We start from the raw sequence: 255,814 nt of genomic DNA, 5'->3' as shown, positions 1-255,814 counted from the left end.
GTCGCTGACGAAGAGGAGCCTGCACGTGCCGCCGACGCTCAGAGCCACTACTGAGCGCTGACCCCTCCGTTTCCCGGGGGTTTGTAGCTGCACGGAGCGATGCATCTCTTCGCCCTTGTCCCGAAACGTGCGTGGTAAACGCACTCTCCGGCGTCTCCACGCCGGCTAGCCACAGCCGTGTCCGGCCTCCGCCACGCTTTCTTGACTGCCGGTGGGCCGCTGAGCGTCGCGGCTAACGTCTCTGCCCCGGGCTGTTGCGTAGCCAGGAAAAAACGATCCGCTTCCTCAGCCAAAGCACGGGGCTCCGTGACAGGCGTGTTGGCCAGCGCCGTCTGTACCCGGGGAGGCAAGTGATGCAGGAAAATCTCCGTGAATAAAATCCGGGGATCTTCCCTCCCTAGCAGATTTAGCATTTTCTCCATTAGCTGGGATGGCTTGCTGTCTCCTAGGGCCCTCTCCTTAGCAGATAAGCTAAATGTCTTAAGGAGAAGGGCCTTAATCGCCTCATATTTGCCATGATGTGGGGGGGCTGCGATGAATCCCACCAACCTGGACGACGTGGAGCTCCCCAGCGCTGTCGGCAGGCGAAATGTGCCTCCACGTGTGCGAACCATGCCTCCGCGCCGTGCTCCCAGAATTCCGGCAGCTTTATGAAAACATCGCGCTCAGCCATGTTCGTTAATTTTCCGGAAACTTTCTCGGAAAAGTCAGGGTCACCAGTGTAGTGCCGTGAAAAGAGAGTCGGAGGCGGTGTATTAAGAATGGAGTTCCAATCTTTATTATCCATTACTTTCAGAGAGGTTAACACATGCACTGCTCTGCCTGATGAGCTAGCAGGAATGGCAGCTAAAGCTACAGGTGTTCCCCACTAAAGGGTCCGTGTGGCAACACAATAAGCAAGGTGAATTATGTCCAATAACGTGTCACCACACTACCATGTTTAATCGTGTTTTATGCCGTTTGCTAAGACTTGATAAGTCGCTCGTGGTCAATTGTATAGCTAATATAACACAACACATTAGTTGTATTTCCTCTAACTGGTGGATATAGAGTTGCTGCGGGGAGGGGGGGTTGAGATGCACAGGCTGCAGTGGAGACGCTGCGCACAGCTGATCGACAGCTGGGACACAAACCACCAAATACGAAAACATAATTCAGATCCAGTCGTCATGACTCCACTCCGGAGGGATTCCCCGATCATTTCTTAGTTTCTCATCAAGGGGGTGTCTCCTGTCCCCGGTACAAACACACTGCCTGAGGAAGGCTATGTGTATTGTTTTTGTCATTAACCTTTTTCGGACCACTTATTTATTTATTTTGGTGACGATCCGACCTCCATGCTGCTACTCTGGTTCAAACGGCATCCACCAAACAATATGATTTATCTCCACCTCCCCAAAATAACCAAAATCTGACACGGTGTGAGATGTGTTTTTTAGCTGTTCTGTCGTCATTTCCTGCGATCTTCTTCATAAAGTCAGTCAGAATGAAATAATGAATGGGCGTTTCTTTGACTATTTATAGGCAAATATGGGTGTTACGTGAAGCCCGCAAAAGCTGCACCGCATTTCGAGTCGATTGTGATTTATAAAGGGAAACCGGCGTAGGAAGTGCTGTACGCACTTTCCTCGCCGGTACGCAATGTTTGGTGAATCGGAAAATGTCGGAACATTTCTGTACCTATTTTTTGGATTTCTACTACGTAAGCAACCTTCCCACGTGAATCCTACGCACGGCGTTATAAATGAGGCCCCAGAGCTGCCTGCCTGCCGTCAGATTTCATTTAAAAAACAGATCTGATTTTAAGATCCTAAAATAAATACAAATAGCCTATATATTTTTTCTAATATTGTTGTGGCCACGTGACTTTGTTTAAAATCCAAGGGTGTAACTTTGGTTTGAGAAGTGCCGGGGGGGGGAGACACGAAACACAATTAAACATTTTTCCGAATTAATTCAATTTCCTGCCTTTCTACAAATATATTAGGGACTATGGTGTTAAAAAATCCAAGAAAATGTGTAGTGTAGGGTTGGGAGGGTTACTTTGTAAATGTAATCAGTTACTGATTACTGAATACAGTAAAACTCCTGTCTCATGTAGCCTACACCAAAACGTACCCATCACAGATGGGTATGTTTAGGTGAACAGGAGACACAAAAAGCAAAAGGAAACTGAACGTGTTTTTACTGTTTTAATGGCTTATCAAGAGCACAACTGAAACATAACATCTGAAACGATGTAACAACATAATACACTTTTTGGGGATGCAGCTTGGGATGTGAGGAGTGAGGGACACGGCTTAGAACGGGTGTGTCGCCTTCTGTCCTGCCAGTGTTGGCAGGACATGAATTAAAATGTCGAACTCGGACTTCATTTTAAGGACATTTCGGCCAGAGGCAGGCCCGGACTGGCCATCGGGAGGACCGGGAGGTTTCCCGATGGCCTGGTCTGCTAAGTGGCCTGCTGGCCTGAGGATTTTTTTGTATACGTATGTATTGTGAACGCAACTTTCATACAGTTCATACTAATACCCTCGATTGGTCTGTGTCATTCAAGCTCGGGAGGGTGTGTGTTATGTGTGGCGCGAGCGAGTGAGATAAAGCACGCGCACCGGTTACGTGTATTGTTGTTGTTAGCATCTGGTGCTAGCTAGCTGCGCTAACGGATACAAGGAGCTGTTTCAACAACAAGGTGGAGGAGAGTCCTCTCCTGTCAGACTGAGAGACTGATAACTACAGCTCAGGTGAGGTAAAGGACTCTGAGTGTTTAGATAGTTAACTTAGTCTAAGTTATCTCAGTGGGTCTCAAACGGTTTGGTCACCATTTATGTAAACACATATTTCCATTTGAGGGGGGAGTGATTAGTAAAATATGCATGAATAATAAAAAAAAAACGTTAACTAGGTGAAAAAAGGCAAGATAAACTTTTTAAACTATCTTTGCTGCTGCCTCAAAGAGGAGCAGGGGGAGAGGGGGGAGACAGGTGAGGCTGGTTCAGGAGCCCAGACACACTCACAACTATAAATGAACCAAAAACAAATAAATAAACAAGTTTCAATGTTTTTTCATATTGGATATGGGATGTTATTGGTTATGGCCATGTTCTTATGATTTTATGATTATTTAAATATATACTGTTCTGTTTCATATGGGTGTAGTCAGTGCTTGAATTGGAATGAAAAAGGTGCCAGTACTCTAAAATCAGCAACTTTTTCAAGTCAATTTTATATATACAGCCCACAAACAAGAATTTGGCTACTATAATGCTGGTGGGTTTGTCTCTTTACTACTGTATATTTTAGAAAGGTTCACTGTACTTAACATTTTGTATGATAGGCAGCAGATATGGCTAAAGCTCAGTAAGGTCAATATTAACTGAAAATATAGCAATCAAAGTCTAGATCTTCTGCTGAAGACACATGAAGCAGAGACCTTTCAGGTGAGAGCCCCTCTGGTGGTGTTCAACATTAATGACAAGGAAACAAAGCTCTGGTCAGAAGCATTTTTATAAAAAGCTTTAACAAAATTAAGTATTTCTGTACATTTTGAATGCAATCTAACTTTCCAACTCAGAAAACGAAAAAACGAAAAAGTGCCAAAAGTCTTCTCACATGGCTGAGCTGCTTTGCAATATACTTCACCACTGAATAATACAAATATGTATAAAGTAAACTATGATGCAATCTAACTTTCCAACTCAGAAAAATGATAAAGAGCATGAACAAAGAACATGTAAAAACAAATGCAAAATTTGCACAATCTAAAATGAGAAACTGTAACTGCAAGTAACAAAGTCTGAGCCATGGTAAAGAGTTACATTGAACACCAAGCTGATCAGATAACTCCCTGGTTGGTCTGAAGTCCTTCTATCTCCAGGATCTGTACAAATCGGCACATTATGCCAAAAGTCTTCTCACTGGGTGAGCTGCTTTGCAATATACTTCACATTGTTAGAAAAGGCTCCAGAAGGCCTTGGGGACATCAGTATCAGGGGCTGGAGCTGGACAGGCTCTTTCATCAGCACTTCTCCTTCCCTTTGCCAGCCAGGACCTCACATACTGTTCCGGATTGAACTGTCCTAGTGATGGTCCATTACATTTAATGAAAACCAGGCTGGACAGTCGGCTGACAGAGAGAGCATTCCTTTTTGCAGTAAGGATATCGTCCATGCAGCTGAATGCCCGCTCACACTCACTAGTGGAGACAGCGATGGTTCGGACTGCTTTCAGTAGAGGCTCCATGGCAGCAGGTGTACGGGATGCCCTGGTTTCCTTGTATTCGCGAAAGCCCTGAACAGTCTCTCTTCTGTCCACTTTCAGCACTTCGCACAAACGTAGCACCTCTACGTCCCCATACTGTACGTCTAACTCCTCTTCAGGCCAACTTCCAGGATGGATAACTTTCATGTCCTGGATTAGCTGATTGTCCCGGGCCTCCCGGCCATGTAATGGGATTTCTCTTGTGCTGACATGAGAGGAGGTTGTGGAAGTCATTCTGTGTCTCAGATTCTCTACCATACTGCGGAAAAACTGACCTGCATGAATCTGTACAAGCCTGCCATTCTCACGCAGGGCAACACCCTTGAAGGACTTCTCAGCTAGAGCTGTATGAACTGTAGTCATGTGTGGGCCAGGCATGGTGACCATGGATTCAAAAACTCGTATTTCTCGAGTTAAGAGCCTATCTGCTGTAGGCATTGTCATCTCTCTTTTTTGGAGTTGCCGAGAGAGGTCGCTGAGCTCTGTGAGCGCATCGTACATCAGTCCCAGATTGCTGACAAACGTTGCAGATGTGAGCACATCATCCAGGCCCTTGTACTTTGCTCTGTCTCTGGAATCCCTGCTCGTGTCGTTTGCAGCATTTGTGAAGTGATCATGAAGCACTCGGTAGTTTTCCCAGACTGCTCTGACGCTCCTTTCACTTGAAGCCACCCAGCGGATGGACAAAACACGCCCTATCACCAGGAGACGCTGTCCGACTGCTTGCGCACACTGCGCTAACTGCCTCTGATTTTTGGGGGAGGCATGGAACAAGGAATAGAGTTTATCAAAAAAGATCTGGAAATGATTGAGCCCTGAGACCTCCTTGACCACATCCCCAACTGCCAGCTCTAGACGATGATTGGAGCAGTGCCACACAAACAGGCTTGGGAATTTACTACACAACTGGGTAGCAACGCCTGTTCTCTTCCCTAGCATGACTGAAGCCCCATCACATGCAAAAGAAACGAAACACTGACCTAAAAAGTCCTCGTTAAAATCTCTTCCAAGACACTCCATTAACGCCTTTGTGATGTCATCAGCCGTTGTTCCATCCAACTCGATCAGCTCCCAAAAAAACGTTTCGGGCTCAGCATCAGCTAATGTTGAGCGTAGACACACAACAAGCACCGTTTTTACCACTAATAGTGGTAGATTCATCGACCAAAACACAGAGTTTTCTTTGGTTTTCTGTAATGTCTTTTGCCATTTTTTTCTTCAGCTCATGAGCTATGTGGTCGATGATTTCGCCACAGGTTTTATTGGAGTGCAAAACCCTGCCCACGTTCAGCCCATTCAGTTTCTGTACATTCAAATCAATTGGCATGTCTGTGAATGGCCGGCTATGTTTGCCAATTTTATATGCCGTTCGAAAAACTCTGATAGTGGTGTCTAATTCAGATTTATGCATAGACTGCACTTGATGTTGAATAGTTTCACGTGAAGCAGATGTAAGGATGTCAGCAGCTTTTACATGGGCTTGTGATTCTTTATGTTCTTTGATTTTTTTTCTCAGGCTAGCTTGTTGTTTGCCCTTGTCAACACCGAAATGAGACACTGCACACTCACCCCATTCAGTTGACAGTTTCAGTCCTTGTCCAGTGTGTATTCCCAAAGATTTGACATCTCTGCATATCCGACATCCTAGCTTCTTATCTTTAAGAAGGAGCCATGCATTGGTCTTGCAAAAATATTGCACCTGGTCCGTTGTCCAGCAGTCAGGTGCATCGCTTTGCCCGGTGTTGGTGGTGGCAGTTGAGCCAGCAGCAGCTAACGTTAGAGGCTCTGGAGGAGGCGGCGGAGCTAGTGCTAATGCTAATGCACTAGAACTTGGAGCAGGAGGATCAACCAAAGAAAGCTCCCCATCAGACACAATTTCCAACACAGGCACAGCATTCTCTGTATTTGAAGTTTCTTCCGGCGACAACCGCTGTCTTTTTGCACTTTTATTAATCCACGCTAACATTTTAGAAATGCTAATTTGTAACGTGACTTGCTTTCCTTCTCTCGGGGGCGTGCCTGCTCTGTTCTATCACTCTACATAGCCACCCACTGGGTGGGAGTTGCACTGCATAAACACAACACACGTGCATCTAGGTATGTAAATTGTAAAGCATTAAAACATGGTTTTACTAACAGTTTTCAGTATGTTGTTACTTCGGCATTATTATTATTATTATTTTGAAACGTGTATTACTATTAAATCACGGTCAAATAGGTTAATTTTGACATAGTCGTTTCCACCACAGTATTTACATGGAGAAGATAAGCCCCGCCCCCTCTCCAGCACGTTCTGTTTGAATGACAGGAGTAAACAGCTGACAGCCGCTGTGAAACTCCAGCGGTTAGAGCGATGAGAATGTCCGTTCGGCACCTCATGACGCATCTACTGAGTACCGGGCGGCTGTATATATATATGGATGTATAATAAGAACGGCGGGAGAGTGTTGAGTACTGGCACGGTGCATGAGTACCGGAGTACCGCCAGCATGCCGGTACTGAGCAAGAAGTGCCGGTACTCCATGGGTCAGAACCAGAAGTGCCGGTACTGCGTACCGGTGAGTACCGGCCCAATTCCAGCACTGGGTGTAGTCTCTTTATTTCCCCCTCAAAATGCACCAGATTGATGCATTTAAGTCCAACATTTATACCGGACCCCCCTATAGGATTTGAGGTCCACCCCCACTTATAATATGTTCACATAGGTTCCTAAATAGATTTGCACATTTTTTTAAATAGTAACCCATGTCCATATGTTTATTTTGGGTAGTAGATTTAGAAGGATATCACTATGGGCAGCAACGCTGTAAATATTGACAAATAAATCCAGCAAAATGGCACAAAAAACTGGTAGTGGCCTGGCTGGGTGTATAATTCCCGGCCTGACTTATTGTCCCAGTCCGGCCCTGGCCAGAGGTGTAGAGCTATATTTGTTTAAGCCTATTGTATGATAACTGTGTGATTACTATTTCTTTTCAAATGCATATCTGCCACCCATTTACACCACTCTTCCCGTCAAGAATTGGAATTTGAATAGAACTTAGTTTTAGTTTCTGGATCTCACGGAGAACACTGTCCCGCTTCATTGTAGGATTTCTGCCTTGTCTCCACTTTATAAATAAGTAATTAGATAGACTACCTTACCATTAGGCTACTGCGCTCATAAAGAATGATAAGAATAAGAATAATGCCGGCGTGATCAGATCACATGACCTGTTCAAGCCGGTGCCGCATAAAAACAACAGTCCGGACAAGTACTGGCTTGAAACTATATGCCAGTCTTTGTTTCATGCAGAAAGACCCAGTAAACACGGAGATACGATGATATAAAGTTAATACAAATATATTTCAAAAGTATGAAAAATGGAAGCACATATATTTTAATATCTTCGCCGTATTTTATAATTTTACGTGATTAGTGAGTTTATTTAAGGTAATTAGGTAGAAGCCCTTTTTGATCAGTAACGAATTTAGCAGTTGAACATAAAAGTTAACTGAGTGTGACTTGCAATGACAGTGTTGTGTTTTTAGGGGGGGGGGGTGGGACACACACATTCCGATGGCCAATTAGTTTTAAACAAAGAGTTCGCAACATACATAGGCATAGGGGGGGGGGGGGCTGGTGAACGGTATAGTCAATGTTTGTAAACACTGTGAAATGTTTACTTTATTTGATCATTTCAGTTAAAAACTAACGTTCATATTTCTCTTTTTGAGAAGAGAAATATGAATATGTTAGTGGCTGACCCAGCCCCATGGTCTGTCACAGTAGTGCGGGAAAGAGAAGTGCCCTGTTTTGCCTGGCTGAACCTGTATTGTACAGGAAAGGAGCGAGCAGAGGAGGAGTTATCGATTGTTGTTCTGTTTTCTGTGAACAATCCTCACCCTCTCAGACTTTCAGTTTTGCGCGCTACTAAAGAGACGCGCTACCATGGAAACCAAACAATGGTGTAGCTGTAAGATCAGGGGGGGAGAGAGTGCCTGATGGGCCATTAGGTGTGTAAACCATGGGTGTAAACCATGGTGTAAACACACAGCGGAGAGCTGCCGTTTCATTCAAACTGTTTAAAAAACGGTAACAACGGACCATTCTTCTTAGCGGATGCATGTCAATTTAAATCAATACATTGTAGTGCCACAACATACAACTATTTTTTAAATCAATAAAAACATTTTCTAAATCCATAAAATCATTTCAATTAATATTGGGAGTCATGTTGTTACTTTGTTGAGAATGTGGTCATGTAATAAGCGGGATAATTTGCAGCAACTTGATCCTTATGGGGAAAATAACACCCTTCATCCAGATCAAGGTCCCTCCGCTACGCGTCGGGACGGGACCCTGATCTGCCTGACGAGACATATGGATCTTAACAAAGATCCGCTATACAGCAGTAGCCTACCAGACATAAACTACCGTACTGTATCAGAGTTTATTTCACATGAGCTCCAGTGTGGAACCCCACTGCACCTGTATGATCCATTGCAGCTGGCTTCATTATAATTACATTTATTTATCAAGGGGGCGGTCTCAAATCAGGCTGGAGGTCAGCGAGGGCAGACCCCGTGCCGGCCACGGCCCTCGCGTTTCAAACTGTCTGAAATGTGGTGCTACATCTGTAAAGATGACTCTGAATTTTAATCCTAGGCTATTTTTTCTAAAATGGTGGCTATGGGGTAAAGTGAACCATGGGCCTTGGGGTAAATTGAGCCAGTTTTTCAATGGAGAAATGAATGAAAGTAGGCCAAGTTGATAAGAAGAGCTCATTGTAGGCTACATTTAAAGTTACATTTACCCTGTGTTTGATTGGTAAGATGTATGAAATTGTATCACAACTAACATATTAAAAATTCAATCGAAATTTATATTAAAAATATTTGAAAAAATAAGCTTCTATTTGGTTTGTTATTTATTATTTATAGTTACCTTTAAGATTTGTTGTAGGTATGCCCAGGTTTGAACCGTGGTTCAATTTACCCCCTGACCTGGATCAACTTACCCCTACACTGGGGCAAGTTGAGCCACAAGACTTTATTTTTTTAAGAAGTAATATTTTCACTGCCCTTGATCAAATATTAATTATTATCATTGCCATTGATTGGAGACTTCCTGAATTATAGGTGTGTGTTTTCATTTTTACTGTGTCATTTATCCACTCTCCCCTATTTTTAATGGACATTTGTGGAATGATCATCTTTTGATGCGTCGTCGGAGGCTTGAATAAATGCAGCAGCAAATCACTAGCTCAACGTTAGCTAGGATAGCAGTTGGTATTCAGCAACAGACATCACGTATCACGATAAAACATTCTGAAAGATATAACCCAATATCTTCTATCCAGCTCTAGCACCATTTTGTCTATTGTTTTACAGCCCATCCATTTAGCTATGTAGGAAAAATGCCAACTATTAAGGTAAGAAAATATTGACAGCAATACCTCTTTTAATCCTATGAGTTGCTCAGTGGGCATGAAGCCAAAATGGCTGACTTCAGAACACTTTATTATTTTTACATCCCATGTCATTATTTTGGGATTGTTCTTAATTGTACTTATATATTTTTCAGTGACAGAAATGTGCTTCGTTTAACTCAGGCTAATAAATGAAAGCACTAAATAATTTCATAAAATAGAACATTGGTCATAGTTCAGGAACAACACGATGTAGCACCAAATCATAACTCTTTTATTAAAATCCATCTTCACATTTGATGTTATAACATCTCAGTACACGCATTGTAACAGTGAACAATTCCTTCAAAACAATTAAGCTCCATGTCAAAAACAGGATTTGTCAAATTCAGTGCCTTTAACTGGTCACTGTTATGTTTCATAACAAATGAACCTCGCAACTTGAAAAAAGAGTGAACAAAAGACACAAGATAAGAACATTGATATCCAAAGCAGGAAGGAAGAACAGAACGTGTAAGAATACAACAGACATTTAAAGAACAAGGCGGGACAAGAACTGTTATCATTGTGCGACATTCAAAGGAACTACTGTGCGATTCTTTAAAACTGTTGTTTTATTGAATAAAAGCAAATTGTCAATAATTCTACAATGATGCTTTTGAAGAATGTTGACCACGCCCTAACTAACTGTTGAATATGGGGAGAAAACGTTGGATTGGGCATCTAGGCCAGGTCCTCTTCGCCTTCATCCTCAAACTCTCCCTCCTCCTCAGCGGTGGCATCCTGGTACTGCTGGTACTCAGACACCAGGTCGTTCATGTTGCTCTCAGCCTCTGTGAACTCCATCTCATCCATGCCCTCGCCGGTGTACCTAAAACAAGGAAATGTTACCCTCATGCATATAACATTCACTCTTTCCTGACATTTATTTGTCCAAACGATTCATCTTGAAATACGTAAACCCTCTATCACTCACCAATGGAGGAAGGCCTTGCGGCGGAACATGGCGGTGAACTGCTCTGAGATGCGCTTGAACAGCTCCTGAATGGCCGTGCTGTTGCCGATGAAGGTGGCGGCCATCTTGAGGCCACGGGGAGGGATGTCGCAGACGGCAGTCTTCACGTTGTTTGGGATCCATTCTACGAAGTAGCTGCTGTTTTTGTTCTGCACATTCAACATCTGCTCGTCCACTTCCTTCATGGACATGCGGCCTCTGAAGATGGCGGCAACCGTGAGGTAGCGGCCATGGCGTGGGTCACAGGCTGCCATCATGTTCTTGGAGTCGAACATCTGCTGGGTGAGCTCAGGAACCGTCAGAGCCCTGGGGGAGGACACACCACCCGATAAAGATTTATTTCGAAATGCATTTGTTAATGTGTTGTTTTAAGTGAAAAATATATATAATCGTCTTAATTGCATTTACATGTATTTTGGGGGGGGGGGATAAAAAACAAACCGTGTGGTGCTGTTATTCATGACAAACTGGTCTAAGAACGCAATACATTTAGCTTGTTCCAATTTCTCCCTTTGTTTGCCTTTTCAAGGCGAGGCAATTATTGTTAAAAATCAACAATGGAAGTACGGAAGGTAATTGAGGCCAAACCTGCTTTACATTTGCATTCATTTTATATGTTCTCTAGAAAAATTACAATCCTTAATGCTTTTGTATATATATATATATATATATATATATATATATATATATATATATATATATATATATATATATATATATATATATCTACCTGTACTGCTGGCTGCCACGGCTGGTCAATGGGGCGAAGCCGGGCATGAAGAAGTGTAGCCTGGGGAAGGGCACCATGTTGACAGCCAGTTTCCTCAGATCAGCATTGAGCTGGCCGGGGAAGCGCAGACAGGTGGTCACACCGCTCATGGTGGCTGAGACGAGGTGGTTGAGGTCGCCGTAGGTGGGGGTGGTGAGCTTCAGTGTGCGGAAGCAGATGTCATACAGCGCCTCATTATCAATGCAGAAGGTCTCATCTGTGTTCTCCACCAGCTGGTGGACGGAGAGGGTGGCGTTGTATGGCTCCACAACTGTGTCTGAAACCTGAGGTCGGGGAGGGAGAATGATTTACATTAAGGCAAGAAATAAGACAAGGAACATAGTTAATGTTGTAGTATTTTGGTGTATTATAAGCACCTTGGGGGAGGGCACCACGCTGAAAGTGTTCATGATGCGGTCTGGATACTCCTCTCGGATTTTGCTGATGAGCAGCGTGCCCATGCCCGAGCCGGTTCCTCCACCCAGGGAGTGTGTGAGCTGGAATCCCTGCAGGCAGTCGCAGCTCTCCGCCTCCTTCCTCACCACATCCAGGACCGAGTCCACCAGCTCGGCTCCCTCAGTGTAGTGACCCTTTGCCCAGTTATTACCAGCTCCGCTCTGGCCTGTGTCACATGCAAACACACAACTCTTATCAAAGCTGTGACATCAGCACATCCTGGCTCTACATTAAAATATGACTTCATTGGTCAAATGTTAAAGAGTAGGGATGGGTATCGAGAAACGGTACTAAGTCAGTACCAGTACCTGATTGGACGGTATTGGTATACCGTTAAGCCGCTGGAAAAACGGTGCCGCTATCGACATATGAATTACGCTACTTCCTTAGTTTAAACAATTCTGGTTGGTTCAGAACCCTCATCCTGTGTGACGTATCCGGTTTGATTACCACTCTGATTGGCCACTGTGAATGCCACTCGTCATCTCTCCTAACAGCGCTCTTATTATTGTGAGACTCCCGGGGGCAGACCATAGGGTCAGAGGCAACATCTTGCAAGAAACGGCGTTTCAAGGCTTCTTAACATTTACCAACCTATTAATGATGCATATACCCACTTAACGGGAAGAAACTCAGCTAACAGACGTTATTAACCATTTTACCTACATGGAACAGAATTCCAACACAAAGAGTCTAAATCAACACTTAGCAAAGCGGGCTAACGGCTGCCTTAGCATATAACTGGCAAAAGCTTCCGGTTTAGGAGGTCTCGTCTCGTTTTAACTGAATAATGGTCATTTTTACATGGATTTATGAACTGCCCCTAATTACCACCCCCCTTTCAGAGACACACTGTCAAACACTCATACCTGCTTGGTATGACATTGAAAAAAAATTACATTAAATAAATAAAAATTGCAATAAATTTAGTGTCGTTTAATCTTCACATCTTTTAATCATGTCTATCATTTTGAGCACCAAATTATTGAAAAGTATCTAAAAATACCGATATCGATAAAATCCTAAAGATACCCACCCCTAGTGAAAAGTGACTGTAGATCAGGGCTGCACAATATGCGGAAAACATACAATGCCATGGCTTTATGTAAAACTTAATAAATGTAAGTAAAAAAATTAAGCAGCAATACAAAAATAATGATAGTTGCATTTTCAAATGCAGTTTTTATGTTCAAAGTCTGTGAACTCATTCCAAAATACTTAAATGCAATAATTCAGCCTTTCACAATGTGTATATCGCAAAAGACGACACATTATTTTTTGGAATATATTGTTCAGCCCTAATCCAGTTGCTTAATCACAGTATGGCAACTTCAATAACCCAAGTTAAAGACATTTTCATATTCTCACCAAAGACAAAGTTGTCTGGTCTAAAGATCTGTCCGAAGGGACCGGACCTCACCGAGTCCATCGTGCCAGGCTCCAAGTCCACCAGCACGGCCCGGGGGACATACTTCCCACCTGGTGATTCAAACACAAGAAGGCATTATTTATATTAAGCAATTTTTTTCTTCTTAAATTGCTGCATTATAATTACTCAAGCAAAACCACGTTTATCTTTTTTCATCAAAGACTTTGCTTTCTTTAAAGTATGACCAAACACAGTAAAAAGCATATTGTACGCTCAATTATATTTTATAATAGTTTGTCTGGCATGCTAATACAGTCCAGTCTTCTTACAGCACAAGGTTAGCCAGGGGTTAAATTGGAATTGTCTATGTGTGGTGGGGGGGGGGGCTCTGTGTCGAGGTGCAGGCGTGGTCGCACATCACATCATCTGCTACTGTATCAAATGCGCACATTTATGCCACCAAATGAGACACTAAAATAGTATTACAAAGAGGACCGTCTTTCTAATAGTGACATTAAACTTGAATTAATATACATCTTAAATTATTAATATATACACCAAAATGTGTACGTGCTTTGTAATGGTCGGTGTAGCTTAAAAATATTTCTTCGGAAATCTCAGCATTTACAGTATGATGTCAATCTCACGATGCACAATTTGATCATAACTCAGCTTTAAGCACAGGCATACATATAGCATGGTGTAAGAAACGGGCTCCGTGTTACCAGACGGGCGGGGTGGTTTGGTGCAGAGCCTTTGCACCACCCGCCCGCAGCGGAGTCTGGGCGGTGCTGCAGCTCCAACGCAGAGACACACATTCACCAAGGCCGATTTTAAAATAAAGTCAACACATATCGACCCTAAATATAGTATAGTTAAGAACGAGAAACGTTTTTAAATATCTTTTTTTGATATCTTCTGACAACGGTACGGGGGTGATGACGTCAGAGCATCGCCCTATTTGCCGGGCTCAGCCTCGGCCCAAATTAACCCCTTGTTACACCTAATATATAATACAAAAATAACCGAAGTGACTGGTTAATATATGTCGACAGAATATTATAATAAGTTACAGCTGTATTGTTGTTTGGGAAAGCATAATTATCTTGACGTTTTGTTGACTTGTTGCCGTATCCTAGAAACGGCGGCGCTAGCAACAGTAGCTAGGAGCTAAAGCAAAGCTAACCTGAAGCCTCATTGTAATAGACGTTGATGCGATCCAGCTGCAGGTCGCTGTCCCCCTGGTATGAGCCGGTCGGGTCGATGCCATGTTCGTCGCTTATGACTTCCCAAAACTAGAAGAGAATAAAACACAACAACGGTCAAATTACCTGCTAACTAGCATGACTTAGCTTAACGATTCGAATAGGTTGAACCCGTAGGTAGCTTTCATTAGCATTGCTGCTAAGTAGACTAATCAACCCGCCCAAACGAACATTAACATCTACGCACTTAATGAATGAGTTAAGAATTCAAATGTAAATCTAAACTACTCTCTTACCTTAGCTCCAATTTGATTTCCACATTGGCCTGCCTGCAGATGCACAATTTCCCTCATTTTGGTTGAATTCAAATTTTCCAACCGACTGATAAAGACAAAGGTTTGAATCTGTACTGATGCAGCAACGAACTAACCAGAGAAGATGGGAGTGCTGCTATTAACCGTTACCCGATTAACGCCATTGGTCCAAATTCATGTCACTCAGCCTCAGCAGACATCTCATTGGTCAAAAAAAACTTAAGGGGGTGTCAATTGCGGTTTGCATACAATTTGTAGGTGCCTTCACCGCCACCTTCTGGAATGGAGTATAGATGAGCACTGTAAAACCTCAAATCCTACATTATAATCCTTGTCCATTTTTAAGACCTAAATACTGCCCTGTAGGCCTACGCCACATCCCCTGAACTCCGTCGCAAAAATATATTTAATTCTATGTGGTTTCTGTTCAATATTTGCTTCAGTTCTTAGAAATTCCCAAAAAAAAACGTCAGCAATTGTTTTGTCATTGCTAGCTTGCTACAATATTCACATCTGCCGTATTTTTTCCACTATGAATAACGTGCTATTATGCCCTGACCAATCTCATTTTGATAATGATGTCCTCTTTTTTTTTTACACATGTGTTGACTTCTCTTGTTTCTCCAACTTACCTGTAAACATTAAAACAATGTATGTCCTTTACTCCTCTATTACACTCATCCTGCCGTTTCTTTTTCATTTGGGATTTCATGATGTGATTGTGATCTTAGCCTTGCAATATTTCACACTCATACTAATTTGTCTCTTCTTTGTCTCCAACTTTGCATATACCAGATAATTTCCCTCCACCCCAATGTGTGCAGGAATCCAGATGAAATAGGTGACTGCTCCTGCCCTTCAAATTTGTTGAAGTGTTTGTGCTATTTCCGGTAGGCCTACTATGTCTTGTCTTGTTTCTGAAGGCCTATCTGTAATGCTTTCCAATGCACTGCTGGAGTCAGAGCCTATAAATACCTTCCTTGTCCGGACTTCTTCCACTCAATTCAAAGCCAGAAGAATAGCCAAAATATAAGAATCCTTTATTTGCATATTTGTAATTGACTTTATTACAACAACAGACAGTGCAGGTAATGTATGTACAGTATTACCACACCATCACTAACCAAATGATGAACAACGTTTTTTATTATGTTTTCCACTTACTATATAGAATATAATTGGAGGGATGACACCCTCTTTTATGGTCACACAAGCACACACAGTGAAATGTGGCCTCTGCATTTAACCCATCCTAGTAGGAGCAGTGGGCAGCTATTGTACAGCGCCCGGGGAGCAATGGGGAGTGAGGATGTACAGTGCCTTGCTCAAGGGCACCACAGCAGGGCAGGAGGTGAACTGGGACCTCTCCAAGTAGCAGTCCACACTCCATATTTAGGTCTGGTCGGGGACTTGAACCGGCGACCTTACGGCTCCCAGTCCAAGCCCCTACTGACTGAATGCTATGTCGACATACTAGACTTTATCATTTTTTCCCCAACATACTAAACTATCATACTATTTTTTACTAAGATGACACACGATACTATTTTATTTTTTATTAAGTTTTTTGTGATATTTTCTGACTTACTATATGTTGTTTTTCTCATATTTTCGACATACTGTACTACACATTTTTGTCATGAAATGTTTAACATGCTCTACCATTATTTTTCAACATACAATGACTCATTTCAAGATATTTTTACAATTACTGTTTTGAACATATTACATTTTTATACACTTGTAAATTGGAAAAACTTTTTATTTTATTTTAATATTATGTGCCATACTATAATACTCAATTTTGTCATTAAACTTCCCTTATAGTATTTTAAACATACAGTACAGAGAACCTCGTTCACCAGGCAAACCAACAAAGCATGTCGATAAATCATTCCCATTCTAACCTAGTGTTGTTATTCCCTTCTGTGACCATTTGAGGGCAGTAAACACTAATCAGATCTGTTTTACTACAGGCACAATATAATGTCATCAAATTCAGCTTTGATCCTTAGTAACCATTGGTTTCTGGATGTAACTTTTTCAAAATATAAACTGGGGTGACTTCAATTAAAGGTCCCCTATTATACTCTTTTTCAACAATATATTATATCTATATACAGAACATGTCTCTGAAGTGTTTGTCTCGAAATACCAAACACATAATGCATTGAAGCAACCCTATGTTTCAGCCCTGTTCCAAAAGTGTGGATTCTGTGTCTGAAGCTTTAAATGCAAATGAACTACGCTGAAATGTTGACTCTAATTAAATGTATTATTTCAACAGAGTTAACATAACTGTATTAGGTTAGTTTAAAGCAATGATATTAAGTTTGACCTTATGTTTTGAATTCAAACTTTTTTTATATTAATATTTTTGCTTTCAACTAACCTAATACAGTTATGTGAAATCTTTTAACATAATACATTTCATTAAAACTGCGGTCACAGTCGTGCGCGCAGTGATGAGCGGGCCCTCGCATCTATGCGCCTGTCGGGGAGGGTTGCCGGTTGACCCGGCGTCAAGTCGAAATGAGCCGTTTGTCATTTCTCTAATTTTCGCGTCCTCGAGTCCTCGGTCCTCCAGCAGCGACCCGGAAACGGATGTCGGCGAGCCGTCTCGAAGGAAAACACATTTCTCTAAAGGCTCGTTGAGGATCAATTATCGAGGAGGCTGTCTAGAGGAGCCAAGCGATCGACTATTCTTTCTCAATGTGTCACATTGGATATGAGCTGAACGTGTCCTGGATTGTAATTTTTCCGATCATTTCCCCAGGTTTAAAGCGCAGGAAGAAGACAAAATCCACCAATTACAATAGGTTCCTCGCACTTCGTGCTAGGACGCCGTTGGGTCCTAGCACTCTCGGGCTCGGGCCCTAATTAAGGTCAACATTTCAGTTTATCAGTGTACCTCTCCCCACGCCCCTCTGCCAGATGTTTGGTTTTAAAAAACACAATGGTGCTCTAGCAGATTCAGGTGATAAGGTTGGTTATTGGCTAATGCTTGCACAACCCAAAAAAAAAAAAAAAAACATTGTGACATCACAAAGTGATGTAAAAAATATATTAAACATATCCAAGTATCAAGCATAATTTACTTTTGATTGATCTTTCTAACTTATAACTTAACTTATGAGGCAATATACCTCACCTCTATTGGCTGGCCCAGACCTTCGTATATATATATATTTTTCGACACCCCTGAGCTAGTTGAACCTAAAGTGTAAATTGACTACTGCCTCCTAGTGGTTTGATATCAGCACTACACTAAATGTACATTAACGCTTTCTACCAAACTAGGCTGCTTTTTCATTGGTTTCTCTGCAGTGCAGATTTTACAAGATTTTTTAAGAAAGTGTTTACCAAAATACAAATACAAAAAAGAGAGGAGAAAAACTAAAAAGTACTTCACGACCCTGGTATGGTGGAAACTTTTCCCACGTTCACAATATCAAAATGGAAAATATTCGACAAATAGGCTACTTCCTAATGATTATGATAAGGTTGTAATGTATGTTGACAAAGTCTATGTTACAACTTTAGGAAGGACATTTAAGGAGGAAACAATACTTTTCCAGCCCAGGGGGTGTGACGATGGAAAGACCAGGGGCCTCATTTATAACGCCGTGCGTAGGATTCACGTGGGAAGGTTGCTTACGTAGTAGCCTAGAAATCCAAAAAATAGGTACAGACATTTTCCGACATTTTCCGATTCACCAAACATTGCGTACCGGCGAGGAAAGTGCGTACAGCACTTTCTACGCCGGTTTCCCTTTATAAATCACAACCGACTCGAAATGCGGTGCAGCTTTTGCGGGCTTCACGTAACGCCCATATTTGCCTATAAATAGTCAAAGAAACGCCCATTCATTCATTCATTCTGACAGACTTTATGAAGAAGATCGCAGGAAATGACGACAGAACAGCTAAAAAAGATATCTAACACCGTGTCAGATTTTGGTTATTTTGGGGAGGTCGAGATAAATCATATTGTTTGGTGGATGCAGTTTGAACCAGAGTAGCATCATGGAGGTCGGATCGTCACCAAAATAAATAAATAAATGGCCCGAAAAAGGTTAATGACAAAAACAATACACATAGCCTTCCTCAGGCGTGTGTTTGTACCGGGAACAGGAGACGTGAGGGTCTAAGGACAGAGGGTGTCGTATTGTCATACTGATATTCTGTATACACTGTGAAGACCACTGAGACAAATGTAACATTTGTGATATAGGGCTATATAAATAAACATTGATTGATTGAGAAGAGAACCAATGTTTTTCATACTTTGCTCCCCACACTATACTAAATATTTTTCTTTACAGGACGGACATTACGATTTATTCGACAAGTTACGATTTAAGTTTTTTTTAAAACCACTTTATCCCCAAGCTGTGCCAGCGAGTAACACGAACAATTTCTTAATTTTTATAATAATTCACAATACGTTTTTGGGAGTCTCCCAATTTTCAGACTCTAGGGTTAACTTTTAATTGTATTATCTCAAGGTATTCCTAAGATTTTTTTCCAATAGTCTCCCAAAAAGGAAAACTCCAAAGCATTTATTTCCCTCTATTAATCTCTGGGAATTGGTAGAAACATTCTGTAATATGTTCCGCAATCTATATGTAAAATTGAAATTGGTAAAAATGTCTCTGTCTATGTTGGCTCTCAATATGATAGCTGTTCCTTTTTGTGTCCCAGCTTTTCCCCTGGCTTGTATTGCTTTATCTTGTTGTCTTTCAATACCTCCAATAAAAGGCAAAAATATTTTCAAATTATCTTATTTTCAAATGTTTAGAATGATGGATAAGGGATGGTTATATCAAGAACAAGAGGACTGAATTAAAACACAATATGGAATAACCAAAAAAGTGTATTTTCTAAGCTTTCCCATTCCCATTCATTCCCATGAACGAAAAAAAACAATTTCAGGTTGAAAATTATTATTTTTTATTATTATTCATTTAAATTAACAAACACTGCTATACATATTGCTGTTTTTTTTAATTAATTTTGAATCATTTTGAACAGTTAAAGCATTTGGAAAAGAAGTAATAGTAGTTGAAAACAGGCGACAGACAGTAGATAACATGTACAGCAGATCTACAGTCAATGGCTTTCCTATGTGTGTCCAGAATATTTCAACGTACAGACATTAACAGTAATGTTTTTGGTTATCTTTTCACCTCTTTTAGTCATCGTACGGGAACAAATATTCCACATCTGTGCGATGTTAAACCCATCAAAAAGATAAACAGCCGATCTTTCCCATGTAGCAGCAGCTTGTATTGAATTGCAAAGTCCGTTTTCTGCATCCAGCACAACAAAATTCTTCCATCCACAACTTTTAATCATCTGATAACAAAAAGGATTGGAAAATATGACACCCCCATTTGACCCTTGACATTAAATTCATTAGGAATGTTTGAAGTAAACAAAAAAAGTCCCAAATATCGCTGTTGTGTCTTTCTCAGTGCACAGTTTTGAAAACCCTCATCCCTTTGAGATACACACGTAATACAAAATAATGAAAAAGAAGTGCTTCATAGAACTTCAAAAGGTGTCCCCTCTTTCATCCCAGGCCAGCTGTAAAAAGAGTTTTCCTATTTTTCCCTTCCTTTTTTTCAAAAAGTGAACCACGTCTGGCCCATTTGTTTAAAGCCAACACGGCTTCCACTAAGTCTCCACAGAGTACCTCGATGTTGGCATATGTTCATACACCCGTAAATCAGCACATCTGACTTAAATTTAAACATAATTTCTTTACTAAAAGTGACAGATTTACAAACACAGTATAAACAGGGTTGACATCATTGGCAGCTGGCGACAGTCTAGACCACAGTGGCTTTTTTCGATTTGAGCAAAAAACCCTCCTTTCAGACAAAGACGGACGAATTACAGGATGTATCAAACACAACTTTTTTGGCTTTTTGAAACCTGACCTGCCCTGAGAGGCGGTGTTGAAAAATAGGTAAGACCTTTTATTTAGAGAAACACAGAAACAAGGTCAGAAAGAATCCAGCGTAGGAGGGGTTCGTTCAGAGACGTTCTCGATGTGACACAATGTGCAACGTTCTTCACGATGGGGTTCTACTACACATGAGAGATATCCCTGACATCAATGTCAATCACATACACTTTGCCATTAACAGGTTGTAAAGTTCAGGTACAGAATCACTGAGGAAAAGCACACCAATACTGTAAAGTCAAGCCACCATGGCAACATAGAAGGTATAGAAGAGTATTGAAGAACTGTTCATTGATTGAAAGTTGGCTCGTATCCTTTGCAACACTGAGGAGGGCTTTGACAACCGTGAGGATGACCGTTTTGCTTTTCTACAGGCAGATTAAGGAGAGGACAATGTCTCAACAAAACACTATGTCAAATGTTATCAGCACAGGCCATAAATACAATAAAAAGATGGATATAGCGTCAGAAATGTGTACACACTAAGTAGTGATTCCTGAATCAAGGTCCAAGTTACGAACTGACAAATCTAAATGGAAAAGGAGATGAGAGGAAGTCTCTTTCTCTCCTCAAGTAGAAATTCCAGTGGAACACTGACCTCGTTTAGTGATTTATTGATTCGTCTTGGCAGAGTGCAAGTGTCGGACACATGGCTTTTTAAACATTTTCAAAAAAATATATTACGAACGCGCTCTCACGATTCCGAGATTTAGGCAAGTCCTTCTTTATTTTTCGTCTTCCCAGTAAACAAGCCGACACTCTGGAGTTGAAATGGCAAAGAGATGACACTTTTATGGGGTTGATGCACACACTCTTTACAAATATATATATTTTTTACAGTGAAGCAGAAAAAGAAGAAACACGTGGCGTAGCCCTTGTGGGAATCCATGCGGAGAACGGCTCACATGGTCATCTTGGTCTGGACTTTTGAATGTGCTTATGGGTCTTTAAAAGACACTGAAAGGGGGTGGAGGGGCGGCAGTTGATTCTCATGTTGCCGTCAGCCACAGTGTTTGTTTCTCAGCTGAGCCGAGCAAAACCCCCCCGCTCAGAGGGCCAGGAGGGTGGGGGAGTTGAGGGAGTCTGAGGACTGATCCCCGCTGCTGCTGCTCCGCCGGTGGGCCTTGGAGCAGGACTCGGAGGAGGGCGAGGGGCTCTCGGGTTCCAGCATGCTCGGGTAGGTGAATATGAGGCTGGGCGCGTTGGGCGTGGCGGCCGGGGTGGACGCCCCCACCACCGGCGTGTTCAGGCTGTCTCCATCTGTGCAATACATGCCTCCGCTGATGACGCCTCCGCCCAGGCAGATGGGCTTGATGACGGAGCGCTGGGGCTTGTCCACACGGTCGTCCGGCTCCTGCTTCACTACCACGTGATTGTTATGAGCCCGGGGGCCCATGTTGGAGCGCATGGTCAGTGGGAGGGGGGCGCACTGCTGGTGATGCGAGTGCTGCTGGTGCCCCGACGACGGGTGGCAATCGTCGATGGAGACCTTGCACACGGGGTTGTGGGCGACCAGCATGAACTCCAGCTTGTCCTTCTCCTTCTGCAGGCCCTCGATCTCCTTCTGCAAGTCGGCTTTCTCCTCCTCCAGCTTCTCAGTCTCCTGCGAGGAGAAGAGGACATATGGTTCAGTATTCACTCTAATGTTTAATTTTATTTTCGGTGGGGAACTTTTTAGTAGTTTATTCCATAGGCCAGGACTTTTCTATTGGTGACCCTTTATCAATATCAGTCTGACCCTTTCTCTCCCTAAATATCTAAACAAATATTTCAATACGAATAGAAGTCCATTGTTTTCCCTTTAAATTCCTAGTTTAACTTTTATAAAACAATATCCTCTGCTAACACTCTGAGTATATGATATATAGCGTGTGATTAATAATATTTGTTATATAAAGAAATTATATTTTTAGGTTTTACCCAGGCTGTTTAAACAGAGGGAATTTAGGATAATCACTAATAAAAAAGAAAAAAAGATTAAAAGCCACATTGTGTTTATTGAAACAAAACAACAACTACCACTTATTTCAAGATTAAAAATGTGCAATGTTTACACGTTTATATTCCTAGCTTTAAAGGTCAGACGTCCTTTGGGACTTCAATCTGGCCCTTAAAAAAATATATTGAATGTGCCTGCCCTAGGGTATAAGCAGGATAGTTATAAATGGATAAAAGCGAATATTGCAACAATAGTTTTTTACGAATGTTCAGAGACTTAATCCCAATACATTGTGATCAAGGCTGCAAAAGATGTTCAACAACCAGGCAGTCAGATGTATGAGTGTTTCTCCAAAGCAACCAAAAGAGGGCACTGTTTGTTTGCTAGAGTTTTACTGGCACACAGACAATAAAAGCAAAACTAACAACTTGTCATGGACAATTCAGACACTTAATCTGGAAGCCTTCTGCTGGAATTCGAGTTTCCCATAATGACTGTGCATTGTTGGTGGTGTCTCGGAGATATAATCTGCATCAGTAGCGTGTCATTAATGTGTCACGGAACAAGACAAAGACAGATCCCTTAAAAGCCGCTTGGCAGAAGAAGATAAGCTGACATGCTGTCTGAGAACTTTGACTCATGGGCAAAGGTATGAGGAAGTGTTTGCAAAGAGCCTGTACCACACTTGTAAATAAAGGATATCAGTAAATCAAAGAGTTTTACAGTTTATGAATACTGATTTTTATTTTCACTTTTCACTTCCTTATTGGGAATTTTTATTTTAAACATCCGTGAGAAGACGGAAAGGTGTTTTTTTTCCCTCGGAGCAATGGCTGTTTGTATAAGTGCACGCAGCATGTCTGTATGTAGGATTGTGAGACAAGCAATTGGCCCCTTTTTACAAAACGTCCTTCATTCATGCAGACAGCTGCCTACAGCAAATTCCTTTCCTGTTTTTTTTTTTAGGCCTGACAAGCTCAACCTCACTGTAATTCGGCTAATGAGTCCATTTAGATACTGCGAGACAGCCCTACCTCTGTCTGCAGCGGGCCGAGACAAAAAGCTTTTCATCGCCTGTCAGAGACACAGCCGGAGTCAAACCAGTAATGCAAGGTTGTACATTTAGGTGTGGAGATCAATCTCTCATCAGAAAAAAGAAGTCTGGACTCCTGCCAGACTTATGCCCTAGTATGACTTCTCTGTGTGAATAAACATCTCCTTTTTATTTATACGTCAACTATACGCATGGCAAATTTGGCAGAGAAACAGGGAGAATGCGAGTTTAGTTGCTTCAGAAACAAAACTGATTTGTGGTTGTTTAGTGCAACCCAGTCTGATGTGATGCGCTTGTTTTGCTCACCCCTTGCAGCATGTCTGTGAGCTCCCGTCTGCGATTGCGGCATTTGGCGGCGGCTAACTTATTCCTCTCACGCCTTACTCTCCGTTTCTCCTCTTCCTCCGGGGTCAGCTGAGGGCAGCAGAAGGAACACGGCAGGTCAAATACGCTGTCTGACAGGCATGCACCACCATGATCAATATGAAGCAGAGAGCAGCAGTATACATAGGAGCTGACTGAGGACAGTAATGATACCATGATGTAGAATTCATTGGCCTGATAAATTAACTCAATGTTGAATAAATATGATTTATAATGGAAATGCTCCAGGAATTTCTATGACACCCATGTCTATGATGCATTGTAATCTGCCATTAGCACTGTATAGATAAGCACTTATTTACAACAATAATTAGGACATATTATAAAGTATTTTATAAAGACTTATTAGGTAAAGCAACATAAACTTTATAATAATTGCTGGTCACTCATTTACTTTTTTCTGCACTGATGTTATTGAATTTTAATATCCATAGTTGTTACAATACTATTTGCATAATGCATTAATGTGGGGATTGTTTTTCTTCAAGCAAAGAACAACAGTTAGAAACATTTCTAATCATATTTAAATGTATAAAAAACATTATGTGGAATAATTATGAAAATAATAAGACACTACGATTCCTTGCAAATAAAGTCAATGTATGAGAGGAGATATCAAATATTATGATAATTTACCTTATAAGTATACATATATTACACAATGCCTTGAGCAGATGATAGTGAGTTTATAATGCATATAGACAAGGGAATCATAGAAAGTGTTCCAGAAAAAGATAATGGATGCTTTATTTTTAGACAAACCCTTAAAACAGCTATGGAAAATGTAGCTTTATTAATGTTTTATTAAAACCGAAAAATCCCCCTATAGTGGTGTCTTTGCAGTCCTGTGACCCCCATTGTATCAGCCCGGGTCCCTCACCTGTTCATCTCTCTTGCGTCGGCCCCTGGCGTCCCCGATGGAGCGGATGACCCCGGGCCGGGCCAACGTGTTGTGTCCCAGCATCCCCGGGCCGTTGGGCATGTGATGGCCGTACGGGTGGGAGCGGGAGTACGGGTTGGACATGGAGGTGATGACGGTGGGCTGCACCATCCACTGCAGGTCCTGGCTGGTGGTGATTGCATTGATGGTGGGGATGAAGGCACTGTTAGAGCCGGGCATGTCGACCCTGTACTTCTAGAAAAGGAGCAGAAAAAAGAGACATTTTATGAGCATGAGCACATTTAAGGAGGTTTTCCAGTAGGAGTCAACGCATAATCTCATAAGCATCTTAGTTTCTGTGTACGAGCCCTGCATCGTAGCACAATCGCAGACACACACACCACCCACCATTATCAAATCCACACACTTTCCACATTACGAGCTGGTAGTAATGATTCAATCCACATGGGCAAAGCACTGCGTTCGTAACCCCTGGAGTGGAACAGTGACACATGCTGTGAATCATGTGGGAAAGCCCAAGGTGTCCGCTGCATCTCACTTTACTATAACATGAGACAAAAACTGCGAGAGCTACACACGTCTGGACTGGCAGGTGAGATGACATACATGTTACTGTGGACTTCATAGACACACTATGTAATGGGTCATATGGATGCATTTAACTTTCGTTGTCCAGATGGAGAACATTTCCAGATGGAATTTTACGGGATCTGATAAAAATGTAATAAATGTAGAAGTTGGAATCAACTTTTGAGTCAACCAAAAACAATATTTAAAGCTAGATTTGCTTGATCTGGGGTATATCTAAACCCAAACTGTTTCTGGTCTGAGGACAAGATAATAATTTTGGCACAAGCCCCTTAAATTAAGGATAAAATCCTCTTAGAAGATGAAATATATCTAGAATTTACATGCATATGTTAGCTAACTATAGTTATAATCACCAATAAACTGTCAGATCATGTTACGTCATGCCTTAAGAGTCCAAAAACAAACGGGCTGCTTCCCTGTCTGTGTGCGTAAATTACGCACGTACCCACATTCCCGTTATTCCCGACTATCCGTCGGATATCCCGGCAGTCCATTGGAACTTTGTTTATCTGGTGACTCATTGTGTATGGGATATGTTAAGCACATGAGGAACGCGGTGAGTTCCAGTAAAGGGGGGGGGGGGGGGGAGGGTGAAGCAGCCAGCTGTAAAGCCAGACACTTAGCCAGACTTATGGGAGCGGAATCTTTTGGCAAGTTTAGCTTCACGATAAGAGCAAAAAAAAAAAAAAACCTATTAAAAAATCCCATTAAAACATAAAGTGATATATTGTATGCAATAGTGTGTAAGGGAACATTCCTTGAGTCGTTATAGGGAAGACCCAGTGTATAGCTCCTGATCTGACACGATATATCTGTCTAATACAATCTGAATTTGTTTTGATGTCCTAATAAAGAGGTCATGTTCCTGCCCGCTTTAATGGGAAACAGGCAGCCAGTGTGAGATTACAGGGAACCGGAGCCATGATGGATAGGGGCCAAAAGTCGTTAACCGTACGATGTTGCGTGAGCTTGACGAAGTTTTTCCACAGAAATGCTACGCAAGAGTTGTCTGCGAGGAAGCAACCTCCTCTTCCCGGATTTATAACCAAATATGTATGGAAATATAGGCATGGCGTCCTCATAGCGTCACATAAACAGTATAATATCAGTATGTACGGTGTATATCACAAATGCGTTTTCATTTTTTTGGTTTGGAAATGCAGGCTTTTCATTGCCCTGCGCTCCCGGTCTGTGCCATGTGCAGCGAGACTGTCTAAAAAAAGACTACAATCTAAACCATTTCATTTCAGAGTCCAATAACATAAACATCTGCCACAAATGTCAACTTAACACATTTTGATAAAGTAATCGTCTTTGGTGCTTTCCAACATGGATCATCACCCCTGTGTCAATGCCTGTATGTGGCAGTACTCGCCTGTTGCCTTCTCCTTAGGCTCCATCTTTACCCAGTACATTGCTGTGTAAATATCTCAAGATATGGCATGTTCTACAGGAATTATCATAACTATTATGTGCGTAAAATACGGTTTCCAACGCGCAACAATCCCACAAATATGACAGTTTTGCGCACGGATATGAGAGATGAGAGGACATCACATTCAATTCAATGCGTCTCGTTTCACCAAATCACATCTAACCTTTACGTGTTTAATGGAAAATAAGGAAATAATATGTATTTGTGCAAAATCTACATTTCTGTGCCATTTATCGCGCGCCATGCCAGTGCGCACATTATATATGCAACCAAAGGTGCATCACCCGGTAGCCTATACTAGATAAGCTTAAGGAAGATTGAATAGATAATGAGTCCAACATACTTGTGAATACATCGAGTGTTGCATTTGTTGAGTCACCGACGTCATTGGGTTCAAACGTTTTCCCCCCAAGAGTATGCAATTACAATCTATAAACGCGGAAAAAACAAATTGACATACAACCTGTAGGATAAGATGTTTCGCACTTTACACCGTATTAAAGGCTAGGTTATCATGTTCAGATAATGTCGCGGTGTTTCCTGCTGGTACCTGGTAGCTTGAGGTAGAGATCGGACTTCCGATCGTGCTGCTGCCGCTCGTGAAGGACTCCTGTTGGGCCGGAGAGGTGCTGCTGCCGCGGGACGACGTGTCGTAGTTCCCGGAGTAGTCCTGGTACATGGTCCAGGGAGGAGGGAAGATTTCAGCAGACTGTTTGAATCTGAAACCCCCCCTTTTTTTAAATCCTCGCAGAAAAAAGGCACCAACAGAAGAAGAAAAAAATCCTCTGACTTGTTGTTAATTTGGGATATCCAGAGAATAGTTGGAAATAGGTGCTCCTCTAAACTCACCTACAACATCGTTCAGATATTGCTATTTAGATATTTCCTCCTGTGCTTCCTGTTTCTTATTTTTAATAATGCTTTTTATTATTCAGGTAACTACGCTATAGATCCTCTCAGGTGCGCAAACTTGAACCTAAAGTCAAATCCAGTTGAGACAAGTGAGCCTGTATTAAGAGTGACTCACGCAGGTTAACAGTCGCTAATCTGCGGAATACTTCGCTACTCTATCTGAGCTATGTGCTGTTCACGGAACAGTTCTAACTTTTTTTTCTCTTTTCCTTTTTACCACACTTCCTACAGATGACTCACTTCAATGGCACTATGAAGAACTGCAACGGCTTTTCAACACCAACGAAAGAGCCTACGTCACAGCCTGGGCGTTGCGATTTGTGCGCGGGGAGGGGTCGTGTCCGGATAAGGCAGTGAAAAATAAAAGTTCCGCTGTGACCGCCTCGCGCGGAGCACACTGGAGATATAAAGGAGGAGAGGGTTGCGGGAGAAGTAGCTCGGATATTTGCGGGGAGGTTTATTTTTTCGTTTCGAACGTCAGTGCCTGCTGCGGAGTTCACTGTTTGTCTGACTTGCTTCGGTCCATTGACGCATGTTTCCTAAAATGGACAGTTGCGTCAGAGAGCGCGTGTGGGTTTCCTTGGTAAAGGAAGCGTCAGACACTGGAGGGATTCCCTCCCCTCGCGCGCTGCACTTCGGACTCCGGAGCTCTGAGCGCGCGGGTCTCGGTCCGGTTACTGATTTTAAAGCTTTAAGTGTGAGGATAATGAGCACTTGGACACACGATTGGTTAAAGTCGCAACAAACATGTACACTCACGTAGTAAGAGTGAGTTTAAAGCAGTAAAAGCAACAGTTGTTTTGCTCCAGAATTCGACATTTGTCATCATCATACAATTCCTATTAAGAGCAGACAGCGTTATTTCATCTGTTTAAGTCTTGCGAGCTCAAATCCACCGCCTTGTATCCGTCCCTGTTAAAAATGAAAAATGATTGGACATGGACAATTATGCACAATTGCGTCTGTGTGTTATTTGTGCGTCAATTGGAGAGCGTGCAAAAGGATGGCAGCAAGACCATGCAGATGGTCAAATTAACGTGGCCCACTGCTCAGGTTTAGATTAATGTTATTACTAGGCCTACTACTAGGCTATATAATAATAATAATAATAATAACAGCTTCAAAGGAATCTCAGTGAAATGTGGGCTAATTGTAACTCGGACGCAGCGTATAAACAAGGGCACGGCGCCCGGAATGTGACACACGATATGAAATGGCGTATTAAGCATAATCCAATCTGCCATGGTTCCTATTTTAATCTGTATAGCCTAACTGGTTACATTGAGCTCTCTTAAAGCTGTGTGCCAGAAAGACTCGCTCCATCAAAAAAGTTTCAGAAGGGGGAAGTTGTGTCGAGGGGAAATCATCTGCGGGGGGGGGTTTATGAGGTGACCACGTCAATTACACTACTCCAGTTCCTCCAATATGTCACCCTTTCCAAAGTGGGTGTCATTTTCGCTGCATTGCCTTTTGACCTGTGATCTGTGTGGAAAGCTTCTGAAAGCACCCAGATGTTCATCAATTTGAATGATATTAATTCATGATTAATGTTTATCATGGAGCCAACGACACGCTCTTCACCCGCGACGGTGTTGCTAAGCGACACAGTTTCATCTAAATAGCTTGGGGGAAATCTAATCTGCCATAGTCCTATAATTAATGCCGTAATATCGTTTGAGATGCGCCCATCGGCGTCAATTTGGGGCTGGCAAGGTATATGGCACTGTGACAGGTTCTGTTCCCGTATGAGTCCAATTTAGTTTTTTAAGTAGGCCTAGGCTACATAATGAGATATCACGCACACATTGGAACACACAGCGTTCAGTGATGCCTGTCAGTCAGACGGTGCTGCTCCAATTTGTCATTCGTCTCACGGATGTTGATGGTTAATGACAGATTCAGGGATTTATTAAAAAGCTGAGGGGCTGACCTGGGATGATCTGCAGGTCGCGAGCCTCATCTCACATCAGAAGGAATCAGCTCCATGTAGAATATATTAGCAGCGGATCTGATGGACAGAGAGGCTGACCTGACGCGCTACAGGTGTCCGTGACGTCAGATGGGTCGATGGCCCTAATGCTGCATTCAAGAACCCATCTGCAGAATTTGAAAGGCAGTCAAAGACGTCGAGAGTAATGTCAAAAATATGTCTATATGAAAATGAAGGTTTGGTGACACATGCATGGTACAGATAGTTGCAGCATTATGTTGAATACATTTGGTAAAGAAAAAACGACTTTGCCTAAAAAATTGCGAAACATAATGTAATAAAAAAGGTTTTCAGTTGGTGCCATCAGTGGGGGAGGACACATTCATATCTTATAAATAAGTAGCCTACTAATATTACAAAGTAAAAATACTTGTCCTGCAATGAAAATGTTAACGTGAAAAAGTACAATTAGGTACATGTACTTATTAAGGACAGTTAGGGTAAAAGTAGTAAATGCAAAAATATATCTCGTAATAATTCAATTATAGCCTATGTTTTATTATTATAACTTAAGTATTAATGTAAACACATGATTTTACTGTTGTGCCAGTTGAAGTACAGCTCATCTTAAAGCTATTTTGTATAGGACAGCAACTAAGAATTTTTGACCATTATGCAATAATCTGCTGATTATTTTCTTTGTTAATTGATCGATTGTTTTGTTTGTAAAAAATCGGAAAAAAGTCAAAATGATGTCTCTATTATTATGATTATTATTATAACATATTTGTATTTATTATGTAAAAATGATTAAGCCTTCAGAAATGTTAAGGGAGGTCAGAGCTATTGTCCACAACAGTTTTGTGGAGAATAAAAAAAAGATGTAAAAAAACGGTAGACCCTAACCCTAAAATGAATCAATTGCAGTGTTATTGAGTTCGTTTTTTCAAAAATAAAAAGCAGGGAAAAAGTCAAAGGAACAGAGACTGCCTGAGTCAGCATTTTCAGAACTCACAATAATCATTGTGTTTTCCTTTGACACTTTTACTTTCTCCTTCTTTCTTGCCCTTGCCCTCCATTGTTTCCTCCCCCTGAGCGTCACTCAGCTGTCATGTTGCAATACGTTAACCTGGATAATAAAAGCTTGCATGATCAGCGTGGCTAATCTCACGGCTCAGGTGCGCAGGACACACGCAGGCAGCAAAGTGCTGACTCAGAGCACAGACAGTGCGTTCATGAACTCTCAGTGTGACTGACAGTAGGATTCATTGTGATGCTAGTGGTGCATTAACACACTTTCCATAAGGTAAAGGTATTATGATGCAACACAGCAGAGACGCAGCAATGCATCTCTGCTAAAAGTCCACTACATGGTACAGGAAGCAGGCCAACACACTCCTTTTCTTTTTCCCACACTGTTGAGAATAAAATAAAAACAATCCTATATGGCTCGGTTTCCTCTGACAAAGCAGAGGCAAAACCTGTGACTTTTTAAATAGAAACCCAATCAGCAGTTTCATCAGCATGCCCACTGTGCAAGAAGATAGCTTTTTCCCCTCAAAAGAGTCTGGATGCCAGACTAACCGACAGCTCCTGTGAATTAAAGTAACCATGCTTCAGTGATTTAATCTACTGTTGCCTTGGTGACTCATGTAAAGCAGTCAAACACAACAGCACAGAGGGATAATTTGATCGCTCTTGACCTCTGGAGTGTGGGATTGTGGAGAGAAGAATATTATTTCATTGGCTGCATTATCCTCCAATGAGGCCAATCACATTCAGGTATGCAGGCAGTGCCGCAGCTGCTGCTCAGCATCTTCCTCTTGTTCACATGCAGTGTATCCGGACTGCATATTCAGACACGCTCACACATTCATGTCAACATCCTCTGGCTGCTTGAATTCCTTATGTGAAAGCAATTCATTAACGCAAACGCGAGCATTCAGTGTTTCGACTGGGAAAGGATGAAGATTAGAAGAGTTAGAGAACTAATGACCACAAGTGTTCACAAGGCTGTGCATGGGGTATCTTCAGATTTTTCACAAATGTCATCATATTAGACTAGACAATCATAAAAAGATATGTTACTCAAGCCACGATTCATTCTATTAATTCCAAGCAGGTTGAAACTTAATCGATCCAAGTTGATCCACTTCCTTTGAACCAATTCGAAATCATCCAATCAAATTGCAGAGAGACAACCATATAGGACTAATGTTACGTAACTGAGGATCACTTATAAAAAGTATGTGGTGGTCAACCAAAAAACAAATTACATGCAAAAACGCAGATTGAAATTGGTCAAGAGCACATTATGAGCTGTTTAGGACTTGGGACACAAAGACTTGAGTCTTACTTGTCACTCGCAAAACAGTGACTTTGTTTTCAGTGGTTCATTGTCACAAGAATTGCAGGTCTGCATATTCAATAGGGTTATATGCTTGAGGCTAAATATTTAATTTACAGACTATTAATTACCTCAACAGGTTCCACTTATATATACATCTGTCAGAATTGGTAGGACTTCCTTCTTACTCGCATGCGGGGCTGAGGTGTGGTTAGGTGATGCAACTTTAAAAAACCATTAGCACTGCTGGAGCTGAATCTCTTCTTACAGTGAGGCATTTCAGTCATTTTAATTACTGAGACACATTTCAGACAGACAAATCCTTTACCAGTATCGTGTGCTGGACCTTAAACAGAAAGAAGAGCGGTGCAGGAATTGCCGCGAGGTGGAAATTAGAGGGTGGGAGCGTCTTATTAAATGCCACCATGTAGCAACCGACTGTTTTCATGCTTGTTTGCTGCTGGAAACAAATCAAGTGACCTCATATGACACAACTTGTTTTCATGCCATTGTGCAGATCCACTATAGCTGACGAACCCTACAAATATGTTTTGTCACAGGAGATTGCGGTGAAGCAAGGTGCTCCATTCTGTAATTTACCAGGCAGTTCTGTTTAATCAGGTAACCACAGGGAACTATAGCAAAGTGGAGATCCACATAATCACCTGCACTGTGAGCACAGTGCCATCCAATCACCACGCTCTTGACAGTAACTTTACAAGGTATCAGTTCCTGGTACAATGGAAGGAAGTGCGTCACAGTACCTCGAGACAAAGAAGAATGGAACGCCGCTCGGGCAAAAACAGCAGAGAAGACAGAAGGGGAAATGTTGGAACATGTGGTGGAAGAAGTGAACAAATAACAGGGTCTGAGAGGAGAACAAGGCGGACTTCTAAAGGGCGCAGCCACCTGCAGCTCGCAAATAAACAGGAGCTCGCTTCCACTCTTACGGGAAAGCTTATTTTCAGTGGAGGAAAACAAAAGCCCCCACTCGATACTAGAAAGGAAAATATATTGGCAGCCTGACAAGAATGGGCTTCGTACCGGCGTGTTATATTGTTTTTGTCCCCACTGCGTGTTGTTTTCCTCGACGTTGGCACAAATAAAATAGTCTGAATGCACACACAATGGGAAGTTTATCTCACTCCGCCAACAAGTTTGTCAGCGTAATTTATGAGTGTGCTGGTCTGAGAGCAGGCTGATGGCTGAGCGGCTTGGAATGTTGATGGGTTTTGGTCGTCCGACTTTAGTTTGACCCCAGCCAGAACAAATCAATCATCCACCTTTCTGTGACTTAGAACTCGAAACAAACCAATCTGAAATTCTAAGAAAGATGCTGACGTGATTTAGGTTTTTCCTGCACACTTCCCAGAAACCACCTGTTGAAACAACATGTGGGTGGTATGTTTGAGTTTCAACCATTTTGACGTGCTCAAGGAACAAATCACATTTTTTCTGGAAGTCTGGAAACACAATTGCATGTTTTAATGTTTAAGATTGTAAGAGTGGAACAATCATGATGTCTATTACCGTCAAGGTGTGAAGAAAGTCACCTCTGGAAAAATGACCATATTCAAATCAAAAATCAAAACCTACCTTTTCAGAACTGCTTTTAATCTGTAATTAGTGTTGTGTTTTATATATTTTAAGTGTGGTGTTTTAATTATGTTTTTATGAATTTTTACTCTGTAAAGTATCTTCAGGAAAGCGCTCTATAAATAAAATGCATTTTTATTATTAGTATTATTATATAATCGACCTTCGTATGACTTAAAATACAAAACAAACGAATAGTTTAAATGTAAGGAAAGCATATCAATTTAAATCTAACATACGTATACATGATGTTCCCTTTTGAGAGCAAGCTCAGCACTTTATTACCTTTTTCTTTTCTGCACTACACTTCCCAGAAACCACCTGTTGAACTAAAATGTGGGTGGTGCATTTGAGTTTCAACGGTTTTGACATTCTCAGCAAACAATCATAGCCTATTCATATTTTTCTGGAAGTCTGGAAACACAAACGCATCATTACAGGTTTAAAAGTGTAAGAGTGGAACAATTATGCTGTTTATTGCCGTAAAGGCAGAAAGAAAGTCACCTCTGGAAAAAGACGTGGATTTTAAATACGCTTGCTATTCAGTCTCTTCATCGAGCATGTGCTGTATAGGAACACTTTACCTCGCGTCATGTTAAACCTTATGGAAGATTATCAACGGTTTATCTTTACATGCACTCTTGCATCACTCGCTTGTGTTAACATACACAATTCTCTGTGTTCAGCTCAATGTGTGCCAATATCTGGCTCAGTCCCTCCAATGCCACTCTGAGGCTTATCTTCACACAGTTTTAGCTCCGTTTCTCCTCAGTGGATCATCTATTGTGGAATCAGATGGGAGGATATCAGTTTTGTAAGCTCTCCGATTGGCTGTGATATCTAACCCCTGTCACATGTCTGAAAACTTCATTTCAACCATAGGTAAGCAGACTAAATATGGCGACTTTTAATACAATGTTGACCTTACATTTCCATTAAGTTGATCCATTTCTTCAGCTTACATATATTTGGTCTGCTTTTTAAAAATATTCCTATTATGACATTATAAGTATATGGCTTATTCTTTGTTCATAATGACCGACAAAACAAGGTAATATACAACACTACTGAACACAATGCAGGTCCAAAACCCAATTGGTATTGAACTTACCAACCCTTACAGGAGGGCACAATAAAATATTCACTTTGCTTGTTGGTAATTTTACTCATCAGCATTTTAGCCGTGCTGTAATGACAGGCTGTGGTCTGGGATCGAGGAGAAAAGCAGCCCCTTCCTGTGGCTGACATCCCAACAGGCCAATTGATAATGATTGTAATGATAGGGCACTGGGTCAAAGGTTAAAGGATCAGCAGAGATGGAGTGTCATGAGTGTCAGTTTTGCAGTCCATCTAATATTTGTTGATATATTTTAGTCTAGTGTGGCTCAAAGTAATAGATTATCTCATATTCCTGATGTCTAGAGATAATGCAGGAGATGTTTCCTAACATTTTTCGCATTAAGAATAATATTTCAAGTTACTAAGTCAAAATGTTTCCAAATTAAGGACAGAAAAAGTGGAGAGACATGGCGACAGTGTACCAGTGTGTCTCTGCAGGGATGTGTTGAAGCATGCTGACTTGTAGTCGGTCGTTTGGAGCGTGAAAAAGACAAATCTGGCTGGGTGGATCCTGAGTGGAGATGGAAGCAGCATATCCTGTGGGACACCTGTCAATCAAGGAAGACACATTAAGAGATAGCTCTCTTCAAAGGGAGACGCAACAGGCAACATCATCTGATTTTCATGCACTGGTCGAGAAAGCATCACAATATACATTCAGGTATTCATTCTTCTTCAGTTTGTCATTTTAAGTCTGTATACAAGAAGTTAGTATTAGACAATGCCTCATTTGCATATTTAAACATTTCAGAAAACCACAATTTGTTTATGTAAGATTAATGGAAATATATATGAAATATGTTCTTCCACTCTTGACCTAGTTCTAATGTATGGGATTTTACAATACATATATTTAAGGCCATTTTCTCAAAAGCCAGAAACTCTCCTTTTTCATTCCTATCTATATTCTGAAAGCTTTAACAGTTTTTATATATCATTCACAGCCTAATTTTATATATACATTTAACAAGTCAAAACATGGTTAATTTCTTTTTTTGATGGTTGATTTTTGAATTGATAATTGAGATAATGCCGCATTTGCATACTTAAACATAGATTTCCAGGAAACCTGTAATACAAAAAAATATTGTTTTAATGTAAGTAATAAACTGGGAAAATGTCATGCTGATATCTATTCGTACATTTATTTATTATTTTAATTTGTAGACTATTATTCACATGTCTTGTCTCCCTTAAGCTGTCTGCTTAATGACACAAGTAAATGGCACAAAGAGACATATTCAAATAAAGGAAGTTATCAATTGAGTGTCTTGTGGTTGAAAAGTCATTGATCGAACATAAATGTGGAATTGCAGGGAAGGATGGGGGGAAAAAAAGGGGGGGGGGGGGGGGGCGGTTGATCTTCTTCCTGGGGTCGACTCCTCTGGTGCGTCCATTCCTTCCGGCTCGATGGAGGCTTAATGTGAGTGTGGAAAAGTGGAAAATGTAATTAGGCTGCCAAGGGGGGTTTGTGTCACTTGGCATGAGCCATCCCGCATCCTTCCACCCCCACCCAGTAGCACCATCAGCCCCCTCTCTCCGTCCCCCCCACCCCCCACTCTCCCTCACCCTTCGCTCTTATCTCATTTGCGGCAACAACGCAGGAGTTTGCGCCTCTTCTTTCGTATTTTTACCTATAGTCCTTCAGGACTTGACCCACCGGTCCAGGGAGCAGATAGAGGGCAACAGTTGACATCTGCACAGGGGGGTGAGGGGGGAGGGGAGACCTGATGTGGTGGAGCAGCCACTGATGTGAAGATACAGTGTGGACGAAGCATGCAGGGAGGCAAACACACTGATGGCCATTTTTATCTTGCTGCCTGTGTGACATTATAATAAACCGTCACAGTGTTTGACTTCAGATTGTTGCTCCGCTTTAATAACGGTTTATCTAATCACAGTGATTCAACTGTCAAACTGACAGGGTGTGACATAAGTGTGGAGAAGATAGCAGCACAGAGCGGGACATTTGGGTCTATTCTCTCTCTTTTATTCACTTTTAGTTATCAATTTGGGTTGTCTTTTATTACCGTACTCAGAAGGAAATGGCCACAATTAAACATTACATTTTATCTTTGACAATATTTAAATCATGTTCTTGTTATTTCATTCTACACTGAAAACATACACTGAACACAAATATAAATGCAACACTTTTGTTTTTGCTCCCATTTTTCATGAGATGAACTCAAAGATCTAAAACATTTTCTATATACACAAAATAACCATTTCTCTCAAATATTGTTCACAAATCTGAAAAATCTGTGATAGTGAGCACTTCTCCTTTGCCGAGATAATCCATCCCACCTCACAGGTGTGGCATATCAAGATGCTGATTAGACAGCATGATTATTGCACAGGTGTGCCTTAGGATGGCCACAATAAAAGGCCACTCTGAAACGTGCAGTTTTGCTTTATTGGGGGGGTCTGGGGGGGTCCGAAAACCAGTCAGTATCTGGTGTGACCACCATTTGCCTCACGCAGTGCAACACATCTCCTTCGCATAGAGTTGATCAGGTTGTTGATTGTGGCCTGTGGAATGTTGGTCCACTCCTCTTCAATGGCTGTGCCAAGTTGCTGGATATTGGCAGGAACTGGAACACGCTGTCGTATACGCCGATCCAGAGCATCCCAAACATACTCAATGGGTGACATGTCCGGTGGGTATGCTGGCCATGCAAGAGCTGGGATGTTTTCAGCCTCCAGGAATTGTGTACATATCCTTGCAACATGGGGCTGTGCATTATCATGCTGCAACATGAGGTGATGGTCGTGGATGAATGTTACAACAATGGGCCTCAGGATCTCGTCACGGTATCTCTGTGCATTCACAATGCCATCAATAAAATGCACCTGTGTTCGTCGTCCATAACATACGCCTGCCCATACCATAACCCCACCACCACCATGGGCCACTCGATTCACAACATTGACATTAGAAAACCGCTCACCCACACGACGCCACACACGCTGTCTGCCATCTGCCCTGAACAGTGAAAACCGGGATTCATCCGTGAAGAGAACACCTCTCCAACGTGCCAGACGCCATCGAATGTGAGCATTTGCCCACTCAAGTCGGTTACGACGACGAACCGGAGTCAGGTCGAGACCCCGATGAGGACGACGAGCATGCAGATGAGCTTCCCTGAGACGGTTTCTGACAGTTTGTGCAGAAATTCTTTGGTTATGCAAACCGATTGTTGCAGCAGCTGTCCGAGTGGCGGGTCTCAGACGATCTTGGAGGTGAACATGCTGGATGTGGAGGTCCTGGGCTGGTGTGGTTACACGTGGTCTGCGGTTGTGAGGCCGGTTGGATGTACTGCCAAATTCTCTGAAACGCTTTGGAGACGGCTTATGGTAGAGAAATGAACATTCAATTCACGGGCAACAGCTCTGGTGGACATTCCTGCTGTCAGCATGCCAATTGCACGCTCCCTCAAAACTTGCGACATCTGTGGCATTGTGCTGTGTGATAAAACTGAACATTTTAGAGTGGCCTTTTATTGTGGCCAGCCTAAGGCACACCTGTGCAATAATCATGCTGTCTAATCAGCATCTTGATATGCCACACCTGTGAGGTGGGATGGATTATCTCGGCAAAGGAGAAGTGCTCACTATCACAGATTTTTTCAGATTTGTGAACAATATTTGAGAGAAATGGTTATTTTGTGTATATAGAAAATGTTTTAGATCTTTGAGTTCATCTCATGAAAAATGGGAGCAAAAACAAAAGTGTTTTTATATTTTTGTTCAGTGTATATACGTTTATTTGAATGTATGTCATTAATTATTAGTTTAGTTGAAAGCAATAATATTAAGTTGAACCCAATATGTTTTATTTAAAATGAATATTATTGCTTTCAACTAACCTAATACAGTTGAGTGAAATCTGTTGACAAAATACATTTAATTTAAGTCAACGTTTCAGTTCTTCCAGTGTACAAGACTAGACTGCATGTGACACAAAAGAGATTCATGGTGTATCATCTTCTGTAATCTGTTTCTGTGGTTCAGTGTCATAAAAGCGTTTTATTCAACTTGACTTTTTCTTGATAGATATTGTTTTTATTTATAGTTCCAAATTGAGATTTGGTTTCTGGTTAGGAAAGATATGTGGTTGGGCCCCTCCCCTCCACCCTACCAGTCTCTGTGCCCCGTGTACATTTTGCTTGTATAATGCAAACATTTGCAGATAACTAAATTATTAAAACCAATTTGAAATGCAGAAACTGGTCTGTGCTTTGAAACTCTTTTTTAGTGATGCATACAATTACAATTAGTAAACACTTAATTTAACATTGCAAAGTTGGCAAAATCCAACCAAAACAAATTAAAGCAAGCTACCAAATAGTAGCTCATGTCAGTATGTAATTATCTGCATGGAAATCTGCAGCATTTTGCATCTTTTGGCAAAATCTCACAAAAACTTGTTTTATCAAAATTGTAGAAAGGAACACAGATACACTCTTCTGCAATGCAAAGTCTCAATTCTGAGGAAATCGAATAGTCTCAGAAGGTGTCTCGATATTAATTGGAAGATGCTTAACATAAAGAGAGAGTTTTTTAAATCTTTAATTCCATGCAGTCCATGTGCAGAAACAACACGTTCTTCATCACATGTCTGCATCACATCCGCTCAGGCTCAAAGGAAAAGTTTCCCTCAACTCGTCAACATCCAATGCATGGATATTTATTTTTCGGAAGGGGGGGTGTGGGGGGCTGAGGGAAAGCAGGAAGGGCGGTGGTGTTGGTGGAGGAGGGATGAAGGAGTCTTGTCACATTACATGTACCTGTCTGTGCGCGTCTTCACTTGCAGCTGTCATCCCACCTGACAGGTCTATCAGTGTCCACGGCTGATCAGAACGCGTCCCTCAGCCTGACAGCAGGAACCGACAGCGCCCAATCCAGACTGACAGCTCCTCAGGTAGCTGGGGGGGGGGGGGGGGGGGGGGGGGAAGAGGGAGGAATCTGAGGGCGAGAGGCGAGACAAAGGCCGCTGAGGAGTAAAAGAGCACCCACACAACAAGAGGAGTAAATTAAAGTCTCGGAAATAATCCACCCGGCATGACTGATCTCCATTTCCTGAATTCCATGAACCCATCTGATACTAATGATTCTTACTCATTGCTACACATTACCTTTAACAACCTCCATTAAAGCCCAGAATCTTGTTTCTCGTGAAGAAGCAGTGTGAGTATTTTTAAGCAAATTGAGGCTAATCTTTTACGACAATCAAGCACATTGAACCGAGGCCAAACTGCTAGCTTAGCGCAGGGGAGCTGAGAGATGTGTTCCAAGAAAAACCAAAACACCTGCGGGATGTGCTTTGGTTAACCCATGAAAGGTTTAAATGGTGTTTCTATGATCGCACCTTAGGGGGAAATGAAGAGGGAGTCCCCCTCCGCTCCTTCCTCGACAAAAATCTGTCTTTATCTTGTCAAAAGCCATCGAGAACAAGCCCTTTCCAGAACGCCTCAACAACGCGCAGTCGAGACAAAACGGGCAAACCTACGAGCTGCAGAGCGAAGACTCCGTTGATCAGCTTAGCTACGCTCTCCTGGCTTCTCGTGTACCAGGAGTAATTAGCAATTAACAATCAGGGTTTAACTAGATCCAGTTATTATCTGTAAGCAAGTGGGGGGGGAGAAAATGATCTTCCGCTTTGACTTGGAAGTGCGTTAGAATTCCTGTGTTACTCGAGTTTGGTGCAGAAAAGAAGAGTGAGGGACCGGAGCAGTAATTATCTCATGTTCACGACATCTCTGGGCCATTTTTTTTTTAAATTCCCAGATCAAACAGGCTGTAACAAAAGGCCCCAAATCCCCCCTCCGCTCTCCTCCTCCTGCTCTCTCTTTCCAAAATTAGTTAAGCCTCTCAGCTCCATCATCCTCAACATGGCTCGCATCAACAACCCTACGCTGCATCGCAAATGCTTCATAGCCTCGGAAATCCCCCCCCCCCCTTCCATCACACACACTCCTCTTCAAGCCCCCCCCAAACACTCTGGAGATCAGTAGGGGGGGGGGGGCATATGTCACTCTGAATTTGTATTTACAGACAAAACACAAAGTACCCAGAGTCACTGGAGTTTGTGATTTCACCCCCTCCTTCCTCTTTCAGTCGGATAACTGTTTGTCTTTTTGTGGGGGAATATGTGTAGTCAAAAAGGCTGCCATACGAAAAAGAAAACAATAATCATGCCAGGCAGACAGATTGGGACACAGTGACAGGAGTAAACAATGTGGAATCAGGCTGCTGTCCGCCTCTACCGCTCTCTGACATATTCAGGCCTTTCAGTCGTTCCTCGTTTGCTTCTGATTACCTCACGCTGCCCCGGCGGTTTACCATTGCGCTTCACAAGGTGATGATTCAGGATTTTCAATAACTTCCACTCCTTTCCCATTACCTTCTTCTTTCACATTTACACTTTGTCGCTCTTCCGCATACTTTCCTACTCTTCAAAAGTTTTCCAGCGACTAGCCCAACTTCTGAGGTGAAGTGGGGTGAGTGATGCCAAGCGCTAACTCCGGGTTATTGCCCTGGAAGGTGCTGAGCTTTAAGTGATCCTGTTTTACACACTTGTCAGTTCTCCAGGCTGGCAGGTCCTCGCTGCCTCCGAGCTAGCTGCTTATAGGGTTGTCACCAGAGCAATTAACGTTAATCTAATGCTAATATTCATGTTTGCCAGCGCCTTTGAGCTAAAGATACCTGCTTGTCTGTTAGCATCCACTTCGTTAGCTTGCATCAGGCTAGCTGTCTTGCCACCTGCAAGGCTAGGGCGGAGATTGAATTCTTCTCACCTCAAGCTATAGCGGGGTCAAAAAAGGTTTGGACAAAGCCAAAACGCCACTCAATTGCACATTCATCCTTCAAGGGAGAAATGACCATTGCATCTTCAAACATTTCGGAAATCGAGTCCCAGTCCAGTAAAGCGTGAACCAAAAAAAACCTCATCAATTTAATCATCCCCCGTCAACAGATTCCAAGCTAATTATTCCAGCCTGTAATTATTCCATCCGACTACCGTTGAGAACTCTTAAAGGCGGCTGGATTAGTGGATTTGGAGTATTAGCTGCGAGGGTTGGCAGACCTCTGCACTGTGATTCAGGGGGCTGAGAAACACATCTTCAAAAGGTACCTTGATCAGCACCTTCACAGGATCATTACACAGGATAAATCCGTGTTAAGTTGCTTAAAAGCGTGTAAAGGTGAGCCATGTTTCGGCGCAGACACTTTTAAAGGTAAGTAAATGTGATTTTAACAGTGACAGTTTAAACCACTTTGGAAGGGTTATTGTTTACAACTCACTTAAAGGGCTTATGTCAACTTGGGTCAACGTCAAGATCTGAGGGTAACTTCAACAGGTTGACATTTTAAATTGGTACACTTCTTTCATTGCAATGTCATGGCCTGTATTCAACTGTATTATTTAAGCTATAGTTCTTCCTTACTTTGTTACTTGATCCAATGTAAACTCTGGGATCAGATTTGGCAGGCTACGGTTCACACGCAAGGCTAAGGCCCAATCCCAAATCACCCCCTCGACCCTACCCCTCCGTGACGGAGTGAACTCCGTCTGTAGCCACACTCGCAGCTGAATGAAGTTCCCTCCATTAAGGGTTAAGGGTATAAATACAGCGGCAAGCTTTGGGACGGCCTCCCCTCTCTCCGGCAGAAACAGGAAATGCCGTAACTGTATACAACGGTTTCAAATCAGCATCTCTTAGACAAAAAATGTAAATTAATAACTTAAATAAAACTCCAAACATCTTTAATTGTGTTACTTTTTTGTAAAGCTCTTTTAGTTTTAAACCTGATGTTTATAAGCTTCTTAGTTTTTGCAACAGTCTGTAAATATACACAACTTTATAATAAAATGCACACATTTACCTTTTTCTAGACTAAACACAGATATGATCCTAAGTCAAAAACACATGAGGTTATCATGAGGTTGTTAACATCGCAGTTCATCAGTGGATGTTTGCTGGAACTACTTGTTAACAGCGTGTATCCTGACGGACACACACAGCCAGGGGCGCCGCCAGGGATTTTGGGCCCCATGAAAATATATCACAATGGGCCCCACCACCAGGCACAGGCCACGCCAACCAAGCACAATTGCTGTAACCACAGCTCCAGAACCCAACCGACTCATTTAAAATAACTCTACCTGTACAGGTTTCCATCTATCTTGTAGTCCAATACTAACTGCACAGTATTTACTGACACTGAGCGGTGAACATATAACACTGTGCAGACGTGCAACATTCTACTGCAGTATAATTCACTATTTGATATAACACTAACATTCCTGACAATAGATCTCAATTGTCATTTTTTATGGTGTACATGCCTTTTTAATAACATTTTTGAATGGAACATTCATAAATCAAAATAAATATAACTTAAATATATGACCTCTTAAATTAAAATAAAGTGAACATTAACACCAATATTATCATTTATAAAATGCTATAACAAAAAAAAAAAACATAAGCAGCATATTGTTTAATTAAATATACATACCAACTACAAAATAAGCGGGTATTAAGGTGTAAATGGACATCAAAACGGAAATGGAGCCTATTACCTGTTCTCAGTCTTTTTCTCATCATGCATCTTGTGTGTATCCAATATCGTTACCATAGCCTTGTCCTTTAACCGTTATTACGAGCCCTGGCTCAGCCTTACTCACCAAGAGCCCAGCGCCTAGCCTTCTTAAAGGCAAAGTCACTGATCAAGTCCTTGAAGTCCAGCTTTCTATCCAACTGGCTTTCAATAGACATCATGGCAAGACTGCAAAACCTTATGGGGGGTCAGGGCTGCTGAGCCTAAATATGGATCTGTTGGTCCTGGCACCAGGGGGAGGGACAACTGATTTAGTATGAATAGCTGCTAAAAATCTACCTGCATTTATTAAATGTCAGCTAAAAGAGGAATGAAATGAAAAACCTCTGAATTTTCTGTGAAGATATTAACAATACTTAATGTCAGCAAAACATTACAATTATTATTTACAATGGACTACGCTTGGCTAACAGACTAATTTCCACCACTCATAGAACACACCCACCTTTTCTTTTGAAAAACTGGGTGACATACTGTCGTCCTTTAGTCCCTCTCTTGTTTTTCTCTCCTTTCTTTTCTTTTTTGAAAGCCTGACTTTGTTAGTCGTTGAGACACACGTAAGTACTAGCATCCCTGCTCCTCATGCTCTCACTCTCTGCTGCTAGAAAGAGCGGTGCCGCACAGCGTTTGGAGGCAGGACCAGTGGCGACTGTTCATTAGGGGCAGCCCCACCGAGTGTCAGCAGAAAGTATTAAAAATAATGATTACAAAAAAATGCTAAAAAAATAAATAAAATATATTTTAAGATCATGTTTAATCATCTGAGTCGTCTGTACATTGCTGATTTAGTCTGTGTTCTTCTAATTAGTGTCTACAGTGTGTGCCTATTGAGCTGTTTAGAGCCATGTGGGACAAAACCCGATCATGCCCCTCCCTCTCACTGTCTAAGTGAATGGTGACTGTAAAAACTACACTGCGCATGCTCAGAGTATTGTCCTATTTAATGTGTGTGGCAAAAAAATAATGACCATAGGGGCATTGAGCTGCCATCCCCACCATACGTCATCTCACATCATTCAGAGCTGATTGGCTGTGCCGCGAAAAGTGTGGTGTGTGAAGAGGAGACGAGAGAGGTGCAGAGACGCGTCCTAAAACCAGGAAGTAAGCTGCGCATGGGTTCCCTCCACAAAAAAACTATGAGAATTCTCCATAGGATTTTAGAAAATAGCTCAAAATAAGATCTGTGGGAAACGTACCTGTTAGATACATGCACGTTTTGTTCAGCCGGATAATATCCACATGTCTACCCTACTTTTATCATTTTCGAATCATAAATCTATCGATTAGATTTATGATAGACTTTTGAAACTACAAGAAGATAAGGAGGACTTTTACAAAAAAGTAAGAGATTTTTGTCCAGAAGGATAGGCAAATGGACTTCATCTTCAAGTCAAGGTAAGACCGCAATTTTATGGAAAATGGGATCTTACTAAGAGAGAAAAATTCAATACTTAAATGATAAAATTACATTACTTTTGTTGAACTGTCTGTTTAAAATTAATTGAAGCATCAGACAACAAAAGCTTTTGAAAATAATATTATATTTTGATTTAGGTCAAAATATAATATTTGTAAACCTGAAGAGTCAGTGCCAGTGCCTCAGCAGCCATGAACCTCACTGCAGAAGCTTATAGACATGTACGTTTTTTGTGCCCCACCACTTTTGTACAGATAAAAACGCCACTGGGCAGGACCAAACCATTACATGTAAATAGAGGGGGGTGTACAGAGGCTTTGGGTAATTAACTTTTCGAAGAACAAAAGTGAAATGAATCGTAAGTTTAGTTAGTACATTATCAATATAACGCTATATTAATGTTAATTATTGGTGAAAGGTTACTTAAATATTTTTTCTTAATGTTCTAATAATGTTTGGGGCCCCTGTCAGTCACAGGCCCTTAGAATCGTCCTAACTTTTCACCCCCTTACGGCGCCCCTGCACACAGCGTTGAGATCAGTCTATCGTTGAGACCGAGACTGGCCAGGTAGAGACCGGTCTCAAGTCAGCATCGCTGCAGACTCGCTGTTTCATGGCTTGATAGCCCACTCCCCCTCCACACTCGTTGGTTTGGAACAGCACTTATGCCCCGGCCACAAGAGGACGAAAACGGCCGTTTGCGTTACTGTTTAGTGTCATATAGAGACCATTCGGCCACACGAGGACGACCGCATACGGCACTAAACGACTGAGGAAACGACAACGGGTCCCAAGGTGGATAGAACGGCATACGCAACGCTCTGGGGAGTCAAACGTCTCCGTGTGTGCGCCCTATACGAACATGTTCTGATAGTGATTGCGCAATAGCAATAGCCCCGCCTCTCCCCACCTCTGCTGCTCACCTCCGCGTACCCCGCGCCATTGCTGATGTGTTTCGCCACCAACAACAACAACAATGGCGGATCGCAGAGTTGCTATCGTGCTCCGGACGCTACTGACTATGCTACAGTTCTTTGTGCAACATCTACAGCAGACTTACACATCCGGAGGGGATCTTACTCGCTGCTTTTGTGGATATGTAATGCAGCTTCAGCGATCATTTTCTGATAATGATTGCGCAATAGCCCCGCCTCTCCCCACCTCTGCTGCTCACCCCCACGTCAAAGTAAACTGCACACTGAATTCAGATTATTTATCTTTCTCTCGATATGGACATAAACGCGAGTGAAGTCTAATCTGACAGGACGGAGACACCTCTCAAACTACCTAAACTAGTTATAAATATGTTTATTTTTACTGTCGGCCGGGTCACTCATTACTGGATCAGCTGCTGCATGAAACAGACACTGACGCTGTCCAAAGAGAGGGTGGAAAAAGAGAGGCTCCGTGTATTTATATAATTATATTATATAGAGTCGTTATTCATTTGTTTTAAAGCTCAATAACTAAGAAGACCTTTGACCGGCACTTTTATAATTTTGTCGGAAGGTTTAAACTTTAATTCACGTTGACTGGCGAAAAACTCTGCCCGGTTCCCTCGGCCCCCACCGCGGAGAATAAACAGAAGGGCAACCATGACAACCATGCTTCTTCGCTGCTTTTGTGGAGGAAGTTACAGCGCCACGTACAGGCTCCTGCATATGTACTGCAGCTTCTCCAGCGGTTGGAGCTAAACGGAGCGGTCTCGTGTGGGCAGACACTATCCGGATAACTATTGCGTGTGGACGGAAGCTTGTTTGCGATTGCGTTTGCGTTAATCCTAAGCGTTTAGCCGTTTTCGTCCTCGTGTGGCCGGGGTATAAATCAAAACTGAAGTTCACCAGCATTGAAAATCAATTGTTTTGAGAGCAAAGTCGTGATGTCTGGAGTTGCCTGTCAAGTTCAACTATTTATTGCTCATGCTCGTTAAAGACGCTACCCAGGGCCGCCCCTCCCTACAGGCCAATCACGCAGGCTGCATGGGGCCCCGCCTTGCGCAGGGGGCCCCGCCCAGAGGGCCTCAGCTGCTGTGCGCAGTTCTCCGCTCAGTTCTCCGCGCACCCCCCGCGAGAGTGAGAGTGAGAGGTGACAAGAGGAGCACGTCTGTAACCCGACACCGTTGCAATGAATCGACATCTGACCAATCACGGCTTTGATACGGCCACTAGTGCAGGTGAAGAGATGTCGGTGAAAAGACAGTTTCAGTCCGGCGCAAAAAACAAAACATGAAGAAACTAGCTCATCACTCGAAGGTGGGTTATTGTATGAGTCAAATGTACAACTTACGAATGTTGTATAAGTCAAATAGCCAATTGCCATCTTAAAACATCAGCTGCAATTCACGACATGAAGAAGGCAGTCTCTGCAGAGCATATAGGCTAATGGAGATGCAGTTATTTCCAGTATTCTTTATTTACCATTCATTCATTATGTTATCCCTTTTATCTGCTAATATACAGGAGGAAGAGTGATACTGTCTGTCTACTTGGCTTACATAACAGTTAAAGTTTACAGCCTAAAAAACATGGAGCATTTGTTCCCCTTTTATTCATTTTTATGTCAATTTGCACATTTCATGGTGATGCTCAGCCTCTCCCCTTAACTCCTAACAGTCATCATCATGTCAACCACAACACAGAGAAACACTGATAGAAATGTGTGTGTAGTTGTTGATACATTGCTGACAGAGGGAACTAGAATACAGATTTAAGAAATATCAGTTTTTGAGCATGTCATAAGCATGTTTTGTCTTGACTATATTACAACTATATTATAATAAAACAATATAGTATTTTTATTATTGAATTGATTATGATTATTAGTAGAAGTAGTTTATTTGCATTAATTATGTTTTTATCTTTTTGAGGCTAGTATTTGGCAGGAAATGCAAAATGCACCTGTAAACGCATACTGAGCGACATACATGCACATTTACCTCACTGTATAAAAAAGTAACCGTTGATAATAATAATAAACAGGAATTATATTTGCAAAGTAGCCTACTTTGTTTCCAAAAAAAAAAAGTTCACTCCTGTCGGTTGGGGGGGGGGGGCCTCATCTCACAATGTCGCTTGGGGCCCCAAGTTGGCCAGGGGCGGCCCTGACGCTACCCCTCCTCTGAACTCGCTCCATCTCAAACCACAAAAGTCCAAAATGAGAGAGGCTCGTCCCGCGGCTGACAGCAGAGACGTTCTGAAAGCAGGTCGGGAAAGGTTAGAGCAAGAAACATGGAGCGGGGCAGTGAAAAAGACAAAAAGAATCTTGCTTTTTAATTATTTTATTAGGAGCCTTGATGCTATTAAATGCCCCAGATACATTCACCCTATAGTTCTCAATTAGACTTGACAGTTGCTGCATTACCAACAGTAAATATAGCAAAAGGCTGCGCCTTAGGCCAGGAAGGACCCCTAAGTATGACCCTCATATTTAATGATGAAAACAAGCAAGCGCACACTCTGCCTCGCTCAAGCAAATGCATGCACACACACCCACACACACTGTGCTGTGGCTCCTTATTACACAAGCACATTAGGGGGCTGTAAAAGAACAGCATCTCTAGGGTCTATAAATGCATTACAGATAGTAAGGTGTAATCCTTTACATATTTTGACGGGGAGAGTTATTTTAGATTTAACAAGTAAGAAAGGACCGAAATATGAAGATTTTGTGTCCTGCTAAATAAAGTTCCCTTAAAAATGCAATTTATTTCCCAGAGCAGCGCCTTATTCAAACATATTTGTGTTCTTGGATATCCCTCGAGGATGGAGCCCTATGATTTGGTGTTCCCCTGACTTTGACCCAGCTAGCTCAAAATGTTCACCTATTTCTTTTATTTATTTCACCATATCTTAAGAAAAAAAGGCAATTTTGAAATGTTTTGGTTTCCAGACATTGACAATCCCTACAAGGAAACATCTCTTACAAACAGCATGTTGGTGATCTTTCTCCAAGAAGTGTAATACAACCAACCAACACTTTTTTTTATTTCATTCAACAAAGCATGTTTGCTCATGGCAGCTACAGTATAGCTTCACACTCACGTCATGCCAGAGTCGTGTCCCGGCAGCAGCATCTTCTCCAAATCAGAAGCTGGGTTTGCCAGCTAACTCATTAGTTTGATTGCAAATAACTAAATAAATATTTAGCCAGCGCAGCATTTACGAGACACATAAAGGAAACATTGGCAACTGCCATTGGTGAATGCCATTTTCAATGAAGAGGCTGATGGCAGTCACCAAAGCAAATATTGGCCATTACCAATGTGTCCGATAAAACGGTGCTTCACTGGTCCTATTTCACTCTTCCCAAGAAATGAAAGTGCTAGCAAGATAAAGATCATTAAGAAACGAGGCGTTGCTGCTTATGGAAACAGTACCGTTTTTGTACCGTTAAAATCAACAATAGTTTGAGATTAGATCAAAACAAGTGTCAAATGGCAAAGATGTTTCCAGGGTATAAAAGAAGTGAGATTTTTTTCAATGATAGAAAACCAGACCACACAGAGCAAGAACAAAACAATGACACATGGTCAGGGGAAACAGAAATCTTTACTGGATGAGATTTTTACCTTCAGTAGTTTACAGTATTGTCAATCTTCACAGGGCTTTATACAGTCAAATAGAACAGACAGACAATTAAAAGGCAACACTTATTTTGAGGTTTTTCTAACGTCAACAGTGGCGCCGTACCTAACAATGGTTAAGACCATCAAACAGGAAAACAAAGGCATTTTGCGTCATCACTGCAGCTCTGATTTGCATGTAGTTACAGTTTACATATTGTTTACATATCAGCAAAAGTCTCTCACAGCACGGCAGCGAGTTTTGTGAGCACGGCCTGATCCCACACAATTGTTAAATGTGATGTAATGTTTGTTTTTGCTATTCTCACTTAATCTCTTGTACCTGGATCATAAATTCACTTTTTCCAGGTACTTCATTTTGTTCTAGTATGTTGCAGTGACTGGACTTGTCTTTGGAAATCTTCACAAGTGTCTTTTAACTAAACAAAAATAACAAGTGAATAAAACGAGGCAACCATTTCAAGGTCAGACTATGTAAAATTCACAGAGCCATTCTCACCGTACTGTTGCAGTACTGCACATTTCACAAATGTAAGTCTGTGCATACTTAAACACAGGTACACAATGGCGTGCTCGAACAAACACACACACCCACACACTTACATTCACACAGGCAACTCTCCAGGCATGTCATTAAGCTAGAGAGTATTAGAGTTTCCCGTTGGCAAAGGCTCCCTCTTGGAACTGAGGGATGAAGCTCTTGAAGTACGCCCTGTTTAGAGAGAGAGCAGAAAGAGAGATATTGAAAAAAAACCCATCAAAATGTGACAATAATTGTGCTTCAAAGCAGTTGGGTCAGTCCCAGCCGTGGCGTGTAACAAAGTGCAGATGAAAGGCAGAATGTGTTTACTTGTTACGATTTCAACTGTGCAAGAGATGTGTACGCTCTGTGTTCCTCAGAGAAAAACACATAAGACAAAACTCAACCGCAAGTTCAAAAAACCCTCAAACCAGCAGACTGAGGAATTTAGCCACAGGTGGTGCGTTTAAGTGGGTGTGTGTGATCGTGTCAGGTTAGACTTCAAGGAAATTGTTCAATATTTTTGGAAAATGCTCTTGCCAAGAGTTAGATCACTCAAAGATCTCTGGGTTCAATATGTTGGTTAGCTTAGCTTAGCATCAAGACTGGAAGTAGGAGGACTCAGATAGTTTGACTCTGTCCAAAGGTGTACAATTGTGCCTACTACTTATAGAGGTTTAATGAGGCTAACAAAAGAGGTAGCTTTTTCTAGCCGTCTGATGCCCTGTAAGTAGCTTAGCATCTCGACTTGATGATGGAGGGCTAAGCTAGCCTGACTGTCCAAATGTGTCAACATCTGTCTACTACTTATTTCTAGTTTTATGGGGAATGAACAGATAAATAGATAGATTTCTAGCTGGCTAAAAAAACAGCTGGCTTTGTTAGTAGTTTTCTAAACAGTTAGCAATAACAGCTAATAATGACACCTCATTTCTTTGTTCTGACTCAGAGACAGAAGATAACAAATATGTTTGTGTCTCTGATTTTTGGAAATATTTGAAAATAAGACTCCGGTAAAAAAATACTGTTTTCCTTGAAACATTATTAGCTGAGCCTGTTGTAGTCAAACTCAGGCTGTAACAGATGGTAATCCAGAGAGGTTTGTCGATTTGTTGGTGGAGACATAGAAATGCACTAAGATAAACAAATGAGTAAAAACAGAAGTACACAGATGAAGAAAACTGATTATGTATTGCCTTCTGCACCTTTTCACTCACATCTTTCAAATATGTACAGCTGTTATTAACCTTTGCCATGCAAAAGCAAACACTTCTCAGGCAGCAGCCGACGCCTATAGATTTACTCCTATGGGATCATACCAGGTTATGTTTATCGTAGGTGGAATAAAATCCACAAACAAAACAAAAGGGGCTGGGTGTAGGCAATGAAGCCCTATTGTACCATAAATCTAATGCACATCATACATGCTATTTAAAATAACTGTCTCGTATGACCTCTCTGTGCAACATTGTTTTAGGTTTAAAAATCTTTAAAAAATCAAGTAGAATTTTGAGGATTTAATGAGACAAAATATACTCACTTGGCCCTCTTTGCCATTTCATTGCCATCCCAGCGAGGGCTGTAGGGATATGACTTCTGCACCTGAGAATAGAGCTGTCCGCTGTTCGTGAAGTGGTACACAGACTGGAAGGTGAGGGTGGGCTGGTCCCTGGGGAAGTACAGTGGGAGATCCACTACGAGGAGCAGAGGGACAGAGAGAGAAGTAGTAAGAGTGAGTAAGGTCGCTGAATCCAATTCGAGCCACGGGAGATCAGAAACAGACTCCAGTATGAATGTGTTTCCTACCATGTACTAGGAAGCAAAAGTCCTTCCACATTAGTAGAAGGGTCAGTTTTGTGAATCCCACTGCATCATACTCGACGACACCCCTGTAATACACACATATTAATTTCTCACTGAGTCTTATTTTATAGCAACAATATTTCCTTGTAAAAGACAGGGTCAGTGAGTAAATGAATGGCTGCTGAACACATGCTGTGGTGACTTCAGTGGAGGATGTGGTCCTCTGCAGCTGACTCACATTCCAAAGTGGCTGAGGAAGGCAGCGATGTACTCTCTCCGCTTGTGATAGCCCTGGATGATATACTGCACCTAGAGGGAACAACGGGAAAGGTATCTTTGTTTTTAAATTGGAATTGCAGCCTGTTCACTCAAATCTACATTGAAACGCACAACATGTGGAATTCTGCCACTAACGGTGTCTCAATCCAACGATAACCAAAGACTCAGTTTGGTGGCGTCCATTGCTTTTTAGTTTTTTCCTTTATTGTTCATTGTTCAAGAGGTTTCTACTGGAAGCCAAATTATCCGGAGTTATCATTCTCTCCAAAACAAACAGACAAGGTTATCAAAGCCGGTTAAAACTCTTAATGTTTGACATCAGTATTTCTCCGATGCAGTCTGGCTGACGCGAACACTTGAACAGTTTGTTTATCTGAAACTCAAGAACCAAATGCTGTTGAGTGAAATTCTTCATCTGGTTAAAATACATAGTTAAAAACAACAAAGACCGTACAAATGTTGCGTAAAACTGGAAGTAATAGCCACAATGCTAATACAATAATAAAGGGACTACATCGCCAATACAGGATACACAATGAAACCAGAATAAAAAAGACCGTATCGATCTTGATCTAAAGACACAATTACAAAATTGATGGAAACATTTGTTAGAATATAAAATAACAAAATAAATATATAGTGTAAGTTTTTTTTACATTATTATCTTGATATTCAGGTCAAACCAAGAGACACATATCTGTTGAACCTCAGAGAAGTCGCTGTAAAACGTTGGCAGATATTTGTTTTATGGTTATGAAAGAAGTTCCAAAGAAGTTGCTCCAGTTGGGCCAAAAGCCAAATAATTAAGATACTATTGTGCATTCAAATCTACCCGGCGACACACCCAGAACTAAGATTGCACTGTAGATGAATATGTGCCAAAGGTCTATCCTTTGTTGCACTATGTATCCATGGGGATTCCACACAGATTAATACCATTCTGTTTATATACATTTGTCAGCATTTGGTCCATCAATTTGTAAAGATTTTAACACAATTTGATATTGTTTTATTGGTAGAAAGTGACGAAAGACATCAGCAGAAGGGGAGGTGACTGTTTTTATTACATGATTATGGGTCTTCGCCTGGAAGAATTCCCCTGCAGCAACAGCACTTATGCAAACCAGACAAGAATATTGTTTTCAATCTCATCAAATGCATCCCCCTTTTTCCCCCTTCAGCCTTTTACACATGGTTTCAGGGTCGGTCTTGCCCTGAATTAGGCCATTTAGAGCCAGAGCTAACTCAGTGTGTGCCTGAGAGCAAATGTACATACTCGCTGAGAGGTTTTCTGAAAGAACCTACCCAGAATGTAAACAATGGCTCGGCCTGTACAGAGATTAAGAGAGGTGAACTTTTTAATGCTTGCTTTCACTTTAAAACCAAACGGCTGAGAGCACAAAAGTAGAATTACATGCAATTTTTGTATAGGCACATTTAAATGTCACAGTACAAAGTACAAAGTCTTTAGCTTACCACTTGACAGCCAAATAAGCTGGTGTTAACAGCTCTACCATAGAGTCTGTCAAATGCAACAAGAAAAGACTGTCTGCTCAAGGTACTGTGTTCCATTTGTATGCCTTTCTCCATTTCAGTCAACGTCTACATTGAGGTTTTATGTAATTTTTTAAAATCTCAACAAAAGACAGGCAACCTTTCAGAACTATGTGTATTTTTTGAAACTGTGTGCATCTCATTAGAAAAGGGCAAACACACTGTTAGGCTTTTATTAAGGTTGATTGTCTTTGTAGTACACAAGTCTAACTGCCCAAAGCAACTGATACTTATCAGCCATGGTATTATGAACATACTAAAACATGGCACCAGCTGGCTCAAAAGCATGTACAACAACCACCAATGAGCAAGTTCGTGGACCATCAATCCAAGAAGAAGGTTCTCCTCTTGTCAGATCATAACTGTGTTTTGACGGGTGTGATTAAGTATTATCTTTAAGTCCAAAGAGGAGAAGCTAAGGGCTTTGGTTGACTGTTGAGCATCCTGGGCAGGTGAGAAGGCATGCAGTCAGCCAGCCAGCCATGAAGGTGACCTCTTCCATTCACCTAGCAAGACTTAGCACCATGGCTATAAACATGGGTAATGCTGAAACACCCGAACAATGAAAGAGCCCTACAGCAGAATTCCCTCAGTGTTCAAATTAGACATACATTTCCACTACAAATAGCAATAGACTATTATTTTTCTGTTTTCAAGTTGGATGAGTTTTATTTTCTGTCAAGTTTGATTAATATTTATATATGATCAGCAGCAAGCTAACATGACTGTTTCTGTCAATGGAATCTAGTAGCTTTAAAGAGAGTATATTACATGTATGTTTTGTACATTAATAAATTATATAAATCGCTCAAATCCCTGTCGTTTCACTACAATAGTTTGTTAAAAAGTATTCTGGATCATCATGTATGTTTTTACTTCACACTTGCCAGGTGTTTTGCTGGGAATCCAAGTTAGTGTGTACAGTATTGGAAGGATACAACTTGAACGGCATGCTGGGTAAACCTTGCTCTTCAGCCAAATGATGCGTTGCTTGAGAATACACTAGCATCGGTAGGGAATGCAGATATGTTACAGCATGTGTATGTTGTGTTTTGCTTGAAGTGCAACGTGGAGTGTAACGTTATTCGGCACGCACTTGTTTCAACAATACGTCATCTAATGAAGGAAGGGTTTTAGTGCCTTCCACTTCCTTTAAGCAGCAATAGAAGAGGAAATGATTTATAAAGGATGCACATTTGTAAAGAAGTGCAGTTTCACAGTTCAGATATCTGCAGGTACAGATAAACTGAGCCTCTGCTCCGTCAATGCAAGAATAATGTAATGGGAGTGCCAGCGCATCTATAATGCATGAGAAAAGTCTGTATTGCTGATATTGATGATTTGAGCCCGCTCTTAGCATGTGTAAAACTGTGTGGCTCATGCAGGGAAAGGACAGATCATGAATACAGCTAGAGACAGCACTGCCTTCCTGCTGCATGGTTGTGATTACTCATCAACCATGTATGAATGACGGAATTCTTTTTGAAAGAGGAAAGTGGTAATCTGTGATACGCTCAGTTGTGTGTGTGTGTGACGGGTCTCATATCTGCAAGAGCTCTTAAACAAGGGCGCACATTGTGACTCAGCATCGTGTTCAATTATGTTTACATGGGACAGTGGAGGCGGCAATTGAGCTTTCTCACAGGCTGCAAGGCCACATACTCAATAAGCTGTTTATCTAGTAACACTGTGTGTGTAGAGGGTGGGGGTCTGTTTCAAGGCAACTGCAGTTCACTGAACTCTCACCCCTATACTGAGAAAAAGGATTTCCCTCCCCCGCTGGCACTGGGAGTTGAAGCAAAGTGTTTTTATTGGCTGCCTGGAGCTTTGAGTGACGCAAGACAGGTGATGCCGCTCCGCAGGTATTCAAACCGGCTGCATCCATGACTTGCCCCGCTCAACCATTTGTTGTGTGAGTGCATGTGTCTGTGGGGAGGGTGATGCAATAGCGCCGGAAGTGCTTCATGCTGTGTGATTACTAAATCTCTTCTCTGTTTCTGTCACTCACGCACTCACACCACCCCCTGCTTTCACATTATAAAGAGGGACCGATCTGATGTCTGACTACATTTTAAAAATGTTATGTCTTTTGTTTGTCTGATAAGATCCACATCAAAATATGAATACAATAGGAATATCATAATGGATACACATTTTGTTTTATTGATTTGACTGTAGAGATGAATCCTTCTATTACTTCATGCGATTTGCCATATAGCGCAATTACTGGGGGCAGTACTAAAAGAGGTGAAAAGTACCCTTTTCCTTTTTAGAACAGGGTATCCTGTTCAGGAATCCTGAAGTCAAATGTAATACCTATTAAGACCTTTTTTAAGACCCTTTCCATACATTTTAAGACCTCATCGCCACTTGGAGTTTTAACTCTCACATTGACTATACAGTATTGATTGTCCTTCCTCCTTATCTTCCAACCATTTGGACACAAACTTGCATTTCCCCATAACGATGTTGTTTAACAACCGGCGTAAACGGACCTTCGCGCTATCAAGCAGTGAGCGTGCGATGTCCTGTTCAGATGACGTCAAATCCAACGGGATGCCATAAATAAACTACACAGAATCACACTACACACCTACGCAATGATTACATTCAGGCAGACTGTAGAATACAACCGCTTTGGACCATTTATATACTACAACATGTAAAACCTTGGAAAATGCCGTTTAATACTTTTTAATAGCCTTAATTTTCGCTAAATTGATTTATCAACTTTTAATACTTTTTAAGACACCCTGGTAGAAAGTTCAAATGTATTGTTTATCTGTTATTACTGATTTGCAAGGGATGGATTTTAAAGAGAAGTGTTATAACGTGTAAGGGATTGGGGGAAGGTGGTGGCGAAGTCCATAGGGACTTGGCTTGGCAACTGGAAGGTCACCAGTTCAAGTCCCGGAAAGACCAAGTGCTACCGGGTGTCCCTGAGCAAGGCACCGTTCCCTACACTGCTCCCCGGGCGCCGTTCATAATGGCAGCCCACTGCTCCTAACACTAGGATGGGTCAAATGCAGAGAAACTGTTTCGTTACATAGTACCTGTACTACGTAATGACAATAAGTTCAATCTTCTAATCTTCTTCTTCAATTTAGACTCTTAGCCTTTATGTTAGAAGCATTTTTATCACTAATTCCAAGTAAAAACATGTTCTACCAGACCTTGTTGACTTATCTGTTGGCAAGAGCACCTAGAAAGCTAAAATCCAAGATCAGAATGTAAAACACCATTGAGACTTTTAAATTGAAAATCTTTTTCCACTTGCAGTCTCTTTATTGGTAAGGTGTCTGTCTACTTAGTAAGAAGGATGCCAGCATCGAGAAAATACCAGCTAAACATTGAAATATTAGATGTGATTGATTATTATCTCAATAATGTATCTGGGTTCAGGTGTGAAGTGAGCCCTTGTTAATCCACTACAGTATAAGACAAATGTATAGACCCAGAACCCACAGTATAACACAACTATACATTTGATTTGACTGCTTTCATTATTAATTCCTCTCTGCTTCTCTCTCATAGGCCAATAACTACCAGACTAATACTATCATTTCAAAAAAGCACTAACCATTAAGGATGATTTCATTTAAATTGATTGAAAGCAGCTAATTCTTGGCCTTCTGTGCGTTGACCACATACTGTAGTGTATGTACATAGGCAATGCCTGTAAACCCCTCAGGGCCAATCAGCATGGAGCTAATGTTAATTTTTGAATGATGCATATGCTAGCTTATTTAATAGAGGAGTGTCCCTGTAATTACACAGTTGTAACGGACTGTCTGTTTTATTGCGTAATTATAAAAAAAATGTAACTGACACAGCTTTAACATGCTTTCAACTGTTCCTCTCATGGATGGTATGTGGAGGGAGCGGTACAGACACTGCTCAACTGAAACTCCCAGAGAGATGGAGGTCAGGCAGGGACACCCTGAGTATGCTGGTCTCAGGCCAGGTACACATAAATAGATGGAGGGTATATGTGTGTGTAGCGGGGGATGGGCATTTCTCCTGAGGGAAATGGCATTACATGGCATCTACACTGCATATCTACCTGTCAACCTGCGGAGGCCAAGCAGCGCTCCGACGACCGGTGGAGGACGGCCAGCACGCCCACGCCGGCAGATGCCAGACACTTGTGCATGAGTGCCCATACACACATTAACACACACGCATACAGCTTGAGACATAACTCAGTGGACACAGGCTTTGCTGTACCAAACTTACAAATATGCAATAAATGCACACAGAAATAAAGAGAGAGAGAGAGAGATCTTGCGCTTTACTAAAATAGATATTAAGGGTAAGGGATGAACCATACTGGATTTGTATCAATATCATATATGTTGATATGTTTTGACTTTATCTCCTGTAATGGAATAGGGCTGCAACTAATAATTGATTTAAAAATATCAGCTAACATTTAAAAAAAATGTCTATCCCAGTTTTTCAATGTCCAAGTTCATGTCTTTAAATGTCTCGCTTTCACAGTGCCATCCCAAAGATATTCAGAGAAAAGCAGGAAATGTCCATATTCAAGAGGCTGAAATAAATACTTTAACATTGAAAAGTACTTAAATGATAAATCGATTCTAAAAAATATTGGCAACTATTTTGTATTTTTATTGACGACTCATTTTTGCCGCTCTATAGTGAAATGAACATATGTTTGTGCCTAATGTTATCATGGTGGATAACTGGCAGATGCAGACATAAGGTAAGAATATTTTTAAGATGTGCACATTTATGTGAAAAAAAAATTAAGAAAACTACTACTTACTTCAAGCAAAACACATTACATACACATGCTACTATTTATGTAACGTATAGGCCTGTCATATGAGAGGAAATATTTCTTTCTTGACAGTATATTTTAATACCTTTTTTGCCAATACCGATCACATGTCCATATCATTGTGAATCCCTGGCGACAAATAATGCAGTAAAAGTAAAGTTTGACCTTGTTGTTGAGTAACTGGCACACTTGAGGGACGTAGTCAATTAGGCATCCTCCACTGGGGAATGCTGGGATATGGAGTGCTGAGGATCCTCCCAGAGCACTGAGTGAATACAAAAAAGGAAAAACATTTTTAGCCCGTAAATACACACACTTAGATTACACAGCACATACACATAAGTAGGATGTTCTCTGTGCCACCACAACAATATTTAGCACAGTTTGAGACTTTGTGTGATTACCTGACTTAATGAAAATGTCTGTAAACAGATCAAAACCAACACTGAGTGCATTAGTAGGCTGCCGTCTCCTGAAGTTGTGGAATTAGGAAATAAAGGGGTGACTCATGCCCGTGGCATCCTCCTCATTCTCCTTCACTTGTTCGGTTATTCTTTTGACATCCTCCTGATTCCATCCTGCAGCACAGCTCCATTAGTGATTAGTGCATGCTTGTTTAATCAGGAAATCTGCTGCTGCAGCTCCCTAATGACTAACCAACCGAAGCAGTCACTCCCGCCTTTTTTCCCCCTGATGTGGGCAAAAACAGAGGGAATACCCTGAGGATAGGTTAAAGGTCTTAAGGAACCGCTTATTGGCTTTTAATGCTCATTTAAAAGACACATAGAGGAGGGTTCCTTCCGCCGCTTTCTATTTTTATTTCATTCTTCGTTATGGGAGGACACTCGGAGGGAATTTATAAATGCTGTTGTGTTATTTAAAAAGCATTGCTGGAGTGGATGAACGCCGCTTACCGGGTTAAGCATGTATGATGCATGGAAATAGCCCGAATCATGAACATTATGTCAAATGTCAAAGATCACACAGAGTACATGTTGAGATGCAGCCCCAGGGGGTTGTTCGTAGCTTGATCAGAAAGGCTCTGATGAGAAGATGTTAATAATGTATGTAAAGGTAAAACACAACAGTGAGTCACTGACCGAGGCCACGACCCCCCTATTCCATCATCCCAGAGCAAAGTCAGTCAAGAATGAAAGCGAAAGAGAAGGTTTTCCCCATCTCCATGCTTAGTAGTTGTTTTTTAAAAATGGAAACAGATAATCAGTTGAAAATCATGTATCAATAGTCACTAATGTGTACAGTAAATAAATGTTCAATGAGAACAGCGAAAATCAGCATAACTGGAAGTCAAACTAAACTAAGTTGTTTAACATTGTTTTATGCTATAGGCAGCCAAAAAAGCCATGAGGGGCTACATATGGAAAGACAAATAAAGTGGTATTGCAGTGGTATTATTGCAGTGGGATGGAGATTGTGATGTTTCCAACAATTTCACAAATTGGGATCAATAAAGAACCATCTTATCTTATCTTATGTTGATTGCAGTTAAAAATGTCAGGAAATTGAGATAGACATTTAAGTATAAATGCGGTCAACAGAAACATTTCTCTCACTCACCCCCCCATCTCTTCCATACAAAATCAAAGTGAGCAGGTGGATGCAACCAGGTTAAAACCCCTATCCTAACTCCACCCAAGATTCAGTGCACGCGCACATCCGATAATGAGTGAAGAATATCACATAATAGATAAAAACACAGCAACCTTACATGTGGTTGTGTCAGTCAAGATTTGGAGGCCTTTTTTGATCCATATTGATATGTAGATAACAATAATTGTGTAAACCTTATTTTTTTTCAATGTAAAATAGAGAGCTAAGAACCTTTAACATTAAGCTGTAGGATCATATCAATTCCCATCTGATGTCTTCTCAAAAGAGGGGGTGTGGCATATAAAAGGTATTATTTCTAATAGGTACAGTTTCAGTCAAATTAAAACATATTACCAATATTCTAAAAATAAAATAAACAAGAGCTTTTTCAAAGAATAACAACCAGGAATCAGTAGATATTTATTGAAGTTGTACGTCAAAACTAATTGCATCGCTGCAGGGAGGAGGACAGGCGTTCTGCTGGAAACTTTTTAGCTGCTGATTTATGTGAGAAGTTCAGAGAATTGCACAATGTTCCAAAGAAAGGTTGTGGGAGTTGTAAAGAGGGAGGTGGAGCATCATGTGCTCCACCTGTCATTACCAAAACCACAAATATTTAGAAAAAAAGGATGTCTTAACAAGGGTCAGGAAAAAGTCAACAATGACTGGATTTTTTGAGTTTTGACCCACCTTAGAGCTGTAATTCAGAATAACTTAGACATATTTTCTTTTTCTGTGAGAAGCAGCTGCTTTCTTATAATCTGAGTATTAACCACGTTTAAAGAGGGGTCCTTTTATGCTCATTTTCAGGTTAAACATTTGTATTTTATACCTCTACTGTGGCATGTTATTGTTCTCATATGCCTGTGCTGGAGCACCTCCTTTCACCCTCTGTCTGAAACCAGAGCCTAGTCTGCTCTGATGTCCCGCCCCGTAGCGTATCACGTACAATGTGGCCCAATCCCAAACCACGCCCTACCCCTACACACTCCCCCTCCGTGACGGAGTGAACTCCGTGGAGTGACACTCTCAGCTTAATGAGGCTCCCTCCTGTCAGATGGAGGGAGTAAATACAGCGGCAAGCTTTGGGACAAACTCTCCTCTCTCCGGCAGAAACAGGAAATGCTGTAACTGTATGTAACAACGGTTTCAATTCAGCATCTCTTTGACAACATTTTAAAATTAATAACTAAAATAAAACTCCAAACATCTTTCATTGTGTTTCAAAGCTCTTTTAGTTTTCAACCTGATGTTTATAAGCTTCTTAGTTTTTGCAACAGTCTGTAAATATACACAACTTTATAATAACATGCACACATTTACCTTTTTCTAGACTAAACACAGGTATATGATAAGTAAAAAAAAATGAGGTTATCATGAGGTTGTTAACATCGCAGTTTATCAGTGAATGTTTAATGGAACTACTTGTTAACAGCTTGTTTCCTGACGGACACACACAGCGTTGAGACCGGCCAGCACCGCTGCAGACTCGCTGTTTGAGGGCTTGATAGCCCACTCCCCCTCCACACCCGTTGGTTTGGAACAGCACTTAATGTGGCGGACCCTCCGCGCGAACGGAGGGGTAGTGTGTAGGGGGCGGTTTGGGATTGGGCCTGTGTTGGAGTGCTAGCCAGAAGCGTTACGTAGTGATGTCACAATGAGTCCAATGGAGGCATTTCAGGGATTTTAGCCTTTGCAGACCATTTACTTGCACAAAAAAAATACATAACACACTACAGGAAAGGGATAAACCAAAAAAGCACAATAGGGCCTCTTTAAATGAACTAGAGAATCACACTCTGAGATACCTTAAAAGCTTTTAATCCAGATCACTGATTTAAATGTTCTCTCTTTGTGAAAATGATACTTTGAATATTAATATGTTCCTAATCACAGAGAAGCCATGCAAACTGTCAGGAATCCGTTCCCATTGTCACAATCCTTTCCTCCAGAACTCCAAAGCCACCATTTACAGTAGGCTTTGTGCACATAATTAGCATTAGCTTGTGCATTTCACCTCGCACCAACAAACGGCCGATTGAAAAACGCTCGCAGCGATGAGCAGAGGAGCTTTTGAAAATGAAAATCTCAATGATGTCCATCTATCCTCCCACAAATCTAAGAATAGTTCCGTATCATTCAGATGGAAATGCAGACCGAGGCACTAAATAGATGGTGGTGTTCGTCACTTGTGTGTGTCAACCGCAAGCATGTGAACAAATGTAATGCAATTTGGTTTTCTATGGTTTGGCGTCGTGAACACTGCATAGAGAATGACTAGACACCAGACTATTGCGCTGTACAGTATCTGACAAAGGGTCTGAGAACGACTAAAACAGTTGTTCCCTTTTGGTGTAGTCTTATATTGGCGCGTTTCCACTGCAGGCCTCGCTCGGCCTCGCTCGGTTTGGTTAGGCCTTATTAGGCCCGGCTCACTTTAATGCTGCGCTTCCATTACAGTTTAGGAACTGGGGTAGTTACTATAGTAACGCAGTGTAGGCGGAGCCGTGACGTCATCTTCAATGAGAGCCCCAGAAAAACAACACAGCCGTTAGCTCTTAGCACTCAGAGCTCACAGCTCTTCATATCTGTTCAGAAACTAGACAAAAGTTAAACAAGTACAAACCACAGACTGCCTGTGTCATGGCGAATACAGTCGCTGGTTTATTTATGTCTGTATAGGCCGTTGTTGTGAGTGTGGACGGTCGAAGCATATAACGTTAGCTTAGCCAAGCTCCATTTAGAAAACACGCATTTTAAAAGGATTTTTTGCCTGCCGTCTGTCTGCAGACTTGTCAAAGCATTAATTCATGGTTTTTACTAACCGGTATCAGTATGTTGTTACTTCGGCATCATTTTGAAACGTGTATTACAATTAAATCACGGTCAAATATGTTCATCTTGTTGTAGTTGTAGCCCCCTTGCCAGCGATTCTCTCTCTAGTTTAGCATACTCAGCCCGACTCAGCCTGGTTGTTCCTGGCCCTAGAACCACGATTTAGTCGGGCCAGAAAAAAGGTGAAAAAGTAGCCCCGGGCCAAAACTAGGCCAAGTGGAAGCGCAACCAAAAACGGGCCCCGCAAGGCTCGGCACGCTTAAAGCGAGCTACCCGCTGCAGTGGAAACGCGCCATTAGTGTCCAAATGTATTGCAGACATCAGGCCATGTATAGACCAACCTCACATCATTAAGTGTTTTTGCCTGAAATGCCTCATTTGGACTCCTTTGTTTTGTTCCTTCTTTTGGCAAGTGCTCTAACACATTAAATGTGATCTTTTAGGTTGACCAGCTAACCAATCAGAGCAGACTGGGCTCTGGTTTCAGACAGAGGGTGAAAAGAGGAAATATGAACCTGAAAATGAGCGTAATAGGGCCTCCTTAAAGCCTTGCTATTGCAGTTGTACCCATTTCATGTTAAATCCATTGTTAAAGCAAAACATGCAAACAGGTCTTATTAAAAAGGCAATAAAATATGTGACATTTTCAGCGGGGCACTACACTTTTTTATGTGGTCACATTTACAACAATGGTTAATCAATTCTGTTTCGTCGTTTTTATCCTTGGGCTACTTGTTGTTTAAAGTTGCAAGTTTTAGTGACTTTGATTTCTAGTCCTAACATACAGTATTTTGGTTTATCTGTTAACACTTTTATACAAAGGTTAAGTTTGTAGTGCCTTATAATCACATAAAACTATTTATGAACTCTCAAAGTCATGTATATCAACTTATAAAGCAGTTTATAAAGTATGATAGTGGTGGACATAATGCATTTTAGGTTCAGCGTTGATAATGAGTTATATCTGCATGCCAACAGTAATTTTGAAGGCTGAATATAAGTCACCACTTGCAACACTTTAATGCGTTATTATTAATATTTACAAGGGGTTTTAAACTCTTTAAATGCATTATATTGTATTATGAGTGTGCTTTAATATGAATTATAGACCTGACCTTAATATGCTGTGTAACCCACTGTTCTTAAACAAGAAGGGCACGTTCTCAGCCTCCACCTTGAACGAACCCAATGAGCTCAACTGAAAAATGCTGACAGAAGAAAATATCTCTTGAACATGAGCCAAGTTTGCCTGCGGGAGGCTGTATACCTTTAACCGTGGTGCCAACATGAAAATTAAACATTTGACAGGCTTCACCTTAACTCAAGGTCACACTGAAAGGGAATTAGGCAGCAAGTAAAATATGCGAACCGTCATCCTATATTTAAAGACTTATGACAATTCACAACCATGAAACAGGATTGTGTAAACAAATGAAAATACATGGGTGTAAAGAGTTAGTATTGAACTTATATAAAGTTGTAGGACTCTCACAAAACAATTAATAAAAGGAATGATCAAAATAAATGCAGTTGAGGGAGAGATATCCTGACTTCCTATACGAAGGATTTTTGACACCTGCCTTGTAAATGAGCATGTCTTTCAAACTCAACATCCCTTGTTTGTAAGGCACATTTTCTGTTAACAATTTCTAGTCTCAATAACCCAGAGAAAAGTTCATCTTGATGACACCATCAGGTATTTTTTAGCGTTTTCACAGACCTTTAAGTGTAACATCAGTTGAGTTCCCTCTTACTTGTGAATTGCTGTGGGTGATAAAGTTAAGAAAACCGTTTTAAAAGTGACACATTTGAATCTGCAGAGGTAATGTTAACACATTTATTTTTGAACTTATTTTAAGATGACTTAAATACAGACAATGTTACCTCATGTTTTTAGTTAAAAAGTATTGAATACCCTACAAATACTGAAGCGGGCACTGCAAAACCTTTTGAACAATAATTCATGTAATTCTTAGTATAGTTATTTTTTTTAACTTAAACTATTATTATTATTATTTATTTTATTATTATTATCATTCATATTTTAATTAATTCAATACATTTTAGCATCTACAGTCCTTTATTGTCCAATTATTTGGCCAATTTCTCCAGTTTAAGTGTGTAGCAACTGCATTAAAAAATGTTTGCAAATACATTTGAGACACATACATGGTAAAAAAGGTGCTTTTAAATTGTATTTTTATAATATAAATACACATAACAATGAATCTAAGTTTATATATACATAAAGAAAACAATGTTTCTGAATTGGTGTGGTATCTTTATGAATATGCTGATGCTACCACACTGACAGTGTGATCTTTAAATACTGAGCTTCCTGTGGGTGGGCTCAGAATGGAGACATAATGCCATTTTATTTTCCAAGTGGACCCCTGAAGAGTTGCCTCTTGTGTCTCCACTGGTGACATCGCTCTCAACACTACCCACACACACGGGAGTCATCGAGCACACATGCTGCCTAACACAACCCCTCTGAGCAACGCAACCTACTGTATGACATATTTACAGTAGAAAACACACATGTAAACACACACAGACTCATGCTGTACAGTGACAGGGCTGCCTGTGACTTCATCAACCAAAGAGATTATCCTCCGTGACTCAGGTGGATGGTGACGAGTCTGTTTATTTGTGTGTGGTTTTATGTGTGTTTGTGTGGGAGAGGGTGTGTGTATAACAGTGCAGTGACAGCATGAGAGCAGATAACAGCTCAATTGGAAAGAGGGCAGACATGATCCATTCCCAAAGTGAAAGATAAGGCCAAGAAGAACTGTTTGGAGATTTCAAACAGACTTTCAAAGCAGCAACATTTCCATTTTGATTGCCTTCTTCGTTTCCTAAAGCCTGCAGGCTCCACAGAGTTCCACATATGACTCTGCTTGTTGACTGCTTGGACTAAATAACATTCTATTCTTCCTCAGAGACTGGACAAGTCCCTTAGCAACAGGAGTCAGTAACCTTTCTGTTATCAGGTGACCATCCTGGAGTGCAGACTTATTTTTAGATCCTCTATTCATTATCTATTTTGAATAAAAAAAAGCCCCAGGCTGCAACCATCACACAATCTCACTAGCATCTGATAAGGTTGCCCAATTTCATTCCTTCATTTGCGGTAGTTGATGTATTTGGCAGCAGTTTAGTTACGTTTATTAGTTTATAGTGTCGTGGACAGTCCCCATCGATCAACTGTCACAAAAAACAGTAAATGGGGCAGCTTTTTGCAAACAATCCAGATGATAATGGACACCCTTAAAATCACAGGGTTGGTGCTATTGGCCATGTGAGCTCTACGTGACCCTCTGTTGTTGTTTATCACTGGATGACAAAAGCTTAAAACTGAATAAACTCATGTAATGTATTCAAAAAGTCACCATTCACTGGTGCTTGTTAAGTGGTTTATGTAGTGTTGAGACAGGCCGAGACAGAAAAGTGAATTAAACGCACAATTATTTTTATTTATATAAAATATATTATTTATAATCCTTTATTAGGGGTCTCTCAATAAGAAAATACCTACAGTATACGTTCGCATCTACGTTGATATCAACATTGGTATCAACCTTAGTAACTTTATGCAGTGGTGTGGGAAGACAGTACTCACCACCGTTGCCATCCTTGCAGTCAGTACTTCCTGGTAAAGATTCACTTATTGTTCATTGCTTACAACGTTTTTTTAACCGGAGCCAAATTATTCGTGTGCTGCTTGCTGCTGCAAGGCAGACCACAGACATCACAGAGTTTCTGAGAGTAGATTTGCTTCTTATGTTTTGCTCATCTTTTTAAATGGTAGCCAAATGATCCGTACAGGTCTTTAGCTCTCCAATACAAACTAACAGTGTTAAAAAAACTGTAAAACATTGAATAAAGCAGTTTCACAAAAAAGCAGTAGAAACGTACAAGCAGAGCTTCTACTACCATTTGCTCACCTTGTTTCTCTAACAACTTAACATCAAAACGTTCAGGACGATTAACCAGATGATCCGCATAGGTATTTTACTCTCCAACACCGACAGACCTGGTCAGTGAAACGAGTAAAAACGCGCAAAAAAGCTATCTGGCGGTCATCTTCGAAGCAGCTTGGCATTCGTTTAATCAGCTCGTTTGCCTTCGTCTGATGACTGAAATCCTCACATTTGTCTACAACACATTTTTCAAGGCTTTTATTGTCATTCGTACATAGCTACAGTATAGTTATGTCGATGACAATCTTAGGTCCCAGGCTCCTCCAACAGTGCATCACAATAAAACTGATAAAATAGTGCAAGTAAATACAATAAAATAGAATAGAAGTAGTGCCATAAGAGTCTATATACAAGTGATACATAATTTGTAAGTTGCAAACAGGTGAATGTTATGGATGTTCTTAGTTCAGGTGTTTAATAGTCTTATGGCCGGTGGACCTTTTGAACTTTCATTCAAATGGAAAATCCATCATGAAACTTCCAATCCTGCTATTTTGACTTCAGTGAAGATATTAAGCATAAACACATACTGTATACCAGCCACTGTAGGCCATCTTGTATCCCACAAGATGGCCTACATATTGAGAAGAACTTACTTCCAATGTAAAAGCAACATCACATAACTCACTTAAACAGACCTATAGAAGAATACAATGCCGAAGTGTTCAAGGAGACGAGGATGTGGAGAAAGTGTGCTTTGTGCGGCGGAGACTGAGAGAAGTGTCTGCACTGATATCTTCGACTGTTGAGTGGGTTTCCGGGTTATTGCTGAATTTATTTGATCAGACTGACAATTTCTGACTGTGATAAGACGATCAAAAAAACCTTGAGAAATATTTGATCCAAATGCAAAGAATTTCAAAGGCTACAAAACACCTCAACAGACCGTGGAGAAGGGAGGGACACACACAAACTGTACACCCACACAGGCACATGCACACACACAAACACACACACCAGCAGGCAGGCAGGCACGTACACACACACACGCACAGGCACCTACAGGCAAATGCAGATACACAAACATTAGTGCACTGCAGCCTAAAACTGTCTCTCTGTGTTGATTTTTCTGGGCTACTAAATCTGGTTTGGGGGCAGAGACGGTGCCCACTCGATTCTTTTATGCCATACAGCAGGTTTTTCTGGGGAAGGAGAGATGTATCCAACACATCTCATGGGCACGGTACAATCAGGTAAACGAGAAAGAAAGGGCAAATATAAAGAGCGGTTGCTAAATAGTTAGGACCATTAAAACAAAAACACGTTAAATCTATTCTGAATTGAAAATAAATGTCTGAAAAAGGATGCACGCTGCAAAGACACAATCCCATGAACCACACAAATTGTTCACTATTAAAATGATGACTCAATAAGGCATGCTAATGATCATTTCATTGCTGCAGCGCTAACAACAGATACAAAAAGTGACACACAATTTGAGATATCTTGAACAGAATCAATACAGGTGGCTGAGCAAGGCATATTGTAATTGTCAGACGGCTAAAATAAAGCGAATAAACCTAATCTGATTCTTTCTGTATCCAGCATTTCACTTCATAATAGTGTGTGTGAAGGTTAAAAATGAATTCATTCCACCAGTGATCGTCCTATTACCAGGTTGACGTTAACAAATCCGTTTCTCAAAGATCAGTGTGTGAAATGTTTAGCTTGTGATTTCTCGTCTTAAGCCGACTGACAACATTACTTTACGGTATATCGTATAGGACGATATATCAACAATCAAAATAGTAGCCATTATTTTCCGCCAATGATTCATGGATAAGTCCACTTATCATATAAATACTCCGGTACCACTTTACAATAAGACCACCCTGATAAAGGGTTTACGAATAGTTTGTAATTCATCTATTAATTAGGTTGTGAACACGTTATAAATCATTAATAAGCTTTTATAAGACATGAGATAAACAGGGCAACTGTGACCGGTTGCTTGCCAAATAGTGAGCCCACATGTATCTGTACTGCTAAGCCTTATATTGGCTACCTAGCCTACTTCATCTTCTTCATCAGCCAGCATCCTTGGTATCTGTTGCTCACTGAGTTGATTCTCGCTAAGTAGCCAATATAAGGCTTAGTCATCTTGCCAAATAGTGAGACTGTGTTGATGTATGAAAACTATGTTAGAACTGGTTTATAAATGGTTCTTAAGGATTAATAAAGTGTTTACAACCTAATTCATAACCTAATTATAAACCCTTTATGAATCCTTTATAAGGGTAGTCTTATTGTAAAGTGGTACCAATACTCCTTTACGGCCACAGAAGGCTGGTAAACATTGGAGCAATAAGCAGGAGTGTATATAGAGTTTAAAATATTTTTTTTTTTGTGTCTATATCTACGCCGGGATCCTGAGTCGTGGCTGATCGTGTTGCTGCGGTCCTGTGTCCTGGATCCTCTATCCTGAGTCCTGGACTTCGAGTCGTGGCTGAACCTGTCTCTGCGGTCCTGCCTGACTCTCATCATACTACTTCCCTGAAGGCTTCCACAGGATTGTTGACATCCTTGTGGATTCATCTTCTTATTACAGACACATGCATTTCCTAACATTCGGTCTATATGCTGTAAAATGTATTATCTCTTCGATTTACACACGGCATCTATTGCACGTCTGTCCGTCCTGGGAGAGGGATCCCTCCTCTGTTGCTCTCCCTGAGGTTTCTCCCATTTTTCCCTTTAAACTGTGGGGTTTCTCCGGAAGTTTTTTCTTGTACGATGTGAGGGTCTAAGGACAGAGGGTGTCGTATTGTCATACTGATATTCTGTACAAACTGTGCTGTTGTATTTGTTGTAAAGTGTCCTTATTGCAAAGTATTCTTATTGTATGTACAGCACTTTGGCTAGACCAAAAATCGTTTTAAAAATGTGCTATATAAATAAAACTTGATTTGATTAGAGTGAATGTTGGACATATCTGCCAAAGTTGCAACTTTTTCCTTATATTGTCAACATAGTAACCTAAAATATGTCTTTGTGACAGGCTGCCTCATCCACGATGTCTCACGGAAAGATACCGCAGGTCCTTCCTTTCTGCAGCGGTCAGACTGTAAAATCAACACGGCCCCTGGTAGACCCCCCTCCCCCCACACATAGACTGGAATACCCCCGATGTGCAATAACACTGTCTGTAAATATAAAACCAGACAGTGCAATATAACCTCCTGCAATTTCCTGTTCATTACCATGGTGTACTTATCTGTTATTTAGTTTTTTACTAATTTATTAATAACATGTACATACGTACCTGGCCATTATTATTTTTCTTCACTTTATCTGCTGTCGTAATCATGTAAATTCCCCCCATGCGGGACAAATGAAGGAGTTCTGATTTCTGATAAAAGATATTTATGATATACAAAACCCGCCAAACAAAATGTACTTTTATTATTCAATACACAAGATATAAAGACTGCTTTAATGTGCTGTATGTAACAGTCAGCTCAACTCAAGTGGAAAGCCAACATTCTAAAACTACAGAAAGAATCTATGTTTCATGATGTTGAAACATTCCAGAGGGATGAATATGTTTGATCTAAATCTTCTGGAAACCTCTGCCCAATCCGATAGCTTTTCATATCCTTAATTGGACTTGTCTCCTTGGAAAATAACTCCAAGCCAACAAACTCCCAACACACTTGATACCAGTGACCTTACTACTGCCCTGTCTCATAACTACTCTGTTTTTCTGACATACCAGAATATACTCTTCCTTTTTTTGATCTGACCATAGGATGACCTCCAGTGCAACACTACTTTTTAAAGAAAATAACTGCTCACATTTCTTACATTCTCTAAACGTATAAATCCAAACAGCTAGTTAAATTGAGTAAGAACTTTGAAGGGGAAACAAATCATCAGTGCTACACAGCGTAACACCATGCCTTTCACAGTACATCTTCTTCTAGCCGGCCTGTAAAACATTATATAACAAATGAACGCTGAATCTTAAGCAGGTGAATCTGTAAGCCTACAGAATAACAGTGATATGACTTCTCAAATCAATAATTTATACGGAAATGGAAGCATATACGTAGGTACAGTCGCATCAAATACATGAGCCGGTGCAAGTCAACGCACACTGTACATTATTGGTAAAAATGTGGGTGTCTGTCGGGGCATTTCAACATCTTTTATTTCCCCCTCGCCGCTCTGTAGCGAGAACAGAGAACATTACAGTGATGATCTGTTTGAAGACGAGGGAAGAACAAGTAACAGAGAGCAAGAAAGGGAGAGGAAGAGGGAATAGGAATAGAGGTATAACCGTGTAGCTCAGGGGGCTTACGAGTTTGCGTTCAGAGACGTTAGATCCGAGCCCCTGCTGAAGGAGAGTGAAAGTGAGATATCAAACAACTCAGGAGTGATGAAAGAGAAGAGTAGAGAGGTGGAGGAAAGAGAAAAGGAGAGTGAGGGAAAAGCTCTCTTCTCCCGTGTGTTGTGCTTTTTTTTTGTTGCCGCGCTCGCTGCGTTTCAGTCGAGCGAGGGACGACCTTGCTGGGTAGAGCACAGCTCTTCTCTCTCTTTTAAGTCCCACTCACTCTCTCGTTTCCCTTTGAGGATCAGCCAGAGGGATCAGCAGAGGAGAGAGAGTGATAGAAAAATGGAGAAAGAGATGGAGAGAAAAGAGACAGGCGGAAGACATGCGCTGGGGATGGGTTGGAGAGATAAGACTAAGGAGGCAAGAGTTGAAAACCGGTAAAAAAGTGGATTTAAAAAAAGTGTGATCGACAGGACAGCAGTAACGGATAAAGGAAAGGATGGCAGGATAGAGAAATATGGACAAAATGGATACAGATTCCATAAAGATGGAAAAACAGGAAGAACCCCAGGAGAATTTGACACTGAATTGATATGACAGCATGTACCAACACTGAAATCCAGAGGTGCCACACTTCAAGATGAAATGATAGAGCAGTTGTGTAAAGGAACAGACTTTAACAGATACATGTATTGTGTTTATCACCATGGATATCCCTAGAAAATTATCAAAAAAATAAACATATATATATATGTTAATAATTGAGGGGTGGGATTAGATAAGTGTAAACGTCTTCCCACCCCTTTTCGGATGTGTAATTAGGTAGATCATTTGTTTATATATAATTTGTAAGTCATTCATATTTTTGTTTATCAATTTGACACTGCTTAAGTTTGTATCGTATAATCACTCTCATGTTTCATTTCGTTATTATTATTATTTGTATTATCGTTTTACACAACCACTGCAGTAACATGAACTGAACTTTAAGCATACAAATCTGCTCTTTACGCAGTTACAAGTGAACAAAACCAAGCAAGTCAGCAGTATTCAGGAAAAGGGAGCAAGGGAAGGAAGTATACCGATGGAGTATGAATGCAAAAACCCAAAAGACAGGAAGAAAACGACAGGATGATTGATTAAAAGCTGGAATGACAGAACGATTGCAGACATAAAGAACCTCGGAACATTTTGACACTGAATAGATGTAGTTGATATGACAGCCTGTAACAACACTGAAATCAAAACCAAAGCTGAGACAATTCCTGTAGCTGTCCACAGCTGCTGCATTCACCATTACATCAAATGAGAACTGATTTAAACAATTTCCCACAGTGTTTTGATGTGAATTTTATGCTGGCATTATGTGATATTGTGAACATTTGCTTTAGCTGGGGTTATAATGCTCCACAATGTTGCTGTCTATCAAATGCTGGATAGAAAAACAGAGGAACACTGCAACGAAATGGGCTTTCCTCTTCACTGGAGCTAATGCAGAGAAGACGGGCAGCTACACAAGAAGACCAAAGACTAACAAGGGTCGGAAAGGACACGGACATGCACTAACAGGGTCAAAGATCTGCATACAGCAAAGGGCTGCCTCACACACATCAGTAGGCTAAATTAAGTAGCATCCACGGTGAATACAATACAAAATGCGCTCATGCACAAACTCGCATACACATGCAATCGCTTGTCATCAAACAATGGTAGGAGAAGAAGACGTTCATTTTCGCCCTGGGTCATGAATTAACACACTCCCACACAGCTGACAAAAAGGTGCACAAAAGCACGTAGTGGAGGATATTCATACGCAGCCTTGATATGCATATGTGTACACATCTGGAGACAAAGACACAGCAGGAGAAGAGGGGAGGTAAATGAGGGCTTGGCTCAAAGGCAGCACTGTTTAAGCCTCAGCATTTTGAGTTGTTTCTTAGAGGGTTTGTTTTATAGTCCTTTCTTCCTTTTTCTAACCCCTCTTCGCCGGCAACCACCCCTCTCCATCCCCTGCACCGGAGCTTCCCCACTTCCTGCTCTGCGCTCTGCTTTAGCCTCCTTCTGTCTGTTCTCTTCACGCAACTGGCGGAGGGGGGAGAGCCCCTAACACTGCTGCCTCAGTCTGGTCTGCAACTATGGCGAGGTCAGTCTCACACACACACACACACACACACACACACACACACACACACACACACACACACACACACACACACACACAACACAACACACACACACACACACACACACACACACACACACACACACACACACACACACACACACACACACACACACACACACACACACACACACACACACACACACACACACACACACACCCACACACACACACACACACACACACACACACACACACACACACACACACACACACACACACACACACACACACACACACACACACACACACACACACACACACACACACACTGCTCCGTTATAAAACATGCAGACATATGCAATGAACACACATATCGAAAGCCTGAGGTATTCTGCAATTTTTACCGCCACAACAGCTCTCTTGTTGGAGTGCCTCTTCAACCAAGTGGGTTTTCTGTGCAGGAAGGTGTCCTTTAATACAGCACGTTCCTTGTTTAAACACGGCCAAATGCTAGGATCAAGGATGCTTGGGAAATAAGCCACAGAGACAAAAAATAGGAGATTAAAGAGGCCTAATTCTGCTTGTTGGGCCCTTGCCTATAGGGTGTTACACAGGTTTGTGCTTGTAAATGCTCTGCAAAGACCCTTTTGAACATTAAAGCATGAAAACAAGTCACAGTAGAGGCACAGAATACAAATGTGAACCTGAAAATGAGCCTAATAGGGCCCCTTTAATACTACAGTAAAAACACACATGAAATGTCTGAAATGTCTGTTGTGCTACCCGGAGATGAGTAGAAGCGTGTCTTGTTAATAGACTAATTGATCAAAAGACATATAATACGCAACTGTTTTTTGAATCGATTATTCACACATTTTTAAGAAATCTTGAATGCAAAATTGGCAGTATATGATGTCCTCAAATATGGATTGATATGATATTAAACAGAATATATTTAGGGTTATGGACTTTTCATTTTGTTAACCAAACGAGGAATCCGATCATTTAGAGGTCAACTGCGGATTCACCAATGATGAAGTTACTAAGGACTTTTAGAAGAAGATGATGACCCTGTATTACTCCCAAGGGGACATTCAGTGTTTCACTCTGTTATTGTATACACACAGCACAAATACACACATGCATAGGACCTATACACATGAGGTCTGATTACAGCCTGGTTTATGGAGAGGGGCCAGAGCGAAGAGGCTGCCAGGTGTTCTGGCCCGAGGGAGCAGTTGGGGGTTATTTTCAGTCCTGCTCTTAAAAGGTATTTCTTGTTTAGGTGTGTGTTCACACAAACACAGTACCAAAAGAAAAGGAAGCAGGTGACCTTTGTATTGTGTGGAGTAATTAGGGTATTTTGTTGCAGTTGTTGTTGGATAAGAACCTGTCACTGTTTACATATTTAGAGAGCGCATATGTGTGTGCATGTATCTGCTTTGGCAATTATCCAGGAAAGAGTGAGAGAATATAAATCAAAAAAATATAATTTGCAAACATGGGATGAAAATGGCAGGAGACAGGGTAAGATATTCCAGAGTAATAAAAATAAGTAGAGAAAGGTACAAAACAGAGGAGCCACAGAGGAGCATGGAGACAAGGGTGAAACAGAAACATGGGCAGAAAGGAGGATAAGGAGGAGAGCGAGCGAGAAAGAGTGGTGGTGGTGGAGCAGAGGTCTCTTAACCTTGTGCGACGGGGCGTGTGCTTGTAAATAAACATCAGCACGAGATTATTCCGAGTGCGAAAGCCCAGACCGTGGGGGCCCTGAGGGTCAGAGTGGGCCCATACCTGGCTCACACACACACACACACACACACACACACACACACACACACACACACACACACACACACACACACACACACACACACACACACACACACACACACACACACACACACACACACACACACACACACACACACACACACACACACACACACACACACACACACACACACACACACACCACACACACACACACACACCACACACACACACACACACACACACACACACACACACACACACACACACACACACACACACACACACACGTGCCCAAATGTAAACTGACAAATGCACACACACTAAATCTAGCAAGACAAAACATGGATTCGAACAAAGAGAATACACAAACTGAAGTACCCACTCACACAGTGCCCACAGACTCACACACACATACACACACACACACACACACACACACACGGTACTGTTAACACCCCAGATGTCTGCAGACATCCAGTCATCCCCTAGCTCAGACAAAGTGTGTCATCCATCTCATTTTTTGTTCTTCCCTTGTTGTTTTTGAGGAAACGACCGATGAGTCCAGACACTGGGATGTAGGACTTTTTTTAACAATGACATAATATGTTGCTAGATTTACAGCACACTCACACACATCCATCAGCTACATCTCACATCTTCTAATTGGAAGCGAGTGAGCCCACATCACCTTTGGCTGCCCTTCGTCCCTCCCTGAGATTCTAAAGATGTCTTGTCTTTTTTTAGTGATGGCAAAAAACTTGGAGACTTTTTCATTCTTGCCGAATACTTCAGGAACGTGCATAATGTAAGAAAATGTATCATCGAAGGTTAAAGGCAGACACAGGTGGCCTTAATTCCTCGAAAAAGACAACTGTATCAAAGTATGTGAATGTTGAAATAATGGCCTTTAAATATGTATTGTAAAATTCCATACCTTTTGAAAGACCATACATGTGTCAACATTGACCATTGCAGTACTTCCCCCATATGATCTACTAACTACTACTTATATGGGACTAGACATAAGATAGCTTAATGTGCACTGTCCCTGTTAAATAAGCTAAATAAAAACCACAAAATGAAAAATGTAAATGATGTCCAATTTCATGGAAAAGAGACACAGTACAGAACATCACAAAATAAAGGTCATATGAGATGACAATGGTAAAACAACCCATGCATTCATAAACCTCGCTTTTAATGTTAATTTGAGAGAAAGAAAGTCTCAGTTTACATGACGTTCATTTTATCCTTAAGGTTTTTCGGGCCCCGTATTTGATAAACGTTGCTGTCCTTCTATTGTGGTGTCACAGATGGCATACACGAAACACCGTCCCAATGTAAACATTCAATGATTTAACTACAAAAAGGAACAATTAAAAGGTATATATTGATGCGGGTTGCTTACTGTTCGATGCTGGGGGAAAGGTAGAGTTTAGGGAAGACTTGTGTAGCCTCAGCATCCTCGAAGCTCACTGAGAGAAGGGCCACATCCTCTCCAGGGTCCAACGCTGTGTCCTGAGAAAGAGAAAGCAAACGTTGGTAAGGTTATTTAACAAAAGCAATATCGCTGGGAATAACTTCTTTGGACTGTCGGAGTTAAGGGCGGGGTAAGAATCAAATGAACACGTTTTAGGGTTGTCGACACATTTAAAGGAAATCCGCATAGAAAGCAAAGGAAGAATTTCTGATGTTCGTCGCTATCCCCTCTCACGGAACACATGACACTGTTCTTATATTAAATGTATCAATCCACACTGACTCCAATTAGGCCCCAAGGGTTTGTTTGCCACTCAAAATATTTTTATTTTCCTTCTGTGTGATTTGGTAAGGCATAATCTCAACAGACAGATGTTTAAATCACACCACCCTTACTCTTACTGTCTGTAATACTGAATTAAGGCCCCCTTATGAATTTGGGTTCACCAGCGCTCTCTAAGTTGAGCAGAATCAATCAGTGAATGAATAAATAAAGCAATGATGAATCATTTGTTGGATCCTGAATGAAAACTAATGTATCTTCACAGTTTTGTTATAGGTCTGTGGAAGACAGTTTATCAACCTTAGCTCCTCCTGACAGACAGCTGGTTGGACAAACAAAGGTCAGAGTCGTAGTGGATTGAATGGACAGAATGCTTCAGTCTTGTACTGCTCACATCTTGATTTGACGTAGGTTACAAGAATAGGCAAAAGTGTACCTGTTCGTAATGCCACACGTAAAAGGGAGGGGCAAAGAAAAGGCCTGGCATCACAGAAAAGGGTATTCCAGAAAAATTGTTCAAATGGGGATAATAGTGTTTGGACAGTATCTCTTTGGGCATTCATAGAGTTGGCACTCATTGTAATTTTCTCAAATTTCACATCTGGCTAAAGGCTGTAAGAACGGCATTCAGTTGTCAACTCTTGATAGCAACAAAATGAGTAGAAGTGGAGCACCGATTTCCACCAATGATGATGCGGGAGGACTTTAGTGAAGAACATTGTTTGAAGGATACCGATTCCTTTTCCTATGTCCGTTGGTTCCATGTTTCAAGGTAGTCACTTATCCATAGAATTACCCATCATCTTCCGTTTGCATCTTTTGCCCTAGCAGGTGGAGAATCAATCTAAGACACGATTCAAAACCGAACGTTGGGATCATACACTACTGTGTGTGTACAACAAGTGTGCAAGCCCTTCAAATGTTGAAAGAGATAGAGAGGCTAGGGGAAAGACACCAGAAGAAACATCTGTTTTGTTTCATGCCACATTAGCTTCAACAGCTGCACTATGAGGCTGAGCTGATGACTGGGAGCACCAATCAAATCATGTGTGAGATGGATGCGGAGGCCACCCGGAGCTGCTCACTACAAACCTCATCTGTCTCTCCAAGGTTCTAATTTCTCATTTCGTGATGTTTTTCCTAGAGCATGGCTACTTCTCCGGCACTGTCATTACTGCAATTCCACATCAAGTACCATTCTGGGCCGTGTCACCCGACAGAGGCTCGGCGTTCTTAATCAGATGTCTTACAGATGGTTTGAACTCATCCATTTGTTATAATCGCTCCCTGCCTTGGTGAGAGGAAATCTAACCACCACACATGATGGACGGAGGCAACCGGTTTGCAGCAGAGGCAGCCTCAGACGTGGCAAGGCTTATTAGCTAATTACACACACTCTGCAGATCAGGAAACCAAACTGACCCATGGTTTGAGAAAAACACGGCTGAGTGGGCGGAAAGAGAAATTCCTTCACTGAACATTCTCTCAGTGGAGTGGATATGATGGATATAATTTTCCTGCATGTAATCGAGTGATTTGTTTTTAATTTAAGAAATAAACAACCAAACATGGAATACCACTATAAGGTTAATTAAAAACAGTTCAGTACATTTATAGCACATGCTTAAGCTATCGGACGATCACGCAGTCTGCCTTGTCGTGGCGGATACATTAGTGCGTAAAGACATGAAGATGAGAAGGGAGGCGATGAAAGACAGCGGGGTGTGTGGCATCCAAAAGTGTTGCCTGATGGAATCAGCTCACATCAATAAAGTGTGCATCAGTAAACAAGAACTGCTCTCTGTCTCACAGCAGCGCTCGCAGGCTTGTGCCGCTGACGATATGGGACAGATAGGAACAGGCGTGGGGCCGGGGTGGGCGTGGGGTTTGGGGAATAGATTGTTTTGCTCCAGTTTGTAGCTGTCAAGTCCCGTTCTCATCTCTAAAGGTGATTTAATGGATGCTTCTTTTGGACTGGGTAAGAGTAAACAGACGGATGAGAAGCAACAGGAAGGTGAGAGGGCCAGAAGAAGAACACGGGACAGCTCTGTGCCGGCTGGACTGGGTCTCACTGAGGGCGCTGCAGAAGGGAGAGCCTTTTTGAGGAATGATTCAGACTCCTTTTGTCCCAGCTGTGGACAGCAGAGAGCTGTCACAAGTCATGTTGCATCAGTGAAACAAAGAAACTAAAACTAAAAGGCAGAACCTTTAACTTTTAGCTGTTGCCATTCTAAATTCATGTGCTGAAACGATGTAGAGAATGTTTTTATTATTCTGGCCTTGTATAACTATAAACCACCACATGTATTTCAAACTTTGAAGGAGGGGTTAGGGAAAAGTAACATAATGATATCGACCATCTATAATGTTCTCCCAAGTTTACTATCTTAATTTCATATTTTAACATATGAAAATAACGTAATTAGCACCAAACACAAAGTACAGTCGAGCAGATGTCTCAATGTATTATTCTATATGACTATAATCTATTGACCTTGTGAATGCTCAGAGGGAAACGTCACCAAGGTTGTTATAATTCATCCTGAGGGGGAAATTAATGTAATAGATAGACACATGTGACAAGGCAATGCAGCTTTTATAACTTCATTTTAAAATATTGTAGCTTTTAATGACTACTAAGAGCAAAACAAATCTTTGTGTCTCTGAAGCTGTTTAACTGCCAGGGGTGGCCTTGCAGTGCGGTTGTAAATTAGAGGCATTTTAAAACATCTCTCATGACTCTCTTCTCCCAAAACTTTGCAAATCCATACAGGAAGCTGTGAATAGATAGCCTAATGAGAACAGAAGCTGACCTTTGAACCTGCCTGCATTGAAACCATTACTTAAATTGAAACGGAAGAGCTCTGTGAAGAAATAAAAGCCCCCAAATGGTCATTAATGTTTCTGTGCACACATACACACATCTTAAGCCCTTTTAACCAAATACACTTGAGGGCAACTGCTGCTTGCTTATGTAAAGAGTTAGTCGAGTAGGGACATTACAAAAAGCCTTTCCTCCGCAGGCCACAGGCAGGACCCTTAATGAAGAGACTTCTTCTTTGGTAAGTAATGAGCACTGAAATGGCCCGGGTTAGAGGAGTGCAAGACAAGGGGGGGTCCTGAAGGGTTGGCGGTTCAACGTCAAAGCAGTATTTACTACACGCCTCTGGGGGATAAGTGACTCAAATGCTCAAGGACTGTATTTCAGAAAGCGGGTTTAGAGTGCGCGAGCGTGTGGACATCAAGGTTAGAGGGTGCCTCGGAGTCAAAGCCTTTCACGTGGCCACCACCCCACGTCTTCTGTCCGCCTTACTCTTTCAGACACATGAACACGCACATACATACACACACGCACAGACTCCTTTTCCTTGGGTCCTGATGCCCCGGCCTCTAGCATCTCCTCTGTGTTGCATGTGACAGGTTGGAGATGTGACAGCTGTCCTTATGCCAGACCAAGACTGGCCAAAGTCACAACACACACAAACACACACAAACACACTCATCCGCGAACACTACACAGGGGCTCTACTGCAGGGCTCGTACGGAGGAGGTAAGGGCACTTTGTCCGCCTTCTTCGCCCAACTTTAAATGTCATGCCCAACGTAATGGGGCGATTGATTGACAGCATGGTTGTTGTGCAAGGACATGTCCAGCTTCTAGGCGAGCAGCTTTGAGTGCCCCTGTACATGTGCTGGACACACAATGAGTACAAGGCAGCTGCTGGAAGTCAGGTAAGACATTTTTAAGAACTCTGGAACATGGGTTAGGGCAGTGGTTCTCAAACATTTTCTGTCTTCCCCACTTTGAACAGGTGGGCCTTTTCAAACCCCACCTGTTCCTCATCGCTCCAATAAAATGGAGTTCTATAACAGGGGTCTCCAACCTTTTTTAGGATGAGAGCTACTTTCAAAAAATAAAACAAGTCGTGAGCTACTTTTACTCCTCTTTTTCTTTGTGTTTTGCAGTGTATATATTTAGCACATTTGAACATTGTTATATGCTTACCTTTAACCTTTGTGGTCTGTTTGGGTCTGTGGGACCCGTTTTCAGTGTTTACTAAAAGAAAATGTATGCAATTTAATTATTTGAACCTGCTTTATTTGGGGGTGGACCTCACATCCTCTAGAAGGGTCCGGGGGCATGCACCCCCGGGAAGAGTTTTTTTTTTAAATGTTGAAGTTAAATGCATCAATCTGGTGCACTTTGAGCACAACATGAATTTATGGATACAGCTCTCAACACTCAGATGAAAGGGAGCTGTATACTTTTCAATAATCCAAACATCTTTAGAATATTATCACAACAAATAACAAATCATTTAAACTTGTTTATTCTTATCTTATGCTACTAGCATTCTTTCTTTTTATTTATGCATATTTTACTAACCACTCCCCTTTTAAACTGTTTTTTTTTTTTACTGTCTTATAGTACACATTGGAATGATTTCTTACTTTATTTTTTACAACTAGGCTATATTAAATAAATAAAGGTGTGCTCTCTCTAGCTCTCTCTCTCTCTCGCTCACAGAGACTGTGTGCCCCTCCGTGGCGATGACGGCTTGCGTTAAAAAAAATAAAAATAAACATAGGCCTATTTGTAAATTGGGGGGACACAAACGGGATTTCGAAAAGTGTGACGGTTAAATTAAGTGGTGAGGTGCCGCTCCACATTGCTTTTATTCCCGACTGCAACGCTGTTGTGTGTGTGTGTGTGAGAGCGTTTCACATGTGTGTATGAGAGATTTTTACATATGTCTGTAAATTATTTTGGTTTCAGTTGTGTGTGTGTGAGCAGGCTCGGAATGGCCATCGGGAGATTCGGGACTGTTCCCAGTCTGGCATAGGTGGGGCGTCGACTTTCACAGCGCCGCTGCGCCAGTACCACATCCGCCGCCGCCACCCGCCGTTGCGAGGCACCGGCGGCTCCGGTGCAGTGGCGCTGTGAAAGTCCACCGCCGTTGCGAGTCTCCGGCTGTAACAGTCCACTACCGCCCGCGAGGACCCAGGTTCGATTCCGGCCTGAGGTCCAAAACATTTATAAAAAAAAAAAAAAAAATCTCCCATTCATCGCGTCCATTCGCGACCCACCTATCACATCTCTGCGCCCCACCAGTGGGGCGCGCCCCACACTTTGAGAAACGCTGGATAAGGGTCACTTGATGATCAAGGCTAACTCAGGGTGTTTTCTAATCTGACCTGTTTGGTTCTGTTAAAATAAATCCTTGTTCCTTGGTTAATAAAGTTAACTTGGGCTGGTGTGAAAGCTGTCAATTTAATGTTGATACAGACCAAAAATCCGGAGATGGACTGCTTGAACATGTGAGTCTGACCGACTACAAGTGGATCCTAGTGTGGGTTATTGCGGTATGAAAGCAAACTGATCAACCACAGTAATATCAAGAGTAGGTATATGATTTATTCTAAATGTCATAAGTTACAGTTCGAATGTATATCCATCTGTTGATTGTGAGCTGTTCATGAAGCCATTTGTATAACTTTTTTGGTGGAAAAAAAGTCAGATGGGTTCATTTTCCCTGATAATGAAGAGGTAAAAGCAGTTCAAACAATGACCCGTTGTTCGTCCGTACTACTTGGTGAGCTATTGCAGTCCATTAAGCCCATCAAATAGTGTGTGCCAGTAAGGCTGAATTCACAACAAATCAGGCGCCAGTCCTGTTGTTTGTTTAAGTAGGAGAAGTATTTTTGGGGGATGCAGGAATAAACCCTGATGCCCTGTGGCTAAAAGTTGACAGACATCACGCTGCAATGGCCTATCAGGTAACCTGCGATCCAGAGCTGTATAATGCTGTCATGAGGGAGTAAAACGACAATGATAGTTCTGCAGGTGCCTGGGTGTACAGTAAATGTACCATTAATTAAGTGACACTCCCACACCGCCACACAACCTTACGTTTAACACTGCATCACCTGATTTGGGTTGAGTGCAGCTTAACTTCAAGGCATTACTTTACAATATGCCTTTTCATCCTGTCTCTACCTGTTTGTAACTCATCATAACACACAGTCAATTTGCAGTCTAATTATATTATTAAGCCCTATAATCTCTGATTTCTTGGGAGAATTTGTGAAACCATTTATTCACATGAGAAGAAAAGAACAAGAACCTTAATGTCGTTTCTGGAAGTGTGTGAATGATCAAATATCATCTATCAAATCATAAGTTTTAACTAAAGAGGTTCTAGGAATCTTATTTTGTAAACTTGGCAGGACATTTCTTCCAAAAATAACGTCAAAACCGTTGGCCACACCAAAAGCACTGACCAGTATGACATGTTAATAAACAACTTGGAGTCCTACAACATAATATAGTGAATGGATTTCAGACATACTGTGTTTGTGCCAGCCTTTTCATAAGTTTGACGGAGACTTACGACATCCACCCCGAGGGCGGGAAAGCAACGGGTCAAGGTGGCAGCTGCCAAAATGTCTCATTGCATGACATGAAATGTTCTGATTGAGAAAGAGAGTTGAGGATATTGTTCCTAATGATGTGCTACTGCTGCTGCTTGTGGGGAGGGGATGAGCAGAGATGTAGTGTACCCCAGGGGCCATGATGATCCCGCTCCCTCCACCTCAAAATACTGAATATGCAAACGCAAGCACAAGTCACCACAACCCAATTGGCACGCATGTCCAAGAGGCCCGATGTCCTCTTCTGAAATATCTGACCAACAAAATCTCAGCCCATGCTTAAACTGATCTAAGACAGCCATGGTGGATTATTAAGCAGGATTTTTTGTTTCACAACATAGGACAACAGTGGAGAGATTAGAGAGCACGTGATGTTTCACCTGAACCCAAGCTGGTAGAACACTGCCAACACCTAAACACTGCCCTTTTGCCGCAGTCACAAAAGCTTTGTATATAGGGTGTGTTTGGAAACTGAAGAAAAAGAACAAACTTCTGTTCGTGCAAGTCAAGATTGAGGGGTGTGGCAACAAAGGCAAATATATCCAGAATGTTCCCAAGTTAATTGGCGAGTGAATGTGGCCTACTGCATTTAGTTTGAAACACACAGAGTGAAACTTATTTCTATCAAAATCTTATAGGCTGTAGGCATTGGAGTGATACCAATTCATAGTTATCTTGTAAATACAGTATAGCTTTGAAATGGAAACATGTTTATTTTCCCTTTGCATTTTCCTGTCTCAAGTACACGTAAATAAAACCATTTCAATTTGAAACAAAAGGAAGGTTGACAAGGGCGTTCTAATGCCCCGGCCACACGAGGACGAAAACGGCTAAACGCAAACGCAATCGCAAAAAAGCTACCGTCCACACGCAATAGTCATCCGGATAGTGTCTGTCCACACGAGACCGCTCCGTTTAGCTCCAACCGCTGGAGAAGCTGCAGTACATATGCAGGAGCCTGTACGTGGAGCTGTAACTTCCTCCACAAAAGCAGCGAAGAAGCATGGTTGTCATGGTTGCCCTTCTGTTTATTCTCCGCGGTGGGGGCCGAGGGAACCGGGCAGAGTTTTTCGCCAGTCAACGTGTATTAAAGTTTAAACCTTCCGACAAAATTATAAAAGTGCCGGTCAAAGGTCTTCTTTGTTATTTATTGAGCTTTAAAACAAATGAATAACGACTCTATATAATATAATAATAAAATACACGGAGCCTCTCTTTTTCCTCCCTCTCTTCTGACAGTGTCAGTGTCTGTTTCATGCAGCAGCTGATCCAGTAATGAGTGACCCGGCCGACAGTAAAAATAAACATATTTATAACTAGTTTAGGTAGTTTGAGAGGTGTCTCCGTCCTGTCAGATTAGACTTCACTCGCGTTTATGTCCATATCGAGAGAAAGATAAATAATCTGAATTCAGTGTGCAGTTTACTTTGACGCGGGGGTGAGCAGCAGAGGTGGGGAGAGGCGGGGCTATTGCCTCATCATTATCAGAAAATGATCGTATAGGGCGTACACACGGAGCCGTTGGACCCCCCAGAGCGTTGCGTATGCCGTTCTATCCACCTTGGGACCCGTTATCGTTTCCGCAGTCGTTTAGTGCCGTATTCGATCGTCCTTGTGTGGCCGAACGGTCTATATGACACTAAACAGTAACGCAAATGGCCGTTTTCGTCCTCGTGTGGCCGGGGCATAAGAAAATGTAAGAAGCTGTGTTTCCAATTTTTAAGGAAGGCTTTTGAAATGTTACGACTAATCAGAGGTTCTTCAAAAGCGACAATAGTTTAATCAGAAATGGAAACTAACTTACTTGGGTAAGTATAAATACACTAGGGGCAATTTCAGTAATTAATTTATAGAAAGACGATAATAAAGGTCACACCTCACCACGGACATTCAATAAGTCAGTCTAATCCAGTTTAATGTAAATAAAAGAAGCTGAGAACAAGTTGTGCTGTGTGTTGCTAAATCTCAGCACTTGTGTAATAGGAGTCTCCACCCTAACAACCTGCACGCTTAGCCTCCACTTCTTGGAAATGAGAACCAATGAGACACTTATTACTAAGTCATAGAAATAAAGATTGATACAACCTGTACAAAAAAGATGCTAACATATATGTAAACATCCTAGTAGTGCAATAATGCCAACCATTCTATATGTTTGAAATCACTAAAGGACGTCTTTTCATTTCAGCGCTCTACAAATCTTTTGAAATATCCATCTTTCTCTGCAGTAATCTTTGTGACAATAACTGGCCGATGACCAACAGATGTGCCACTGAGACACTTAAGCAGGCCGATCATTATTTCACCGAAACACGAGTCATGTGTGTGACTGTGGCCAAGTGTCACTGATAGTGTGTCACTAATAGCATGTCACTGCAATGATCTGTACCGTCTGTGTGAATATCAAATGTGTGATGCTAGGGCTGCGAGCCACAAGGGTGACTCAAGTATGTGTGTTAGCACGTGGATGAAGAAATGAATGAATGAGTGTAGTATGTTCGTACTGATGACACAATACGGTGTGACTTATAATGCAAGTTTCATGTGACTTATAGACCATGTGGTGACGGTATTACATCTCAAATCTCAAATTGACAAGAACAATTCATTCTAATGTCTACCAATCTTATCTGACTGGAGATTTGATATAAAAACGCCATGAGCATTCATTGCAAGACTTTGAGCAGAGGGCCGAACGCACTTCTTGGCATTTACTGGGGGTGATAATTGTAATTACATTAATTGTGCTTCACTGACAGTGTTGCAGGGTGTTTTTGTCCCACTGCACCGTTAATGAGTCTAATTTGGTAGTTTGAACTACTGCAGCGCCTAAATTAGGCGCTGCCTAATGTCTTAAGTGAAACTAAGACATTTATTTTTTAAGACGATTTTTCCTATACCACAAACCGATTTTTCCTACCACAAACCACTCAATGCACAAGGATATTATATTTGACATGCACAAGTTTTTGTAAATTGCTTTAGAGAACAGAAAAGGAAGGAAGGAACACTTGGACAAAAACAGCCGAATTCTTCAGTAATGTGAGGCTTTTTCAAGCCATTGGTAAGCCAAGGGTAAGCAAAAGCCAAGACAAATGAGCACAGACAGGCAACATACAGTATAGGGACACAATTTCACCCTGAAGCCACCAATGTGTTAATAAAAAGCCAACAGAAGGCAGAGAAAGGCGCACAGAAGGACAAGGAATTGAGAGTTAAATGAAAGCTGAATAAAACTGGGGTCGAACGCAGAGAAAAACAAACAAAGGATTATGAAGGAGAACATTTGGAGGTGTTGCAGAAACGAAGACAACATATAGATAATGTACAACTTGATGTAGAGCGAGGGCGGAAAGTAGGCCAGATAGAAGTAATTCCATGGGGGCGTGGAGAAGTGTAGGGGGGCGGAGGAAGAAGAGGAGGACGAGGGGGGGATGGTCTCAGGAGAATGTTACGCTGGAAACCTCTGATGCTCAGCTGGGGGTACAAGCAGGTGGGTGGGAATCTTCGACGCAGTGTGGGTGGTGATGGGGTGGGAGGGAGTGCTATGGTGGGTGATTGTGAGTCGCAGATTCGCCGAGGGGAGACAGGAGGCGGGCATGACCTTTGGTATCAGGGAGTCATATTGGGGTCACTGGAGCATTAGGTAGTGGATTTGAGCTCTGCGCTCTCTAACCAACCCCCCCAGGCTGTGATTCCTCTTTAATTCACCAACTCCACTGAGGATTCTACAGTTCCATCCTTCATCTCCTTAAATAATCTGCTGCCATTGACTTCCACACTTCAAAAGAAGGTGATGGAAGCATCCTATCTTGCATGTCTTCTAAAAGGCACGTGACATTTCCTGATATATAAGATGAGTGCTTTATTTATATTTACTCATGAGGATGTAAAGAACTTTAGTAAAAAGGGGGTGGGCTTTTTCTTCCAACAGGCAGACAGATACGAAAAATAAACTCTATTGTGCAAAAAAAATCTACCGGTTATAATGTATGATTTATCAGCATATGTAAGACACTAATGAAAAGAAAGAAAAGATAATCAGATACAAACAAGTGTCATCACCATTGAGATGAGACACAGTGATATGTTCCCCGAATGCATGTTTGCCATGACATCATGATGCAAGAAATGACTCAGTTACAGTGAGGAACATGTTTATCTTGTGCAAACAATTATCAATTCACCAGCGTCAGAGGCATTCTGTGGCATTAGTCACTGCATATGGTCCCACACCTAGTTATGATATGATGAAGCAAGACTTAATAGGCCAAATGTGTGTCATCATCGATGGAATGTGAGCACACTGAGGTGCCTTTGATAAAGTCTCACCTCTGAGAATTACCAGCATAGGATGGTAGCACTGCCTAACAGAACATTTCAATAGGAAATGAAAAAACATGGAGGAGGAGGCAGAAAGATAGGAGCTGTCATACAGCAAAGACAATGTGAAAGAAATAAAAGGTCAAGGAGATCACGTTTTGTGTTGTGGCAAAGCACCTCGTCTTGAGGCCAGGATTTGGTGCCACTAGTCGTGTGTCATGAAAAGGAATGATGGAGAACGCCGGACTCTTGCACCTCGGGGCACGACCTTTCTGAAAACCCGCCTGTCAACGCAGTGCCGGGTGTGTAGCTGCAAGGGATGGGTCAGTGAATGGAGGTGAGGATGTATGACACAAAAAGCGCTTGACATCTGTATGGAAACCAATAACCTAACCCTTTGACCTTTATCACTTGACTTTATTTACAATTGTGGCTTTATTCGATGTCCTTAATGCAAACAGTTACATTTGGTTGTCACCATCTTGGCATTTTGGAACCAATATGATATAATATTTTAAAGGGACCAACATTTTAGATTTTTTACTTTTTCACTTTGTGAAAGGATACATTTTTTATGAAAAAAACACAGCCAATACCTGATCATAATAATCTTTTGGTAACTGCCTGTCAATCAAATTGGACCATCATTGAGCTACTAATTAAACCTGTAATGAAGAAAAACATCAAACTATTAGGTGAATGTTAGCTGAGGGAATAAGAAAAGAGTGAGAATTTGGGCCTTTTTTGATAAACTTCTACAGAACCTGACTTCTATTGAAGTTTAGGACCTAGAGGTTGCCACTTGGTAGCAATGCTTAAAATGATGCAACCAAAAGAGACACTGTGTACTTACAAGAATAATAAGATCTAGACCTCTATCATTGAATGCATCTAAGCATAGAGGACTGACAAATCTAATATTGCGTGTTTGGTTTTGGTTCGAGCTCAGTCAAAAGCCTTCAAGGGCAAAGACATGATATGTTTGACAATGAACTGAACAACTGAAATTCCCTTTAATTTTCAACCAACAGCCCTTCTTCATGAAATAAATGGATTGAAGAAAAGGTATTACCTTGCACTGCAGCTCGATTCTTGCAATGTCGAGAGATCATGCAAGAATCAAGGGATCAGATATCACAGAAAAATCTATCTTGACAGGGTACACATAATCAGTTGAGTCCTGACACCAATCACGTTCAGTATGGAGCTACACTGGAAGTTACAGGTGTGGCTTAGGTGTGTGTAGACAGGGTGAGGTAACTGTTTGTTCAAACTAACAATGCTGCAATAGCACAGCCTGCACATGCACACCATCTTCACCCTTGTTGTTGATTTGTGATATAATGCTGTATTTTTATTAAAAAGCATAAGATAAGATAAGAAGTACTTCATTGATCCCAATTTGGGACATTTTTGCATTGCAGCAGCATAAAAAAGACATGGCATTGTGCAATAAAAGTTCAAAGACTAGAAATAAACAAGAAAGTAGAAAATATACATGTTGAATTTAACAAGGTATTATATATACATACATACATAAATATATGACAGATCCTGTTCTGTTTGTTAATTGTTCTAAGTCGTGGTGTATTTTGTTTTATGCCTTTCCAGAGTAAGACATATAAAATGGTTAACTTAAGTTAAATACATAAAATGGCAATATTTATGTTTTAGTTCCTTTAGAAAGCAAATCATTTGTTAAAAATGCATCCATGTAGATATGCATATAGACACCTCCTCAGAAACAGAAAACAAGTTGAGCCGAGACAGGGTGTTACTGGAGTTTAACAGTAATGCTGATGTCATAAACCAAAGGTCAAGTTCAGATATTTACATTTGGCTCTCTGGGTGTTTCAGGGTGTGGGCATCATTAACCACAAATTGATATTTACTGGCACATGGATACTTGGTTTCCAAGGGCTTTCTATTTTTAAGATTTAGATGATGGTTAAAGTGTATCCAGCTTTCTACATGTCCAGTCATACCTATTTCAGGCAACTTACTGGAGTCATACTGTGCAGTAATTTATGATGACCTCACACTCTTAGAGGATTTTGCACAACGTAAGATCAGTATGATTAACAAAGATTTATTTTATTTGATTTGCAATAAGTCTGATTCTTTACCATAAAGAAGTAATGCACATTTTCATTAAACAAGTCTGTCCTACTGATTTTCTGAATATAAAAGGGATCTCTAATGCTGGTAATGTTTGTTCAAAATGGATGTAATTCAATCAGGACAATGATGCCTTCATTTCTCATGAAAGAAAGAACCAGATGCAGTGTTTCTAACATGTACGTGCAGCTGAACATCTCTTGCCTTCTGCTCAGGTTAATCATTGAATTCATGTTTTAATCTTAAAGTACTTATATATACTTACCAAAGCATTTGTTCACATGACATGACACAACACAAAAACAGGCGTGGATTCAAGGCAAATAACTTGGATTTGATCCAGACATTTTATTAGTTGGACTCGACAAAATAAATAAAGGCTTGCAACTTGCCTTGGACATCAACACCAATGTCTTTTGTCATGTGAGGTTGAGCCTTTAATAGGTGTGCAGCTAACAAACTAACGTTAAAGTATTAATTCCCAGAAACTTGAATCCCTAGATGTACTTTGTTGGAACTAATCTGACAGATTGCAATGAGGTTGCAGGAGAAAACCACAAAGAATTAACAGTACTTTACTCAATGCCAGTTGTTAAAAAAAAGATACCAAAGATAATTTGGTTCCTGTACAAAACCGTGGGGTGATACATAGAAGGTGACAAAAGATAAATGATGGTATCCAAAATGCACAGGACAACAAAGGCATTACATTAAGTGAACAGAACAGTATGACGTGTTTACTGTCATACTGTTCGTAAAAATAAGGCTATGGAGCTAGTATTGATTTGGGTCTTGTCTCTGGAATTGCCTGTATTGACTCGGGGCTTGACTTTCTTTTTTTGTAATAATGGAAGTTATGTACACAGCTTTCAAGGCCATAGTTCATTATAGTTAAAAAGGTATTGCTTTTGGATGAGGCAATTAGGTAGGGGCTCTGGAAACTGGAAAAAAGAGAGTATAGGGACATGAAAGCTAAACATACCTCAAAGACCGCACCTACAGGGTAACTTGGAGAGGGTGGGAGTCCGACCCGTGTCAATTAACTACAGGGGTCCCTCAGGGCTCTGTTCTTAGTCCCCTCCTCTTCTCTCTGTACACAAACTCGCTCGATTCAGTCATTAGCCCGCATGGTTTTTCTTACCGATGCTACGCTGACAACACCCAATTAATTCTGTCCTTTCCCCGCTCAGAGACCCAGGTCGTTGCACGCATCTCTGCTTGTCTAGCTGACATCTCTCAGTGGATGTCTGCTCACCACCTCAAGCTCAACCTTGACAAGACTGAACTGCTTTTCCTTCCGGGAAAAGATTGTCCCACTCTTGACCTAACAATCAACATCGGCACCTCAGTTGTTTCCCCGACTCAGACTGCAAGGAATCTGGGTGTGACCCTAGATAACAACCTGTCCTTCACTGCAAACATCGCTGCTACAACCCGCTGCTGCAGATACACGCTTTACAACATCAGGAAGATACGTCCCCTCCTGACCCAGAAAGCGACGCAACTTCTGGTCCAGGCTCTCGTCATATCACGCCTAGACTACTGCAACTCCCTCCTGGCTGGTCTACCTGCATGTGCCATCCGACTTGTGCAGCTCATCCAGAATGCAGCGGCTCGTCTGGTCTTCAACCTTCCAACATTTTCCCACTCCACACCGCTCCTCCGCTCCCTTCACTGGCTTCCAGTAACTGCTAGAATCCACTTCAAGACAATGGTACTTGTGTACCATGCTGCGAATGGTTCTGGCCCTTCCTACATCCAGGACATGGTTAAACCGTACACCCCAGCACGTGCACTCCGCTCTGCATCAGCTAAACGGCTCGCTGCACCCGCACTGCGAGGGGGAACCCAAGTTCCCATCAGCAAAAACACGTGGGTTTGCTATCCTGGCTCCAAAATGGTGGAATGAGCTCCCCATTGACATCAGGACAGCAGAAAGCCTACACATCTTCCGGCGCAGACTGAAAACTCATCTCTTTCGACTCCACTTCGAGCGATATAATTACTAACAAAGCACTTATATACTAATAAAGGACTGGCTTATCTAAAGCCAGTTGAGTAGCACTTGAAATGTTTTTGCTCTATGAAACCTGATGTACTTATATGATTCTGTTTTCTTCAAGTTTGTATCTTCTTGGTCGAATGCACTTATTGTAAGTCGCTTTGGATAAAAGCACCAGCTAAATGCAATGTAATTTTGCAAAGCTTTGTTCCAGAGTACTTAGGTCTAAAACTGTGAATAAATATTTACATTTCACAATCACTCACAGTCGTAAAGAAAGTCTTACATCTGCAGCTGCAGTCTGAATCAAGTGTTTTCACTACAACAGGTGCTTTTCAAAGAGGCCTCAGAGACGATCACGTGCGTAAATGATTAAAACGATTCCCTGAAAGTTACCTCGAATATTATTTGTTTACACGCTAGAACACAGGTGTTGTTTGATTGCAGTGCCACCGTATGACTGTGCTGCACTTTCTTCTTGAAAATCAGCAACATGAATTAGATGAAAGCATGTTAACAGGAGCATCTTGATCCAGACTCCCTTTAAGTTTGTGAAGGCTGACAGCTGTGGAGAGCCAGATGTTAAACCACCTGGCAGTAATCACAGCAGGGTTCTGCAATCCATAGAGTTTGTGAACAAGACAAATCAGACACAAAGTTCTGGACCTCCAACAAGGAAGCTCAATTACAAAATAATTACAGACTTCAATCAATCAACCACAGGTACACTCAGTCTCAATGTGCTGCGTTCTAATCATGGCTAGTACACTTAAGATTAAGGGTACTTCAACTTCTATAAAAAGGAACAAATCAATAAGGACCTTCCTTATAAGGACATATTTCGGTAATTGTAATTGGAAACATGCTTCAATTATTTATGTACCTAAGGACGCAAAACTGTTAGAAAAGTTACTTTTCTTAATTTTGTACAAGCTAACCATGTCACAATTACATTAATCTGCATGCACTCTACCATTAACATCAAATAAAAAGCCAAATCCACAGAAACTATGTGGCATTTCCATGTGGAATCTTTTTCTTTTTTTAAATACTCGATTGGGATAATTTTACTTAGGCATTATATGGTCTATTTTTAACCGATGCAATGAATAAAGAACTTTTGCATCTCAGAGAGCAGAATATCTTTTAGCAAAGGCAAAAAATAAATATAATCTATTTTAAATCAATATATTGTGTCTAATAGTTTATCTATTCAGTAAGTAGCCATGTCACAAGAGTAGTAATGTACATCTAGCGGGTCATAGTAGGGTGAGAAGCTCTTGAATCACCTTGAAGGGCTAATAATGAACCTTTTGCTGTACATTATTCCTCATATATTTTCATTATACTTAAGAGTTCTAACTCTTAAAATGTCAGTCCTTGTTGATGGATTGGAATGAATTCCCAATGAACAGATAAGATGTTGCTGGTTTACTTTTTCCACACAATATAATGTTTACTATAAATCAAAATTAAAACCATGATATTTCTGTATTGAATAAAACAAATGAGTATGTTGTAAGTGTAAGTTCATGTTCAGAGTTTGAATATCATGTACATATTAATGGTGTTTAAGTTTTCTTTAATCAGCCTAAATCCGATATTTCTCACCCTGAGGTGACTGATGTAACACATTAGAGAGTTACCCACAACCCACTGTACTCTCCTCTTTTGCAACTGCATCCAGCTTCTTGCAACAGAGGAGTTTCAGTTTGCTGCGTCAGCAAACGCAGGAGAGGGGTGTGCACTTCCTGCCACCGGTTTGAATTTATAGCAATCATGCAGATATTTCCCAAATGTTGTATCATTTGACAACGTTTCTGATTGGAAACAAGCCACTGGAAATCATCAAATTATACTTTCTGTGCAGAATACATAAAATATACAAGGAGAAAATGAATATAAAATTGTATATTTGAACAATTTCTACTCTCCCACTTCCTATTTCTGTTTGAGCTGTTGAGCCTGACATTTAAATGCTTCTTCAAGAGCATACCAAGCTATAATACATACACCATTTAAAAGCCACATAATTGTTTATCTGCGTGGAAGCATTGGCTGGCCTTTTCAGATTTCAGTGGTACTCTGCATTAGTGAAGCTCAAACTGGCAATTATTTGACGATGTCTTTCGGGTAACTTGCTTTCTTACTAAATGCCATGTCTCGGTGCTAGACAGACAAGCCATCACTCAGCAACAGGACTATCAAAAAGCACTTTGGAAAGAAATATGAATGCATCTTGATATGCTTAGATTTGCCCTGAATTTATTCAATACAGAGCAGAAGATTTTCTTTGCACTTTGAGTATTGCAAGTAGTAAATGTACAGTAGATTTCCAATGAGCTTTAAAAACATGCAGTACATCTCAAAGATACAATGACTCCTGTGCAGAAAGCACACTGACCGGGCAAAAGTTGTTTTGGATTCAAACAAGTAAGAGGACAGAAGGATAAAACATCTTCTACTGGTGTCTATACATTCTCAATTTATGCAGGAGTTTACCTTTTGCATAGAAATACATTGAACTATTTGTTCTAGTTTCCCATGATAGCAGGACAGTCAACATTTAGTAAACCTTTATGACTTTATCTCAGGAATTAAATCTCTTTTACTTGCATCAGTATCTGCTATAAAGTACAGATATACAGCGGGAAAATAAATACCTTTTTGCATAGTACCAGTAGAGGCTGTGCAAAAAGAAGAGAAGAGATAGAAGAGGTAGAGCTAAGGCAACAAGCAGAACACTCTAGGCATTATGGGAGTAACCTGCAATTATTTTATAGCTCTTAAGATTCCTGAGCTCTTAGTCAGTGTTTACCGTGCAAGGGCACGGCAAGGCCACAAATTACAACCCACTTGCTTTGGCACAAAATGCTCAACAGTCACGCACAGGCCTGAGCTTTCTCCCAAAGTAACAGACAGGCTGAGAATAGAAAGACAAAAAGGTTAGGGGCGGAAGGAGGCCATTAGATCATTTTTTATTGTTTTTGCTTGTGTTACCAGGATTAGTACCACGACAGTATGTTTTGACAGCATAATCAAGTAACCACTAATTCAAATCAATTCACACAACTGAGTGACAAAACCTTTTCAAACTGATGTGAAGCCATGTGGTCAAAACCACAACAAGGAGGTCAAACCGACAGAAGAATAGAGAGTCAATGGGACACTGAATGCCATTGAATTCCTTACTCTGGTCACGACATAACCAATGACGCAATGGACAGTATAGATAGCTGTGAAGGCCGTTTTAATGATAGCCTTAATGGGTCTTTAACGATTGGCACTGTTGAGTGTTCGTGCATGTATATGTGTATGTATGTGTGCGTGTGAATTGACCACAGCATTGTTTTCCAGGTCTGCGGAGAGAATTGTGAAAGACTCATCTTGTGACGCAGTAGTCTATCTTCAGCCACGACTTCTCCAAAAGCTCAACTGCCTCGCAGTGGGGGACGTAAGCTGGACAGAAAAACCGCAACAACAAAAAGCCTCATGATCGGTTGAGAAAGGAGTGACAATTATGTGGCAACCGGAAAGGTAAGGTAACCACAGCTGCTGAAAAACAGGTTTCGGGCTTATCTCTTAGAGAGCTGTGGTCACTCCTATGTCCTGAAAAAAAGGACCTTTGGACAAACACGCAACGAAAGGGGTCAGTTGCTGGGGGTGATTCTGTGTTGTAGGCCGTCAGATAAGTGACTTAGTTTCAATCTTGGCTGGGTGTTAAAGTGGTTTTAAAGAAGAAGTAATTTGCTCCGATTTGAAAGACTTGTTTTCCACAACCCGGTCTCACAGTCTGCGTACAAATGACACGACTTTGCAAAGGCGTGCAATAGATACGCAGAAGTCAGATATTGCTGATATTGCACCTCAAACAATAAAACAAAGAGCTCTGTGGCTTCAGGCTTGATCACCGTTCCAATGACAGTTTTAATGTTTGCGGTGCAATAAACGACACAGCAGCTTATTGGGTTATGGTTTGGGTTAGGGTTAAATAAATGGCAAAGATATGTAGAAAATAAACGTATTTGACATACGTTCATAACAAACGTAACGTGGGAGTATCATATGCACGCAAAATCGGACTTCTGCGTATCTATTGCACGCCTTTGCAAAGTCGTGTCATTTGTACGCAGACTGAAGAGAGTGGGCTGGTTTTCCAAGATAGGCTCCCAAAAGACCGGAAACAAATAATCTATTAATCTATAATCAAAAGAAAACAAAATAAAATCAGAAAACACGTTGATAATGGATACATAATTTCTTTCAATAATTGAGCTTTGGTTCAAGCTTCTAACATGTGAGAATGTTCTGTTTCTTTGGCTATTGTAAAACCTAATGTAGAGATAAAAGATATTAACCAATACAGAAATAAATAGAGGTGAAGAGTGGGATGGTAAAAACCATTGATTAGAATAAACAACACCTACTTATTCAGCCCCATGAATCAATGAACACCTGACCTGGTGCCATCTCTGGGGCTTCCTGTTTGTTCCTTTTATAACCTATCCTACACTAAACGGTAAGAACACTCTGAAAGGTGATGTAGGTTCTAGGGATGTTTTTCTTTATCTAATAGTGGTGTCATCTGAGAATAATGTAGAGGAAAAACACAGTATAAAGAGGCAGCAGCTTTGAGCAGAGGTTAATCATTCAAATTACATTGAAGAGTTGGTTTGCCACTTGTCCTTGAGCAAACTTAGCTACGTAAACAGCATGGGTGCTGGAAGGGCTGAACAATTAACATTTCTATTTCAAATGTGCTTTTTCAGTGCAGTTTTACTCAAGAGAGTGATGTGTACGCAGAGGTTGACACTTCAACTGATTTATTGGTTTTTAGAGATAACCCCTTGGAGAACCTCAACAACAAACAACTGCCTTAATTAATTTGATTCAATTCTCGCAGAAACAAGATGATTTTGTAATAATGCTTTGGAAAATGTGCATTGTTTATCAGCTCATAGAACCTGGTAATGCAGGGATTGTGGTTACATGTATTGGAATCAAATTGAACTTAATCATTATATCGATTAGAAGAATAGGAAATAGATGTTTTCCCCAAAAGACTTAGCCCTATAGGGTAGAACAGTAAGATGTTCACACAATCTTTCTCCTCAAATTCAGTATAGTTTTGAAGCATTTCAATGGATGCACTCCTGGGTGTAACCACGGTATCATTACGCACAAGTAACACTCTGTCGTCATGTGCCTTGACAATGCAGAGGACTCTTATACCAAGAGTCCTCTGTATCTAAGGAGAGATAGCGACGTGCATTCTCCGCACTCTTCTACAAACTCAAGCCATACCCTCAATCTGTCCCCAGCTCCTCCACTCGGCCCCTGGGGTACCACGCTGCGCTCTCACCCTACTTTTCCTGAAGTGGAAGACAGTGTCTTTGTTAAACACAGCCTTGAGAAGTGTCAGGAACACATTTGAAGAGGATCATTAGGAAATGTTCATGTTCTCGCCACCTATGTGAAGTGTTTACCAAAGCTGATTTGTAGCTCTTTAAATGATAAGAGCAGGGATTATTAACTAAAGGAAACAAAGTCAGGACCCACATAGAGTCCACCTTGAATAATATCTAGTTATAATCACAACTTTTCTTTTTCAAGCTGTTTTTACTAATATTGCTGTTACTAAACATTTAAAACATGTTTTATTATGTTTTTTAATTTGTATTCTCACTTGTGCATTGGTTTCTGAACACTCAAATGTTTCTGTTTTTTCTATTTATAATGATCTCTCTGGTCTTATTTTCTTTCAAGTTAATTTGAATAATGTGTTATTATAACAACAACAACAACAACAACAACAACAACAACAACAACAACAACCGTAAATTACTAATGTAACCCATAATGGAAGGAACATCCTCAATCTAGTTTTTATCTCAAGCTGTTTTCTTCAATTTCTGTTATTATAGCTTTTGAATATATTTTATTTCCTTTATGTCAATGTTGTCTTGTCACTTGTGCATTAGTCTAAGGCTGTACATTTTTTTCTCTTATGATTTCACAGTTTACACTTTAATAGTCATATTTTCTGTCAAGGGGCTTCATGAACAAACAAGTGCTATTTAAATGTATTTCGAGAGAATGGTTTGCTTAATAGCTAGATTGACTGATGTGTATGTTAACCCCCCACCCCTGACATTATTGAGCTAAATACCATCATTTGAGTATTTAGCTTCTATTTTAGATCATTCATCATTAAAAAAAAAAAGAAGTTTGGTAATGGGATATTTGCTTAAGGCTCATTCAAGAGAGTATATATGGATGAAAGAATATAAAACAAGACAGGAAATGTGGAGGAAGTACAGAAATAATCCGAGTCAGGACCGAAAGCCCAAGGCTCTGCTTCACCCTGACCCTCCACTGTCAGTTGCTGCATGTAGAGCTCTGAAGGTTAAAGAGTGTGTGTGTGTGTGTGTGTGTGTGTGTGTGTGTGTGTGTGTGTGTGTGTGTGTGTGTGTGTGTGTGGGTGTGTGTATGGGGGAGGGGGTGAGGATGCAGTACAACAAATAATTAGAGTAAAAATGATTAGACGCATGTGCTGTTTAAGCATTTTACAGACTAGATTCAGAAACGTCTAGACCTGATGGGGGCTGGGATGCTATGCATTAGAGAGGCATGGCAAAAGTAGAAGGTAAAACATTTACAAATACAAAACTGGCCTTAAAGTATGGCTGGGCGATATTGAAGAAAAAACAAATATTACGATATTTTTGACTAAAAAATACATAAATGAAGGGGGTGAAAATGGTTTTGCGACGGCTTGTAGATTTGTTTGTTGTTTTTTTCATCTTGGCTAAATCATAATCAATAATGCAGATATAATTATATTAAGACTGGAAACATCTAGCCAGGCAGTTTAACAGCTTAATTCTGATATGTTACTCTGAAAATAACCTGTTTAAGGCAACAATTTTGCATTTCTTCTGAGAAATGGGTGCCATGTTCTTTCTTAGTTGATTCTAGTATTGTACATTTTTCTTCCCATTGTTCCGAGCCTTGGTGCAATGCTAAACTATGGTAAGCTAGCCAGCTGCTGCATTTATCCTTATGCATAACAGAGATATGACAAAGGTGTCCATCTTTCTATCAAACTGCTCACCAGAAAGTGGTAAAATCACATATCCCAAAATGTTGAACTATTCCTTTAACTATGCTGAAAATGTGCACTCGCAATGATAACAAAAATACTACAAACTAAACAAGAGCATCAACATCCAATAAAGCACACATAATACAAGTGCTTTCAGTCTAAAACAACTGTAATAAAACCCATCAGTTGGGATGAAAAGGGCACCAATAAGAAACCGTTTAACTGCTGATGTGTCTGCTTTTACAGACACATCAGTCGTTGTGAATACTTCACATGTGAGGATTACAAGGATTTACACTGACAAGACAGAAGATTTTAGTGTAATGTTGTATGATTTATTGAGTTTATCAAATCTCCTTAAAGTTCAACTGCAATGTTTTTATGGTTATCTCCTGCAGAATGCCACGGAAGAAAGCACTTTGTTCACCTGAAACATCCCTTTAGATCAATGGCAGCTGCTGGAGGCACACACACACACACACACACACACACACACACACACACACACACACACACACACACACACACACACACACACACACACACACACACACACACACACACACACACACACACACACACACACACACACACACACCACACACACACACACACACACACACACACACACACACACACACACACACACACACACACACACACACACACACACCAATTGCTTTGGAGCTGGTGACATGGGTCAGTGCTTGTGGGGGAAACAAAGCTCAAGTGAAGCGAGAGCAGAGGGCTCAGTCACGAATGTGGCGTCACTCCATGCTGATCAGTGTGGACATTTAGAGGCAAGCCGCCGCTGCACATATAGACTCTACAGAGCGGGACGGACGGACAGCTCAGTGGGATGCAAAAAAGACGTCTTTTAATGTGAAGGTCACATGTGTGATTTTTTTGCTCTTCTCTGTGTTCTCTTATGTTTCCTGGAGTAGCAGGAATTTCCTGAATACCAAATATGTTTCCTTATTTCTTTATCTGATTAGATCTGCAACAATTCATCCAATAATCTATAAATCCATCAACAGAAAAATCGATCTTATTTGAACCGCCTTTACGTCAGTGAAAACTGTCAAAAAGTACATATTTAATGATCATAATAAGAGCACATTTTAATTGTAGAGCAGCACTTTACAGCTTAATGTTAATTAAAACCCTAACATAATGTTTATGGAGTTATTTTCCAAAAACTAAGCAAAATGTTCCTTTAAATAAATAATGATTTGAATTTAGTTGGTCCAAATGAGTATTTTAAATATGTATTATAAGTCCGTTAGAGCTAGTGTTAGGAAGTTAAACAGCCTTGATGCAAAGCTACATTTAATATCATTTGAAATAACTTGTTCAGCCCTAAACGCTTAACTGTCATGTCATATAATATTAAACTGTATATCTTTCTGTATTGGACTGATGGATAGGACTTTGAGGAACTGGGGTGGACATTTAACTTACATTTAAAGACCAGACGATAAATGTATTTATCTAGAAAATAAATATTATACTTTCCTGCAGCCCTACTTACAACATTAAGGAATTGATATGTTAAGTAGACCATAAAAATCTAGAGTCAGTGTACTGCAACCACGGTAAAAGACCTAAGCGATATGAGCAAATATCCACTACAGTGGAAGGTCAAAGGCCAATGCTAAATGACAGGGTATGAGTAAAAGGGACTTCAAACGGGTGACAGCCCAGAGGTCAAGGTATGATCAAAGGATGAGACAGTAAAATGTTGCCCAAGAGTTGCCCTTTAAAGAAGAAAACTGCCAACATCCATCTGTGTGCATTTCACTGTCTTCCTTCATCCCCGCTCGCAGTGTCCTTCCCACTCTCTCCTTTTGACTATGACGGGATGCCCTCTTTGAAAAAAAAACAAAAAACGTGCATTTCCTCCCCCCTCCCCGAGGCTGGGCAGTGCATGCAGCAAGGTAAACATGTCCACTGTGGTGAGCTCAGACCACGCGGATGCTTCGCTCCAGGTAACAGTCGTCCTCCACAGCTCCGCGCCCACCAGCAACATCTCGCCATCCACTCGAAGCGCGGAGTAGCCCCGTGTCTGAACAGATTTCCGCTTCAGTGCCAAGCCTTCCCTTCCTCAAGCAAGGACATCCATGGATTAGATGAGGATGTTGATTCAAATCAGGGTCAACAGTCTGACCTCTACCTAGAGTACCTGGCTGATATTCTGTCTGAAAGCATCACTTTTTTTGTATGTGTGTTGACTGTTTAGTAAAGAAAGAGCTGTTATTTAAAAGGTTATAACTCATTGGGAGGACTTGGTGGGCGTTATGAAAACAGCCCTGTGTTGTACTAATGAAAAGGTCTGATAGCATTGAAATAATTACAAGACTCTGAATGCTTATTAGACATTCAAACAGTGCTAAAAGGTATACACAGCACATAACAAAAACAAATAACAAGTCATTCAAACCTAAACAAATACTAAATTAGTCAAACGTTCTTAGCTTGTTCATTTTTGTGAAATCTGGGTAAAAATGTTGGTTTTGTGGCCTTATGCTGAGAAAGAAGGACAAGTACACCAAATGGTGCAATACAAAAATATATGGTGCATGTCATTTTGCTAATTACTTACTAAACTATATCCAGCACAGCAATGCATTTTGGGAAAATATAAACTTTCTTGCAGGGCAACACAGGTTCTTGCCACCGGAGTCACGTCAACAAAGTGGTCCCATTAAAATGAATGAGAATGATCACAGTAAACTGTGATCTTTTACTCAGCAGTTAAAATAAACACATGAATCTTTTAAATAAACATTTATTTACTAAGTAAATAAATGTTCGCAAATGTGTACTGCAGTCATAGAATTTGAAGCGACAATCAGCAATCCTTCTGTTTTGTAACCTTTATGACATGTTGTCGTGTTCTTACACTTATACAGAAATGTTACTAATCTTCAGAATGAAATAAGTGTTGACCAATGTTCCCAAAAAGAGGATTTTATCCGTCTTAGTATGTTAAAAATAAATGTATATTAAAGGGTTTCTTTTTACTGCTGTACTGGACTCACTGAACCTGGACTCCTGAACCCGGGTATGAACCAAACGGTTACACCCAATAATGTCAACTATTTGTTGAGTTACTGTTATCAAGTTGTGGACATTAATAACAATCTTATTGCCAGTTCGTCAATGGTTTGGCTTTTGAAAGCGAATGTGCTAAAAGGATTCTTGCTGTTTTGAGTATCTTCTTCATGAGTGATTTTATAAGTCGTTTTGGGTTAAAGCGTTAGCTAAATTAAATGTAATATTTATAATAACCCCTCATTAATTATATAAAAGCAAGTATAAATGGTTCTTGTTCCTTTTACAACCTTTGCCATGGCACTAGTAAATACATTTTACACAATATCAAGCTTGGTCTTCAGAGGCAGAGAACATTCCCTGCAAAACTGACGGGGTCAAGTGTGGTGAGCACATTTGAGCAGAATACATAATCAACCACTGTAATCATTTCTATTTCTATTTGCATCATCTTCCTTAAATGCACATGTGATAAGGGTAGATAATCACCAACACGTACACAAATAAATCACTGCGACTTGATCCTGATGGGCCAGCTTCAGACATACAACGTGTATTTGTGGAAAAATGCATCAAGGCTGCAATCAAATCTGAACCTGTTTGTCAGATATTTTTTTTCTTATACATTTCTGTAAAGGGTAGTGGCTTTGGTGTACAGAACATCCACTTCAGAGAGCCAATGAACCTTCACTTTAATCAGCTCGGATAGATGCATTCTTGGTTGGTTGCGACATTGACCTACAGGCCGAGGATAACTGGTGAGGCAGAGTATGTGCGCAGTATTTTCTTTACACTCAATTCTATGTGTAATTTAACAAACTTAACATTGAATCTATAGGGTATGTATGCTTGCTCAGTCGGGGAGAACCATAGCAGTAATTGCACTTCAACTGCTCTACAACAGCATTGAATTAATGCAGTGCAGAAATGTGCAACGGACAAAAAGACCCGACCCCAGACAGCATCCTGGCTGACAGAAGTAATTGCGTGACAACTGTCAGGCTGAGAATCCAGGTCATCGGTTTGGCGTACAGTACATTTGTGTTCTTAGAGTCCGGCCTATACGCTGCATAATCCCGTCTTTCTGTAATGCGTAGGAGGACAAGGTGTGGGCTGATGTTCATTACTTTCCTCTCCGCGCGTCGATACATCTTTCTTTAGTCTTCAAGTGCTCCCATGGTGATACTATGTATACCCAAGCTGCCAAATACGGCATAATACTGCGAGAGTGTGTGCAGCAAAGAACATGATATGATTAGGGTGACAGAAACATACATCCACATCCAAGACTTTGTCGCAAATAGAAATCAGTAAATATTACAGAGAGTTCTTCTTTGACAACACTGTGTCAATGGCTACACTGCTTGCACCACCCACGGGTAAAAGGTGTCAGTATGTCTGCTTATTTTTCAAAGCCTTTGCAAAGAAATCTCCAGGAAGTGACAGCACAAAAAAAAAATGTCATCCATAGAGCCCCCCTTAGGGCTGAAACTTTCCTGCCTCAAGACATACAGGTAAAAAAAAGGAATATTCTATCATGACCATAACTTTTGTTATTGGATGGGTCCACTCTGAGAGACTCAGTGCTGCAGGTCTGAGAAACATGGTGACAGAGGCTGATATGAGGCTGACGATGGTTGCCGTATCCCTTATGTTTACCATCATTTTCCTTTCACAAACAAGAGGCCAGGCTGGAAAAGGCCAGAGAGCCGGGGCCTGCAGCAAACAGGCAGTGGAAGATGGAGGGGGGGGGTTGACAGAGAGTGAAAAGAGTACTAGAGATGAGGGGGAGAGTGAGAGAAGGGAAAGGCAATCACTGATGAGAGGGAGAGAGAGAGAGAGAGAGAGAGTGTGTGTATGTGTGTGTGTGTGTTTGGGCTAAGCTGCCTCCAGACACCACGCGGCTCAGAGCAGATCGAGAGTGACGGCTTGCTGATTAGTCAACTCACAGCCCCCAAGACTGGAGTCTGCATACACACACACGCATACTTGCATACACTCAATTGCATTGCAGTTCATATAAATATAGCCTGCTATAATCATTGCACACGTCAAAAAACAAACAGCATATGGACACAAATACATGTGAACATATGGAAAAGGAAAGTACAGAACGTAAACAGAAGGACCCTCATTATATCTAAAGGAAGTGACAAAATGTACTTTGAAAATAAAAGCCTACAGCCCTGCAGGCAGGTCTGCAATGTGTAGAAGCAGGAAGTAGGTGGGTACTTTATTAAAGAGTCAAAATGTGTATGGGGTTTGGAGGGTAGTTACCTTAAGGAGATAGACAGGGATGTTGCTGAAGTCCACAGGCAGCTTGAGAAGGAAACGGGCTGAAAACTCTCCCGTCTGGAGAACAAGACACAGAGGCAAAATCCTTTCAAATCAGTTACAACAATAAAGAGTTTTGGTGTCACAAAATATGCATGTAAAAATCCATGTGTGTACATGCACATTACAGTCTGCAGATGGAATTATTATCAACTAGAACTACTGCCTTGCTGTAGCTAACCGGTGAAGTTAACAGTCATTTGTGTACAAAATGTCACAGTGACTTTGACCTTTGAACATCAAATTGTAAACAGCTCATCCTTGAGTCAAAGTGGACATTTGTTCGATATTTGAATAAAAAAACCTCAAGGTCTATTGTCCAGCTAATGGGACCGACTTTTGGTCACAGTGGGCTAGACATTGACCACTACACTTCACATGCAGATCTTAGATGGTCAGAGTAAGATGTGTTCTGTGTGAGCGTCATCTGTGTGTTTAAAACCGCCTGAAGAATAAAAAAGATCTTACCTTACCTTCATTTCTTACTGTGACATATTAAGCAAGAATAGTAAATCTGGTTGCCATTAGTTTGGGTAATTATCACTTTCTTTAGAAGTATCAACAAATACTAACTATGATGTTTTAAGTATTATAAAGTTAGAGAGATTAAAAGGTTAGCTTTCTTTAATCACATGCAACAATTGTTTGCAGTATGATGTTCCAAATCCTATATAAAACTTACATTTTAGACACACAATTAGATTACACATAGACACACAACTTGATAGCACAATAACTTAACATCATGTGCCATGAGGCGGCATATTAGGACTGAAATGAATGTTCCAAATCCAAAACACATGATTCTGATTTGTCTGACACAAGTTCTTTTGAAAAATCAAATAGGAAACCTTATTAGCTACAGTATTTGCTACGGACATGTTAATGAAATTATGATTCAGGATTAGATTCTAAAAAAAGTGTTTGTTTTTTTTAATGGCAAAGAAAATCAAGCCCTGCTCATGTCATTCCATCTTATCTTAACATTGAACAATTAAGTATTTATTTTCTCAACTCAAGATAGACCAAGCTAGGAATAACATGAGGAACTGTCCTCTATGTATTTTCTGAAACCAACACCTTATCCTGAGTTTTGTCAAATCTAAGACATCACAAAAAGGAAGCCATTTCAACAGTTAGTCAACCGTTGCCTACCCAGCTGTTCTTGCGTCCAGCATAAATCTCCATGTTGCGGCCATAGTTGGGATCTTCCAGCAGACTATCGTACTCAAAGAGTAGCCGGGAGCTTTCACGTAGACGTTGGCATTGATAGTGATGGTACTGCTGGATTAGCTCCTTCACCAGCTGGAGCAAACACTCTGGGTTCCCAGCATCCCATTGGACCAAGTGCTGAGAAAGACACCAGATAGGAGGCATTAGGACAGACGTAACACATGGCATTAATGTTTTTTTTAAATGGTAAATGGACTGCATTTAAAGAGCGCACTTCCAGTCTTTACGATACCTCAAAGTGCTTCTACATATACAAGTCAGCATTCACCCATTCATTCAGAGGCAGACACTGCTATACAAGATGTCACCTGCTCAAGGGATTGAACTGTCAACCTTCCAGCACACTACCTCACAGCCACAGTCACCCCCAATCATGTTAACAACATATTAGGATGTTAAATCAATACACTATTAAAGTAATACCATCCATCCATCCATCCATCTTCTCCCGCTTATCCGTGGTCGGGTCGCGGGGGGTAGCAGTTCCAGCAGAGAGCCCCAAACTTTCTTTTCCCTGGCCACATCAACCAGCTCTGACTGGGGGATCCCAAGGCGCTCCCAGGCCAGCGAAGAGATATAATCCCTCCACCTGGTCCTAGGTCAACCCCTTGGTCTCTTCCCAGCTGGACGTGTCTGGAACACCTCCCTAGGGAGGCGCCCAGGTGGCATCCTAACTAGGTGCCCAAACCACCTCAACTGGCTCCTTTCGACGCGAAGGAGGAGCGGTTCAACTCCGAGTCCCTCCCGGATGACTGAACTTCTCACCTTATCCCTAAGGGAGACACCAGCCACCCTGCAGAGAAAACACATCTCGGCCGCTTGTATCCGCAATCTCGTTCTTTCGGTCACGACCCATCCTTCATGACCATAGGTGATGGTGGGAACAAAAATGGCCCGGAAGACAGAGAGCTTTGCCTTTTGGCTCAGCTCCCTTTTCGTCACAACGGTGCGGTAAAGCGACTGCAGTACCGCTCCCGCTGCTCAGATTCTCCGGCCCATCTCACGCTCCATTGTTCCCTCACTCGAGAACAAGACCCCGAGATACTTGAACTCCTTCACTTGGGGTAAGGACTCATTCCCTACTTGGAGTGGACAGTCCATCGGTTTCCTGCTGAGAACCATGGCCTCGGATTTGGAAGTGCTGATCCTCATCCCAGCCGCTTCACACTCGTTTGCGAACCGATCCAGTGAGTGCTGAAGGTCGCAGACCGATGAAGCCATTAGAACCACATAATCTGCAAAAAGCAGTGGTGCAATCCTTAGTCCACCGAACTGCAGACCCCCTCCCCCACGACTACGCCTCAAAATCCGATCCATGTATATTACAAACAGGATTGGTGACAAAGCGCAGCCCTGGCGGAGGCCAACCCTCACCAGAAATGGGTCCGACTTACTGCCGAGGACCCGGACACAGCTCTCGCTTTGGGAGTACAGAGATTGGATGGCCCTGAGTAGAGACCCCCTCACCCCATACTCCCGCAGCACCTCCCACAGTAACTCCCTGGGAACCCGGTCATACGCCTTCTCCAAGTCTACAAAACACATGTAGACCGGATAAGCGTACTCCCAGGCCCCCTCCAGGATCCTTGCGAGAGTAAAAAGCTGATCCGTCGTTCCACGACCAGGACGGAATTCACATTGTTCCTCCTTAATCCTTTCGAGTACCTTAGAGTAAACCTTCCCGGGGAGGCTGAGTAGTGTGATGCCTCTGTATTTGGCACACACCCTCTGATCCCCCTTTTTGAAAAGGGGAACCACCACCCCGGTCTGCCACTCCTTCGGTACTGTTTCCGACTTCCACGCAACGTTGATGAGACGTGTCAACCATGACCCTCAACACCCAGAGCCTTCAGCATTTCCGGGCGGATCTCATCCACCCCCGGGGCTTTGCCACTGTGGAGTTGTTTGACGACCTCAGTGACCTCCGCCCAGGAGATTGGTGTTGATCCCCCGTCATACTCCAGCTCTGCCTCTAACATAGAGGGCGGAGTTGTCGGGTTCAGGAGTTCCTCAAAGTGTTCCTTCCAACGCCCTAACACTCCATCAGTTGAGGTCAACAACGTCCCATCCTTACTGTACACAGCTTGGATGGTTCCCTGCTTCCCCTTCCTGAGGTGTCGGACAGTTTTCCAGAACAACTTTGGTGCCGCCCGAAAGTCCTTTTCCATGTCTTCTCTGAACTTCTCCCACACCCGCTGCTTTGCCTCAGCCACGGCTGAGGCTGCTGCCCTTCGGGCCTGTCGGTAGTCGGTACCTTGCAACTGCCTCGGGAGTCTCCCGGGATAACAAATCCCTGAAGGCCTCCTTCTTCAGTAAAGTAATACCCGCAAGAAATTTAAATGAAAGGTAGCCTTAATGGCATCTAATCCCTATGTCGGAATATTTGCCAAGAAATCTTAAAAACTAAGATTTCAATACAGCCTTAACCATATACAGGGTTCTATGGCTTGAGTAAAAACTGCACTATAGTTTTTTTTTACCTGGACCCTTTTAATCCCACGTTTTGTGTTGCAGACTTAATGACTAAAAGGGGATAACAATTTGTTTGAATTAGTGCAATACTGAGTGGACCATTGCAGACAGCAGACGCTACACAGGCTGCAACGCAATCGCTTTGGGCAATTTTGCACCGTCATTGTAGGTCCACTAAAAGTGCTTGTTTTGCCACTGACTCAGATGCTATTTTAAATATCCCACAGAGAAATTAACCCTTTGTCTTTGGGCTTTGTCCTGTCCCTTGTAGCAGGAAGATAATGGTATAAACGTGAGTGAGAGTTAGAGAAATAAGTACTGGTATGGTCAGAGTTTGTGGTGTTCAAGTACAGAAAAGGTCTTGCTAAGTGTTAGTCTTATTCTTTCAATAATGGACCAAAACCAAAACTGGTTCTCCCGGTCAGTAATTCAGAGACAAAAACATGGAAAAATATGACTTAATTTTTTTCCAGGATTAAAAATAGGTATACGGCACTCAAACATGAAGTCTGAATTCACTTTACAAATACACACGGATATATAAGTACCTTTAAAGAGCTTATCATTTTGAACAACCCATTAAGATTATGAAAGACCCTCGAGACAAGAATGGGTTGGGAATTAATAAATAGTATTAGCAGAGAAGTGCTAGACTAGAAGTAGGTATATTGAGGAAGAACATGGTAGAGATAAAAGGATTTTGCATGAAAGGGAACAAAACACCACCAAAATAGCCTATTCCTGACTTCCCATTACCAGATCCGAAGGGAAGGGTTGTGCTGAAGGATTTCCTGTTTCCACAGAGATTTGAAATGATATGGAAAATGACTGAGCCTGAACTGAAACTTTTCTGAACTCTGTTGCCATACTAGTTGACAGCTATAGATTGTTGACATGGACACATATTTTAGCTCATTATTTAGTGTAATGTCTAAAGGCTCTATGGTGAACACGTTTTTTTCCTCCCTCAATCTCAATTTCTGAAATCACCAAATGCCTTCAACCTACTTACTGAGGCCAGAGACCAATATGGAAATATACAGGACGCAACTCCAATCATATTTAACCACCTGTCATATATCAGTAAGCAGAACAGACCACATGTGACTCTCTACCGGGCTTACTCTACCGAACAGGTTTTTACTCTCTTAAGGGGAACCCGATCGTTGATGCGCAAGGAGTCAAATGCTTATAATTAATGTGAACATCACTGTGCAAAAATAAATTGGAGGAAACATGTCGGGTCTAATAAAGACAAATGGAAGGCTGAGCTCTTGGGAAAAAATGCTTTGAAAGCTTGTTAATGGAGAAGTACGGCACGCAAAGCTAAAAAACAAGTTAAAAAAAACACAACTGTCTTATTACGTTTGCTAAAGTGCTAGGACTTTAATTGATACTAAACTGGAACTACTGTGCTTGTTAATTAAAAAAGATTTGTGCGGCTTTGAGGAAATGGCACGTTGAATAAATGGCACTTCTCATCTTTTTACACAAATATTATTTTTTCAAATTGACATGGTGTAGATGGAAAATATTTGAGAATAAAAGAAAAACAAGATTTGTAGCTAGTTAACTGTGTTTTTTGGCCATGATGTATGTCTTTGCTCCCTTGAGTCCTTAACATTGAAAGTGTTTCCTTTCCCCACTCATCATGAAAGTGAAATCTCAATCTGTTCAACCCACCGACTGAAATGCCAAAGTAAATGTGAAACTATAGTTCATTATCATTTCACTCTGCCTTGCTGAGGCAATCAAGATATTTAAATACAGTTCAATCTTAATGATGAGCAACTCAGAAAAGAGGGCCATTTTGGTGGGTAGCGTGGGAGGGAGGATTAATAGGTGCTGAAAATACTGTAACTATAAATACCCATTACATAGAGGTGTCAAGTCAAAAAGCAGGATGTCTTTGACTTGCATTAGCTTGTCTCCCTGACCCTGTCTGTCTCTTTGTTTTGCCCGTCTTCCCGTCTGTCTGGAATTCCATATCAGCTCCGAAAGATGGAGAAAGCTTCCATTGTTTTTAAGCGACCGAGACCAAACCCACACCCTCTTGCCATGGAAGAGAGGGGGGAAGGCGAAAGAAGGCCAGGCTAAACAGAGACAGTGACCTCACCGTCCTCATCCACCAGTGGTTACCAGCAATGCCGGGATTCCCGAAATGAGGGGGCGATGCAAACAAGGATGGGCATTGTCCAAAACAGGCAGTCAGCGCTCCGGGGCAGGAGCGAGCTGAAACTGAGGAGAGTCTGAGGAAGTGCTGTGTCAGGATTGTGACATAGCGTATCAGTGAAACTGCACTGAGGAGGGTAGGCAGGGGGGAGGGATCCAAAGTGGAAGAGGGGGGAAGAAAACAAGCTGTAAAGCTCAGGCAAGTAGGCCAAGGCCAATGATAACAGGCTTGAGACTCCATTGAAACTGTAATAATGACACAGTAAACAAAACAGAACTTTATAATAAAATACTGCTGCTGTACTATATTACTGCCCAAATGATACAGTTCAGATACCTGCCATGGTAGTTTAGTTTTCCATAGGACTACTGTTGTTCAGAAAAAGCAACAAGAATTGTCCTAGTATGTACGGACAGGATTGCAGGAGAAACACTCCCTTAGTAATTACAGTTAAGGTTTCCTCAAGCTCAGTAGTTAACCTCAGCTGCACCAGAGTTATTTTCTAGCCAATGACAGCAGTAGCGTGGCGTGGGGAAAAAATTAGGGGAAGCCAATAATACGTCCTTTCTTTGGGGTCGGGGGTGTGGTGGTCAATGTAATAACGTAACCAGATGAGTGATTACAGCACCCGGTATCATTTTACACACATTTTTCTCAGATGCAGGACTTACATACGCCTGTTATCTAACCGACAGGTCCGCACGCACTCTCCAGCCGAAACTCTAATAAGCATTCATTCACAAACTAAATCGGGAGACCTTTAACGTTTTACGTCCGATTCGTTCCTTTTTTCCTCGCTGTACACAGCTCCAGTTTGGGCATTGGCCTGTCATCAGATTGTATTTGTTGTTCCTGCTGTAGCGGAAGTTTAGTACAATTACTTTTGATGAAATACTCCAAATCTCCACCCTCCATAATTGCACTTGCTTCAGTTGCTTGCTACTTTCTAACGGCGGTGAGAGTGATGCAGTGACGCTATATATCTTCTATCGATTATATTTATGATTCGAAAATTATAAAAGTAGGGTAGACATGTGGATATTATCCGACTGAACAAAACTTGCATTTATCAAACAGGTTTGTTTTCCACTGACCTTATTTCGAGCTATTTTCCAAAATCCTATGGAGAACTCCCATTGCTTTTTTGTCGAGGGAAACCGAGAGCAGCTTACTTCCGGATTTTAGGACGCGTCACTGCAACACTAAGTTGATGCGATTTGATTGGATTGTGAGGCAAGGGAAGCCAGCCGCCTCTGGCTTCCCTTGGCATGGCCCTGACCAATCACAGGTTGGCAGGGGCATCACGTGAGCTTCATCTGATTGGTCAATCCCTCCATTTTTTTCACCAAGGGAAGCCAGATTCGGCGGGCCTCCTCTCGCAACAGTGAGTGCAATCTACTGTTTCACCATAACATCTAGAGGGGCGCTGTTTGTTTCACTCTTTGTAAAATACTCAATGAGAATGGGGGAGAGACGGGCCGGCAGCAACACACAGCAAAGGAGAATTATCGAAACAAAACAAAGTGTTTTTATTTATTTATTTAAATTATAACTACAATCCGAAAAAACAGGGGAAGCCTGGCTTCCCTTGGCCTCCGGGAGAAAACGCCACTGAATGACAGAGGAGCTGAGCTTGTAGTGGGTGACTTCCAGGTGAAGCGAGGTGATGCAGAAAGAAAGCTAGGTAGACTCAAACTAATATAAATCCGGACTTTTTACACAACGTTCTATGTAAACCCTAACCTAAAATCAAAAAGATTAAAGCCAATTTTTACGTACCGTATCCGCAAGAATGCAAATATCCCCTATGGTACGCACAACATACAGTTGAGGCCAAAATGATTAGCCCCCCTTCTGAAATCAGACAAAACCCTGGATTTCTCCATGGAAATTACCATTAACAACAAGTGTTTATAGTGTATTTGTTTCCAAAATAATAAAGGCAAAATGTCCACCAAGTTTGATTAAGATATTTTATTGATGCACTGAGTTGAAACAAGAAACGGCAAAAATGAGACGTCCAAAATGATTAGCCCCCTGGCCATTAATAGTCAATAGTGTACCCTTTCTGAGCCACAACTGACAACAGCCTCTTAGAGTAGTTCTTTACTAGGTTGGCACAGGTCTCTTGAGGGATTTTGGCACATTCTTCCATTGCAAATTGTTCCAGCTGGTCCAAATTGTGTGGTTTCCGAGCATGGACATTCACTTTGAGCACCCTCCACAGATTCTCAATAGGATTAAGATCTGGGCTCTGTGCGGGCCACTCCAGCACCTTGGTTTTGGTGTTCTTTAGGAACTGTTGAACCAATTTTGATGTGTGCTTTGGATCATTGTCTTGTTGGAAGACCTAGCTACGACCTAAGCGAAGACTAAGAGCAGATTTTTTCATGTTATCCCTCAAAATGTCAAGATAATTTTCTTTTTTCATGATGCCTTGCACCCGAACAAGGGTGCAAAACAGCCCCACAGCATGATGTGTTCTTAGGGTTAAAGGCCTCTCCCTTTCTTCGACAAACATAAGCAACATCCATGTGCCCAAACAGTTCCAGTTTAGTCTCAACAGACCAAAGCACAGACTTACAAGACTCATCTTTACCTTTCAAATGTTCACGGGCAAACCTCAGTCTGGCTCTGATGTGCCGCTCTTTGAGTAGAGGGGTTCTTCTGGGACGATGGCCCTGAAGCCCACCATGATGAAGAGCCCTCACCACTGTGTTCCTCTAAACATCAACTCCAGAAGAGGCCAGGTCAGCAACAATCATCTTGGCAGATGTCCGGGGATTCTTGCTGACATCTCTGACTATTTTCCTCTCCAGAGTTCTTGAAATCTTGCGCTTTCGACCACGCCCAGGTTTGTTTCTTACAGAATGTGTCTCCTTGTACTTCGCAATGATGCAACGTACAGCAGTTCTAGACACTGTGAAGTGCTTGGAAATAGCAGTGTAGCCTTCCCCCTTATTATGAGCCTCCACTATCTTCTTTCTGAGCTCAAGACTGATTTCCTTTGTTTTTGGCATGGTGAGTAGGAGTAGTAGTATAGTCCCTCTCAATAAGGTATTCAAGTGCCTGTTTCTTGGAGTCCTTTTATGCTGATTGAATGCCCAGGTGTGGCTTGAAAGCCGATCGGTTGATTAGGGGTAGTTTGAAAGCTGGTTGATTGATTAGGTTAGGATTAGGCTAATATTTTTTGACCAACCCATTTTTCACTATATTTGATATAAAGCAACTCTAAAAACGTATTTTATGTTCCAAAATGTACCAAAAGCTACTAAATAGCACTGGTGAATGTTTGATTATATCAAGTTTTATCAATGCTGCGAACATTGGGAAGAATTTTAGGAAAATGTTCCATAACTCCTGGGGGGCTAATATTTTTGGCCTCAACTATACATTTTCATAATCAGAGAATGTATGCAAAGACTCAGTGCGAACGTCGGTATCAACGTATCAGAAGCTTGAACCAACAGCCATGCTAGATGTTATGAAATATAATGTGCAGCAAATTATATGGTATTTTATTAAATAGTTGTCATCATATTGTACCAAAAACTAAATATGTTAAACTCTTGGTAGCAGTAGTTTAACAGTCAGAATGAGAAGGATTTGACTTCTGGTAACCATTACTGATTAAAATGTAATGTATAGTTGAGTAATTTGACCCCGGACCAAATTGATGTACTGACAGACCCACGCACAACATTGCCGTCCCTATTGTTGAAAAAACTCAGGTATGGCAGATAACAGGAAATGGCACTGGTTTACATATATAGTACTGAATGTTCTGACTTTGAGTTAACAAGGTAGCACTTGAATGTTAAAGGAAGACATTGGTCGAACATAGAGGGAGAGAAGCAATGAGCAAAAAAGCAATGTCCGTGTGCTGCGGCGTGTGCGTGTTTGTGTGTAGACATGAGAGTCTGTACAGACTCTTCACTGAATTGATTTTGTACGCTCTGCTGAAGGCTGTGTGTGCCAAAACAAATCTATGTGTTTTTTTCATGAATAGGATAAGCCCTGCGGAAAATGTACAGATTTGATACATAGAAAAAACAAAAGATGCAATAATCACAATCTTGACTATATGAAAGCTTGAGATTTAACATTTGATGAAATGAACAGAAAAATAATCTATCTACATACCTTCTAGTGCATGCTGTATAGAAGGAACATTTTTCAACGGGCTCTCTCCACAGGGGGTAAATATCATAACCTTCAACAATACTCGCTGGTTTAATCTGGACCTCATAATCCAATTATTTTGACAACGCACTGGCTAAACCTGTGTCAAGTGAATAAGCCTTAACTTGGCTTATGATAAAAACCTGTCACCTCTAATATGTAAATCACTGATACCTTGCTTTTTGAAAATAGCACATATCTTTAAGAAGCAATATATAATCGTATTACATTATGATATTAGGATTTGATTCAATATCAATGTTGAAAAACTGCATATTAAGAATATATTGGATTACCAATCCCATTTAGCATTTTGGGTATTTATGTAGGAGTGTGTCCAAGCCAATGTGAAAAAGCAAAAAGCTGGTTGACAAAGATTAAAGAATATAAGCCATTTAAAACAAAACATATGTTCTTTCTGCTTATTGATTCATTTACATATGTTCTAATTAGACAGCAGAAAGAAAATAGTTTGTGATAAATAAATATTAAAGAGGATGAGCAGTATAGTTCACAAATAACCTTATTATGTGTAGTTGAATTATTGTGCTAGTGATAAAAGGCCAGTAATTTTTTTTTAGAATGGTTAAAATCATGCAAAAATAAGTCTAAAATGGGCGGGGAAATGAAATCCCGTCAATTCCATAAATGTAATCCTTGACATAATAGTTAGAATGGTATGGGGTTGGCAGTCTCAGGTAGTGAGCTTGATAAGGACTTGCTGCGCCTGGTGTAAATATCCTTAAGGCCAGTAGAGCATTGCATATTATTTGTTCAGCTATTCAAAGCACTTTGCCAGGCCTGTTTTGTGCCATTTCCCTACCAGGCAGGGATGTTCCGCTTCAAGATACTCTTAACAGTGCAGGAGTAAGTGTTCCTTTAACCCTTGTGTTATGTTCACATTTCGCACCCTTTGGTAATGTTCGGGTCAAATTGACCCGGGACATATTTCAGGGTTTAAAAAAAATACAGAACTAAATTCAACATGCACAATTCCTTATATATATTGTCTTTAACTAATTCCCCAACAATATAAATGAAATATATGATTAGTTTTTGAAAATACTCTTTGCTAGATCAAATTTAACAATGGAAGTGTCCATCGTTTTTTGTGATAAAAATGTAATTTATGTTAAAAAAAAATACACTGTAATAAAAACTAAGTTTACATTTTGCTCATGCTTTTCTAGGACTAATGTAAATGAAACATTTTTTCATTAATGTTTATTATTTTTAATCTGTCATATAATAATCAAAGCCCTGAAGGAAATAAAGCAATTTATCAGCAATTGGAACTCAAGAACCACATCCAAAAGTATTTGGCTGTGAAATATAGAGGGAATGAAACATCCATATAGATTACATAGAACAGATATAAACACAAAGCAAATAAAAACAATTAACAGTCACTATTCATAAAATACAGTATATCCGAAAAACATATTAATGAAGTGACGCTGCAGAACATCATGTGAGTCAATGGGCAGGTCCGTTTAGGAAACACATGATGTGCAGAACTTCTTCGTGTGTATAGCACAGATGTACTTGTTGCAGTTGCTGCATGTAGTCTGTGTCTTTGAGTCCTTTGAGGGTCCACAGACCTCACAGCTGGTTGTGGGGGTCTTCCAGAAGCTGACTGTGGGGGTCTTCTTGCGGCTGGCTCTGAGTCAAGTTCATCTTCCAATTTGCTGTCAAATTCTGAGTTTACCTCCACATCTTCAGAAATGTCTTCCTGTCCCACTTCACCGTGTTCCTCTAATGCATTCCACTCACTCTCATCCATTATTAGCTCCAAGGCTCTGAGCAGAATATCTTTTGGCCATTTTGTTGGTAGATAATTGTAGTTCTGCACTACACTGTTACTACACTGAGGTTATGTCTCTGTTTAGTCCCTCCTCCGGCATGCAGGTGCGAGGGGGGACAGTGCGAGAAAATGTAAAATGTTTATACATTTCTGGAAGATCTAAAATGTTTATAATGTTCTAGGATAGTTTTGTGTACACACAACAAAGGGTAAAGATCAAGGGAAAATAGGATCAAACAGCTTCTCTATGCATACAATTGTGTGTGTGTCTGTGTGTGTGTGTGTGTGTGTGTGTCTTTAGTTTGTGTGTTTCTGTGTGTTTTTCTCTGTCTCTCTGTCCTGGTATTGTATCCGGGTCAGATTGACCCGAACCTCTTATGAAGGACATAAATGCGGATGGGCATTTTTTCATAAGTGGAAAAAAATAAAAACATTTCCACATGTCCTTCACAATAAATAAGCCCCGGCCATTGAGTTTCAGGTTGAACGAAAATATCCTTTTTTTTTTTATTCATTGAAAATGGAAATCGGGTCAATTTGACCCGAACACCACACAAGGGATTTGATGGGATACATATCATTTTTTTAAGCATCTGCGGTGAAACAATCTTCCATTCCACTCGATTAAAAGACTACAGTGATGCTAGCAATGCCGTGAGCTAACTGCAAAAATTAGCAAGCCAAAGTGCTAACACTTACAATGCGAACATCTTGATGTTTAACAGATACAAATGTTAATCTTGTTTATTGTTTGAGAATGACGATATCTGACAACAATCACTAGACGTTAAGTATAGCTAAGGCTGATGTGAATTTTGTGATAAAGTATTGGATGAATTGATACATTCTGGGTGTTTCTCAATGTTGAGGAAGGCTCCTCCAGAACCACTATTTCAAGGATGCTACGTCATCGAGTCCCGCCGAAGGACTGTTCCAATGTCCAGGATCCTTGGAATTCTACCGAGGCCGGCGTCCTTTGTTGCGGGAAATTTCGAGGCTGCACATGTGTATCCTCCGTGGTCTTAAAATCCCCACAATGCTTTGCGCACGGACCAATTTCCAAACATTTTGGCGGAAATCGCGCTCCATTTAAGGCGGGGCCTCGCATATGACGCACACCTGCACACCTGTTAGCCTGTTGCACCATTCTTCGTTTTCCGAGGCTAGGAAGGATTTCACTCATATCATGTAAAATATCTGTAAATGTGCATAATTATTTACTGATGCCAAATAAAATGTGACAAAGACAACTATATTACTCATGAAATATTTATTAACGAAATATTTCAGAAATTAATTTGAAACTTTATCAAATTAGGCTTCATCAAAGCAGCAACACACTCATTTTAACCAGAAAGGTCACAACATTAAAAATGAGGCAAAGGAAACTCAGCAGAAATTCAGCACAGAGAACTGTCAATGCAAGGAAGCTGCATTGTCCATGGTCCTGAACTACAAATTATAAATGTAACATTTCAGCAATCAGCATTGAAACATGTCCTTTTGTAAATATTTTGCCGACTAACAAATTAGTGAGATACATGTGCCTGTCGGGGCGCGCAGAATGTTTTAATCCTTGGTGGCACTGAGGAGAGGGCCACTCGCAAGTCCTGTTCAACAGAGAGCCGTGGCCTCCTGCTGTTCTTCATGTAAATCAGAGTAGAGAACGCCAACTCCAGAGATGGGGTCGTTACTAAAAAAATGTAATATATTACATATTACTTTTTAAAAAAAAGTAATATATTACACTACTTCGTTACTATCTACATAAAGTAACTCGTTACTTTACTCGCCGAGCACGTACGAACTGCGCATGCGTGAGTGGCAATAACTTTCCTTACCAGCAGGCGGCGGTAGTGTGTATTTGTCATTCAAAACAGGCAACAACCGGAAGACAGAGAAGAATGGTAAATGGTAAATGGACTGTACTTATATAGCGCTTTATCCAGTCTTTACGACCCCTCAAAGCGCTTTACATACTACATGTCATTCACCCATTCACACCCATTCATACAGAGCAGTACGGGAGCAACTCAGGGTTAAGTATCTTGCCCAAGGATACATCGACATGTTAGCTGCACGGGCTGGGATCGAACCCACAACCTTCTGGTTGAAAGACGACAGCACCCCCTCGCAGCCACAGTCGCCCAGAAGAAGAACAGACTACGTGATATAAACAAACAACAAATAGCGTGTGCGTTAGCTTCACCTTAGCATGTGTTCTTTGCAGGTGTTTGTTGAGGTTTGACGTGGTGTTTGCAGCAGTGGATAACAGCTTCTGGCCTGGACACAGTTTGCACCTCACCGTCACATTCCTGTCTATTCTTCGGACGAACTCAAAATAATGGGCATACCTCCACCCCTCGAAAGTTATCGCTGACTCAGCCATGTTTATGCAGCACTGCACGTGGAGATGTGGACGCGCAAGTCGCGCAGATTACGTACATATAAACCTACAAAATACTGATATAGTAAATAAAAAAATTATTATTTTTGTGTAGTTGTATATTGCAATAATAACGTATGGTTGTCACAAAATCCCACGGCACACCCGGACTTGCCTCACGGCACACCGTTTGGGAACCACTGCTCTCGGGCAGTGGTTCCCAAACGGTGGGTCGCAGATGTGTGAGTGAAGAAAAAGAAATCGAAAAAAAGAAATGTCTTTTTTTTTGGGGAAAAAGTCTAACTTTTATTTTGAAGGCCCGATTTTCTAACGCTGTGCATGCAGTAGGCATTGGATTGGAAGTACCGGAGACCATAAACGGTTTTGAAAACTTCAGTTTAGAATCAAGATTGTTGCCGGAAGTCCCCACGGAGAATAACTTTGCGGTAGAACTAATTATTCTTTATATATCCATGGGTACAACTTCAGATAAAAATGAACACATAATGAAATATGACCCCCCGGTTTTATGATTGACAGGTCACAGAACAATGGGAGCTATCTACCCTTACCCACAATTTAAAGTAATTCACACAGACTATCTCCTCTTTGCTCTTCTCTCTGTGTGGAGCAGCAGGTTCAGCTGTCAGAACTAAGTGAAAAACAAACAATGGCATACAATATTATTAATATGTCGGGTAGTAATAGATTTATTTATTTTCTTCTCAGAGTGTACCAGAATGCGTAGTTTATATGTTAGTATTTCTGAAAATCTCCTGGGGGACAATCCCCCCAGGCCCCTCTTCTGCGGTTGGGTTTTCAGCATGTGTGAAAAGTGTATATTACAGCACCATTTTTTGTTGAATAGATTTGAGTGGTTCAACATTTCGGGACACGATTTATTGACAAAGGAAAAAGTGGGTCCCGAGGCCTGACCAGTTGACAACCACTGCTCTAGGGAACTCAAATATCTGTTGCATATATTAAGGTTGGCTCTTTCTGTTTCACTAAAAAATAAATTATTTCTGAGAGGAACATAAATGGAACCCATATTTCATGGCAATCCATTCAATAGTTGTCAAATAATTGGACCAAAAATGTCTCCTTGCTGGTGGCGATGGAGAAAAAGGTCAGAGGATCATCACAGTTGTTACAAGTTATCCTACTGGGACCCTGAATGTCTGGAGAAAATGTAACTGAAACTATATAATATATCTATATATATATTTCGGACAGATCTACAGACTGAAAAGAATAGAGCCACACCATTGGCATTGCAGAAAACACAATACCATGAAGTATTGTTGGATAGAGACAGAACTACTCTAGTTAAATGAGTGACTTATTGACACTAATAGGCATTTGTCATAAAGCAGTGATTCCTTTACGCTACAATTGAGGTGAGCCTGAAGTATTGTGAGTATGTATAAGGGAAGAACTCAACAGAAACAGTGTTTTCCTTTAAGAACAAATTGTACACCTAATTTGGGCATCTTCACACTGAATAGACCCAAGTTGACAGAATTATGTCTTCCTGTGCCATCCGTCTGTACCATCTCCCATCCAATATGTATCTTAGGCCAATGAGAGAGGGACTGGCATCTGAAAATGCAAGATAATTATATAGGCCAAATGTGATTTTTATAGATGCTGGCAACCTGATCCAATAAATCGCTGTAGACTTGAAAGTGTTAGGCATTAAAAAAACAAAAACTCCCAAGTATTAAATTAATCTCTGTTAGTCTCTAATTCAAGTGTGGGCTCACACCCTGTTTCGCCCCCGGAGAGTGCCAAGTCTAAGATCATGCTAAATTGCTCTTGTCATGTGTTTAAGACACTTGGCATTCTCAGCCCAATGGTTTTTTTAAACCGTGATTTGTGTTGTTGTGTCCAAAACACTACAACTTGTTGACAGAAAAAGCACTTTTCTGACTACTTTAATGTTAATTAAGTGACTGTTATAGCCCAGTATCAATCCAATGTTAGGAATGATCCTATACTCTCCCTTGGCTCTTATGTCTCTTGTTTCTTCCCATCCATCAGTTGGTGTTTAAGAATTGCCAAACTGCTTTGCACCAGACATCCTTGGTAGCAAACAAATAGCCGGCATACTAAAAGCATTCCCAGACCTGTCACAAAACCTTGCCAATAATACACTCCAATAAAAGTTGGAATGCATTATTCCCTGTAGCAGGAAGGAAGCAGGAGCAACAGTTGGTACACTATGCCCAGGTTGACATAATCCTGCTTTATGGGCCGTCGGCGGTCCATTGTTGGAATATTAACAGGGGACGAGCCGGAGCAGCAGATAGGAAGTGCTCACCAATACTTGGCATTCAGGATTACCAGGGGGTAACGTGAAGTTGGGAATGTTTCCTTTTCCTAGTTGGAGTAGTGGGAGTTGTCCCGATATCTCAATTATAAACAATGTCTCATTGTCTGAAGCCATAACTTCTCCTAGGAGTCTTGGACTGGCAGTGGCTCAGTCAGTAGGGGCTTGGACTGGGAGCTGTAGGGTTGCCGGTTCAAGTCCCCGACCAGACCTAAAATATGGAGTGTGGACTGCTACTTGGAGAGGTCCCAGTTCACCTCCTGCCCTGCCGTGGTGCCCTTGAGCAAGGCACACGTTTTAATTGGTTTTGGACCTTTCAGTGGCTTCAAGTCATTGTGGATTTTGATCTTTTCATTGTATTTTTCATTGATAGATTTCAGATTAGCTTTTAATTAGCAACATCCCGCTTTAATTTGGCCTTTCAATTCTTCTTGTTGATACTTATAATTACTTATTTTAATGTAATTATTGTCTTGACTATTTTATCCCATTGTATTCCTTGGCATCTTATTTATCATGTACATCTGCTGCATGTTTGCTGATAGTTTTGAACATTTATCCTGAATTGAATTTCTTGTTTCCTTTTTCTTGTTTGCCATTTCGCGAAAGCACTTTGAGCTGCATCCTGTGATGCTGTAACTGTATCATTATTATCAAAATTATCTGTATTTTGAGTCACTAAAAGAAATAACACCCAATTTCAGGGTAAAAATTGAAGGAAATTCAGGATTTTAACAGCAATAAAATGTCAAAGCAGGTCACTCCGACTCAAACAGTATGTTAGAAGGTTTAGAAGAACCTGGAGTGTAATTTAAAACATAAATAGAAACATCTATCATCACTTGACAAGCCTGGTGAAGTTGACATATTATAAAATAGGTATATCCGTAGGCTGAACCCACCAGCAGTAACTATGTCCTACACAATTCAAAATGAGTGTTCCTTGTTCATGTTAAATCAATAAATTGCTCAGCTAATTAAACAAATTGAGGTAATTAATTGTTGCTCAGATGGGGAACAGCGCCAAACACCAACAAATCCACACTATGAAATAGAGACCATTGGTTTCTGGAATATACAGTACAGCGTAGCTAGATAGAGCCGGCGTCTGCACCAAAGGGCAATAAGTGGAAACATGTTGATGTTGTATCTACAGAGGCCATCAGTGCTGGGTAACCCCTGTTCTTGGACGCATACACACAGACTCAGAAAGATGCAAATCACTGGGGAACTCCCAAAATGTTCAATGCCTGCACGCATCAGTGGACAAGTGTAGACTAGACAAATGATACATTACAGACAAAGCAGGGGACAGAGGGCCTGACAAATAGTAGTATTAGGTGAGTAAAAAGTAAGGTGCCTTTAGAGATAACTGTTTGTATGTACTGCATACTTACTCCTATCTCATGCTAGAAGATAAAGAGTGCATTTCATTTGGGCGCAAGCCACTGTATAAATGAGGTATTACAAGTAAATGTACTGTTAAATATTACACAGTGCAGTTACTCCACATGTGACAAGTCTGTTCGAAGACAGCTAGAGGTTCACTTTAAATGCCAGTAAAATATAAATAAATATAGATAATGTAGATTTGTTCAATGGATTCATTGCACATGCATTATATTTACTGGATTGAAAAAAACACCTTTATGGTGTTATTGTCCTTTCTTGGCTATTTATATAGTTTAACTCACACATTGGTTATACCGTTTAATTAAAATGGGCCCAATTCTGCTCATTTTCAGGTTCATATTTGTATTTTGATCCTCTACTGTGACATGTCTCCATGCTTTAATGTTCAGAAAGCTCTTTATTTTTCTCATACTGTCTGTGCTGCAGCACCTCTTTTCACCCTCTGTCTGAAACGAAATCCTCATCATCCACTGAATAAGGGAAGAAAGAAATAACCACGTTATGCAACGACACATCTTCTACGTAAGAGATTTAAGTAATATTGCTCTCCTCCCTCCTTTCCTGCCTCTGTCATTTCCTCCTCTCTGCTCATTTTTCCAAGCAACTCGTCTCGTGGGTAGTTACTCTTTTGTATTCCTGTCATTAAGTTGGGTCAACTCCTCTCTGCTAGGCTTACGTTAAATGATCACTAGGCTGCAGGACTGACTGGAATAGGGTGTTGTCCCTGATAAGCATCTGGGAATTGTTATTCTGTGACGGTTTCAATAACAAACTGGTGATGAATGGTTGCATACTTATATGATTTTCCAATAGTTTTGGCGATGTGTCCTTATTTACTGAGTGGAACAAATGTAGTGTAAACATGCTTTCCTTCAATAAGACTATACTGGGCCTTTCAACCAACTTTAGTTCAGTTCCCATGGTAAAATCCACATTGCCTGTTCTGTACTATTTATAACTTTTTTATATGTTCTCCGCAATTAAGGAATCTGTCACAAGTTGCCTTATAACTACCGACTGGAATCAATTAAATGTTCAGGTCGACAGCTATAAAAGTGTCAGAGTGGTTAAGTCATGATTACACGTAGGAAGGCACTCGCTAATCACTTTAAGATTTATTTCCATGTTAAAGTGAACAATGGCTCCCTGTCTACCCTGAATAAACCCATTAGCCCGGCACATGACTCTCCGCAAGCTATATAGATTCATGGAGCTAGTGCAAGTTAACATGAGTGACCAGTTCAAAGCAAGTCTTTGGATCTGCCCTGGTGGCCAATTAGCTGTGATCTGGATGCTATTTAGCCTATTTTGCACTTGCCATTGATGTTTGCACCCTAGCAACAATGCAACGGGGAACCCCAATACATTTGGACTTTGCTCATAGAACTGCAATAAAAGGTTTAGTCCTCTGTGTAATTAAGTCTGTGTCCTGCATTGTGGTTTCAACGTTGAAAGTACTTTTCTTAGTAATTACTAAGGTTTTGAAGATTTTTCATTAATGTTGCTGTTTTGTTTGAGAGAATAAATTCAGCGGTATTGACTCAATACTATATTGACCCACTATACATTTAGTAAAGGCCAATTACTCCACCCTACTGAAACAGATACAATACGTCTGAGCTGTACACCCAGTAAGGGCTACAAATTAAAATGACCATGTTATGAGAATCCATATTTTAGACATATAAGTTTCATGGTTTTTTTTGGGAAATCTTTGGATCTTTTCTTATTCGACATATGTAAAGGTAAAAGAAAAACAAATCTGAATGTATTGTGCTACTGACAAATTATATTAAACCAGACAAATTAAATATTATTCACATTACTGTTATGATTACATTCAGAATATTATGCCATTGCCAACCATGCTTGGCAGACACATGTGGTAATTCAAGCTGAAGATAACAGATATGATCTAAACTGAGAATCTTGGCAGCTCTCTGTCTTCACTTTAAATGCTGAGCTACTGTTAGATAATGTCATATTTGACCAGACCAACTGATTAGGCTGCTGGAGTTCTTGATAAGGAAGCTTATAGAAAATGTATAATATATGTAAAGAATAATTTACTTAATTCTGACTATTTGTTACAATATGGTAGCCTAAGCTAACTAGTTACAAGGTGGGAAAATAACATGCAAAGGCAGCTAAAGCAAGACTTGTAAACAGCACAAGTTAGCTATCCATACAAACGTATTATACAGAACTTAAAAACATATATTTAGCTCTATCTGACAATTTTACAATATACATAAAATAATGTGAAAAATAGAGGTAAATCTGTTTCAACTATATGGGAAAAACATAGTAAATGCTTAATAATAAAAGTGATAAAAAAATATGCTATTTCAATCACGCTTAGAAGGTACCTAATTATCGCCGTGCATGTTTATATGGCTGACAATAATACTAAGATGTTCTAAAGAGTTTATGCAGATATAAAACTCTTATTATAAGAATCTGCAAAGAGGATTGATTCTGTACTAGATTGTATGCAGGACAATCGGGCACAGGAAGGTTTGTTGATTGGGACAGGTTACGCTTCAAGATTTCCAATAAGGACACCGTACCATGCATGGTGCCCCTGGATGTATCATATGCATGTTTTAGTGTTATTGTTTTTTAAAACATTTCTCTTCTAAACAGAAGCTTGGATAACAAACCTTCTCAAAGAGTGGTGACAGCAGAGAAAAACACTAGGCTAAACAGAGAAGCTAATGATACCCTTGGCCGGCTGTAAACAAGAGCGATGTGTTGCTGAGACATCGAGAATTTGACCAACCACTGACAGAGAACCTAAAATTAGCTTAATGTTTACCCCCACTGGATAACAACGGCTAGAAACACATTCTTGTGAGGGCCAAAAGTGAAGTGTACTGCACATGGATTTGATCTATAAACAGTTACGGTATCTCAAGAGCAAACAGTATTTTTACTTCTCAATAATAAGTACCAGTTTGTTTTAATAAGTACATAAGATGTTTCTTGAAGTATGTGTTGTGATCTAGCAAAACGACACCTCGTCTGTTTCTTATAAAATGATTCCTCCGTATTCACACTGCCAGTACTGATGTTTAATATTTCCCAGGGGATAGTGGTGGAAATTTCATGGAGTTGCTTGGAATTGAGCGTTTTAAAGACTAAGAGGGGTTGTACTTACTGAAAATATACTCGAAAAAGGAGTAAGTAGAAGAGGAGGATCTCAGGCAGAGAGTTAGATAAAGGAGGATTAGGAAAGCAAAACACAGCGAGAAAATAAGTGAGGAAAATAAACATGCGAACGGCTGCCGAGCACTGGCTCAGCAGAGGTACTTCCCCTTATGTGCACAGCTGGAATTGTGAGACGGTGAGCAATACTACCCGCTCTGCTCCCAGACTCTGACACAAGCAGGGGAATTTAGCTTCTCTGTGCTAGGATATCTCAAAAATAGCACTGGATAAGGGCATGGCAGCAACTCAACAACAAGGAAGTACACTGCAGATCTCCCTAGTTGACATAATCAATGGCAGAGAATTACCAGTCAACAATGCACAAGGTCATTTATTTAATAGATTTAGAACTAGTGCAACATGAAAGGTCTAGTTTCCAAAGGAATTAGGTCAACATTGCGAGACTCTGCATCCCAAGATTGCCACCAACGTCTAGTACCAATACAGGAAGTCCTATGAAGCAAAAGTAAGGGTGTGGAGGTCATTGGCAAAATTCAATTACATTATTACCCGGAGGAACTGAATGGGAGAACATACATTTCCAAATGGGTTGGGACTCTGACATCCAACGTACTTTACCGTGCTAGCTTTCTAGAACCAAGTCTGTGTAATGTCCGAATTCACACTTGTTTGCATAGATCCACTAATTCTCCGAATTCAAGGTAAGTGAGTGGGCATTAGAGAAAACTAATATCTAAAGAAGAAGAAAGGTAATTTAAGAAAAGAGGCCAACGGAAATGTTTCAATGGAGAGACAACGAAATTCGGGAACTTCTGTCAGTAGGGGCAAACTTGGACTTGGACGTTTTGACTCATTAATGAAGCACGTCATTTCTCAACTCATGCACCTAAACCAAACAGAGCATTTCCAGTAAGTGGGACACTCTCCTGTTGGGTGATACATGGGTGAAAGTGAACCTCCGGTGAATCTAGTTTGGATGTTATCCAGAGTTATGAAAAAATGGCTTGAATTTCATGCAAGGCATTGAAATTCTAGTCAGCCACAGAGTTAGAATGAGCTTTTGCCTGTTTATTAACCCTGACTACAATTTCCCCTTACCTTAACTAAGTGTTTTGGTTGTTTAACCTTAATCATATCTGAGCAATATTATACTTGCCATAACCAATACCTGTCCCTGACCTTAAACATACAGTAGTTGCTATTCACAGACATTGCAGAAAGATTCAAAGATAAGCTTGTATGCATAAAGTAACCTCTGATACTGTAGCTAAAAGCTTTTTCTGTTGTTGCTATATTTGCTTCAAAATGGAGTATAAGTCTTGAGAGGAACCACAATGCCTGGGAAGGGCATACAAAAAAGATTTGAGCTTTTGTTCTGGTACTAACATTTTGAGTTACTTATTCTACACCTTTCTGGTTTGTACCTCTGAAAAAGGTGAGAATATATTAACAAGACATATCTTACTTTGAAAAAGAAATGGCAAGATCTGAACATTTAAAATAATGGCGGAATATTAATCGTGGATAATGCATAAATACAGGTTTTCTGGAACGTTTAGTGATGTAATAACCCCTTTTTTGTTTTGCTGCAGATTGTAATACTACACAAACATTAAAACCACACCTAGCCACCACTGATGCAATCAGTCCTTGAAAACCAGTTCTGAAACTAGACGTGCAATTAGTCAAGATATCATTATCTCATACTTTTATCTGGTTAAAGTCAACATTTATGTCAACACTTGAAACATTAAAAACAACAAGAGGTACATTTCCTGGAAGTCTAGCTATCATGAACCTCCTAATCTTTTTAATGATCTGTTATTAATACCAATCATCCAAGTGCTGGGTAATCTATAGGCTTTATTACAGGGTAGCTTGACAAACATGTTCTAAGCAAACTAATACAGCCCCTTTATCCTGTTTGGGCTAGCTTGCTATTGAATCACGACTTGACAGAGATAATCAGATTAGCAGATAACCAGTAAGTCAAAACAGAGTTTATGGCATGGCATAATGAAATGCAACATTTCCATTTAACAGTGCACACCCATGGTGGCTAGTTTGCTATTACAAAGGGTGCATGCGCCACTGCTGAAGTCCTGATCTGAAATTTGACACATCTGTCTGACATTTAGGAGCGCATAGGAGAACCATGCAATGTGGTCAAAAAAGAAACATTGAAAAAGGTCTGGCTTTTTGAGTCCACAAAAATGGATTCTCATGAGTGGAGATACTCACTGGCAGTTCTGAAGGCTCCGGAAGAAACTCAGCATCTTCTCCGAAAATAAAATCTGGAGGCAATTCTGGAAACTGTGCATTGAATATAATGTCCCCTGGGAAAAGAAAATAACATTGGATTACCTTATGGACTAATAACATGGACAATATTCATTAATATTGTGTACTATAAATGACCAGAATGTTTTAAGTGATCTTAACAATTAACTGGGTGTCTTACTCAGACCAAAAGTGCAATTTTCTTTCAACAACAATAAAACAGTGTCATTCATTAATGAAAAAGTTACTATGTGTAGTTTTAGGAAAATGAGATTCATTTGATCCCATTGCTAGAAAAGAAAAACTGCAGTGGGAGCGGTTTGATGTTTTGTGAACCTAAATGTGATTCTGCCCTGATTTCTAGAACATATAGGGTTCTTCAGCCTGGGCCCATTGGAAAACCCATTACATTACATACTCCTTGTAGAAAGAGGCTTTTGCCTGGAAACATCTGTGGGGGTTTTATCTGAATCATATCTAGATTGACAAATACTTTATTTATCCGAAGTTAGGAAATTGTTTAGGTAAATTAGTAAATGAGATATCCACATTCTAAGTGGTCAAGTACCATTGAACCCATCCATTGGGTTCTACAAAGAACATTTTTATATTCTTTGAGTTGTATCTAGAACCCACCAAGGGGGCTCTTAAAATAGTCTTTTGTAAAGACTTATTTTTAACCCTCTTATCTTCTGGGGGTCTGCCATATTGTATTTAATGATATGGAGAATATTGAGTTCCATATAGTGTATATTGTCTTTAAGGTAAGCCACTAACTTTAGTGTTACTATGTTGAACAATGTCCAGCGCTTAGCATTTAAAAGGTTCCTCATGTCATCTATTTTCTTAGGGCGTGTCTGCTTTTTGACGAACACTTTCTTCGAATAAGCTTTTAGACAATAAGCAAGTAAGAACCCCTTTTCAAACCCTTATTTACAAACGCACTGTAATGAACACACTTTGTGCTTTCATTGGAGCCTTCCAAACAGGTGTTTTGTGTAAATCATTGCATTTGTAGTTTTAATAAAGCACACATTACGTAGTAGTACGTTTGGTTTTAATTTATGTATCCACATTTGAAACAAACAAGTGCCAAAATACTAAAAGCAAATAAACCCCTTTAGGGAAAAACAGACAGGAAATGGCTGCCGCTGAGGCAGGGACAATACTGTTATAATGTGATCGCATAACTCATTGCTTGTGCTGGTTCACAATGTTCTGATATAATGTTACACAATTCTATTTGTGTGCTGCAAGACTGTCCTGTTCTGCTTTTCTTTGCCGTTCCTGAGGCCGCAAGAGGAGGCGAACTTAGACATATGGAAATGTTTTTTTTCCAGCGGAGAAGAGTCAAACAAGGAGACGAGAGGATGTGCTGTAGATCCGTTACCAACCACTGGCAGCCAGTCAAAGATGTACTGGCACGGTTCCAGAGGGAAATGGGGGTCATGGAAGTACAACCTTTACAGGTTACATAGGCTTTCAAATATTGCTTTGTTCATACAGCCATGAAAAGTGCAGTCTAGTCACTGCAGAATGTGCCTTCTTAAAGTCTTACTTCTGTTTCAGCCAGGCATTTTATTCAGGTCAGGAGGGAGTCAAATGTACAACAACAAAGACCAGGAATTGTTGCTTAACAGAACCAGCCGCGGTGGTGAAGTGGAAGGGGGCCTGCATTAATAGAGTGTGCCTTGGATTTTGCACGCAGGTCCATAGACTGGCAGACACCAACCTGCGGCTCTGCATCCTTGATTAAACAAACGTTCTTCCTCAGGCTAAAGCACAGGAAGGCACAGCAACTAGTACACCAGCTGCAGACATGTCGCATGCCAGTGCCCTGTTCTCCGTTGTTGTTTTGCCAGGTGCAAAGGTTTTAAGACTCCTTTTCTAACTATATTTTGTACATGGTAGGTTGTATTACTTTAAGGGTAAGGGTAGGGAAGTTTACATGGCTACATCCCAGTATAAGGAGTATTTTAAAATGATATATGTGCATTCCTCAGCCTTATGTCCACATATTCCTCGAGTCTAGCTACAACATCTCCACATAGGTCAAAATCGTTTTTGCTAAATTTGCTAAATAAGCAAAGCGTACTTCCCCTTGCTAGAGGAGGGTTTTCCCCCTTTAAGCAGAGCCACATGTTGACCAACGTTTATAGACAGCCCAACAGGACTTCATACAGATAACCTCTTTGAAATGATCAACTCATAAAGTTCCTTAACCGCAGACCGGGCACCATTAACTGAACGTTGTACAGTAGGGCATAACTTTATTTATATTAAATAATGAGACCTGTACATAAACTGAAGCACAAAACCCCCTGTCTAGAAATAATCATAATACCTTTTTTTTCGTAAATATAAGGAAACTACTTAGTTTAGTGAGAAGGAGCTGCTGTAACAGGCGGCCATTCCGTGCGGCGCCAACAATTACACTAATTGTCATTGTCAAAAACAGAAATGTTTGCGAAGTAATGGAATTGTCTGGCCTGTATGCTGAATGCTTTCATGGGGAATTCTTAAATCAATATTTAAGCTTAAAAGAATGATGGGAGGCGTGTGGTGCAGTGAGTTGTGCGCAGGTGTTGGGATCAGGGGAGCACAGGTTCAAACCCCACTGCAGTCAGCATGTCGTTGTGTCCCTGAGACACTTCACCCCAAATTGCTCCTGTGGGGATTGCCCACAGTATTGAGTATGTAAGTCATCCATCTTCTCCCACTTATCCGTGGTCGGGTCGCGGGGGTAGCAGTTCCAGCAGAGAGCCCCAAACTTTCTTTTCCCTGGCGACATCAACCAGCTCTGACTGGGGGATCCCAAGGCGCTCCCAGGCCAGCGAAGAGATATAATCCCTCCACCTGGTCCTAGGTCTACCCCTTGGTCTCTTCCCAGCTGGACGTGCCTGGAACACCCTGGGAGGCGCCCAGGTGGCATCCTAACTAGGTGCCCGAACCACCTCAACTGGCTCCTTTCGACGCGAAGGAGGAGCGGCTCAACTCCGAGTCCCTCCCGGATGACCGAACTTCTCACCTTATCCCTAAGGGAGACACCAGCCACCCTGCGGAGAAAACCCCTCTCGGCCGCTTGTATCCGCGATCTCGTTCTTTCGGTCATGACCCATCCTTCATGACCATAGGTGAGGGTAGGAACGAAAATGGCCCGGTAGACAGAGAGCTTTGCCTTCTGGCTCAGCTCCCTTTTCGTCACAACGGTGCGGTAAAGCGACTGCAGTACCGCTCCCGCTGCTCCGATTCTCCGGCCCATCTCACGCTCCATTGTTCCCTCACTCGAGAACAAGACCCCAAGATACTTGAACTCCTTCACTTGGGGTAAGGACTCATTCCCTACTTGGAGTGGACAGTCCATCGGTTTCCTGCTGAGAACCATGGCCTCAGATTTGGAAGTGCTGATCCTCATCCCAGCCGCTTCACACTCGGTTGCGAACCGATCCAGTGAGTGCTGAAGGTCGCAGACCGATGAAGCCATTAGAACCCCAGACCCTCTCCCCCATGACTACGCCTCGAAATCCGATCCATGTATATTACAAACAGGATTGGTGACAAAGCGCAGCCCTGGCGGAGGCCAACCCTCACCAGAAATGGGTCCAACTTACTGCCGAGGACCCGGACACAGCTCTCGCTTTGGGAGTACAGAGATTGGATGGCCCTGAGTAGAGACCCCCTCACCCCATACTCCCGCAGCACCTCCCACAGTAACTCCCTGGGAACTCGGTCATACGCCTTCTCCAAGTCTAAAAAACACATGTAGACCGGATAAGCGTACTCCCAGGCCCCCTCCAGGATCCTTGCGAGAGTAAAAAGCTGATCCATCGTTCCATGCCCAGGACGGAATCCGCATTGTTCCTCCTCAATCTGAGGTTTGACAATCGGCCTGACCCTCCTTTCGAGTACCTTAGAGTAAACTTTCGCGGGGAGGCTGAGTAGTGTGATGCCTCTGTAATTGGCAAACACCCTCTGATCCCCCTTTTTAAAAAGGGGAACCACCACCCCGGTCTGCCACTCCTTCGGTACTGTTTCCGACTTCCACGCAATGTTGATGAGACGTGTCAACCATGACAGTCCCTCAACACCCAGAGCCTTCAGCATTTCTGGGCGGATCTCATCCACCCCCGGGGCTTTGCCACTGTGGAGTTGTTTGACGACCTCAGTGACCTCCCCCCGGGAGATTGGTGTTGATCCCCCGTCATACTCCAGCTCTGCCTCTAACATAGAGGGCGGAGTTGTCGGGTTCAGGAGTTCCTGAAAGTGTTCCTTCCAACGCCCTAACACTCCATCAGTTGAGGTCAACAACGTCCCATCCTTACTGTACACAGCTTGGATGGTTCCCTGCTTCCCCCTCCTGAGGTGTCGGACAGTTTTCCAGAACAACTTTGGTGCCGCCCGAAAGTCCTTCTCCATGTCTTCTCCGAACTTCTCCCACACCCGCTGCTTTGCCTCGGCCACGGATGAGGCTGCTGCCCTTCGGGCCTGTCGGTACCTTGCAACTGCCTCGGGAGTCTCCCGGGATAACAAATCCCTGAAGGCCTCCTTCTTCAGTCGGACGGCTTCCCTGACCACCGGTGTCCACCAGGAGGTTCGAGGGTTACCGCCCCTTGAGGCACCTAGGACCTTGAGACCACAGCTCCCCGCCGCGGCTTCGGCAATAGAGGCTTTGAACACCGACCACTCTGGTTCAATGTCCCCAACCTCCACAGGAATGCCCGAAAAGCACCGCCGGAGGTGTGAGTTGAAGGCCTCCTGAACTTGGGCCTCCTCCAGACGTTCCCAGTTCACCCGAACTACACGTTTGGGCTTACCAGGTCTATCCAGAGGCTTCCCCCGCCACTCGACCCAACTCACCACCAGATGGTGATCAGTTGACAACTCCGCCCCTCTCGTTACCCGAGTGTCCAAAACATACGGCCTCAGGTCCGATGATACGATAACGAAATCGATCATGGACCTTCTGCCTAGGGTGCTCTGGTACCACGTACACTTATGAGCATCCTTATGTTCGAACATGGTGTTTGTTATGGCCAATCCATGACTAGCACAGAAGTCCAGTAACAAACCACCACACCGGTTCAGATCAGGGGGGCCGTTCCTCCCAATCACGCCCCTCCAAGTGTCTCCATCATTGCCCACATGTGCGTTGAAGTCTCCCAGCAAGATTAAAGAGTCCCCTTCAGGAGCCCCATACAGGACTCTTTCCAGGGTCTCCAAGAAGGCCGTATACTCTGAACTGCTGTTGGGTGCATAAGCACACACAACAGTCAGAGTTTTCCCCCCCATAACCCGCAGGCGTAGGGAGGCGACCCTCTCGTCCACTGGGGTAAACTCCAACAACGAAGCACCCAACCGGGGACTTGTGAGTATCCCCACACCCGCCCGGCGCCTCACACCTTGAGCAACTCCGGAGAAGAATAGAGTCCAACCCCTATCCAGAAGTAAGGTTCCAGAGCCGACGCTGTGCGTAGAGGTGAGCCCAACCAGATCCAACTGGTAACGCTCCACCTCCCGCACAAGCTCCGGCTCCTTCCCCCCCAGAGAGGTGACGTTCCACATCCCCAAAGCCAGCTTCTGTCGCCCGGGTCTGGTCCGTCGAGACCCTCCGCTTTCACTGCCACCCTTCTGGCAGCGCACCCGACCCCATCGCTGTTTCCCGTAGGTGGTGGGCCCGCGGGACGGAGAAGCGGAGGTGTTGCCCACGTTGCCTTTTCGGGCCGGGCCCGGCCGGGCTCCGTGGCAAGCCCGGCCACCAGACGCTCGCCGACGAGTCCTCCTTCTGGGCCTGGCTCCAGAAGGGGACCCCGGGCTTTCTCCGGGCCGGGTATCCTCACTTCCTGTGTCGTCTTTCATAAGGTCTTTTGAACCAATCTTAGTCTGGCCCCTTGCCTGAGACCAATTTGCCATGGGAGACCCTACCAGGAACACAAGGTTCCAGACAACACAGCCCCCAGATTCATCAGGGCACACAAACCTCTCTACCACGGTAAGGTGCTGGTTCTTCAGAGATTATGTAATTCGCTTTGGATAAAAGCGTCTAACAAGTGACATGTAATGTAAATGTAATGTATTTGTTTAAATAAGGAAAAGGTTAACAATGACAAGATCCTGGGAAAAACATTCAATTCAACTGGGAAGCTGAGATTAACTTGATAAGACATTGACAGAACATTTGACTGAACTAGAGGTGTTTCAAAATAAAACACTTCAACATGTATGGCAAGGCTACTGTATCTTGGAAGTGGGTGACAATATGGGTGAAAGACCCTGCCTTGAGCTCTGTTGAATGAAAATGTGTAAAATAATGGATGCATTCATTTTGATAACTGGGTATTTAACGAGCGTTGTATGCATCTGTTGAGTCGCTTTGACAGTTATCTCATGAAGCTTTTGAGTCATGTTTATAATCACTGAGCGCATGCTCACACAGGAAAGTCTGTGATGTGGGGAGTGATTCAGAAGGGGGAGACCCTTCCAGTAAAGGTTCAGTTGCATCAACGACAGCATGTTTACTGCCCTCCTCTCACTGATTGAACACCTCCTTAATCACAACAAATGTTCATCTTGTTTTCGCACTGAAAGAATTCCTGTGGGTGCTTTTGGTCTCGCCTTTAAAACTTCAATTACAAAACATTCCCACAGTGCTGTTTGGTTAATCATGCATTTTGTTACAGTCCTACCAATGTGTACAGGGTATTTTAATTGTCAACATGTTAATAGTCGACCAAAATACCTGCCAGACTATGTCCGCTGTTTTCATTAAGCCTCTGTTCCGTATTAGTTTTTTAAAACATGCCCATTTATTTTCATACATTTGAGATGTTAGCCTTTGCAGACCATTAACATGCACATAAACCTATAACACACTACAGGAAAGGAACAAAAGGTTCCCCTGAAGTGTCCTGAATATGTGTTGTTATTATTCAGCTGAAATTACATTTATTTAACACAAATGTTTCTTTTTTAGTGCAGACCCATTGTTGTAGGCGACTAATTAACTAACATGAGCAAAGAGGGAAGCCTGCAAATTGAAATGATGTGGGCACTTACAATTTAGTGCACAAAAAAAGGAATTTAATCAAAATGGACTTTTGCAGTCGCTGTTTGAATTGTTCAATCAGCAACAAAACAAATCAATCTAGGAATACATTAAAATACAGATGAACAGACGAGCCTGATTCAAGCCTTGGCTGAGCCCTAGCTTAGTTGACTGCTTCTTGGTGAAGTGATAAGGCAAAGCAATGGTTCCTAATAATATTTGTTTCATTTGCTTCCAAAAAAGTGTTGCCAAACTACAACAACTCATCAACGTAAGACCCAATTAATGTTATTGACTCTTCAAACTGACACTCAACTGTTAGGAGATGAATCATTTACTTACATTTCAGCGTTTCTCCAGCGTAGGGGATGTGAAGTTTGAAGCGATCACAGCAGGGACCGGGGGTCAGAGATATACATCTGAACATGGAAACAACCAAATACATGTTCAGTCTACTAGCCTGAGAACACAATACAGTGAGAATCAGAAAGGTTCTTTTTGACTTAAAGAAAAGTACAAATACTATGGTCTTTAAAAGTATTCACTATGCACAATGGCTTTTTTTCACCATATTATGTTATTATAAAGTAGGCTACTATATTAACCTGTTTTTAATACATAAACATTATTTATTATTTTAAACAGGTGCATTTATTGTGCAGTACCATATCTTATCATACAGTAAGTATATCATGTGTTTTTTATATTGGAATATACATGTTACATGAAAATGTATTGAGTGGAAGTATAATGTAGCAAGGGCAGAAAGTACTGTTATCTCAAAATAGTATGGTACTTGAGTAAATGTAATGACTAACACTGATTAAACCTAATTCTGCACACTTCATATTGTTGTCTTTCTGATACCAAATCACTACTCTGTCACTTTGAGGCCTTTTGACTCACACAACAAGGATTTAATATATTTGACATTAGCCTGTCATTTGTACAAGGGACAGTTCTCCCAAAAATAAAAATACATATTTTGTCCTCCTCAGACTTGTAGTGCTATTTCTCTAGATAATTTGTTCTTGTAAATTGTTGAGCGTTGGAGCTATTGTCTGTAGAAATGTCTGCTTCTCTCCAATATAATGGAACTCGATGGAACAGTGCCTGCAGTGCTTAAGGTGGCAAAAACGACTTACTATTTAGCAAAAATACTGCAAGTACCAGTTACTCCAATATCCAAACTCCACTATAGTTCTGACTGGGTACACTGTAGTCTTGACTCATTATGTGTATACAAATACTACACAAATATAATATCATGCTTACAGGGTTTCCCCTATATTCCACCAATCTTTCTCATATAATTCAAAGGCCAAATCACTGCAGAGAAACATGTACTAATGGAACCGCTGAGTTCCACATGACGAACTTCAAAAGCGTTTCTCACCCAGTTTTGAGGTCTGTGACTCGGAGACAGTTTGTGGAGTCCAGTCCCACACGGCCGTTCCTCACAACGCTGCACAGCAAGGGCCGCAGCTCAGGGGAGATCCTGTGAAGGGCCGCCTCAGGGGAGATGTCGTTCATTGTATCCACTCTGAGTGATGAGTCTGTGGAGATACAATATACAGAAAAGCTTTTATGTTATTTATAAAAACAGCATTTTACACCCCAGCACGTGCACTCCGCTCTGCATCAGCCAAACGGCTCGCTGCACCCTCGCTGCGAGGGGGACCCAAGTTCCCATCAGCAAAAACACGTGGGTTTGCTATCCTGGCTCCAAGATGGTGGAATGAGCTCCCCATTGACATCAGGACAGCAGATAGCTTGCACACCTTCCGGCGCAGACTGAAAACTCATGTCTTTCGACTCCACTTCGAGCGATAGAACTATTAACAAAGCACTTATATACTAATAAAGGACTGGCTTACCTAAAGCCAGTTGAGTAGCACTTGAAATGTTTTTGCTCTATGAAACCTGATGTACTTATATGATTCTGTTTTCTTCAAGTTTGTATTCTGTTGGTCGAACGCACTTATTGTGCTTTGGATAAAAGCGTCAGCTAAATGCAATGTAATGTACTAGGAACAAGCATGTATTTGTACTGGAGATTCAAATGACATGAGCTAATGTACACCACATACATTGTTATTTTCATTTGTATTCTTCTTGAATCAGAATCAGAACCGGTTTATTACCAGGTAGGTTGACACGCACGAGGAATTTTAATTGATGTCATGGTGCATACATACAAGTAAAACAAAAATTAAAAACACAGATAGAGAACTATTTTAAGAAAACTATAATAATAACACTAACAAATATAATAAAATATAGCAGTATTTACATAGAAATAGAATGGAATAAAATATTGAGAGAATTAAATGAAGAGAAAGTATAACACAAATCAGGTAAACAACAACAGCATTCAGAGCAATAAAACACATTACATGACAGTGTCAAAAGACATTATATAACATTATTCAACATCTTTTCAGCTGTCATATCCGGGTGTCAAGGGAATGTTTGTATGCCAGTCAGAAACAGCTTCCTGTTATTTTCTGATTTGTAACTTTCTAGCTCAAAATAGGCAGATGTTTATTCAACTCCTGGGTGTTAGATAGTTAAGATACAACCAAAGTAACGTTTAGGGCCATTGTACAATGTTAGCTATGACACTACCAACCCCTTTTCCCTCACTATAATGTAGACAGGCCACAATGAATGACAAAATACAAATAAAATAGAGTTAGTATCAAGCTTATGTTGTACACGTTGGTTGTGGTAAACTAGTACACTCAGTATCTCGGGGGATATTAGTCTGTACTCTACATTTTATGTCAGTGTATATGTTCGTAAGCTTGCTATCGTTAGCTTGTTAGCTTACCACAGAACGGAACTTCAGTTTGCTACACTTTGAACAACTAGCTTACTCTAAAAAATAATCTATCTATTATTGTTAATGTTGATACAACATGCGGTGTAGGTAAGAGTACCTGAAAGAGCTGGAAGTCAGATCATTTAAGCATTAACTCTAATGTTTACTTCATGCACTTAACATTTCCGGTACATGTTGTTAGGGTCCTTTTGATTGCCCCCCACTTAGCCGTCTGTTATAATGCCTGTTGACAAAAATAGTGTTTTTACTCCCTAGACCAAATTCTGCGGTAACATATAACTCATTTACTATTTTTGGTTTTCCATATTTATACGTAATACATTCTAGACGACACAAAATGCGCATGCACTAATAAAGTGACAATATTGGGCCAGGCAATAGCTATAACGTTCCCAGCTGTCATTATGCACTTTGACTGTCTCTTTTCTGTTGCGGGGTGTTGTGTTCAGTTCTCAACTCTGCAAGAAGCCAAGAGCACATTTGAATGAAAGGTAATTTCTGCACAAGTTTATATTATAATATATAGTATATATTCTAATGGCGATATCCCACTCAGTCTTCATCTAATTCCAGAGTTGAACACACACGTAATTTAGGTGCTTTAAAATAATCTTAATATTTCTAATTGTAGGCTACTGTAAAATAGTCGTGATTGTCACGCTTATCTTTAACAGAGCCTGCACAGAAATAATGTATATGCACAACATAATAAGCAAAGTGGTGTAATGTAACTAAGTGCATTTACTCTCCTGTTTTAACTAAAATGTGGGTTATATATGGACCTTACACGTTCTGACAAAATAAAACTGCAATCTTTAAATTATATTCTCTCAAAATATTTTACATTGGATTTTCGAAAGAATGTGCTTGCTATTATAATAATAATACATTACATTTATAAAGCGCTTTTCCTGGTGCTCAAAGCGCTTACAAGCAAGTAAAACAAAAATAACAACAAAAGTAGAAAGTGCTAAGCTAGGTGGAATAAGGGCAAGTGGTTAGTTGATTAGGAGTTGAAGGCAAGAGTGAAAAGATGAGTTTTGAAGGATTGTTTGAATGGTGTGAGAGTGTTGGCGGATCTGACGTGGCTGGGGAGGGAGTTCCAGAGTGTGGGGGAGGCTGCTGCGAAGGCCCTGTCACCCCAGGTCCGGAGCTTTGTCCTGATGGGCTGCAGTAGGTTAGCTTCAGTAGACCTGAGGCGATGGGTGGGGGTGTGTCGTCGGATGAGGTCACAGAGGTAGGGGGGTGTTTGATGGGGAGCCAGTGGAGGTCATGGAGGATAGGGGTGATGTGGTCGGAGCGTCGGATGGAGGTGAGCAAGCGGGCAGCTGAGTTTTGGACATATTGAAGTTGTTTTAGTATGAATAATGCTGTTGTAGTAATCCAGTCGGGATGTTATAAAGGCATGGATCAGAGTTTCAGCAGTGGTCGAAGAGAGGGAGGGTCTGATGCGGGCGATGTTCTTTAGATGGAAGAAAGCCTTTTTTGTGACCTGGTTGACGTGAGGGAGGAAAGTGAGGGCGGGGTCAAGGATGATGCCAAGGTTACGGATGTGAGTGGAGGGGTTGACAATGGAGCCATCGATGGTAAGAGAAAAATCTTGGGTTGAGCGGATAAGTGAGTGTGGGCCAATGATTATAAGTTCCGATTTGTCACAGTTAAGTTTTAGAAAATTGTTTTGCATCCACATTTTAATGTCAGTGAGGCAGGTGCTGAGCTGGGAGTGTGTGGTTGGAGAAATTGATTTTGTTGAGAGGTAGAGCTGTGTGTCATCAGCATAACAGTGGAACTGGAGTTGGTGTTGACGGAGGATTTGTCCAATTGAGAGGATGTAGATGATGAACAGAAGGGGACCAAGTACAGAACCCTGAGGGATGCCATGATTGACGGGGGCTGTGGGGGATTTGGAGTTGTTAATGGAGATGAATTGATGTCTGTCAGAGAGATAGGATTTAAACCAGGAGAGGGCAGTACCGGTAATGCCAATGGAAGACTGGAGGCGGTTGATGAGAATGGAATGGTTGATCGTGTCAAATGCGGCTGTTAGGTCATGGAGATGAGGTTGTTGTGTTTCATGTTATCCAGATATATAATTTCCTCATAATATGATTCCATTGAAAGACCATCAATGATCATATTTAATTATTATTGTTAGCCCTAGTTGGTTATCGCCCAATCTTTAGTGATGTTCAGTACCTGATTAGATGGCATTAGGGTTGTCTTAGCAGTTCAACATTCTTCAACAGTTGTTTTTTTTAACATTCTTACATTTGATGCTGTAGCTAAAACGACAGAAAATAATTTGAAATGTTTTACTCTTAACACTTACTTCACACTCTTACTGTGTTAGTGTGAAGGTAAAACATCACAGAAAAGGCACACAAGATGATTGCTTGTGTTTAACCACAGACAATGATGAATTATGTCCTTAGAGTCCACTACAACACTGAATAATATAAAAGAGCTTTTGCAAACAAAGCGTGTTTGTGTTTGGTGGGATAGGGGTCAAATAATATGTTTTTCTGTGATTATAGCCATTCTCTTAACTTTCAATGTATTGACTGCCGGCGAAGACATAGGCAAAACAAGTAGTTTTTTGTTGTTTTTTAAATGGTTCCAACAATGTTTTTTTAATTTTCCTCTGGGTTTTTGATTATAACTCAGTCTTAATTGTTTTACCCATTGTGTGGAAACTACTTTGTCTAAAGTAGTTTCATGTTTGAAACTACTTTAGACAAAGTAGTTTCACACATGACTGCAGCCTTTTGAGAGCATGCTTTGATAAGTTAATTTCCCAAAGTATTAGCTTTAAAGGAACATATTCTGCTCATTTTAAGGTTCATATTTTTATTTAGTGCCTCCACTATGACATGTCTCCATGCTTTAATATTCAAAAAGCTCTTTATTTTTCTCATACTGTCTGTGCTGCAGCACCTTTTTTCACCCTCTGTCTGAAACCAGAGCCCAGCTTGCTCCGATTGGTTAGCTGGCCAGCTCTGTTGTGATTGGTCAACCGCTTAGATATGTCCCACAATGTGTTGGAACACTTTCCAATAGAAGCTTGAGTTTTGCATAGTGATCACTATGTTACAAAGTGAACAAAGGAGTCCAATCGGGGGATTTTAGACTTTGCAGACCATTGACATGCACTAAAACCATGACTAAAACCTAAATAACACACTACAGGAAAGGGAAAACCCCAAAAAAGCACAATAGGGAATCTTTACTTTTCAGTCATTCATTCATGTTCATTTAGATCAGGGGTGTCCAAACTACGTCCCGGGGGCCAAATGCGGCCCACAGGCCACTTTGAAACGGCCCCCAGCTGATTCAAATAGTATAATGAAATATGGGCCACAAATTAAACTTGTCATATATTGTACTACTTAAATATATATGTAAACATATATATCACGGTATTCATGGCATGCCCACCTTTCAAATAAATTCAATCAATTAAAGTTGGAAACATTTGTAAACAAATCTTAGTTGAAACAATAACTTATTTACAAAACAAGCTTGAAATCTATCTGTTTTAAGGAATGAGCTGCTAACAAAATAAATGAAACCCTCTGGAGAGCTGTGATGTATACGCTGTTTTTTTCTTAAAGCATTTTCAAGTATCAAGAAGAACTTACCTATATTTGATTGATTTGGCTAACTTTGTCTACAGTGATGGCACTTATAACTTAACTTATGAGGCAATAAACCTAGTGAGTGGCCCAGCCCTTCGTATATCTTTCTGTATTTGGCCCTCGGAGAAAAAAGTTTGGACACCCCTGATTTAGATGCACCAACCTGAACACTAATTCAGGTTGGTCAACTCCATGATAACTTTGCCTTGAACTCAAGAAGCGATGGACCATTTTAAAATGGTTCAGTGCTATTTAAAGTGGTTGGACAATGCAGATCTCATAAAATATTCTCCTGCAGTGGAGATGTGGAGGTTAGCTTTTCATGCCTGCCCAAGGAAGACAATATGCTTTGAGTTGTGGGAGATAGAATTGAGCCATCCTGCAGCCAGCGGCCAGGCTTTCCAAGTCTTCCACTGCCTAGGCAGAGATTTGAAGAGATTAACACACTAGCATTAGCTCAGATACAAGCCGGGGATTGAATTAATTATAGAATTCGCTGGGCTGCAGTGCATTCACATGGTGTAGCATTGAAATACCCCTCCATTCCACCCCCAATAAGATTGGAACCTATCCAACTCAGCCAGCGATGAATGCTCTATTTTTACCTTCTTTCTCATTTCAGTCAAGCTCATGCTAATGTGGGAGATAAAGAATATCAAGTGATTTTTGTTTGGAGGCTGGTGGGGAAACTAGTTTACATATTTTGCCTGATATGCCCCCAAGGAGTCTGCTGTGCTTTAGATTTTGTCCTCGTTTCTCAAAATATTTGATAGGAAAGGCTGGACAAATGTTGAGAATTTAAATGAAGATTATTTACCATATATTATGTCTGGAAATGAGTGTTGTTACTTTATTAATAACACCAATTTGTTTCCTAATCAGATCATGACTGAAGAGAGGTTTGATGTGATGGTGGTTGGCTCCTGTATGACTGACTTGGTGAGGTGAGTTCATTTAGCCCATACTAAACTTTGTGTTTGTCTACAAATGACCATTAATTACCCTTATGTTTTATGAGAACGCTCTGAGTACAACATCTTTGTCTAAATATGGGTTCAGGAAACTCCTGTGCTTCCTCAGGTGGGCCCAACAGGAAGCAGGACATTGGGCAACTGTTCATGATCATATTAGGATTATTTTAAAATGTTTCTTACCCTTTTGGTCTGGATCCATGTGGTTTTGCTTTGTATGAAGATTTCAACACTGATTTGTTTAATATGTTTTTAAATAATGAAAATGTACACAAAAAAGTTGATTTTTTTTTTAAAGCTTTGGCAAGAGTAGTTACAACAACAAAAAAGTTCCCCAAGGAATTTCAATTGAACTACAAGATGTTTCTCTTTCACCAAATCACACATATACTAATTCCAATATGCTGACAATGATTTATGTATTTCGTTGGAAAATCCCTCTTCAGAACATTGGTAGCTGCCAATGTCACCAATGATATCTTTATCTTTCCATCTTATACGTACAGTAGTAACCACCTTGTACTAGGTTCCTGTTTTACATGAGTCAGCTATGGACTGTAAATAAGAGATGTAAATTAGTTGGCATTTTGGGGGCCATCTTTTTTTGGGACCAGAAGTGGATGAAATGAAAATACACTGTGAAGAAGTTGAAACAACTAACAACAAAAACACGGAGAGAACAAAAACCAGACATCAACATGACCTGTCTTTCACAGGGTAGCCACGCCCTCATACTCTGCTCTACAATTTGATTCTAAATGGGACCATAATTTGCAAGATGAACATCATGCTCTATTGAAAAAGACTATAAACTAGCAATTGGGAACAAAAACTCATTAGGAAAAGTTATGAAAGATGGTATAAAGGGATGAGAAGTAAGGTCATTTTCTCATTGACTTCTTTACACTTGGTCATCTTTTTAAGACCAGTGGAATCAACCCCTGTTGCATTGGCTTAACTTTTTCAAACCCTGAGTTTGCCATTGAAAGTCAGCAGGCAAAAATCAAACAAAGTCATGTGACACTCATGTAATTACAGCTGAGAAATAATTCCGAAGTCATCATTTCATAAAGCAAAATGTACAGTTACTGCTAGAAAGTCTGGCTTTGAGTACAACTGTCTGAATTCAAAAAAGCCTTTGCTTCAAAAATAACTACGAAATTCTAGCAGAAAATCTTCTCTCGTTATCAATGCAAACTGCACTATGTTTGTGTTTGCTCATGAACTCGACAGGCATATTATCAGTCATTTAGTGGGTGTGGCTGACCAAACGGTCAAGTGTCTCTGTTTGAACATCTTTCCCTTTATTATTATTATAATTATTATTATAAACCACAACAGCCATTTTCCTTTGGTGACTTGCAGGCATGTGGAAAATATGGCATAAAGGCTCGAGGGTATTTTCCATCATGGTTTGAAATGGACTGCACCCTCCTGTCTGCTCAAGAATAGAGGAAGTTGTCCAAAATTAGATAATGTCTCTGGCTTTTTAATACTTGTCCTTAACGCCATAATAATGTAAGGAAAATCCCTGGTTTAAGAGTGTGGCAAACAGCTTTTAGGCCATTAGGCAATGATAGTGAGCAGACTTCTCGTTAAATAGGGATGGGTTGGTGCATTTCCATATACTTCAGCTTCCTTTACACACATGAGCTGCTGTTCTAAAACATCCACTGATCTGCAGCAGGTTGTTATTGCTGTACAAATACCAAATCATTGATTAAGTCATTGACAGCTGATGTAGGTGTGCCCATCCCATGGTATATCTGACTCCACTTTCAGAGAGTGTGCAGAAGATCTGGTATAATTGCTGCTTACCGAAATGTCAGTGTTGCATCATCCTCATACGTGGTGAGATTTGTTGAGCCAAGTAGCATCCATTCCCACAAATCATTAGTCATCAACTCCAGCACAATGGGTTAGTTAGAAAATAATTTGTCATCCTCATTTACCATGACCTTTGTGAGGAATGACACAATCTCAAAAGAAGCATTTAAAGCAAATACGGTGTAATGTCACGTCTTCATGGGCTTCAGCCATCGAGCTGTATTCCTGTCAGCGTGTGTGGCAGTTTTGTCACACAGCTTGTATTATATTTATATTTGTATATGAAACTCTGGAAAAAGAACTGTCACCTAGCTGCCAGCAAGTGGAGATCTAAATAAACAACCACAACTTGTGCCAGTGGCAGAAAAAGTTTCTCGACATTCTAGCGAGTGCAAGTTATCACATTTTTGTTGTCACTCACAAGTTCCAACTTATGAAAAACATATGCCTTCTCCTACTGAGGTTTTTGGATTTATTGTGTTGCTCGTTAGCAATTCAAACAGTGACTTTCTGCTTTGAAGGGCAGGCATTGTCAATTAAGACCCTTAATAAGCTAACAGGAAATGGCCTGTTTTTGGAGCGTGTGTGTGTGGGGTTGTTTTTTTTGGATGGGGGTCAGATAGGGAGGGGGTAGTTGGAATACATTTGCAGCCCTTCAAAGTGATATGCATGGCTTTGAAGTTAGCAATCCAGTTGTCTTTCGCAGCCAGTGTTTGGGTGGCAGCACAATTGAGTGGCAGACAGCGGGGGCACACACTCTTCGGTCTTGCCATCTGAACACACTCAGATCTCTATGGTGCTTTGTTATAAGTGTGCCAAGCAAGAGTATACTATCCTTGTTTTTTACAGCTATAGTAAAATGTTATGTTGTATAGGTCTACTGTCTGCAGTGCACAAAGAGGAGGAACAGCAGGGCTTCTCGTGCTTTAAACCCATTGTCAAAGCCATACAGTGCCCCCTACTGCCTCAGTCTACTGAGTGGAGGCGCTTATCACCTGCTCACTGGAATCTGAGTTTCCCAAATGGTTAGGCAGAACCACAATGTACCACAACCGTGTTCCCACCAAAGCATAGTAAACACACCTTTATTCAAATGTGGTTTGTAATGAATTTATCTGCACAAATTACAACAAATAGACTGGTTAAAAATAAGACAAAATAACAGTATTCTTCCTCCTTTTTACTCAGGGACAGGTTGTGGGACAGTGTTTGCAAAAATGTGGAATACAGGTAACAATGTTACATTTAATCCGAGCACAATTCTTATCAGAGTTTAGCAAAACTAAGTTTAAAATAAGTAAAGATAAGATAAGATGTACTGTATTGATCCCAAATTGGGAAAGGTTTTCGTTACACATTTCAAAATAGAAAATAAGATTATATAAAACAGAAGTAAAAAGTTACAAATAATTTTCACCATGAAGATAAAAATCTGTAAACTTTCTGAAAAATAAAACACTATTGAAGGGCCAATTTACAGCTAACACAATATAAAGTAGGATATTATTTAGTTATTTATTAAGTGTGCAAGGAATGGCATATTCAATTAAATATAAATGTAACATTTACAGTGTGAAGATATTAATCCAGTTAACAAAAGAGAAACTATCGAGCTGTGAGTTCTCTGCCAGCCAGAGGTGATTCGCTGCACAGTTATTGCAGTAGGCAGGAATGTCTTCCTGTATCTGTCCCTGTGATTTCATTAAACAGCTACTACTTTGAGAAAATATGGTTGGCCACAATTAATTTAGCAAAATGCCAAAAAGTAATAGACAAAACAGCAACAGAGTAAGGAAGAAGAGACAGCCTGGCACCAACTGGCAGAAATTAAGAAAATACATTAATTAGTACATTAAAGTGAGATCTCCTGAACTGTAATTCTAAAGGAAACACTGGATCACAATTTAACTTTAAACTGTTCATTTTTTGTGCAACAGCATTTCATTTAATCTAAGGTTAGAGAAAAAAAGTAAACTGACATTTAAGGAGAAGTATTACAATGTATTATTTTAATTTTAACCTCATTTTAAAGTTTTGTGCAACATCATTTTAATTAAAGATATTAAAAAATCAGTTTTGAAAATTAATACATATTGAGTGAACTCAATCATAAAATATTAACTTTGTAGTATTTAATCTACAGTAGAATTGTTCTATTCCATAAGCTGTGTCCGTGATATGTCTGCCAACCTTTAATGTAATTGTAAAAAATATTAATTTAAAAGGTTTTGAAGTATTCAATTCAGAGACAGAATGGGTTGATAAGTGGCTTATTATATCCACTGATATAGGCCATTTCTGAGTGAATAATAGCAACATGGACGTGGCTTCAACAAATGGTCTGACCACACAAAAATAAACGCCCACGTCCTACTCCGACACTGCACCTCTTGTGAGGGAAGCAGCTCACCATGCCCATGTAAGGTATGCTGTCTTTGCTAAACCTGTTCTTTGTTAGGTCTCTTCACCTTGTCCTGATTTACCGGAGCTTCTGCTATAGGGACTTTTGTGGACAAGGAAACTTTCACAAAATGTGAACAAAAATATATTTTCTGAGTGGTGCATTAATCGGCTCAAAAAGCTGAGGCACACCAAGAGCTGAAGGTTAACACACTGATTAAAAAAGATTCTGTGAGCAATACAACCATGTAGTATCCTTATTTATTGTCGTAATTATATGACATTTTTACAAGCAAAAGCAAAATCTTTTAATATTTATTATTTTGCCAAAAGCTAGTTCACGTTGGAGGTTGTGTTTTTCGACAAAAACAGCATTTCAATTTTTTTTGTCCAAGTCTGCTTCCCCATGTTGCTCACCAACAGCTGAGGAATGACTCTAATAGAGACGGAGGAGAGGGAAATGAGAGCCAGCCTCAAAGCAAACACTTCACGTCACTGAACACCTGCTCTGGCCTTTTGGTTCCATGGGAGAAAACGCACCGAGGTTGCACTTTAGCACATAACTGCCCTGTTTGTTTGGTGCACTCACCACAGACAACAATAGCCAAGTGTCTCTTTGGCATGAAGAGGCGTAGGTGGGTTTATTTAAGAATTTGGAAATCTGTTTATCTTACCTTCCAGTTATCCGCCTTAAAGTGGCTGACGGCCAAATGTTATATTGATAATGTTGCGGTTGTGCTCATTATTCATCACTATTGTATGAAAATCTCAAGCCATGAACACGTCAACGTATGGGAAGGCAGAACATTTGTTAGTGACTATGGCGGACACAGATACATGCTTCTTCTTACATGATAATCACTCAAGTCTCTACACGTGAAATGCCCTTGCTATCATTTAGTTTACTAGCATTGTGCACTCCACTTAAAAAATGATTAAAGACAAAAGAAAATGAAATAAACTAATAGATAATGTAGAGATACATTCCACCATACATGTATGTCATCATCTTCTTGACTCAATACGTTTGCCACTATGAGGGCAATCCTTGTAACAGAAAACCTAAGTTCTAATTGAAATGTTTAGTACCACTGTTGTAAAAATTCAACGAAATACAAATTATTATTTGTTTGCCATTTTAGGAAATGCACTTACTGTAGTTGCTTTTTGCAGAGAGTTACATAAGAAGATGGATGCATTGTCTAGCATAAGTTAGAGCCACAGTTAGCAAGGCTAATTTTAGCTTAGCATATGTATTTCTGTTTTTTAGCTTAGCACAAAACAATTCCAGGAAATGTTTTATATGCTTTTTCTTCCAAAAGCCATATCTGTATGCCAAAATAGAAAACCACCATAAGAGGCAATTAGCTTAGCCAAAGGGGATGACAGCTAGGCTAGTTGTTTTGGTGTTGAGAAAAGCTAACCGGTTTCTAGCGATTGTCATATTTAGCGTAGCCTACAGATATGACAGTGGTGTTAGTGTCTCTTTTTTCAATATAAAAGACCTGAATGAACGATGTGAAACAGTTTTTCCCAAAAAACACAATATTTGTATTAATGTACATATGGGAGTCCATGTGCAAGGATTTATTTCTCACCAAGAGAAACAGCTTTGACACATGTGGGAAATTATTATTATTAAACGGCTTCCTACCTATTCTACATATTCAATAACAATACGTGTGTGTGTGTGTGTGTGTGTGTGTGTGTGTGTGTGTGTGTGTGTGTGTGTGTGTGTGTTTACATGTGTTCAACCTTTGTTCCGTTTCCTTCTCACCACATTTCAGTCTCATTGACCCTACATCCTGTTATAGCTTTGGGCACTTTAGTGTTTTCACACGCCGGTGTGCAAAAACAGCAGCATTTATTGCCGCCTCCAGTGTTTGCCACCAGCGTCTCAGTTACTGAAAATCCTGGGATAGAGTGAGCTTACTGTAACAGCACACCTGCCACAAACACACTCGCAGTATGAGAAAGAGCAACAACAGGGGGAAAACAAGTCTATGACAACATTTTGCCACCCGCAAACCCTTTGGCCCCGGGCCAGGATTGCCCGAAGCCAGACCACAGCATTCTGACGTACAATATGAAGTGGTCTGTTGTCTCTACTCCATGTTACTCACCACTCATTCTGGCTCTGTGACTGGAGAAATCAGGGAACAGACAGCTCCTCCTGAGGGCAGCCACCTGTGGCATATCAACCTCGAGGGGGAGGGCGGGAATTTACCCAACCCTGATGAGTCACAGATTACTAGTGCAGCCAACATCAAGTTGAGACATCTATGGTTTTTGCTTGTTGCATCATTTGCACAAATTGAGAAACTTGCATGGACACATATTCAGTAAAATATTGAGAATGACTTTAACAATGATGAGCCAATAGCAAACTCCACATTAGGTTTTATTGCTGCTTTTGAGTTTAAGTATGTAAAAAGGGGTGTTAGGGAGTGGGGTTCCAATGCTCCATTGATTCTGGCAAAGATTGCACTTTGTTGACCTTTTTTGTGAAAGCCCTTCCCAAGACCAAAAGATGTAATCCTCAGCAGACTCAACAGAGACCTATTGTCTTCCAGTGATAAATAAAGAGCTCAACCAGGAAAAGATTTGGCCCTGAAGGTTTATCTTCACATTTTGACATCTCCCTTTACTTCTTGGTTTCAATGTAGAACGCTCACACTGCCAAATAACACATTTTTCATAGTTTGAAGGAACATTTTCAAACTTTTAGTTGTAGTGTGAAGAGACTGTTGAGATGAAAAATCTAATTAGGACTGCAAAATCCAGCCAAAGCATGTTTTTAGGTAGAATACTCTTACATCCTCTAAATCCTTTGAGGTTCTTTTGAATGGAGGTGAACTCCATAAAATGGTGCTAATTACCTGTTTATTTTTTTTTACCTCAGCCAGGCACCAAGACTACCAAAAGCTGGGGAAACCATCCATGGTCACAAGTTCTTCATTGGCTTTGGAGGGAAGGGGGCCAACCAGTGCATACAGGCTGCAAGACTGGGAGCCAAAACCGCAATGGTCTGCAAGGTATGACACTGAAATCAAGTTTGCAGAAATACACTGTTGCTGTGATTTACATTATATGTGCACATTTGGTTCCAAGCATTAATGTGTGCATTTTGGAAAAAAAAGTTGATTTGCTTGTCCAACTTTTGTTTCATCTACATCCAACTCAGTACAAACACAGCTACCATAGTCCGCCAACTAGTTAACAATTCCCCAAAACATTGCAGCTTCGTTCACACTTCATTCATTTCATCAACTCTCCATGCCTCATTTTCTCTTGATCAATACTATACCGCATGCATACGCCCACCCACACTTGCACGCCTTCAAACAAGCCTATTCCCATACCATACAACCCAGAGTCTCCAATCAGTACGCTCAGCGTGGCCTTTCAACCCGCGCACTAAAGCACCGAAGCCCCACCTCTGTCAGAACAAAGAGGCCGATCGATAACAACCCAGTGCGGGAGGAGCTCTCCGGGCATGGGGAGAACCCAAAAATAGACACCCGGGCTTGTCAAAAACATCCAAGCCGTAAGGCCACTCTTCAAAGAGATTGGGGCCAAGCAGCCAATACCAGCCCAACCCATTATCACAGGCAGCTAGAAGTGCCCTCGTTTTGGCACATTTTTTGGAAAGCGTGGGTTCGAAGTAGGCGCCTCGGGGCAAGGTGGGGACCCCTTCCACAACCCAAAGTAGCTACAGATGTGGACATCCCAATGCGGAGCAGGGGAAGAGGGGAAGGAGGGAAGGAAAACGAACGTGAGGTGGGTATGAAGAGGCGTGAAGGCGGGGTTATCGTGTCTTCGAGGCTTGGCGCAGCTGGTCGTGTGTTTTCGCGTGTGTGCATTTCTTGACTTTGTGTGTTAGTTTTTACACATTTTCGGCGGCGGCACCATGCCAGTATGCTGGCAGGGCACACGAAAATCCAACCCAACTGAGGTTTGACTATACCACTTTTCAAAAGTTGCCGCTAACCAAGTCTGACCCCGCTTTACACTCTCTTTGTTGAAATCGTTTTGCTTTCCATCTTTTCTAGGTTGGTAAAGACTTCTTTGGAGACAATTACATTCAGAATTTCAAAGACTATGGTGTAAACACAGGTACGTTTTTTTTCTTGCATTACTGCTGCCAAATTGGTTGCCATTTCCATGTTGCATGGTAAGAAGTTCACGGTCAGAGCGATTATTTTTTGCCTGTATTTTGTCAGTTCTGTTTAGTTGCTCATGCTTTTGGATTTACTGGGAGATTTCTCTATTGTTATGTCCAATGGTGGGTAACCAATTGGAATTTGTTTAAAATAAAGTTGCTTTTCAAAAGTTGCTCATATCAGACTCCAGATGTTTGTGGCCTGTCTCTTCGTAGACAGAACCAAAGGAATTCCAAGCAATTATAGAAGTTACTATGGTGACAAGTGTGTTTTATGAAACACAAATAATGGATACTTTCAAACTCTGTTATTCACCTTTCGTATTTTCCCTCTGTCTCAGACTTTGTCGGGCAAGCATCTGATGCAGCCACAGGAGCTGCCTCAATCATTGTCAACGATGCAGGTAAATGCTTTTCTTTTGCCACTAGCGTATGGCATCCTCCTGGGATCCCAAACACTCTTTCAGTTGTAGAAATTGCCTTATACTGTACAGGCTCAACCACGAGTGTATGCTTGCTACCAGTAAACTCTTTCTTACTACTACACAAACACCTACACACAAGCTGTACGTCCGTGCATTTAGTGGCGCATTGACACACAAGTGTTGGAGTGACTAAAACCAACACACACACACACACACACACACACACACACACACACACACACACACACACACACACACACACACACACACACACACACACACACACACACACACACACACACACACACACACACACACACACACACACACACACACACACACACACAGGTTCCAATCTACAACAATCCAAGACTTTCTCCATGGAGAGTAATTTCTGTCATTTTGCAAATACACTTTTACACATTTAGATTACTAAAATAATCCCATGTTATATGGATGCAGTCTTGGATTTGGATCCCTTTTTCTACAATTTAACATGGAATTAGGTGTTTGAATGCAATGATTTTAAAGAAAGAATAAGTCCAACTGAAATTTGTTATAAGAGATTGATTTAAAAAAAAAAAGAATCATCTAAATTCTTGTCCACATGCCATGCTGCATTAGTTTGAAAGCGTCAATTTAGTCAAATGTGTTAAACGTTTTCCTTAAGCGGTGAAAGACAAAGCAAGAAGAACAACACACAAATGCACGACAAAACATAAGTGTTTATGTGGGTTTATTTTAAGTATTTGAAAGGTTACAATATGATAACAATGAAAATAGGTATATTATGGTGTGGACCAGCGCATAGCTCAATTGGTAGAGTTAGCAGCCCATGTACCGGGGGCTTGGTCCCTAAGCGGAGGACCCGGGTGTGAATCCGGCTGGGAAGCATTTGCCTGCCTGTCATGGAGAGCTTCCTGACTAGGAGAAGGCAGCGAGTGTTTTTCAATGGGAGCTTTTCTGAAAGTAAGGTGTTGCAGTGTGGGGTCCCACAGGGGAGTTCGCTTGGGCCTTTGTTGTACTCTATATTAATAATAATAATAATAATATATTAATTTTATATAGCGCTTTTCTGGACCCAAAGACAAATGACCTTCCTTACGTATTAAATAAGTCCAGTGTAATAATGTATGCTGATGATTCCGCGATGTACAGTACAGCATCAACATGCAGTGAGTTAAACTATCTACTTAAAATAGAGATTAAAGCCATAGCAGACTGGGTCAACAATAACAAACTGATACTCAACATTGCAAAAACAAAAGCAATGGTGTTCGGATCCAGACATATGTTAAGCAGCAAGCCTCAATGAACCCTGACACTGGCTGGTCAGCCAGTGGAACAGGTCAACGAGACTAAGTTGCTTGGCATTGTTCTTGATTCTGGTTTACGGTGGACAAAGCAAATTGACAGTATCGTAACTAAAATGGGAAGGAGCATAGCTGTGGCGAGAAAATGTACAAAGTATGTAACACCAACCACTTTGAAACAAGTCATTCAGTCTCTGGTTTTGTCACATCTTGAGTACTGTCCGGTCATATGGTCATCAGCAGCAAAAACACATTTACAGAAATTACAAATAGCTCAAAACAAGGCTGCCAGACTAGCTCTCCACTGTTCGAAGCGCACTCATATTGGAGTTATGCATAGAAGCCTATCATGGCTTCCAGTTGAGAAACGTCTGCAATCTCGTGTTATCACTTTTCTAAAAAATTTCCAATTTAGCAAAAAACCACTGTATTTTTATGATGAATAGTTTACACAAGAGACGAGCATGACCATAAGACTAGACAAGCTACATCAGGCCATCTACTGGCACCTAAACCCAGGACACATCTTCTGAAATCTTCTGTGTCTTATAGAGCTATAAAGGAATGGAACTCATTGCCAAACTACCTTACTGAAATAGAGTCCAGAGCCTCTTTCAAGAAGAGATTGAAGGGCCATCTACTAATGACCATGTACCCTTGTGAGCTGTGAACCCTAATTTAATTTGATCGCATGTTGTTGATGATATTGGTGATGTTTTTAATGTTTTTAATGTTATTAATGATGTCAGGACTTATGTCCTAAATGTTGCTGTATTATTGTTGTATTGTTTTAAGTGTCGGACCCCAGGAAGAGTAGCTTTTGTCGAGAGCAAAAGCTAATGGGGATCCTTAATAAACATAAACATAAACATCCCCATTTCAACTCTGTCTCTATAATTAAGGCACCGGATGCCCTAAAAAATCTTTGAAAAAAAGTATGTAAGGCATTACAATTTTGAGGGAAACTTGACTATTAATGTCCTAGTTGACACAGAAAATGTTCACTTTTTATACTAAGGTCATTTGCTATATTGCCCTCACACATACTGTAAATAGTGTGAAAACATTCAAAGTACAGTAAGCCCCCACAGTTTCTTACATCACACATCCCGTATTTAGCCCTATTTATGGAGTTGAGAGTTCCCATGGGTTGTCAAAGTCATCACACGGTGGCTGTTGTTTCCTCACACGTCTCTTTTGGTGTCCGCGGGCAGGTGAAAATGCCATTGTGATCGTGGCTGGTGCCAACATGCTGCTGGGCAGTGAGGAGCTGCACAAAGCTCTTCCAGCCATCAGTCATGCAAAGGTCCTGGTGTGCCAGCTGGAGATCAGCCCGCAGACGTCCTTGCAGGCGCTACGCATGGCTCAGGAGAACAAAGGTCAGTGAGTGTATTTGTGCTTTACATGATGGTGTGTCCACAGCTCACGTGTAGGTAGCTCAGTTGCCAGGGCGAACATTCTTATAGGGGCCATATTATGCGTTTTTGGGTTTTCCCTGTAGTGTGTTTTACAGGTTTTTGTGCATGTATATCTCCCACACACTCCCCCCTCTGCCTGAAGTGCCTTCATTGGACTCCTTTGTGTACTTGTTCACATCACTTTGTGACACTCGCGCTTCTACTGGCTAGCGCTCTAGCACATTGTCCGTGTTTGGCTAAGGGTCAAGACATCTCAAAGCACAATTCACAACAGAGCCGGCCAGCTAACAAATCAGAGCAGACTGGGCTATGGTTTCAGACAGAGGGTGGAAATACTGTAGGTGCTGCAGCACAGGCAGTATGAGAAAAATAAATATGTTTTTGAACATTAAAGCAAGTAAAAATACAAATATGAAACCTGAAAAAGAGCATAGGGCTGCTTTAAGACAAATTCTTCCCACTGACTCGAAGATGATACAAGTAATATTTTCACGAGTGTTTGTTAGGTCACTGCAGCTCACATTCCACATAAAACACCATGTCTGTACTAGGGGTGTAACGTTTCACAGAATTCACGGTTCCACCTCTCGCACTCCATCGTTATTGTAGTCCACAGGGAACCCGAAATGTTCCCACACAGCTGATTTACAAGACACAGGTGGGTCTCCTCTTCTAGCTCCTGTGTGTTATCTAAAATCGCCATACTAACTTTTCTTCTTCTTGTATTTTGTTCGTTTAGTTGTGTATTCTTCTTGTTCTTCATTTGTTGTTAAAGGGCGGCTGGCAAACAGTTTTTAGGCGCAATACCGCCCCCTGGATTATATATAGTGTAATGGATACTGCCCTGAGTGACAGACTTTTTTCCCACTCATAAAAAATGCGTATTCGTCGTGTGACTGCATGTGCCGAACCGTGACATCCGAACCGTGACGTCCGAACCGTGACGGTTCGGGACGAATACGGATACCGTTACACCCCTAGTCTGTACGGATATTGCCAATTGATTAATTGTTGTCCTGCGTAAACGGTAAATGGTATCGCCCCTCTTGAAAGCTGGTGATCCCACTGAGTTGAATAACTATCGTCCTATCTCAAATCTATCTGTGTTATCAAAGATTCTTGAGTCCCTAGTTTCAACTTTTTTTAAATTCACACAACATCCTTAACCCTATGCAATCTGGATTCAGATCAAAGCACAGTACTGTGACTGCCAGTCTGAAAGTCTGAGACGATATTAAGGCTGCTTTGGATACAAAATCAGTTTGTGTTGCATTGTTTATTGACCTAGCCAAAGCATTTGACACTGTAGATCACCACATTCTGTCTAATGTTATGTTGGTGACTCGTTTCGGTCATAACGCCATTTGCTGGTTTCAAAGTTATCTAACTGACTGTACTCAATGTGTCAGGTTGGGTAGTACTGTCCCTCGAAGAAGGGAGTTCCACAGGGCTCTATTTTAGATATTTGTAATCAGATGCAATTTTCTACCTATCATATGTATGCTGATGACACTATTGTATACTCATATGCTCCTTCTCTGGATATAGCCGTTTCCAATTTAAAATCTGATTTTATCACGCTGCAGCATGCACTTCTTGATTCCAAACTGCTATTGAACAGTAAGAAAACCAAAGCAATGCTTTTTGCTCCCAAGTCAGTGTCCTCTTGCCTCTCCATTGACACCCTTGATGGCGTCTCTGTTGAGTTTGTCGATACCTACAAATATCTGGGCTTTTGGTTGGACAGAAATCTAAACTTTAAACACCACATTGAAGTTCTAACAAAGAAATTGAAATTCACTCTTGGCTTGCTTTTCAGACTTAAATGTTGTTTTTCAACTTCATCCCGTAAAAGGTTGGTCTCTGGCTTATTCCTGTCCCAGCTTGACTACGGTGATACAATTTATAGATTTGCCTGTCCCAATGTTTTGGCCAAACTTGACCCACTCTACCATGCTGCACTGCGTTATATATCAAATGCACCCTATATGACTCATCATTGCAAACTGTACAGCCTAACTGGATGGTCCTCACTTACTATGCGTAGGATGCAGCATTGGTTTTTATTAATGTATAAAGCCATTTTAGGTAAGCTTCCACTGTACATATATGCCAGATTTGCTCCAGTTTGTGACTCTCACAACCTCAGATCCAGTGCCTGGTTACGATTCCAGGTACCTGCTGAGGTACCTGGTACTGAGACTGGAAAAATGAGTCTTTTTTATTATGGTTCTTGGTCTTGGATTGACCTTCAATCAAGCCTAAAACTGAGGGCACTCAATAGCATGTTTTAAATTGAAGTTGTCTGAGGTCCTTAGCACCAGCTGCTCTTGCAGAAATAAGTAGTGTACCTTTCTTACTGTCCTAATGTGCACAATGTAGTGACTGCTTTTTCGTCTTTTGTTTTCTTAGTTGTGTTCTCTGTATTTTATATGTTTGTGTTATGTGTTATGTGTAACGTTGCTGCCTTCTTGGCCAGGTCAGCATTGTAAATGAGATTTTATCTCAATGCTTTTTTATCTGGTTAAATAAAGGTTGAATAAAAAAACGGAACCAATTTCAGACCCTTCCTCTCGCCACCTTTTTGGTGATAACCAGGTTATTGAGCTCAACAGCATCCTATTATTAGCACGCCTCACGTCATTCGATACGTCTGGGGAGCCTCACGCCCCTGTCATCAGGGCCTGTTGCTGGTAATCGCTCGCTGCAGGCTGCCAGAGCGAAAGAGTCGCAGCCACAACCGTGTTGCAGATGGGACACCCAGATGGCCTCGCCGAGTGCCACCCTCTTTCCCCCGAACCCCCCCTTCCTCAGTGTCGACCATACCATGGGATCAGGCTCTGCATGTGGCACCAGGAGAGAGGCAAAGCGAGCGAAGACGCTTGGCAAAGATGCCACCGTCGTCGATGCTGCTCCACCAGAGACTTGCGTAAATGGAGTTCTCTGGAGGGAATGGCTGTTAATGGGTTTGGCGGCGAGGATTTAATGGTGCGGGGGTGAAGCGTTGCACAAATTACGCAAATGTCACCAGCGAGCCACACGTACTGTGGATGCCAGCTCTCGAAACACACTTGTTGAGAAGAGTTTAGGTTCCTCACGTGTAATTAGTTGAGAGAAAAAAGTATCTATATATTTACTTCCATCTAATATTGAGATGTTAATGGAATTACATTAATTTCTAAGACCTGAGGAAATGCTAGGAGTTGTGTAGTTTCACTCTTTTTTTTCTCTTCCATCTTCAACCCCCCCTTCCTCTTGCTTGTCTGAGCAATAAGCCGCTTTTATATTTCTCACCAGATGCAATTAGAGCCTCTTAAAGCCCTTTCACACACTCACTGATGACTCATTTACTTTGTGTGTGTGTGTGCTTCCAAGTAGGAGCGTGCAGGGGATCTTACCCTGTTTTCCCCTCTGATCTTGTTTTCCATCCACCTATCCTCCCAAAATCCACCAAAGCAACACACTGCTGTATTTGTGTGCTTCCTCGAGCTGACCTGGTTGCTTTTCCAACACATCTGCAAGCAGACTTTGAACTTCCATGCAAAAAAAAAAGCCCAGTCATGACACACACATTCTCCTGCCAGACGTGACTCAGTATGCACACAAGCAAGTATTACCACATCTGTCTCAGCAGCTGTGAGCATGTCTGTGTGTGTGTGCTGGAGTGTGTTTTACCAACACCTGGAAAGCAAAACATGCAACCTGAGACCAACGCACAGGTAAAAATGACGTCCACAGTAGCAGCTCATGGCATCAGAGAGGCAGATTCCTTTATGCATGGTTATATTAGGGATTTAACACAAGCTGCTCCTGTGTGCATATTGATAGGCTTCCATCCTCAGCAGTCTTATTGCATGTTTACTTAATGAGTATTGGGCCTATGCACCAGCACTGAAGTGATGCAAACGCTGCTTTTACGCCACAGTTCGCAAAAAAAGGACATGTTATGGAAGACAACATTGTTCTTCCAGTTCTTTCCATGGCTACAGATGCTAACTATTGACAATAGTACATGAAAAGCCTTTTAAGTGATTGAGCAATATAGCCTTCTTACATAGCATATATAGTATACATAAAGTATTTAGTCAGCCACCAATTGTGCAAGTTCTCCCACTTAAAAAGATGAGAGGCCTGTAATTTTCATCCTAGGTACACTTCAACTATGAGAGACAGAATGGGGGGAAAGAATCCAGGAAATCACATTGTCGGATTTTTAATGAATTAATTGGTAAATTCCTCGGTAAAATAAGTATTTGGTCACCTACAAACAAACAAGATTTCTGGCTCTCACAGACCTGTAACTTCTTCTTTAAGAGCCTCCTCTGTCCTCCACTCGTTAACTGTATTAATGGCACTTGTTTATCAGTATAAAAGACAACTGTCCACAACCTCAAACAGTCACACTCCAAACTCCACTATGGCCAAGACCAAAGAGCTGTCAAAGGACACCAGAAACAAAATTGTAGACCTGCACCAGGCTGGGAAGACTGAATCTGCAATAGGTAAGCAGCTTGGTGTGAAGAAATCAACTGTGGGAGCAATTATTAGAAAATGGAAGACATACAAGACCACTGATAATCTCCCTCGATCTGGGGCTCCACGCAAGATCTCACCCCGTGGGGTCAAAATGATCACAAGAACGGTGAGCAAAAATCCCAGAACCACACGGGGGGACCTAGTCAATGACCTGCAGAGAGATGGGACCAAAGTAACAAAGGCTACCATCAGTAACACACTACGCCGCCAGGGACTCAAATCCTGCAGTGCCAGACATGTCCCCCTGCTTAAGCCAGTACATGTCCAGGCCCGTCTGAAGTTTGCTAGAGAGCATTTAGATGATCCAGAAGAGGATTGGGAGAATGTCACATGGTCAGATGAAACCAAAATAGAACTTTTTGATACAAACTCAACTAGACGTGTTTGGAGGAGAAAGAATGCTGAGTTGCATCCAAAGAACACCATACCTACTGTGAAACATGGGGGTGGAAACATCATGCTTTGGGGCTGTTTTTCTGCAAAGGGACCAGGACGACTGATCCGTGTAAAGGAAAGAATGAATGGGGCCATGTATCGTGACATTTTGAGTGACAACCTCCTTCCATCAGCAAGGGCATTGAAGATGAAACGTGGCTGGGTCTTTCAGCATGACAATGATCCCAAACACACCGCCCGGGCAACGAAGGAGTGGCTTCGTAAGAAGCATTTCAAGGTCCTGGAGTGGCCTAGCCAGTCTCCTGGGGCCTCATTTATAAAGGGATATACGCTAAAAAAATGGCGTACGCCAGTTTCTACGCAATGTTTGCGATTTATAAAATACTAACTTGACGGGAAAACATGCGGTCCTCCACGCAAACTCTAACTCATGCGTACGCACTAAGCACAAAAACGGGAGAGACGAGAAACTGCGACACCGTTGGCAGAAGGAAGAATGGAGAGAAATATGTGGAAATAACACCATAAATAAAATGTTACCTCTCATTTATCATATATGAATAATTCATTTTCAAACATTGATTAAAGCCAATCTTAAAATGATTAAACAAACGCCTGTTTGAGACTCCTCAGTGCACACAAAACATAACTTAGAGAAATAAATAAATACGGATATGTTATTTAAAACCACCTCAAATATGTTGTGTTAATGTTATGAAATGTTTTCTCATAAATGATGCGGTTTTGCATTTCTATAGGTTGTACGAGCATGGTTTTATATACTACCATGTTTAATCATGTTTTATGCCGTTTGCTAAGACTTGATAAGTCACTCATAAAACACAGGAGGTATGGAAACTAAGAACACCATATGTGGTAAATTGTATAGCTAATATAACACAACACATTAGTTGTATTTCCTTTAACTGGTGGATATAGAGTTGCTGCGGGGAGGGGGGGGTTGAGATGCACAGGCTGCAGTGGAGACGCTGCGCACAGCTGATCGACAGCTGGGACACAAACCACCAAATACGAAAACATAATTCAGATCCAGTCGTCATGACTCCACACCGGAGGGATTCCCCGATAATTTCTTACAGTCTCTCATCAAGGGGGTGTCTCCTGTCTCCGGTACACACTGCCTGAGGAAGGCTATGTGTATTTTTTTTGTCATGAACCTTTTTCGGACCACTTATTTATTTATTTTGGTGACGATCTGACCTCCATGCTGCTACTCTGGTTCAAACGGCATCCACCAAACAATATGATTTATCTCGACCTCCCCAAAATAACCAAAATCTGACACGGTGTGAGATGTCTTTTTTAGCTGTTTTGTCGTCGTTTTCTGCGATCTTCTTCATGCAGTCAGTCAAAATGAATGAATGGGCGTTTCTTTGACTATTTATAGGCAAATATGGGCGTTACGTGAAGCCCGCAAAAGCTGCACCGCATTTCGAGTCGATTGTGATTTATAAAGGGAAACTGGCGTAGGAAGTGCTGTACGCACTTTCCTCGCCGGTACGCAATGTTTGACGAATCGGAAAATTCTGTACCTATTTTTTGGATTTCTACTACGTAAGCAACCTTCCCACGTGAATCCTACGCACGGCGTTATAAATGAGGCCCCAGATCTCAACCCCATAGAAAATCTTTGGAGGGAGTTGAAAGTCCGTGTTGCCCAGCGACAGCCCCAAAACACCACTGCTCTAGAGGAGATCTGCATGGAGGAATGGGCCAAAATACCAGCAACAGTGTGTGAAAACCTTGTGAAGACTTACAGAAAACGTTTGACCTCTGTCATTGCCAACAAAGGGTATATAACAAAGTATTGAGATTAACTTTTGTTACTGACCAAATACTTATTTTCCACCATAGAAAAAACTGATTTAAAGCGCTTTCGAAAGCCAACATTTATGTCAGTTTTATGCCCCGGCCACACGAGGACGAAAACGGTCGTTTGCGTTACTGTTTAGTGTCATATAGACCGTTCGGCCACATGAGGACGACCGAATACGGCACTAAACGACTGCGGAAACGATAACGGGTCCCAAGGTGGATAGAACGGCATACGCAACGCTCTGGGGGGTCCAACGGCTCCGTGTGTACGCCCTATACGATCATTTTCTGATAATGATGAGGCAATAGCCCCGCCTCTCCCCATCTCTGCTGCTCACCCCCGAGTCAAAGTAAACTGCACACTGAATTCAGATTATTTATCTTTCTCTCGATATGGACATAAATGTGAGTGAAGTCTAATCTAACAGGACGGAGACACCTCTCAAACTACCTAAACTAGTTATAAATATGTTTATTTTTACTGTCGGCCGGGTCACTCATTACTGGATCAGCTGCTGCATGAAACAGACACTGGCGCTGTCCAAAGAGAGGGAGGAAAAAGAGAGGCTCCGTGTATTTTATTATTATATTATATAGATTCGTAATTCATTTGTTTTAAAGCTCAATAAATAACAAAGAAGACCTTTGACCGGCACTTTTATCATTTTGTCGGAAGATTTAAACTTTAATACACGTTGACTGGCGAAAAACTCTGCCCGGTTCACTCGGCCCCCACCGCGGAGAATAAACAGAAGGGCAACCATGACAACCATGCTTCTTCGCTGCTTATGTGGAGGAAGTTACAGCGCCACGTACAGGCTACTGCATATGTACTGCAGCTTCTCCAGTGGTTGGGGCTAAACAGAGCTGTCTCGTGTGGACAGACACTATCCGCATGACTATTGCGTGTGGACGGAAGCTTTTTTTGCGATTGCGTTTGCGTTAATCCTATGCGTTTAGCCGTTTTCGTCCTTGTGTGGCCGGGGCATTAATCAAATCTGTGTAATTGGGCAATTGTGGCAATCAAAACTGCATGGACATTTTTGGACACAGGTTAACAACATAAGTGGAAGAGGACTGGCTTGGACTTTTGCAGAGGTCCGGTGTTTGCTTGACATCTGGACCAAAGAGAACATACAAATGATGTCCTCAAAAATAACGACATTTATAAAGGAATTTGAGATAAACTTGAGGAAAAGGGATCTGCGGCGCGTTCTACTTTATGTTGCTTGGTTAAAGTTAGCATTGTGTTGGTTCTCTAATAGCTTTTTTTTCCATCCCACAAAATAATTAGTTTAATTTACAAGTGGAATATTTACTAAAAAAAAATAAATACTGTAGCATGGAACGGGAAGGATAAAATAGCTGACTCATATCTGGGTTTTAGGACTCATTCCTTAAAAATCTATTATAAGACTGACGTGTTTTGATTTTGCATTACTTATATTAACAGTGAAAAAATTCAGACGTATTCTTTAAAGATCCCTGGAAAGCATTTGTGGCGAAAGAGGAGATAGGGAACTGATATAAAAACCTTCAAACAGACGAGAAGATCCCTCCTTTATGCAAAAACAGAGACATTGCACTTCAGAGATCTCGCACTTCGAAACGGAAGTGATGGAAATTGAGGGGGAATACAGTTAACATAGAGAGAGAGGGAAGAAGAGCAACCTGGTGTCACTTTTCTTGTGACATGTCCATAGTACATGTGGGTACACATACAGTATATGAGTGTGTGTGTGTGTGTGTGTTAGAAAACAGATAGACGATATTTCCACTTTTAGCGAGCAGCCCGGCATCCACCTCAAAGCGCCAGGTGGCCAAAGCCCTGCACAAACCCACGCAGCTGCTCTCTTATGTGCCCACGCAAACACACACACAGCAACTAGGCACACACTTTAGCACAACAGACTTTGATGTCACCAACGCTGAACATACATTTCCCTCACACACACTTGCATGAGGCTTTATTTTGTACACAGAGATATCAGAATTAATCGTTTCGTCAAGCTGGGCTTATCCTCACACATACACAGAAATCATGGTATTAGATGCATTAATGCTCTGTGCTCATGAATATGCATAAGACAGTGATGTGCAACACGTACAGAGGATTACTTCTGACAAACACTCTTGCTCTCTCTCGCTCTCACCCTCCCTTGCGCTCCTCAACACACAGAGAAAGGGTCACAACTCATCTCACCCACACACTGACACACATATATTGGGGTTATATGCCGCATATTGACACACACTACCCTATAACTGCAGGGGTTACTGCGTACCACAAAAAAGCTGCAGGATGTGAAGCTGTTTCCACCAGCATTTCCTCTTTCAAGGAATGCTAATTTAATCGTTTAAAAGGCGTCTTTTTATAGAAGCTTACCCACTTGAGCTATGCCTGCAAAAGCAATTCCCAGTGGTAGCCCACTAGTCTTTGTTCCCATTGAAAGTGTAATTAAGGTAATGTCAGATCTTGACACTGAAGCTTAGCAAATGGAAAATAAACTTCACACAACTGTAAAATGTGTCACTGATGGACATTGTAACAATTGTATCCCATATTTAACGGCAAGCTGACAGCTATAACTGAGAAAAGTTTTATTTTCTTAAGTTGTTAAGGATTGCATGTTATCCCAAGTGACCCGTAGATTACAATGATTTACTGTGTGGAGAATGAAATGTTTGGTTTCTTGTTACAGTAAAGACAATATTCAACCCAGCACCGGCCATTCCTGACTTGGATACAGATTTCTACAGAGCCTCTGATGTGTTTTGCTGTAATGAGTCTGAGGTGATAATTCACACACACACACACACACACACACACACACACACACACACACACACACACACACACACACACACACACAACACACACACACACACACACACACACACACACACCACACACACACACACACACCACACACACACACACACACACACACACACACACACACACACACACACACACACACACACACACACACACACACACACACACACACACCACACACACACACACACACCACACAAACCACACACACAAACACAAAAGTTGAACAAAATAAATAAAACCAGTCCTACACTGTGGGTACTAAATTGACCGGCTTTCTGTTTGCATTACGTGATATCAGTTGTAGATTTATCATCATTATTTGTCTTTTTGAGAAAAGATTTTGAATGTCACATCAAGGTAAACAACAGCAGGCGTTGTGTATTTTAGCTAGCGTTGATGCTTTCTGGAAATCCCTAACTATTTCCTCTAGCTGTATACTTAACAAGGCTATAGCTAATGAGCTCAATGAGTTGCATGAAAATGTTTCAGTTGGCTCAGGAAAAAACTCTTTTAGGATAGGTTTTTTCTGATGTTTTGGTAAATGAAACGCTGTCTTGGGTACTGTTTGCTGGAGTTACGGGAACGTAATCCTTCCCAAAAAGCAAGCTAGGGCAGCTAATGTTAGCTTAAACTTTGATAACGTTCAGGAGCGGCTTCGACACAGTGAGATAATACTGAGAAGTAGATGTGCTGGTCATGAATGTGGCTTCAATGTAGCCTTTACCCAACAAACTAATATACAGTAGTTAGTTAATGATGCACTCCTTGGCATTGAATCTAGATAGTAAGCTAGTTAGCCTGGAATACTAACTCTTGCAGTTTAGCCCACAATAGAGCAGATTACCAATTTCTTACACATTTTGCCTGGAAAAGGACACAACCTTAATCTTGGTGAATGGTCAGTTAGGTCAGGATTGTTAAAATCAACACAAACTGCTGTTTGAAAGTGTCAACACTTGTTAAAAACTAACATTGGAAGCCTTTGTTTTGCCAACCCAGTCTCACGGCATTTCGTGTTATAGTCACGACATTTAATCTATTGATTCGTGTTCACCAACACGATTTCCCCCTTCTTTTCGTGTCACACAGAACGATTTTAAAAGCAATGCATTTCTATTGGTAGTATGTTTCGTGCCTGCACCAAGTCTTTTTGTCCGATCGGGTCTTGGAAGACCGGAAGCTGTTCATAAAAACATTTTCTTACTCAATATCAAGCCACGATTATTGTTTTTATTTTAAATTGTATAATGTCGGACTTTTTTTGCCGTCCGTGAGGAAAATAAATGGGGCTCAGAGCCTCAGAATACTGAAATATGTATTTTTTAAATACCTTCTTCTAATTTGTTATTCTTTTCTAAATAACACACTGTTATTTACTCAACAATAACACACAATTATCCTTGTTTTTATTTGTTTAATTATATAATCTCGAGCTTGTTTGCCGTCCGTCAGGAACTGAATTTCAAAATAAAGTCACCGGAAACAGACATTTCCAGGACATTTCGACACACACCCACTGAACTGATTACCCAAGATCCTCAGCTATGGTTGAAGCTCGGTGATTGGATGTTTTAGCCGCAATGCACGTTGGGATATGGGATATTGTTTGTGCGATATGAAATCCGAAAACATTTTTAAAAAAAAAGAAAATAATGCTTTATTCCGAGTGTGTGCTTTTCTCTTTGAAAGTCATCACATAACGGCATTGTAATACACGGTTCGGCTGCATTAAATATTACGCATCTGCCGTAGTTCTTTATTTATAGAGCCCTGATTAGAAGACTTCTGGACAAACTGGAAGAACTGCCGCCGAAACTGAATACGTGACGTGAATCATAAATATATCAGCAACCACCTAGTGGTTAAAGCACGTTATTGAATATTTTTGTCGAATATGTTATATTTGATGAAAAAAATATTAAGAGTACAGAGGGGAAAGTCCATGATAGAAATATAGAATATAAAAAATCAAGAAGATACTGTAAGTGATCTCTACAATAAAACAGTTTAGTGCTGGATGTCCAAAGATATTAAAGGAGGATGTGCAAAACAGACAAACTAATTAACCTTTATTTAAACATTAAAGAATACTTTAGGTTAAGGTCTTTTAAAGGGGACCTATCATGCAAAATGCACTTTTGTACGTCTTTCATACATGAATATGTGTCCCCGGTGTGTCAGGGAACTCACCAAGTGTCAGAAAACACAACCCTCTCTATTTTCCTCCATACCCAAATCTCTAAAAATGGGGCTGCAACGGAGCTGGTACAGATTTGAAATTGTTCTGATGTCAGAAACGGGGAGTTCCGCCTATATGGGCAACTCTCCACCTATCAGGGGAATGAGCGGTTGCGTGGCATGGTAACAGCATGGTAACAGCATGGTAACATGACGCTCGTGCCTCGCCCCTCTCCTTTGCAGGGGGTGTGGTCAGCTGCAGCTCATTTGCCACAGAATCAGCCCTTGTGAAGACAGGGCTGGAAAAGAGCAAATAGAGCGAAATGAGGCATGGCTAAAATCCATGATCTGTTTGGTATTTTGAAAAACAAACTTCACAGACATGTTTTGTATAGGTATGGCCCTACAATATATTATTCAAATATAGCATGATAGGTCCACTTTAAATAAGAAAAAAGCTTTGGGGGTATCTACAGATAAATATTAATATTAATATATTAATAATTAATGTGAGGTATACACACATATTGATAGATGTCTTGTAATGCACTGCTGAGGAACTTGCAACCCAAGTTTTTCATTCATTGCATAACTACACTATACTGTGTATATAATATGTCAATAAACCTTAGAAAATCTTGAAAGGGATGTCCAAAATAGCCATTATATATATATTTTGTTGATAGGTTATTTTGAAATTCCGTTCCTGACAGACCGCAAAGAAAACTGAGATTATAGATTTAAACAAATAAATAAAAACAAGGATAATTGTGTGTTATTGTTGAGTAAATAACAGTGTGTTATTTAGAAAAGAATAACAAATTAGAAGGAAAAAAAGATTTAAAAAATACATATTTCAGTATTCTGAGCCCCATTTATTTTCCTCACGGACGGCAAAAAAAGTCAGACATTTAAAAATAAAAGCAATAATTGTGGCTTGATATTGAGTAAGAAAATGTTTTTATGAACCACACAGCTTCCGGTCTTCCAAGACCCGACCGGACAAAAATACGTGCTGCAGGCACGAAACATACTACCAATAGAAATACATTGCTTTTAAAATCGTTCTGTGTGACACGAAAAAAAAGGGGGAAATCGTGTTGGTGAACACGAATCAATAGATTAAATGTCATGACTATAACACGAAATGCCGTGAGACTGGGTTGGTTTTGCAGCCCTCAGTTAGGTAGGTAGAAACATTTGTTTCTCTGTGAAATGAAAAAGATCATAGGTCTGAGATGTTATGAGCGCCCACACACATGCACACACCTTTTCACAGTGATTCAACTGCGTCTCCCGGGTCATGACCTCTGCCAACACATCAATAACCCCACTGTAGCCTTTAGCCATACATGTAAATGCTCTGGTATGAAGAGGGATATGAGTATCTCTGCACCCTTTTACGGTAAAACCAAGTGTCATGGCACCTTGTGTCTTGACTGTAAGGTGACGACAGAGGAGCGACGGCGGGGGGGGGCAGGGTTAGATGGGAATCGTAGTAAAAACAACAAGGCAGATGTGCTCTTTGGCTGAGTCATCAGCCCCCTCGGGGATGAAGTGGATGGGCGTTTGCCTGGGAGTCTCTATTTGATGTGGTGGTGCAGGGCAGAGAGAAGCTGTAGCCAGGTGTGGGGACATGAAGGGGGGAGAGTTGGGGAAAGCACATCATGTTTTTTTTAAAGTGTCAGGTCATGAAGGTACAGTCATGTTACATATGAGACAGTAAACAGGGTTGGAAAGGGCACTAAAACATCTTGATTATTTAAAATAAAAAAGCCTAACATTCAATATCTTAAAAATAATAATAATAATAATACAAAAAGAAAGAGAGGGCAACGCTTTTTTTTCCTAATTTTTTTTAATGGTAAAGCCCCTAAAAGTAGAATTTGTCATTCTATTTAACAGTTTAAACTCTTAAGACCCGATAAATTGTTACCTACAGCAATTGTTGCCCCTGTAGCTTTAAATAATTAGACTTTTAAAGGTGCAATAAAAAAAACAAAGGGGTAATCTACTCAGATCTGACAGCAGTAAAACAGAAATACACATGAGGAATAATGGATACTTTCCAAAATTCATGGGACACTGCATAAAAAAACCTCAAATAGAGAATTATTTTTTTCTCATTGTTTCAAATCTATATTGAAATTATGTTTATATAGGTTTTTGTTTCTATACTATTTAAACAATGTGCATACGTGGGTTTTAACAGGTATAAATAAGTGAGTTGCTGCATAAATGATTAAATGCATAATTGAATTGTAACATAGACTTGTTTTAGGAGATCTAGTGTGTTATAACAGTTTTTAACAATGTAGTTAGGTGTTCTTTAAAGGTCCCATGACATGCTTTTCTGGTTATTACCCGTCCCCTTGTGTGATATGTAGCTTTGTATGCATGTAAACGGTCTGCAGAGTCACAAACCCTCAAAGTACACCCTTTAGCGAGTAAAACTCTAACACAGCAGCATTCTCATCTGTTTGTCATTGCTGGTGTCATTTTCTGGTTGCTAACGCCATTGTAAAACATAATCACTGATGTTCTGCTGTAACGGTGGTGGACTCATCAGAACAGAGTGGGCGAGCTGACCAATCAGAGCACAGTGGGCTCACAGGGGTGGGGGGGGGGGGCAGGAGCTCCAACAAGCCGTGTAGGACAGAGAGTGAATACACATACTATACAGAGATGCTGTATGAGAAACCAATGTGAGTTTGGAACATTGAACAATGTAAATCTATTCTAGTAGACCTCAACAATGGAATTATGATCAGTAGACATGGCCATGACATGGGACCTTCAACAAAGCAGTGTGCCTTGATTTCCTTGTTTTTTAGTTTAGTTTATTTCTATTAGCTTGCTTTCATTTATAGTTTCTGCATCATTTTTCTTCTTCTCTCGGTTAAAGTAATGTTTGATTTTTCATTGGGTTGCTTTAAACACGGCCTAGTGCATAAAAACTGCTTACAGTGTGTCTTAATATTGTTCCTGTAAGAGTTTGTTATTGGCTAAAATAAAAGCACTTTACTGAATAGATAATTATATTTTAAATATGATTATATGCCTTGTGATTAGACATTTTGGTATTTCCTTCGATATCGTAAAGTATTGTATACACCTAGCTGTGCACATTTTTAAATAATATTCATAAATAATAATTTACTTTGATATAGAAATATTATAATGGAATTAAACTGATGATTCAGCCAGGAGAGCGTCTAAGGGATTTACGATTTTTCTGAACCAAACTCTTTGTATTACATTTTGACAGTGCATAGACTAGTTTGCACTGGTTATATGTTCAAACAAAAAATTAAGACATACAATACATGTAAGTAAGAAAAAAAAAAAAATAACGACAAAAGTAATTCCCCTACCATGCCAGTGAGCCTCTTCCACACGAATATTCACCAAAAATGTTGCAACTTACAAACATACATATACTGCAGATAAGCTATACCGATAACTGGGACTTACAATGTTTAACTGCCTTTAATGTAACATAAGAAACATAACGTTTATAATGCTAATCAAAGACCTAAAACAAATTGTATTTAAATTGACAGTCTAGGATTTATATTCAACAAATGTATTTAAACTAAATTCTGCAATGCTTTTGTCAAGACATACTGATGCAGAGGCAAACATACAGAAGAAAATGTACTTTAAACAACTTCAATATCAAATTGAAATAGAATGCAATGCAAATGAAAAAAGCTATAAATATATAAAATTACCTAATGACAGCATATTTATTTCCACCCTTTGGTGTTATGCTTAAACATATAATACACCCACAGTGTCAACAGCTTTATACTGCATATGCTTTGTGCGGTATGTGTGTAGAATAAGCGCACACATAGACAGTGAGAGAGCCATAATTCAACTTTCCTATTGCTGCACACAGAGGGAGGTAGATTGATTCCCTGCCCTGGTGTGAAGCCGATGACTAACAAAACGGCTCTTTTTTCTCTCTTGGCATCCGACAACACCGGGGTGGCTGCGGGGCTCTAAACGCACCGATACACTCGGCGGTTTATTTTTGAACTGTCCAAGGTCATTGTTCACTTTGACAGTGGGGGGGGGGGGGTTCCTCAGACCCCCCATTCAATGTGAGCATGAACCAAGCATTGACCCTCCTGTGTGGGGTTCAAGTTTGCACACATTCCGTACAGGTGTGTGTGTGTGTGGTCTCACTGTGCTGGCACTCTTTGATCCTGAGCCCACATTCTGCACTGAAGTGCTTTATAGTGAGAGGAGTTATCTTTGATGTCCACCTGAGGACCACGCGTGCCAAACTGTGTCCACAGATCTGAAAGGACTCACACACTTTCATAGAAAACAAAAAGCAGCATTAACAAGAAATACGTTGCGTGTAATTTTGTATAGTGGTATTTATAGAGCAGCGTGATTCTAGACCTGAAATTGCTCCAGAAAATTAAAGGGAAACTCTAAATGGATTCCACATGTTGTTTAATTTGTTTTTGTTCACGAGGAACTTTAATCAAGTCACTTTTGTCCCACATTTTTTTATTTTGGTTTATGAAGGAGAAAAGCTAAACAAAGTCACAAAAAAAAGTTATTGTAGTAACAAACATCTGTCCACAAAAATGGAGACGCACAAGCTGTCATGGGTAGTGAATCTACAGTTAAGAACATTGATTGTGTACGAGGGTGAACTCTAAAAAGCATACAAAGAAATACAAAATAAAAATGTAATAGCCCAAAGTTATAATAATATTAACAATTATCATAATATGAAACCTCAATTTGAGTAACACCTAACATTCTTTGTTTGTAATATCATTTTTATTATTCAATTATTAAAATACTTATGTTAAACATTAACTTTTAATTCACTGGACATTTCCTTGAATTTATATTTTAAATCAGTTTTTAAATTGAATATACAGTGTTAATATAAATGATGGAACATAGACACTGATTTGTGCTCTACATTTAATCTACATTCACAAAGACAAAATAATGATTGTCAAAATGCTTCACTGCATTCATTTCTATTTTCATATTTCAAATGAAGTTTATTTCTGTCCAAGACACCACAGTTGAAATATTTTAATTAAGCATATAACATTAAACCTAAATGTGCACTATTCTAACCGACACTTTGTAGACATTGTAGCATTTTGAGGGAAGTCAGAAGGAAGGAATATGCAATTCATTTATTTTTTTCTAACAATTTCAAATGAATAGCAGGGGTCGTAAGTAATAAGCGATTAAGAAGCAATGCTTCTCAACAGGGGAAATAAAGAAAAAAGAAATGTTATACAGCAATAAACACTGAAACTAACATGTGAGGTGTATTTATTTTGAGAAATAAGCGTCGGATTTGGTGTTAATATTATTATGAAAGGACAGCATGTTTTGAAAAGCATTTAATAAATACCGTAAATCAACATGTGTTAAGCCTGCAGTCTAATACAAAAAATTGGCATAAACAGTTCAAATATTTTAAAGAAAGAAAGACTAGAAAGTCTAGCTTTTATGACAGGATTTAATTTGACGATAATTTGTGTAATTGTACGTCACTTTCTTTCAGTTATGCTTGCAAATGAACCTGCAGTGCAATCGCCTTTAATCACATAGAAAATGATAATGTGGCTCATCTTCTCGTTCTCAATGCTTCTTTAAAGTTCTAAGCATCAGCTGTGAAGTCCTGCACTGTCACTGTTTAGTCATTTTGGAGCCAGATGAACCAGCGCAGTCGGAGAATCTACTCTTTGAAAATGTGTTTGGCCCGCAGACTGCTGGCCGATCCGGCAAACCCTGAACAGACTGGATGTATTTAATGACCACCACAGTGTGTGATTAAGAGCTGAGTCATCTCACAAATGTTAATACAAAAACTAAAACAAATCCGCTAAATACTTCCTATAGACTACTAATTAGGAAGCATTGGACATAGTGAATGGTTGTGATGGACTTCACTGGGTTTTTAAAGAGGCAAATAAAACATTTGTGTATTTTTTTACAGGAAAAATAGGAATTGCTTTGACTTCCTGTTTGTTACTCACAGTCCTTGGGAATTGGGGAATTTCCATAATGCATCCTCCAAGTATCCCACACTAGTGCTGGTTTAGCTCTATCTTTAATTAACTTAGCTCCCTGACCAATAAAAGGTCTTCGTTAAAATGACTAAGAAATGGTCCCATTGGTGAACGGGATGTTTGCAGTTTCTTGACTCTGCTCGTCTTGCAGGCTGAGCTGCTGACTGGATCCCCGGTCTCTAACGTGGAGGAAGCCCATCGGGCCGGGCAGGAGCTGCTGAAGCGAGGCTGTGGCTCCGTCATCATCACGTTGGGACCCCAAGGCTGTGTGGTGGCACAGGGGTCAGCCTCAATACATGTTCAAACTACCTCAGTCAAATCAGTGGACACCACGGTAAGCATGACTCGTGTATTAAGTCAGTGAATTTCTTACGACATAATAGTTATGGCCTTAAAAATTCCCAAAAACAATATTATAGTAATAACTATAGAAAATTGAAATACTACAATTAATAATGCTAACTGTCAAATTGATCCATAGCTTTATTTATTGGGATTTTTTTCTCTTAGTAAATTACCCCAGTTACATATATACACACACACACACACACACACACACACACACACACACACACACACACACACACACACACACACACACACACACACACACACACACACACACACACACACACATATATATACACACATACGTAGGCTATTTCATTTGGTAACTATTTTTCAATTATTCATTTTATAATTTGAGTCTCAAAAATGTGAAACCGGACATGGTTTGTTCTTCTTGTTCCGTTTTAAAGGTTTGAACCAGAGGACATTAGAATGTTGGCATTTTAGCCACACTAGGGTTAGGGGTATAACAAACACCTTCCAGGTGGGCCTTTATTTTGATATTCCCGTGGCCCATCTGTGTCACCTTTTCTGACAGAGAACACCTTCTCAGTTAATATATATATATACATACATTCAAATAGTGCTTAAACATGAGAGGGTTGTCTTTTTAACGGGAACAGCTGGAGGTCTATTTTTGTTATTTTAAATAAATAATTTCATTTAAATGTCCGGAAAAGACCATTTATATAATTACATTTTAAACTATAAATGTAACTCTTAAATGAGCGTAAGTTATTGCTTCATATTGATCTCAGGTCTTTATAATGAATCACTATACTTATCATGATTATCAATGATGAATAATAAAATAATATCCTTCAAGTGATAATAATTGTTAAAACTGTTTAAAAATGTTCTGTGTGTATATAGAATTTGTGTAGGCTGAGTTTATGACAGAGAAGAATGTGATAACACTTCTGATATAAGTAAAAGGAAACCTGTTTTAAATAGAAAATGATGTAAGCCAGTCCACTTAACAATGGAAGGAACATCTTTAAAATTGGTATTTTAGCAATAACAGAGGAACATATTATTTTTGACAGAAAATTCCACCTTACTTCCAAAGCAACACACTATCACTCAGATCTTTCATCTACCCAGTCATCACAGTCAAATGTTCTCCCGGTATCTGAGCTCTAGTGGAGCTACCGATCTGAGTGCTGCTCGAGTGGAACGGTGTCAGATCATCGGGGATGTGGTGACCACGGGCTGTTTCCCCTCCTAAAAGCGGGATTGTAATCTTTAAAGAGGCGTGCGTCGCTTGACTCATTTCACTACGGCCTCTGTGGCTTGTTTTCGTCAGAGGAGCATCGGCTGGATGTTTGCACTTCCTGTCTCTGAGGGTTTTGCGGGTCTGTGTTCTACCAACTAAACACGTCATCGCTCAGAGGTGTTAATCACCTCTTTGTTTGATTGCAGCCTTTTAATTGCTGGTGTAATGGATTCTTTTACTGAATAGTTCCCCAAGGGACTTTTATTGTGCTTTAATTTCCAAACGATGCTCATTATGCATCATTGTATAAAACAATAACAAGCATGCAGTTTAAGTTTTACCAGAAACCCACGTCAGTTATTGCGTAAGTCAGGGAAATGAAAAGAAGAAAGGCAGTACAAATAGGACTGATTTAAAGTTTAATGAATAAAAGAAAAACATTAAGGGGGGGCCACTTTTTTGCCCACTGTCTAAACAATTGGGTATTTACAAAACTTTTGGAGGCATAGAAAAAACAGGAATTAGAGTACAGAATGATATTAACCTTAGCATATTTGCCTAAATTGTTATGTATATATCTTTTTAAAGTTTTTATTTTAAGCCTAGCATATTGGGCTTTTTAATAAATATTGTTTTTTAAAGGCCTATTGAGATATGTAAACCATTATTTGAAGCATTTAGACCTAAATTAGTGTATATATACAGGCATATACATATTTTTCCTTTATGTGATATTCAATGGCAATTTCTATACCTCAATCTCTTGATTACAAATGTATGAAGCCCAGCATATTGGCCTTAATTTGGCATATATATTTAATTTTTGTTATTATTCTTTATTTTTCTATTTTAATGGCAATTTTTTCACCTCAATCTCGATTTTTAGAAACATATATACAATATTTCTTGGGGTATTTATTCCTGTCTGCCACCACCCATTTCTGCCACTGGTTAAGTGTGTGTAACAGCGAGACGCACACATGAATATATTGTGTATTTTTCAGACATAATCTAAAAGCAGTGCAGCTTATCCTCCTTATCCCAGGTCACGTTGGCATTTGAAGAACAAAGGGCCTGCTCTCTTGAACGATGTGCGACCTCCTCCATGCCCCCTCATCTCCAAGCAGGCACACATAACTGCCCTTATTCACCCTCTCCAATCCCCCCTTCCCAGTAGCCCCCAGGAGAACTTACCCCACCACCCCTATCCTCCCCCCCTTCCTCTCCCATGACTCACCTCTTGGGCTTGCATCAGTCAGCAGAAAGCTGTGGTCGGGGCCTGTTGCATGTCCCCCCGCAAACACACACACACACACTCTCACCCCACCTCTTCTGTTCTTTGATGGGCCCATAAATTCTGGAGTGTTTAACTCTTTTGGACATCATAATCCCTCTTCCAGTAAACCTTTTTTTTTCTACCGGAGAGAGAGAAAAAAACTACAGGTTGTTATCAAGATCATTATTCACGTCTTCAAGGTTGTTTCTGGTAACACAGGCCTCTTCAGTTATGATTTGCCTCTTCTGTTATTTCTGCTTTGTTTGTGTTTTCTCTAGCAGTAGCAGTTGACAGAAATGTTTATGAGGGATGGGCTCCAGACTTGTCATCACTAGGATTGTTCTTGCTCTCTGGTTTTACTAGTATCAGACACTTTCTAGGCTGCAAATTCTTCGATATCAGCAGTGAGTCACTTGCAGTTTCTCACAGTTTTAAGCTAGGCTACTGTTCGGCTGCGGATGGCATGACCCACTACTGATAACACCTTTTCTGCCATCTATTAAGATGCGTTTCATCCCCTTGTTTCCGTCCCAGATGGAGTACTTCTCTTTGATTGATATAGCTTGGTTAATGACTGTTGCGATTTCATCATCTGCTCCTCCTGCAGCTGTCGGAATAACACATTTTAACACGGCACGAGCAATTACGTGCTGAGTCAGGGTCGTGAATCTGGATGAATAACAAAGTGAATCAACTCATCGACTGTAGGTCTCCCCCCCTTTCATCCATTTGCCTCCCTTTAGTGTTAAATTGAGTACAGGCTTCCCTCGCTGAGATCAAAGCCTCGGCAGTTGATGTGTGGACAGTAAGAAGAGACTGTAACACACACACACACACACACACACACACACACACACACACACACACACACACACACACACACACACACACACACACACACACACACACACACACACACACACACACACACCACACACACACACACACACACACACACACACACCACACACACACACACACACACACACACACACACACACACACACACACACACACACAGAGCCAGTGCCTTTAGCCCCAGCAGGACTTGGGTGGCCTTGGTTTCCACTGCTCCGGGAGGTCCACTGTGTAGGGCCAAAGCCTAAACCAGACATTACAGCTGCACGGTGGGTCTGGACACTCAAATTATTCCCAGTCTTCTCCTATGACTGGAGACGTGCTTGGACTAATTGCCTGAATTTCTTCCTGGAAGACAAAGGTAAGGGAATACCTCCTGAGCATCGCGTTCCCCAACCCTGCAAGCCGTAGGTCAGCTTGACACCACTAGAAAAGAGCCACATCACCATTTGAAATTGTCTGCATATGCTAGAGCAGCTGCTGTTAAGCAACCCAGATGTTTGGCCAGTTCTCTGCTACTGCAGTCATGTTGATCACGGTGAAAGAGGGCAAAGCACTGCTGATGGATCAAATGAATTCAAGTCCTCTCCTATGACTGGAGATGTGCACGATTTTTCTTCCTGGAAGCTAAAGGTAACCGATGCCTTCTGAGCATCGCGTTCCTCAACCCTGCAAGCAGTAGGGCACCATGGGAAATAGTGCCACATCACCATTTTAAAATGTTAAGCATATGCTACAGCAGCTGCTGTTTAGCAACCCAGATATTCGGTTAGGGTTAGTGTGCTGTCATGTCGACCACAGTGAAAGAGGGCAAAGACAAAGCACTGCTGATGGATTAAAGATAAGAGAGCCTTAATTGGCCCAATGAAACGTGTTTTTGATCTCTGAATCTTCTTCCCTCGTCCCTGGCTGTTCCCTTGCTTCCGGACGTGGAAGCTGCTGTGAGTCATCGCTGCCCCTCAGTTGGTCTTTGCTCTCCCCTGGGTGCCTTACATTGACAATGGCTGCAGGCTTCAGGAGTTAATGGCACATGGGAGTCAAGATCGCAGGAGGCTTCTGGGTGAGAAACACAGTCACAGGTTCTGGAGGCTTCCAAGGGTTCAGTAGTCGCATCTGACTCATATCATGAAAGACAAGCTGTGCGCAGTCCTTTCTGGGATTTTCTATGAGTTCCGTTTATTTGTTTTTGTCTGTCTTTGGTGCTCAGATGTGGTGTGTCTGCAATACACTTTACAAAGCTCACTTGTCAATCAGAGCGTATGGGCGCTACGATTGTCTTTGTCCTTGGATTTTGTGTTGATGGACTTTTGAGTTTCTGTATGCGTGCCTTTGTTCGTCTGTACAGCCAGTGAGGTTATTACAGCTTTTGCGAAGTATTCCGTTTATCTTCAATCTTTTTCTGAACTCACATTGAAAGGGGCTGTCAGAGGCATTTCAAAAGGATACTCCCTTGTGTTTGTCAGTACAATACGTCCAAGGTCAATGGTTACAGTTTGTTACCATGTAAAATCGTCCAAAGAAGACTCTGATCAATTGAATTGTGCAGGCTCCTGGCTCTCTGATGACTGTTTTATTGAAGTGTCACACTTCAACACTGCCTCCAATGGCATGCGCGTGGCGCAGTGGACTAGTGCATTGGTGTTCGGATCAGGGGAGCATAGGTTCAAACCCCACTGCAGTCAGCATGTCGTTGTGTCCCTGGGACACTTCACCCCAAATTGCTCCTGTGGGGATTGGCCACAGTATTGAGTATGTAAGTCGCTTTGGATAAAAACGTTTAACAAGTAACATGTAATGTAATGTAGACAACTTCCTAAATCAAACTTCAGTAATTTGGCAAGCTTCTTGCAGACACATCTGCCATCCTAATTTCTAACTTCCATCTGAGTACCGGATGACGAGAGGCGGAGGAACGGTACGGAGGCCAAGACGCGGCGGACGGCGGCGTTGACCAGAAAGAGCATCACAGCTCATCCTCGGCAAACGCTTGTGTCACTTGATTGACAGGCATCCAGATCTAACCTTCACCAAACTGTGTCGAGGGCAGCGGTGGCGGTGCTGAAGGGGGCAGTGCTTGTCATCCCCGTTAAGCTTCATGCACTAGATCCAGTAGCGTCACATGCCAGTCTCTGTGAAGGAGACGTTAGTAAGACAGTGAGGTTGGAGGGTGGCCCGTACAGTAAAGTGACCTAAAGTGTACATTGGATCAGTAAAGGTCTTGTTTCGTCAGTACTTATTCAGACCAGGATTGGCCCACTAAGAAATGACATTGAAAGACATAAGGAAGTATTTTTTTCTTGCAAAATCAAGAAGGAAACTTTGCTAACAAGTTCACCACGTCAAGATAGAAGATAACATGTCAGTGTTACGTTGGCCCTCAATCATGGCATGTTATGGCGCATTTCCACTGCAGCGGGTAGCCCCGTTTAAGCGTCCTTAACCGTCCTCAAGCGGCCAGGCCAGTTTTTGGTGGCCTTTCCATATAGCCTAGTACCGGCTAGCGGGTACTTTCTCCCTCTTTTTCCGGCCCCATAAAATCGTGGTTCTATCAGACCAGGGCCAGGGCTGAACTAGTGACGTCAACACTCTCGCCTGCTGATTGGTCAGAGAGAATCGTCACAAGATTGCGCGCGAGTTCATCCCTAGCGTCGCATATATATTTAGAAGCAAGCTTGCAGCATTTTTATAAACAGCATTTTGTAAACGGATGAGCTACAAAAATGGCTACGTCTAATAAGAAAAGCACACCGTGGTCGACCGAGGAGGTGACGACGTTCCTACATCGCATTGGGGATGATCAAATCCAGCGGGAGCTCGACGGAACAACTCGAAATGTGAACAAAAACAAAGCCGATCGCCCCGCCTACACTGCGTTGCTACCCCAGGTCCTAAACTGTAATGGAAATGCGCCACGGCCTCGGACGGCCAGCGAGGCAGCCCGAGGCCTGAGCGAGGACGCTTAGGGACGCTTAAACGGGGCTACCCCGCTGCAGTGGAAATGCGCCATTAGTCCCTCACCGCTCACTCCAAAAGAAACAAGTAGCTCCATTGTATTTTAATTTAAGCCCTTGACTGTCATTTGAAATAACTGAGCAGCCAAAACTACATTTTACACTTACAGCTTTTTTAATAATCCACCCACAATTTATTTTATTAGGAATAATGTATACATAATTCCTGTGCAAATGTCCATACTTGAAAATAAGTCATATTTAGATGGACAGAAATCATAATGGAAGCAAAAATAGGCCATAATATTTACAATTGTGTTTGTTTTGTGTAATAAGATGATGAAATATGTTATCAAATTGAATACATGCTATTCAAATACCTTTCTTTAAAATGTCCATTAGGTAATTTCATTTTGCACAATAATATATATTTTTTAGGTTAATAAATTAAAGTGTTTAATGCCTTGATTATTTGTTAAAGACTGATCAATTCCAATTTGAGCTTAAAATAAGAAAAAACGTATTTTCCTGAAAAATCTGATTTTATGAACAATACAAAAACATACTAAAGGGTTAAAAAGCTTTTTGAAATATCACAACTTGAAATTGCAATACTGACTGGTATTTACATTTCAAAATGAAGTATTCAATAACAGTTCAACCATAGGGACAAGTTGCGGCCCAACACAGGCACTGATGTTAGTAATCTCCTCCAGAAGAAATTACTTGTATAAGAAATCAGAAATTGTGTTAATGTAAATACTGTCAACCATAGAAATGCAATTCTGACCCAAAATGTTATGTTTAGATTTTTTTAAGATAAGAGTTGTTAAATGTTAACTGTATACAAATATTGACTATAGCAACACGCCCTATTACTAGATTTAGCTTTCTTAACCTGTCTGACCCCACCCTTTTGAAGTGCGACTAGACAGAGGTGGTTGTACCGACAGGGATTTGGTGGTGGATTAGTTGGTTAAAAAGGAAAATTGGACGAGGCACGTGCAAAAACAATGATTATCAGCATCAAATTAACCCCATAGCTCGACCGCTCTCCGTTGGTCATTGGTTCCCAATCATCAAGAGTGCTATTACCGTTTCAACCACAACGTGTGAACTGGGAGACGTTCAAGAGCCGAACCAGTGCTCCACCAAAGCCTCGTTTCTAAACGCTGGCCTGTATTTGGCCCAGCCCAGCTACCAGACAGGAGACATAAACACACCATGGCTTTAGAAATGGAAAACCACCAGGCCTGTGAAATGTTTCAGCTCTGATCTCACTCTTTCCAGCATCTCCCCAGGAGTCACACCAGGGGCGTTCAGCGGGGGAGGGGTGCAATAGTGACCTTTGAAATGTCAAATCAGACCTCTTTTTTTTTCTTTTTCACATGGCTTGTATCTATGTAGTCGAAGAAATTTCATACCAGTACCAATACCAGTTTAGGTGCTGGGGAAAAAGCCCAGCTACTGTGAACCCTATTTGGCCCAGGGTCTTTTTTCCAGCCAGGTCGGGGTCAGTGTTAGGCTTTTTTTGCCCCATGTCACTGAATCATCCCAAGGGTTACTTTGAGGTCGGAGGGTGAGGGGGGGGGGGGTGTAACAGAGGTGCTCATAGATGAGTGCAATGAACTCTTTTGAGAGCCGCAGTGATGAGTAATGGAGCGGGCTTGTGAGAACCAGCATTGAGGGGGGGAGTTTGTGGTTAAACATGAGCGTGTCGCCACATACCATGGTGCCTTTTCCCATCAGTACCCCCCCTCCCTGCAGGGCGTAGACGGCACATTCCATCTCTATCAATAGATGAGTGAAAATTGATGGTTTATGCATTTGAACAGATAGCTGTTAGCATTTAGTGATTAAATCAGCCATGTGCTGTTCAGCTGAAAAAAGCAGGAATTTTGAATTTTGTTTAGGTTGGTGCAGTTTTTGATATGTAAAAATGTATTTCATAATGTTTTATTTGTTAATATATATATGTAATTGATTAATTTAAATATAATTGTTTGCAACAATTTTGGCTTTTTTTTGTAGAATTCCTTTATTTCTAAATATTTGAGCACAAAATGATGCACTTGATATTTCTGGTCTTTTCTTGTCATTCAGGTAAAAAATACTCTGTTTTTTTTAAGTATGCCATATAGCAATTGTCTTTTATGTGCTTTTGACCACTTATTTATCATTCTGCTGGCATTATAAGAATGAGTAATGGACGTAATAGAGATGTTTCTCTGAAGAGCTGACTGAGACACTCTCACACTACATAACAGTTCAGTAAGTCATTTAAAAGACTTTAGGAAGCAACAAATGTTACAGCACCCCCTACTGTTGAATGTGTTTGGAATGTATGCTTAACTTCCCATGTTTGATTTACATAGCATTCCAATACAGTCTGGGGTGGTACGACAGTAAAGATGGATCATACTATCACACAGGTCGTCTGTTTGTTATTGTTCCTCACTCATTGCAGCCTACTCAAGATGTTATGATTCTGCTGAGGAGCGCAGCTGTAGAGTTACACAGTGGGACGGTTTGAACCGCAGGTGGAATTTAATAAAGCAAACTCGTAATATTGTTTCTTCACAGGGTGCTGGAGACAGCTTTATTGGAGCGCTGGCATTTTACATGGCCCATTATCCCACAATGCCTCTGGAGGAGATGGCGTGCAGAGCCAATCAGGTGGCAGGAGTGAGCGTGCAGACTGTTGGCACGCAGACATCGTACCCCTTGAAAAAGCACCTGCCAGCTGAACTGTTCTGAGAGCAGCCAGTAAACACCAGTGATAATGTAACAAGTCTGAAATGGACCTGTTTGGAATTTTTTTTTTTTATATAAAGCCGATTCATTTTACTTTCAAAAGTGCATGTGTGATGTTGGTTAGTCTACTTACAAAAGAGAAACTCAATAGTTTTAAACCGTTTAATAATTGATTAACATCTTAACACATAGCTTGTAATACACAAAGTCGATTAAATGTATTTAATTTGTCCAAATAGTTCATATTTCACAAACAGCTGGATTCAGGTACTTGGCTTACGTGTAAAGGTCCTAAAAACCTTATTGAACTGTTATCAATGATACTGCATAGCCCAGGTTAATGGCATCACTTTTACACACGAGTTGTAGTTCCTTCTTGAAGATGTTCAGCCAGGCTTGCGTCACTGGTGAAGTGGGGGGGTGGAGGCCTTTTGACAGATCCCATAGGAGACCCTCTGTTCACACGAGATCCAGCAGAACAGAAATGTGGACTGAGGAAAAATGTTGTGTAATCCATGTCAATAAAAAAAAGTCAGTTTAAATCGAGCAGGATCATGTTGTCCATTTATTTTGGCTGCTTATTAAATCGATTTGATCTTCCTCTTCTCGAAGAATAGCACGTGCTTGTTCACTGCGAAGACATAAAGAAAAACATATAAGGTTAGAGTTCTAACGCCATTAAAAAAAATAAAAAATGCAGAACTACCAGGATTTAGAGAAGCTTAAAACTATTAAAAAGAGAGACGCTTCAATGTGTGGAAAAACTACCGTAAAGTAAGAAAATATTCAAAAAACATCCGTCTGTATTCCTGCCAAATCAAATCAACGTTTATTTCTATAGCCCAATATCACAAAACATGATTATCTCAGTGGGCTTAACAGATTAAAAACAAGACAATTACAGCACAATTAAAAGACAAGATAGTGTGTCCAATACAAATGAGATGGAACAAAATATCATAAAAATACATAAAACAGTCAAATAAAGTACCATAAAATGCCAGCTCTAACTAAAGGCTTTGTTAATTAGGAAGGTCTTCAATGCACTCTTAAAAGTGTGGACACTGGGTGTTTCTCAATTTTGAGGACGTTTGCTTGGTAGCACGTCTTCCGAGTCACTTGCTTCAGAAGCGAGGCAAGAATCCTTCCTAGCCTCGGAAAACAAAGAGTGGAACAGGCTAACGAGTGTGCGTCATATGCGAGGCCCCGCCTTAAATGGAGCGCAATTTCCACCAAAGATTTGGAAATTGGTCCGTGCGCAAAGCATTGTGGGGATTTTAAGACCGCAGAGTCTACACATGTGCAGCCTCGAAATGTATCGCTACGAAGTACGCCGGCCTCGGTAGAATTCCAAGGATGCTTGACATTGGAACAGTCCTTCGGCGGGACTCGATGACGTAGTATGCTTGAAATAGTGGCTCTGGAGCAGCCTTCCTCGACATTGAGAAACGGCCACTGTCTGTCTCTCTGAGGAAGTTGGTTCCAGAGAAAGGGCTTGGTGGCTGAACGCTCTGACTCCTGATCTGGTTTGAGGACTCTGGGCCCGACTAACAGACCTGCACCCTGGCAGCGTGATGTTCTAGAGGGGCAATAGTGGATTCAAATATATTTTAGGTACGATGGTGCCAGACTATTAAAAGCTTTGTAGGTACAAATCTATTCTGAAATATATCTAAATTCTAACACTTTTAATGACCCATGTCTATTCAGAAATCTCAAGACCTTGACATATGCATTTAAAATGTACACACTTTGAAGAATTTCAAGGCGAGAATCATTGAAGTTACACAATGAGATGAGATAAAACAATACAAAGACTACATCATAAGAATGGATGTGGATGGGTTTGTTTTAGTGCACAATACAATTAGATTTAGAAAGCAAACTGTCTGGTCCCTTTTTGTAAATCAACAATTTAATCGATTCTAATAATTAACCCCATATATATCAGGTTATTGTTTACAATACGTTACAGTTCATCATGATATTTGAACTGCATCTGCGATGGGGACGCTGGGGACCATTTTTGTCCACACCACTTTTTAAAAGTATAACTTATAAAGGTTCTGAAAATAGCGTACACAAAGAGATGTAATAAACAAGAGTACTGGTTTAGTGTCAAGGTGTGCAGAACATTGCTCCCGCTGTGCAGCAGCAGCAGGGCGCAGGCACTTCAAAAATAAAAATAATTCCTCCTTACTCTACCGACTCAAAAATGACCCAAACACACGCTTGTTATTTGGCCTGTTTGTCTGAGGTAAATGTTTCGTTTTGCTTTATTTATTATGTCAAAAGAAAGGAACAGTCTTCTGGGGGCGGATCCCCCAGAACCCGTGCAGGGGCTCGGTTTGCAAACATCGTTTTCACATGTGAGTGTGCATTTTCGTCAAAAGACAGACATCATTGGCTTCCTCGGTTATTGTCTCCTTGCCACACATATATAATGGTCCCTACGAAAACAGTCTGTAGCCTGACTCTAAATCCTTTCTATACAGGTGTGCTAGCAAATAGTAAGGAGATTAGTTTGAACACAAAAATGGTCTATAGTATTGACTTATGACAGCTATGAAGACACACTTAAATGGTCTCCCCACCAAACATTTACTACACCATGTAAGTAATGAACATGTAACAGTTTAACACTGCTTTTAAATAACCCCACAGCCTGCAGGCATTTCCAAAGCATGTTTCAGTTTTCTTCCACAAATCCACCACTGTCTGCCAAATGAAAACCTTGCAGGGTCTCCCCTAGAGGGGTTCTCACAAAATGGATCCCAATACTTTATTTGATATGATCTGGAATTGATTAACCTCCTGCTACAGGTGCTTATGTTGCCATACTAAAAGCCCAAGCAGCCGTTTTGAGTGGCTGTGACTAAGGCTTAATAAAAGGTGTTCAGTGTGCATGTTAATCTGCATATCTTACCAAATGGATCATGTTTGCGCATCACCATTTTGTCCTTGAGACGGCCCCTCTTTGTGTTGAAGAAGAAGCCTGTCCCTGCAGCGCTCATCATCTGCACCAAGACGGTCCTGATGGGAAACAACATGTGTCCACTTATCTCTGCAAGTACAGGGCATGTCCTTACTAAACCTAAGGATATAACACTGCATTTACTAGTTTAACAATTCAAATGGCTCCCACTTACTTTGATTTAGCCTTGGCCACTGGGAAATGAAAAAGAACAAAGGATATTTATTAAATCAGTCAGAGCAATAAAGTAAGAAAGAGCAATAGTATGTATGAATGTATTTAGCTACCGTTCAAGTACACTAGCTTACAGATGGTTAGCTTCTTACTAACTCAAGTTAACCGCTACATAACACAATAATACAACTCAAAACACTTAAGATTAAAAGCGTCAATACAACAGTTAAACCCAAGTCAGCAGAAGCAAAGTAAAAGAATCACGTTAGCTGGTGTTGACTAACATTGAGAGGTAGCTAGCAGCTAACGTTAGCTAGCATTAGGGTTACTGACTGGTTCATTCAGCTACGTTTGGGATAGCACTGCATACGCATCCACGCAACGTCATTCATTTAAATACTCACAATTTGCGGCTGTTAGAAACATTTCGTAGGCTTTATACTACAAACTGACAGCATTAAATCATAACAGTGTTTTCAAGGTAGGTCACATTGGGAAGTCTGTAGTTCCGGTTTAATAAGCACTTCCGGGTCCCCTTAAAGGCGCAGTACAGTTTTCAGAATTACATCCACTGATCTTTGTTAAAGTCTACCTATGGCACTGACATGGAGCTAAAGTATTTATGATGTGAATCTGAGAAGAGCATACCCTTTTGATGATTATGTTTGATTTTATTTTCATATTATTAGTTTATTTTATCAAACACTATTGATATGGGTAAAGCATACTCACTTTTATCCTTTTACAAATTGAAAACCCCCCAAAAAATCTAATTAGGGTTCCATATAGAAAAAAGGAGAACATTTACGGAACATTGATGATGCCTGAAAATCATTGAATGAGACCCCTTTAGCTATTAGTTGGAATGAATACACCGCATTGACTTTAAAATATTACTTTTCACTTTCAAAGCCGTCAACAACCTTGCCCCCCCCCCCCTACCTCTGTGACCTCATCCAACGACACAACCCCACCCGTCGCCTCAGGTCTGCTGAAGCTAACCTACTGCAGCCCATCAGAACAAAGCTCCGGACCTGGGGTGACACGGCCTTCGCAGCAGCCTCCCCCACACTCTGGAACTCCCTCCCCAGCCACGTCAGATCCGCCAACACTCTCACATCATTCAAACAATCCCTTAAAACTCACCTTTTCACTCTTGCCTTCAACTCCTAATCAACTAACCCCTTGCCCTTATTCCTCCTAGCTTAGCACTTTCTACTTTTGTTGTTATTTTTGTTTTACTTGCTGGTAAGCGCTTTGAGCACCAGGAAAAGCGCTTTATAAATGTAACATATTATTATTATTATTGAGGATGTATCACTTGCCTCATATTGATGTACATGTACTACTTCTATGAATTCTTCTATGAACATTAAGTCACATTAAGAATGAAATAAAATGGTTCTCTTTTTCCCCATAGCATTAAGACTATCTTCCACATGAGAGTACGCATACTACCACTGTAGGTTTGAATTGAATACATGTTTGCATTTGAAAGGAAATTGAACTGGTCTATGCTTTCTGATCATCTCGAGAATAAGACCAGCACATATTGTTTGCTTTCCCATTCTCCTTGTCATTGGCTGTGTTTTATTTAATATTACAGGTAAGGTCTTTGCTGAGAGCATTCAGAAGACTACTATAATTGAGAGTGGAGGAGGAAGTTTTTTTTGTTTTGTACAAAGAGTTGGAGTGACTCCATTTGTATCCTACCAATGGCCTAAACAATGTTATGTTGCAGTAAGACATTGGTGGTTGCCATGAGAGCAAATCTGTTAAGATGATACCGAGATAGGATTGGACAATAAAGATGTGGTCATGTAATACTCTTTCTTTCTTTTTTGGCGACTTTGTCACTTCCAAGAAAAACAGTATAATTTCCTTCAGTTTTTCAGATGACTTAGCTTCTTCTCATTTAACTGCACACTTCACACATTTAGATTAGGTCCTAAAACACATTTATCAAAGCCATCATAGGTCATTCTGTCTCATGGCCTCAGGGAAGCAACTCAGTCCCAATGGATCTGTTCAAAGAGAAAAGATACTCTTTGGAATGTCCCAGAACCTAGTCAAATCCTTTGAATTTCCCATCATAGAACTCAGGCAGAAGAATGGGACAGATACCAATAATGTCCCATTGGAAGTCCCCTTAACTCCTCAGAAAGTAGTAACTTAATAGCCTTTTGTGTCGTGGACAGACATTTCAATAATAGAATATAATATAAATCCTTTATTGTCATTGCGTCAGGTACTGAATTAACAAGAAAGCATTCCTGCAATATCACATATCAAACAAGAGATTAAATGAATGCATTGATGTATAGATCCATCCATGCACATACATACATATATATATATACTGAAATTAATTGTGGTGCAGTTGGTATGAATCTGTAGCCATATCATAAAAGGGTATGTTCAGAATATACAAGTGACATCGCTGACAACTCAGTCCACTTCCATGACGTTTTCCCCTTTTTGCATACTTACATATAACCTCCAATAGCTTATTTATTTTACTTTATAATGTCAGTTAAAAATGTGTAATATGCAGTAGCATGTAAACTCCTCTTCATGTCGTTATACCTCCTAATATTTATTTCCGAGAAGCATTTGTGAGAGCATGACCTCATTGCGATCTTTCAGTCTATATAGGCCTATTATCATATTTTAATTTGCATTACATCTCTTGTGTAATATTATCATTCACATAATTGTTTTACACTTTAATTGTCCGTTTTCACTATCCATACAGCCCTTTCCAATGTCTTAAACCAAAGGGAATTATGCCATTACTGTATTGCTGCATTACTTCTAAAGGTAATAGATCCAACATAAAAACACTGAAGGCCATTCAGCTATGTTTCAAGCATCCGGTGTACTTATGGTGTATTCAGTCTTTGATTGATTGATTGATTGAAAAGTTTATTAACAGCTTGTATATTGGGTACAGTACAGTACAGCTCAAAACATACAATTGTTAAGGGGATGCAGACCAGAGAAAGACTTTTGTCTTGTTTACATCAGGGTCCCCCATTTCCAATTCATCATATCATTTAAGACATATTTGACATACAGATGGCTTATTTACAATTTACATACAGGTGGATTTTTTACATACAGATTGCTTGTTTACAATTTTCATTTTAGATTTCGTTCTAATACATCCTAACCGGACATTTAAGACATACCAAGTCTACAGATATACAGTTAGTAACAGAGTCTAAAATGCGAGTATATACATAGATGGGGGGGGGGGGAAGCTGTCCATTGAACGACAGGTTGAGATTTGTACCATTACCGGGGCCAGTTTTGCAATGCTCTCCCCCGAAGGTGCTCTTTAAGAGAGGTTTTGAAGGTAAGTATAGTTTTACTTTCCTTTACAGTTGTGGGAAGAGCGTTCCACCTTGATGTGGCATAATTGCGAAACGTGTATTCCCCCTTTTTTGTGCCAAATCTGGGTTTCACATGATTTGTGGAGCTCCCTCTGGTGTTATGATCATGGTATTCCTTGACCTTTGGGAATCATTTTGACATGTACATGGGTACCATAGAGGTGTAGTGGATCTTGTAGACCAGGCCCATTGCAAGTAGCTGTACTCTGTCATCTACTCTAAGCCATCCTAGGTTGTCAAAGTGGGCAGAGGTGAGGTGGGTTCTAGATGAAAGGTCAAGCAGTAGTCTGACCAGTTTATTTTGCGATGTTTGAAGTTTTATTTTTAGCGCCTTGGAAGTGCTATGGTACCATGACGTGCAAGCATAGTCATAGTACCCTTGAATGAGTGCTCCTGCCAGAGTTTTCAGGGTGTTTTTGTTTACCAGAGAGGAGATCCGGTATAGGAATCTAGTTCTTTGATTGACTTTTTTTATTACATTGGATGCCATTTTGTCACAGGAGAGGTTTGCCTCAAGAATAGATCCTAGGTATGTAATTTCCTTCTTACTTGTGACAATAATGTCACCCACTGCAACTGAGAAGTCGTCGGATTTGCTGAGATTATGTTTCGAACCGAAGAGAATGGACTCTGTTTTACCCAGGTGTAATGATAATTTATTATCGGCGAGCCAGGTGCAGATTCTGCCGAGCTCGGAGCTGAGGGTTTTTTCAACCTGCAACCTGTTCCTGTCAGAGACCAGCAGGGCTGAGTCGTCCGCGAACAGGAACAAGTTGCAGTCACATGCTGATGACATGTCATTTACATAAATTAGGAACAGTAACGGACCTAATATGCTTCCTTGTGGAACACCACAGCTCACTGGGAGGGGGGGGGACAGAGTACCGTTTACCTCCACCATCTGTTCTCTCCCCTCCAGGTAGGATTGCATCCAGCTCACCGATAGTTTATCAAAACCAATTGCTTTTAGCTTGTCAATCAGAATGGGGTGATTGACAGTGTCGAAAGCCTTTTGTAGGTCCAGCATCACCATGCCGCAGTACTTGCCCTCGTCCACCTCTTGTTTGATGTGGTCGCTCAAATAAAGAAGGCATGTGTCAGTGGAGTGGGATGTTCTAAAGCCAGATTGAAATTCATAGATTAGTTTCTTTTCCGCGAGGTACTTTTCGACCTGTTCATATACTATTTTTTCCATGACTTTCGAGATGGAGGTAAGTATAGAAACAGGGCGGTAGTTGCCTGGGTCCAATTTGCTGCCCTTTTTGTGCAGGGGGGTTACTCTTGCAATTTTGAAGTCTTTGGGTACTTTTCCCTGTTTTATGGAGAGGTTAATTATGTGAGCTATGACTGGTGAGATGGCGGTTGCTGTGTCTCTGAGGAATTTGGAGGGGATATTGTCGTGGCCAGTGGCCTTGTTAGGTTGGAGGGCGCTCAGTTTAATGAGTACCTCTGCTGTTGTTACCCTTGCTAGACTGAAATCATCTTTGCGTACCCCTAGGTTTTTGTAGTAGGTCATGATGTGATCTACTCCAAAAAGCCCTGAGTGGGAGGGTAATTTATTTACAAGAGTTGTGGCTATGTTTGTGAAAAAAATGTTCAAGTACTTGGCCACATCCAGTTTGTCTGTGATGAGCCTGTTATCTGTCTTTATGTTTAAGTTAGAAAATCTCGTTTTGAGTTTTTTACTGCAGCCAAGGTTATTGAGTAATTTCCAAAGTTCACGGGGTTTATTTTTGTTTTCCTCAGTTTTGACATTGATGAAATTCTTTTTGGCAGTTTTGATCATGGAGCTTACGTCATTTCTTAGTCTGTTTCTTTCAATTTTTAGTTCAGTCACGTGGGCCTGGAGTTCACTGCTCGTGCTTTTGGAAAGCATTGACTGACTTTTATGAAACTCAGAGCATTTTTGTCTCTGGTTTTCAATGGCGGTCAGTATGCCGGAGTGCATCCACGGCTCAGCGCGATTTTTTACCCTGGTTGTTCTTAGGGGGGCCAAATCATTGAGTATTGCAGAGAATTTGTTTTTGAAACCAAGCCATGTTTCTTCAACTTGTGTACCACTGAGCTCATCTGACCAGTCCAGGCTCTCCAGTTCTAGGTTAAAGGCCTTGCTAGAGTAGTTTTTGAGGTCTCTAGATATGACTGTTTTGTGACAGCCGGCCCTTTGTTTTAGCTTTTTGCGGGTACAGAATATCATATAATGATCACTTAAACCGCATGCTATAACCCCTTTACTGGAGATCCTGGACCTGTCAGAGGTCAGAATGAGATCAATGGTAGTTTGTGTTGTTTCACATACCCGGGTGGGTTGGGTGATTAGCTGGCTGAAGCTGTGCAGATTACAAATCCTACTGAAGGACTTGAAGACGGACGTGTCTTTACGTTGCATATCCGTGTTCCAGTCTCCAATAATAATTGTCTCTACATCCCCCACATCAGCCAAACACCCATCTAATGTATCATCTTTATGAGGTCACTGAGGAATAAACAATGTCTGAGACAAGTGGAGTAGGAATAATGGGCTTTTTTAAATCCCTCACAGTATCTCTTCATCAAAAATAGAAAGGACACCCAGTGAGTGCGCGGCACCGGGGTCCCACTAGAGCATAGATTAGCAAAAAGGTAAGTGAACATACTAATGAGTCTAAATTGAGCCTTATTGGTAAACCCAGTGGGGGAAAGCCATGCACTAAAGCGGAAATGAGCCTGAATGTTATTGGACGGGCCCGAGGAGCGCTGTAACCAGGCAGGGAGCAGCTGTCAGGATGTGAGTGGAGGAGCTTGCGTCACTAAGGGATAATTCTGAGAAGGAGGCTGAGACCACTAGCTTCAGCTCTTTTCCTCCTCCACCAGCACCACCCCGCCCACTCAGCACTCTCAGCCACACCGGACGTTAGCTACTCTTTCCATCTCCCACTTCATCGCACTTATGCTCACACTACATGCTCTTTCTTTTCATTTACAATCTATTATTCCCCAGCTTCTTTATCACTTAAGTGCTCAATTCTATTTTTGACACTTGAGCTCAGGTTGAAATGCAAAGTGATACAATAGGTGAACAGGAATGGTTCAGAGGCTGGATTCTGGCATTTTATCATCAAGGAAGCAATTGAAAGAGCACTAATAATTATATCATGTTTTTAGATTAAGAAGTAAGCTTAATAACTAATACGTTTCATTCTGTAAAACTACACCTTCAAGATAATCTTTACAAAACTGTATTCCTAAAAATTGTCTACTTTAAAGCTTTAAATCTAAAAAACCTGCACTGATATGATATGTCGCTTTTCCACCCATCAATATTTTGTCAGTAAATGAAATGACTACGTTGGCTAGTTACAGGAGATCTGCAATAATATTGGAAATAATCATGCGATCAGGCCTAGCTTTGTGCTTCACTTTTTAGTGATGCACAAAGTAGCGGTTTTTTATATGCACCGTTTTGTATTTTGCACTGCAGTGTTATTTTGTTTTTGTTTTTAGGAAACCCCCTTCGTGAAGTTGGAGAATGTTTTCTAAATGCTGCACATGTGTTGTCATGTTGGTAAATATGTTTATTTATTTCCATGTTTTTTGACACATTATTATATTTTTTGCATTTTTTTAAACTGCAGTGCATTTCTCCTAATGGAAGTGTTATGGGCCGTTGTGCCATGTTTGCACCTGTCGGCCACCGTACATTTGTCCCTGGAATAAAAGCAGAATTGAACCTTTTCCGCTGAAGACAAAAGACAGATGTTAGAGGGTTTATTGTGAAATCTAAATACAGTTCATTTTACAATGTGACTCATTGTTGCTCAGTTAAAAAGGAAATAGGAAGTGAATTAACAATCAGATTACTGACTGCAAGTTTCCTCATATTGATTTCAACAATTTGATCATTATTAAAATGTTAAAGCATCCGGCGCGCAGCTTCACAGCACAGCAAGTACACACAAATACAAAGACCAATTCTTATTATATTATTAGCTGTCACAACAACTGTTTAGTGTTCATTTTGACCTGACAACCCGATCGCTGTAGGTGACATGATGACTCACAGACACAGAGTCAGAGTCATAATCACACAATGGTTCACAACCCCCCAGCCTGCGTCAGCACCATGCCTAATCATCTATTTATTATACAAAATGAAGGAACAAATCAAAACAAGTAATAATGTTTTGGTCTCTTTTGGACCTCTTTGTCCCCTTAACTATGTCTGTATCTTCACCATCTAATCTGGTTTGACCTTTAAAGCAAGGCAAGAATACCTTACTTAAAAATAATATGAAGTCTCATGATTTAAACATTAGGCAAAATTGAGCCCAGAATCTAACCATGGCAGACACAGTGTTCCACCTTGTCTCTAAAGACTCTGAAACTTTCAACCACGAAGGGACTCAAACCTTAAATCTCCTGATGCGAAGTCAGACGCCTTATCCATTAGGTATTCTTTTTTCGTCATTTTGAAGTCCCATTGGGAAAGCTGCTTGGTTAAATAAAAGAAAATCCATTATCAGACCGAGATGTTGAAGAGGCGTCTTGAAGAGGGTACAAGATTGGACCACTTTTGGATGGTGTGAGCACCTCACACATTTCGATGTTAGTGGAATAAAAGCCCATACACTTGGTGTTATTCGCTCCATGTCCTAACTAGTATCTGTATTAACTGGCATTCTTTTTTTCTTTTTTATGCAAGAAAATAACAAAAAGAATGGAACATGATGTACAACATTGGACCAGTTTTGGATGGTTGATAAGGTGTGACCAAATCCTAGATTGATTAAACTTGGTTAGAGCAGAGATAACTTGAAGGGTATATTGCCAACTTCACAACTGAGAGTTCGTAGAAGTAATCAGATGTGATAGTTAGCTGAATAAATGTTCACCAGTTGAAAATGTACTGCACCGACAGACAAATTGATCAAATAACTTGTAATACTGGCCATTGGCTTTATTAGCAACCTGTTCTGAACACCTGAATTCATTGATGTTTAGAAAAATAATGGGGACCAAAATGGGGAAAAACATGTAATGTTGGACCAGGTTGGCTGGTGGTTACTGATGATAACACTGGTTATCATCAGTTTTTGGTTAGTGGCAGTGACTTCCACAATGTATGTATGAGAGTTTTTTCAACTATATGTCTTAATGGATTGTTTGTATATTTACATCATTATTGTTCAGGTTATCATACAGTCAATTCAGCAGCTCTCATGATGCTGAAATAAAGCTGTGTATCTGCACTAGTTGTAGGTGGTAGATTCTGTGGACTTTAAGGATATTTTATTACATTTTGACACCCACATCTTTACTTACATTGCGGCACTGAACCAAAAGGCATTCTCCCTTACCCACAAAACACTGGGTACAGTCAGTGTGTCCTCACATACTGTATCTAATTCATTATCAGTGAGGCAGTTCCAGAAAATGCTGCTTGATCACATCACACATCTCTGATTTATTTTGAAGCAACTTGTCTGAACGTCTAAATCCTGCCGTCCAAGATCGTTTGGAAATCTCTTCCAGGGTGGATTTCTGCTTTCAGTGTGACCCAGTTTCTGATCGTCTTGAAATGAGGCGATCTAATCTCTTGTTTACACTCAGACAGAAATCTAATTTCTGTTTTTGTTCTTGTGTAAATCCAGTAAACAGTATTTGGATGTTAACATGCTGTGATACCGTGATTCTCTGCGGCATTTTTAGGGTTGTTTCTGTCATCATCATGTGCAAGCAGAAACGAATGCAATGCGTGTTTAAAGTCATTGGAAAATAAATCAAAATAGCAGAATGGCCTGAATTGTAATTGTCTTTCCACTTGCGTTTTGTTTTGATTGTGCCAGTTGTGATGTCACGCACCAATGTGCATCAGGGTTGCTATGGTTACACCAATCTTGTGATGGTTGAAGCACTTAGAGTGGATTTCTGGATAGACAACAGGTCTGTGAGCTTAGTCAATCAGGAAAAAATCAATGCATGCGTGAAATAAGCCATGTTGTTTTCCGTAATAAGGTTATAATAAAGCACCTATAGTATTTATATTTTCAGGATATTGCATGAACCTTTTTCCAAAAAACTGACACATTTGTCTTTTCACACCAATGCTGTAAGTTCCTACTCCTCTATTTTCAGCCTATTCCTAAATATAGCCCCGCTTGATGAGTCTACAAAAGCATGCCTCTTTACATAGTCATACTGATGACCACAGCGTTGTTAGGAGTAATGTTATAAAATAGGCAGCCAGTGTGTCCTCCTCCCATCTGTTCTCCCTGCTCTGTCTCTATTTCTCTGTGTTCCATGACGCAAAGCCTGAGTGGGAGTGGACAAACCTTCTGCTCCCTGAGAGGACTGAGTGGGCCGCCGCCATCCGCTCTGTGCGCACCAGAGATGGAGGCAGAGATGGAGGGGCTGTTAGGGAGGGGAGACATTTGAACAACAGTCAGTAGGAGCCTGAGAGAAGGACTGACGGAGGGAAGTAAAACAATTGGGGATGAATGGGGAGCAAGAAAGGAGAGGGTGATGGTAATGGCTGTAAGATGGGTTTATGCAGAGAGAAAAATAAGGGGTGGGGAAGAGGAGATGAGGGAAAGAGAGGCTAATAATGGGGGGGTAAGGATGGAAGAGTGGAGGAAGGAGGGAGATGAGGAAAGGACCAGCCGAAAAGAAAAATATCAGGAATTAGAGTGGTAGGTCTTGAGTGACATCTTGCAGGAAAATGATTGTCAGAACGAATCAGCAGATCAATAATCGAATGGGGTGTCAAAGTTAAATGTATCATTAATGTTCACATCATCACACAATTGCTAATAGTAAAAAATGTGGGCTAATTCCTTCATTTATATGATGTTATAGTAAATGATGGGCTCAATTAACTGGGTCTGAGTGGGCATAAAAATACAATTTAATTTAGGTTCATATATGACTTGTGGGTGAAATACTATTTCCCTGTAGAGAATTTAATACAATGTATTATACGATATATGTTTAAAAGAATGGTACAGTTTTTTATACAGGTAGGTACATGTATCTATGACTTTACGAGTGAAGTCATAGATACAAGTATTTACCTGCGGTGGTGGCTGATATTGTTTTCACCTTGTAAGGGTGATTACAGGGCAAGCATAGACTGTATACGAAGTAGATTGTATCATTGTGATGTCACTTCGTTGACTGGTGGACTATGGTTTTCAAAGTGGCAAGTTTGCCATTTTGGCCAGAGCCACTTACCATTTAGTCTTGTTAAGTACAACCAAACAATGAACAAGACATTTATCGGCGACTTTAATTTTAATTTTCATGAACTGAAAACAAAAAGCTTCAAAGTTCTAAGATGAAAACACAGAAAGCACTCAAACTTGAAACCATGGGGTATAGCGACCTGTTAAACACAAGGTAGCCACATCCTTAACAACAAGTGGTTTTATTTATAAAATACTTTAACCAAATGAACATCATGTATTGTTCAAAAAGGCTTAAAACTAGCTAATGTGAAGATAAACGCATTAGGACATTTTTTGCTAAAATAATGTTTAAGTAAGAAGTGGGGTACTATTTTCATAGACTTCTATACAATGGAATGGACCAAAAACCATGTTTAACTAACACAAACATGTTGTCATTTTGTGCCAAGATACACAAATAATATCACCTAGACTAAAACAGATATACATAATGTTTTACATAGGTGCTATTATGCTCTGCTTTATGCTAATTGAAGTGCCCAGTAAAACACTATATAGTCATGAATCAATGGCCCTCATAATGACCTCTGTCTATTTTTAATCCCGCCTCCTCACCTCCTGCCTTCTGCTGTTTATCTTTAGTACCTCCATCCCCCTCACGGTCCTTTGGTGGCTATTTTACAATTTGGCTAAATCCAGCTCTGAGGTAACAAGTGACACCTTCTGTTTCCATGCTTCCGGTCGCTAGGCAACCTCAGCAATTATGCCATTGCCAAGAGAGGAAAAGGGAGGAAGTAGCACCCCGAGGGCCCCTGCCTCCGTGTAATCTTGGCTGGTCAGGCTTCATCCTCCATCTAAGTGTAGTGCCTCCATACCAGGCCAGTGACGAGGGCCACTGCAGCATGCTGTGTTTCCTACTGCTCTCATTAAATCAGATCTCTTTCCTGTGTTACAGAGATGCTTCTGGCTGGTTGAGGAAGTGTGTGAGGAGCAGAGTGACTGCACTGAAACACTCTGCTGCCCTCTGTTGTTCTCACTGTTTACTGTAGTAATGAAACACTGGTGATATAAAAAACATTTCCTATGTGTAACCTATATCACATAGTGCGTTATGCAAATGTACAAAAGTAATAGTATATAGAACTCACTAATATAACCTTAAACTTGAGAGGTTAGATTAATGGCAGCAGTGGAAGAAGTTCTCTCAGTATCCAAGTAAACATCATCTGACTGTTATTTATTGTAGTATTTTAATATTGTTCATAAGTCATTAAAATGGTAGACTCATTTCAATTATGTAAGATGATGCAAGATGCATTAATAAAGAAACATCTAATTATATTAACAAGTCATGCTTTTAAGTAACATTTAAATGTATTACCTGAGATTAAAGAAGAATGTAAGATTTTAATCTATTACCTAACAAAATGTCACTGAATAAATTCTATGAGATTAATCTTTATTGTCTTTTAAGGTTTTTGTGATTTTTTTTCTTTTGCCCTGGTAAATCTGTGTTTATATATATATATATAATATATAAAGACATTGTATGATATTGTACTAATTTATAACCAGTGGCTCTTTTTTGGACAAAACAAGGCTTTCAGGGGAATAACAAATCGATTTAGGTCACTCTTTTAGGTCATTATGACCTGGTATTCGACACACACACACACACACACACACACACACACACACACACACACACACACACACAACACACACACACACACACACACACACAACACACACACACACACACACACCACACACACACACACACACACACACACACACACACACACACACACCACACACACACACACACACACACACACACACACACACAACGGAAGAGCATAAATCAAGGTTGTGTTCTCATGCGATATTTTCCATTCAGAGACACACTTTGTTCCACAAGAATGAGCCTGACCGGGATAACACTTGAATAGAAACATGCTGCAGTGGAAAATGTGCTTCTTTTGGCCAAGGTTGCAGTTGTATGTTATACATCCCTCCAGGTAAACACTCACTGCTGGGGTTATAAAAGTCAAATTAACTTTCATAAAGGGATTGTTAATTAAAATAGTATTCAGATAGATATGGAAAATAAAACACGTTTGTTCCTCAGTGATGTCATGTGTAATGGGCAACATGGGGACATGATCAGCTTGTGGTCACAAAGCTATCTTTAACAGTGTCAGCTGTTTAACCTGCCACTTAGATCATTTCCCTTTTTTACTCTATGGTCATCACAAATCTCACGTCATTCAGTGTCTAAAATCATGACTTCATATTGTCATGTGATACCATTATGGATGTCACTTAAAAAGCATTATGTTGCCTTTTTTATAATTATCTGTGTCATCTGTGAGTCTGTTTCGGGTCAACACACACAGGGTGATGATTCTTTATCTGAGATATACTGTGTTTTTATGTATTATAAGTGAGTCAATGCCATGTGTTGTTTATTTGAATTATCAGTATTTGGTTGTATCCAAAAATATATATTTTGTTCGCAAATTGGAAAATATAACTATTCAATTTCTTGCTGAGAGTTAGATGATAAGATCCATAACAATGAATGAATACATTGAATACTAAAATGTGTGGTTTTATGGGAAATCATAATCCAACACAATCATTTTTCTGCAAAAACTAAAAGAAATATTTTCTCAAAATCTAAATTATTCCTTTAAAATGTATCGACTTTAAAGCAACCCTTTAACAATTTAACTTAACAGTACATTATTGTACATACAAATACAGGAAGAGTGGCTCGGTCCATATATTAACCTTTTAACAGTACACTCTGCATGTGTTGGTTTAAATGTCATAGTGTCTGTTGTGTCTCATCAAATGTGTTAGTTATGTTTATGTATTTTGTCATGTCTCGTTTTCCATTCCCTGTTTTATTTTGTACTCACCTCTTGTCTTTCATTTCAGGCCCTGTTTCTTCCTCCCCTTGTGTGTTTTTCCCGCCATCATTAGAATCTGCCCCCTGATTCTTTCCACCTGTTCCCACTCACCTCGTGTTTGAATAGTCCTGTCTCTCCCCTGTCATGTGTCAGTTCGTCTTGTTTGTTTCCCCGAATGGTCGTGCCAAGCCTCAGCTCAGAAAGGATCGCTTTCACTCATGTCAGGTTTTGTTTCTTTTGTTAATTTTGTAGGCTTAAGTTTTTCTTAAATTCTCTTTTTGTTATGCCTAGTTTTTTCCTCCTTGTGAGTGCTTTTTTTGTTTTTTCCAGTACCTACTCTGTTAAGAGGGATTACCTGATCTGTGAAATGAAAATTAAATTGTTGTTACATTCAAGACTTTGTCTCTCATGGGTCGTGCATTTGGGTTCATCAGTTTGTGTCGAGATCCTGACAGTGTCTCTTTCAAATATCTTCAGGGCATTTACATTCCCTTAGCCAGATCATACAGCATGTTGAATCATGCATATTGTGTGTTTTTCCATTGGATTCTCTATCGTTAAGCGATTTAAAGCATCTGTAATCATTGTTTTGGGCGCTGCAGGCTGCTTTATCAAAGGCTATAATCCATAATCCAGACTGAGATATCTCAGCATCTATGAGACGGGTTGCTGTTACATTTGGTACAGACATTCATGGTCTCACACGTTTTGGTGATCCCCTTCTAGCGACACAAATAGGTTGACATGTTTTTGTGAAGTGTGTTTACAGTTATTGAAAGCTGGTAAAGATGCCAATGAAGCAAAAGAGTTCAAATTTATAACATGAATTTTGATTGTGATCGAATATACAGAACTAAAGACATTTTCCCCTCATAGTCAGTTGTAATGTGTACAACACAGACATGACTGTCTGTGTTGTTTTACAATGTGTGTTATAATGGATCCCTTGTCTTTTATCTGCAAACCAAAGCTACCTACGGGTAAAATTCAATATCTGAACCTGAACCTGATAGTGCTCATTTGTTATTGTTAGCATGCTCATTTGTTAAAATAGGATGGGGGACATGCTGAACAAGAAAGCCTATATGCTTAAAACATGCTTTTTTTTTTAAAGAATAGGATTTTTACACCACAAGGAATATATTGTTTTTATAATTTGAAAAACAGCACAGGGTGGTCGAACGAAATACATGAAATATACAGTACATTCTATTCAAAACAGTTGAATATTAGAAATATTTATTATTTATAGTCACGCTATAAGACATGCAGTCACTTTTTGTGACCATTTTTTTTACATATGTTATGTATAAAGTGGGCCTATGGTTTTGAAAATATCAGTAATGTGCTTATTTGATTGATTTTTCTTCTTAAAATGAGCAGCTACACCCCACATGTGAATATAAATATGCCTGCAGTGGAAAGACGGCCACTTTCAAGCATTTTTTCCTTTATTCAGCTACAGAAAAAAATCATCTCATGTCTACATTTGATTTCATTCTTCCTGTAAGGGCGTGTTGCCACGGGCCAAATGCACTGTTGTGTAAACAAGACCTGCGATAGCAATAGAACAGATAAACCAGAGAGTGAGACAAGCATTGCATAAGTAAAAAAGCCAGTGAAGGAAAATAGCAGCACTGGGAGACTAAAAGTAACATCTCCACCACAGATGGCCCCCACGCTTTCCGCCAGTGGGTCAGTGGGTGAGGGAAGAGTGGAGGGGAGTGGAGGCGAGAGGAGAAGCTGTGGCCGTACACCGCTATCCAGGGGAGAGTGTGGGCGACACGGGCAGCAGGAAAGAGAAAGACAAGGACTTCCAAGGCCAAGTGGGCCGAGGTTTGCTAAACACATACACATTGCTAAAAACAGAAGTGATGACGGCTGATTTGTCATCAGCTATTTCAGAACTGTTTAAATAACTGACGAGGGAGGGAGAGGGAACAATGTTGACATCACTGCATGCTCACATCACTTCTTGCCCCCGCATTCTTCCCATTGTACAATCATGAAATCAGTTTCCTGGATTTGAGGTGGTGCCATATTTGGTAACCTGGAAAATACTGGTTTATACTCACCTTAGGGGGGTTGCTGGTTCTGCTTTCAAAGGGTGTCACTTCTCCTCTCATTGACAGCGTCCATTCAAGGCTCACAATTCAATGATGAATAACATTGATGAGTCAATGATCAACTTTCCGTTGAACTCTTACATGTCATCATACTGTGAAATTACTTAGAAGCAAATGTGCAGTAAATGAGGGAAAAACTTCTGACCTCTGATCTTTGAAAGGGAATTAAAGTTCAACCCTGTAATGCAAAGTTGGGATTTAAAGAGACCTTCTTTTTGGGTTTCCCCTTACCTGTGGTGTTATAGTTTTTGTGCATGTCAATGGTCTGCTAAGGCTTAACTTCCAAAGTTCCCTTCAGAGACTTCACACACACTCACCTCCTGCCTGAAAACAACTCCATTGGACTCCTTTGTTTAACTCTGTAACATAGAGACTTCACTATGTAACACTTACGTATCGTACACACGGTTCCGTCGCGTTGAAGCTCGTCGGTGGGCATGTCTGGCACGCGACCAACAACCAATCACATTAATCTCCCGCCCCGGACCCACAAGCACGCAGTTTGATTAGCTAGCGCTTGTACTGGCATATGATTTGATTGGCTGACGCTTCCGTCGACGCTTGAAAAGTTGAACTTCTCTCAACTTTCAGAGCGAGCAACGGAGGCAAAGCGAAGCCACGGAGAAACAATGCAGTTCGGCAAAGCGTGACGTCACCCCATTCAAAGTGAATGGGAAGCGTCTCCGTTGAAACACGCGTCAGAACCGTGTGTAGGGTGCATCACGCTTCGATTGGCCACACATTGTATGTGATAGGCGGGGCATCCATGTGGTTGACCAATCACAACAGAGCTGGCCAGCTAATCAATCAGAGCAGACTGGGCTCTGGTTTCAGACAGAGGGTGAAAAGAGGTGATGCAGCACAGGCAGTATGAGACAAATAAATACCTTTTTGAACGTTAAAGCATGGAGACATGTCACAGTACACAAAATACAAATATAAACTGATAAGGCATAATTGGGTAGTACTTATGTCTGTCAGAAGAATGAACAAACACCTCTCACACACCCCTACTTTCTACAAACACTTCCACGGAAACATGTAGAACCTGCTCAACTTACACTCCAAAGGTTCAGTGCAGTATCAGTGGGCCGCCAGCAGAGATCAAACAAGACTAAAGCTGTGTTTGCTTTGGGCACGGCACACATGAAAAATACACACAATAATCACTTAATACCAACAAAGTCCTTACATTTACGAGCAGTCTGTTAGTTCCGCAAATTCCAGGTCCCACAATACAGAGATAAAAGGCCCTTGAGGTTAAAGTTTAAATATTTCAGGTGTTGTAATATTTCAATTAAATGTGTGTTTAGCCTTGTAATCATACAGTAAAAATGAATGACAGCAAAATAGACAGCTGCTTATCAACAAGGAGAACCAATGTAGGGCCTGAGCATCTGTAATAAAGCTATTGATGAGATATGTTCAGGTTATTGTAGTTCATGAGAACACAAAAGGTTCAAGAGGTGTGTATCAAAGAAAAAGAAAATCTGTCTGCCATTCATGCGGGTTATGTTTACTTTGGATTTTTTAAAGGGGCCCTATCATACTCATTTCCCTCTACTGTGACATGTCTCCAAGCTTTAATGTTACTCTCATACTGCCTGTGCTGCAGCACCTCTTTTCACCCTCTGTCTGAAACCAGAGCCCAGTCTGCTCTGATTGGTTAGCTGGCCGGTTCTATTGTGATTTGTCAACCACTTAGAGATGTCCGCTCAGGTACAATGTGTTGGAGCACTGGCCAATAGAAGCGCAAGTGTTACATAGTGATGTCACTATGTTTTGGAATAAACAGATGGAGTCAAATCAGGGCATTTCAAGGGGGGAGTGTGAACTTTGGGATTTTAGTCTTTGCAGACCATTTACCTGCAAAAAAACCTATATAACACACTACAGGAAAGGGGGGGGGGAAGCATGATGGACCCCTTTAAATCATGCAGTCCCTATGTTTACTTGTAAATAAAACACACTGTGTGTTTTTCTTTTTAAATTGTACTGAACAAAATCCAGAATGTCTAATCCTTATGAATTATATTTAGTTCCCTGTCCTTCAACCACCTCATTAAATCATCAATTCTGTCTATGGGACATGCCAAACAGAAAAATATGAAACATACACACCCTTTAAGCCAGCTCAGTGTTTTTGCTTTATTTGCTGCAAGAAGTAAATGCAATAATGGAGTATCTTCAAAATACATCACCCACCTCCACTTCCTGTGCAAATTATTTGTGACTCAATCTAGGATCCTTTCTTTCATGCAATCCATGTTTTGCCCCTAAAAGAGTAAACATGCTGCCCTCATGTGGCCAAACGTATCAAGATAAGAACCCATCAAAATCAGTCCATGCAACTTTCTAGTCTCTTTAATAATTTGACAAGAATTACACATGATCATAATGATGCATTTATTGCTTTGTCATGATTGTATATTTAGAAACACTTACACAGGTTACACATGCCATGGCTATTGTTGCTATATTCAGCAGCTAATTGGATTTGCATTGAGCTTGACCTGGATCCAAGTCACAGGTTCCTTGCAAAGTTAACCAGGTCATTGACCAGCGGATTTAAATGAGAGGGCTTCTCACACACACAAGTAAGCCATGAGCTTTTAAAGGCATAGCATTCTGTGTGTGATTAGCAAACTGTAGTTACTATGATAGCTCAAATACATTGACTTACAACAGCAGCTTTTGAAATAGACAAAGTAATAGCTGGCTGTTAGAAATGAGAGCCAGGAAAAAGTGACACCTGCAGAAAGAGTAAAATCCAAGGTATAGTAAAATCCGTAGAGAAAATATTATTTTTGTTGCATTGTTTTGTTTGAGTGTAATGGCATGCATCATTTAGTTGTTTTCCAAAAGCATATATAAAAGACAGAGAGAACAGTGCAGCTACAGTAGTGCAGGACATGCTTTAACATCTTAGAGTAAATAGTGGTTGCAAAGTATGACATCACTGAAACTGGATGCCCCACTTACAGCAATTACACCTGACATGCTCTCCTTCTCCACATCTCCCTCTGCCTCTCTCTGATTCTCTCTGGTTTCATGACAGGCTTTGCTTGTTGTTGACCACTGGAATGGCCTGGACCCCACATGATGTCATTCACACCGAAATGTACATGCATGACAGCATTTTAGCCTAATGACCCCCACAGAGACTTTTTCTATAGTTAAAAAAAAAATTAAACTTGGGTTATAACACTTATCATTATATAGTATCTTATTGGGTTGATAATGGAATCAAAGTCGAAATTAACAATACAATTGAAACACTTAAAAGTATAATAACTATACCTACGACATAATATATGTTACAATATACCAAATATTTCCCAAAAATATTCCCGCAATATTAGTTGAGGAATTAGTATATTAATTTGGGCTGTCATAAACTGAAGTTTTGTCCAGTTTAAAGTCACCTTTTTAAGTACATTTCTTAGATCGCAGTTGTTTTTAACTATAATATTTAATCCCATTGAATGTATATGGATTTAAGTTATCAGAGAGAAAAAAATGAGCTGATGTTAGCAACAGCCAACCAGGGAAAAAACGAGATTTTATTTGTCAAACTGCTTTATTTTGTGTTTTTACTGTGTTTTGTTATTGGGTGTGTTTTGCTGTAGATCATTTGGCTACAATGAAGCGATCCTAACCAAGTTGCGTATATACAATGACAGCAATTTATGCAACGTTACTCCATACTTCGCTATTCTTTTTGATTGAGGGACCCATAGTGGCAAAAACGACTTAAGGAAGACAAAAGTGGCAAATTAACATAATTTGTTTTGAAAAATAAAATCTTCTCATCATCATCATAGTGAAGTTAATTGTTGTATAGTAACCAATTGAAATGTAACGATACTTGTACTAATTTAATATTTCCTTTTCTTATTGAATTGATGTCATTTAGTAGGAACTATTCTACTATTCTTTTAAATCCACAGTTTATTAGACAGCTAGGAATACGATTTATTTCAAACAAGTTGCATAAGGAACACATAAGATGTCATGCCTTGATTAAATGGTCCATCTGTATATCATATAGTTTCTTTATATAATAACACATTTGCTACACCATAACCATTTCTAAAGTATAATATACTTTAAATACATTTATTAACACTTGCTTTTACACTTTCAATACATGTTGTGTGGATCTTGATACTTTCCCATCACAGGGTAGATTATTTGGGATATTTATATTCCAAGAGAAAGTGAAAGGGTTTAATTTAAACTTGTTAAAAGTGTGGTCTGAGATGTATTACCTTCCAAAGACAGACATTAGGCCTATACTTTATGCTTTTACATGGCCCATATTTTGAGTAGCCATAATAGAAAAAAGCACACGTGTAACTATTTTACTAATTAGCAATGTTCTCATTATATTTCAGTGTCCCAGTTAGGAATCCTGCTTTGGACTGCACGTCCACTGAAATGAAACATAGCCATTATTTGTATTTGTATAACCTGCTATAATCAATAATAATCAATAATATGATGCCATCTATACATCAATTAGACCTGTGTTTTTGATTCTATGCAAGTCTTTAAATGAGTTGTTAAAAAGGTAATTATTTATGTGGCTTAAGATGTTTTCAATCAAGCAGGGGTATTACAAACACCTCACAGCAACTTCTAACACCTTATAAGAAGATGGAGTTAAAGTAACTTGGTTATAATGGCTTGAAATACATCTTTATCAGAAGCAGTGGCTGGTTAATCAATGTAACACATGTGTCTGCTGAAGAGGACAGACATGCTTTTATTGCATTTAAATGAATAACCCGGTATGAAAAGAGGAAGTAAACAGATAAGATAATGTGGCTTTAACTCTCAACCCTCCTCCTCAAGAGGCGAACATGACGTATCGCAGCACTACAGCCAATCAGAGGGCAGTACGCTCAAGCTGGAGGAGTACTCCGTGTGTTCGTGCAGCTGGTGTGCATTTGGCTGTGTGTATGTGTGTGAGTGTGCGTGTGTGCGTGTCTGAATGCCAACAAGTTGATATTTTATTTTTTAATTTCCCAAACATTTTTTGAATTAAGCTCCGGAAGTTAGGCAGAGCTACGGCGAGTGGGGCATCTTTCAGAGGAAAAGAAAAGTACTTTCCACAACAACGGAGACTCCAATGAACTCGAAAATAAGACTACGCACAGCCTCTGAAAACAAGCCACATCTCCGCAGTTTATCGAATTTCGGTGTATCATTTTTCTCGACACGAGCTAACTTGAGGCTAAACTGTGCAGCACCTCGCGCTGCAGTTTTTTGTGCTTGGCAGTCAAGTGATAGTCCCGCGTGCCTTCTTTTAAATGCGTAAAGTCGCTCATGTTAGCTAATGAAGTTGTAGTAACCGTCGTTATTAACGCTATAGTAGGGGATAAGCCATAAGCTACTCTGTAAACAATGCTAAAGACGCTGACGAAGAAGCTACGAAGACATTCCCTCAACGAGATACATCCTTTCCAACTGAAGGTGAGTTTGACAATTAGAATACTACCGCTATAGTAACATACTTTAAATGGCTGTAGTTGTCATTAGGCCCACATGCTGCACTTAAATACACATTGTAGTCAGTGGTGGAAGTACACAGTGTAGTGATACTCTGTTACAAGTAAATGTCCTGCAATACAAACATTTTTTCAAGTAAAAGTAGAAATGTATAAGCATCAACATATACTTAAAGTACCAACAGTAAAAGTACTCATAATGCAGATGTGAGTAGCCTACTTTTACTTTTGGTACATTTCAGAATAATATATACACAGTCTATATAATATGTTTGATTTTAATAATTGATACATTTATGTGTTTATCAAAGCTGATAATGGTGCAGCTAATTTAAATGACTTTGTATACTGCAGGGTAGGTTGTGGAGTTACTCCAGGGGTGACTACGGTCTTATTCAAGTGTTTATTATATTTAATATCATTAATACAAATTGGCAAGGTAACTAATGCTGATGAGCGAAAGTACACTATTTACCTCTGAATTTTTGTGTGTTAGAAGTATGAAGTAGCAAAATATGGAAATACTCAAGTGAAGTTCAATTCTCTCAAAATGTTACTAAACTTGAGTAGACTTGAGTAAATCTACCTAGTTATTTTACACCACTGCTTGTTTTTTGTCTTGTGACCTGTTCATTTGTAGGCCAGTTGAGTACACAGCTTAACATAATGGGCTCACAGATTGTGACCTTGCTTGAGGGGTTATAAAGACTTCATTATCACTATCTTCCTTTCTCTTTCACATAAGGCGCTTTCACACCGGAGTACTTTTCCCCGTACTTTTAGTTTTAGTTACGGGGACAATAAAGTATATCGTATCGTATAGTTCCGATAGTTCCTGGGATTTTGCGTTCACACCAAAAAGAGAACTTAGTTCATGAGAACTTTTCCCCCATTTTCAGTCCCTGCTAGAGCAGGTACTTTCCTGGGGAGAAAAAAGTTCCAATTTCTGATTGGCTGGGCGAATTGTAAACCACGCCCCGTAAAACTCTGAAAAGTTTTGTGAAGCCGCCATTGTATTTGCTGGCATTAGCATTATTAGCATTATCCCCGCGCACCAACGGAGAGAGACTAACTTATGGCAACACAAAAAAAAACATGGGAGCGGTGGAATGACGAGGAGGTGTCAGCGTTCTGGCGATTTACTCCCCCAACTCCGGGGGCTTCCGGCCGGGGACTTCGGGTGGCAGTATACGCCGTGAAGTTGTTTGCGGCCTGCCAGTAAACCCAAAGCAGAAGAAGAAGTGACGTCAGCGGCTTCATTTGCGTAATCTTCCCTCAGGGAACTTATTCCGGTGTGAACGCGATCTATACTTAGTTCCATGGGGGGTACTAAGTGCTGGGAACTAAGTACGGCAAAGTACTTGGTGTGAAAGCGGCTATAGTCACACTCTCACACACATAGACAACACACTGTCTATGGCAACTGCCGGCCTGTGTGTTCTCATATTCAAGCATGTCTTGTTTGGAGGTATTATCTGCCTCCAAGCATCTCAACCCATTCATTACCATGTCCATGCTAGAAGGAATTTACTCTTCACGGCTTACAGGACCAAGTCAGATATTTACAAGGAGAAACCGGAGATCCACACTGCTCTACATACACATCAGCAAACATGTGGCATGTCAACAAACTCTCCCACACATCTTACTCACAGATCATTGACTCATCAACTCAACAACTGTTAGTTGCGGCTGTTTGAAATAGTAAATCACCAAACGCACTCATTTTTTTAATGTTAAAAATCCTACATGCATACCTGTTAAACTAGTCTGGGTTCTCCATCTAAGGCAGTGGTTCCCAAACCTTTTCAGTCGGGACCCCCTTGGGTATTGGACATATTTTCGGGACCCCCCAACCCGGTTCCCATCTATATTGGTAGGATTAATTGTATATTGTTGTAAAAACATTACATTTTCTTTGCTAATAATAAGGAGATACAAAGATCCAACTATATTTATATTTGATTATGGATTACACATGAACAAAAGTGCTTGTAATACATACTGTGAATTAATTTGGCCTAATTAAAACTGGTTGGCCTTCTTCCCTGAGTAGCAGATTTTTAAATTCAAATTTCTTTAAGGAAAATATATTAATTAACTACTATTTCTACTGCAGGTTGCAAACGATCACATCACTTTACCATTCCTATTCCACACAGCTTATCAATGACTTGTTTTGAGACTGCCCCTCTCAGTTCATTCTCAATGTTCAGCTTTGATCTGTATCTCGTTTTGATGGCAGCAACAGCAGAAAAAGCCGATCTCACACAAGTAGGATGTTGCAAAAGGCAGCATTATGCCCACAGCTCTCTGACCAATGAGATATTTTCGAGCAGTGTTTGTTTACAATTGAATAATAATAATAATAATAATACATTTGATTTATATAGGTGCATTTTAAAAACAACGTCATCTCAAGGTGCTTCACAAAGCTAAAAGGAGAAAATAATAACATTTAAAAATCTTCCCGCGACCCAACAGGGGTCGCGCCCCACAGTTTGAAAACCACTGATCTAAGGGAATATAAATGGTATAGCTTATTTAGATCTAAACACAGACTTATTTCAGTAAAAACGCTTTTATTCGACTATATTTATCCGACCTCTACATCTTTCCCCTCCAATTTTCCAGAAGTGCTCCGCAATTGTTACGACCTGCTCAGTTTGCATAATGCCTCTTTTTGGTGTGCAGAGGGGTGAATCGTATCCTGCATGGGTCACTCGCTTGCTCCATCCACAACAATATTGTGTGTAAACCAACTGTATTGTCTCATGGCGGCCATTTTGTGCCAAAGTGCGCCCATTCAAAGACCTGGTTGAGGATACGGGGGAAAGTGTGCCATCCCCGTTGTCTACTGTTTGTGTTTGTTGCTCTGTTCAGTAGCGAGGTTATTTCTGCTGCAAGTGGTCAGTGTGGTGGGGAATGTGAGTTTGAAGTACTGAATGGGCCTGTTGTGAATATCCTAGCCTGTCGAATAAGATTTACTGTATTACACCTGATACTGAGAGAACAATGTTTGTTCAACCAAAATATGTAAACCCGAAAAGAAAATATTATTAAGTGCCTTTTATTTAGTCCTTTTTTTACCACTGTACCCTGGTTTGGAAGGCTCCAGATTTGCATCCTTACAATATAATGGAGCATTCAAATGAAGGGACTTTAAAGGGTCATTCCACTGAATCACAACTCAGGTCTTTTTTTCGTAACGGTTCTTGTAAATGTCAGCAAACAAAGGTTGGATAGCATAGTAGTGTCAACCCTCAGGACCACTGTGCCATTGATGGCTCAGGTATTTCAGTCCATGATTTCCCTATGGCTACTATTGACAGCCATTATTATTAGCCAATATTTCGAGGATTGATGAAGCAGAACCTTTGTTCTGGCGGATTTAGTTTAGGTATTTGATTCAGCAGAACTACTTTCTATACTGTCATCCTATTCACAAGTTACTAAGGGTGTATTAGCTCATATAGGTCAAGGCTTGGTTTACATAGTTTTAGGAGTTACGCTGGGTGATATTTAGAAATACATTTATCACAACAAATACCTGGATATTGGTATTGTAACGATATTGTAGGGTTGACCATTGATGCCTTGACAGAATATTTACACAATAAGAATTTTGTCAAAGAATAATCAATAATCTGGATATAATGACTAAGCAGTTAATGGCAATAATATAATTGTTGAAATAATCATTTCAATTGAGAAGACTTTAGACTTTACTGTATTGCTGTCTTAAAACCAGGAAAATACGAAAGATTTGCAAAATATAAAACAAAATCTAGTGTTGAATCCTGATATAGATAAAATAATGATAAATTGCCCGGTCCTCCCGGGAAATAATAGAAATACTGTATTGCATCCTAAAAACAACACTTAAAATATAACGTTATCCCAAAGGATGATATTCAATTTCAATTATTGATATTATGTTGAGGTTTTGCCCAGTCCTAGCAGGATCCCAGCTTTCAGCTCTGCTGTTTCACTTGTGTTTGCCATGGTGGAATCTACTAGCTTGCTAATCCGCTTGCTAACTTAAGCAAATGTTGCTAGTGGCGTATGGTAAAAGTTCCTGGTGGAACTCACAGTTTTACATCGGTCTTCATACCGTGTATTCTGCGTGCGGCTGCTTGCACTGGATTGTGACAGTTCAACAATAATACACAAACTGTCTACAAGTTACTCAGATAATGTTTGAGTTTAAAGTGTGCTAACTGGATAATCGAGGGCTGAACGGCCATGCAAGTATATTTAAAAAGAGGCTAAAGGTCTCCAAGGCCCTGTTACACTACCTATCCTACTAATCAAGACTGCTACTACACTATAAGCCAGATCCAGTGGAGTGTGAGGGAAAGAGAACCAGCCATGGGTCTGACCCTGCGTTGTGTGTTTCTCATGAGAGGGGGACTGGAGTGTGACAGTGGCCATGTCAGTGTGGAAGGACAGTGCAAAGCTGATGTGTGTGAACTGGGCAGTGTGTGTATGCTGTCACATTGCCATTGATCCAGCTTAGCAGGCTGCTCAGCGATGCGAGGGACTGACAAGGATTTCATTCAACTGTTCTTGACACACAAACACACAACTCTTTGTCTGTCTTTGCATGTACGCACAAAAGCAGTTTTTTTCTGCCTGATGCAGTCTCACAGTGCATCAACTCTCTGCATGTGATTAAGTGGGCTGCAATTACTTCATAGTCTTGATTTTGGGAAATCTTAACATGAAGATAAACCTGCCGACTTATAAGAACTGACATGTAAATGTTTCTCTCTGTCACATTTACACATATTTTCTGAGAAAGACTGCCTGATTTCAATCAAGGATTTGTAAGAAAGAGAGTGGAAAAACACCCTTTAAAAGTAACTATTCTTTTTTTAGTCTTCAGTTTTCAGTTTCTTTAAATGATGGAATATTGGAAATAATGAAATGTATTGTATTATTTCAACAAGGAATTGATTGTATTTTAGCATTATACTGATAGTATCAGAAACTGAGTGTACACTTTATTATTTGTTTATTCTCAATATTCAACATGATCGCATATGTTCCTCATATCAGGCAGCCGTAAGAGAAAAGAAAATCACTCCAAAGCTCTTGCATTAACATATGAAAAAAACCAGTTAGGATTGCAACATGTTTTGCGTTGCATCAGTGATAAGCATAACCATTCTAAAACTTCTAATCACTTTGGTTAGTTTTCAGACCTCTAAATGAGTTTTCTCAAATCCTCACATCAAACACAATTGGAATATTTGTCATGCAAAGTTTTGTATGTGTATTACATTTGGAAGTCTATAACAGATGTATAGTATGTGGAAGCAGCATAGAGGGTCACAACATCTCCAGATCCATGGTGTGTTTCATTGTGAGTGTGATCCTAACTAACAACCATGTGGGGAGAAGGGTGTGACTGAGTGTCGTCCCCAGAGAGCAATTCAATGTGTTCCTGTGCTACTGTACATGTATACATCGTGTGCTTTCTCTTCTGCAAGTAGTCCTTTATCTTGCAGCATAAACATATGACTTGCATGCACTTTATTCATTGTGTTGTGCTTTTGCAGATTAGGTGTTTGTCTTTTGAGGTGTTCTGGGAAAAACACATCTGGGAAGTCAGTATCAGTGCTTTGCAGGGATTATAGTATGAGGCAGCATATCCAGGTCCGAGTGGTGCAACCCTGGTTTATCCACAGTATTATAGAGGAGGTGGAGAAAAACAATGAGTAACTGGAAGTAACAAGAACACGTCTTGCATCAGTTTAGGTGCTGACATTTATTTCCTTGTTTATCAACTAAATTAATAAATCAATCAAAGGTTATTTGTTTAGCACCTTTCATACAGGTTATTACAGTTCAAAGTGCAGAACAAGTGTAGGCCAGTCAAATAACAATGCACACCAGTAGGGCTGCACAATTTAAAATAATTATGTATCTGCGATTATTTTTTGACTGATATTGCCACTGCGATATGATTCACAACATTGGGGGATTTATCACTTTTTCACCATAATTATTATTTAAAAATGTATTAAAATGATTATTATATTATAAATATTTTCCTTCCTGCGATAGATTTTTCACTAGTCCAAATTGTGATTTTGATAACATTTTGATGAATGGTTCAGCCCTACACACAAACAATTTGAGATACAAACTAGATTCATTAAAGGTCCCATGTCATGGCCATGTCTACTGATCATAATTCCATTGTTGAGGTCTCCTAGAATAGATTTCCAACCTCACATTGGTTTCTCATACAGCATCTCTGTATAGTATGTGTATTCACTCTCTGTCCTAAACGGCTTGTTGGAGATCCTGCCCCCCCCCCTCCCTGTGAGCCCACTGTGCTCTGATTGGTCAGCTCGCCCACTCTGTTCTGATGAGTCCACCACCGTTACAGCGGAACATCAGTGATTGTGTGTTACAATGGCGTTAGCAACCAGAAAATGACACCAGTAAGGACAAACAGATGAGAATGCTGCGTGGGGTCTGGGTGCCGTGTTGGCGGGACGTAGCGCTGCGAGGAGCGGACAGTGTGAGCTGGGTTCATTTCCTGCCTGCTACGTGGGATCCGCGAGACATCGCGAATGGACGCGGGAAGGGGGGGGGGGGGTTGCTGAGGGGGCTGCAGCACCCCCATCTGCGAGGCTCCACTAGCACCCGCACCCCCAAACGCGTCGCACCTACAGTGTAAGCGTGCCACAGTTTCGCCGCTGCGAGGCCCAACTAGCACCCCCCCCGCCCCCTCACCGACAGTATGACCCATGTCACAGTAGAGGCACTACATACACATATGAACCTGAACATGAGTTTAACCACGCCCCTTTAGTGGTTGGGAAAGCACTGTAATCCTGTCTAACCATAAACTGAACTTTGTCAGTTAAACTCACTCTAATGTTTGTTGTATGAACAATGCAATAACCATATCAGATGTGGCTCACTGAAAAACGCATGCAAATTGTTTGTCTCTATCTCACACGCTCACACTGCATCGGTGTTCGTTGTAAGAAGATATCCTTACATTCTGTTATCAGATAACTGTGTAAATCAAATGTTATGACCCCTCCCTCTGAGGCCGTGCAACATTATTAAGAGTTATAAACACACATTTGTACAGTATGTTCAGTCTTTGGGCTTCACTCGCAGACGAGATTTGCATGGTTGAATGTTCTATAGACTGTCGACTCATCCTGCTTTGCATATTTAGTCAGTGTACTCAAGTGTTGCCTAGTATTACATTGATACAAGTGAATCTATTTGCTTTTGAAGTAAGTAAGTCACTGAAAGTAGAAGTCTGGCTCTAAAACACACACAAGTTGTTGTTCTTAACAGTCAAGACATTCACTTAAAAACATAACATAGCAAAAACAACAGGACAGAAACAGACTATGGGACACGAACAAAATAAAAAAGCAGCAGCAGTCACACACTTGTTTCTGAACCAAATGTCAGAGCTTATTCTGTTATATTTATAACCACCATAACACTTTAAACTACCAATTCTGCTTCATGTCAAATGCTATTGGGCACCAGTCCCTAACAACATTATCAATAGTTTCTCTTAACAAGTGATTATGTCTCCTATGGCAAAATAAATAGGTTGATGATCTAAAAGGGTTTCAACAGGCAAATTTTAAAATACCTAAACATATTTGAATCAGTAAGACCGTTGTATTCATACAAACACTTCCATTTAAGTGGATTTAGTGCTTTTTCACCAAGATGAATCGGATGTGTCCTTAAAACAACCACGATTTATCCCTAAACAATCCTTAACATGCATAACATTTTCTACAAGCTGTTAGTAATGAAGTGTTCAGAAACAAAATCATTTGCAAAAAAATAAAATGTTGTCAAAAGTGATCTTAATTGGTTGTATATTGATGCAGCTGTTGCCTACATTAAGAAAGTTAGTTGGCATATTTTATCTGTAAAACTGATTTTTTATATACTGTATTTTTTCAATGTAATACAGTTAATGCAATAATTGGTTGCACTACATGATAGGTGGTGGCTCCAAAGCACATCTATCTACATTTTTCAAACCATGCTTGGATATTTTGGGGGTCTTCATCCAGCCTAATACTGTGACTCTTAGATCATACAAAGATAGGGAGAATTTCAAAGTGAGTATATTTCAATAGGTACTAAACATGTACACACAGGTAGGACAGCATATTCTGACAGAGCCTGAACCACATTAAAGTATTGTCCAAGCGAGCTACACATGTGCTACATTTCTCTTGTTCCCTGATCCATCAACAACCTGTGAGACGGTCCCTAATGGAAGAGAAAGGCCAAATTCGTTACTGTCAGCTTATATTTTTCTCCAGTTGCACGGACAATGATTGCTCTGTAGAGGAACTTCTGTCTCACGGGTCAAGACAAGCAGAAATTAAAGCTGCTCTAAAAGGTTAAACATGTATGGAAAACTAGTCATAATCCAGATGATCTCAGTAAGCCTGAACACAGAGTTAAACGTCTCAAGCTAAACTCATGACATGAGATGTATGCACTGCCACCGTCACTTCAGTCTCAGTATCCTACAGTATTTCAGCTGTTTTATGGATGCCTCCCAACAATCATTTTCTGGAGTGTACGTTGAAGCTGAAGCCCTGAGCCGGACACATGCCGAAATACATTTCCTTCCCACAGTTATTCCTCAGTGTTATTTTCCTACAGAGTTCATAAACTGACGCGAGCTTGAGACTCCTCGAGAGTCAAGGTTTTTCTTCTTGTACGCTGTAATGTGTCCCACAGCTCATGTACAATTCAAAAACAAGAAACCTACCCTCTAGCACTATCCACACACGTTAAAGTAGTATCAACGTTGTGATCTTACTCTGAGAAATTGGAAGATGGAAGAATCTATTTTTACTTAAAGGGGGCCCTATAATTCTTTTTGAGGTTTTCCCTTTCCTGTAACGCCTGAAACACTTCAATTGTAGTCCTTTGTTTACTTCGGTAGCATAGTGACATCACTACGTAACACCTGCCCTTCTACTGGCGAGCTGTCCAACACATTGTACGTGATAGGCTAAGGAGCGGAACATCTCTTAGCAGTTGACCAATCACAAAAGAGCCGGCCAGCTAACCAACCAGAGCAGACTGGGCTGTGGTTTCAGACAGAGGGTGAAAAGTGTAAACGTGTGGAGGTACAAAATACAAATATGAAGCCCCTAATAGGCCCCTTTAAGTAGATAAGCATTACTAAATTGTAAAAGTACTCTCTTACAAGTAAAAGTCCTGCATTTCAATTCTTAATAAAATAAAAGTTGGCATCAAAGTAAACTAAAAGTACCAAACGTTAATGTACTTGTTATGTCCAATTTTTAAATCATATATATTAAATTACATCATTATGATTATTGATGCATTAATGTGTTAATCACAGCTGGTGGAAGTGGAGCGAATTTGTATTACTTTGTAAACTGTCAGAGAATATCTAAACCTAAAATGATAAGTTGATTTATATTTGGTTTAAGCTAATATTCTGAATCTGTAAAGAAGTAGTTGTCAGATAAAGGAACATATAGTGGAGTAGATATATAAAGTAGCATACAATGAAAATAATCGTAGACAATTACCTCAATTGCATTTAAGTACAGTACTTGAGTAAATGTACTTCATTACATGTATATCCCTACTTTGCTGTTCCTGCTTTATAATATGCTTTGATCGACCACAATACTGTATGAGAAGACTTTTTGAAATGTTTAGCATTATTTTTGCTATTCTGGTAACTATTCTTATGTAATTCATGCCATGTCAAATCATAAAACTTACATAATATGATGAATATCTACATTTAACTACATACATTTGATTGGATCCTACGCAGACATTTTGACGTGATTTTTGGAACAATCTGAAATACAGTGGAGTTGATGATGATAGGCAATACTTTTTACGTTTTGTTTTTATATACAGTAATGTGACATTTAAAATGTAAAAAAGTAGGGACAGCTACGAGATGTCGCCTTCTGATTTGTATTTCACCATAAAACTGTGAAAAGCCTTTGTAATTACAGATTGGAATTCCCACTTAACATGAATTGAATACTGGCTTCTCTCATTGGGCTCTAATGCCCTGGCTCCTTTCTCCCTTTTCCCTCTCTCAGAAAGAAAGGAAGTGTGTGAGAGTGTGCGTGTGTGTATTAGAGAGTAGAAGGGAGGACACTGTATGTTTGTGTGGATGTATGTGTGTAAAGCGCACACACACAAGCACAGATGGCAGCTGCTCAGCGAGGCCTCGCACTCGCAGTGGTAATTACTGAGTGTGAGGCGCATTACTTAACTCTTAGCGTTGCAGCCTGCAGGGTTTCTGTATTGTTGCTTCTGGTGGAGACAGACGAGGGATTGATTTGAAAGAGACATACTGCTTCAGGTTGTGGGAAAAGAAAGAAGCCCCGGCTTAACTGTAACCCAACTCTTCCTGCCTTTTGTGACTTCAAGTATGCAAGTAGTGCAACTGTAGAAATGACCACGCAATAATTGTTTTTTGACAGATGTCATGTAATAGACAAACTGACGATGCTTATGTTACATTAGAAGGTTATGTATGTGAACCAAGAAATTATAAAGAAGGATTTCACTTTGTTTAAGTTTGATGGCACAATTTTGATTTTTTTTTACTTATTGCCATTGCGATATGCTTAACAATATTAGAGGGATGTCACTCCCCACCTGCCTGAAACGCCCTGATTTAACTACTTTGTATACTTCTGTAACATAGTGACATCACTATATAACACTCATGCTTCTTTTGGCCAGTGCTCTGACACCGACATCTAAAGTCCCTTACACACCAAGCCGATTTCGGCCGTCGATGAGCGTTGTATCGTCCTACTCAGATTGGTGTGTCTTGGTCTGTCCCGCCCCGTTGTGTCTTTTCGGCCGTTTCGGCACCTTCCGTCGCCGTTTTGACATGTTGAATCGGGAGGCTGTCGATAAAAGGCTGACGGCCAATCAGAAATCACTCTGATTGAGATGAGAAGCAAAACGGAAGTGAGGGACCCAAACAAACTATTAAGAAGGCAAATCTGAGATTTCATTGAACTCCAGATCTCGACACGGAAAGCCCCGTGAGCTTCTCGCTGTAGAGTGAAAATGGAACGCACACGCTATTTGTTGTTTGTTTATATCACGCAGTCTGTTCTTCTTCTCTCGGTTATCACGCAGTCTGTCTTCCGGTTGTTGCCTCTTTTGAATGACGAATACACACTACCGCCGCCTGCTGGTAAGGAGAGTTATTGCCACTCACGCATTTGCAGTTCGTACGTGCAAATTGGCCGTTGTCTGAAGTCTTTGCGGTGTGTTCCGGTGCGACACATGGCCAAGACGCAGGAAACGTGAGGCGACGTTCCGTCGGGACGTGTTCTTTGGTGTCAGTTTGGTGTGTAAGGACCTTAAGCAGTTGACCAATCACAACAGAGCCGGCCAGCTAACCAATCAGAGCAGACTGGCCTCTTGTTTCAGACAGAGGGTGAAAAGAGGTGTTGCAGTATGGGCAGTCTAAGAAAAATAAAGAGCTTTTTGAACTTAAAGCATGGAGACATGTCACAGTAGAAGCACTACATACAAATATGAAACCTGAAAATGTGCAGAATATTGCCCCTTTAATACCATTTTTATCCTCCAACAAATATTGTGCTTCCTGCAATTTGAATATAATGCTAGTCCATATTGTGATTTCGATAAAAAATGTTGCTCAATTGCGCAATCCTAGTTATAGTTGTATTTTTAATTGTTAAGGTTTTACTCTCAAATTATTTTGACATTGTTTGCTGCATACTGACATTTTCCATTGCAAATTTGACCTTTTAAAAGAGAACAAATACTATTCTTTTGGAATGTTTTTTCACTCTTTTACCAATGTAAATGCTCGGATCTGAATCATATAAGTGTAAGCTCAGTATAAGCTCATTCCTTTTTTTCCTTCAGATTTCTTACCATGGCAGTGGAGAGGGAGGGGAGAGTGACGACTCAGAGGGGGAGAACCAGGAGCTTGCACAGATTGACAGAGGTAAGAACCCTCTGTCAACCGAATACCTTTCTGTCGTAAGTAGATGAAGGTCCTCCCCATCACCTGATCATTCTCACACATTCTAGTCAGAATGGTTCAAGGCAACAAATAATAGAGTGGTGCAGGAATGAGTCCTAAAACCTGAAAATTACATCCCATTGCTTTTGGTCAAGGAAGCCCTTGTGATGCTAACTCACGGGTCAGCCTACAAAGATATGTCAGTCCTGCGCCACTCTATATGAAATTATAGAGCATTTCCTATCTTTTGCAACCATGTATCTACCTTCTCCTTTGACACTTCCTGTTTATCAACTCCTCTAGAGAGACGGAGAAATTGCGCCCTCACTCCCTTGGCCACCAGCCAGCAGCACAACCAGGGTCCCCTCTCTCCGGCTCGGTTACGACGCCTTCGCCTCCTTTTAGATGCCAATCTGGATCGCCACTCGTCAGAGGAAGAGCTGGAGCGAATCAGCTGCGGGGACAACAGGAAGTGGGTGTCGGCGCTTCCCCAGCGGCATGGCGACCACCACAGCAGCACCTCCAGCGACGAGGAGGTGCGGGACGTCTTCGGCTGCGGGTCGCCGGCCGCCACAGCCCGGCCCCTGGTGGAGTCCAACGCCTGCCTGGCAGCCTCCCCCAGCCCCGTACTCTTCAGTTCCAGTCCACCACGTAGCCTCAAGCCGCCCCCCATGCGCTTTCAGCTGCAGGTGGTGCAGCCGGTGGTTCGGCCAATCATTTTGACCCATTTTGAGCAATCAGCACCATACAGGAAGTATCGGCACAGTTACGGCGGGGAGGCCGGGAGGCCCAGTCTGGATCTGGAGAAAATGCAACAGGTTAGATACCTCATGACTTTTTCTTTCTTCTACAAGCACCTGCCTCAAGATCCTTACAATGTAATTGGCAGAATTTGATAAGCTTTTTTGAGGACATTTGAACTATTATGGTCCATCATTGTGCACAGGGTCAAAGCACAACCGTCACTAAGTCGTTTGTTTCATCTAACTCAAATGATTGCATCACATTATTACCATATTAATAACTTAATAACATGGAACGGGTAGGTCAAAAGTCCAATGATGTCCCTTATAAAAGGTTATAAGTACCACACTGTTAAATTACTTTTATAATTAAAAAACTATAATAAAAACAGCTGTTTTAAAAATGACTTACACTGTACACAAGATACTTGCAGAAAGTGGTACCCCATCATTTCATTGGATTATGTTATAGTGATGTCATCCTTGTAGCCCATTTCATTTTCTACCCCCAAATACTTGAACACCATCATGGGATGCCTTTGTTCAAATCTAAAAGCCAATTTAATTCAATCACATTTTTAGCCATACATTATTGCCTTTCATTTAAATTACCGTAACAATACATGGATTCCATTGAAAACCAAACAACAGATGAGCCTCACACCACCCTCCCCAAACGAACCAAACAGTTAATGTCAGCCTGAGGATTTGTTCCAAAAATACAATGGTGTATTACTAATACTACTAACCGGCTACCCTCCACACACATGGCCACACAAATGTGCACGCTTGCACGAGCAAACAAAGTCTTCCCTCTCCAAAGCCAGGGCGCGCGTACCACGGTGGTCTGGCTGGAGAGGGATGAAGGAGAGGGAGGCACGGACGGCAGATGTCCGCCCTCGTTTCTCACAAAGGCTGGCAAGCTAGGGGAAATGACGGAGGGGTGGAGGCAGAAGGAGAGGATTAAATATACAACAGAAAAAACACAACCGCTAATGAGACGTGGGGAAGCTGGTCCGCTAATCATTAAAATCCAATACACTTGTTGGCCCACACCGTGGATACGAAAGGGTGTGTGTGCGTGTGTGTGTGTGCTTGCAGAGATAGAAACTGCAGGTTTCAGGAGTCCATATGTCCATGGGGGTTTTAGAGGGAAAGAACAGATGATGAGAGACAGCGGGCAGCAATGAGAGGGGTGAAGAGGGAAAAAAGAGTGTGTGTGTGTGTTTTGGTGTGTGTGCGTGGGGCTGGGGTCCGCGTCTATCATCCTGCCTGTCTGCATCTGCGCATCCTCCTGTCTGCGAGTGTGTCGCTGTATTAGTGTATGTCTGTATGTGTGAGAGTGTGTGCACACTCAGTCAAGTGGAATGGGAGGTGCTGCAGGGAATACAATAGGGGGCCTACAGAGGTAGCTAGCAGACACTCTTCCAATCTCCCATTAACCCTTTAGCTGGACAACTTCCAGCAACACATTCTACCTCAGCTTCGACACCTTCATCATGTAATTTCACTCATGTATGCAGTTCCGGAGTTCACACCTAAGAAAGGAAGCGGGTTTGTTAGAAAAAGCACTTTAAAAGTGTCAAAACCAGGGGGGTGTGTTATATGTGTGGAAGGGAGAGGATGGATTCAAGGATGGATTGTCAAATATTAGGCCCTATTCTGCTTTTTGGAGCTTCCCTTTCTGGTTTGTGTGCATGTAAATGGTTTGCAAAAGCTAAAATCCCAAAGTTCCCTCTAGAGGGAGTTTCTCTCCCACACACTCCCCCCCTGCCTGAACTACTTCCATTGGACTCCTCTGTTTACTTCCTGAACATAGTGACATCCCTATGTAACATTGCGTTTCTATTGGCTAGTGCTTCAACACATTGTACGTGATTGGCTAAGGCAGTGGTTATCAAACTTTTTCTGTCAGGCCCCCCCTTTGGAGAAAAAAAAAAGTCGGGCCCCCCCCAACACAAGTCAGGCTCAGTGGCGGCGCCAGAGATTTGTTTTGGGGGTGCTGTGGGGTAGCTTGACGTTTCATAGAGGGTGCTCAAACATTTAGGGTTTCCCATTAATGTACCGGGCGCTACAGAGGAACGCACACAGTGTACCCGCGACTGTTACAATGAAGGCTCGATATCAGCTCACGGCATATAGGTGTAAGCAGGGGTAAAGTGCTATTTTTATAGGTGGTGTGTGGACCTCACATAGGGGGGTCCGGGGGCAAGCTCCCCCGGGAAGATTTATTTTTAAATATTGAAGTTAAAAGCATCAATCTGGTGCACTTTGAGAGCAACATGGAGAGATCTATGGATACCTCTCTCAACACCCATATGAAACAGAACTGTAAACAGATTTACTTTTTCTTTATGGATATTTTACAAATCACCCTTTTAAATTTTATTCTTGTTTTACTGTCCTATAGTATTTCATACCTGTTTTTCATTTATTCTCTTATTTTTTTATAACTATAATGATCATATAAACGTGTGCCTCGGAAATAATTGTTTACATTAATCGTGACCAAAACGTTTGAGACCCACTGAGATAACACTGAGTCTCTCAGTCTGACAGGAGAGGACTCTCCTCCACTTTGTTGTGGAAAAAGCTCCTTATATTCGTTAGCGTACAACAACAACGATCCGGTACCGGTGCGCTCACTCTCTCTCGCTCGTGCACACACACAAAATGGCTCGTTCCACACACACAGAGCCGAGCTTTAATGAAACACAGAGACCCAGACGTAATAGTATTGTACTGCATCATATTATTTTCGAATCAATCATTTTTCAAATTATGATTTTTCCCCCTGTCATGCCTCTGCGCGCCCCCCACTTTGGGAACCACTGGGCTAAGGGACGGAACATAAATAAGCGGTTGACCAATCACAACAGAGCCAGCCAGCTGGTTTCAGACAGAGGGTGAAACGAGGAGCTGCAGCACAGGCAGTATGAGAAAATAAAGAGCTTTTTGAACATAAAAGCATGGAGACATGTCCCAGTAGAGGGAAGAAATACAAATATGAACCTGAACATGAGCAGAATGGGGCCCAATTAAACTAAACTTATTTTAGACCACATACTTTCTTTAGTTGAGTTATTTTCTTTTGGAACCTTATGAGAGATTACATTTAATTTAGCTGATGGAGATACAAAGTCAAGAAAGCTAATGTACTTACACGCTAATGTAAGTACATTAGCGTCAATAAGCCAATCCATTGTAAGTGTTACTGCAATAGCTTCTAATAAGCCTAACCCCTCTATTATTCTTATTTGATTGGCCAAGGTGCACTCGAACCAGGTGGGTTTCAGTCTGCGACAGGATTTTCTTTCTTATACATTAATTAAAGATTGATGGCACATTTGGGGGGAGCTGTAATTGTTACCCCTTTGTCTCCATTTTCTAACTAACAAGGAGTTTAATCTTCTCAGGAAATGTTACAAATATTGTTGGTAGGATGGAGAAACAATCTCAAATTCAAATTGTGGTTTCCTTAATCAACTGATCCAGGACTGTCTAAGGCTAGTGGTTGGTAAACAAGGCTAGGTAGCTCCAGTGCTCAGATGTTTTGCTTAGATGTGGCAGTGCCATTGTTTGCCTGATGAAAGAACAACAGTTTGTGTAGCAGATGCTTTTGAGGAATATGTGATATCTGCACTAAAATGGCGCAGTTCTAGAAAATATAATTCAACTACACACTAATGTAGGACCATAGTAGTATCTTTCTTGACATGATTTAGCCAATGTGCTGGTTTCCCTATCTTAAGCTATTTCTCAATTATAACATTGTTTTTTAAACTAATTAGTGTCTGTTCATTTCGTATGAAAAGGAACTGGCTGAATAGTTTTATTTTTGGCATTTCATGTTTTTAAAACAAGATTAGAATTGTGCAAGAATGCATTTTGAAGTGTAGATGAAAAGAGAACTGATTTAATAAGACTTGAAGATATAAGACAACTGTAGATATTGATATAAAAGCAGTGGTTAATAAGCTCTCACTAGAGATTAGCACATATAAGGCAAACCAAAGCAACTTCATTTGTATAACAGATGTTCTACACGACAAAATAATGGAATAAAAGATACATGTCCAACCGCCACACACACAGGCAAGATATTTAAAATCCCCCCCCCCCATAACAATGATAATGATAACCTACTTGTTGTCTTTTAATCTAATAACTACAACACACACCCAAACGGTATGCTAGCTGGCAGGTCACAACATGTTTGTGTGTGTGTGTGTGTGTGTGTGTGTGTGTGTGTGTTGGCACATTGAAAGTTTGTAGTAAATTAGCTAAAACCTATAAATACAAATATATGGTACTTTTGAAAGAGATCATATCTTTGTGATTGAACAAGAGGGTCAGTTAATCACGTACAATAAAAAACTATAACTTTTTCTGGGAGGCTGAAGTGAATTTCCGTTTTTAATTCATGTCAGAGCAGCTTGCACCCACATGGACTGTACTCCCATTGACAAAACTAAAAAAAGATAAGAGCTAGCGGGAGGTGAGCATGAGGGCAAGTGCACACCAGCTCTCTCCCACATCACAACAGCAGGAGTCTTATGTTTCCATTCTTTCCTGGGCTCCCTCCCCCCTTAGAAGCTACCTCCCCAACGGGAGACAATTCGATGATTGTGTGGTCCATCCACCCCCACGGTGGACATGGGAGTGGGAGACAGGATATTGCATAAGCTTCATTGACTGACTGTTTAGTTTAGTGAGACAGCTGGATTTGCTTCACGTGTTCATCGACTGCCAAGATATGCACTTCTTGTCACGTCCAATTTTGCTGTTTATAATGTCATCAATAACTGGTTGACTTTTAGTAATACGCTTGATCCGGTTCAACATTCACATGCATAAACAACGAGCATCACAAGTTCCTTTTTTGGGTTCATAGTATAAGTGTATTTACAGACAGAGTGTAAAGGTTGTACTGTATGATCTTCTAGGCTCTCATTGTGCATTCTTGTTCTCCACAGAAAATGCTGCTGAAAAAGAATTGCGGAGGGAAAACCCGGACCATAAAGATGCGGGTACGTTTTATATTTGAACTCACCACAAACAAAAGCCTCTTGTAGTATTGTGTTGCAAACAATGCAAACAATTTATTGTATGTTGAAAAAAGCCCTGTTGAAAATGGTTTATACCAGTGGTATTCATCTGAAAGTACACACACACATTGCGTCTCAATTTTGGGTACTCCCCTCTGTACACATGTCGGACACCGGGAACTTGCTGAGTTTTGACCGGGTAGTGTTTTCTCAAATCGCACTCGGCTGCTGTGCCCTCAGCAAAAGAGACCATTGCCGCTCTTAGCTACGTAATTGTTTGCTATTTGTTTCGTTTTTATTGTAGCAAATCATTACATGGTCAATTAACCAATAAAATGAACTTTAGCTTCCTTTGACATTAGTAACTATTATTTGTTTAGTGTTGTTTTCACTGGAGAAACTGTGATCACGGATGGTCTTGAAACTTCCGTTAGTAGCCAAGATGGCGGTTGTTGAGGGTGAAAAGTGTTCAGAGGTCCACATTCAACTTTTGACCCTATTGATTGAACCATCAGGTGCTCTTAGTGCACTGCATTTTGCCATACTTCTCATGGAGACGCACTAATATACTCAAATCAGCAAATGTTAGTATAGAAGTACCAAAATGAACACACAGCACCTGCTTTCCCTTTAATGGAGACCCATTTTGGGCACTTCTGATCAGGGTGTTCATTGCAGCAGTGATAAGGTGGCACAGCCCCGTTAACAGCCCGGCCTGTTTGGTCGCCAGCACCTTGATGTCCATCCAACTGCATACTGGGACAGCATCTGGCAGCAGTGTTTGTTCCCATGCCCTGCTAGCAACCGAGCCATGCCTGAGAGCAACGTCTGAAAATCTGATCGCATTCCGTTTACTAACACCGCTAACTGCAGTGATACCTACAACTAAATTACCAGGAGAAAAATGTGCTCTTTTCTTGTTAAAGTTTGTTTGATCTCTTCATCTCAACAGCCTTTAATAACGGAGCTTTCCACTTGTCCCATTAGTGGTCTAAGAAGTGCACATTAACTCGCCTAAATACCTTCGTAAACACAAAGGTATTTTCCCAAGATTGTGTCCCTACTGATCTTCCTGTAAAGCGGTTTTCCAAAACACAACATCCAATAATCATCCACCAACTGCAACAGTGTGATTCAGTTATGTGGTGGGTAAGGGGAGCATGCTGGAGAGCCGACTGGAACAAGCCTGGGCGTCTTGGCACAGCGCAGGGTACTCCAGAAGGATGCACAGTGTGGTGAGAAAAGTGACGTTATTATCACGTTGCGTGGGTTAGTGTCAACGGAACCTTATCGCACTCACTTATTATGCCACACACACACACACACAAACACACACACACACACACACACACACACACACACACACACACACACACACACACACACACACACACACACACACACACACACACACACACACACACACACACACACACACACACACACACACACACACACACACACACACACACACACACACACACACACACACACACACACACACACACACACACACATACACATACACACACACACACATACACACACACACACACACACACACACACACACACACACACACACACACACACACACACACACACACACACACACACACACCAACTGTAACAGCATCTAGGGCGCTGTTATCTTCCATGTTGAAGTATGGATGAGCAGTACCAAAAAAGTGATTTTTGCGAGTGTTTGAGGAGGAACAAGAGAGCTTCGTTGAGAGATGGAGCTGAGGAGGAAGAGGAGGCGGAGTGTTTGTCGGGTCCCTTGTGGTGTATTTCCAGAGATGAAGTCATTTTCCATTTATAGCCTGGATGGCTGCTATCTGTTTAACTCCGCTGATACATGGAGTTATTGCTCATTATCCTCTGTCTCAGTGTTTTCCCTGTTGGTCAGGTCTGTGCACTTTATAGAATTTCCTTAAAGTGAGTACCTTGGATTCTTGGGCTATTTGGAAGCTTGTGTTAACTTTCTACCCTTTATGCCACGGGGCAAAGTGAACCACCTCCCGTCTCTGTCTTTTCTCTCCCGTACCATTCGGTTTATCTCCCTCTCCCTCTTTAGCTGTCAACCCTGGGTTTCCTGGCCTGAATCCAAAAGAGAGACACTGGATCTGGATGGGGCCCCGGCTTCGAGACCGGATTCAAGCATGGGAGTTGTTACGGGAGTAGAGGTCGATGGTCGTGGTTATGTTTAAAGAGGTGGGGGGTTTGTATGGAAGCAGTAGGAAAACACAGCTTTGGCCTGCCCCTGCTGCTGCTGCGGAGGCCCTCCCCCCTCGAGGGGTTGGAGGTGAATAGGAGAATAGGGTGATGAGAGCTTCCCAGACTGCAGCAGGCAAGAGTGATGGAGTCTGATTACAGCCACCGTTAAGAAAAGGGAGGAGAGGAGGGCGAAGATTGATTGAGGGGAGGGAAATGGTGCAGAGAGTGGAGGGGAAAACTAAATTGAAGGAACAATTTTCTGCATACCGTTTTGATTGAAGTAAACTGCATGGCTTAGATGGGGTGCAAAGGCATTATTGGTCTTAGCATTAGGACAAACAGATTAAAAAACAGTTTAAGGAGTCGCCTAACATTTGTCAATTGCGCTTTATCGCTTTTGTGCAGAGAGTTGGATGAGATTATTATAATTGAGCTTTTCCTTAGTGCTGGGAAGTCGTAAATCGGAGCGTGTTCCAGTACATCAAGTGGAAAAACCAAGTTCTAAGTTGCATCAGTTGATAACTACACAACATGTGCTTATATAGCTGCAGTAACATCCCTGGATAGAAGTAGGACAGCACTGTGTGTACAACTGACTTAATAAGACATACATAAGACTGGTGCTAAAATAGCTCTATATTAGTACAGCTATCACTTAGTCGATACGGTAACCAGCAGTCTCGGATTTTAAGGTCAGATATGGTTAGGTTCTCTCAAATTTTGGAACTGGAAATCTAACTTCAGAGAAAATGTACTCCTGAGAACTTGGAAATGTTGAATAAGTACAAACACAATGCACCATTACTTTCATACCCGCATGCTTAATATGAGGCTACGGCCAGCCAGGTTAGCTTAGCCAAAGACTTGCCTGCTAGAAAGAATGAAGTATGTTTTGTTCCCGGTGTCACAGGCTCCCTGCCACAGCACATCCACACTAGACCTGCTCACCACAAATATACAAAATACCTTAGGGTACATATGAACTATAAAAGCCAACCATCAATGGAAGCATTTGGTCTGATAGACAATTAGACCAGAAGCAACAAACACAATAGTCAGGAAATCCCTACTTTGAAGTCCTTTGACTTTCCAACATAGCAATCACCTCACACAGAGGCTCAGGTTTAGCCCCCCCCCTGAACCCCTGGGCCACAGAGTAATCCATCCTTGTAATAAACTCGACTATTCCTTTAACTGGGCTGGAAACACAGTGCTGAGACTTTTCAGATATGCAAACTGAAGCATACATCATACAGTTGCAAGAAAAAGTATGTGAACCCTTTGGAATGACCTGGATTTCTGCATAAGTTGGTCCACCGTAAGACAAGTTGTCTATAAATGGAGAAAGTTCAGCACTGTTGCTACTCTCCCTAGGAGTGGCCGTCCTGTAAAGATGACTGCAAGAGCACAGCGCAGAATGCTCAATGAGGTGAAGAAGAATCCTAGAGTGTCAGCTAGAGACTTAAAGAAATCTCTGGCACATGCTAACATCTCTGTTGACGAATCTACGATACGTAAAACACTGAACAAGAATGGAGTTCATGGGAGGACACCACGGAGGAAGCCACTGCTGTCCAGAAAAAACATTGCTGCACGTTTGAAGTTTGCAAAAGAGCACCTGGATGTTCCACAGCACTACTGGCAACATATTCTGTGGACAGATGAAACCAAAGTTGAGTTGTTTGGAAGGAACACACAATGCTATGTGTGGAGAATCCAAAGGGTTCACATACTTTTTCTTGCAACTGTGGGTCAAGAGGGATAACTTAAAACATAAAATCCCTCGAAAGGCATTTTTCCAGGCAGTTCCTCTCCAGGACAAGTGAAATATTACTGGTGTTTTAACTTGGCTTTGAATGCCTGTAGAAAAAGGCTTTACTAAAAAGGGACTACAAGCACCTTTGGGACTACAAGCACCTTTGGGACCTGCACTTTTTTTGACCCATCTTGGCCCTAAATGTCCAGCAAACTGCAGATTTGACCACAAGACAACTCATCCTGAAGTACAACACACCCCCTCAAAGTTGGACTGACTCACAGCTACCATGTAGCCAACTCATTAACACGTCCACATCTGAGTTTACTGTAACTTGTTCTTGGGATATGTTTTGTTTGTCCACCTCTCACTATTCGCCTGTTTTATACAAACATCCGTAGATAAAACATCTCTAAGTGGTTTTGGGAATTGTTGCCGTGTAACTGTGACTCAGTTGTCGCCACTAAATCCCTTAAGATGTTGGCTGAAGTCATAGCAACACCTGTTAGGCTCACATGCACAGTTAATGGAGGCTTATTTCATATGCATTGATGTCACTGAGTACTTTCCAGTAGCCCTGAATAGAGTCAGTCAGCTACATAGTGCATCTGTCTCAGTTCTACAATGAGAATATATAGGTGTCCTTTTAAACACACACTCAAGTTTTTTCCATGGGATCAACTTCTAATGACAGCGGATCTGTCTCAAGGTCCTAATCTTTCTCAGTCCACCTTCTCACACACTCTCCCCAGACTCTGGAGAAAGTGCTGCCTCACTGCCAAATCCAACAAAGTCATTTCCTGCAGGGAGGAAAATGACCCAGGCTAATTTTAGACGGAGGACTTGTAGAAACACAAGAAGCGAGGTTCTGCTCAGAGGGGGGGTTGCTCTGTGAGGGATTTATGTCACCAAACCTGCAGTTTGAAGGAAAGGTATCAGTGTGAAATGTTCTTAGGAGTGCAGTTGTTTCCCATCACTGCTAGTTTGGTTTTCAGTCACTTTCTCACAGTGACTTGATACTGTAACTTCTTTCTCTAGGTTTCTAGAAGCCACTTTAGAAGCCTTCTGAAACAGACATTTCCAACACGTCATATTTCAATTTCTTAGTTTTACTCACATTTGGATTGTTTCTGGGTTGTGAGACTGGCTCAATGTTGTGTGGTTGGTGTGGTTAATACAAATACAAATACAGCTGTTTCAGAACTCATTCAACAAAGAAAAGAGGCATTTCAAGAGTGAAAGCAAAAGAGGCAAAACTAGTCAAATGAAAACTGAGATCGTCTTTATGTTTCTGTTTGATAAAAACGTTTACAAAATGGACTTGTTGAGAACTGTGTCTTCCTAACAAATTGCCCATATCTGCGTATCTTTATAGTCTTTTATGTTGCATTGACCACAGAGGTCGCTACTAGCTATTATTAGCAATACTGTCCATTTTATTTTGGCAATTTGAACAAAACTGGCTCAAACTGTAACTGTCCAAATAATACTATGAGTAAAGGCCATTCATCCATACTATCCTCCAACCCCTTTCAAGTAGTCGATTATCCAATTGACAGTTTCTAGGGCATTTAGTCTGAAAGGAAATCTTAGTTCTGAGTCTTTTAAATAAATAATTGAAACCTTTCGTGAAGACACAACGTACTCACGGGAGGCAGGTCAATCAGAAAACAAAGTGTATTGAAAGTAGCAGCGTCACGGCAGGTTATTTCCTGGGAACTCGTCGGTATTCGACCGGTCAAGCATCTTGACCGGTCGAATACCGAAGCCATTTGCTATGACACTGTATTTAATAACTAGTGTACGACTACACTACACATTAAATAGGCTGAAAATGATCTCAACTTGCAGACTTCCATCTCCTCAGTGGCATAACGGAGTTGAACTGTTTTGCAATATCCTGTTGTATATATTAACCCTAGCCTAATCTGTCATGCCAACGTAAACATCTCTCCTCAACACAAGAATAAGCACTTAGGTGGCTTTTACACAACTTCTGTCTCTCATCATGCCCTTTCATCTCTCTCTGTCCACAGAACCTGACGGGGAGTCGCCTCCCCCCCAGGTACACCTACGACCCCTCCATCTTCGCCTTCCGCTCCTTGAGTACAGTGCCCCCTTGCAGTCCCCTGACCCCGTCCGAGGATCCCCCCTGCTCGTAAAACAACAAATGACCACCAGATAATCCTCCGCACCACTCTTCATTCCCAGACGGCTGCTTTCTTTTTTTACAGCTTTCTGCTTTGGGACCAAGAAGTGATTGTTCTAAAAGGGACCGCGCTAGAAAAGACGTTTGTTCCACGGTCAAACTATTTGCACACTCAGGTAATCCCACCCTGTCACTTTGATCATTTCTCTCCCCACTAAAAAACAACATTTGGGGAATAAAATGGCCTCAAACAATTCTAAGGATTCTTCAGGTTATGCATACGTCTCTGAAAAAGGCCCTGCGATTTGGAGGACGAATGACGCTAACATGGACTTGACGACCAGAGGTGGTACAAAGGGACCAACCATTTTGAAAAATGAATTTATCTCTGGAACAATATTCAAGGGAAAAATGCATGTTAGACAATCCAAGGTTTCTTCCTTTGATGTGATTACTGGACATGTTGTAAGGTTCTGGGTAACTTTATATAGTAAACATGTCATCAAAGTCAAACAAGTCATCGGATATCTTGCTTTTGTGGAGGTAAACATAGCCAGTGGTCACATATCGTCCGTCTGAAAATACTCTGGATGTGTTTATTGAGTATGCAGGAGCTATAACAAACATGTACGACATGTATGTAGTTAAATAGTCCGCCTGTCACGATGTAAGCTTCTTGAATTTGTCACTTTCTAGTCCAGGTTACGAATACTTGTATCCTCTTTCCTTGCATGGGTTCCACTGTTTGTGCAGAAAGAGAGGTATGTGGAAATAAGGAAGTATGAGAATAGTTTGCTGCGCATTTGACAAGTGTATTTGGCCTACTTGTAGTGCGCCATCTTTATTTCTTTCCAATATTGTACCTCATTATTTTCTAGATAGAAGAGGTCTGCTGGTGTTCTGAAGACACCCCAGTGTTTTCTTAAGATCTCTTAATGCCTTGAAATCACATTCCTGTTGTATTGAATGAAACTTGAGGTAGTTCTCGATTAAAACACGATGTCACCACTGTAACTAAGATTTCGCCGAAGTAAGTGAATGTAACATTGTGACGTCCATCGTTGCACAAAATGAATCAATAAATGCCCTGTGGCCTCTTGTTCATTGGATTTGGAGCAGTTTATATTTGTATAACTGTATACAATCACTTCACCTAAAGGGATCATTTGAATGTTGGAACTGATGCTGTTATCCATGTTCTATTCAAATCATTCAGGGGTTGCTGGTCTACGGCTGCCTCCATCTGTTAGTTTGTGTTATTATGTTGGTAGTTTAAAGTCACAAAGTAAAACTAACGTACTAAACCTTCAGGGTACCGGTATATCAGCGACCCCAGTGATCTGCCAGTTCAAACATTTCACTGGAGTCTGGTAGCTTTAGCAAGATCATGGATATTAAAAGAAAATTGCATTACTGATTCATTAATCATCAACTAATCAAAGGGTCATTAGTTATCTTTTATGGTATTCAACCCATCCTTCTTTCCCATAATTCATCAAAGATATTAAGTTGATTTCTAATTTTCATGGTTACCCATTTCATATATTTTATTTACAAGATCCTCATCAACATTAGCAAGAGCATACTTTCATTCTACATCAGGACATATTGTCGAGCACAGAAAGGTAAAGCTGCTATATATTTTAAATATAGTAGCTTTACCTGATAGACATTTCTTTTGACTTAGCCTTTTTTTAATTAAGCTGACTTTGGATTTCCTGCTGCCCACATCCATAACAGTACCTCATACTATCCCTTTATTCTGATAGGCGTATGTTTTATCATTGGAACATCGTCCGTAAGGTGCCAGGTGAACGACAGCGGACTCCTCTGGTGTTTTGGGCAGGGAGGAGTGCTTTCCGTCAGTGATTAGTGGGTCACAGCACAGAACATCACGGCAGAGATCAACAGCCAACACCACGAGCCTCTCAGTGCCAGATTATTTGCTGAGAAACACTGTGTGTGTGTGTGTGTGTGTGTGTGTGAGAGGCAGCTTCTGATGAAGAAAGACCCAGAATGTAGGGGGAAGGAATAAGAGGATGAATGTGAAGTGTGTAAAACAGTAAAACGGGTAATGTACAGACAATTTTATTTAACATTTATATAAAAAAAATACAATTCTTTACTTTGAGGGTGTGGAGTATGGCGGGATACCAACAGCACTGAGTGGGATTTCACAGAGAGAGGAATCCTGCTCTGGGCAAACGCACCAATCGCTGAGTCATCGTTAAAGACAATCTTGTTAAAAAGAGAACTTTGAGAAGGTTGTGTGTGTGTGTGTGTGTGTATGTGTGTATGTGCGTGTGTACACGCAGGCACACACTCCACTTAGCTTGAGTCATTATCAGCTTGCGTTTCAAGCAGTAAGCCATCCAAGTGTCCAGATGGTCAGAAAAGCTGCTTCAGTGCTCTCCCTCTCTTTCTCCACACTCTCCTTTAGAATAAAACATTTTTTTTTTTTTTTTTTTAAATGATGCCAAATACGCCGTTTGGATGTCAGGTGGATTCAAACTGCAAGAGCCAGAGAGCTGAATTCAGATCAGTTACCGCTCATGCTCTGTTGATTTGTTTTATTTTCTGCTTGGATGATAAAGAATTAAAAGTAAAAGAAAAAAAGGCTTTCATCTCTATTATTGTCATGGGTGGTAAGCGGGCTGCCAGCGGGCTGCCTGCCCAGTGTCTGCTCACAGGGCTTGCCAGATAATGCGAAATAGAATGTATTTTTTGCTTATGAGCATGCAAAGATAGAGAAAGGTGCTGCATTATTTCCCTTCTGCAGGCCCCTGAACGCCTCGCAGGGACTGGCAGACAGGGGGTAATGGTCGGCGCTGAGGAGACTGCAGGCTTTGTGTTGCAGGTATTGTACGCAGAATAAAAGCTGCCAGAGCTTTCTCTCTCTTCTGCTTCCCCTCAGTAGCCAAACTTGTCGTTGAGGTGTGTGCGGCCATCTCCAGACTGACCTGAGTACAGAAAAAGAGAGAATTAGCATCAAAGTGATCACCAATTCATGTTCAGAGAAAATCACCAACAGAATAAGATGTCCCTTTTCTAACTAATCACAATCCTAACATGACTCATCTGAATGAGTTCTGACCCCAACTCCAAGTTCGGTTAGGCAGCTGTTTCACATTTATTTTCATTCAAGCTTATCTTATCATTTTTGGGTGACTTTGTTGTGCATTCCTGAGCAAACAATGATAATGTTGCTGCAATTTCCGCCGCAGTAATAGACCATGAAAGCCTGTTCACTTCCCTGTTATTCCTGTGCTGAGTAGGCCAGGAAACTACAAGCCTGTCTTTGTCAACAAGTGTTTGTCAGGTTAAAGAAACAGAAGCCTTATCCTTATCCTGGGCACCTACTTTGTTTCATATCTGAATACAAATATTACCCAGCTTTCTCCTCCTTTGGGGAAAAGTGTGAAGATTGAGGCCTAGTCCGCAAATACAAGGAATTTAAAGATTCCCTAATACGGTATTTACATAGTGACATCACTATGTAACACTCACACCTATTGGCTAGCGCTCCAACACATTGTACGAGAGGCTTATGGGCAGGACATATCTAAGCGGTTGACCAATCAGAGCAGACTGGACTCTGGTTTCAGACAGAGGGTGAAAAGAGGTGCTGCAGCACAGGCAGTATGAGAACAATAAAGAGCTTTTTGAACATTAAAGCATGGAGACATGTCACAGTAGAGACACTAAATACATGAACCCATGGGCGTAGGAAGCATCCTCAATGTGGGTGGGACAATTTAACAGGGGGTGTTAAATTGGTGGTGGACCTCACCTCCTCTTGGGGGGGTCCGGGGGCATGCTCCCCCGGGAAGATTTTTTTTAAATGTTGAAGTTAAATGCATCAATCTGGTCCATTTTGAGAGCAAAGTTAGGGACTACATCTATGGATACATCTCTCAACACCCATATCAAACAGAACTGTTTAAAACAGACTTTTTTTTTCTTTGTGCATATTTTACAAATCACTATGCATTTTAAACTGTATTTTTGTTTTACTGTCCTATAGTATTGAGTTGGAATTATTTCATACCTGTTATTCTCTTATTTTGTATAATGATCATATCAAAGGTGTGCCTTGGAAATACTCGTTTACATGAGATAACTTAGACTAAAGTTAACTATCGAAACACTCAGAGTCCTCTACCTCCCTGAGCTGACGTTATAAGATTTGTTTGACAGGAGGGAGCTCTCTTCCTCCTTGTTGTAGAAACAACTCCTTATGTACGTTAGCGCTCTCTCGTTCACTCTCTCTCTCGCTCACTCTCTCTCTCGCTCACTCTCTCTCTCGCTCACACAAAATGCGCTTGTCGTGCCACACACACAGCCAAGCTATGACACACAAAGACCCAGAATAACTTTTATGCTGTATCCTATTCTTTTCGATGGCTTTATTGTATGATATGACAGATGAACAGATCACCACTGGGTTTACAACTAAAGACACAGCTATGCAAAGAACGCAGCATGTGTACGGCTCATGTGTACGGCTCTGAGAATCTGCCTTGGTACAAAGTAGCAGTGAAAACATGGTGCGGAATTTCATAGATTTGGGCTTTCTCTCAAGCAAGTGGAATGGATTTGATATGAAGCACTGACACAGCGCTCTACAGAGTGGCGAGTGGAGAGATCGATGTACGGACTTTCCACATGGTAAAAGTGGGGGGGTCTAAACTAATCATTTGAAAAGGTGGGGGGGACTTGTCCCACCTTCATATAATGGCCATGCATGAACCTGAATATAAGCATGATGGGGCCCCTTTGATGCAACCTCTGGAAAAAAGTCCAAACGCATTGAAAAAGCTTAAGGTTTACATGTAGAGACAAATACATGTGATCACACTCACCAGAACAAAGAGCAATAGCAGTATGTTAAACAAGTGACTTAATGAGATTGAGTCATGAGTACATGATCAGTTGGTCAGAAAGTATTGGAGTCTTGTGCTGATATGTACCTGTCGGAGGCAGCCACACACAATAATCCGGGTCGTCCTCTGGATACTTTTCAGAGAGCTGCTTCGGGGGCTGTGGGGATGTGGGAAACCACGAGAATGATAACACTTCTACGTCACACTCTTACTATTAGAAATATGTGTTGTTACTGTATGTGTGATGACCCACCCTGCTGGGGCCCATCACTTTCTTCTTCACGTTCTTCCTGGGGCTGGGCTGTGCCGCTGGCTCTCCATCACTTCCTGTTCCCATAGAGATGGAGGTAAAGCCCATTAGAGAGGAAGCACTAAAACACAATAACCAGCATTGGAGACTAATAGGGAAAGAAGAAAACACAGTATCCACCTGGACTCGTTGGGGTCTCAGCCTGAGGACCCTTCTTCTCCACTTCATCACACTCCTCACTCTTCCTCGGTTTGCGGCCTGGCTCTATTATTAATTGGTACAAGCAATAATTAAAGTGTGATTATTAATACAGGAACAATGTTTAAAACCACACTCCATAGATTTCACTTTGTTAGACACATCATTTGTCTTTATATAACTCTAAAATAAAACATCAACAGTAGTGGAATGTAACAAATCACATTTTGAGGTACTTCTACTTTACCTGAGTATTTTTTAATTGTATACTTCTATTTCACTACATTTTGGAACACAATATGTACTTTCTACTCCATTACATGATCTGACAGCTGTAGTATCTTTACAGATTCAGATAATCAGCTCATAACAAATATAAATCCATAAACAATCCATCACACATAACGAGTACTTTTAACTTTAGTGCTTTTTGATGCAAATACTTTGGTACTTTTGAAAGCAGGACTTTAACTTGAATGTTTTTAAAAACGTAGTATTGCTTCTTTAACTTAATAAAAAAATCTAAGTACTTCTTTACCCTAGGTTCAACAGCATGCTATTCACATATGTAACACATACTGCCCCCTAGTGGTGCACACAACAAGTACTACTACTACTACGAAGAAGAAGCATTTACAAAATCTAAACTAAAGAAGGGTTACTATCCTCTTTAAATATACCTACTTAAAAATTCCTCGAAATCTTAAGGCTTTTTACCTTTGGGCTCTTGTGACCTCCGTTTCTGCGTCTTCTGTAGAGACGTGGATGCTTCAGACTCTTCATCATCATTCTCAGACCTAGTTTCACCCTCTTGATCATCATTATCCTCGTTTTTCTCTGCTTCCTCCTCCTCCTTTTCTTCCTCTTCCTCCTCTCCACTGGGTGGAAGTTCTTTCATGTTGAAGAGCTCTGCGGGTAAGTTGGGGCGCTTCGGAGGCAACTTCTACATGAGAGGAGGAAACATCAGTAAGAGAAAGAAGCCGAGTAAAAAGACGGCAAAGAAAGGTCTTTTTTAGAGACATGAAAGATGCCGAACAACACGCACCCCGATGGTCCCGGTCTTCAGTCGGAACTTGCTTCCTCCCTTCATGGCTCCGAACAGCGGTAAGGACTTTTTAGGCTTCTCCGGCTCTGAGCTTCCACTGTGACAAACACACATCAAAATACCTTTGAACATTTTAATGTGGCTTAAGTTATATTTTTTTTATGAATTTCATGTTGGGAATTTACCCCAAAAATGATATGAATGAAATTCCTCCACTTTAAAAGGGATAGTTTGGATGTTTTAAAGCAGGTTGTGTAAGAGGTACTCGCCACATCAATGTATCGTAGATGCTCCCACTTCGTAAGAATAGGCAGAAGCACAGAAGCTTTAATCACTTTTTAAAACAAGCCCACCAAAAAAAATTCTATTTCATTTGTTACTTTTAAACAATATAGGTGTATAATTAGAATATTTTCACCCTTTTATCTCGCTGTCAGACAGTCCTCTCTGGAGGGGATCTGAAGCGTTTATCTGTGCTTCCTTCAAAGCCACCAAACTACATTCACAAAACCCACATTGTACTTCACTGAATACAGAAGTTGTTGGTTTACTCTGGCCTGGAATAGATCGTCCGTCTGTGTTATTGTTGGTAATGTGTGTTTCATAGGGTCACAGAAGAAACAACCAAAGTCACCCATAAAGGCAGCGACAGACAAACTACTTGTGTGAGTTGAATACGGTCAAATGAGTTTTTCTCAATGGAGGCAGGTGGCTTTGAAGAGAGTTGTAAGGTATTCAGTTCTCTGGCTGAAGGGGACACTGAATGCCAGGTAAAGCAGCTCAAATATTGAAAATAATGCGATGACTTAAACTGAGATTGATTTCTATTAGGTGGGTCAAATATATCTTTAGGGAGGATGTGCTGACACTATCAAACTCTGGGTGTATTCTACAGTTCTCAGCAGTATGACATTGAACGCAGCACTGTGTCTGACCCTGGGAGCAGTGAAGGCATCTGAGCGGGCCGCGTCAGCTCCACCAGTTTGCGGAGCCTCTGAACCTCTTTGCGTAAGTCGGCCGAGTGCACATGAAGCTTCCTGCGCTCCACGGCGTCCATGGCGACCTCGCTCCTCACCGCCGTCATGAAGGCGTCCAGAGGGTCGTCAGAGGAGGGGCCGGAGGAGTCTGAGAGGGGGGGGGGGGGGAGCGACAAACAGTAAGGCATTGTGGGATCAGTACACAGAAGAGTGCTGACTCAGGCCGTCAGGACTCACCTCCTTTCCCTCCACTCAGCTTCCTCTGAGTCTCCGCCAGCTCCTTCTCCACCTCTGACAGTTTGGACACCTATAAGGAAATCAAATACATGACCGTTTTTACAGAAGCATGCATTACATATTACATATAGAGTGCTTCCTAAGCAAAAAGTGAAATGTTTTTCTGTTAATAAAAGAAAGAGCCTCTTCCTAAACCCTTTAGTGGCCACCAGCATATAAGCATGTATTAACATTATTCTGGCCGAGAGGCGATAAAGTGTGGTTTATAAGGTTTGTGGATTTTATAGCGTGTAAATACTGTAGTATGAAAAAACAGAGACAGCAGTATTCCACGATATCTGAAGAAATTCATAATTAGTGGTTTTAGTAGCATGCCTTTTAGCTATGCTGATGGTAGGGCTGGATAAATGGTAAAGTCAGTTTTTTCACTAATTGACCACTTTGGTCGAGGCTAAAATAGGCAACGATTATTGGATTGAAATACTGACCAATCAGAACCATTGGGCTTTTTCTAAAGGGGAACTTAAAATGACAGGCGATAAAACAGAGCATTCTAGAGGTATATTCAAGAAGATGGTATGAGAAACGGTTTTTTTCAACATTTAAAGGTTTACACATATACCAGTAGAAAATAAAATACAGGAATCCACTTAGTAAACTTAGATGGTAACAACGGTAAATATTGAACCTAAATATACCGGCATTCAAATACCAATACCGTACTATTCAGTATAGAGCAAGGGTGTCCAACTCAAGGCCTGGGGGCCAAATCCGGCCCGTGACTTCATTTTCTGTGGCCCCACAAGAGCTTGCAAAGGATATAATATGTTTATTATACGGTTACATGATGATTTATAGAAGCACGTTGCCCATAAACTACATGTCCCACAATGCATCTCAAATTTGACTTTCTCAGAATTTGACTTTTTTTCCAAAATGTTTTTGTTTTGGACTTTGTTCCATAATTTGCCTTTTCTTTTTAAATAATTTTATGACATTCTCACTGAAGAGACTTGCAATTATTTGCCCTAGACTTCTGCTTTCAGACGTAGTTAATTATGAAGTTATTACCTTATCTGATAATAATCCAATGCAGAGGCAATCATGTAATATAATACATTATATAGAAATACATATATAAATATTTAATATTTATAAAATAGTCTTAAAGTTACAACCGGACCTTTGAGTGCAACCATAATGTTAATGTGGCCCGTGATGAAATTGAGTTTGACACCCCTGGTATAGAGACACAAAATGATCTATACATTGTATGTCAAATACAGTATGCCAAAAATATCTGGATGTGCTACTACCACACATTTGAGGAATAGCTTGCATTTTTCGGGGCTATTGTGACCCACAATCCCTTGCGTAACAGATTTATCATTAAAAGGAACAAAGAAATAGTATGTTATTAGGACTGAGCCTTTTTCTTCTCCATATCAGCACTCTGTCATCCTTGTCAATGCGAGTGTCCAACATACTGACGTGCGGGATTAGCTCCAAGCAAACACATGTAATAAAGGAAACAGTGAATACTATAAGGTGATTATTAAAGATGTATGGATCAGAATACAGTAATAATCACAGGTTTTGTAAACATGAACAGTAGGCAGATTATTTACCAATGATTCGTAGGTCTCAGGCCGCTCATCCACCTTCCCCGCCTTCTTCATCCTCTCGTTCCTCTTCTTCTCCACAGTGCCGGTCCGATCCAGGAAGTTGTCATCGTCGCTGTCGTAGAAGTCCTCGTCCTCCCAGTTCTTCTTCTTGCGCTTACGGGACACTAGAAAAAGTATTTTTAAACAAACTGTTAATGCAGTCCTTCGTATTATTAATTACATTTTTGATACGTTCCCTCTGGAGTTCCCACCTGCTTCCTGTCGCAGCAGCCCTCTGGCCTCCAGCATCCGACAGGCGTCCAGGCAGCACTGGATGGCTGCGTCCTTCTTCTTCCCTGTGTGGGTCACCTCGGCAACCAGCTGTCGGCCCATGGCGTCGTCCACCGGGAGCCTGATGAAAACATGAATGTGTGACTCTACAGACTTTCTGACGACATGGAAATATGTTTTTTAAACTCTGCAAACGTCACTCACTGTATTCTGCAGAGCCAGCTGCCATGGCTTTGGTCTTCATACTCAAACTCCAGCTCCTCTCCTACGATAAAGCACGTTAAAGTCAGGAAACACAAGAAACAGAAGGACCAGATGTCTGTGGATTAACGGTAAATCTCGTCACCCTCTCTGTCGTAGAAGCCCTGCAGAGCCTTCTTTGGGTCTTTCAGGTACGCGGCCTCCTGGTCCTCCTGGAACTCGGTTGAAAACGGGTTTTCCTCGTTCTCGTCTTCCTCCGGAGCGGCTTCCTCACCTGCAGCGTGGATTTAAAGAGACGGATGGAATGAAAGGAAAGTGGAACAACAAGGATTAAGGTGCTTCTTAAGAGAAAGTTGACAACAACAAGAGAAATGTCAACACAGATGACACATAAGCTCACCCATTCCCCAAGAACAGCCCGACTCATTGTTTGACGGTTTGCCTGGGACCTTGCTGCCTTCAGATTGCCCGTCTTCCTCCTTCTCATCATCATCATCATCGGACCCGTCTCCCGTCATCCTCTTCTCCAGCTCTTCCCTCCGTTTCCGGCCTCTCTCCCTCAGCTCGGTCACCGTTAGCTCGGACTCCTTTTCCTCATCAAACTCTGGACCCTGTGGAACAAGGGAAGGGGGGAAAGCACACATTACTCCATGCATTCCTACATAACGTTACCATTAACGCAGCGGCCTACATAACCCACAATGCACCTCACCATCAATAGTTCAGTCAGAGATTTAGGTGTGTTATGCTAGTAGTGACTAATGTAGCCCAAGCCTAACTTGTTGTTGTTCAAAAACCCAACCAACGCTGACTCAAGTGAGATCAAACAAGGCAATGGAACACACACCTCCAAAATGGAGTCAAAAAAGGCTTTGAAAAAATGTCACATATGCATTCAAACTCTACTAGAGAGAATAATATTTGTATTCAATATAATGTTCTGATATTTTTTATTTATTAATGTCTTTGGGTTTTATTCAAAAGTTTCAGTAAAAGAACATTTAAAATAATTTCCATTCTATTTCTATTTGTAAAAATACTTCATAAATACTTTAGATATTAATGTTTTTTCTTATTTGTGCATATTTATTTAATTCTAAGTTTGTTTGCGCTTGTGTATGTACTGTAGTAGACAATTATTTAAAATAAAAGCAAATGATTTTATTTGAATAGCCGGTACCTAGCTTGTAGTGTAGAGACCCATCCCAAAGCTTTTAATGTAATCTTTCACATGTCAGTATATTAATTGGGGGGTCAGCATCTGGATTTACCTGCAGTATGAAAAGCCTCGTGCTCCCACCAAACTTTAACACATGTCCCACGCGGATCCTGATGAAGGTCTTGGGGGGGATCTTGTTCTTGTTGACCACAGTGCCGTGAGTGCTGCCCAGATCATGAACGTAGAAGCCCCTCTCCTCCCCCACAGACTCCCCCTCTCCCTGCCCTCTGCGGTACTGGATGATGGCGTGGTACCTGGAGATGGAGGGATGATCCAGAGGGACGTCACACACAGGTAGACGTCCAACCACGATGTAGCTTTTATCTGTGAGGGGCACCGTGTCAATTATGGTGCCGTTTTTAAGGATTTCCAGAGCATAGGGAGTATCTGGAGCCGTGCCTCCCCAGAGTGGCTCTGTGTATGGGATAGGGGGGAATTTACCAACTGGGGGCCCTTTAGCAGACTGTAGCACCCTTGGCTTCGCTTCTTGCTTGGGTTTGACAGGAGCCACGCTCTTGTCTTTAGCGCATTTCTTCTCCTCTTCTTGGCTCTTTTCGGTGGGTTTGCTGTCAATAACAACACCAGAAGAATATGCATTTTCTGTGTCCACGTCTTTAGCTTCGTTTTCTTCTTTCACGTGTTTTACCTCGGTTGCTGCTGGTTTGGACGGAGCTGCGTTACTGCGTTTGACAGTGAGGGAAGGAACTGCGAAAAGAGCCGGTTTTTTAAACGTGTCCTCTTTTTCTGGGTCATTTTTCTTGAAGGTATTGTTTTCAGGTCCTCCCTTATTCTCTTCGGCCGTGCACTCGTCTGTTTCCATTGTAGAGTGATCCGTATTTTCCAAACACACGTCTGACGGCGGGGAGGCGGCCATGTTTATTTGGTGCGACTGTAAAATGTGCCCGGGTTTTTTCCAAAGACTCCATCAAACCGCTTATAAACAGTATTTTACAAAACACTAATGTAAATAAATCATTTAAAACACAAATACATGGAATTTCAAATGAATGTATTATTTTATGCTTGTCACAACAAATGTTTGTGGCGGAACTAAACTTCTTGTTCATATGTTCACCCGAGTTTTTTGCAAAAAGGACGGACATACTTGTTTCCTGTGCAACTTCCTTCAAAGACACAACAGCCATTGGTTTCAAATATTAACCACCGTGTCATTTATTCCTGTGTAATGTGAGTTGTTGTTGCATTTTTTATTTAAATAATTTAGGTAGATAAACATGCGAACTGAGCTAGCTAGCCTGTAGCCTTCTCGTTGCTCCTATATGAATGCGTTACTTGCTGCTCTATTGTTTGATGCTGTACCAAACTCCTGTCACACACCTGACGTTCTTTGTTGTTCTGCTATTTAGCGAAATAATATTCCTGTAAAAACTTGAATTTAATGCATACGCAAATCAATGCGTATGCGAATACTTGACTATTCATCAAACACAAAGTCTCGAGTTTCCAGATACATTATTTTACCATAAACAATGCATCGCCCGCTCTTCTCTTCATAGTGTCTTTTTAATCAAAAAGCAGTATTGAGTAAGCGAAAGATGATCACAACATAAGCTCCAATGTTGATACAGGTCTGAAAACATGTTCTATAAGTTGTGATCCTTTGCCCCTATTCACTTAAATACTTTTGGCGGCTATTGACTACTAGTATTTAGCGTGTTTACCTTTTGTTATGTTTAGTTGACAATCTATATGGGCAAAAACCACAGCTACGAAAAGTAATGGTTTAGATGTTAACTATTCAATTAATTAACAACTATGTAGGTAATCAGTTTGAGAAGAAGTTTAAATTCGGCTTCTTCTATGACACGTAAACTGAATGTAATTGAGTCGTTGACTAAACAAGACTTTTGACAAAGTTATCTTGGGCTCTGAAACACTGATCAATATTTTTCAGACGAAGTACTAATCGAAAAATGTATTGAGAAAATAATCAACAGATTAAATGACAATGTTAATGAATGTTTGTTGCAACCCAAGCAAAAACACATTTTAAAAAGCCCAAAAGAGTTATAATTAATTAGTTAATTGAATGTGTATCCACATATCCCAATCAGTGCTTCTTCTGTTTTCATCTGATGTTTTTATACCAACTTTAGCCTTTATTGTGATTGTCACCTTTCTAATTTTCAGATTAAATTCCAGTTTGGATTTCTCCAGCTTTGATCCCCCATCATGATGCGTTACTGGGGCGAGATCCCCGGGCCAGCGGGGGCTCCTCCCAGCCGCAGCTCCTTCGACCTGCTCCAGCGTGAGTTCCGCTCAGTGGAGATGCAGGACCCCCCCCTGCACCAGCCCTCAGCCCAGCGCCCCCGCCCCACCACGATGCTGGACATCCCCTCAGAGCCCTGCAGCCTCACCATCCACACCGTGCAGCTGTGTCAGCACACCCGCCGCCTCCGGGGCCTCCTGTCTGCGGCCCAGGGTCAGGGCTCAGCGACCTCTGAGGGCGGCAGCAAGCTGGAGGAGGCTGACACCAACCTGCCGCTGCGGCCTCCCACCCCCCCCAACATGCCCGATGACCTGCTACCTGCAGACAGCAAAGCCCCGCGGCAACCCTTCCTGCTCCGACACAGTGACCCTGAGAGTGACTTCTACAAGTGAGTTCATTCGTCCGAGCCAAGAAGCTGGTCTCTTGTCATTTTTATTAAATAACTTCCATTAAGCATATAAATTGTAGACTAAAAAGTAACTTAAAGGTTAAGATCTTTAACCTTTCTTTTCCTTTTTTTTTTACATATTTATCAACATTTTAGGGATATGACCTCATACAGTACATGCTGGGTGATTTGGCCTAATGTTTTATTCCTATATAGAGCTAATTTTCATTAAAGATTGTATTATAAATGTCAATTGACAGCATTATAATAAGAACCCACTTTGATAATAGATTATTGTTGAAGTATTTTTAAGGCAAACATGTGGTACCTGCTTCTGAATATCACTTGTATTGTATATGTTTTTATTATGATTTCATCAGAACATGTATCCATAAGCCGCATTCACACCGCAGGACTTTCCCTGGTACTTTGGTTCTTTAGTTCCGTTAGTACCAATAATGTCGCGTTCACACCACCGGGACTACTAAGTGCCGGGAACTCTTTTGGCCATGTTCAGTCCCTGCTAGAGAGGTGGTACGAACCTGGTGATAAAAGAGTGCCAATTTCTATTCTATTTCTATTGGCTGGGCGAATTGCAAACCACGCCCCGTTAGACTCTGAATTTTTTTTGTTAGGCAGCCATTTTTTTCCTCGCAACAAAACCACATCCACACCTGAGCAAGTAGTTTTTTTGTACTTTAAAGCAGTTATGACCACACGTACTACAACACCGGAGCGGTGGAATGATGAGGAAGTGTCGGCGCTTCTGGCAATTTACTCTGAGGACGGGATGCAGCAGCTTCTACAGAAAGCAGTTCCCAACTCCAAATGTTTTGAGCGATGTTCGCAAAAGCTACTTGAGCTGGGAATCGTGCACAGTGCACACGGATGCCGGGTAAAAATAAAGAAACTCAGGCAGGACTATAAAAAAATTAAAGACCACAATAATAAGAGTGGTAACGATTTTCTATTGTTATTATATATATATATATTGCCTCTGTTTTTTAATACTGACACCTAACTTGCACTAAGGTGTGTCTGCTGCTATATATATTGCCACTGTTACATTGTTTTGAAACTATTTACACTTTATTATACATTTCACACTTTTATTTAACTTCAATTTACATGCATACGACACACCTGGAACAGCGTGATGCCGTTATTGTTATGTCTTGACTGTGCAATAAAACAAACAAACTGGCGAAGCTTTATTTATTGTGTCCCACCCCAAATGTGCAGAATAGAAGAATGTGAGAGCAGACAGGTGTCGGTGGTTGAATGTATCTTCAATGTTGCAACCTTGTGCAGCAATGGCAGGGGCAGAAACACAAGTCTTACACACATAAACACAAGTAATTTATCATGTCATTTGTTTTAGATAAATAAGGGAAAAACACCAAACAAGGGTTAATGTCCTTTTCCAAAATCAGCCTGAGGGGGTAATATATAATAAATACATAAAGATAAAGTCCATTGTTATAATGGGGTATTTTATTTGTAAATTACTCTTATGAACTCCATCATGTCTGAGGTCGGAAAGTAAACAAACGCCTCATACAGCGGGTGGGCTTTATACCCCCTCCCCCGTGTAGTTCTTCTTCTCTCGTTTTTTTTTGTACTCGCCGTGAAGTGGTTTTGCGGCCTGCCAGTAAACCCAGAGAAGAAGAAGACGAAGTGACGTCAGCGTAATCTTGCCTCAGGGAAAGTACTGCGGTGTGAATGCGATTGGCACTAGCCCCCTGGCGGATTCAGTGCCGTGGTACTTTAGTGCCGGCACTAAAGTACGGCAAGTCCTGCGGTGTGAAAGCGGCTATTGATATTAAAAGATCCTTAGATAGTCTCTAAAGGCATATACACTGAACACAAATATAAATGCAACACTTTTGTTTTTGCTCCCATTTTTCATGAGATGAACTCAAATATCTAAAACATTTTCTACATACACAAAATAACCATTTCTCTCAAATATTGTTCACAAATCTGAACTAATCTGTGATAGTGAGCACTTCTCCTTTGCCGAGATAATCCATCCCACCTCACAGGTGTGGCATATCAAGATGCTGATTAGACAGCATGATTATTGCACAGGTGTGCCTTAGGCTGGCCACAATAAAAGGCCACTCTGAAACGTGCAGTTTTGCTTTATTGGGGGGGTCTGGGGGGGTCCGAAAACCAGTCAGTATCTGGTGTGACCACCATTTGCCTCACGCAGTGCAACACATCTCCTTCGCATAGAGTTGATCAGGTTGTTGATTGTGGCCTGTGGAATGTTGGTCCACTCCTCTTCAATGGCTGTGCCAAGTTGCTGGATATTGGCAGGAACTGGAACACGCTGTCGTATACGCCGATCCAGAGCATCCCAAACATGCTCAATGGGTGACATGTCCGGTGACTGGCCATGCAAGAACTGGGATGTTTTCAGCCTCCAGGAATTGTGTACATATCCTTGCAACATGGGGCTGTGCATTATCATGCTGCAACATGAGGTGATGGTCGTGGATGAATGTTACAACAATGGGCCTCAGGATCTCGTCACAGTATCTCTGTGCATTCACAATGCCATCAATAAAATGCACCTGTGTTCGTCGTCCATAACATACGCCTGCCCATACCATAACCCCACCACCACCATGGGCCACTCGATTCACAACATTGACATCAGAAAACCGCTCACCCACACGACGCCACACACGCTGTCTGCCATCTGCCCTGAACAGTGAAAACCGGGATTCATCCGTGCAGAGAACACCTCTCCAACGTGCCAGACGCCATCGAATGTGAGCATTTGCCCACTCAAGTCGGTTACGACGACGAACCGGAGTCAGGTCGAGACCCCGATGAGGACGACGAGCATGCAGATAAGCTTCCCTGAGACGGTTTCTGACAGTTTGTGCAGAAATTCTTTGGTTATGCAAACCGATTGTTGCAGCAGCTGTCCGAGTGGCAGGTCTCAGACGATCTTGGAGGTGAACATGCTGGATGTGGAGGTCCTGGGCTGGTGTGGTTACACGTGGTCTGCGGTTGTGTGGCCGGTTGGATGTACTGCCAAATTCTCTGAAACGCCTTTGGAGACGGCTTATGGTAGAGAAATGAACATTCAATTCAGGGGCAACAGCTCTGGTGGACATTCCTGCTGTCAGCATGCCAATTGCACGCTCCCTCAAAACTTGCGACATCTGTGGCATTGTGCTGTGTGATAAAACTGAACATTTCAGAGTGGCCTTTTATTGTGGCCAGCCTAAGGCACACCTGTGCAATAATCATGCTGTCTAATCAGCATCTTGATATGCCACACCTGTGAGGTGGGATGGATTATCTCAGCAAAGGAGAAGTGCTCACTATCACAGATTTTTTCAGATTTGTGAACAATATTTGAGAGAAATGGTTATTTTGTGTATATAGAACATGTTTTAGATCTTTGAGTTCATCTCATGAAAAATGGGAGCAAAAACAAAAGTGTTGCGTTTATATTTTTGTTCAGTGTAGTTGAAATACATTTAAAAAAATGGTTTTGGTTTTGAAAGGTAATATAATTTTCCTCATCCAACCACTCATCGTCTACCCCTTTCCTCTCTTGGTTCCCTCCCTCCTAAGGGGTAAAGGCGAGCCGGTCACAGAGCTCAGCTGGCCCTCCTGCAGGCAGCTGCTCTATCAGTCCGTAGCCACCATCTTGGCCCACGCCGGCTTCGAGTCGGCTCAGGAGAGCGTGCTGGAGACCCTCACCGACCTGGTCCACGAGCATTACCTGCGCCTCTTCAGGAAGCTGCGGGTGGCGGTGGACCGCGAGGCCCGGCTGGGGGCCAGTCCCTTCCCCGACGTGGTGGAGCAGGTGTTCCACGAGGTGGGCATCGGCAGCGTGCTGGCCCTGCAGCACTTCTGGCAAGTGAGGATCAAAGACTACCACAGCTACATGCTGCAGGTGAGGGGGGGGGGGGCGGGCATTACTGTTCAGAGGGTTGGTTTATTGACAATCACTGTCACAAGGATTTAAAGGCTTTCTTGTCATATGCACAATAGCTCCAAGTAGTTTTGGCAAAACAAATCTTAAGGTTTCTTCAACTATGCAAAATACAATGTTCTATATATTAAAAAACCATAAAACTGTGACATTTGGCAACTTTCCATAGTCTGACATTCTATTTCTACTTGGGAATCCATATTGATATCTGTGGGTTTGTTTTGTGGCCAGTGGTGCAAATCATAGGTGGGAATGATTTATGGAAGAATACATTTTGAAAGGAGTTTTGCATCTATGTGAAGAATCAACTTGGGCATTTCAAAAACTGGATTAAAAAACAAAAAAAGGTCATTCCTCCCTGTTATATCACATTCACAAAACGTTTCTGTCAGTCTTCCAATAATGACAAAATATAGATATCATGACAGAAAGTTCAATATGTGGTGATAAGGGGGATGTTTACATTTTTCAGTACTTGTATAACTGTGTTAATGTAATTGTAAAATGTCATCATGTAGCATTTTGATATAAAGTGTATTTAGGAAAAAGCCGGTTTTATTAATAAATTAATTGTTAATTATTTATTCATCAAAAACATCAAAAAAAATTCCGGTTCCACCTTCTTCAATATAAACTTTCTCTACACAAAAACATGTGAAGACCCCCCATTATCGTTTACCACCTCTACTGTAGGATGCCATCAGAACTGAAAAACTGTGGGTTAATTATTGAAACGTTTCCCTTTTTATTTAGTCAAATCAACAATTAATTGGAAATAACAGTCAGCAGATGAAATGATAATCCCATTTGGCACAGCGCTGTCAGTGCAAGCTGCCAGGGCTTCACCACAACAATGCTGAGTCATCTCACAAAGCATAAAGAAGTTGGTGCGAGTGAGAACAGAGGAGCGTATGGCAACTCGTGTGCAAGCTGCTTGGAAGTGAGACAAACCAAAGGGGAGATATTTAGCGACTTCTCTGCCAACAGGACTTCTAAAGATAGACACGTGTCGAGCAGAAAGTAGCCTCTTTCTGTGATGTGTTGGATCTTTTTATATCGTTGAATAAATTGTTATATTGGATCATTTAGGCTCAGCTCTTACATTTCTTCATCTACCAGTTAAAGGTCTCCTTTCATGCAAAATGCACTTTTTGATGTCTTTTATACATAAATGTTTCCCCGGTGTCTCAGGGAACTCACAAAGTGTCAGAAAACAAAACCCTCTCTGTTTTCCTCCGTATCCAAATCTCTAAAAACGGGAGTACAAAGGAGCTGATCCAGATTTGCTGCTGATATGACGTAATATCGGAGATGTGGACCCACGGCACTATCAGAAAATTGCTATCAGAAACAATGCCCGACGTAATATGGGCTTTGTTTACATTAGCAAGCATCGCTAACACTCTAACCTGTACTGGAGAGAGTATGTGTAAAAAAGCAGGAAATAAAAAAAGGAACTCACCTTGTAGTAAACCCGCAAGAGAAAAAGCATTTGAGCTCCATACTGTTTCAGAAATAATCCTTGATGTGGTTTGGAACATGATATGGCGTTTCACCAGAATCAGCCCTTCTCTAACAGGGCTGAAATAGAGGGATATGAGGGATGTCTAAAATGCATGATCCGTTTGGCATTTTTGAGCAAACACATCATAGACATGTTTTTTCTATATCTGAGACCCATAATATATGCCTTGAAATAGCATGATAGGAGATCTTTAATTGGGACTGATAAGAGTTTCCTCCTCCAGGTGAGTAAAGATCTGTCGGAGGAGTATGAACGCCTGGTGAACCCGGAGAAGGCCCTGGAGGACTCCAAGACCCATATCAAGGAGGAGCCAATGAGTGACATCTCCTTCCCTGTGAGCGAGGAGCCCGAGGCAGATTTAGCTTCCGGGGACCAGGCACTGCCCATAGGGGTCCTGGGGGCCCACAGTGAGAGGCTGGCTTCAGGCCTGGATGGTGACCACTCTCCTCACGCCTCAGGTGAGAACAGGACTCCTGTTGACTCTGCATTCATCTCTCTATTGATTTACATTTGCAGACTCTAGATTAAGCCTACAGTGTTTTATTTGTTTTTATTTTTACTGTGCAGTAATGGGGATCAGTTAAATCAGAATCAGTCATTCTTATTTGTCCTACAGCAGGGGAAATAAACAGCTGCAAATACAAGTTAAAAGAGTAGACAGGGCTCGACAGTAATGGTTGCCAGGTTGCCATTGGCAACCATTCAGAAAAAATGTCAACCACTTCTTGGCCTTTGGTTGCCATCAGTGGCAACCAGTTTCTAACATAAAGAAATAACAGCAAAATGTGCACCCCAAAATAGATAAATGTTAAATATTTGTTGTATTAAGAGTGATATTTAATTATTGTTGTGACCAGTCGGAACCTGATACTTAAAGGTGGGGTAGGTAAGTTTGAGAAACCGGCTCGAGATACACTTTTTGTTATATTCCATGGAATGCTCTTAACATCCCGATAGCAATGAATATCTTAAGTGCTTTGAGAAAAAATCCATAAAAACAAATTTCATCTGTGGAAGCCGTAGTACTGTAAAAAGCACGACCAATCATCTGAGCCGGCCAGGCTAAAATAACTGGATGGCCTACCTGCCTGTCAGCCTTCCATCTGTGCACAAACTTATCTCGTGCCCTCATTGGTCATGTGCGCGTTCGTGTGTGTTGGAGGAGGGGCTCTGTAAGGAAGAGGCAGATTTTTTCCGGCTGTGTATTTTCAAATTCTAGCGCACTCGAGCTGGTTTCTCCAAAATTACCTACCCCACCTTTAAGTTGCACGTGCATTGGTGTGATTAAGAAGCCAGAAAGCGATGCACGTTTACTCGCGTGCGCCGTGTGTTTTCTCAAACGAATGTTCAAAGTGATTCAACTGATAAAGCGCAAGATGAACCAGAACGAAAAGCAAAGAGGACATTTGTAAGGTTTTGGGAGGCGAAATATATATGTACATTCTGCTCCGTTCCGTTGTGCATTCACTTCAGGTAAAAGTTCCTTCAAAATAAGAGTCCCGATCTTATTACTACCAAAATAAAAGTGCTAAACGAAACTTTACCATAGGAAAATATTGGCATACAAATATAATCACTTCTATAAAAAGGTAACACATTTTAAATATAGTTAGACATATTAAAGGACATTTACAGCATTAATATCTAATTCTTAACTGTGAATGGTTTTCATTTATTTAACATTAGAAATGTATTAGTCTGGCCAATCAAGACTTCAATGCTGAAGGGCCCACGGCTCTATGGTGGGGATCAGCACAAAGGTCAAGGAAACCCAAATTTGAAAGGGAGACAACGGATGACCAAGAAACTAGTGACTTGCTCAATTCATTTGTGAGGGATCTGTGAAGAACATGACAACAGCTGCACTACTAGTATTTTGTATACCAGCAATTGAGGGTGGACAAGTTTACTACCACTTAAGTTTCAAATAAGTGTGTTAATTACTTATTGTAAAGCATTTGAACATTCTTTTGTGTCACATTTTCATTATTAAGTTGATGTATAACTGTATCTTAATTATTTAAAATATAAGGTGACTAAAAATGGCAACCGTATTTTCAGTTTTGGCAACCAAAAGCTGATGCCTGGTTGCCAGCCTGGCAACCACTTTTAAAAGTTAGCGTTGAGCCCTGTTAGATATTTATCTATGATAATAAAAAAATAAGAAGCAGCACTACAGAAAAGCAATTGGACAAATAAAAACAGTCATAAAAGGGTCAGTTCACCCCCAAAATATATATATTTTCTCTCTTGCCCTTTAGTGCTTTTCATTTTCAAAGTTTCAATAAATAACTTTGTTGAAATTAATAGCTTGTTTCTGGGTAAAGCTGTTGAAGCAGAATTATTTTTTTCATTCACGGTATTGGTGTAAATGGAAAACTGATGTAACACAGTTTCAGATGTCCTACTGTGTATGTGAACAAAATCCCCTCCACTAAAGAACTGTCAACTTAACACCTTGAGGTGGGACAGGAATCACCAAAAACATGCTGAGGTGTAACTGCCACACACACAGTCCCACTGGAGGCACATTTCCATTGAGAGCTGCTGGATCGATTATTGCTCTGCACGTTAAACACAGCTTATTAAGTGCCTCTCTTTAACTGACTCATTATACGAAGGGGTTGATGTCAAACTATTTCTTGCTCTTATGTTTTGAACAAATCCTAAAGAGCTTTATTTTCTTCAGAGTGAAGAAACACGGTTAATGGGAAATGTGGCTGGAGTTTTGAGAACCACACAAAAAAACCACCATTATTGGGGAAGATACATGCTTTAAATTCAAGCTCCTCTTTTACCACAGGGCTGTGTATTGACAAGGATAAAGTTATACGATGTGTATCATGACAAATAAGTTATTATTCAATATTTTTGCGATGCTGGAAGTAGGGCAATATATTGTAATTTTGAAAAATATCAAATTTTAGGGAAAATCTGTGTAAAGGATAACGGTTGGAGTCTGTAAAATCCAACATCATGGTGCTATTTGAAAACAAAACAATGAAAATGTGCCTAAATCGGCATTAAAAAAGTGCTAACAGGCTTTTGCGGGTTAAAATATTGTTTATACAGTATAGAAAAATAATAATATTATGATAGCCAAGTTTATTAATGTCTTATTACACCGTTATTTTACAGTTTTACCGTTATACATTTTGAAGTGGATTTAAACAAATCTTGCCATAAAAATCCCCTTTACTAAGATGGTTCCCCTCTCTTATAAGGTGGGGGCGGGGCACACAACTCCCCGCTGTGGCCGCAGGTCAAGATGGAGCCACAGGATGCCGAGGAGGGCCAGGGGGCCGGACACCACCACCATGCTGTCCTGGGGGGGGATGTGTTCGAGGAGGGGGGGCCCATGTCCTCCATGAGCGAGACAGGAGGAGCCATGGCGCCCACTCCTGGAGGCGCGGCGTCGGACACTAGCTACCCTTCACATTCCCCCGACTCCTTGATGAGCACTTCGCCCGTTTTCAACCTGAGACCCAAGAAACGGGCCAAGAAGATGTGAACTCAGCTCCCCACCAAGTCTCCCACGCAAATCTTTGTTTTTTGGACTCCACGTCATGGCCTCTACTTGACTTGACTGAGACATTAATGTCATGAACAAACTGAGCTGATGTCGATTTAGTTTTTTACGTTCGTCTGTATTGTGGTATGTATATGGGCCATTTTGAGTAAATCAAATGTATAGTTATTAATAGTTTTCGCCAAATGACTTCAATATCTATTTTGTGATAATATTGTAGGGTTAACTATTGGTACTAAATATTTGATATTTTTGATAAATAATCATCAGTAATGTCAATATGTTGATATGATATTAAAGAGGCCCTATTATCCTTGTTGGGGTCCCCCCCCTGCCTGAAACGCCTAGATTGAACTCATTTCATTTCAAACCTTTATTTAACCAGGTAGGTCCCATTGAGATCATTGATCTCTTTTTCAAGGGAGACCTGCAGCAAGTAGGTTACACATGAAACAATAAAGGACATCATACATCATATTTACATACCTATCGACATTTACAAGTACCAACAGTATCAAAGAGCATTTCACCTATCCGAGCTTTAAAAACATGCAGTGGAACCAAATTGCTCAGTTTCAATTCTTTTTGAAGATTGTTCCAAACAAGAGGAGCTGCGCACATAAAAGCTTTCGTACCTAAGTCAGTCCTTGCACTTGGCACATGTAACAATACCACCATCATGTGATCTCAGGCAATAGCTAGCTGCAACTCTCTGTGTGATCAGAGAGCAGATATAAGATGGGAGTTTACCCAACATGGCTTTATATATGAACATGTACCAATGACTGAGCCTCCGTACGGTTAGTGAAGGCCAACTTGCCCTGGCATACAGGGCACTGTGATGAGTAAGTGCTTTACAGTTAGTAACACATCTCAGTGCACTGTGATAGGCGGCATCTAACTTGTTCAGGTTTACTTCCGTCACATAATAACATCACTATGTAACATTAGCACTTCTATTGGCTAGTGCTCCAACACATTGTACGTGATTGTACTAAATCACTTGATCCAATCCAATCCACTTTATTTATATAGCACAGTTTAAAAACAGAGGGTTTGCCAAAGTGCTTCACAATGAACATAACATTATAATAAAATATAATATTACACGAATAGATAAAAAGCACACATAAGAAAAGATAAAAAAGCACACATAAGAATAAATACAAGGCACATAAAGGCTATGGACAGACAGTAAAAGCATACAAATAGGTATGACATAGCTCAGACTGACTGGTAAGCGAGGGAAAAGAGGTGGGTTTTTAGGCGGGACTTAAAAACTTCAAGAGTGAGCGACAATTTAACCTGAGGGGGCAGGTCGTTCCATAGCCTGGGGGCTACCGATGAGAACGCTCGGTCTCCCCTGGTCTTTTGTTTTGTTTTTGGGACTACAAGCAGCAGCTGATCAGCCGACCTCAAAGCCCTTGAGGGGGTGTACACCTGTAAGAGGTCGGAGATGTACTCTGGGGCCAGCCCATTAAGAGATTTAAAAACAAACAATAAAATCTTAAAATGGACTCTAAAAATGGACAGGAAGCCAGTGGAGCGAAGCCAGAACTGGTGTGATGTGGTCAAACTTGCGGGTTCCTGTAAGCAGCCGCGCCGCAGCGTTTTGTACAAGCTGCAGGCGGGCCAGCGAAATCTTATTTAGGCCGGCATAAAGTGCATTACAATAATCTAAACGAGTTGAAACAAAGGCATGATTTACACGCTCAAAGTTTAAAAAGGATAAAACCGGTTTAATTTTGGACAGGAGCCTCAAGTGATAAAAACTGGATTTAACCACAGAGTTTATCTGTTTATCTAATTTAAAAGCACTGTCGATTTTGACACCCAGATTTGTGACCATGGGTTTTGCAAACTGTTGCAGGGAACCCAGGTCAATGGAAGGGACATCACCATTTGGTCCAAACACAATTACTTCCGTTTTGCTCTCATTTATATTAAAAAAGTTTAGCGCCATCCAGGCCTTTATGTCAGTCAACCAGGGGCATCAGAGAGCTAGTGTTTTTTCTTAGGGGTAGATATAATTGGGAGTCGTCCGCATTAAAGGTGTTAGGAGACGCCATATTTTCAAAAAATCAGTCCAAGGGGGAGAAGGTATAAGGAAAATAAAATAGGCCCCAAAATAGAACCTTGGGGAACTCCACAGGATAAGGGGGCAGAAGAGGATGTAAAGTCACCAAGCGTAACAGAGAAAGATCCCTTGGACAGATAGGACCTGAACCACTCTAAGGCAGTGCCCTTGATACCCACACTGTGCTCTAGACGAGAGATAAGGATGGAGTGGTCAATCGTATCAAAAGCAGCTGTGAGGTCTAAGAGCATAAGGATGGCAGAGTCACCAGTGTCTGTAGTGACCAGGAGGTCATTGAATACTCTTAGAAGGGCAGACTCAGTACTGTGAAGCGCTTTAAAACCGGATTGGAAAATATTGTGTGCATGTATAAAAGACTGCAGCTGTAAGAGTACGGTTTTCTCCAATATCTTTGAAATAAAAGGAAGCTTCGAGATGGGTCTGTAATTTGAGAAGACAGAAGTGTCCAGATTAGTTTTCTTTATCAGGGGTGCCACAACCGCTTGTTTGAAATAAACTGGCACAGAACCGGACTCTAGGCTGCTATTTATAATGTTATGGACATTAGGTCCAATAGTGTCCCATACCTCTTTAAAAAGTCGAGGAGGGACTGGGTCTGTGGGACAAGATGAGGGTTTTAATTTAGCAACAATGTCACTGAGAGATGACAACGACACAGGTCCAAACTGCTGGAAGACAGCAGTGCATGTGAAGTCAATGGAGGCGTCAAAAGAGGGTGGTGAGATACTGGCTCTAATAGTGGAGATCTTGTCTATAAAATAGCAGAGGAATTGTTCACACATCTCAGTTGAAGCATCAATACAAGTGGATAAAGGAGAGTTTAACATAGCATCGATTATTTTAAAGAGAACACGAGGTTTGTTTAAATTACTAGAAATAATATCAGAAAAGTAACTCATCTTTTCAGCTTTTACAGTGCTCTGATACTTTCTCCAACTCTCTTTCAAAATGTCACGAGTTACATGAAGCTTGTCCTTCTTCCACCTGCGTTCAGCCTGCCGGCACTCACGCCTGGCAGCACGAGTGACGTCATTGAGCCAGGGTTCAGATTTAACTTTGGGGCGCATGAGTTTCAGAGGAGCAACAATGTCAAGAGCTCCAGTGCAGGAAGAGAGAAAGGCTGAGGTTAATAGCTCAGTGTCCATGGAGTCAGCGGACATATTATCAGACTGTGTTAATTTAACAAAGGCAGGGGAGAAAACTAGCAGCAGTGGAAGGTTTCATCATACGACCGTGACGGACAGGAGCGCATGATTTAAGACTATGACAGGGCAGAATAAAATCAAATAGCACAGGCAGGTGATCCGATAAAGCTGCCTCACACACATTGACATTTGAAATGGGCAGACCATGGGATAAGACAAGGTCTAATGTGTGCCCATGCTCTTGCGTGGGGCCAGAGACATGTTGTATGAAGTCAAAAGCTAGTGGTTTCGAGATACAACAGACATGCACATTAAAATCCCCGACAATTAAAACGCTGTCATAGTTTGTCACGATACCGGCCAATAGTTCAGAGAACTCCTTGATAAAGTATGTGTTGTTCTTGGGCGGTCGGTAGACCACCGCACACAGTACAGGATTAATCCGTCCCAGCTCAAATAGGCTCAGTTCAAAGGAGGAGAATGAGATAGACGGCGTGGGTTTGCAGTATAAACTGCTCCTAAAGACAGTCGCTATACCTCCTCCACGACCCGTGGTCCGTGGAGAATTAATGAAACTGCACTCCGGAGGCAATAGCTCTGCAAAAGCAGCAGACTCACCCGCAGACATCCAGGTTTCCGTTATAAAAAGCACATCCACAGCATGTGACGTGAAGAAGTCCTGGATGATGAAAGTTTTGTTTGCGATCGATCTCGCATTTATCAGCGAGCCTTTAGTTGGAACCGGGGCAACAGTCGCGTGAGTTTCACGACCCAGCAA

At 41.0% G+C, this 255,814-nt stretch overlaps 8 protein-coding genes across 13 annotated transcripts; 3 read left to right on the top strand and 5 right to left on the bottom strand.

Moving 5' to 3' along the window:
• Positions 1–9,924: 9,924 nt before the first annotated feature.
• Positions 9,925–14,962, bottom strand: LOC117539699 (tubulin beta-1 chain-like). The gene is made up of 7 exons (XM_034205956.1): positions 14,782–14,962; positions 14,467–14,575; positions 13,280–13,390; positions 11,833–12,077; positions 11,417–11,739; positions 10,648–10,992; positions 9,925–10,542 (listed from the first exon to the last, which is right to left on the bottom strand). The coding sequence occupies exons 1-7, from the start codon at positions 14,836–14,838 to the stop codon at positions 10,395–10,397; spliced, it is 1,338 nt and encodes a 445-aa protein (XP_034061847.1). The 5' UTR covers positions 14,839–14,962; the 3' UTR covers positions 9,925–10,394.
• A 4,771-nt stretch (positions 14,963–19,733) lies between these two features.
• Positions 19,734–28,337, bottom strand: fosl2 (FOS like 2, AP-1 transcription factor subunit). Of its 2 annotated transcripts, XM_034206014.1 has the most exons (5): positions 27,625–28,337; positions 27,418–27,503; positions 25,028–25,282; positions 24,070–24,177; positions 19,734–22,373 (listed from the first exon to the last, which is right to left on the bottom strand). In XM_034206014.1, exons 2-5 carry the CDS (start codon positions 27,460–27,462, stop codon positions 21,819–21,821), a joined length of 963 nt encoding a protein of 320 aa, XP_034061905.1. In that variant the 5' UTR covers positions 27,463–27,503; positions 27,625–28,337; the 3' UTR covers positions 19,734–21,818. The 2 variants fall into 2 exon arrangements, with proteins under 2 accessions (XP_034061905.1, XP_034061904.1); XM_034206013.1 differs by lacking the exon at positions 27,418–27,503 and having other exon boundaries at positions 27,625–28,328.
• A 21,214-nt stretch (positions 28,338–49,551) lies between these two features.
• babam2 (BRISC and BRCA1 A complex member 2) lies at positions 49,552–137,823 on the bottom strand. 3 transcript variants are annotated; one of them, XM_034205953.1, is made up of 12 exons: positions 137,728–137,823; positions 136,182–136,341; positions 135,128–135,204; positions 127,705–127,799; positions 105,453–105,647; positions 104,241–104,315; positions 76,577–76,686; positions 58,731–58,830; positions 52,167–52,237; positions 51,932–52,014; positions 51,666–51,819; positions 49,552–50,317 (listed from the first exon to the last, which is right to left on the bottom strand). In XM_034205953.1, exons 2-12 carry the CDS (start codon positions 136,316–136,318, stop codon positions 50,254–50,256), a joined length of 1,161 nt encoding a protein of 386 aa, XP_034061844.1. In that variant the 5' UTR covers positions 136,319–136,341; positions 137,728–137,823; the 3' UTR covers positions 49,552–50,253. The 3 variants fall into 3 exon arrangements, with proteins under 3 accessions (XP_034061844.1, XP_034061845.1, XP_034061846.1); XM_034205954.1 differs by having other exon boundaries at positions 137,619–137,809; XM_034205955.1 differs by lacking the exon at positions 105,453–105,647.
• Positions 137,824–138,051: 228 nt separating this feature from the next.
• rbks (ribokinase) lies at positions 138,052–181,583 on the top strand. The gene is made up of 9 exons (XM_034206016.1): positions 138,052–138,121; positions 142,148–142,209; positions 149,366–149,498; positions 150,516–150,579; positions 150,967–151,029; positions 153,578–153,742; positions 163,252–163,343; positions 171,786–171,968; positions 180,867–181,583. Exons 2-9 carry the CDS (start codon positions 142,151–142,153, stop codon positions 181,038–181,040), a joined length of 933 nt encoding a protein of 310 aa, XP_034061907.1. The 5' UTR covers positions 138,052–138,121; positions 142,148–142,150; the 3' UTR covers positions 181,041–181,583.
• On the bottom strand, positions 181,186–184,727 carry mrpl33 (mitochondrial ribosomal protein L33). Its single transcript, XM_034206017.1, has 4 exons — positions 184,590–184,727; positions 184,187–184,205; positions 183,964–184,070; positions 181,186–181,668 (listed from the first exon to the last, which is right to left on the bottom strand). Exons 1-4 carry the CDS (start codon positions 184,609–184,611, stop codon positions 181,619–181,621), a joined length of 198 nt encoding a protein of 65 aa, XP_034061908.1. The 5' UTR covers positions 184,612–184,727; the 3' UTR covers positions 181,186–181,618.
• Positions 184,728–204,750: 20,023 nt separating this feature from the next.
• Positions 204,751–230,364, top strand: si:dkey-16j16.4. Its single transcript, XM_034205970.1, has 5 exons — positions 204,751–205,265; positions 217,244–217,325; positions 217,647–218,161; positions 223,063–223,116; positions 229,143–230,364. Exons 1-5 carry the CDS (start codon positions 205,197–205,199, stop codon positions 229,266–229,268), a joined length of 846 nt encoding a protein of 281 aa, XP_034061861.1. The 5' UTR covers positions 204,751–205,196; the 3' UTR covers positions 229,269–230,364.
• A 963-nt stretch (positions 230,365–231,327) lies between these two features.
• On the bottom strand, positions 231,328–241,052 carry slc4a1ap (solute carrier family 4 member 1 adaptor protein). Its single transcript, XM_034205966.1, has 14 exons — positions 240,213–241,052; positions 239,342–239,552; positions 239,087–239,215; positions 238,945–239,005; positions 238,722–238,861; positions 238,474–238,634; positions 236,846–236,915; positions 236,567–236,756; positions 235,632–235,728; positions 235,304–235,529; positions 234,569–234,652; positions 234,392–234,465; positions 234,226–234,295; positions 231,328–232,215 (listed from the first exon to the last, which is right to left on the bottom strand). Exons 1-14 carry the CDS (start codon positions 241,032–241,034, stop codon positions 232,166–232,168), a joined length of 2,385 nt encoding a protein of 794 aa, XP_034061857.1. The 5' UTR covers positions 241,035–241,052; the 3' UTR covers positions 231,328–232,165.
• On the top strand, positions 240,310–252,138 carry supt7l (SPT7 like, STAGA complex subunit gamma). 3 transcript variants are annotated; one of them, XM_034205968.1, is made up of 5 exons: positions 240,310–240,454; positions 242,312–242,778; positions 246,376–246,700; positions 248,488–248,722; positions 251,489–252,138. In XM_034205968.1, the coding sequence occupies exons 2-5, from the start codon at positions 242,354–242,356 to the stop codon at positions 251,773–251,775; spliced, it is 1,272 nt and encodes a 423-aa protein (XP_034061859.1). In that variant the 5' UTR covers positions 240,310–240,454; positions 242,312–242,353; the 3' UTR covers positions 251,776–252,138. The 3 variants fall into 3 exon arrangements, with proteins under 3 accessions (XP_034061859.1, XP_034061860.1, XP_034061858.1); XM_034205969.1 differs by lacking the exon at positions 240,310–240,454 and adding an exon at positions 241,248–241,348 and having other exon boundaries at positions 246,376–246,664; XM_034205967.1 differs by lacking the exon at positions 240,310–240,454 and adding an exon at positions 241,248–241,348.
• The last annotated feature ends 3,676 nt before the right edge of the window (positions 252,139–255,814 follow it).

The sequence above is a fragment of the Gymnodraco acuticeps genome, unplaced genomic scaffold (assembly GCF_902827175.1).
Source record: "Gymnodraco acuticeps unplaced genomic scaffold, fGymAcu1.1, whole genome shotgun sequence".
NCBI classification, from domain to species: domain Eukaryota; kingdom Metazoa; phylum Chordata; class Actinopteri; order Perciformes; family Bathydraconidae; genus Gymnodraco; species Gymnodraco acuticeps.
The sequence above is the reverse complement of the archived record's forward strand: the minus strand, read 5'-3'. Positions and strand labels throughout refer to the sequence as shown.

Bases quoted from the DNA above. Each gene is read 5' to 3' on its own strand.
- LOC117539699 (XM_034205956.1), bottom strand. From the start codon at position 14,838: ATGAGGGAAATTGTGCATCTGCAGGCAGGCCAATGTGGAAATCAAATT. The intron at 13,391-14,466 runs GTTAGCTTTGCT...TTGAATCACCAG, and splicing joins CTATTACAATGAGGCTTCAG to GTGGGAAGTATGTCCCCCGG. The intron at 11,740-11,832 runs GTGCTTATAATA...CCCCGACCTCAG, and splicing joins GCGTGGTGCCCTCCCCCAAG to GTTTCAGACACAGTTGTGGA.
- fosl2 (XM_034206013.1), bottom strand. From the start codon at position 27,753: ATGTACCAGGACTACTCCGGGAACTACGACACGTCGTCCCGCGGCAGC. The intron at 25,283-27,624 runs GTACCAGCAGGA...CTCCTTTTCTAG, and splicing joins TCTCTACCTCAAGCTACCAG to AAGTACAGGGTCGACATGCC. The intron at 24,178-25,027 runs GTGAGGGACCCG...TGCTGCCCTCAG, and splicing joins GACGCAAGAGAGATGAACAG to CTGACCCCGGAGGAAGAGGA.
- babam2 (XM_034205953.1), bottom strand. From the start codon at position 136,318: ATGAACGACATCTCCCCTGAGGCGGCCCTTCACAGGATCTCCCCTGAG. The intron at 51,820-51,931 runs GTAGGAAACACA...TGCTCCTCGTAG, and splicing joins CTTTTGCTTCCTAGTACATG to TGGATCTCCCACTGTACTTC. The intron at 50,318-51,665 runs GTGAGTATATTT...CTCTCTAAACAG, and splicing joins GAAATGGCAAAGAGGGCCAA to GGCGTACTTCAAGAGCTTCA.
- rbks (XM_034206016.1), top strand. From the start codon at position 142,151: ATGACTGAAGAGAGGTTTGATGTGATGGTGGTTGGCTCCTGTATGACT. The intron at 142,210-149,365 runs GTGAGTTCATTT...TTTTTACCTCAG, and splicing joins TGTATGACTGACTTGGTGAG to CCAGGCACCAAGACTACCAA. The intron at 153,743-163,251 runs GTCAGTGAGTGT...TTCTTGTTACAG, and splicing joins CATGGCTCAGGAGAACAAAG to TAAAGACAATATTCAACCCA.
- mrpl33 (XM_034206017.1), bottom strand. From the start codon at position 184,611: ATGTTTCTAACAGCCGCAAATT. The intron at 181,669-183,963 runs GTAAGATATGCA...ATGTCTTCGCAG, and splicing joins GCGCAAACATGATCCATTTG to TGAACAAGCACGTGCTATTC.
- si:dkey-16j16.4 (XM_034205970.1), top strand. From the start codon at position 205,197: ATGCTAAAGACGCTGACGAAGAAGCTACGAAGACATTCCCTCAACGAG. The intron at 205,266-217,243 runs GTGAGTTTGACA...TTTTTCCTTCAG, and splicing joins TACATCCTTTCCAACTGAAG to ATTTCTTACCATGGCAGTGG. The intron at 217,326-217,646 runs GTAAGAACCCTC...CAACTCCTCTAG, and splicing joins GCTTGCACAGATTGACAGAG to AGAGACGGAGAAATTGCGCC.
- slc4a1ap (XM_034205966.1), bottom strand. From the start codon at position 241,034: ATGGCCGCCTCCCCGCCGTCAGACGTGTGTTTGGAAAATACGGATCAC. The intron at 239,006-239,086 runs GTGACGAGATTT...GCTTTATCGTAG, and splicing joins GGGCTTCTACGACAGAGAGG to GAGAGGAGCTGGAGTTTGAG. The intron at 234,466-234,568 runs GTGGATACTGTG...CTATGGGAACAG, and splicing joins TGAGACCCCAACGAGTCCAG to GAAGTGATGGAGAGCCAGCG.
- supt7l (XM_034205968.1), top strand. From the start codon at position 242,354: ATGATGCGTTACTGGGGCGAGATCCCCGGGCCAGCGGGGGCTCCTCCC. The intron at 242,779-246,375 runs GTGAGTTCATTC...CTCCCTCCTAAG, and splicing joins CCTGAGAGTGACTTCTACAA to GGGTAAAGGCGAGCCGGTCA. The intron at 248,723-251,488 runs GTGAGAACAGGA...CTCTCTTATAAG, and splicing joins CCACTCTCCTCACGCCTCAG to GTGGGGGCGGGGCACACAAC.